We start from the raw sequence: 288358 nt of genomic DNA on the forward strand, positions 1-288358 counted from the left end.
GATGGAGGACTCGAACCGCCGGCGGGAGGGGCCGCGCAGTCCGCGACATGGCGCCTCAAACCGCGCGGCTCCACCGCGCGGCCCGTTGTGTTGAAATGTGCCGGGTCCGCTTTCTGTCGACTGTGACCAATCGTGGCACCCATCTCACTCACAGCTTCTTCATAGCCAAATTTTCTGCAAAGCGTATTACGGACGTACTCATTCAGTCTCAGTAGCTCACGATTTTATTATTCGGCGGTCCTGCGTTACTGTACGAGGTGCATTCAAGTTCTAAGGCCTCCGATTCTTTTTCTAATTAACTACTCACCTGAAGTCGATGAAACTGGCGTTACTTCTCGACGTAATCGCCCTGCAGACGTACACACTTTTCACAACGCTGACGTCATGATTCCATGGCAGCGGCGAAGGCTTTTTTCTCGATCGTGTCGTCAGACCGGCTTGTGCGAACCCGAGGTTGTTTCGGTTTGTTGTCACACGATGTTCTGCCTTCATTAAACTGTCGCACCCACGAACGCACTTTCGACACATCCATAACTCCATCACCACATGTCTCCTTCAACTGTCGATGAATTTCAATTGGTTTCACACCACGCAAATTCAGAAAACGAATGATTGCACGCTGTTCAAGTAAGGAAAACGTCGCCATTTTAAAACAGTTCTCATTGTCGCCGCTGGCGGTAAAATTCCACCTGCCGTACGGTGCTGCCATCTCTGGGACGTATTGACAACGAATGCGGCCTCATTTTAAAACAATGCGCATGTTTCTATCTCTTTCCAGTCCACAGAAAAAAATCGGAGGCCTTAGAACTTGAATGCACCTCCTATCATGGATTTTCAATGGTTTCCTTTGTGGTGGCCTCCGTTAGAAGGTCGGAGCGTGCTTCTTCTTAGCTGCTTGTCCGACCATGTTAAATTCATTAATCCAAAAGCTCTTCTGTGATGATGCAGAGTACGCGTGAGATTCATCGAATTCTGTACAGTGTGGCAGTCCAACCCTTCAAATAAAAGTGTGTAATAACAGCACGAAACTTGGTTTTCTCCATTTTCAATCGCGGTCGTCACACTGACCAGTTCAGGTGGCTGTCAACAATGAACTGTGCTCTACATCGTTGAAATTATTTATACGATCCTTGGAATAATCAAGCTTACCAACTATGAGGGCGCAACAAAAATATTCCATTCTTTGATATAAATTTACCAGAGTTATCAAACTACCTTCGTACTTCACTTATATATTCGTTGTATAAAATAAAGGCATAAGATGTCGTCGAAATTGATAAATTACGTACTGTAGTATACTGGCAATAATGAGTGGAGGCACTGACGACATGCCGAATACAGTTCTCTCGAACTGGCCTGCAGGCAGCAGTCGACCTAACGGAACCGGCAGAAGACCTTAAACCTCAGTGGTTAACTAAGCAAACCATACAGTTCGTGTAATTTGGAAAAATCAAGTGACGCAAACAATGCCGATACCTCTTGAACAAAGCTGACATAGTTTGCTCAAGCATACCTTTACTGCTGATGAAAATGCCGATTGTACTAAGCCAATGGGGCAGAGTGCTGTACCTGGTGGATAGTGTATCTAGGAACACTTGACTTCTTCTGGTCGGTGTTTCAAGCTACCGACCGATTTCACATCACATGAGGGAATGCGCACCAGAAATTGCCGTAAATAGTTTCCTACAGCTTCTATTATTGTTCTACCAGTTCCCGTCAGATCACCGAAGCTAAGCGCTGTTGGGCGTGGCCGGCACTGGGATGGGTGACCGTCCAGGCCGTCATTCCCTGTTGCCATTTGTTGGTGCTCTAAGCCTCGTGATGCCAATTGAGGAGCTCCTCGACCGAATAGTAGAGGCTCCGGTCACAGAAAACCATCATAACGACCGGGAGAGCGGTGTGCTGACCACACGCCCCTCCTATATGCATCCTCAGCTGAGGATGATACGGCGGTCGGATGATCCGGACGGGCCACTTGTGGCCTAAAGACGGAGTACTTTACTTCTCTTATTGTTCTGATACATGAGACAGTGTTTTGTATTGCGTTTATAAATATTAGGAGTTGTTCACGTTTGAGTGTTTTGTGATGCTCAAAATAAATTTGAAATATATTGTTAACTGCTCAGTTATAGAGTTTCATGGTGATTAAAATTATGTAAATTTTTAAAACTAGCGCACACCAGCGGAAAATGCGCCTACCGGACTCCTGTTCGAAAGACTCTGACTGAAAAGTGGGATAGCAGCTAACTCTTGCTATCTTCCTCGGCATCTTTGAAAACATTCCCAAAAATTTTGACTTGTGAACATTTTGGCACTCCTTTGAATCTGCGACTCACGCGTCCCTCCCACAAGCTCCATCTATTGTAGCTCACTCACGGCCACTGGTCCATCGCTGTAAGTCGCTCATATCCATCCACTTCCGCATGTCCATTCTCACTCACTCATTCAGTCCAGGTCTGTACACTGAATAAACAGTTAAGAAAACAAAAGAAAAATTTGGAGTAGGAATTAAAAACATAGGAGAAGAAAAAAAACTTTGAATTTTTCCGATAACATTGTATTTCTCTCAGAGACAAGGACTTGGAAGAGCAGTTGAACAGGATGGACAGTAGTTTGACAAAAGGATAGAAGATGAGCATCAACAGAAGCAAATGAAGAATAAGAATTTAGACGAATCAAATCGAGTGAGGCTGAAGAAGTTTGATTAGGAAACGAGCCACTTAAAATTCAGTTTTTACCGATTGAGTCACAGAACGCAGAAAATCGACAATAACTAAAAATGATACAACGCTTGTCTTCTTTTTTGTTTCCTGGTAAGCAGGAACAGTACCTCGCAGCAGTTTATTTACTGTTCTCTTGGAAACTACAGATATATACTGACAAACGTCTTTTTTTAAGAACAAAAAATTGCTAGTAAGCAGCAGAAGACCTGACATTTTGCAGAAAGATGTCGTAAATCTACTCAACAATGAAATTTTCTTTTCTACAATTCCAACAAAATCAACAAATTTGAAAGGTGGGAAACTTGCATGGAATGCATTACCTACATCATTTAATCATTCCGATTATTCTCTGAACACAAATGTGCTGCAGTGCGTCCATAATCATTGCAGCTGATGTCGTGAAATTCGCATTAAGCAAATAATTTGGAATAACACACTACGGGCCATTAAAATTGCTACACCAAGAAGAAATGCAGATGATAAACGGGTATTCATTGGACGAATACATTATACTAGAACTGACATGTGATTACATTTTCATGCAGTTTGGGTGCATAGATCCTGACAACTCAGTATCCAGAAAAACCACCTCTGGCCGTAATAACGGCCATGATACGCCTGGGCATTGGTCCAAACAGAGCTTGGATGGCGTGTATAGGTACAGCTGCCCATGCAGCTTCAACTCGATACCACAGTTCATCAAGAGTAGTGACTGGCGTATTGTGCTCGGCCACCACTGACCAGACGTTTACAGTTAGTGAGAGATCTCTGGAATGTGCTGGCCAGGGTAGCAGTTGAACATTTTCTGTACCCAGAAAGGCCCGCACAGGACCTGCAACATGCGGTCGTGTATTATCCTGCTGAAATGTAGGGTTTCGCAGGGATCGAATGAAGGGTAGAGCCACGGGTCATAACACATCTGAAATGTAACGTCCACTATTGTGCCGTCAATGCGAACAAGATGTGATCGAGACAAGTAACCAATGGCACCCCATACCATCGCGCCGGGTGATACGCAAGTATGGCGATGACGAATACACGCTTCCAATGTGCGTTCACCGCGATGTCGCCAAACACAGATGCGACCATCATGATGCTGTAAACAGAACCTGGATTCATCCGAATAAATGACGTTTTGCCATTCGTGCACCCAAGTTCGTCGTTGAGTACACCATCGCATGGGCAGCATGGGCAGCATCAAGGGTAACCGCAGCCACGGTCTCCGAGCTGATAGTGTATGCTGCTGTAAACGTCGTCGAACTGTTCGTGCAGATGGTTGTTGTCTTCCAAACGTCCCCATCTGTTGACTCAGGGATCGAGACGTGGCTGCACGATCCGTTACAACCATGCGGATAAGATGCCTGTCATCTCGACTGCTAGTGATACGAGGCTGTTGGGATTCAGCACGGCGTTCCGTATTACCCTCCTGAACCGACCGATTCCATATTCTGCGAACAGTCATTGGATCTCGACCAACGCGAGCAGCAATGTTGCGATACGATAAACCGCAATCGCGATAGGTTACATTCCGACCTTTATCAAAGTCGGAAACTTGATGGTACGTATGTCTCCTCCTTACCTGCCTTTATCTTTGAATTTTTTTATTTTCTTTGTTGGTTTAAAGATTTTATTTATTTCATTTATTTCAACAACGTTTCACCAGGCAACGCCTGTCAACTGCTGTTTGTGTATGAGAAATCGGTTGGAAACTTTCCTCGTGTCAACACGTTGTAAGTGTTGCCAACGGCGCCAACCTTGTATGAATGCCCTGAAAAGCTAATCATTTGCATACCACAGCATCTTCCTGCTGTCGGTTAAATTTTGCGTCTGTAGCACGTCACCTTCGCGTTCCTTCACTCACAGTTCCTTCACTCACTGTATTCACAGTACAGGATGACGGCATTATCATAAAAGCGAATGGAAACTTGACAAACAACAAGCTGACAGTCTAAAACATTTTGAATAATCACTTTTTAAATATTGTAGAGAAAATAGGATCTAAATGTTCATTACAAGAAGCAAGTAGTTAATGGAAGAGGCCGTACCCACACAATTTGGTACAACTGAAATTCCACCCACATCTCCTTCTGAAATTAGGGACATAATAAACACTCTCAAGAATAAAAGCTCACATGGAATTGAGGGCATTTCCAGCAGGATAATAAAAGCTTGTTCCCAAGAGATAAGTGGGATTCTTAGTCACATATGTAATAGCTCTATGAAGCAGAGGATTTTTCCAGACTACTGAAGTATGCCATTGTTAAACCACTGCATAAAAAAGGGGATACCTATGATTTCAACAACTACCTCCCAGTCTCTCGTCTGACTGCCTTATCCAGTCCACTGCATAAAAAAGGGGATACATCTGATTTCAACAACTACCGCCCAATCTCTCTTCTGATTGCCTTATCCAAAATTCTTGAAAAAGTAATGTATTGTACAGTAACTTCACACCTATGTAAAAATAAAGTTTTAACAAAATGTCAGTTTGGTTTCCAGAAAGGTTTTTCAATGGAAAATGCTATCTATACTTTTCCTAATGAAATATTAAATGCTCTGAGTAACCGGAAGTCACCCGTTGGGATTTTTTGTGATCTCTCAAAGGATATTGATTTTGTAAATCATGGAATACTTCTAGATAAGCTCAAGTACTATGACATGAATGGGACATCGCTCAAATGCTTTAAATCATACCTAACTGGAAGAGTGCAGAAAGTTGAAATAAGCAGATCACATAATATGCAAAAAACTGGTGATTTCTCAAAATAGGAAACAATCAAGAATGGGGTTCTGCAAGGTTCGGTCTTGGATCCTCTGCTGTTCTTAATATTTGTTAATGACGTGCCATTCTATATTCACGAAGGTGCAAAGCTGGTACTTTTTGCCGATGATACAAGTATAGCTATCACACCCAACAGACAGGATTAACTGATGAAATTGTAAATGATGTTTTTCAGAAAATCATTAAGTGGTTATCTGCAAATGGGCTCTCATTAAACTTTGTCAAAACACAGTATATACAGTTCGACACAGTAAATGGAATGACACCATTAATAAATATTGAATTCGATCAGAAATCGGTAGCTAAGGTAGAGTATTCAAAATTTCTAGGTGTATGTATTGATGGGTTGAACTGCAAAAAACACACTAAAGATCTGCTGAAACATTTGAGTTCAGCTACTCATGCTATTAGGGACATTGCTAATTTTGGCGATACACATCTCAGTGAATTAGCTTACCACGCCTATTTTCATTCTTTGCTTTCGTACGGCATCATATTCTGGGGTAACTCATCATTGAGTAAAAGAGTGTCCATTGCACAAAAGCATGTAATCAGAATAATTGCTGGACTCATCCAAGAACATACTGCAGCCACTTATTTAAAGAGCTAGGGATCTTCACTGCAGCCTCACAATATATATATTCACTTATGAAATTTGTTACTAACAGTCCAAACGAATTCAAACGTAATAGAAGTGTACATGGCTACAACACTAGGAGAAAAGATGATCTTCACTACTCAAGGTTAAATCTAACTTTGCCTCAGAAAGGGGTAAATTATGCTGCCACAAAAGTCTTTGGTCACTTACCTAATAGCATCAAAAGTCTGACAGATAGCCATATAGCATTTAAAAGGAAATTAAAAGAATTTCTGAATGGTATGTCCTTCTACTCATTAGATGAATTTTTGGAAATAGCAAGTGGGTAATTGCCCCACCCTCACCTAAAAAAAATTAAGTGGCATGTAATATTTTTTGTAATGTAATACCCTGTATAGATACCTTTTAGTAACCTGACACGTTCCACATCATTACGAAGTGTCTATTTCATGATCTATGGAACACGTACTAAAAAAAAAATTGCAAGTTTTCTGAAAACATCAGGGCAGTATGTGAAGAACAGGGTGAAATCTTTCACCGAGGCAATAAAGAAATTGAGAGAACATGTGGCACAAGACGTTTTTCGTAGAAACGGGAACAGTACCATTCAAGTAAGTGGACCAAAGTATTAAATTTTGTGTTTTTTATTTGAATTTTATATGTTACAATAAATCTCAAGTTAGTGTGATTTTCATTTTTCTACACTAGATTCTACCTCTTACAGGAAAACAGTGCAACAGAATCTATGTTTCATTCATTTTTAGTACTTTATAATGATCTTATAGCTCATATGAAACGCAGTATTGCAACTTTAAAGCATTTTGTAAAGTTTTAAGCACAATTTTTAAGACGTCTGATGTGATACATAAAGAAGGAATTGTGTTAATCGTACATCTTCAACATATTGGATTTCAAACATGTCTCTGAGCTTTTTTGCTGGTCTGTAATGCTCACGTTGACCTACGGGTAATAATTTTAGGATCTTTTCCATTCTTTATAACTCTGATCGTACAGGTTTGGGACATACGGTATTTTCTTTCACTTTTCGTGTCCACTACCAGTTAGTACAAATTTTTTGAATTTTGTGTTGTCCTGTATTTTTTTGTATCAGGTAATATAGTGCTCAATTCTACCTTCCGTTGCTAATGATTTCAGTTCTGTATGGACTGATCAGGGCAAACGATTTCTTGTTGAAACTTTCTGGCAGATTAAAACTGTGCGCCGCACCGAGACTCGAACTCGGGACCTATGTCTTTCGCGGGCAAGTGCTCTACCGACTGAGCTACCCAAGCACGACTCATGCCCTGTCTTCACAGCTTTAATTCCGCCAGTACCTCGTCTCCTACCTTCCAAACTTCACAGAAGCTCTCCTGCGAAATCTGCAGAACTAGCACTCCTGGAAGAAAGGATTTTGCGGAGACATGGCTTAGCCACAGCCTGGGGGATGTTTCCAGAATGAAATTTTCACTCTACAGCGGAGTGTGCGCTGATATGAAACTTCCTGGCAGATTAAAACTATGTGCCGGACCGAGACACGAACACGGGACCTTTGCCTTTCGCGGGCAAGTGCTCAATTTCTTGTTCTCGGAATTTAATTTCTACGCCTACCATTTTATCTGTTTCCCTTTTAGTCAAGCAGAATCAATCATGATTTTTAATTAGTACAGGTGACGAACGAAAACCCAGCCCCGTGTATTAGACTATTTATTGTCGTCCGCTACTTGTCATCTATTGTTTCGAAGCTGTTGCTTCCATTTGCATATATGTCATTTCTTTATTATCTAATTACTACATGTTTATGTATTTATTGTTGTATCTGTTTGTGATGGGCAACAATTCATGCGCAATTTGTACCCAAAACCGGTTTTTTGTGCTCCAACCAGTATTTCATTATATGTGCTGTCGCTCTCTGGGATAAAAGGGTTACAATAAATAAAATGGTATGTTATAGCCACCCACTCCACAAATATGCAAACCCTCTAGCACCGAATATGTTATAAATCAATGTGTTTTGGAAAAAAATACTGATTATTTTAAGCTGTGCTGTCCAGCTATACGGAATAATGATCGTAGGGAAATTGAGACGAAGTAGTACATAATATACTGAAATCCTCATAAATTATGTACTTATTATGATACGATATATTGATTTGTGTACTGTCAATATAAATAGGAAACAGAAGCTTAAGTATGTCATATGTTTACCTGAAGATACTGTCAGTCAATAACATACATTAAATGTTTCAGATATTGGTGTCATGACTGCAGAAATCTATATCTAACTCATGTACATTTGAAGATAGCTTCAGGTTCCAGCTACAGCTGTAGAAAAGGTTTCAGAACAAAGACAATAAACGTATACTTAAACTTTATTGTGTATTTTACTTCATACATGTAATTGATACTGAATAATTCTTCTCTTATAGCTTTCATGCAGAATTGGTCACATTGAGTAATTTACAGCAGATATCACAGTAACATATATACTTTGACATATATCCACAAGATAATAAATTCGGTAGTTCTTCATAACTCAACAATGTTTATCATGATCAAGAAGCGTTCCAGCGTTTCTATAGCATGCAGATTGAGCGAGGTGATGATGCAGGGATTTTACAGTGTAGTATCAACGAACGTAGATTGATTTGGCATCCAACTGATATACATAAAAATAACTGCCCATCAATAGAGTAGCACCGATTCATGATGAACGTGGAAATCGTGAATTTTGATAGTGTTATTTGTGATAGTTAAATTAGGCCCTGGCTCTAGTAGACTGCTGCCACAAGTCTGTGAAGCGTTTGTGGAGCTACCTACGCAGTGACATTGAAATTGGAGTGAGCAAAATTGCAGGATTATTGGCGTCAGTTTAATGAGTTCAGTACTACGTATTTACTGAGCTACTGGCATTTGCGAAATATTGACATATGAATTCATCGCCACCGAGTGACTGGAACCAGAATTATATATGTGGTTGCTGAATACTGTGGTAGCAATTTCTAACCGACCCAAAAAGTTTCACTCACTTGGTTACCGCCAACAAACTGTTGTTTCAAGCACAGTCTGATTGGAGCTAGTAAACATGGTCCATGAAATAACAATCGTTAATGAAAAAGCGATCATTGTCGAAAGAAATATACAGATAAGCAGGTGACAGACGCTGGTACTACAATTAGACGTGTGTGGCAGCTGAATATTGTGATGCATTCTTATTGGTCCAGAAAAAAGTAGTGACAATAGCTCAGTCAGCACTAGTACCTTGGCAATATTATATTGGTTCAGAAATTTGTAGGCCAAAATAGAAAGCGTCGAACATGTAAATTTAATGTCACTTTAACACTGTCACAATGGCGCCAGATTCATGCATAACTGAATGTCAGTGTTTTGTCCATTTTCTGCATCGGTAGTTGTATTAATTGAAATATTCAGCAATAAGTTGCACAAAAGAAATTTTATTCCCTTGACCGGCTTCGGGCACTTGGCGCCCTTCTGCAAAAGGTTGTAACTATAGCATCAGTTGCAAATAATGCGATAGTTACAACGTTCTGAAGAAGGACACTAAGTGCCTGAAACCAGTTAAGGAATAAAGTTTATTTTCTGCAACTGCTTGCTGATTATTTCAGTTAAAAAGTTGAACCTACTGTCTAGCAGGTGCAGAAAAGATGCTAATAACTGACCCACTGCTAATAAATGGTGACACTAGGCCATAAATAAGTGGCACCATTGGGAACTCTGTTATCAGCGCTTCTTTGCGATAAGTGATTAAGATATAAAGATTATTTGGTCCCAAGATGATTGGCTCCAGAAGAACACATATGAATACAGTGACAGAGCAGAGAAATGTGTCACAGATTAGAGCAAGAACACTGGTAGCAGTAGGAATGCCCGTGTTGGGCTGACGCCAGAGATGGACTGGTGCCAGTGGAGGGTTGCCACCAAAGTAGGAATAGCGCCTGCGGGCAGCTGGCGCCAGTGAAGAACTAGTGCCAGTGAATATCGCCCATGACGGACGAGCCAGTGGAGGACTCGTGTAGAGATGGGCTAGCGTTAGTGGACGACTGGCGCCAATGACATACTGTTGCCAATCATGTACTGGCGCCAACGTACTGGCGCCAATGATGGACTGGCGCCAGTGATGGACTGGCGCCAGTGAAACCCATAACTGTTCCTTAATGAATATTCAACTGCAAAATAGTCTGCCAGCGCTATTTGGCTGTTCCAGGAAAGTATTACATCAATAATTGGTTCGAGCATAATCGATTATTTTAATCGAACTGTAGCCTTGACAACAAAGGATTAGCGCCAGCGACCGTAAATGAAGAAGCGTCCGTTGGGTCAGCGCTGCGGGCTGGCAGTGCCCAGCCAGCTCACTGCCGAGGCGCCTGCGGCAGCTCGGCCGGCAGCACGTGGGGCGGCGCGGGCTGGAGACGCGCGGCGACCACGGTCAGCTCCGGGTTGGCCTCGCCGGTCGCGTGAAAGACGACGCGGCCGGCGGGCGCGTAGCTGGCGTACGGCAGCCGGAAGACGACGCTCATGCCGGCGCGGACGGCGGCGCGCGCCGAAGCCACGCCGGTGCAGTCGCCCTTGGCCGCCCGCAGTCCGCGCTGCGCCGCCAGCTCCAGGCTGCAGCGCATCATCCGCGACGCGATGCCTGCCACAGGCACACAGAACACACTGCCAGCGCAGGCTAAACTTTGACTTCCCGGTATTGGTGATTTCTGTGAATGCAACTTTTCGTCAACTGCGATTTTCAGTTGCAATTCAAAATCGCAGTTTAATATTTCATAAATCGACTCAACAGAAAACCAGGAATACGGGAGGCAATTCTTATCAAAAAGCAGCTAAAAATAAATCAACAGTGAACACCTAACTTCCTGAAGAGGATCTCAGCAGAGGGATCGAAACGTCGATGGTCATGACGTGGCGTAACAGTTCAGACCATTTTAACTTCAAAAATAAACCACCTTAATTTGATAATGCTTTGGCCTTCTCCACCAGACATCACAGTGCCTAGAGTATCAGCAACCAAAGTGACAGCCTGCAGCCGCGGGTTGCCCGCTTCGCAGGCACACCGAAGCACTACACAACCGATGGGCAATATTGATGAACGGCCACAACAACAACAAGAACACACCAAAGACACCAGCGGCCACAAGGGGCCACTACCAGCCCACATAAACATAAGGAAGAGGTCGCTGGAGATCCCGGAACTATTTCCACATGTCAAACCATGTGATGGAAAATAGTTCCGAGGTACTCACCGCTGAAGCGCTATAAAGGCCGGCGCTCGGCCGCACATCGGAATCCCTCCAAAACCCAGGCGATCATTGTAGGCAAAACCACCCCTTCCTTCCGCCTCCTTGATTTCTATCTCACCATCTATGGCCGTCCTATCGCCCTCACTCCCACCCTTAAGTACCTTGGCGTCACCCTCGACCGCCGCCTCTCCTGGACTCCCCACCTCCGGACAATCCAAGCCAAGGCACGCTCCCGACTCAGTCTCCTCAAGCTCCTCTCCGGCCGTACGTGGGGTCTGGACCCCTCCACCATCCTCCACACCTATAAATCCCTCATCCGCCCTATCCTTTGTTATGCCCATCCGGCTTGGATCTCCGCCCCCCCTACCTTTTATAAATCCCTCCAAATCCTTGAACGCCATGCTCTCCGCCTCGCCTATCGCATCCGTCTCCCCTCCCCTACGCGGATCCTGGACGATCTCCTCCCCTTCCCCCACCTCCTCCTTTTCCTTGAAAGGATGCAGATCCTGTACACCTCCCGTAAACTCGATCCTCCTCACCCGCTCGTCTCCCCGGTCCTCTCCCACCCCCGCCTGCTGCCGCGCCTGTATTCCCATGTCCCACCCAGTCTCCATCTCTCCACCCTCCTTACCCTCTCCCAAGGTGGCTTCCGCCAGCCCCCCCTCCCTGATGATGTCCTCCTCCCCTCCATCTACCCCTCCTACCAACTTTGATCCTCCCTCCCTCTTCCTGTATCTGTTCCTTTGGGCGCCCTCCATCCCTCCCCCCCCCTTCTCCCCACTTCCCCTCGGGCCTCCCCTCCCCTGTCCTTCTACTTCTCCTTCCCTCTCCTCAGCCATTGGCGCCTCTGTTCTCCCCTCTCCACCCTCTCCACCCGCCCTCACCCTTCTTCCCCTCTTGGCAGGACCCCAGACTCGCACACGCTACGTGGACTTTCGCGCGCTGGAGATCATCGCCGTCTGTGTCTCGTGTGTGTGACGTCGTTTAGTGTTTTTTAGTGTCCGCCGTCACACTTCTCCGTTCACTTGTGCCATCGGATTCATCAGTTTTATGTGCGCCGTGTCTACGTGTTTTCAGCGTCTTTCTCGTCGAGTGTGAACGGCTCCATGTTTTTTGTGTGACTGTGACCACTATTTTTTGCCCGTCTCTATGTTCATTTTCATTCTCCATTCTTGTACTGTGATTGTCAACTCTATGGCTGAAGAGCGGCGTAGCATGCCGCTGACAGCCTACCTGATTGTTCAGGTGTTAAAATAGCAATAAAGTAAAAAAAAAAAAACGCACATTGGCAGTTCATCGACCGCCATCAGACGTGGACAGCTGCCGCCCCGGCAGCCCGGCTTTGATATTCTCGCTGATCTCTGGATTAGGCTCGGTATATCGGACAAGTCTCTGGCGGAGACTAGTAGGAAATTATTTCCGTTGTTTTCTATATTATTCTTGTAAGTAGTTGTGATTCGAAGACGGATCACTGTTTTGTGTTGGTGTTATACTTGGAGAATTTGTTTTGGTTAATAGAACAGTCCAATAAATTGTTTTCGGACTTGGATCGTTAGTTTCTTCAGCTTACGCAGACGTATCAGTGGCGACGAGTATGGGATCTGCAGCGACCTCTTCCTTATGTTTATGTGGGCCGGTGGTGGCACCTGGTGGCCGCTGGTGTCTTTGCTGTATTGTTGTTGTTGTTGTAGCCGTTCATCAATACCGCCTGTTGGTTGTGTAGTGCTTTGGTGTGCCTGCGAAGTGGGCAACACACGGCTGCAGGCTGCCAGTTTGGTTGCTGATACTCTTGGCGCCGTGATGTCTGGTGGAGAAGGCCACAGCAGATAAAATATTATATACAGGCTGATTTTTTCCAACACGTAGAAACTCTAGGGATTGATCGATGAGAGGATATTGGACGAAAAAGGCCACATGAACTTATGTCCGGAAATGCATGGTTTCCATGATGGAAGCCATTTATTCAATTGTTCATTGTTACAGAGACTGCGGTCTAATACGCTTTATACCATGCACCCACAGTTACAGTATGTGTTGAAAATACATTCCATGTGCCCAAACGCATGCGTGTAAGCACTGTAGCATGTTCTGTCTCACACGTTCACATCGGCCATGCCACATCCAAACAGGTCAAAGACTGCACGAATACGCTGCTCCATGGTCTCCAAATCTGGAATGGGCTTTGCATGCACGATACTTTTGAGATGGCCCCATAGCCGGCCACTGTGGCCAAGCGGTTCTAGACTGATGCTACGGTCGCAGGTTCGAATCTTGCCTCGGGCATGGATTTGTGTGATGTCCTTAAGTTAGTTAGATTTAAGTAGTTCTAAGTCTAGGGGACTGATGACCTCAGATCTTAAGTCCCATAGTGATTAGAGCTATTTGAACCATTTTTGATGGTCCCATAACCAGAAATAGCACGGGTTGACATCTGGTGAACGAGTACGCTATGCAACTGAGTATCCTCGTCTGATCCACCAACCCGGGAAGACACGATTCAGACGTCTGCGGACGTTAACGGCGAAGTGGACTGGAGCACCGTCACGTAACGGCTACATAACCATTCGAATCATCAACACTTCTTCCAAGAGGGGAGGCAGTAGTTTCGGCCTGTTAGGTGACGAGGAAGGAAGACTGGTTCCAAAATATGGTCACCAATTATCCTGGCCCACAGTTTCCGGTTGCGCCGATGCTAATGATTCCCTGTCACCACACCATGAGGGTTCTGCACACCATCCAACAGATGACTGTTGTGAAAGCTGAAGATACCACTCTACGTAAAGATGACCTCATCTGTGAGTAGGATGGATATATATCCCTGAATCGTGGTTGTCTGGTGAAGAAACGAGTGAAAAAACGGCTCCCGATGTGGAAAGTCTGTCCCTTTTAAGTCCTGTACACACTGTAAGAATATGAAAGGAATGATCATTCGAAACAAAAAGGCAAGTAAACATGGGCTCTAAAACGTAAACCTTTAGAGCTGTGGGCAGTCCTAGATCTTCGATATTGTGAAACAAATAACTCTACATCAGATCTTTGGTTTTCATATTTTGGGAATTCGTGGTATGGACCAAAATAAGGAAAAAATATCCAGTAACGTGTGCTCTAAAATGCATACCTTAAAAGTTATGAGCACTTGTTCATTAGAAGAGTTGTGTTTCAAAGTAGCGAAGATGAATAAGTGCTCACGGCTCTTAAGGTATGTATTTTAGGGCACATGTTTATTGGACATTTTTTATTGTTTTCGTTCATACCACCACTTCCCAAAATATGGAAAGCAAAGAGGTTGCATTAGAAGAGACTTGTTTCACAATATCGAAAATCAAGAATTGCTCATAGCTCCTAAGATATGCGTTTTAGAGACCGTGTTTACTTCACGTTTTTGTTTAGAATGATTCTTCCTGTCATATCCCTGGATACTGACCACCACATCTGAAGCAACCTGTATAACTAGGAGAACTGTAAGCGGAGATGAGATGCTATGTTCTAGCCTAGAAAAATGTGCGTGCTGAGTATTTCAGCAACTTGTCACTGAAGTCACTATGTGATATGAAAGAAATGATAAATAAATGTGAAATACGCTGTGAGAGAATAACGAAAATTTCATTCTCCCCTCGACAAAGCCATCCCACAGCCCTAAATATTCAGCTAAGTAGTTGTTAATAAAGACTTGGTTATGTGCTTTAATGTTGGCAGTTTGTAAGTAAAATGAGTGAGGATGTAAGTCGACTTCCGGGAGGTTTTATGTGCAATACTTGAAGATTCAAACAAAATATAATTGCGCAGGCTTCCGCGACCACAGTCAGTTCATCTTCTGATCAAAATCAACTACTTGAAGAGAGTACGTCTTTTTGTTTGTATGTAAATAAGCAACATATCACGACCCGAGTGTGTCTATGACGTCACCGAACGGGGTACTGCCGTGGTTAGCACACTAAACTCGCATTCGAGAGGACGATGGTACAAACCCACGACTGGCCATCCTGATTTACGTACGTTTCCCTTGGTTTGCGTCAATCGCTTAAGGCAAATGCCGGAATGGTTCCTTCCAGAGGGCACGGCTGCTTTCGTTCTCCGTCCTCCCCTAATTCGAGCTTGTTCTCCGTCTCTAATGATCTCATTGTCGACGGTCGACCGTACATTAAACACTAATCTCCTTCTCCCTCCCCTCCCCCCCCCCCCCCCCAGGCCTGCTCCTCCTCCACCTATCCCGTATGGCGTCAATGATCTATAGATTGCGCTGCGTGTGGCGTTCTAAAAATGGTACAAATGTCTCTGAGCACTATGGGACTTAACATCTGTGGTCATCAGTCCCCTAGAACTTAGAACTACTTAAACCTAACTAACCTAAGGACATCACACAACACCCAGTCATCACGAGGCAGAGAAAGACGTTCTAAATTTTTGAGTATGCTGCAGCTGTGCATGCGCAGAAACAAGGGTCTACGGCGGCGCCTGCTAACATCGCAAGTTAATACAGCAAATGGGTCATTAAAATTGCTGCACCACCAAGATAACGTGCTACAGACACGAAATTTAACCGACAGGAAGAAGATGCTGTGATATGTTGTCTTGTGACAGCCAGAGCGAGAGCACCAGCAGCAGCGAGTACTGTTTGTATAAAGCGTTTATTTTGCATTTTGTTTACGACCTTCCACTAAGGAAGGGATTCTATTTGTGTTTATCTGCTCTGCATAGTAACTAACAGTTCTTGATAAAACTTTACGTAGTTTTCGTGTTAGATTTCTTAGTGTTTTCTTGATCGTTTAGAACAGAAAGCGCCCTAAAACCGTCTTTTGTTTGTTTCGCGGCCGTTAGCCACTAGTCACTTGAATCAGCAGTTGTCTTGTGACAGCCAGAGCGAGAGCACCAGCAGCAGCGAGTACTGTTTGTATAAAGCGTTTTTGTACTTATTTGCTGCGCTTAGCTTTTAAATAGTTTTTCTGGGAAAACCTAACGTAGTTTTCGCGTCTCGTATTTCAGTGAGTGTTTCTTGATTATCAGAGTAGCTCATCAGAAGATTATCTTGGGAATTTGTCACCGTATAGAGTAGGGTAAACATAGTCATGTGTAGGGACTGTGGTTGTTGTGAGCGGACGCAAGGAGAATTGGCCACTCTTCGGGGGCAGGTGGAGGCTTTGTCTGTTAGGCTCATCGAGCTCGAGGCGCAGGCGTCGGCTCGTAGTGGCGTTGGGGCAACTGTGGTGAGACCTATGCCTACTTCGGTGGCCTTGGAATCGCATGGAACCCCTGATGTCGCTGCGTCTTCCGGCAGTGAGCATCTTACCGGTCAGCCATCACTCCAGGGTGAATGGCGGACAGTGGTGGGCTCGCGCGTGCCTGGCCGAAAGGCGAAGGTGGGATCTGGCCGAGTGCCAGCTGCCTTACCCCTTTCCAACAGGTACGGGGTGCTTCCTAGTGGTGATGACATCGTTTCCGAGCCACCACAGGATGCCTCGCCTGTTGGGCCAGTGGCCGATTCTCCGGCAAGGTCCCGACAGTCACAGAGGGCGGGCCTATTAGTTATAGGGAGCTCCAACGTTAGGCGGGTTATGGAGCCCCTCAGGAAAATAGCGGGTAGGACGGGGAAGAATGCCAGTGTGCACTCGGTGTGCTTGCCGGGGGGTCTCGTCCGTAATGTGGAGGAGGCCCTTCCGGCAGCTATTGAACGCACTGGGTGTGACCGGCTGCAGATAGTAGCACATGTCGGAACGAATGACGCCTGCCGCTTGGGTTCTGAGGCCATCCTTGGTTCCTTCCGGCGGCTGGCTGATTTGGTGAAGACAACCAGCATCGCACGCGGAGTGCAAGCTGAGCTTAATATCTGCAGCATAGTGCCCAGAGTCGATCGCGGTCCTCTGGTCTGGAGCCGTGTGGAGGGTCTAAACCAGAGGCTCAGACGACTCTGCGACTATAATGGTTGCAAATTCATCGACCTCCGTTATTGGGTGGAGAACTGTAGGGTCCCCCTAGACAGGTCAGGCGTGCACTACACACCGGAAGCAGCTACTAGGGTAGCAGAGTACGTGTGGCGTGCACACGGGGGTTTTTTAGGTTAGAGGGACCCCCCCTTGGGCGAAACGATAAAATACCTGACGGCTTACCAGAGAGGACATTATCATCGTTGATAAAGAACGTCCGTCCTCAGAGACCAAAAACAGGAAAAGTTAACGTAATATTGGTAAACTGCAGGAGTATCCAGGGCAAGGTTCCTGAATTAGTATCTCTTATTGAAGGAAATAGTGCGCATATAGTATTAGGAACGGAAAGTTGGTTAAAACCGGAAGTGAACAGTAACGAAATCCTAGACACAGAATGGAATATATACCGCAAGGATAGGATAAACGCCAATGGTGGAGGAGTATTTATAGCAGTAAAGAATTCAATAATATCCAGTGAAGTTATTAGCGAATGCGAATGTGAAATAATCTGGGTTAAGTTAAGTATCAAAGGTGGGTCAGATATGATAGTCGGATGCTTCTATAGACCACCTGCATCAGCAACCGTAGTAGTTGAGCGCCTCAGAGAGAACCTGCAGAACGTCGTGAAGAAGTTTCGTGATCATACTATTGTAATAGGGGGAGACTTCAATCTACCAGGTATAGAATGGGATAGTCACACAATCAGAACTGGAGCCAGGGACAGAGACTCTTGTGACATTATCCTGACTGCCTTGTCCGAGAATTACTTCGAGCAGATAGTTAGAGAACCAACTCGTGAAGCTAACGTTTTAGACCTCATAGCAACAAATAGACCGGAACTTTTCGACTCCGTGAATGTAGAAGAGGGTATCAGTGATCATAAGTCAGTGGTTGCATCAATGACTACAAGTGTAATAAGAAATGCCAAGAAAGGAAGGAAAATATATTTGCTTAACAAGAGTGATAGGGCACAAATCGCAGAATATCTGAGTGACCATCATCAAACGTTCATTTCTGAGGAAGAGGATGTGGAACAAAAATGGAAAAAATTCAGAAACATCGTCCAGTACGCCTTAGATAAGTTCGTACCGACTAAGGTCCAAAGCGATGGGAAAGATCCACCGTGGTATAACAATCATGTACGAAAGGTACTACGGAAACAAAGAAAGCTTCATCATAGGTTTAAGAGTAGTCGAATCATAGCTGATAAGGAAAAGCTGAACGAAGCGAAAAAGAGCGTAAAGAGAGCAATGAGAGAAGCATTCAACGAATTCGAACATAAAACATTGGCAAACAATCTAAACAAGAACCCTAAAAAGTTTTGGTCATATGTAAAATCGGTAAGCGGATCTAAATCCCCTATTCAGTCACTCGTTGACCACGATGGCACCGAAACAGAGGACGACCGAAGAAAGGCAGAAATACTGAATTCAGTGTTCCGAAACTGTTTCACTGCGGAAAATCGTAACACGGTCCCTGACTTCAGCCGTCGCACGGACGCCAAAATGGAAAATATTGAAATAAACGATATCGGAATTGAAAAACAACTGCTATCACTTAGTAGCGGAAAAGCATCCGGACCAGACGAGATACCCTTAAGATTCTACAGTGATTATGCTAAAGAACTTGCCCCCTTTCTATCAGCAATTTATCGTAGATCGCTGGAAGAACGTAAAGTACCTAGCGACTGGAAGAAAGCGCAGGTCGTTCCCATTTTCAAGAAGGGTCATAAATCAGACGCGAATAATTATAGGCCTATTTCGCTTACGTCAATCTGTTGTAGAATAATGGAACATGTTTTGTGTTCTCGTATTATGACGTTCTTAGATAATACAAATCTCCTTCATCATAACCAACATGGATTCCGCAAACAGAGATCATGTGAAACTCAGCTCGCCCTATTTGCCCAAGAAATTCACAGTGCCGTAGACACTGGCGAGCAGATTGATGCCGTATTCCTGGACTTCAGGAAGGCATTTGATACGGTTCCGCACTTACGTTTAGTGAAAAAAATACGAGCTTACGGAATATCGGACCAGGTTTGTGATTGGATTCAGGATTTCCTAGAAGAAAGAACACAACATGTCATTCTTAACGGTTCAAAATCTGCAGATGTAGAGGTAATTTCGGGAGTACCGCAGGGAAGCGTGATAGGACCTTTATTGTTTACAATATACATAAATGACTTAGTTGACAACATCGGTAGCTCCGTGAGGCTATTTGCAGATGACACGGTTGTCTACAAGAAAGTAGCAACATCAGAAGACTCGTACGTACTCCAGGAGGACCTGCAGAGGATTAATGCATGGTGCGACAGCTGGCAGCTTTCCCTAAACGTAGATAAATGTAATATAATGCGCATACATAGGGGCAGAAATCCATTCCAGTACGATTATGCCATAGGTGGTAAATCATTGGAAGCGGTAACGACCGTAAAATACTTAGGAGTTACTATCCGGAGCGATCTGAAGTGGAATGATCACATAAAACAAATAGTGGGAAAAGCAGGCGCCAGGTTGAGATTCATAGGAAGAATTCTAAGAAAATGTGACTCATCGACGAAAGAAGTAGCTTACAAAACGCTTGTTCGTCCGATTCTTGAGTATTGCTCATCAGTATGGGACCCTTACCAGGTTGGATTAATAGAAGAGATAGACATGATCCAGCGAAAAGCAGCGCGATTCGTCATGGGGACATTTAGTCAGCGCGAGAGCGTTACGGAGATGCTGAACAAGCTCCAGTGGCGGACACTTCAAGAAAGGCGTTACGCAATACGGAGAGGTTTATTATCGAAATTACGAGAGAGCACATTCCGGGAAGAGATGGGCAACATATTACTACCGCCCACATATATCTCGCGTAATGATCACAACGAAAAGATCCGAGAAATTAGAGCAAATACGGAGACTTACAAGCAGTCGTTCTTCCCACGCACAATTCGTGAATGGAACAGGGAAGGGGGGATCAGATAGTGGTACAATAAGTACCCTCCGCCACACACCGTAAGGTGGCTCGCGGAGTATAGATGTAGATGTAGATATGCAAATGACTAGCATTTCAGAGCATTCACACAAGGTTGGCACCGGTGGCGACACCTACAACATGCTGACATGAGGAAAGTTTCCAACCGATTTCTCATACACTAACAGCGGTTGACCGGCGTTGCCTGGTGAAACGTTGTTGTGATGCCTCGTGTAAGGAGGAGAAATGCGTACCATCACGTTTCCGACTTTGATAAAGGTCGGATTGTAGCCTATCGCAATTGCGGTTTGTCGTATCGCGACATTGCTGCTCGCGTTGGTCGAGATCCAATGACTGTTAGCAGAATATGGAGTCGGTGGGTTCAGGAGGGTATTACGGAACGCCGTGCTGGATTCCAACGGCTTCGTATCGCTAGCAGTCGAGATGACAGGCATCTCATCCTCATGGCTGTAACGGATCGTGTAGCCACGTCTCGATCCCTGAGTCAACAGATGGGGACGTTTGCAAGAAAACAACCATCTGCACGAACAGTTCGACGTCGTTTGCAGCAGCATGGACTATCAGCTCGGAGACCGTGGCTGCGGTTACCCTTGACGCTGCATCACAGACAGGAGCGATAGCGATGGTGTACTCAACGACGAACCTGGGTGCACGAATGGCAAAACGTCATTTTTTTCGGATGAGTCCAGGTTCTGTTTACAGCATCATGATAGTCGCATCCGTATTAGGCGACATCGCGGTGAATGCACGTTGGAAGCGTGTATTCGTCATCGCCATACTTGCGTATCACCCGGCGTGATGGTATCGGGTGCCATTGGTTACACGTCTCGGTCACCGCTTGTTCGCATTGACCTCACTTTGAACAGTGGACGTTACATTTCAGATGTGTTACTACCCGTGGCTCTACCCTTGATTCGATGCCTGCGAAACCCTACATTTCTGCAGGATAATGCACGACCGCATGTTGCAGGTCCTGTACTGGCCTTTCTGGATACAGAAAATGTTCGACTGCTGCCCTGGCCAGCACATTCTCCAGATCTATCACCAATTGAAAACGTCTGGTCAATGGTGGGCGTGCAACTGGCTCGCCACAATACGCCAGTCACTACTCTTGATGAACTGTGGTATCGTGTTGAAGCTGCATGGGCAGCTGTACCTGTACACGACATCCAAGCTCTGTTTGACTCAATGCCCAGGCGTATCAAGGCCGTTATTACGGCTAGAGGTAGTTGTTCTGGGTTCTGATTTCTCGGGATCTATGCATCCAAATTGCGCGAAAATGTAATCACATGTCAGTTCTATATATAATATATTTGTCAAATGAATACCTGTTTATCATGTGCATTTCTTCTTGATGTAGCAATTTTAATGGGCAGTAGTGTATATTCTGGCCGAGCTCACTTCCATTATAGAGATGGATTTTGTGCTATCGTGTCTTCTTAGTACCCCAGACAAATTCGTGAGAAAATCAGCAAATGGGGGAAAAATTTACAGAGTCTTGAAACTTCAGAAAAATACTCATATTGGGTGCAGTAATAAGAAACAGGAAAGTACCCCTTCGCAGGGAGGGCGCGTCCCCCTTTTATCAACTCCAAAAGTCAGTTTGTACCATATTTTAAATTTACACGCAAAACGGTAATTTTTCGAACAGAGCTCTTGTTAATAAATATATTCCTCGCAAAATTGTACACGGAAAAGATCTTGTGCATCTTTTCATTTATACGAATGGTATTTGATATATAAGAATTGGAACAGAATTCTTTTAACGTAATAATCTGAAGTTTTTGTTACTTAGCAAAGTATTTAAATGAAAAGCGTAATTAAGTGTATGGAAATATTTCGTAGCCTATATATTCTACTTATGATATTTCTTTTGCGGTCAGTATTGTTGACGTTTCCATTGTTGACTCGTACTCCAGTACGAGTCAACAATGGAAAGGTCAAGTTTCCCTTCCAATTCACTCAGCGCTCCCCTACCGCTATTGTCGCTACCGTTTTTTCCTACCCAGTGTGCAGTTCAGTTGAGTTAACGTCGTGCCAGAGAGTTCTGTTTTTGTGATAGTATTTATCAGTTTGTGGTGTTATGAAGCGCTTCTTCTTAGTCTCATTTGTTTCGTCTGGACTGAGAAAACAATAATGCTGGACCCTAATACCTGTTATATTTGTGGTAAATCTGTTTCGAACAGCCATCAATAATGACGAAGGGCTTAGAAACTCTGAAACGCGTCAGAAAGGAACGGAAGGATGGGGCTCATAATCTTCTACAGAACGCAGGACTCAGTGAAGTGCATAAGGTATGTCGACTTGAATATATTAAGGAATGTAATATCAGGAAACTAATTAATCAGAATGTTGCACAAGTAGATGATAAAAGTTTGAGAGATGCTCTTCCTCTTATCCATTCTACTTCAAAAAATACTGTTTCATATGTGCTGGAAAGTGTTACAGAGGCGGAAACAAAGAAACGACTCCACAAAAGCCGTGGAGTGTTAGAAGTTCACTCTTAAACTGTGAAACATACGCTGCTTGAGAAAGCAGAGAAACGCACTTATGATTTCGGTAGAAGGGTTGCCGGACACAACAACACTGTTCTGTGTTTAGTAACTGCAGAAGCCCATTATCATGAAGATTGCTACTCCAAATTAGTGTCGAGCCCTTCCTCTGTTCGAAAAAGAAGCCGCCCTCAAGATACCAACTTTGATGCCGCTTTTCAAGGAAATTCGCAGAACACTTTAGCTATAGTTGCAACAACACACTCCTTTAGTTTATAAGGAGTAATTGTGTTAATTGGGACCTGGTTTAGTAGCTTCTCAGAAATCTAAACTGTTGCAAAGCTCTGTCTGTTGGTGATGAAGCTCTTTGAACAACAATTACTGTCTCGCCAAAATTTGGTTCTCTGAAGCTTAAGCGAACAAGCAGGGTCAGGACAATGTGCATGTCAACTGTTAGGCTTGAAAAATATATAACTGAAGTTGATACAATGGAGCTATTTCTGAGAATACTGTGAGCGTTTCATTTACCTGAGAAATTAAAGGATTGCTTCACGTACGAATTATCGAGTGTACTAATATCTCTGAGAGCAGTGGATTGATGAGGAAAATAAAAAAGGTCGTCGCTGTACAGTCTTTTCAATCAAGTACCTGAAAGGAATTTTGACAGTAATGAATCGAAGTTCTTTGTTACAGATGGAGGGTTTCTTATCCACCATGTCGTGTGGTCCGAGAATGGAATTTTTGGTGACGTTTATAAAATCTTATTAGCCTATATTCAGTGACGTTATAAAGATGATGTTACTGTTGTATTTTACAGATATTCAGAATGAAACCATTGAACGCCAACGGCGAACGGTGTAGCGGACCTCACGAGAAATTTTCTTTCATGACGAGACATTATGTGTTGAATCACAGTCCGCCTTTCGTAGCAACCTCAGCAATAAGAAAGTTTTATTACACAGCTTTTGCAAAACACTAAGATTGCCGATGACGATGCAGATGTTGAAACTATTGCAAAAGCAATAGATGTCTCAAAATTTTACCAGCAAGTGATTACAGTGGGTCAAGCCGTAGATCTTCTTGTGCTACTTATCGCCCTTGCTCCAGACGACACAGACGTAATCCTGGTGAAGGGAGGTAAAGGTAGCATCAGGACAAGGTGTTACAGCTCTAAAGAAATACGCAACTCCTCACTCATTCATGAACGCAAGAATTCAGTACTGTTTCTTGATACAGTAAGTGGTTGCGACAGCACTTCAGCCTTGTTTGGGAAAGGAAAGCTGCAAGCTTTCCAACTATTCAACCGGTATCCTCAACTTCATTACAAGTCACAGATATTCAACGGTCCTCCTTCCTCTCCTGATAACATTGCAAAAGCAGGAGCGAAATTTATACTCTCTCTACACAAAAACAGTAGAGAGTCCTGATGACGACAACTTAAATGCCATTCGATTTAAATGTTTTAATGTACTTGTGAGTCAAGCAAACAATGCTGTCATACGCTCTCGCCCGTCACCCATTTCTCATTCAGGACACCTCTACTCTTAGCGAGTTTACCTACGAGTCCAGCTATGGCTGGGGAACAACTTGGATCCCAGAAACTGGGAATCAAACTCAACCCTCTGCACAATTCATATGAAACGACCACCTGCCCCAGAGAAAGCACTGCTACTGATTTCATGCGGCTGCACTCAAGGCTGTGGAAGAAAGTGAGGATGTGTGAAGGCTAACCTACACAGCACAACAATGTGCAAAAACTGTCGTGGACAAAGCTGCAATTATGTGCCTCGCAGTGATTTAACAGAAGATTTGCATGACTGTTTTATGCAAAAAAAGATATTTACTAGAATTTATTTGTTTGATAGATATCGTGGTATTTTCGTTGTCTACATGCTGTACACATTGTAAATATATCACAACGAAAGTAATTATTGATTAGTTTTACAGTAATTCTTAATTCTCATGAGAAATGATTTTCATTCCAATAATTGTAATTGCATAAATTTAAAGTAAAAGAATATAAAGCAGAATTGTTCTGTATAGATAAAAGTCTGTATTAAAGGAAATATCACTTTTTTTTACCTTCAAATTTTAGCACTTATAAACCAATTACCTTGCTTAAACATGCATCTGACCTTCTCTGAGTAGAATTTCACCTGAAATATTTTCTGTCATACAGATAACTTCATAAAATGAGCCTTTTTTCATAGTTTGAAGAAAGGGAAATAAATTATATTAAGGGGTGGGGGAGGGAGAATCTCCCACGATAAGTTTCAAAACATAATTTTTTCCCAAATTTTTCCTAATTTGCCTGCAATATAATCTTTATTGTGTAATTTACTTTGTTTTAGTGACGCATTAGAAAGTTACATAAGGTCCTGGTATTTTTTCCTGCTACTGTTCTGCTACAACAGAGGCGAAATATCTGGAAGCAAAAACGTATTTACGTTTCACAGAGAAAAAGTCTACACTTCGCATGTATAATGAAGTAAACAGATAAACATATTTTAATGAAAATTATTTCAACAGTGAGAAAAAATTATTTCAGGAGAAAAATAGTTTTCATTGTTATTTGAGATTTGTAAGATAACAAGATACAAAGCATGAAGCAGAAAGCAGAAAGAAGCTATTTACTGCGTTCTAGATATTGTTTGATGTATCTGCAAGCACAAATTTTCTCGATCAAATAAATGTAAATGTTCTGAAACGCTTGGACGGTAGTGTTCCTACTCTTTCAGTCCTCATAAGCGAATAGAATTTACCAAACAACCTTTCTCAAGAAGTTCCATTATGTATTCTGCTTTGGTCTCCAATGAACCCTATTACCATTGGTTACTGCTACATTTTGCTATTATACTTCGATCTTTTCGTAAACAAGAGGACTCGTATAACCCGCTGTAAAGTTTGGATACTAAATTATTCAGCAGACAGCTTTTACGAGACACGAACTTTTTGGCGCTGACATGTACATCAAAATGGTCACTAGATTCACTTGGCCCTAGTATTCAATCGAAACGAGAAAGTCGACAGTACAATGTAACTAATCAGCCAGACATACATCACCGTTTTCGGGGTGCTTGTTACAGTTGAGCTATCATCTTAAAAATCGCCTTCTACATCTTAAATAAAATCCGTTAGAAGCATGGAATGACATCATTGGTAATACCTATCCAAAATCACAGAACATTACACTGAATTATTAAGCTGTATAGCCATATCATCAACTTCTGAAATAATGCCCTCAAAATTCTGTCATCAACACAACTGACTGAAAGAGAAACTTCTCTCATTCGTGTTATTCTTACAGTCCGTATGCACAAAAATATGGCATATGTAATGCTAATTATTGTTGGCTTATAATTTACTGAAACAGTTCAAATAACAAAAATGTAATTGCTACAGGAAAAGAGAGACTAATAGCAATTAACAGAAGAGAACGACAAAGGTGAAGTCCCTCACCGATTTAGTGACAACATTGTTAGACAATGGAAGCAAGAAGTTAACCCAGAAATAAATTTAATTCATGCAGGGTCACAGTCATAATATAACTTTTTAAAGTCAGTACCGTTAGACTGTTGTTTATTTACAGTGTTACATTTACTGTTACAAAATCACGATTTCGGCTTCAAAGTGCCATTATCAAGTTTTTAAGTGTTATAAATTGCTTGGGATGGCATACTTATTTTAATACGACAGTACGCTATCCCAAGCAATTTATAACACTTAAAAAACTTGATAATGGCACTTGGAATCCGAAATTATGATTTTGTAACAGTAAATGTAACACTGTAAATAAACAGTCTAATGGCGGTACTGACTTTAAAGAAAGTTAGTTCCTAGAAAGGCACATTTAAATACTGTGCTCTTTGCCGATGAGCAAATAATTTTACATAAGACGGTGGATGATTCGCAATTGGCTCTGCATCGCTTAGACTTAATAGACAAATTCTTTTAGATGAAAATACCATAAACTAAATCCCCATGTCTGGAGCCTAATTTTCAAGAGATGAGGAAGGAGGAGGGGGAGGAGTAAAAACCTCGTAAAAAAACCTAGGTCCGTCTGGCTTCGGGTAGAAGCACCCAGTAAGAGACCCTGCCTAGGCTTGCTGGGTGAAACCCGGTCAAAGGTCTCCAAGGCGGAAGAGGAATCTCAGTTCCCAACGACTGAGAGAGCGGAAGAACTTAGTGGGGTAAACCACGAAAAACAGTAATTTCGAACGAACAATCCGATCTTACTTTCCTCTGCCTACACAAAACAATTTCATATGCAGAATCGAAATGTCGCTAAATGAGAGCACTACCACAGGTGGTAACTTGAAAAAGGAATCCACCATTGCAATGCGGAATTTCTCGGAACCTAGGATTCTGGGCAGTCCCACCACCTGTATACAAGATGAGGCAGAGTGTCTTCAAAGACCTTCGAAACTGAAATTCAGGAAGACGTACTTCACTGGGATCGTAAACATAAATTCACTCCTCAGAGTCGGAAAACAGAAAGAATTGGAAAAGCTCCTGAACGACCACGAAATTCAGATCTTGGCTGCACAAGAGATCAGATTCCTAGATGAGCACATCATGGACATACAATACTACTGAGTATTCAAAGGAAAACCAGCAATAAAGATAATGATTAACACCCCTGTCCTTGGGACTGCCTTTTACGTAAACAAAACCATAGTGAACAATGTCGTTAACTTCTCATCAAAATTTGAAAGATTATCCATACCGACAATCATGAGCAAAAACAAGAAAATATACTCTCATAGACGGCCATGCACCAATTAACGAAGACAACAAGAAGAACCCACACAAAGTAGACGACTTCTGGGATCTACTGGAAACAAAATTCTCTAGGATACTTGTGAATCATACAATAATCCTTCTGGAAGCCTTCAACGCACAGATCGGGAAAGAAAATTTACAGACGTAGTAGGAGACTACCCAGCATACAGGAGAAAAAATCAGAACGGAGAAAGGCTCAATGGACTCTGCCGCGGTGGTCTAGCGGTTCTAGGCGCGCAGTCCGGAACCGCGCGACTGCTACGGTCGCAGGTTCGAATCCTGCCTCGGGCATGGATGTGTGTGATGTCCTTAGGTTAGTTAGGTTTAAGTAGTTCTAAGTTCTAGGGGACTGATGACCACAGATGTTAAGTCCCATAGTGCTCAGAGCCATTTGAACCATTTGACTCTGCAAAACTTTCCAGTTGAAGCTTGTGTCAACTCATTTTCGGAAACTCCCAAGAAAATCAAAGACATGGGTATCTTCAAAACCCAACCTAGGAGAATTCCAATTAGACCATGTAGCTATAACCAGGACAAACACTAGAGAAGTGATGAATGTTAAAGTAATCAGAGATGGTAAATTAGACTTCGATCACTATCTCTCCAAAGTTGAAATCCGTTTTCTCCCACCAAAACGAAAGAGAGATCCACCAAAAGTGACCAGATATAACACCGACGGAATGAACATCAACCAAGACATTATAAATGACTTCAGAGAAGAAATCCGCTCCTCTAGAACAGAGATCTCGCAACACCTCCTTACAGGGACCAATGAAGCCGCAAACAAAACATCCAGTCTGGTAAAGACAGAACGGACAATCTGGCGGAATGAATAATGTGGGAAAGCACTCTATAAGATAGCCAACACATGGAAAAGATGGAAAAGTTCAGGAAATACGGAACACTGGGAACAATTCAGAAAACAAAAAAAAGAAACATCATGGATATTCCGCAGAGTCAAACGATTATTTGAAAACGCAAAATTACAAAATCTCCAGAACAGCTCACAAAAAATAATAGCAGAGACTTCTTTCAAACTTTCAAAGACAAACTCAAAGAATACCAGTTACCAAGTGTAAGCTTCAAAAATGAACAAGGTAAAAGTGAATTTTGAACAATCAAGGTAATTGCAACATACTAGCCACATATTTCGAGAAGCTGCTCAACTGCCCATCTCCAGACACAAAACTGGCTCCTCCTGAGAACCTAGAAGATCATATGCCACCAAGAAAAGAAAAAACAAAGGAAGCCCTAAAAAGTTTCAAAAACAACAGGCCAGCAGAGAAGACTCAACATCAGCAGAAATGCTGAATTGGGCAGAACTGGAAATCCTAGACGACCTACACCGAATCTTCCAGCAAATATGGGAGGCAGAAAAACTGCCAGATGAATGGAAAACGGCACTAATCCACCCACCACATAATAAAGGTGACAAACATAGAGTAAATTACTATAGAGGCGGGTCACTACTCCCAGTCACCTACAAAATCGTCTCAAAGATACTGGTAAATAGAACCGAATCAATCCTAGATAAATAACTTGGAGAATACCACGGTGAGTTTTGGGAAGGTCGACCCTGTGCCGAACAAATTTTTAATTTAAAATCAATAAACCGACATAGAATGCTGAATGGCATAGGTTTAGTGGTTTCTTTCATTGACTTCAAAAAAGCCTTTGACTCGGTGGGTAGAGAGACCCTAGATAGGATCATCAGAGAATTTGGGTTAAAAAATAAAATCGCAAACATTATCAGAGAAACTTCAACAGGTGCAACTTCCAGACTGAAGTTTATGGGAGAATTGTCCCAACTATATGAAACCAAGACAGGTGTGCGACAGGGTGATGGAGTGTCACCAATAGTATTTAACTGTGTGCTGGAGAAGACTGAGAATTTGGAATTCTGAACTTGAAAATCAAGGGATTAACCCAGTCTGTCTAGAAAGATAATCGGGAGGAATCAAAATCAACTGCTTGGCTTTCGCTGATGATTTCGCAGTACTTTCAGAGAAGTTAGAAGAAGCGGCCATACAGATCAACCTACTAGAAAGGATCGCTGGCAAGACACGAGTTAGGTTATCGAAAGAGAAGACAAAATTCCTGACAAGTGACAAACATGGACCACAATTCCTTCAAACAGAAAATGGAAAAATTGAGAAGGTAAAAAAATGCACGAAACCTCAGTGAATCCATACAAGGTAACGGACTGGAGAAAGCTGCTGTGGGGAACCAGATCTCAGAGCTCACGGTTTAATTAAAAACATTTACAACAAAAAGTTCATCTCTTGCAATGCCAAAATAAATCACTTCAATGCTGTGGTAAAAACAGACTGCCTGTATGACAGCGAATGCCTCTCAATGGAATACGAGTTGGGAAGCCTGGAGATATTATAAAGAAAAGTATTACGGAAAATCATGGGTACAACCCAAGTAGAAACAGGCTGGAAAGTTCGGAGCAACAATGAAATCTACAACAAGGTAGAGAAAATCTCGGAGACCGTGAAAAACAGGAGATTATCATTTCTACGACGGAATGGACAAAACCAGACAAACCAAAAGTATATTTGAATACCTGCGGAAAAAGAAGACAACAACGACATGGATTAAGGAAGCTCGTAAAGAACTGGAAAGGTTCAACATCCAGGAAATTCAAATGTTACATTTCGGACCATGGTTCAAAATTTGGAAGGATTTCAAGTCTAAAGAACTGAGAAGACTGGAAGAGCCTGGACGGATGAACAGAAGTAACAGCACAGCGACTATATAAAAGGGTACTGGAGAAAGAGAAGACTTCAGACAAAGAAGAAATGAAACTGCAGCGTGATCCTATGTGGTCAATTCGCAAATAAAAAAAAAGAACCAAAGTTACGGCTTTTAAACGAAAATACCAACCATGCTCTAAAGTAATGCTAAATGGAAGATCAGTTTAATAGATATTTCACTTTCAACTATTAGGATGGGATATAAGTTACGAATATGACAATTAAATATCCAGTAATTTCAGCAAGTTTCAAATTGTATGTGGTACTATGTATCAGGAAAGATACAAAGTAATAGGAACACCTATGCTCACATACACAAGTAAGACGTGGACAATAACCAAGAAAGACTAAAGAAGGATACAGTCAGTTGAAATGAAAGTCTTTTATAAGAAAAAGGATATGCTCTGAGAGACAATTAAAAATTCTGAAGGAAGGATGGAATCAAATATATTGTGCATGAATGGAAGAATTGAATACTGGATACAAAATGGAAGAAGCATACTGGAAGAATGGTCGGAGAAAAAATAGACATGTAATAGACTGTAGCCCTGTAGGAAAGAGGGTTACAGGAAAACTGCGGAAGAGCTGACTTCTGTGAAGTGAAGAAGAAGAATTACTGCTGTATTTATTGATTAATAATTATAGGGTTAGATATATTTGTGTGTTGTTTTTTACACCATTCTATAAATTCATTAAAAATCGATGTAAAAAATGTAGATTTTTTGGCGTCGGTTTTTACCGGCCATCGATGCTTTGACATGGACGATGAATTCTAAACTACCATCTATGATTTTTGGTTATCGTACGTCCCTAATTAGCACCCACCTCTTCCGACGTGTGTGGGCTCCACGGACGCCAGCCCCAGTTCGAAGATCTCGTCCACTCCGAAGGCGGAGAACAGGTCCAGCTGGCGGTGGACCGTGGTCAACAGGCGGACCACATTCGGCACCAGCGGGTCCTCCGGGAGGTCATCGGCCTCTGCGGAAAGCGTTTCTGTGCTACAAAGTAATTTTCTCCATTGCTAGTAGAAGACTGAATGGTGTTCACATCAGCAGAAATTTATTCAAATTATAAAATTGCAATTTTATGACTAACTAGCTATAGCCGGCGAACTTCGTTCCGCCTCTGAAAATCTTTATACGTTATAGCTGACCCGGCAAATGTTGTTTTGCCATATAAATTATCTCTAGTATATAACAATTATGTATTCGTGTAACACAATATACGTGTAACACAATAGCCGTTGTTGGCGTGAGCTCGTGACACAAACAACAGCCGGCCGGAGTGGCCGAGCGGTTCTAGGCGCTACAGTCTGGAACCGCGAGACAGCTACGGTCGTAGGTTCGAATCCTGCCTCGGGCATGGATGTGTGTGATGTCCTTAGGTTAGTTAGGTTTATGTAGTTCTAAGTTCTAGGGGACTGATGACCTCAGATGTTAAGTCCCATGGTGCTCAGAGCTATTTGAACAAACAACAATAAAGGCCGGAAACTGTGTAGAGAGTCAGAAAACGCTTAGGGGGAAGTCCGGCAGTATCGGCCCCTATTAGTTCTAGGGTTTCTACTGTAGATCGCGCGAATTTAACAATTGCAGCCGATACACGGCCCGTCCATGAGCATACAAACATAGCGGCAATTTCGTGTCGAAACGTGTTCGCCAGTATTAAGAATAAGTCCAAGCGCACACGCATCGATTTTTATCGTACGTAAAAATATTGTACGATTAATTTCTTTCAGAGGAACAAAGGAGAGCATAGGAAATTCTTTGTTCCATTAAAAGAATTTGATCGTACGCTATATTTCCGTACGATAAAAATCGATGCGTGTGCACCAGGCCTAAATGTCGGTTTGGCGACTGACGCGTTCTACCTAGTTAAACTTCTCGGTCCAGGTACGTCGATTCAAATAGGGATATTCGAGTCACTACTTTTGGTACGTTTTCTTCGATTACCTATCTATCGAATAGTGAAAGACTATCATCGGTAGACACCTGGCGGGGATAACTGATCAAGTTATAATTGATCAGTTATCGACCGGGGTTGAAAGTTAGTAAACTACTAAAATCGCTATTTAAAATAGGGGTTGGTGGTAGAAGGGTGAAAATTTAGGGTTGCGTGTATTGTGTAATTCCGCATCATAAAAAAGCAGAAATAAAAAGTTCTGCCCAAAAAATAAGAAAAAAATTTTTGGGCTGGACCACCCTTATCACTTAGAGGTATGTAAACTATTACGGCCGATTCTCAGACCTACCAAATGTAGATGTAAAATTGCATCAGAATCGATCGAGCCGTTTCGCAGGATGATGACAACTGATATTGTGACACGAGAATTTTATATTAAGGATTTGACGAGTTCGAGAACGTAGCATGCCAAAAAAACTAAAATTGGGAAAAAGTACACAAGTATTTTGCCTGAAACTATACATAAATATCCGAAGAGTGTTGTCTACCAGGTGATTGTCGGCAATGAGACATTTTGGTTTGTTTTCCTCCGACAAATAGTCAATTGTTTGCCATACTGTGTTACAAGTGGCATTGCAATGATGAAGAATAATGCGCCGTTTTCGGTTGTCCTTTGTGACTTATCACAGACTTCTTCTGAACATACTGAAGCATACCATTCAGCACTAAGTTTCTTCGATTCTCTGAATCAGAGCCAGCCACGGCGTACCGAACTACATATGGGGTGACTGCGCAGGCCTGTCCCTGCGTTGATCGGTCCCTCTCAGGAACAGCCGGTACTTCGCGACATTTCGTTTAGTATTGCGCTGTGTGCCGGCCGCTGTGACCGAGCGGTTACAGGCGCTTCAGTCCGGAACCGCTCTGCTGCTACTATCGCTGGTTCGAATCCTGCCTCGGGCATGGGTGTGTGTGGTGTCCTTAGGTTAGTTAGGTTTAAGTAGTTCCACGTCTAGGGGACTGATGACCTCAGAAGTTAAGTCCCATAGTGCTCAGAGCCATTTCAATTTGAATTACGCCGGCTCATCTCCCCTTCAGTTCGGCAGAATCGTAGTGTCAGCGCTGTCAAACTCTCGCTGTTTGTTCGTGGTGTGTACGATGCTGACAGGTCCAGTGGTGTTGTTTGTACAGAAAGAGAGAGCCTAGAGATCTACCGCTACAAACCTTTAAAAAATGAATGGGAATGACAGAAGAGAGGATTCAGAATCCTCAATATATATTATGCTCTTGCATAAGAGACACTTAACTGCAAATTTGCTTTGAAACAACACTGCAATAAAATACAGGGCTATTACAAATGATTGAAGCGATTTCATAAATTCGCTGTAGCTCCATTCATTGACATGGTCACGACACACTACAGATACGTAGAAAAACTCATAATGTTTTGTTCGGCTGAAGCCGGACTTCAGGTTTCTGCCGCCAGAGCACTCGATAGCGCAGTGAGACAAAATGGCGACAGGAGCCGAGAAAGCGTATGTCGTGCTTGAAATGCACTCACATCAGTCAGTCATAACAGTGCAACGACACTTCAGGACCAAGTTCAACAAAGATCCACCAACTGCTAACTCCATTCGGCGATGGTATGCGCAGTTTAAAGCTTCTGGGTGCCTCTGTAAGGGGTCGGCCTGCAGTGAGCGAAGAAACGGTTGAACGCGTGCGGGCAAGTTTCACGCGTAGCCCGCGGAAGTCGACGAATAAAGGAAGCAGGGAGCTAAACGTACAACAGCGGACAATTTGGAAAATCTTACGGAAAAGGCTAAAGCAGAAGCCTTACTGTTTACAATTGCTACAAGCCCTGACACCCGATGACAAAGTCAAATGCTTTGAATTTTCGGCGCGGTTGCAACAGCTCATGGAAGAGGATGCGTTCAGTGGGAAACTTGTTTTCAGTGATGAAGCAACATTTTTTCTTAATGGTGAAGTGAACAGACACAATGTGCGAATCTGGGCGGTACAGAATCCTCACGCATTCGTGCAGCAAATTCGCAATTCACCAAAAGTTAACGTGTTTTGTGCAATCTCACGGTTTAAAGTTTACGGCCCCTTTTTCTTCTGCGAAAAAAACGTTACAGGACACGTGTATCTGGACATGCTGGAAAATTGGCTCATGCCACAACTGGAGACCGACAGCGCCGACTTCATCTTTCAACAGGATGGTGCTCCACCGCACTTCCATCATGATGTTCGGCATTTCTTAAACAGGAGATTGGAAAACCGATGGATCGGTCGTTGTGGAGATTATGATCAGCAATTCATGTCATGGCCTCCACGCCCCCCCGACTTAACCCCGTGCGATTTCTTTCTGTGGGGTTATGTGAAAGATTCAGTGTTTAAACCTCCTCTACCAAGAAACGTGCCAGAACTGCGAGCTCGCATCAGTGATGCTTTCGAACTCATTGATGGGGACATGCTGCGCCGAGTGTGGGAGGAACTTGATTATCGGCTTGATGTCTGCCGAATCACTAAAGGGGCACATATCGAACATTTGTGAATGCCTAAAAAAACTTTTGAGTTTTTGTATGTGTGTGCAAAGCATTGTGAAAATATCTCAAATAATAAAGTAGTTGTAGAGCTGTGAAATCGCTTCAATCATTTGTAATAACCCTGTATTTAGACATTTTATCTACGTTCTGAGATTTCAGAACAACCACCCCGTGTTTCGTTATGTGATTTGGTTGGTGTACTGTTTTAAAGTGTTCATTTGCTGGCTCACTTATTCTAGTAGCGCAATTTTTTTTTTAAGTGCCACTCAGGGCGACGAGAATGAAGTTGTTTTGAGGCACGCCTTCGAAAGATTCTAGCTTGGCTGTAAATTCTGACTGGTTTTGGTAGAACAATTATTGCGAGCAGTGAATAAGAGCTAAAGAGTTCTAGATTCGTATAACCGTGATATTTTAAGATGCGTTTTAAAGAAAGCTTCAGTATGTTTAAAGAATTTAAATTTGTTTGAAAAGTCACTGCACTTTTTTCAGCTTACATTTCAGCAAAATAATGACCGCCCACACACTGCGAGCGTTCCTACTGCTTGTCTTGGCACTTGCCAAAGGATTACTTGGCCAGGAAGGTCTTCGGAGCTCTCCACAACAGAGAACATTTGGAGCATTATGGGCAGGCCCCTGCAACCACCAGCGGATTTTGACGAAATAATGCGCCAAATGGACAGAATGTGCCACGTCATGCCTAAGGAGGACATCCAACAACTCTGTCAAACAATGCCAAGCCGAATAACTGCTTGCATAAAGGAAAGATGTGCACCAGTGCCTTAGCGACGTGCTCAGTTTTTCTATTGAGTAAATTATTCAATTTTTCTGAAAGTATAATCATCCGTTTCTCTGTACATATACACTGAAGCCGCAAAGGAACTGGTATAGGCATGCGTACTCAAATACAGAGTTATGTAAACAGGCAGAGTATGGCACTGTGGTCGGCAACGCCTATCTAAGACAACAAGTGTGTGGCACAGTTGTTAGATCGGTTCCCGCTGCTGCAATGGCAGGTGATCGAGATTCAAGTGAGTTTGAACGTGGTGTTATAGTCGGCACACGAGCGATGGACACAGCATCGAGGTAGCAATGAAGTGGAGATTTTCCCGTACGACCATTTCACGAGTGTACCGTGAATATCAGAAATCTGGTAAAACATTAACTCTCCGACATCACTATGCCCGGAAAAAGATCTTTCAACAACGGGACCAGAAACGACTGAAGACGGGATCAGCCGAACGGTCACAGGCGCTGCAGTCACGGACTGTGCGGCGAGTCCTGGCGGAGGTTCGAGTCCTCTCTCGGGCATGGGTGTGTGTGTTTGTCCTTAGGATAATTTAGGTTAAGTAGTGTGTAAGCTTAGGGACTGATGACCTTAGCAGTGAAGTCCCATAAGATTTCACACACATTTGAACATTTCACACACACACACACACACACACAGACACACACACACACACACACACGACTGACGACAGAAGTGACAGAAGTGACAGAAGTGCAACTCTTCCACAAATTGTTGCAGATTTCAGTGCTGGGCCATCAACAAGCGTCAGCGTGCGAACCATTCAACGAAATACGAGATGCATTCAAGTTCTAAGGCCTCCGATTTTTTTTCTGCGGACTGGAAAGAGATAGAAACATGCGCATTGTTTCAAAATGAGGCCGCGTTCATTGTCAATACGTCCCACAGATGGCAGCACCGTACGGCAGATGGAATTTTACCGCCAGCGACGAGAACGAGAACTGTTTTAAATACTTAAAATGGCGACGTTTTCCTTACTTGAACAGCGTGCAATCATTCGTTTTCTGAATTTGCGTGGTGTGAAACCAATTGAAATTTATCGACAGTTTGAGGAGACATGTGGTGATGGAGTTATGGATGTGTCGAAAGTGCGTTCGTGGGTGCGACAGTTTAATGAAGGCAGAACATAGTGTGACAACAAACCGAAACAACCTCGGGCTCGCACAAGCCGGTCTGACGACATGATCGAGAAAGTGGAGAGAATTGTTTTGGGGGATCGACGAATGACTGTTGAACAGATCGCCTCCAAAGTTGGCATTTCTGTGGGTTCTGTGCACACAATCCTGCATGACGACCTGAAAATGCGAAAAGTGTCATCCAGGTGGGTGCCACGAACGCTGACGGACGACCACATGGCTGCCCGTGTGGAATGTTGCCAAGCAATGTTGACGCGCAACGACAGCACGAATGGGACTTTCTTTTCGTCTGTTGTGACAATGGATGAGACGTGGATGCCATTTTTCAATCCAGAAACAAAGCACCAGTCAGCTCAATGGAAGCACACAGATTCACCGCCACCAAAAAAATTTCGGGTAACAGCCAGTGCTGAAAAAATGATGGTGTCCATGTTCTGGGACAGGGAGGGCGTAATCCTTACCCATTGCGTTCCAAAGGGCACTACGGCAACAGGTGCATCCTACGAAAATGTTTTGAAGAACAAATTCCTTCCTGCACTGCAACAAAAACGCCCGGGAAGGGCTGCGCGTGTGCTGTTTCACTAAGTTAAACGCACCCGCACATCGAGCTAACGTTACGCAACAGTTTCTTCGTGATAACAACTTTGAAGTGATTCCTCATGCTCCCTACTCACCTGACCTGGCTCCTAGTGACTTTTGGCTTTTTCCAACAATGAAAGACACTCTCCGTGGCCACACATTCACCAGCCGTGCTGCTATTGCCTCAGCCATTTTCCAGTGGTCAAAACAGACTCCTAATGAAGCCTTCGCCGCTGCCATGGAATCATGGCGTCAGCGTTGTGAAAAATGTGTACGTCTGCAGGGCGATTACGTCGAGAAGTAATGCCAGTTTAATCGATTTCGGGTGAGTAGTTAACAAGAAAAAAAATCAGAGGCCTTAGAACTTGAATGCACCTCGTATAACTGATACGGGCTTTTGGAGGCGAAGACTCACTATTGTAAACTTGATAACTGCACGACACAATGCTTTACGCCTCACCCGGGGCCATCAACAGCAACAGTGGACTGTTCGTAACTTGAAACACGTTGCCTAGTCAGACGAGTCTCGTTTCAAATTGTAGCGAGCGGATAGACATGAACGCGTATGGAGACAACCTCATGAATCCATTGACCCTGCATGAAAACAGGGGAGTGTTCATGCTGTTGGAAGCTCTGTAATGGTGTGGGGCGTGTGCATCTGGAGTGATATGGGACCCCTGATACGTCTACATACGACTCTGACAGGTGATACGTACGTGAGCATCCTGTCTGCTCACCTGCATTCATTCATGTCCATTGTGCATTCCGACGGACATGGGCAATTCCAACAGGACGATGCGACACCCCACAAGTCCAGAATTACTACGGACTGGCTCCAGAAACACTCTTTTGAGTTCATACACTTCCGATGGCCACCATACTCCCCAGACACAAATATTATGAGCATATCTGGGATGCCTTGCAACTTTGTGTTCAGGGAAGATCTCCACCCCGTCACAGGTTTATAGATAGCCGTACAGGATTCGTTGTCTCAGTTTCCTCCAACACTGCTGCTGACGTTAGTGAAGTCCATGCCAGGTCGTGTTGCGGCACTTCTGCGTGATCGCTGGGGCCCGTTTCAAATTGTAGCGAGCGGATGGAAGTGTACGGGCGTGGAGAGAACCTTATGAATCCATGGACCCTGCATGAAAGCAGGGGACTGTTCAAGCTGTTGGAGGCGCTGTAATGGTGTCGAGTGTGTGCAGTCGGAGTGATATGGTACCCCTGATACTTCCAGGTACGACTCTGACAGGTTACACACACGTAAGCATCCTGTCTGCTCACCTGCATTCATTAATGCCCATTGTGCATTCCGACGGACTTGCGCAATTCCAACAGGATGATGCGACACCCCACACGTCCAGAATTACTACGGAGCGGCTCGAGGAACACTCTTACGCGTTTCGCTGGCCTCCAAACTCCCCAGACATGAATATTATGAGCCTATCTGGGATGCTTTGCAACGCGGTGTTCAGAAGAGATCTCCACCCCGTCACGGGTTTATGGATAGCCCTGCAGGATTCGTGGTCTCAGTTCCCTCGATCACTACTTCTGACATTAGTTAAGTCCATGTCAGGTCGTGTTGCGGCACCTCTGCGTCATAGCGGGGGCACTACACGATATCAGGCAGGTGTTCAAGGTTCAAATGGCTCTGAGCACTATGGGACTTAACTTTTGAGCTCATCAGTCCCCTAGAACTTAGAACTACTTAAACCTAACTAACCTAACGACATCACACACATCCATGCCCAAGGCAGGATTCGAATCTGCGACCGTAGCGGTCGCGCGGTTCCAGATTGTAGCGCCTAGAACCGCTCGGCCACACCGGCCGGCTGAGGCAGGTGTATCAGTTTCTTTGGCTCTTCATTGTGTATGACATCTACTGAATTGCGAGGCCAGGCCTCGGAGTATGGCGCTGTTTGGATGACTCACCGGGCTGCTGACCGCAGGCGGCCGCGAGGTACTGCTTGGATAAGGGCCGGTTGAGGCAGGAGCCCACCACGGGCCCCCCGGGTCCGTCTGTGGCCATCACGGAGAGTCCGGAGCGCAGCTGCTCCATGGCGTACTGCCGGAAGTCGCGCTCCCTCCTGCCCGTGGCGCACAGCGGGAAGCTGTGCGACAGGGGCTCGTCCCGCAGGAAGATGGGAGTCACGTGGTCCAGCACCTGCCACACACTCGTCGTGAGCTGCCTGTCTCGTTTCAAGTTCAGATTACATGTAAGTTTGTGTATGAAAGTACACTGGGCTGACAAGAGTCGTGGAAGAACAACATGGACATACACCACTGGCCATTAAAATTGCTACATCACGAAGATGACGTGCTGCAGACGCGATATTTAACCGGCAGGAAGGAGATGCTCTGATATGCAAATGATTAGCTTTTCAGAGCATTCACACAAGGTTGGCGACACCCACAACGTGCTGACATGAGAAAGGTTTCCAACCAATTTCTCATACACAAACAGCAGTTGACCGGCGTTGCCTGGTGAAACGTTGTTCTGATGTCTCGTGTAAGGAGGAGAAATGCGTACCATCACGTTTCCGACTTTGATAAAGGTCAGATTGTAACTTGTCGCGATGGCGGTTTATCGTATCGTGACATTGCTGCTCGTGTTGGTCGAGATCCAATGACTGTTAGCAGAATATGGAATCGGTGGGTTCAGGAGGGTAATACGGAACGCCGTGCTGGATCCCAACGGCCTCGTATCACTAGCAGTCGAGACGACAGGCATCTTACCAACATGGCTGTAACGGATGGTGCAGCCACGTCTCGATCCCTGAGTCAACAGATGGGGACGTTTGCAAGACAACAACCTTCTGCACGAACAGTTCGACGACGTTTGCAGCAGCATGGACTATCAGCTCGGAGACCATGGCTGCGGTTACCCTTGACGCTGCATCACAGAGCACCTGCGTTGGCGTACTCAACGACGAACCTGGGTGCACCAATGGAAAAACGTCATTTCCGGATGAATCCAAGTTCTGTTCAGAGCATCATGATGGTCGCATCCGTGGTTGGCGACATCGCGGTGAACGCACATTGGAAGCGTGAATTCGTCATCGCCATACTGGCGTATTGCTCTGCGTGGTCGTATGGGGTGCCATTGGTTACACGTCTCGGTCACCTCTTGTTCGCATTGACGACACTTTGAACAGTGGACGTTACATTTTAGATGTGTTACGACCCGTGGCCCTACCCTTCATTCGATCCCTGCGAAAGCCTACATTTCAGTAGGATAATGCACGAAAGCATGTTGCAGGTCCTGTACAGACCTTTCTCGATACAGAAAATGTTCGACTGCTGCCGTGGCCAGCACATTCCCCAGATCTATCACCAATTGCAGACGTCTGATCAATGGTGGGCTAGTAACTGGCTAGTCACAATACTCCAGTCACTACACTTGATGAATTGTGCTATCGTGTTGAAGCTGCATGAGCAGCTGTACCTGTACACGTCATCCAAGCACTGTTTGACTCAATGCCCAGGCTTATCAAGGCCGTTGTTACCGCCAGAGGCAGTTGTTCTGGGTACTGATTTCTCAGGATCGATGTCCCCAAATTGCGTGAAAATATAATCACGTATCAGTTCTAGTATAATATATTTGTCCATTGAACACCTGTTATCATCTGCATTTCTTCTTGGTGTAGAAATTTTAGTGGCCAGTAGTGTATAAAGATGGCGGCAGTATTGTGTACGTGAGATTTAAAATTGCAGTACATTGCCGGAGCTGTCATTTGTACTCCGGTGATTCATATGAAAAGTTTTCCCACGGGTATTAACGGACTTGAATGTGGAAGAGTAGTTGAAGCTAGATGCGTGGGACATTCCATTTCAAAATAGTTAGAGAATTCCTAGATCCACAGTATGAAGAGTGTGCCGAGAATAGCACAGTTCGGGCATTACCTCTCACCACTGAAAACGCAGCGGCCGACCGCCTTCACCTAAGGACCGAGAGAGAAGGTCCTTAGGTAGAGTTTGTCAGTACTAACAGACAAGCAACGCTGCGTGAAATAAGTGCGGAAATCAGTGTGGGGTGCATGACGAACGTACCCGTTATTGCAGTGCGGCGAAATCTGGCGTTAATGGGCTACGGCAGAAGACGACCGACACGAGTGGCTTTGATAACAGCACGATATCGACTGCAGCGCCTCTCCACGTCTCGTAGCCATGTCGGTTGGACCCCAGAGGACTGGAAAACGGTGGCCTAGTCAGCTGAGTCCCGATTTCAGTTGGAAAGAGCTGATGGTGGGCTTCGAGTTTGGTGCAGATCCCACGAAGCCACGAACCCAAGCTATCCAGAAGGCACTGTGCAAGCTCGTCGTGGGCTGTGTTTACATGGCACTGAAATGGGTCCTGTGGTCCAGATGAACCGATAATTGACTGTAGATAGTTATGTTAGGCCATTTGGACAGCATATGCAGCCATTCGTTATGGACGACATTGCACCATGTCACCACGCCACACTTGTTTGCGGTTGGTATGAAGAACGTTCTGGATCTGTGATTTCCTGTCAGAGAGGTCACAGTTCGTAGTAACTGTCGGAAAGTCATCGAATAAAACAGAGGTGATTTCTGGCGTTCCCCAAGGTAGTGTTATATGCCCTTTGCTGTTCCTTATCTATATAAACGATTTCGGAGACAATCTGAGCAGCCGTCTTCGGTTGTCTGCAGATGACGCTGTCGTTTATCTACTAATAAAGTCATCAGAAGATCAAAACAAACTGCAAAACGATTTAGGAGAAATATCGGAATGGTGCGAAAAGTGGCAGTTTTCCTTAAGTAATGAAAAGTGTGAGGTAATCCACATGAGTGCTAAAAGGAACGCCTTAAACTTCGGTTACACGATAAATCAGTGTAATCTGAAAGCCGTAAATTCAACTAAACACCTAGGTATTACAATTACGAACAATTTAAATTGGAAGGAACACACAGAAAATGTTGTGGGGAAGGCTAACCAAAGACTGCGTTTCATTGGCAGGACACTTAGAAAATGTAACAGACGTACTAAGGAGACTGCCTACAGTACGCTTGTCCATCCTCTTTTAGAATAATGTTGCGCGGTGTGTGATCCTTACCAGATAGCACTGACTGAGTACATCGAAAAAGGTCAAAGAAAGGCAGCACGTTTTGTATTATCGCGGAATATGGGAGAGGGCGTCACAAAAATGATACAGGATTTGGGATGGACATCATTAAAAGAAAGACGTTTTTCGTTGCGACGGAATCTTCTCAAGAAATTCCAATCACCAACTTTCTCCTACGAATGCGAAAATATTTTGTTGACACCGGGAGGAACGATCACCAAGATAAAATAAGGGAAATCAGAGCTCGCACGGAAAGATACAGGTGTTCATTCTTCCCCCGCGCTATACGAGATTGGAATAATAGAAAATTGTGAAAGTGGTTCGATGAACCCTCTGCCAGGCACTTAAGCGTGGTTTGCAGAGTATCCATGTAGATGTAGATGTATATGTAGAACTGCCAATGGACTATCGGATAATGATGCACAATTAATGAAAATAAACAGTGTGGCACTTTACAACCCAGAGGCAGGTTTGTACAAAGCAGTAAGATATTAATAACAGGATGCGTTAAGAGTAAGCTAAGACGGGGGGCGTGGAATGAGGTATATGTGGAAAGATATGTAATGTCAAATTCAGTTTATAGCATAATAAATTTGTGTCAGTATTTAAAAGCTGATTTCCTACAGTTTATCCAAAAAATCTATTAAACAATTAGTAAGCCATGGGTAACTAAGGGAATAAAAAACTCTGGTAAGAGGAAGTGGGAAATTTATGTAAAAGCCAGAGGAAGTCAAGAGCTAACATTACTTTCATACAACAAAAAACACTGTAGTAGTTTAAGAACAGTCATTAAAATATCCAGATGTGGGCATGTCCTGATGGACATAAATGTCACAGATAATAAGATTAAAATGATATGGAACATTGTCAAACAGGAGACAGGACAGCCAGTCAGTGTACAAGATTCCACAATAATTAAACTAAATTACAATGTCGTGACTGATAATTCACAAGTTGCAAGTGCTTTTAATAATCAGTTTCAAACTGTAACAACAAATATAGGATTTAACGGTTTAGCTGAAGAAACAAGAGAATGATTAAAAATGCCATTCCACAGTAGCTTAAGTAACTAGAAGTAGCACCAATATCCTTGGCTGAAATTAATACAACACTATAAAAATTTAAAAAAAAAATTTTCTTTGGGGCTGGTGGTATTTCAAACGGAGCTAAGACAAGTTGTTCCTACTTAATGAGTAATGTACATAGTGATATGTGCCTACAGCCTACGACTCACTTGATTGAGAGATAATAAAACTCTAACACTGATTAAGAAAACGTTAACCGACATTACCTCTAAAGTTAAATTCATAGGAGAAATTTCTGAACCATTTCATAAAAAGATTGGTGTTAGACAGGCAGATGGACTCTCACCATTACTGTTTAACTGTGTTTTGGAAAAGGCAATTACAGAATGACGAGAGCAAAAGCCGAGTCAAAATATAGCTCAATCAATCAAGACAGGTAGGAGTAATATTGGAGTAGATTGCCTCGCCTTTGCAGATGATGTGGCAATTTTAACTAGGGATATTACCACTGCTCAAAATCAAATAGAAATTGTTAAAGAAGTTGCGGAAAAAGTAAGACTAAAAATATCGTTCGAAAAAACAGAATATATGACATGCAACAAACAAGAACCAAAGATTTTGAACACGAAATATGGAAAAATAAAAAGGGTTTCTCAGTTTAAATACTTGGGGAAATCATGCAAGAAAACGGTCTCGACAAAACTGCAAAAGAAGTTTGCTGTCAAAAAATGGCAGCTGCATTCAGATTAACACAAAATATTTATAATAAAAAATTATTTTCTAGATTCAGTTAACTTAGACATTACAGCACTGTAATCAAATCTGAATGTCGTTAAGGAGCAGAAATTTTAATTTTAAGTAGAAAGAGGGATACTGAAGAAATTATAAAGAAAGAATGATAGATTATTAGAAAAATATTATGCCCCAAAATTACTGATGGAGAAACTTATAGGCCGAGAAGGAATAAGTAAATAGACGAATACACAGACATACGTGGTGACATGAGAAAACGAAGGCTCAGATTTTATGGGCACATTAAAAGGCATCCACTAGGCTGACCAAAAAATAGTTAAATTCTACGAAAACACAATAAAGGCCAAAACTGTATCAGTTAAATGGATCGCTGCGTCTTTGAAGTAGCTGTTATAGCTCAGGAAAACATTCATAAAAAAGATATTTGATTGGAAAGTTGATAAGAGGGAAATTATAAAACAGACTGGAACACCGTGGTCTCATGAAAGAAAGAGACTTCATTCTGAAAGGATCAAACAAATTTGGACCAACCATCAAAAGCGACATTGCCTGATTGTACCTCGTTTGGTCTTATTGGGCCCATACATGGATAATAATAATACACTCCTGGAAATTGAAATAAGAACACCGTCAATTCATTGTCCCAGGAAGGGGAAACTTTATTGACACATTCCTGGGGTCAGATACATCACATGATCACACTGACAGAACCACAGGCACATAGACACAGGCAACAGAGCATGCACAATGTCGGCACTAGTACAGTGTATATCCACCTTTCGCAGCAATGCAGGCTGCTATTCTCCCATGGAGACGATCGTAGAGATGCTGGATGTAGTCCTGTGGAACGGCTTGCCATGCCATTTCCACCTGGCGCCTCAGTTGGACCAGCGTTCGTGCTGGACGTGCAGACCGCGTGAGACGACGCTTCATCCAGTCCCAAACATGCTCAATGGGGGACAGATCCGGAGATCTTGCTGGCCAGGGTAGTTGACTTACACCTTCTAGAGCACGTTGGGTGGCACGGGATACATGCGGACGTGCATTGTCCTGTTGGAACAGCAAGTTCCCTTGCCGGTCTAGGAATGGTAGAACGATGGGTTCGATGACGGTTTGGATGTACCATGCACTATTCAGTGTCCCCTCGACGGTCACCAGTGGTGTACGGCCAGTGTAGGAGATCGCTCCCCACACCATGATGCCGGGTGTTGGCCCTGTGTGCCTCGGTCGTATGCAGTCCTGATTGTGGCGCTCACCTGCGCCAAACACGCATACGACCATCATTGGCACCAAGGCAGAAGCGACTCTCATCGCTGAAGACGACACGTCTCCATTCGTCCCTCCATTCACGCCTGTCGCGACACCACTGGAGGCGGGCTGCATGATGTTGGGGCGTGAGCGGAAGACGGCCTAACGGTGTGCGGGACCGTAGCCCAGCTTCATCGAGACGGTTGCGAATGGTCCTCGCCGATACCCCAGGAGCAACAGTGTCCCTAATTTGCTGGGAAGTGGCGGTGCGGTCCCCTACGGCACTGCGTAGGATCCTACGGTCTTGGCGTGCATCCGTGCGTCGCTGCGGTCCGGTCCCAGGTCGACGGGCACGTGCACCTTCCGCCGACCACTGGCGACAGCATCGATGTACTGTGGAGACCTCACGCCCCACGTGTTGAGCAATTCGGCGGTACGTCCACCCGGCCTCCCGCATGCCCACTATACGCCCTCGCTCAAAGTCCGTCACCTGCAGATACGGTTCACGTCCACGCTGTCGCGGCATACTACCAGTGTTAAAGACTGCGATGGAGCTCCGTATGCCACGGCAAACTGGCTGACACTGACGGTGGCGGTGCACAAATGCTGCGCCGCTAGCGCCATTCGACGGCCAACACCGCGGTTCCTGGTGTGTCCGCTGTGCCGTGCGTGTGATCATTGCTTGTACAGCCCTCTCGCAGTGTCCGGAGCAAGTATGGTGGGTCTGACACACCGGTGTCAATGTGTTCTTTTTTCCATTTCCAGGAGTGTATATGTAGTGTATCACTGGGGCAGGAAATTTTTCCAGAAAGGTTAAAATATGCAACTATCAAGCCACTTCATAAGAAGGTGTCAAGATAGACGTAAACAATTATCATGCCGTTTCCTTACTGACATCTTTTTCCAGAATATTCGAAAAAGTAAATTACTCAAGAATAGTCGCAAATTTAAGTGGAAATAATTTGCTTAGCTTATCACACTTTGGATTCTAGAAAGGTTGCTCCACTAAGAATTCTGTTTATAGATTTATTCATCAAATAGTAGACCTTGAATAATATCGCCTGTTGATATTTTTTGTGAACTCTCCAAGGACTTCGATTGTGTAGGTAGTGCAATAGATTGTGCTGAGTAATTCAGACAGTGTCAGGAAGGTACAAAATTTTAGTGACAGGGGTAAAATCACAAAGGATGTCCAACAGCGTTCAATTTTGGGCCCACTCCATTGGTTATATCTGTGAATTACCTTACACTTAACATTCAACAAGCAAAATTGGTACATTTTGGAGATGACACATTTTGCATGTCCCATTAGAGAGAAAGCAACAGAAGAGCTGTAAATAATATTTTCGAAGGAATTGTTAAGTGGTACACCGAAAATGGACTCTGCCTAAAGTTTGGAAAACACACTTCTTTCATTTGCATACAGCAAGCAGTCATACCAACAACTGATGTAGTAGATAAGCAGGAATCAGTAAGTAGGGTAGAATGCTCCAAATTTTTGGGTGTACACATTATTGAAAAGTTGAACTAGAAAACGGATATTACTGAGATTCTCAAACATTTAGGTCAGTTACTTTTGATCTTTGTATAATTGCTAATCTTGGAAACAAAAGTATTAACCTCCTGACATATTTTGAATACTTCCTCTCAGTAATGTCATACAGAATGGTTTTCTGGGGTAACTTAGAAAGAAAGTACTGACTGCACAAAAGCGAGCAGTAAGAACAACTTGTGGTGTTCACCCACTGACACCACGTAGGCATCCCTTCAAAAAGCATTTTAACTGTGTCGCCACAATACATATTTTCGCTAATGAAATTCGTTACAAATAATCAATCATAATTTGAGATGTACAGAATTGTACATACCTACAACTCTACAGAGAAAAATGACCATTATTACCCATTGATAAAGGCGTCAGTATATCAGAGAAGAGTTTAGCATACAGCAATAAAACTTTTTGATAGTTTTCCAAACAACATAAAATGTCTGACAGGTAGCGAAGCAACGTTTAAATCTAATTTAAAATCATATCGCATGGAAAACATCTTCGACTCCATTGACGAAATCTGCTTAAAAACTGGCAGTCAGTATTAAAAGTAAACTTATCTTTAAGTGTAGTTGTATGAGTAGGAATAAAATGACAATGCGTTCATTTATTTATTTATTTATTCGTATGGCTAGGGCCCCCCATCGGGCAGACCGTTCGCCGGGTGCCGGTCTTTCAATGTGACACCACTTCGGCGACCTGCAGTCGATGACGATGATAGGATGATGATGAGGACAGCACAACACTCGGTCCCTGAGCGGAGAAAATTCCCCGACCCAGCCGGGAATGGAACCCGGGCCCAGAGGATTGACAATCCGTCACGATGACCATTTTTTTACTTTGTTTTTGTTCGCTAGGGTTCGTTGTATTTCGTCGTAGCGGACGTCACATGACATCCGTTGAAGTTTGTTGTTGATCTTTTCACTTAGTTTTTTTATTACAGAGGCCAGCCACCTCTCTGACCGAACACGCCGAGCTACCGTGCCGGTTATCTTTTTTTGTTTAATTTTTTTACGGCTCCACACTGGAACGGACAGGCATTCAGGCGTGACCATTCAGCAACCGGGGGCCGACTGTGTTCATTAATATTAACACTAATCATGTATACATACCCTGTAAACTGACTTGTTCCACAGCATTTCGACGATCGAATCGTTTAAATGATTAAGGAATATGTACCTAACTACCTAACTAAATATATGTCAGAACATCGTGCACCACTTTACAAAAATACATTAACGATACTTATACAACGAAGAAAGTTATATTGACATCAGGTAAAATTTACACAGCATGGCTGTCCGTCATAAGGCAACATCGTGAACGACATAACTGGTGCAATACAATGTAAACATAAAACTGATACAACTCACAGAATAAAACATAAATTGTGAAAGAGTAAGCTTACAACGATCACAAGCTAAAATGCTACATTATTAGTATGACCAAATGTAGTCGCATTATAGCAGTCTAACATATAATAAATGACAGACAACAGAACCATTTAGGTAAAACTAGACGAATGGCTACAACTCAAAGTAAAATAGAAACTAATACAATTAAAATTACTTTTTAATTTTTTAAAGTATTTTTGTGGAATGTTGCACCATAATAACAGTCTAGCACTTATAAGTTGCTTTTAAAAGCTTTTTAATTATAATATTAACTTCTACTTTAATTATAGTTGTTGGCACTCATTTAGGATTACCTAAATTGTTCTATTTTAAGTCGGGTAATACATGTTCGATTATTGTAATACGACTGCAGTTGGTCGCAATCGTGTAATATTTGAGCTTGTTATGCCTGTAAACTTATAACTGCTAGACTGTTACCATGGTTCAGTGTTGTACCAGTACACTTTTAATTTAAGAAAATCCTTTCAATTGTAATATTATCTTCTGTTTTATTTCAAGTTAATGTCAGTCAGCTGCGCTTACCGAAACTAAAGAAATTTGCTCCTGGTATGGCATCAATGTGTGGAACAACTTACGTTTGTGAGCAAAAATAAAAAAAAAATAAAAAAATCGGATGAGTGCCAATAGAACTCCCACACCGACGGTTTGGTACTCACTAAATTGTGTGTGTAGATAGCTTATCCGTATGGGGAGTCGAGAAACTCCAAGAATTTTCCGTTTTAGCGATATCGATACAGACAAGATACACATCTGCCCATTTTGAGAAAAATGGATCTTAACAGGATAGGCAGACAGATAACAAATGACAAAAAAATATTTTTTTGTGTGATATACTTTCAGATTAACAATTTTTTTCCTTACTTGTTCTGTGAACCCTTGCTTCCTGCCAGATTTCATTATTAAAGGTCAGTAGGAAGTACCACATACTAGTAGGATTTGATGATTGTGATTGCGAGCATAAAAATGTGTGACATAAATGGCCGCATCTTTTGACTAAATTGTCTTGGAAGCATACATTTGTTACACCGCCCAGGGACTAAAGACCTTACTATGCGACATAAATTCCATCTTGGTACGTCGAACCGTTCCTGAGAAAAATGGGTCTTAACGGATGGACAGACAGAAGGACAGACTGATAAAAATGGACATATATTACAGATTTAAAAATTTTTGGATTTTTTTCTTAAGTTATTCTGTGAAAACTTGCTTCTTTGCCAAATTTCACGATTCTACTTCGTCATTTCCAATCGTGTACCAGCAATATACTCTGCAGAGCCAAATAAACTGGTACCCCTGCTTAATATCTTGTAGGGCCCTCGCGAGCACGCAGAAGTGCCGCGACACGACTTGGCATGGACTCAACTAATGTCTGAAGTAGTGCTGGATGGAAGTGAAACCAAGAATCCTGCAGGGCTGTCCATAAATCCGTAAGAGTACGAGGAGATGGAAACCTCTTCTGAACAGCACGTTGTAATGCACCCCATATATATTCAATAACGTTCATGTCTGGGGAGTATGGTGGCCAGCGGAAGTGTTTAAACTCAGAAGAGTGTTCCTGCAGCAACTCTGTAGCAATTCTGGACGTGTGGGGTGTCGCATTGTCCTGCTGAAATTGGCCAAGTCCGTCGGAATTCACAATGGACACGAATAGATGCGGGTGACCAGACAATATGCTTACGTACGTGTCACCTGTCAGAGTCATATCTAGACGTGTCAGGGGTCCCACATCACTGAAACTGCACACACCCCACACAATTACAGAGCCTCCACCAGCTTGAATAGTTCCCTGGTGACACGCGGTTTCCATGGGTTAATAAGGTTGTCTCGGTACCCGCTCGATATAGTTAGAAACGGGACTTGTCCGACCAGGCAACATGTTTCCAGGCATCAGCAGTCCAATGTCGGTGCTGACGGGCGCAGGCGAGGTGTAAAGCTTTGTGTCGTCCAGTCATTAAGGCTATACGAGGGGGCCTTCGGCTCCGAAAGTCCACAACGAAGATGTTTCGTTGAATGGTTCACACGCTGACACTTGTTGTTGGGGCAGCACTGAAATCTGGAGCAATTTAGGGAACGGTTGCATATCTGTCACGTTGAGCGAATCTCTTCAGTCGCCGCTCGGGGTAGCCGTGCGGTCCAGGGCCCCATGCACGGTTCGCGCGGCTTCCCCCGTCGGAGGTTCGAGTCCTCCCTCAGGCACAGGTGAGTGTGTCGTCTGTAGCATAAGTTAGTTTAAATTAGAATAAGTAGTGTGTAAGTCTAGGGACCGATGACCTCGGCAGTTTGGTCCTATAGGAAGTTACCACAAATTTCAAATTCTCGTCAGTCATCGTTGGTCACATTCTTGAAGGATCTTTTTCTAGCAGCAGCGATGTCGGAGATTTGATGTTTTACCAGATTCCTGATACGGTACACTCATGAAAATCCCCACTTCACCGCTGCCTCGGAGGTGCTGTGTCCCAACGCTCGTGCCCCGACTATGACGCCACGTTCAAACTCACTCACATCTTGGTAACCTGCCACTGAGCCAGACACGTGTTGTCTTATATAGGCGTTGCCGACCGCAGCGCCGTATTCTGTCTGTTTACATATCTCTTTATCTGAATACACATGTCTATACCAGTTTCTTTGGTGCTTCGGTGTATTACAATGTCAAATGAAACTGGAAGCTTAAGATACATGCTTGAAAATGACGAAATATCGAAACTGGCCAATCACTTAGATAATAAAAATGTAACACAGCCTGCCTGGAACATATTTTCATTCACAAAACCTTAGTATTTGAAGATTGAGTTTGTGGGTGTCAAGATACGTGACGTAAATGGCCAGTCTTTTCACAGTATTAACTTAGAAGCTTCAATTTTTACAACGCCAAGGGATCGTAGAACTTAACCTGTGACATAAATTTCAGCTTGAATCGTCTAACCTTACCTGAGTAAATAGGTTTTTAACAATCTGACAGATAGACAGTCGGAAAACAAGGTGATCCTATAAGGGTTAGTTTTTCTACCGACTGAGTTACGGAACCCTAAAAATGAAGTATCTGAATTCAGCACATTGAACGAGATTGGCTGTTTAACATTTGAAAGCAAATCTCTGAATTACATGCAGCAAAACCAACTCAAATTACATTAGAAAAGCCCTCGGTCACAAATATTAAGTCCAAATTGACCAGGTTTCGACGACGCTATGAGCGTCGTCTTCACAATTAAACTAACTGTTCTAAAACATTTTATGTATAGACGACATTAATAAACTAAAGTGTGTACTGACTGGAAAGAGATGCAGGGCTTACAAGTCACATTCTAAAAAGATCTAAGCCGGAAAGGCGACGTGATGAAAAGTTGTAAATCAGATAAGATTGCGAGCCGCTAAGTGCTGCTCGTACATGAGTAAACACGGATTGCAACAAAACTGAGATGCCCACTTTAGAAAGTGAGGGCAAGTAAACATGGTGTTGCTACGAGCGCCATCTAGTAGCCGCAGAAACAACTAGGCTACTGTACATTCAAAATTAGACACATGTAATGAAGCTGATTCAAGCATAATGTAAGTACTAATAATAAGATGAAGTTACATATTTATCTGCTTTAAACACAGATACATTTTGTAACGTAAAAAAAACCTCAGTTATGACATACAAGAAAACAGCAAAGACGTAACAAGAAAATAACATTTCGGCAAACTGCATGAGGAAATCTGAATCAAAGATCAAGCAACAGCTTTATACAGTCGAAAACGTTTTTATTTCGCAGCTGCAGCTGTTCGTTGAGAATGAGGCCATCATGACGAGATAGATGTTTGAAAATCTCCAATTCCTGTAAGACATCTAACATACGCCCCTTCTTTTCAGTATGCAGAATATTGTTATCGCCAATGGCCTTAGGCACGTGTCCAGTAATTAAGAGATGATCGGCAAAGGATGAATTTAGGGGACCGGTGCCGTTTTTTCTCAAAAGATGTTCTTTACATCCGATAGTGAAAGCACGTCCAGTTTGCCCTATATAATATAGGAAGAGCAGGTATCACAGATGATGTTATAAACGCCAGAACTTTTTGTAGGGGAGTGAATGGATTTCAAATTATGAATGAAGTTTCTCTTCAGATTGTTATTAGTAGAGAAGGCAACATTGCAGTTGTATTTGTTGCGAAGCATGCGCTGAGTCTGATAGTAAATGGGACCTACGAAAGGAATAGCAAAAGGTTTTTTTTTTTTTTTTTTTTTTGTTAACTTCAGCGCGTGAGGTGTTGAGCGTAGTAGTTCTTGCAGTTTTCTTTTTGAGGATTTCGTCCACTATGTTAGGCGTATATTCATTATTGACTGCTATGGTTGTAAGTAAATTAATCTCCTCATTAAACTTTTCTGTTGAAAGTGGTATGGAGGTGGCTCGGTGGATGGCAGAGTGAAAAAAGGCCATTTCTTGAGACTGTGGATGAAAAGAGGAAGCAGGCACGATTTGGTCAGTATACGTTTCTTTTCGAAAAATCTTAAAAGTAATGTTACTTTCTCCTATTGTAAGCGTCAAGTCTAAGTAATGTAATTGGCGGTTTTCGTTTTCCAGTTCAATAGTGAAAGAAAGATCTATCAGATGAACAGATTACCGATTTTATGAATCTCATTAATGTCGTTGCCAAGTACAACTACTCTGGATTCAACGGACAACTGTACCAGCAGTCTGACGGGCTCGCTATGGGCAACCCTTTAGCCGGCATCCTTGCCGACATCTTTATCAATTCCTTGGAGAAAAAGCTGTTTAACCGTGTCTCAGCCACTTCACTAGGTATCCTGTCTTAGACAAGATACGTTGATGATATTCTAGTCATCTGTAACGGACCCGCCGATAGAATTGATCATATATTTAAACTTTTTAACGACCTCCGTGAAAAAATTTCTTTTACTGTTGAACTCGAAAACGAAAACCGCCAATTACATTACTTAGACTTGACGCTTACAATAGAAGAAAGTAACATCACTTTTAAGATTTTTCGAAAAGAAACGTATACTGACCAAATCGTGCCTGCTTCCTCTTTTCATCCACAGTCTCAAGAAATGGCCTTTTTTCACTCTGCCATCCACCGAGCCACCTCCATACCACTTTCAACAGAAAAGTTTAATGAGGAGATTAATTTACTTACAACCATAGCAGTCAATAATGAATATACGCCTAACATAGTGGACGAAATCCTCAAAAAGAAAACTGCAAGAACTACTACGCTCAACACCTCACGCGCTGAAGTTAACAAAAAAAAAAAAAAAAAAAAAACCTTTTGCTATTCCTTTCGTAGGTCCCATTTACTATCAGACTCAGCGCATGCTTCGCAACAAATACAACTGCAATGTTGCCTTCTCTACTAATAACAATCTGAAGAGAAACTTCATTCATAATTTGAAATCCATTCACTCCCCTACAAAAAGTTCTGGCGTTTATAACATCATGTGTGATACCTGCTCTTCCTATATTACATAGGGCAAACTGGACGTGCTTTCACTATCGGATGTAAAGAACATCTTTTGAGAAAAAACGGCACCGGTCCCCTAAATTCATCCTTTGCCGATCATCTCTTAATTACTGGACACGTGCCTAAGGTCATTGGCGATAACAATATTCTGCATACTGAAAAGAAGGGGCGTATGTTAGATGTCTTACAGGAATTGGAGATTTTCAAACATCTATCTCGTCATGATGGCCTCATTCTCAACGAACAGCTGCAGCTGCGAAATAAAAACTTTTTCCACTGTATAAAGCTGTTGCTTGATCTTTGATTCAGATTTCCTCATGCAGTTTGCCGAAATGTTATTTTCTTGTTACGTCTTTGCTGTTTTCTTGTATGTCATAACTGAGGTTTTTTTGTTACGTTACAAAAAAAAAAAAATGGTTCAAATGGCTCTGAGCACTATGGGACTTAACATCTATGGTCATCAGTCCCCTAGAACTTAGAACTACTTAAACCTAACTAACCTAAGGACATCACACACATCCATGCCCGAGGCAGGATTCGAACCTGCGACCGTAGCAGTCGCGCGGCTCCGGACTGAGCGCCTAGAACCGCTAGACCACCGCGGCCGGCGTTACAAAATGTATCTCTGTTTAAAGCAGATAAATATGTAACTTCATCTTCTTATTAGTACTTACATTATGCCTGAATCAGCTTCATTACATGTGTCTAATTTTGAATGTACAGTAGCCTAGTTGTTTCTGCGGCTACTGGATGGCGCTCGTAGCAACACCATGTTTACTTGCCCACACTTTCTAACGCGGGCACCTCAGTTTTGTTGCAACCCATGTTCACTCGTGTACGAGCAGCGCTTAGCGGCTCGCCTTCTTATCTTATTTACAACTTTTCATGACGTCGCCTTTCCGGCTTAGATTTTTTTAGTATGTGACTTGTAAGTGCTGCATCTCTTTCTAGTCAGAACACACTTTAGTTTATTAATGTCTTATATACCTATTATGTTTTAGAACAGTTAGTTTAATTCTGAAGAAGACGCTCATAGCGCCGTCGAAGCCTGGTCAATTTTGACTTAATATTTCATAAATCTCGCTAACGTTTCTTACTGCTTAATTAGTGAGATTTGGCTCAGTGCACGCAAGATCTGACGTGACAATGGTTTCTTTAACGTCGCCTCCTTTCAGAAATTTTTTGTTAAATATGTTGCTTGTCCATGTTTTTTCTCTGCACTGCATGCCATTTTCCCTTGATGAACACTGAATGTGGAACTTGGGGTTTCGTCTTCTTCTTCCTCATTGCTTTCGTTATGCCTTGCAAGTGTTGTACAGAAGGTCTATGCGCCTTTGCGCTCTTCCTATTGCCAGTTATCCAGCCCGCTGACAAAAGAAGTTTAGTCATGCCTGCACTACCTCATTATAGCTCCACGTGCTTGTTGCGAACCAGCGAGAACAAGTCTTGGGCGATTGCAAGTTCGTTTCACAAGAGCACGTAACACTCACACTCTCCTATTAAACAAGTAATAAGCTGAGTGCTGAAGGCCTTTCACAACATGCATGAGAATAATGAAAGTTCTCGTAGCCAACTCCGCAGTTCGCAATGTGATCTAATTGACATACCTGACACAGCTCGTTACCTCGTTACGACCACCGGTAAGTGTGTCTGCCCACACATAAGCGCTTACCTGCGTTTCCACGAACGCAAGTTGACGTAATGCTCCCTGACAAACTTCACAGAAGCAAACACAATTTAGTTATGCGTGGCTCATGACCTCAGACTTCTCTACCTTAGGTATATCGATAATGAGGTCCATCTCTGTGTTCAAGCACACTTTGTTGTCTGCAGCAGTAAGGGCAAAGTAAGGAAAGCTTATTATCGTATTTACAGTCATCTTTCAACCTTCCTAGCCTTTGTAGGCCTAGAGAACGGTTTCCACAATATAAAGTGGAATAAGATACTCACAAACCATAAAAGATTTACGCTAAAGACAGGTCAACCGAAATTTCCATTTCAGCAGGAGGTGGGGTTGTAGTTGTTAAACATTAGTAACACATTAACATTTGGTTCAACCGCAAGAATTCGTGACAATATCACATTAATATCGTTATGTTACCGCACTACCCTGGCGTCCCAGAAAAGTAGCTGCCTTTCTGAAACTGTTTGACATCAGAGATGCCTTTAAAACGGAAACAAATGGCTGGGACGCAAGGTGTACCACACTGTGAAAAATAATTGCAGTAAGTACAACGTATAAAGTATGCACAAGATTAAAAGCACACCGTGTGACGCTAAATAAACATGGATGATCAGTTGCCCCTACCTATATGTTTTATCCAACCGGCATGTTTTTTGATGTCCTTACGGGTTGCATAAAACCCGTAGGAAGGGACGCTGAATCCCCTTGTAATCTACAGACCGGGGGAGGGGGGGGGGATCTTTGAAATAAGATACAGTGACCATAAGGTCGCCTTAAAATATCTCGTACAAATTTTCATGTTCCGCTAGCTACGCGCAAGCTGCTAGTCCTACGGCGAAAGTGAACAGGACATTTATGTAGCAAATTTAATGTAGTTAAATTTTGTTCCGGAGAGTACAGTATGACCGCAGTTTTTCCATAGGTGTAGAGAGTACAAGGAATCGTTCAAACCATTCAACAACATTTAGCGGTTGCGACATGACATGTGGGCGAATAAAACCGTGAATGAGCCGGCCACTGTGGCCGAGCGGTTCTAGACGCTTCAGTCCGGAACCGCGCGGCTGCTACGGTCGCAGGTTCGAATCCTGCCTCGGGCACTGATTTGTGTGATGTCCTTAGGTTAGTTAGGTTTAAGTAGCTCTAAGTCTAGGAGACTGATGACCTCAGAAGCTAAGTCCCATAGTGCTTAGAGCCATTTGAAAACCGTGAATGGTCCCTTTAAGACCGCCACTTCAGCTACACCCTCGGTACCACCCGTCTGCGTTTGTTGAGCACATAAAAAATGTATCTACACAGAGACAACCTGTGACGGTGTCCTAGGTAAAGACAGGCAACCTGTTTACACCCCTTGAATTCCACACGACTACAAGCAGGCAGAGGCGTTGCGTGTTTGTTGGTTTAATTAATTTGCCGCCTGAGAAATCTTTCTCTACTGGTTTAAACACTCCTCATATGTGGCTAGAAGCTTCATCAAGGACTGTCTCGGTACAGATACATTTTTAAAGTTTTGTAAACGATCGTCGCAAATTTGGTCAAGGCCTCGTCGCTACTGCTGTGGAGGCCTAGATATCAGTGTTGTTGCGGTAGGCCGAGTTTGTCGGTTCGCGAAACAGCTTCTGGTGCCGTACACCGCTAAGGCGATTTCTCCCTGCCAATATTACACAGCAGTGCCCCAAGGTCAGGTAACAGAATAGGAGAACGAATGTTCCACAACACTCCAACAAATTATTAACAAAGTTACTCAAATGAGTTGAAAGGTTTACTTATCTTTGTGACTAGTTGAATTATTAAGTATGCAACACTGCATGTAATATAACACAAAAAGGCCCTCAATGGCTAAGAGCAAATAATCGTAGGTAAACGTCACAGGATATAAACTCTCCTCAAACAGGCCATGAAAGTCCATAGGCACCGACTGGTCGCCGTGTCATCCTCAGACGACGCCAGTCATTACAGGGTGAAAAGTATTCAAACCGACAAACTCTGGGAGGTTGTAGGGAACACAAAACAAATATTTTTTCCTAATATCATTTTATCCTATGAGGATTATTTAAACCGGTGGAGGCCGTATTGCGCTCTTCAGTTATTAGAGGCCGTATTATGATCTTCAGTTGTTAGAGGCCGTATTACGCTCTTCAATTGTAGGCAACTGCTGTCCACCAGTATAGTAGTGCATTGTCTCTGTTTACTAATGGAGCGATACACCTGGAGTGAGTACACTGATATGGTTGGTGCGTACTACGTAGCACACCACAACGGACGTGCTGCAATTTGAGGAAGGTGTCCTGCATCATGTGGAGCAGGATTCTTCAATCAGCACTCGTACAATTGCACGTAACAAGGGGACGAATCAGACGAATGTAAGAACAGTCCTTCGAGAGCAATTGTTACGTCCATTTCACTTAACGCGTGTCCACAAGACGGAACCAGTTGATTATCGACCCAGAGCACAGCTTTCGCAGTGGTACCTGGAACAGTGTGGAATGCACCCTACATTTCCATCTTCTTAGTTGTTTACCGATGAAGCAACGTTGGTGCGTGATGGAGTCTTCAACATGCACAATTCGCATGTTTGGACTGAGGATAACCCACATGCCACAGTTACTAGGGCTCATCAAGTGCGGTTCTTCGTCGATGTGTGGGTCGGTGTTGTTGGGGACTGTTTAATTGGGCCTCATCTGCTACCCAGGCCATTAAATGGCAGGCACTATTACAATTTTCTCGCCAGGGCATTGCCAGAGTTGCTGGAAAACGTCCCGCTCCCTACAAGACAACGCATGTGGTTCCAACATGACGGGGCGCCGGCACATTTCAGTCGACGTGTGCGTCGATTCCTGGACCGACGGTTCCCAGAAACGTGGATTGGCAGAGGTGGTTCTGTACCATGGCCTGCTCGATCCCCAGATATGTCCCCTCTGGAGTTTTTTGTGTGGGGAGAGATGCGCAACCTTGTCTACGCAACTCCTGTTGCATCAGAAGAGGATCTGGTTGCCCGGATAGTAGCAGCAGCAGGAACAGTTCAGGATACTCCTGGGGTTTTTGCCCGTGTCAGGCAGAACATGATCCGACCGTGTAAACTTTGTTTACGTGTCAATGGAGGCATTTTTGAAACTTTACTGTAATTGAAATTGGATTGTGTTAATGTGTTGTCTCTTGGTCATAAAAAATGGAAAAGTGTTTGTTGGTTTAATTAATTTGCCGCCAGAGAAATCTTCCTCTACTGGTTTAAACACTCCTCATAGGAAAAAATGACATTAGGGAAAAATATTTGTTTTGATGTCCCCTACAACCTCACAGAGTATTTCGGTTTAAATATTTTTCATCCTGTAGATCCGGATATGGAGGGGCATGTGGTCAGCACACCGTCTGTACGTCAGTTTCAGATACCGCAGCCGCTACTCCTCAATCAAGCAGCTCCTCAGTTTGCCTCACAAGGGCTGAGTGCACCCTGCTTGTCAACAGCGCTCGGCAGACCGATTGGTCACCCATCCAAGTGCTAGCCCAGCCCAACAGCGCTTAACTTCCGTTATCTGACGGGAACCGGTGTTACCACTGCGGGAAGGCCGTTAGCTCACAGGATATAGGAAATGCAATTTACAGCGACTGTCTGTTCACTTCTAACAGTTCACTAAACGACATTTCATGTCTAAGTCAGCCGCGGACGATGATCTATAACCAAGGTGGAGAGAGCTGCACTTCTGTCTCCCGAGTGGGCTCGTGGCTTTTGTCGTCCGGTCATTGACAGAATGTACTCGTGTCCATTATAATTATCCGGGCTGTTATGCCGTGGTCGGTTGATGAATTCTGAGGTGATTCCCAACGTTTCGTCTCCGACTGCGGGAGACATCTTCAAGGGGGTCCGTAGGTCGATGGAAGGTCCAACGCACACACTGGCTCGCTACTGACTGCCGCTAAATTCCGTGTCCGCGCGCCCCCGCGCCGCGGCGTGACGTCACGTGTTTTGAAAACGTCAATGCAATTGGCCGCTGTCCGTCGCCGTCGATCGCCGTTGCCATCACCCAGTAGTGAACGAGTGGTACACATCTTCTTTAACACCGGCATCCATATACCGTTTAATTTGACGCCCTCCTCCTTTCGGTTGAAATTATTTGGGTGTTTAGCGATTTCGATTGCCTCCCTGTAGAGCCTTTCGTAGTATCCGCTCGTGGCCGCTAGTACTTGCGTCTCCTCGAAACGAATATTGTGGTTCCCTGGCTGGAAAGCATGCTCCGCAACAGCTGATCGTTCCGTTTCTCCTCTTCTACAATTTCCCTTGTGCTCTTCCAAACGTTTAGAAACAGTTCTTTTGGTGGTACCCACATAAACATCACCACAGCTGCATGGGAACCTATACACTCCAGATTTTTCCAATGGTTTGCGAGCGTCCTTGGCAGGCCTAAGGTATTCCTGTATCTTCCTGGTGGGCTTGTAAATTACGGTAATATTCTGCTTCGTCAAGATCCTCCCTATTCTTTCCGTTACATTTTTAAAACACGTGACGTCACGCCGAGGCGCGGGGGCGCGCGGACACGGAATTTAGCGGCAGTTAGTAGCGAGCCAGTGTGTGTGTGTTGGACCTTCCATCAAGCTACGGACCCCCTAGAAGATGTCTCCCGCAGTCGGAGACGAAACGTTGGGAATCACCTCAGAATTCATCAACCGACCACGGCATAACAGCCCGGATAATTGCAATGGACATGATATTTCCGGTCGTGAAAGTTTACATTTTAGTATCAGAATGTACTCGGCCGGGAATTGGCCGAGGCGAAGTCGATATCTTCATCCTCAGCGCTCCCATGGCGCTGGTGGAACTGGCGCAAGTGGCGAGTCACTATGGCACTGGCGCCAGCTCGCAGCTTTGCGCCTGTGGTGCTTTTGCCCTGGCTGTGCTCAGTAAATGTGGACAGGCGACGTTGAGGGTGTTGCCGAACGGATTATCTTAGAGGCACCTCTCTTCGTTTATTCACGCATGGGCCAGTATTGCCCCTCTGTTACCACACCATAGGAGGGCGCCAAACAGGAGGGTTAAGGACAATGAGCACCACTTGCTGTTTAGAGTCACAACAAATTTGCAGTAATGATATAAGCCGAAGAAATAAATTAAAATTTATGCCACAACCGTGACTACAACGCGGGTCTCCTTGTTTACTAGGCAGGAACGCTACCCATTACATCACCGCAGCACTGTAGCTAACATTGTTGCAATGGCTACCAAAGTCCAATGCCCACCCCAACACAAACTTCAGTTCATATCTTCAACTTATTTTCCCCTCGGCAATAGGAGACCCAGATTGAAGTCACAGCAGTGGAATAAATTTTGTTTAATTTCTTCAGCTTCCATCATTATAGTAGATAAAGATGAGACTCAAATGTCTGGAGAAAAATTTAACTATAAGATCTATACAACATATATCGTCGAATGGTTCTCAACTGTCCCTAGTGGTTCCACGCTGCACATCAGAGCAGAAACTGCGGCTGCAGGGGTGCGATCACGTACAACGTTGCTGCTGGCACACAATGTCCGTAGTGAAGGGCTGAATCGTCTGGGCCATGTCAGCAGTGTGGAAGGCCCTGTTGCTCATCGCACTGCGAAATGTAGTTTTCGACCGGGACATGTTGAGAATCCACAGCCAAAGGGAGGGAGTGGTTTCATTGACACACTCTGTGCCACCACCTGATGTCTATTTCTATCGATTCTGAAACGTTTTCCTTCGCCACACATAATAAAATCGCTGGGCATCACGGTTCTGACCTACATCGAAGTGGCCTCAGAATATGGGTGAGATGTAGGCAAGAGGGGATGCAGCAGTCTTCCCACATGGGTACTCGTCAGAATTGTGGTGATAATTGATGCCAATGTGACACCATTAACCCACTTTGCACCTCACCTCAACTCCTGAACTTACTTTTTTTCGCCATGTGTCGAGCCTGATAACCTCGCAGGGGGTCGAGATTTCGTACGCTTACAGAGTAAGACAGTAGGCACCTTTGAGCCAAATTTCAAACTGCTGCATCAAAAATGCGAACGATTATGCTATTTATAATTTGTACAGAAATCAGAAGGCAGTTATAAGTGTCTAGGGGCACGGAAGGGAAGCAATTGTTGAGGAGAGAGTGAGATCGGGTTGTAGCCTCTCCCCGGTGTTATTAAATCTGTATATTGAACAAGCAGTAGAAAGAAGAAAAACAAAGAAAAAATTGAAGTAGGAGTTAAAATCCAGTGAGAAGAAATGAAACATTTTAATTCTGTCAGAGACAGCAAAGGACCTGGAAGAACAGCTGAACGGAATGGACAGAGTCTTGAAAGTAGGCCATGAGATGATCAACAACAAAAGCAAAACGAGGATAATGGAATGTAGTCCTATTGAATCATGCAATGCTGAGAGAATTAGATAGGAAATGAGACATTTAACGAGTCTTGCCATGTGGGAAGCAAAATAACTGATGACAGTCGAAGTAGGGAGGATATGAAATGTAGACTGGCTATGGCAAGGAAAGCGTTTCTGAAGAAGAGAAATTTGTTCACATCAAGAAGATTCAATTGTCAAGAAGTCTTCTCTGAAAGTATTTGGATGTAGTGTAGCCAAGTATGGATGTGAAACATGGACGATAAATAGTTTGGACAAGAAAAGAATAGAACCATTTGAAATGTGGTGCTATAGAAGAATCCTGAAGATTAGATGAGTAGATCACGTAAGTAATGAGGAGGTACTGAATAGAATTGGGGAGATCAGGAATTTCTGACTTTACTTGACTAGAAGAAGAGATCGGTTGGTAGGGCATATTCTGAGACATCAAAGGATCACCAATTTAGTACTAGAGGGCAGCGTGGACGGTAAAAAACGTAGAGGGAGACCAAGAGATGAATACACTAAGCAGATTCAGAAGGATGTAGGCTGCAGTAGTTACTCAGAGATGAAGAAGCTTGCACAGGATGGAGTAGCACGAAGAGCTGCATCAAACCAGTCTCAGGACTGAAGACCACAACAACGGCATCGGGTTTCGAAAAAGCGATCATTGTGTTGGTCGGTGTAGTTACGTTTAGACTCCTAAAGAGGGCGCTTTCAACGGCGACTATTTTATGGATCCGTCTTACGTCACACATACGAGGTGCGGCTAGAAAAAAACCGGACTGATGCTGGAAAAAACATTTATTTACAATTATTTACAATTTCATGTTATCTCCTTCAATGTACTCTCCTCCTCGGTCTCTACACCGCTCCATACGAATTTTCCACTGTTCATAGCAATGCTGCAGATCATTTTCGGTAAGTCCATACATTACTTCCGTCGCTTTTTCTTTTACTGCTTCAACAGTCTCAAATCTAGTTCCTTTCAAAGCTGACTTGACTTTAGGGAAAAGAAAAAAGTCACAGGGGGCCAAATCAGGTGAGTAGGGTGGATGATCTAAGATGGGAATGTTGTGTTTTGCCAAAAACGTCTTCACTGACAACGCACTGTGAGCTGGGGCATTGTCTTGGTGAAGGATCCATGACTTTTTTCTCCACAAATCGTTCCGTTTTCTCCGTACTCGCCCACGTAGGGTAGCCAGGACGCTAATGTAGTAATGCTGATTCACTGTTTGTCCCTCTGGTACCCAATCAATGTGCACAATCCCTTTGATGTCAAAAAAAACAATCATCATTGCCTTGAATTTCGATTTTGACATTCGTGCTTTTTTTTGTCGTGGAGAACCAGGAGTTTTTGCAATGCATCGATTGACGTTTAGTTTCGGGATCGTAAGTAAAAAACCACGATTCATCGCAAGTAATAACATTTTGTAAGAAGGTGGGATCACTTTCAATGTTTTCCAGGATGTCAGAACAAATCATTCTTCGGCGTTCCTTCTGTTCAATTGTGAGACACTTTGGAACCATTTTTGAACACACTTTGTTCATGTTGAAACTTTCATGAAGAATCTGCCTAACACTTTCCTTGTAAACTCCTGTTAACTCAGACACTGCTCTGATTGTTAAACGGCGATCTTGTCGAACAAGTTTACCGATTTTTTCAATGTTTGCATCAGTTTTTGCTGACAATGGTCTGCCAGTGCGAGTGTCATCACTGGTGTCTTCGCGGCCATCTTTAAATCGTTAAAACCACTTAAACACTTGTGTTCGCGATAAACAATCATCGCCGTACACTTGTTGTAACATTACAAACGTTTCACTTGCAGATTTTCCTAGTTTGAAACAAAATTTGATGTTAACACGCTGTTCTTTCTGTACACTCAACATTTTCCGACGCACAGACAAAACGTCAACTACTTAAAGCAAACGCCACGGGCAGACTGAGTGCAGGAGGCAGATGAAACTCGAGCAGTAGGCGGAGCGAGAGTCACGTGACAGGCCACGCGACTTTCAGCCTTATTGCATTCGTTTTATTGTTTCACCAGTACTAGTCCGGTTTTTTTCTAGCCACACCTCGTATAGTTTCGAATTAGGACATCCATTCGCCAAGTGAAGCAGACACACGACGCCACTGAGCAGTCAGTGAGAACCAGATGGCACCTGGAAACAGTGTCAAGAAAGCCGCACTGGAAATTGCGTAAGATGTTGGTCATCGGATAGTGGATCTAGGATTGCACCAGTGTTTAATGACATGTCGTTGCAATTATCATACTCCAGATACGTATTATTTAACTTTTTTTAGTAAGACGTCATAAGTTTTTGATAATCGCTGTCAGTTTTTGCCATAGTTGCTGCCTACCCTATTTGTCCCTGTGACAAAACTATGGTTGTTGTGTGCAAGCAAGCAACCTCATAACAGCAAATACATTCTGTGGTAGAGGGGTCTCTTTCTGGCACAGCTATACAGGGTGAGTCAGGAGGAAAGGTACATGCTTTAAGGGTTGACAGTGAACATATCCCCTTTTCTGACCCGTACCCGACATTCAGTTGTCTGAAAATCGCAGTTTCACCAGCACTCACACGCAAAATCGTGTTAGATTACGTAGCGTTGTCTTTACTGACCATTTCAAAGAGCAATTTATTTGTGCATATTTGCCAGACGAGTCCTGCATGTGTACACGTTGTTTACCTCACGTCTCTGTACAAGAGTGGTTGCACCAGTGCACTACGGTGTTGTTACATGTACAGTCAAAACAGCACGTGTCAGCGTCGTGAAAAAACCACAGGTCTTCATACATGCGGAATATGGTGACATGATCTTCGTGTATGGGATTCGCAATGGGAATTCCAGAACCAAATAAGAGCGATGATGTCCTTATCGCAGAGCTGCTTTTGGCAGGGTGTTTAGAAACGTTTTTCGACAGATTGCGTGGGCGTAGTACGCAACCCAACATACGTGTTGCACCTGAACACTGTGTCATCTCGTGTTGCTGCTTAATGGCACTACCACTATCAGCGGAAGTGTAATGACCTTTTTCTATGCCCAGTCAGTATTCTTCATCCCGTTGAGGTACGAGAAAGCGAGGCTACATAACATTGCCTGTTATTGCAGTGAATATTCGTTGATAGTGTGCGCTCTTTGCACTAATTTGAGTGTATATTCTGTGTTATACAAATCTTTTAAAGCCTGTTTCGTTAATAGACTGAAATTATTACAGTCGGCTAGCTGCGTTGTTTAGCGGTAGCCGCCAAAGATGATCATTGACAGTTACTAGGGGGCGGATTCGCGTTTCAGAATCAATTGATATCTTCGATTAGCGCAGCACATGTACACTGAATTAATTCCTCCAAAAGACACAGGGTTCATGTTCACAGCACGATGATTTGCCAGTTGAAAACAACTTCCCCTTAATTTAACGTGAAATAAACTGCCATTTTATATATATATATATATATATATATATATATATATAGGGTGTTACAAAAAGGTACGGCCAAACTTTCAGGAAGCATTCCTCACACACAAATAAAGAAAAGATGTTATGTGGACATGTGTCCGGAAACGCTTAATTTCCGTGTTAGAGCTCATTTTAGTTTCATCCTCCTACGCTCAATGGAGCACGTTATCATGATTTCATACCGGATACTCTACCTGTGCTGCTAGAACATGTGCCTTCACAAGTACGACACAACATGCGGTTCATGCACGATGGAGCTCCTGCACATTATAGTCGAAGTGTTCGTACGCTTCTAAACAACAGATTCGGTGACCGATGGACTGGTAGAGGCGGACCAATTCCACGGCCTCCACGCTCTCCTGACCGCAACCCTCTTGACTTTCATTTATGGGGGCATTTGAAAGGTCTTGTCTACCCAACCCCGGAACCAAATGTAGAGACTCTTCGTGCTCGTATTGTGGACGGCTGTCATACAATAGGCCATTCTGCAAAGCTGCACCAGCGCATCAGGGATTCCATGCGACGGAGGGTGAACGCATGTATCCTCGCTAACGGAGGACATTTTGAACATTTCCTGTAACAAAGTGTTTGAAGTCACGCTGGTACGTTCTGTTGCTGTGTGTTTCCATTCCATGATTAATGTGATTTGAAGAGAAGTAATAAAATGAGCTCTAACATGGAAAGTAAGCGTTTCCGGACACATGTCCACATAACATATTTTCTTTCTTTGTGTGTGAGGAATGTTTCCTGAAAGTTTGGCCGTACCTTTTTGTAACACCCTATATATATATATATATATATATATATATATATATATATATATATATGTATGCGAATGAGCCCATTAGGACAACGCAAAGTACTTAGTGGCGTGCATTTGCCTTTCTTTGTGCCATACTTCTTTCATTCTTTTGTTGTGGGCTTCTTTTCTTTCTTGAGACCACGTTGTTCCAGTTTTCTTCTTTGGTTTCTCCTCTTGGTCAACGTGCCACTTGTGAATTTTGGATCTGAAGATTTCCCTATTTTGGATATCCTCTGGTGTAATTCTTGCTAGTTTCCGATCTGTTTTGATTTCGCCAATCCATTTCATTTGATCTGTTTTAGATTTAATCTTGTTTTCATATAATTCAATTATTCTTTTGATGTGTCCATAGAATCTTAATCTGCGTTTTATGTCACTGTGAATATTAGAGTATTGCTTCATTCCCGTTTGCCTGTGAGCCGATACTTTTCATCTAAAAGTTTTGGATCTAAATTTCTTCTTACGATTTTCCGTTCCTTTTTCTGAATGTTTTCTATGTCTGTTTTCCTGTTTAAAATTAGTGTTTACGATCCACATAGGCATTCTGGTTTTATGACGGTACTGTAATGTCGCAGTTTTGTGTGCTTGGAGACATATTTTTACTGTAGATATTTTGACTGAGTCGATAAGCAGTGTCCATCTTTTGGCATCTGACTTCGTTGGCTTTCGTTTCTATTCCATTTTCCTAAATCGTTTCACCCAGATGTTTAAATTGTGGGACTCGTTTAATTTTGCCATATTTTGTCTCCATGAATGTTGGTGCTTGTTTGTTGCAAGTCATATTTCCGTCTTTTCAAAAGATACATGCAGGCTGACTTTCTCCAGTTTTTTTCAGGAGTTCAATCTGTTTCTTGGCTGTTGAAACATCGCGAGTTAAGGTGGCTAGATCGTCTGCAAATGCTAAGAAATCTACAGTTAATTTTCCTCTGCCGAGAGTAACTGGTTGGTCAGTCTTGAGAACTGATTTCAGTTTGCGCCATTCTTGCATCATCTTTTCAAGTTGATCAGTAGTGGAGAGAGTCCATCTCCTTGTGTTAATCTACAGAGATTTCCCCCATAAATTTGACGTTAGATCTGTTTGGTGATTATTATTATTATTATTATTATTGTTATTGTCCAGAGATAATGCAATACCGGTTCTCGTGATTCTCTGCTTGAAACTGTAGGGCAGTATAGCTTTTCCTTAACTCGGTTTTTATTAACACAGTTTGTTTGATGTGATTCACTGCTACGAATGGTCACACTTTACCTTTATAGTAAATGTCCCAACACGGTCTATAATCGAAAGGCAAGTTGCGACGCGATGATTGAGTAGTAGCTTCGGCAACAACTGAAGTTCTTAAATTGCAATTAATGATATCGATATTTTATTGATTCAGATGTTCGCTGGATGTTAGGATTATCTTAGCTCTGTCAGTTTTCGTGCTTTTGGCAATAACGTAAACGAACAGTTTAGACAAGAAGAGGCTAGCCCGGCATCCAATGAAGCTAACTGTTTCACAGAGTATCGTATGAACTTAAGAGACGCGAATACTCGAAACGTAGACGCTGAAAGCTCGGACACTAAAATCTCGGACACAAAGACTCCCAGATTCTGAAGACTCCCAGACGCTAAAGACGTAACAATACGTGTGTTGGGTTTAAACAGTAGTTGTGAAACAAAAGATACGTCCGTTAGAAACTCTTTGAATGAAGCCCCTTGCTACTTTGAATGTAATACTTTATTCCATTGGCTCTTATTATTCTTTTATTTAATTTTCTCCACTTTAAAACGGGTATTAATGATTTTACATGAAATGTGAGAAATGTTCATGGGTAGTTTGAGTGAACTTTAGTTTCAAAAATACCAGATACGTAAAGAGGGTTACAACGTCCCGTCCAACAAGATCCTAGTGAAGCTGAGAACATTCTTGAAATGGTAGAACGTAGCCTAACAGCTCGAAAAGAATTACTTTACAGTCTGTTATTCCGCGGACACGAGAGATGGAGACAGTACATCAGCAGGGACTGCATCGTCGGTAGTGTGTAAAATTTGCATGTAGGAGATGACGCCAAACGAAAGGAACTCTGTGAATGGATCATTGCCAACGAACACTGTATTCCACGTATTCTGTTGTCTGATGAACCAACATTTACCCGCAACGGCATCAATAAAACGCGCAGCTCTTACGTATGGACAGCTGAAAAAGTCTGCATGTTACTGTGGAAAAAAAGTTTCAACAATGTTTCCCAGTGAACGTGAGATGCGGTATTGTTGATGACCAGCTCATTGCTATATATAAATTTCTTAATGGAGTAAGGTTTCTTGATTTCCTTCAAGTTGTGTTACCGCAGTACTTGGAGCATATTTCTTTGGCAATAAGACGTCGTACGTACTTTCAACACGACAGAGCTCCTACGCATTCCGGACGATCAGACACAGTGCCTCACTGAAACCTATCCTGAGCATTATATCTGTTGTGTCTAGACAAGACAGCCTAGACACAATGAGAGGAAGCCGAAAGGCACGCGCTTAAACTCACGCAGGCTGGCGTGAGGTCTGAAACAGGATACGTAATGAATGCTATAAAGAAAAGTACGTAGCTTCTGGAATACTTAACTTTAATCCACAATTGTAGAACATCTCTCGTTACGGTACATGCTTCATGATATTAATTATCAATTGAATACGGCGCCTTGCTAGGTCGTAGCAAATGTAGCTGAAGGCTATGCTAACTATCGTCTCGGCAAATGACAGCGTAGTTGCCAGTGAACCATTGCTATGAACGTCGGCTGTACAACTGGGGCGACTGCTAGTACGTCTCTCTAGACCTGTCGTGTGGTGGCGCTCGGTCTGCGATCACTGACAGTGGCGACACGCGGGTCCGACGTATACTACCGGACCGCGGCCGATTTAAAGGCTACCACCTAGCAAGTGTGGGGTCTGGCTGTGACACCACAATATCAGTCACCATGTAGTCATTTCTTGGTCACTGAAGTCACCTCATCTTAGTCCGATAATGATGGAAGCTGAAGAAATGAACTAAAATTTGTGTCACGCCTGGGACTTGAACCCGGGTCTCGTTGTTCACTAGCAAGGCATGCTAGCCATTACAAAACTACAGCATCATAGCCACGATTGCTACATGGAGTACCTTAGTCCAATGCCCGTACTTCAATACACATCTTTCGTGGCAGGGACGGTATTGGACTAAGTTACTCCATGCAGCACTATAGGCTTGCTGTGGTGTTGTAATGGCTAGCATTTGTGCCTAGTAAGCAAGGAGACTTGGGTTTAATTCCTAACCGTGGCACAAATTTTAATCAATTTCCTCAGCTTCAGCTTATATCATTACCGTAGATAAAGGCAACACTCAAATTTAATTGTATCAGACCTGTCGATCCTACTCCATTAGATTACTGTTTGTGGAGTGGGTTTCAGAGCAAATTCTGCAAGCGCAGAGTGAAAACAAAGGAGAAATTTATCGCTCGTATTTTACAAGGGTGTTTTCAAGTCAAGGACCGTACGAATGAGATCACATCAGCAACACATCAGCTGCCTACAAGAGCTGCAAAATGCATCGCAGTTGACGGTGTAATTTTTGAACATTGTTTGTGAGCAAATGTACAGAATGAACCAGAATATCAGATCGTTCATCTACTATTACCTCCATTTATTACGATCCCAACTGTTTTGATCAGTTTACTCGTGAACTGCAAAGAACAGGACATACTCAAATGACGTTTTTTGTTCAGACTCACTAATACTATCACCCCTCCGAATACACCCTGGATGTTTCATGCCAAGTGCACTTGGTGAAAACAAAAGTTTCCCGGTTTCCAAGAGACGAAAAGAGGCCAAGACGTACGTATTTACGCGAGATCACAGAACACGCAAGAATAAACATGTTTAGTTTAACTGAAGACTGTAATGAATGAATAAGCTCAGAGGAGGCCAGTGGATGTCATATGGTGAACGATGATTGTGTTTAACAGGGTGGGGATCAGTAGAAGATTTGTGTATGCACTTTAGAGGCCCTGTTTCGTAGACTTTTTTCCTTGGTTTGTTCTATATTACCACCTCTCAAAATATGGAAAGGTAGAGCTTTCAGTAGAAGAGATGTCTCACACAGAAGCGTAGATGAAAAAGTACTCACAGCGGTTTAGTTATGTACAGGGCTATTACAAATGATTGAAGCGATTTCATAAATTCACTGTAGCTCCACTCATTGACATATGGTCACGACACACTACAGATACGTAGAAAAACTCATAAAGTTTTGTTCGGCTGAAGTCGGACTTCAGGTTTCTGCCGCCAGAGCGCTCGAGAGCGCAGTGAGACAAAATGGCGACAGGAGCCTTGAAAGCGTATGTCGTGCTTGAAATGCACTCACATCAGTCAGTCATAACAGTGCAACGACACTTCAGGACGAAGTTCAACAAAGATCCACCAACTGCTAACTCCATTCGGCGATGGCGTGCGCAGTTTAAAGCTTCTGGATGCCTCTGTAAGGGGAAATCAACGGGTCGGCCTGCAGTGAGCGAAGAAACAGTTGAACGCGTGCGGGCAAGTTTCACGCGTAGCCCGCGGAAGTCGACGAATAAAGCAAGCAGGGAGCTAAACGTACCACAGCCGACGGTTTGGAAAATCTTACGGAAAAGGCTAAAGCAGAAGCCTTACCGTTTACAATTGCTACAAGCCCTGACACCCGATGACAAAGTCAAACGCTTTGAATTTTCGGCGCTGTTGCAACAGCTCATGGAAGAGGATGCGTTCAGTGCGAAACTTGTTTTCACTGATGAACCAAAATTTTTTCTTAATGGTGAAGTGAACAGACACTGTGCGAATCTGGGCGGTAGAGAATCCTCACGCATTCGTGCAGCAAATTCGCAATTCACCAAAAGTTAACGTGTTTTGTGCAATCTTACGGTTTAAAGTTTACGGCCCCTTTTTCTTCTGCGAAAAAAACGTTACAGGATACGTGTATCTGGACATGCTTGAAAATTGGCTCACGCCACAACTGGAGACCGACAGCGCCGACTTCATCTTTCAACAGGATGGTGCTCCACCGCACTTCCATCGTGATGTTCGGCATTTCTTAAACAGGAGATTGGAAAACCGATGGATCGGTCATGGTGGAGATCATGGTCAGCAATTCATATCATGGCCTCCACGCTCTCCCGACTTAACCCCTTGCGATTTCTTTCTGTGGGGTTATGTGAAAGACTCAGTGTTTAAACCTCCTCTACCAAGAAACGTGCCAGAACTGCGAGCTCGCATCAACGATGCTGTAGAACTCATTGATGGGGACATGCTGCGCCGAGTGTGGGAGGAACTTGATTATCGGCTTCATGTCTGCCGAATCACTAAAGGGGCACATATCGAACATTTGTAAATGCCTAAAAAAACTTTTTGAGTTTTTGTATGTGTGTTCAAAGCATTGTGAAAATATCTCAAATAATAAAGTTATTGTAGAGCTGTGAAATCGCTTCAATCATTTGTAATAACGCTGTATTTTAAAGCCCATGTTTACTAGAGGCTTTTCCTTGCTTAACCCACACTACCACTGCTGAAAGTATGCCGAAAGGGTTGTGGTTCACCCTGTATAAACTTTGGTTCTAGCTCTCTGAGATCCTTTTTTGTTTGTTTTTGAAGGGAGTGGCGGATTGCACAAACACGTGAATATCAGCGCATGATAAGGAGACTGCCGGCCAGAGTGGCCGAGAAGTTCTAGGTGGTACAGTCTGGAACCGCGTTACCGCTAGGGTCGCAGGTTCGAATCCTGCCTCGGGCATGGATGTGTGTGATGTCCTTAGTTTAGTTAGGTTGAAGTAGTTCTAAGTTTTACGGGACTGATACCTTAGAAGTTAAGTCCCATAGTGCTCAGAGCCATTTGAACCATTTTTGATACGGAGGCTGGTAGGTGTCACTGCGCCTCTTCATTATGGGATCCCCTGAAGATAGCGAAACAGCACCAGATAAATGAGAGAGTGCAAATTATCAAGCGAAAGACAGAGACAGAACTTCTTCTTAAAGTGTATCCGTACAAAGGGCTGATGTGTTGGCAGTATGAACCCCCTCCCCCTAACAATGTTGCAGGCATTGTGTTCTCACCTCTTGAAACCGGGATTCCGGCGGAGGTTCGATGACGATGTTGTCTGCAGCGGGTGCAGTCGACGGCTGCGTCGCCTTGGCCCTCGCGAGGAACTTATCTGCCGCAGTCCACAGGGCTGGCGCTCGAGTTCCAAACTTAGGCATCAGCCGTTGCTGCAACACAAAAAACAGCTATTGAGCCAAACGTTTTTTCTTGCAACTAGTTGCGTATCTCTCCTTTGGCAAAGTGGGAGGTGACCATGAGATAAGAACTGAATAACCAACGAAAGGGTAACGTTTTTAATATGTTATTATTGGTCAGTTACTTAATATTATTCTTAATTATCTTTTAACATAAATATAAATTCTTTCTGTGTGTTATTATATAATTATTGGTTTTAGTTGGTTGAGCTTAGTACCTTACTTCTTGATGTCATCACTCTCGGTTACCTCGCGGAACCTCATCGCCGTATTTCAAGATTCTGAAATCTATACTCACTGCTTAGATTGATGTTGAAAAACTACGATGGTAATATTGACACTCAAAGATATAATGGCTGCGAGTGGCAGTAGCGATGCTAAAAACAGACTGTTGTACATTGTATCTCTGGCGTTGTTAGCTGACTTGAATGTAATTTCTAATTTTTTTGTTTTCGTGTTGTCTTAGTAGCGGGATTAGAGAGATATATATTGTTGTATGAAAGGGGTAGTCCGCCATTGGAATCAGAATTGTGACTTTAATGTTTGGTGTCTACATAGAAATGGTGGAAAGATTAAAAACCATTGTAATTCGAAAGAGATCATCTTGATGAATAAACAGCGAATATAATCATCGTCAAAGACAAAAAACAAACAAAAAAAAAACAGGACAAGGTAATTCATTCTTTTAAAAACCCGACACTTCACATTGGACATTGTATACGTTTAGTTTTACCAGCAAGATTTACATCACGCGGTGAAAATAATTTCAAGAGCCTGCATCGAATTTATAGTAACACGTATCAAAACCAGCGGCGAGCGACATTGCCATCTTTTTTCAAAAATAACGTCTAGTATCCCGGATGTGGATTTATTCTCGCCACAACGATTAAGGGGTGGTTTACTATCTTTCGGTTAAAATCGATTTTTTAAAATTGCATTTTTCGGTCCATAAAAGTGTTTAGAATTCACCCCTGAAACGGTTTTTCCGAATACGGAACGGAAATGTTTGTTATTCGCGGTTGAAAAAAAAGTGGACCTGCCTAAAATCGGCACTAGTTTTCACGCATCAGTTATTTTCTTTCGGCGGACGAATTATTGTACCGGTGCTTGGGAGGAAACATACGAAATTCAAATGAAAGTTTGATCGCGTGTGTTTGGAAGTTATCCCCCAAGCATTCGCTTTCTGGTGCGAAGACTGTAGAGATTGCGACTTTCCTGGCAGTGAGCAGTTTCAACGAAGAGTATTCAGAAAATCTGAAGACCATGACAACGATGGACGTCACCCTGGGATTCTATTCGACGCAGTTCGCCAAGCATTCGGACTACCACCGGATTCAAGCGGCCGAAAACCGCTTGTCACCGGCCGTGCGAGCGGCTCTGGAGTAGCGCAGATCGAGCAGAACGCCTTCTATGAGAAAAACGAAGGACTAGTTTATGAACCCGGACAGCAGATTGAACGTAAGTTGCATAACATTGCATTTATATGTAGTCAAAACTTCAATCGCGTTTTTCCCGAAATGACCTTTCTTTTATCGCGCGCTATGGTAACTTTAAATCTCCTGAACCAATTGGCATGATTCTTTGCTTCCGACGAAGCTAACTAAATTGTCTGGGAGTTGTACCACTTTTATTCCGATCCATCAACTGTAAATATTTTTACTTGGCCGACGAAGTCGAAAAATCGATGAAAAAACACTATTTTTTTCAAATGGTCGCCATTTTGTTTCCTATTGTCGAAATAACTTAAGCGAGATACAACTCCTAAAGCATGTTGTATACTTCGCTTACGTCAACTCAATTTTGATTTCAGACGAGCCGTCTGACCTGTGACATACCGCGCGTGGAGGTCTACACCGAAATTTTGTTTCGTTCAGACGGCACTTCCGCCTTTGCTCTTCGACATTCCCGGTTGAAAAAATTTGAGTTCGTAGAGGAAATATCAATAACCATTTTGACCAAATTTGACATTGATATCTATAACACATACCGAGAAAACAATTCTCATTTTTTCGGGCCAAAGATAGTAAACCTCGCCTCAAGGATCTGTTGCCTTTTTCATTCCCCTCCCGTTTTTCTTTGAGTTTGTGCAGAACCATCAATACTAAATTGTCGCTCACCGCAGCTGTGGAGTCCCGGGATCGACATCGCCGAGATTCAGAAGAAGAATTCTTGCTCCAGCGAATCTCTATTGCTAGATAATTATTATAATTATTGTTATTATTTTGAGAGAATCTTCAAGACTTTTGCTAGCAAAAGTCCTGAAATTAACTTCACAAACATGAATAATGTTCTTTTTTATCGGCACAGGCGACCAGTACAGTACACATTAATTCAAGAGAGAATTAGTATATTATTGCAATTAACTTGGGGAAGGGATGTTAACGTTCTACCAGCCGGGACGTGGAATGTCAGAAGCTTCAGTGTGGTAGGAAAGCTATAAAATTTGAAAAGGGAAATGAAAAAGCTCAGTCTAGGTATAGTAGAGATCAGTGAAATGAAATGTAAAGAAGCAGCAGATAATGGTATAACGGGAGCAGGATTCGTTATGAATAGGAAGGGAGGAGAGAGATTGTGTTACTGCGAACAGTTCAGTGATAGGGTTGTTCTTATCAGAGTTGACAGCAAACGAACACCGAAAATGATGCTTCAGGTATACATGTCGACTTCGCAAGCTGAAGATGAAGACGAAGAGATAGAGGATGTGTGTGAGGATACTGAACGGGTAATACAGTACGTAAAGGGAGATGAAAATTTAAAGTCATGGGGAACTGGAATGCAGTTGTCAGGGAAGGAGTAGAAGAAAAGGTTACAGGAGAATACGGGCTTGGGACAAGGAATGAGAGAGGAGAAAGACTGAGTTCTGTAATAAATTTGCCGGCCGAAGTGGCCGAGCGGTGCTAGGCGCTACAGTCTGGAACCGCGCGACCGCTACGGTCGCACGTTCGAATCCTGCCTCGGGCATGGATGTGTGTGCTGTTCTTAGATTAGTTAGGTTTAAGTAGTTCTAAGTTCTAGGGGACTGATGACCTCAGATGTTAAGTCCCATAGTGCTCAGAGCCATTTGAACCATTTTTTTCTAATAAATTTGAGCTAGTGATAGCGAATACTCTGCTAAAGAATCACAAGGGAGGTAGGTATACTTGGAAAAGACCGTGTGATACGGGAAGATTTCAGTTAGATTACAATATGATCAGCCAGAGATTCTGAAATCGGATACTGAATTGTAAGGCATAGAATCGAAGCATTTGAGACGTGATGCTACAGACGAATGTTGAAAATTAGGTGGACTGATACGGTAAAGAATGAGGTGGTTTTGCGCGGAATCGGAGACGAAAGGAATATGTGGAAAACAGTGACAAGGAGAAGGGACTGGATGATGGGACATCTGTTAAGACATCGGGGAATAACTTCTGTGGTAGTAGAGGGAGCTGTAGAGGGCCAAAACTGTAGAGCAAGACAGACATTGGAATACATTCAGCAAATAATTGAGGAGGTAGGTTGCAAGTGCTACTCTGAGATGAAGAGGTTGTCTCAGGAGAGAAATTCGTGGCGGGCCGCATCAGACCAGACAGAAGACTGATGACTGAAAAAAATTAAAAATAAAATTAAAAATCCATTCCTATACGAGTGCAAGTTGTCTTGAATGGGTCTAATCTACGTATTAGTAGCAACAAGAAGCTTCTGGATAGTTAGTCCGTTCTAACTCTAAACAAGAAAGAGAGATTTATGACCACTTCCTGCTGCTAGGGAGAAGATTTTCCGCTTGACAGTTATGGATCTGCGATGCGCAGCCTTTGAAATAACCAGCAGGAATACTCTTCTTCATAATTTTAATGAGGATGCTAGACTGGCTGAAAAGGAGTGGACTGGTCGTTTCTAGAAAATGTTTCCGACGCAGAGTTGAGATCAAGTCACCAGAATGTGTTGTGTGGTCCCACGAACATTGCTTGGCTCTTTGGAGGGCGAAATGGTTATTTGTGCGAAAATTGTGGCAAAAGTGCTTTGATTCACTTTAATTTTTCTCTCCAGTAATTTTTTCTTGGTAAAATTTATAATTACACAACGTAATTAATATTTTACTCTCAACATCTAATTTGAACCGTGCATAAGGTCTCGGTACACTTCTTCAGAGTTTAAACGGGTTTCTCTCAATCTAATTAGTCCTTTTTAGCCGCGTAACCATTATCCTCTACACCGCAGTGGCCACTTTCGTATTATTTGAATGATCGAAGTACTTTCCTGTTGTCTAACGTGAATGAAAATAAAATCAGGGAGCTAGGACAATAGTCTGACTGTACATCCTACGATTTTGGAGTTCTATAACTATTGAAGTTTAGCTAAAGAGAATTTCCAAACATAAGGTGGCAGTTGTTTTTCCATATCGTGTCCTCAAGGTCCGTCTGCCTCAGACTTTTACTGTCTTTGATGCAGAATTGTTTGCGATCTTGCGGGCACTGGAGCACATGAGACATTCTTCCTCTCCTAGATTTCTTGTCTGTTCCGATTCACTCAGTGCGCTTCACTCATTGCAACATTTGTATCCGGCAGACAAAATTGTCCAGACCATCCAGGATGCCCTCCTCCAACTACAGCGACTGGGGAAGGTTGTAGCTTTCTGCTGGGTTCCGGGGCATGTCGGCATTGCTGGGAATTAAAGGGCAGATCTCGCAGCCAAGGAGGCGTGTCTCGCCCCACAAGTATCTCAGTGTGCTATCCCCTTGCACGCACTCACGTCGCTGTTGAGCTCACGGGTCATGCGCCGGTGGGAGGATGAGTGGCTGGAAGTGACTGACAATAAGCTCCGTATAGTCAAGCCCACAACGCGTGTGTGGTGTACTTCCTTTCAGCCCCGTCGACGGGACGAGGTTCTCCTCACTCGGCTTCGAATAGGCCACAGCCCTATGACGCATGGCTTCCTGCTCCGGCGAGAGGACCCTCCAATGTGTGGTGCTTGTGGCGTCCAGGTCACTGTGCGCCACGGGAGGACGCTCCAATGTGTGGTCCTTGTGGCGTCCAGGTCACTGTGCGCCACGTTTTATTGGATTGCGTTTTATTTTCTGACCAGCGGGTCGCGGCTGACTTGCCAGCGGACCTGTCAAATGTTTTTACAAAGATTTTAGGCAGAGGATTTTAATTTTCTCACTGTGTGACAAGCTCGCCCATATTTTATGTAAGTGGGCAGCCAATAACAATTTCCTGTGACATTCTTGTTGCTATGTTTCCCCTTTCCTTAGGTTTTACTTTCTTATGTATCATTTTCCTTCTTTTCCTGCTTTCTTTGAGTGTGTGCTTTAGTTTCCTTAGGTCTGTCCACATTCGTTCCTCTTAATGTGTGTCAGGGCGCTGATGACCTCGATGTTGAGCGCCCATAAGCCGCAACACACCACCACCACCACCATAAGGTGGCCTTCCCCTACTGATGTTACGAGCTTTTCTCTTGTAATTCATGTTATCGCATTTGGCTTCTCTTTCAGAAACTGTTCCCAGAATTACTAACATTAATTTCAAGTCCAAAAGCACATCTTATTGGCAGTGGCACAGTAAGTTCTTTCGCAAATAGCTTCCTCGAACTGGCACCACAGAGGCTGATATGTTGATGTTGTTGTGGTCTTCAGTCCTGAGACTGATTTGATGCAGCTCTCCATGCTACTCTATCCTGTGCAAGCTTTTTCATCTCCCAGTACCTACTGCAACCTACATCCTTCTGAATCTGCTTAGTGTATTCATCTCTTGGTCTCCCTCTACGATTTTTACCATCCACGCTGCCCTCCAATACTAAATTGGTGATCCCTTGATGCCTCAGAACATGCCCTACCAACCGATCCCTTCTTCTGGTCAAGTTGTGCCACAAACTTCTCTTCTCCCCAATCCTATTCAATACTTCCTCATTAGTTATGTGATCTACCCATCTAATCTTCAGCATTCTTCTGTAGCACCACATTTCGAAAGCTTCTATTCTCTTCTTGTCCAAACTATTTATCGTCCATGTTTCACTTCCATACATGGCTACACCCCATACGAATACTTTCAGAAACGACTTCCTGACACTTAAATCAATACTGGATGTTAACAAATTTCTCTTCTTCAGAAACGCTTTCCTTGCCATTGCCAGCCTACATTTTATATCCTCTCTACTTCGACCATCATCAGTTATTTTGCTCCCCAAATAGCAAAACTCCTTTACTACTTTAAGTGCCTCATTTCCTAATCTAATTCCCTCAGCATCACCCGACTTAATTAGACTGCATTCCATTATCCTTGTTTTGCTTTTGTTGATGTTCATCTTATATCCTCCTTTCAAGACACTGTCCATTCCATTCAACTGCTCTTCCAAGTCCTATGCTGTCTCTGACAAAATTACAATGTCATCGGCGAACCTCAAAGTTTTTATTTCTTCTCCATGAATTTTAATACCTACTCCGAATTTTTCTTTTGTTTCCTTTACTGCTTGCTCAATATACAGATTGAACAACATCGGGGAGAGGCTACAACCCTGTCTTACTCCCTTCCCAACCACTGCTTCCCTTTTATGTCCCTCGACTCTTATAACTGCCATCTGGTTTCTGTACAAATTGTAAATAGCCTTTCGCTCCCTGTATTTTACCCCTGCCACCTTTAGAATTTGAAAGAGAGTATTCCAGTCAACATTGTCAAAAGCTTTCTCTAAGTCTACAAATGCTAGAAACGTAGGTTTGCCTTTCCTTAATCTTTCTTCTAAGATAAGTCGTAAGGTCAGTATTGCCTCACGTGTTCCAGTGTTTCTACGGAATCCAAACTGATCTTCCCCGAGGTTGGCTTCTACTAGTTTTTCCATTCGTCTGTAAAGAATTCGTGTTAGTATTTTGCAGCTGTGACTTATTAAGCTGATAGTTGGGTAATTTTCACATCTGTCAACACCTGCTTTCTTTGGGGTTGGAATTATTATATTCTTGTTGAAGTCTGAGGGTATTTCGCCTGTTTCATACATCTTGCTCACCAGATGGTAGAGTTTTGTCAGGACTGGCTCTCCCACGGCCGTCAGTAGTTCCAATGGAATATTGTCTACTCCGGGGGCCTTGTTTCGACTCAGGTCTTTCAGTGCTCTGTCAAACTCTTCACGCAGTATCATATCTCCCATTTCATCTTCATCTACATCCTCTTCCATTTCCATAATATTGTCCTCAAGTACATCGCCCTTGTATAGACCCTCTATATACTCCTTCCACCTTTCTGCTTTCCCTTCTTTGCTAAGAACTGGGTTTCCATCTGAGCTCTTGATATTCATACAAGTCGTTCTCTTATCTCCAAAGGTCTCTTGATATATGAGAACTTATTTTTCGACATTTTATCTGAACACCATACTGCTGTAATTGTTGTATTATGGTCGACGTATGTCTTCGAGAAACACTTCGTTGCTGGTAATTTGTTTCAGCTAAAAGGCAATGTTTTGATTAATACGTAAACGTAGACTCCGCACATAAGTCCTGCCAGGCCCATGGATATCGATGGACCACAGTGCCATCTTCTGCAGATGATGTCGCTGGTTTGGTACAGAAGGGCGTGGGGTCAGCGAGACCTGTAGGTCTGCTGGAGATCCTCAGTTGGCATCACAAGACCGAGTGCACCACGAGTCCACCCATCAAGGAAAATTCCGTAGTAGTTTCGGGAGTCGAAGCCGGATACTCTGCTTGGCAGCCAGACTCGCTGACCACTCAGCTCCAGAGGTGGACTGTTTTATTTAGTATTACTTAGTTACACGGTTCAGTCACATTAACGTGACCGCGCCTATATTCTACGTCAACGTGCAATAACGACTCACAGACGGCACGTGGCGGTACAGAAGTGGATGGAGTATACACTCAGGTGAGGAAAGTCATAGGATAGCGTTATGCACAGATACAGATGGCGGTAGATTCGCGTACACGAGGCAGTGCGTTGGAGCAGTTGTCATCTGTACTCGAATGATTCACTTGAGGAGGTTTCCGGCGTGACGCAGCATGTGGCTCTGAGCACTATGGGACTTAACATCTATGGTCATCAGTCCCCTAGAACTTAGAACTACTTAAACCTAACTAACCTAAGGACATCACACAACACCCAGCCATCACGAGGCAGAGAAAATTCCTGACCCCGCCGGGAATCGAACCCGGGAACCCGGGCGTGGGAAGCGAGAACGCTACCGCACGACCACGAGATGCGGGCGACGCAGCATGTGAAATTTGCTGAATTTGGACGGGTTACTCCTGTAACTGAAATATCAGATCTCAAGATCGTTCTGAATGAACCGAAACCGGTCATATGAATAAAAAAAAAATTGCAATCAAGACGGATTATAAGTAATAATGTCAGTGTTTGTGTCGAGTTTTCACTGCTAACAGACAAGCGATTCTGCGTGAAGTAGCTGCAGAAATAAATGTGGGACGTACGACGGACGTACCCTCTAGGACAAGACGGCAGAATTTGGCGTTACAGGGCTATGGCAGCAGATGACCGACGGGAGTACCTTTGCTAACAGCACGACATCGCCCGCAGGGCCTCTTCTGGGTTCGTGACCAAAGCGGTTGGATGATAGACGACTCGAAAGACGTGACATGGCCAGATATCAGCTGACGGCAGAGTTCGAGTGTAGCACAGACCCCACGGAGCCACGGATTCAAGTTGTCATCAAGTTGGCGGTAGCTCCTTAATGGAATAGACTGGATCGTCTAGTCCAACTGAGACGATCATCGACTGGAAATAGGCATGTTTGGCTACTTGAAGATCATTTTCATCCCTTCATGGACTTCAAGTTCCCAAAAAGGGATACTCCTTGTCACTGACCACAGATGTTCGACACTGGTTTGGAGAACGTTCTGTGCAACTCGAGGGAATGATTTGGTCACCCATAACGCCCGACATGAATCCCATCGAACACTTACGGGTCATTTTTACACAAACATCAGTGTTCGTTGGCGAAATCCAAATCCAGATTGAAAACTTCTGAGTCAAATGTAATGTACCAATCACACTGTGTTTGGTTTCGCTTAGATCTTTTTGTAGTTATTTTTGTTCTGTTATGTTTTTACCCCTCGATCTCTAGGCGCTCAGTCCGGAATCGCGCGACCGCTACGGTCGCAGGTTCGAATCCTGCTTCGGGCATGGATGTGTGTGACGTCCTTAGGTTAGTTAGGTTTAAGTAGTTCTAAGTTCTAGGGGACTGATGACCACAGATGTTAAGTCCCATAGTGCTCAGAGCCATTTGAACCATTTGAACCCCTGGATCCTCATACAAACATGATTCAGGCTGTGCACCCCTTTGTACAGTCACGGTTCTGTAGGCATCCGCAAACGTTTTTCGGTGAAGGAACAGAGGGATACACTTAATTATAGTTACGGTAATTACTTTGAAATAACAGACAGTTCACTTACTTTATCCCAGGTGTCTCGTTTTCATTTGACTGGCTCTTGTACGCGGGAATTGGCTTCTTTAAAGAATCGTGCATGGTGTGGTTTACGTAGCTTACACTAAGCCAGTATTTCGCAACCTTCAGTATTGACGACGCAGTTTTTTTGTCATAATTTTCATCGCGCCCTGCTCTCTCCCACGCACCTCATACGATATGGTTATATACGAAGGCTGTTCTGAACGTAAATTCCCATCGGCCGTGAAGTGGAAACCACTGTGAAACTTAAGGAATGTTTTATTTGCAACAGTTAGCTATACCTTCCAGGTACTTCTCCACGCAGACGCCGCTCCGACTTTTACATTTGTCGTAACGTTGCAGCAACTTCTCAACACGCTCGCCACAGAAGCAGCCGGCGGTGCCTTTTACACTGCTTTGCAGCTCGTCTGTGCCAGAATCCCTCCTTCATAGCCAGCGATTCATGTGAGCAGACATGAAAATCAAAGGGAACCAAGTCCGTGCTGTATGGGGGGTGGTCAAACACTTCCCATCGCAAAGGTTACGGTGCGCGGTAGACAATTTTCATGAAGAAGGAAAAGCATGACAGTTACGTTATGGTGTTGCGCGAAATCAGTCGAAATCTCTTACCAGGCATTCATACTTGGCGGGGTACACTATTTTCTAGGCGTCTTTAGTGTGTTCGCTTCGTGCTCAGAACTGAAAAGAGCGGCGTGACTCGATCGACTGGCGTACCAGACACACTGGCCAATACATTTGTGCAAAGCTTCGTCGGGTTTTCACTGTGCTTTTCATTTCGCGCCAGATCGGACCTTACTTTCCGAATGTATGTATAGTTAATGTAGGAGGAAAGGGAGGGCAGGAGAGGTGGATGATGGGAGAAAATTATGAGACACAAAATTGCGTCGCCAATATTGCAAGGCTGAGAAGCACTGGTTTAGTATAAGATAGGTAAGTTTATTGCCATTTTGCAACATCTATCCGCTATATTGACAAATGCATAATCGATAGTCGTCTATTGCTCTCCGTCTTATAACTGGCGTTCGAAAATACTCCTAAAGGTATCTCAGCTGCCTAAGATTCCACGGAAAGCGGCAAAATCAAAAGACAATGAATAATGGACAGGGTGGATAGATGGGATTTTTACATTAAAAACATTTGCATTTCATATCCTATTACCAATTTTAACATCTTATTTTTGCGAAACCGGGTTGTCTGCTTTGGCTGAAGACAAAAATATAAATCTCAGCTGAACAGAGACAGACGAACTCAGAGTGGCTTTATCTAATTTTAAACCCCTCTTTGACAAAATTTGCTCTGCAACCCAGGCCCAAAGGAGTCATTAATAGCTGCAAGATTTCTTTTTAATTTAGATGTTGTACACCACTGTTATACTCCCTTTTATAAGAGCTTTATGTAACCGTAAATATAAATTTTAATTTTTTAATTTGTGAGATAAATATAGCCACCAGTTGCGGAAGATAGTAATCAAAGAATCTTGACCTAGGTTTCAAACCATATAAATTGGCCTTCTTCAGAACTACAATAACGTTTTACATGCTGACCATGATGTGCCACCAGTAGTCTCACAAGGGGACCCTCCACACTGTAAATCACGGATTTTGATGCGCCTCAAATATATTGTAGAGGCACTTACCCTGAGTACCTATCTATCCGGTTTTTCTTAGCGACGGGCCTTAGTTTTTGAGAAAATTGCTTTTGAAGTTCACTGCGTGCTTTGTATAACCGTAAGATTACGTATATTCCGACCAAGTCAGCGTAGCGCAGCGGTAAAAGTTTGACTACCGCGCTGGGGGTACTGTGTTCGAATCCTGCTCGTGTGCTTTTGTTTTTTTTTTTTTTTCAAACTCGACCGAATTTTTCAATTTTATTCCAAAGAATATCAACAAACGGTGTAAGGTGTGCGAAATTATTAAGATGTATTCAGTTATTAATTTTTTCTGTCATACAATGTTACGAAATCATATTTTTCATCGTCCACATTGCTTGATGTGCCAGAACAATATTGTGGGTGATACTTATCATAGAAACAACCGAAGCACAAATTTTCGCAGCAGCACACGCATTTTGTGAAAGCAACCATCTTGCAGGCGCACGGTTTCTTCATGAGCGATACCGGGCCACACGATTCTATTGCATTCAAAAAGGTTTCTCTTTCATCGATGCGAACCAGGCGTATCCAATCAGGCTTTCAAAATTAGGTGCGCTGAATTGATGTACGGTTAGCGAATGTAATTTTATCCAGTCTTCCCTAGAATCGATCTCTCTTTTGTCTTTCATCAGTTTTTGTGAAGATTTTCGCCTGTCGGTAAAAATAAACATCACAGGGCTGGTGCACTTTGGTGGGAGCATTTTTAGGCTGAGGTACTCGCTTTCCTTTCATCAGTGAATAGATGATCGTATAAAGGTTAATCGGTTTGCCATCCTCACGAATCGATAATGTACAAAAATTTTGTCTGTCCACGTACGGAAGACTTACAGAACGCAAAAATTCTTCGTACACAAGTTTCGTCAACTTCCCGGATTTCGTGCAGGACACGACTACATTTCTGTATTTCCCAGTTAATTCGTCTATTCGTTTTTGAAACGTTAGGACCAAATTTGCCGGACAGTTCTTGCATACATACAAAAAAAAAGAAACATATGGGAGCAGGATTCAAACACGGTAATTAAAGCGCGGTAGCCATGAAGATTTACCGCTGCGCTACGCTGACTTACGAGGTGCGTTTAAGTTCTAAGGCCTCCGATTTTTTTTTCTCCGGACTGGAAAGAGATAGAAACATGCGCATTCTTTTAAAACGAGGCTGCGTTCATTGTCAATACGTCCCAGACATGGCAGCACCGTAAGGCAGATGGAATTTTACCGCCAGCGGCGAGAATGAGAACTGTTTTAAATACTTAAAATGGCGACGTTTTCCTTACTTGAACAGCGTGCAATCATTCGTTTTCTGAATTTGCGTGGTGTGAAACCAATTGAAATTCATCGACAGTTGAAGGAGACATGTGGTGATGGAGTTATGGATGTGTCGAAAGTGCGTTCGTGGGTGCAACAGTTTAATGAAGGCAGAATATCGTGTGACAACAAACCGAAACAACCTCGGGCTCGCACAAGCCGGTCTGACGACATCATCGAGAAAGTGGAGAGAATTGTTTTGGGGGATCGCCGAATGACTGTTGAACAGATCGCCTCCCGAGTTGGTATTTCTGTGGGTTCTGTGCACACAATCCTTCATGACGACCTGAAAATGAGAAAAGTGTCATCCAGGTGGGTGCCACGAATGCTGACGGACGACCACATGGCTGACCGTGTGGCATGTTGCCAAGCAATGTTGACGCGCAACGACAGCATGAATGGGACTTTCTTTTTGTCGGTTGTGACAATGGATGAGACGTGGATGCCATTTTTCAATCCAGAAACAAAGCGCCAGTCAGCTCAATGGAAGCACACAGATTCACCGCCACCAAAAAAATTTCGGGTAACTGCCAGTGCTGAAAAAATGATGGTGTCCATGTTCTGGGACAGCGAGGGCGTAATCCTTACCCATTGCGTTCCAAAGGGCACTACGGTAACAGGTGCATCCTACGAAAATGTTTTGAAGAACAAATTCCTTCCTGCACTGCAACAAAAACGTCCGGGAAGGGCTGCGCGTGTGCTGTTTCACCAAGACAACGCACCCGCACATCGAGCTAACGTTACGCAACAGTTTCTTCGTGATAACAACTTTGAAGTGATTCCTCATGCTCCCTACTCACCTGACCTGGCTCCTAGTGACTTTTGGCTTTTTCCAACAATGAAAGACACTCTCCGTGGCCGCACATTCACCAGCCGTGCTGCTATTGCCTCAGCGATTTTCCAGTGGTCAAAACAGACTCCTAAAGAAGCCTTCGCCGCTGCCATGGAATCATGGCGTCAGCGTTGTGAAAAATGTGTACGTCTGCAGGACGATTACGTCGAGAAGTAACGCCAGTTTCATCGATTTCGGGTGAGTAGTTAGTTAGAAAAAAAATCGGAGGCCTTAGAACTTGAATGCACCTCGTACTTGGAATATGTGTAATGTTACGCGTATGGGAAGCACGCAATGAACTTCAAAATAGATTTTCTCAAAAACCAAGGCCCGTCGCTAAAAATCCGGATAGGCAGAGACCCAGAGAAAGTGTCTCTACAACATATTTGAAGCGCATCAAAATCCGTGATTTACAGTATTGAAGATCCCCTTGTTAGTCATAATTAAATTGACAGTCATAAAAACAGCCGTCTGGCTTTTACATAATAAAATAATACACTTATTAGACGCGGGTTGTGTGGCTAGTAACGGATAAAAATGCTAGCGTAAGCATTTCTGATGGCTATTGTTTCGGTGCCACAGCCGGAACAATCTGCTTGCGGATTACCTCGACCGTAGCGTGGTCCGTGGATTTTGTTCCACCTGAGCGTATCGCGAAATTGAGGTCTGATGCGCGCGATCTGACCTTTCGCCGCCAGCTGCCGACCGTTGGTCTGGAAGGGCCAGCCTACCCCTCCCTATAATGCGGCAGTAATTAATCAGGGCGCCGTCGTAGCGGTGGCCGCATTAATCACCCCTTGATTAACCCGACCTGGCATTTACACTGGCGAAAAATCACCCACCGCCACCTCAAATAACTTGACCGCTAAGGGTGGGCGAAAGGGGGGAGGGGCTCAGGTTGTTTTATACGGGAGCTGTGGAACGCCTCGGTGAAAAATGGACGTGTTATTGCTTGCTGGCTAGCGAGACAAGGCGAGATGATATAGTGGCGTGCTGTTCGGTAAGTAGTTGTTTTACTTATTGGTTGGAGGCAAAGGCCTTTGCACCAGATGCAGTTATGTCACATACTTACGGAAAGAAACACGACATTTGTCAGGAAATAAAATCACTTTCCACCGTGGCAGGCTGTTACAGCAAACGGTTCAAAAGCGTTTGAGGGCAGAAACACTCCCGGTTGCGAAATTATTTAATGTCAATGACGCGTGTCACACTTTTGGGGCATCATCAGATTGTCTAAAAGTAGCTGGATACGTGACCCATCAATCATAAAGCCCATCAATCATAAGACGACATATAATGTAAAGTAGACACCAAGCTAAGCGGACACACAATGAAGCGCCAAAGAAACTGATATAGCTATGCGTATTCAAATACAGAGATACGTAAAGAGTGCAGAATACGACACTGCGATTGGAAATGCCTATGTAAGACAACAGGGGTCTAGCACAGTTCTTAGGTCGGTTACTGCTGCTGCAGTGGATGGTTATCAAGATGTGAGTTGGAACGTGGTGTTATAGTTGGTGTACGAGCAATGGGACACAGCATCTCCGAGGTACCGATGAATGCGGATTTTTCCCGTACGATCATTTCACGAGTGTATCGTGCATATCAGGAATCTGGTAAAAAATCAAATCTCCGACGTCGTTGCGCCCGGAAAAAGATCGTGCAAGAACGGGACCAACGGCGACTGAAGAGAATCCAATGGTTCAAATGGCTCTGAGCACTATGAGACTTAACTTCTGAGGTGATCAGTCCCCTAGAACTTAGAACTACTTAAACCTAACTAACCTAAGGACATCACACACATCCATGCCCGAGGCAGGATTCGAACCTGCGACCGTAGCGGTCGCGCGGTTCCAGACTGTAGCGCCTAGAACCGCTCGGCCTGCAGAGAATCGTTCAACGTGTCAAAAGCGCAACACTTCCTCAAATTGCAGCGGATTTCAGTGCTTGGCCGTTAACAAGTGTCAGTCTGCGAACCATTCAACGAAACATGGGCTTTCGGTGCCGAAGGTCTATTCGCGTGCCTTTGATGACTGAACGACAAAGAGCTTTACGCCTCGCCTGGGCTCGGGAACACCGACAATGGACTGTGGATGACTGGAAACATGTTGTCTGGTCGGACGAGTCTCGTTTCAAATTGTATCGAGCGGGGGGGGGGGGGGGTTGGGGTGTTTTGGGGAAGGAGACCAGACAGCGATGTCATCGGTCTTATTGGATTAGGGAAGGAAGTCGGCCGTGCCCTTTCAAAGGAACCATCCCGGCATTTGCCTGTAGCGATTTAGGGACATCACGGAAAACCTAAATCAGGATGGCCGGACGCGGGATTGAACCGTCGTCCTCTCGAATGCGAGTCCAGTGTCTAACCACTGCGCCACCTCGCTCGGTTTGTATCGAGCGTATGGACGTGTAGGACTATGGAGACAACCTCTTGAATCCATGGACCCTGCATGTCAGGTGGTGCAGGCTCTTTAACGGTGTGGGGGGTGTGCAGTTGGGTTGATATGGGTCCCCTGTTACGTCTAGATACGACTCTGACAGGCGTGACGTACGTAACGATCCTTTATGATCACCTGCGTCCATTCATGTCCATTGTGTATTCCGACGGACTTGGGCAACTCTAGCAAGACAATGCGACACCGCACACACCCAGAACTGCTACAGAGTGGCTCCAGTAACAGTCTTCTGAGTTTAAATACTTCCACCATCAAACTTCCCAGACATGAACGTTATGGAGCATATCTGGGATGCTTTGCAACACTCTGTTCAGAAGAGATCTCCACCCCCTCGTACCCTTGCGGACTTATGGACAGTCCTGCAGGATTCATGGTGTCAGTTCCCTACAGCACTAATTCAGACATTAGTCGAATCTATGCCACGTCGTGTTGCGGCCCTTCTGTATGCTAAAGGGGGTCCTACATGATGTTAGGCACGTCTGCCAGTTTCTTTGGCTCTTCAGTGTATAATCCAGCCGTCATGAAACATGGAAACCATCAAGTCGGCCTCGAGCACAACATCCGGCTACGCCGTGGTAGTACAAGATGGACACGCTTACCAAATCCCGGTACGAGCAGCATACGGAACAATGTCTGTATTAACGCGCACAAACATTCATGACGGATGGATTATATATCCGGTTACTTTGGCGTCTGTTTTACATTATATGTGGTCTTGGGGTCTCGTATGCAGCTACTTGTACACAATATGATGATTCCCAAACATGGTGAAACACGTCATTGACATTAAATAATTTCGCAACCGAGATTGTTTTTGTTCTGCAGCATTTGTCAGACTTCATTACAAAATATGACGTTTTACGGTTTTGCGAAGTACATAATTTTTCATTTATGATCGTTTAAAACATGTTTTCAGTATTTGCTTTATTTCAAACCTTCAAAAAATCTTTCGACATACCTGTGTTTTCTACGTTGTAATTTTTACTTTCAGCATAAAATTTTGAGCCGGCCGGAGTGGCCGTGCGGTTCTAGGCGCTACAGTCTGGAACCGAGCGACCGCTACGGTCGCAGGTTCGAATCCTGCCACGGGCATGGATGTGTGTGATGTCCTTAGGTTAGTTAGGTTTAATTAGTTCTAAGTTCTCGGCGACTGATGACCTCAGGAGTTAAGTCTCATAGTGCTCAGAGTCATTTGAACCATTAAATTCTGAACTACTGTATTTTAAAAACAATACATTTCCATCTCTAAATTTGAGTGAGATACGACAGGTTGAATGTTGGTGATGGAAAGTAGGTGTTTTGAGATCATGTGTTTCACTTTATTGACATTGTTTAATTTAATATATTTCAGAAACAAATTCCACATGTATATTATCCTTAAAATGTCATAATCGGCACAGACTTTTTAAGTTAACACTATATACAGAGTGGTTAACCCGTTCATATCCATAGCACATTAGATTGAACAAAAGTTTAAATTGAAGAAAGATAAAAGTAATCAGAAGTAGCAGAAATGAGGACAGCGAGAAACTTAACATTAGAATTAATGGTCACGAAGTGGATGTAGTTAAGGACTTATGGTGCCTAGACAGCGAAACAGCCCATGATGGACGGAACAACGAGGACATCAAAAGCAGACTAGCACCGGCAGAAAGGGCATTCCTGGCCAAGAGAAGTTTACTAGTATGAAATATAGGCCTTAATAAGAGGAAGAAATTTCTGAGAATGTACGTTTGGAGCATAGCAGGTAGTGAAACATGGACTGTGAAAAAACCGGAACAGAAGAGAATCGAAGCATTTGAGATGCGGTGCTACAGACGAATGTTAAGAATTATGTGGACTGATAAGATAAGGAATGAGGAGGTTCTACACACAATGGGAGAGGAAAGGAATATGTGGGAAACACTGACTAGAAGACTGGACAAGATGGTAGGGTTTCTGTTAAGACATGAAGGGATGCATTCCATGGTACTAGAGGGAGCCGTAGAGGGCAAAAACTGTAAAGGAGGACAGAGACTCGAATATCCAGCAAATAATTGAGGACGTTGGTTGCAAGTGCTACTCGTAGATGAAGAGGTTGGGACAGGAATTCGGGGCGGCGCGCATCAAACCAGTCAGAAGACTCATGACTCAAAAAAATACATACAAGTAAGAAAAAGTTTAACTAGAACGATTGACTACACAAAAGAGAACGAAACCGGCCTAGAGAGACGAGTCGGGAACAATGGACAGGGGAATTAGAAGGGAGAACGAGACGTGAACGAGATCGGTCGAAGCGAACGTGAGCTTCTATTCCCCGGAACGAGACCGACCGTGGCCGAAGTAAACGGTGAACACCGTTCCTTAGAAATCGTCCTCGGTGTTTCTGTTCACTTTGGTGAACAGTTCTTTTGGACCCATTCGTTCGCGAACGTCTCTCCTCTACACCAGACCAACGGACATGTACAAAGACGCCTCATACAGATGAACGGCTGCTCCAAACATGCTCCGCTCCACGGACGCAGGCCGGTAGGGGCAGAACGATGCTATGGGGGACATTCACCTTGGCTTCCACGGGACATTAGGAAGTAGCCGAAGAAATCATGATAGCTATAGACTGCGTGACTGTGGACGATGTACACTCCTTGACGCATGATGTCTTCCCTGACTATGATGGCGTCTTCCAACAGGATAACTGTCCGTGTCACGAGGCCAGAATTGGGCTGCGAGCCGTAGCGCCATTTAGTTAGTACGCTGTTCTGTCTGGCAAGACTGACTCAGGTGTAGTATCGACTATCCCTCTTGCTGCCCCATTGCCAATATCTATGAGGAAGAGATGGTATCTGTGGGTTATGTCCTTAGAAGGTCTTTGCTTGCCGTATATCGGGTGATCAAAGAGTCAGTATAAATTTGAAAACTGAATAAATCACGGAATAATGTAGATAGAGAGGTACAAATTGACACACATGATTGGAATGACATAGGGTTTTATTAGAACAAAAAAAATCCGGTAGATGGCGCTTCATCTGATCAGAATAGCAATAATTGGCGTAACAAAGTAAGACAAAGCAAAGATGATGTTCTTTACAGGAAATGCTCAATATGTCCACCATCACTCCTCAACAATAGCTGTCGTCGAGGAATAATGTTGTGAACAGCACTGTAAAGCATGTTCGGAGTTATGTTGCATTGGCGTCGGATGTTGTCTTTCAGCATCCCTAGATGCATCACGATACACTTGCGACTTCAGGTAACCCCAAAGCCAATAATCGCACGGACCGAGGTCTGGGGACCTGGGAGGCCAAGCATGACGAAAGTGGCGGCTGAGCACACGATCACCACCAAACGAAGCGCACAAGAGATCTTTCACGCGTCTGGCAATATGGGGTGGAGCGCCATCCTGCATAAACATCGTACGTACCAGCAGATGTTTATCAGCCAGGCTGTGGATGATGCGATTCTGTAACATATCGGCGTACCTCTCACCCGTCAAGGTAGCAGTTTTGCTGTCCAGCGCCATCTGTCGGACATTTTGTGGACTACGTTTTTTTTTGTTCTAATAAGACCCCATGTCATTCCAAGCATGTCTGTAATTTTTTACCTCTCTATCTACATTATTCCGTGGTTTATTAAGTTTTCAAATTAATACTGACTTTTTGATAACCCGGTATATACGGGGTTCGCTGGTCCGAGAGAGAGGCACGAAGTTTGGGGACTGGCCGTAGCATCGCGACGCAAGGAGGGCAGGTTACCGGAGTACTTCATGGGGGTCAGCGTCGACTACAAACAGCAGGCCGACATCCCGTCGGTTAATTGGCACATTCGTGTCGGACGACCGCTCGTTGCCTGGCTGCCTCTCCTACCTGGCTTTCATCGGCACCACTAAGTAACCGCTGCGACGCATCGTGGATCCATGGAACTGCTTGCTGACAAAGGTGAGTGACATTCTGTAATACTCGTGGTGCTTTGTGTCATTGCCTATCTGCCCTCCTTATTATTTTCTGGTTTGTACCCGACCCTCAGAGTTTTACTCGGTCGTCCCTTGGTCGTAAATATAGGCAGTAGTACGAGGTGCATTCAAGTTCTAAGCCCTCCGATTTTTTTTCTTATTAACTACTCACCCGAAATCGATGAAACTGGCGTTACTTCTCGACGTAAGCGCCCTGCAGACGTACACATTTTTCACAACGCTGACGCCACGATTCCATGGAAGTGGCGAAGGCGTCTTTAGCAGTCTGTTTTGACCACTGGAAAATCGCTGAGGCAATAGCAGCACGGCTGGTGAATGTGCGGCCACGGAGAGTGTCTTTCATTGCTGGAAAAAGCCAAAAGTCACTAGGAGCCAGGTCAGGTGAGTAGGGAGCATGAGGAATCACTTCAAAGTTGATATCACGAAGAAACTGTTGCGTAACGTTAGCTCGATGTGCGGCTGCGTTGTCTTGGTGAAACAGCACATGCGCAGCCCTTCCCGGACGTTTTTGTTGCAGTGCAGGAAGGAATTCGTTCTTCAAAACATTTTCGTAGGATGCACCTGTTACCGTAGTGCCCTTTGGAACGCAGTGGATAAGGATTACGCCCTCCCTGTCCCAGAACATGGACACCATTATTTTTTCAGCACTGGCGGTTACCCGAAATTTTTTTGGTGCCGGTGACTCTGTGTGCCTCCGTTGAGCTGATTGGCGCTTTGTTTCTGGATTGAAAAATGGCATCCACGTCTCATCCATTGTCACAACCGACGAAAAGAAAGTCCCATTCATGCTGTCGTTGTGCGTCAACATTGCTGGGCAACATGCCACATGGGCAGCCGTGTGGTCTTCCGTCAGCATTCGTGGCACCCACCTGGATGACACTTTTCGCATTTTCAGGTCGTCATGCAGGATTGTGTGCACAGAACCCACAGAAATGCCAACTCTGGAGGCGATCTGTTCAACAGTCATTCGGCGATCCCCCAAAACAATTCTCTCCACTTTCTCGATCGTGTCGTCAGACCGGCTTGTGCGAGCCCGAGGCTGTTTCGGTTTGTTGTCACACGATGTTCTGCCTTCATTAAACTGTCGCACCCACAAATGCACTTTTGACACATCCATAACTCCATCACCACATGTTTCCTTCAACTGTCGATGAATTTCAATTGGTTTCACACCACACAAATTCAGAAAACAAATGATTGCACCCTGTTCAAGTAAGGAAAACGTCGCCATTTTACGTATTTAAAACAGTTCTCATTCTCGGCGCTGGCGGTAAAATTCCATCTGCCTTACGGTGCTGCCATCTCTGGGACGTATTGACAATGAACGCGGCCTCATTTTAAAACAATGCGCATGTTTCTATCTCTTTCCAGTCCGGAGAAAAAAAATCGAAGGCCTTAGAACTTGAATGCATCTCGTATTGCACTAAGACACTAGTTGTCGTTTGAAAATTTGTCCCGTTATTATATTGCCTTTCCTTTCTGATTTGTACCCGATCATTAATTTTCTAATTAATCAACTCGTGGTCATAAATACAGCAGGAACAACTGCACTAAGGCCTTGTCTTTAAACAAAAGAGGGATCTGGTGTTCAGATTTAGCTGTTAGCAGGTTGAAAAAAAAATGGTTCAAATGGCTCTGACAACTATGGGACTTAACATCTGTGGTCATTAGTTTCCTAGAACTTAGAACTACTTAAACCTAACTAACCTAAGGACATCGCACACATCCATGCCCGCGGCAGGATTCGAACCTGCGACCGTAGCGGTCACGCGGTTCCAGACTGAAGCGCCTACAACCGCACAGCCACACCGGCCGGCCAGGTTCAATTCTTTGACTGTAATTGCATTTTTCAGTCACTAGCTATAGTCTGAACAACCTGTGTGTACTAAGCTGTTCGTTTCTGTGTTTGACAGGCTGGGGCATTATTCGTGTGTTTTAGCTGGATGTTGTGGTTCCACCGAGTGAGTTCTCTTGTAATATGTGTTTAAAAGTAATGTTTTAAGACGTGCCCTCAGAGCGGTCTTAATAACTGACAATCAGCCAACTGTCACCAAGGCCTTACTTAAAATAAAATTGTCAGAAGGGACGGGCTGGGATCCAATATATGAAACGCCACACATCTACGGACAATCAGTACTGTGGAAGACCGGTGTATTGATCTTAAGCGTCACACAAGCTTACAACAGCCGAGCAAATCCACTACTGCAGAACATTGCCTTGACACAGGTCATCCTATGGAATACAACAACACGGAGCTTCTGGCTTGCACGTCCAGCTATTGCGATAGTGTCATTAAGGATGCTGTTGAAATCAAATTATCAAGCAACCTTATAAACACAGATGGTGGATTTTGTGTAAATGCTGCTTAGAATCCGGTTCTGTCTCTCATCAAAAAACAGAGGGACAGAATTAGGGCTACCTCACCTCTTGATTAATACTCACTATCGATATTTCTGATTATCTTTGGTTGCGTGTTGACTTTGCGGTTACTTGTTCTGTGTGTGGTATCTTCCTTGTTTCTCCTCTGTGAACCGAGGTATTAAATTCCCTTGCACATAGATTCCTCCTTGCAGTTGTGCCTTAAGAATGGCCGGGTGTGCTCCTCCCGAAATATCGGCGGTGGTCGACGACGTCACCCAGCAGCAAACCCGTCAGTTATTCGAATTATTTTGTAGTACAGTACTTCAGATTTCTTCTGCAAAGATTAAAAGTTTATTCAACTTTAGATTTAACGTCAAAAGAATTTTGCAAATTTGTTAATTTTGTTAAAGAAAATTTTATTGGTTAAATGCTTCGATTATCTGTAAAACACAGCTTACATCTCGTTAAAGAAACAGGTTGTGTGACAAGAAAGTTATATTGGTGGGTCGCCCCTTCAATGTTTTCCTTAATTCCAGTAAGCACCACGTACCAGGCATAATGTGTTCAGGCTGACGCCATGGTCAGTAAACTCACGCTGATGTGGCCACCAAATTCGCCAGATGTAAACCCTATGGAACCCATCTGGGACGGTAATTTACAGGAAATGCGTGACTTTTGCGCAACAGTCTGCTGCCACCTACGTTCGGAAAATAACTAAGGACTTGTCGAACCCATGCCACCCAGAATCGTTGCTGTAATGCGTTCCAGACGTGGAGCAACACAATGTTAAGAAATGTGGTCATAATGTGTTGACTAATCTGCGTACGTCTTGAAGTTCGTTGATTCCGCCCACTGCAGGAGGTGGGACTTCATGCGATGACGATACAGAGGAAAGTTTCAATCTGTTTAAAGCTGTGCTGCAGTACTGCTACTATTACCGTGCCACATATCAGTTTCACAGAAAACCTCGAACTGTTTGCCTCACAGTTATTGCGAGGCAGTTACTATCGTAATTGTGGAGTAAATAATGCTGCTTCCTACTCTAGTTAGTGTAAAACGGGAGACCTCGAAGTACACTCTCGCCTTGGGCCCTATCACCCATGTTATGGAACTTTTTCTCTCTGTTAACGTAGTTTGCACCATTCATTCCGTTATCTGTACCATCGTTAAAATTATGGTCGACTCAAAAACCCGGAGGTGCCATGCATCACCTTGAAGGGGACAGAGCACTGTACGTGTAGCAAAGAAATATTCTATTTCCACAAGAGGGCCAATACTTTGTTTGTTCTACTCCCTACATATGGTCTACTGAAACGGTTCAAGGAAAAATACATTCTTTCCCTAGTAAATGGAAAGCCACACGGACATGTCATTCAGTCCTCTACAGAAGACGACATTTTATCAATAACAATAGAGAACGAGGTAAGAAGTACCCACAACTGCATACCAAAATATTCTTGAATGTTAATAATGACGAGAACTTGAATTTCAAACCACATATTACAATTCCTCTCGCATGTAAATGCTGAATTTAGAGATGAAAACTTAAGAAAGTTAGATTCTATTTTTCTTCAGTGTAGTGTGGAAACATTTATTGGGTAATTTCGCGGGTACGAAGAAATTATTCACACGGTAGAGACCTTCTGTGAGGTTAGTGTCTGGAGTCCAACCCCGATTTTCAGGTAGACAAGTTTTAAAAAACAGACATTCTAGTAACAGCTCCACAGTACACTTACTTCCACATAGAGTTTGTTGACACAGTTTGAAGACTGCAGAAGTGTTGATAAATGTAACTCTGGAACCAAACATAATCTCCAATATTCGCAACCTAGCCTTAGTATTGCACCGATACGAACGATGTAAATATAACAATGTCTGAGCACCTCTCTCGCGAATCAAAAGTGCTTTTAGACACTCAAAACAATTTTAAAAACAAATTCAAATGATATATTTCGGACAACTCATTCTTCTCCAGAGACAAATTTCAGAATAGATAATAACTTTGTCAGAGATACAGAGCCATTCTTTTGTGTTTGTAAAATATCTAGTTTCCTCTGCAGAGGTTGTTGAACATGTGTCATCTTCTTCTTTCTTTGCCTTTTCCCGTTTTTCTATTGGGTCGGTATTATTGTACGGGTAATGACAATGTTTGTGGTGGAATATGATGTTTGCGTATGATGTGGTTCTGTGTGAGCAGAGCATCGACAGACTTGAGGAAATGCTGGAGGATTGGAGAAAGTCACTAGAAGAAAGAGAGATGAAAATTAGCAAGACAAAGTCAGAATATTTTGCACTGAAGGGTGTACAGATGAGGTCTTGCAAGATCCAGTATCATCATCATCATCATCATTTAAGACTGATTATGCCTTCAGCAAGATCCAGGATGATTAGCTGAAACCGATATGCAAATTTTAATACCTGGGATCGTACACGGAGAGGGACGGAAGACTGGAAAGCGAGATACAACACCGAATAAATTGCGGTTGAAACAACTGGAGGAAAATGAGTGGAGTGTTGTGTGACAAGGAGAGCATTGGGTTGAAATGGAAAGTGTACAAGTCGGTGGTAAGGCCTGCTATGATATACGGGGCAGAGACATGGCCAATTACAGTAGCCCAGGAAAGGAAGATGGAAGTGGAGGAAATGAGGATGCTGAGGTGGATGTGTGGGATAACAAGGAAGGACAGGATTAGGAAGGAATTTGTTAGAGGAGCTGCGAAAGTGGGAACCATGGGGTAAAGGATAAGGAGAGCAGACTAAGGTGGTAGGTGTTTCCGATATAGAGTTGAAGATATAAAGATTGAAGGAGCGAGAAGGAGAGGAAGACCGAAGATGGGGTGCAGGGATAAGATATCCGGGGACCTAAGGCAGAAAGGATGGAACAAGGAAGAGGCAATGGATAGAGTACTATGGAGGAGAAGGATCCAGAAGAGCAACAGATACAGAAGAATGACAATGTTTGTGGTACCTCCTAACATCATCAGGAAAGTCAAGAGGAAGTTGCTAGTATTCTAAGTATGAGGAGGGAGTAAACCGTGGGCCGACAGCAATGGAAGGTTTGCAATTGAAGTTTTGTAGAGAAAGGTTTGTTGACGACGCGCTGTAAGTTGAGTATCACTTCAGGTTCAAAAAAATGGCTCTGAGCACTATGGGACTTAACTTCTGAGGTCATCAGTCCCCTAGAACTTAGAACAATTTGAACCTAACTAACCTAAGCACATCACACACATCCATGCCCGAGGCAGGATTCGAACCTGCGACCGTGGCTGTCGCGCGGCTCCACACTGTAGCGCCTAGAACCGCTCGGCCACAGCGGCCGGCTATCACTTCAGGATGAGGAAATCAGGTCATCTGGGCCTCGCCGTGGTGCTCGGATATCCGATGAACCAACGGGAAGGAAGTTGCGGCTTTTAGGTGACAACAAGTTACTCGCACGGAAAGCACACCAGCCTCAAGTTGGCGAGCGATAAATCCTGAATAAACACTGTGTGTGTGTGTGTGTGTGTGTGTGTGTGTGTGTGTGTGTGTGTGTGTGTTAGCTGGCTAATATGTACTTCATCGAAAAGGATTTCTCGTGGCAGTTTAAATGACAGGTACAATTCGTCGTCAACAATGGTTATAACTAATTATGACTGGTTTTCGAAGACAGAGCATTACTTATTAAACTTGCAGATGTGTTTTTAACGTTCGTAACAGCAAAATGTGGTGCCTATAGAGTCAAACGAATGTACACAGAAAAGTCACGCCAAAGCAGTCGGCATAACATGAAAAATTGCTCTCGATAGAATCTTTCGAAAAACAGAACAACTTTTTTAATAGCTGATATTCATGTTTGCCACCTCAGGCGTACATCAGATAAAGAAAAGTGTCTCCAGACCATTCTTGCTGTTTCGTTGAAGTATGCAAAGTGGTCTGTCTGTAAATACTTAAGAGTACGTAATCGTTTTTTGGTTGCCGTACCTCAATTGGTAAAAACGCAACGCTTATACGATCACTTTCTTGTCCGTCCACCTGTGTGTCCGACTGTTCAAAACGCTATTTTTCAGGAACGAACAGACGAATCAAGTTAAAATTTATGTCGCGCAGTAATGTGTATGGTCCTTTGGCGGTGTAGAAAAGTTTAGCTTCTAAGTCAAAGAAATCAAACGATACGTACATTATGTCACATATTTTGAGACACTAACAAACTGACTAATCAAAAGGGTAATTCTTCTTGACCTAGAATCATGAGATTTGACAAGAATCAATGTTTCACAGTACAAGTAAAAAAAATAAAAATAGAAAATTGTTAAAACGGTAATTATATCGCACGAAAAATATTTTATTTTATCATTTGTTATCCGATTTCAAACTTGAAATTAAAACATTCTCGAAAGTCTTAGAATCCGTGGGATTGATGCCATGCCAGTATCAGTGCAGATAACAGGCAAAGGTCGTCGAGAATATCGATTGCCGAGATGGATGAGCTGTCTGTACACATAATTAAATTTCTGCAGACCCTTCAGAATGCGAACTCTACTCACACCTCGCCAGTTTTTCATATTTGGATTAACGACGTAACTAAGAATAGCATTTCACAGATTGAGGTGCTTTCTACATGTTAGTCATAGCGCTAATTTTTCATTTTTACAGTTTAAAATTCATATAAAGTCATAACATAAGAGATAACCCACGACCTGAACGAGGGGAATGGGGTTGTCAATTGATGTAAATTTCGTAGTGAATAGTGAATCAGTTTTGAGACTTGTGTAAAATAATAAATATCTGCAAAGTGTTGTGTCTTTTCCAGAACTGGTAATAAACTGATGCGTCTGGGTGAGTACATCCACGAATAGTAAAAGCCGTACAGCTAATATATATATTAATAAAGCCTACTTATTCATAAATTTACATAGTGATCTCTGAGTATATTTTACTAAAAACGCGAAAAGCATCGTGTGAAAATTTCACTAATTTGTAGTACACCAAAGATTGTAATAAGCACATGTGACAGGGAAAACCAACAAATGGAAACTGTAAGACTGCAAAATGAAAAAAAAGTGCCTTAGGGAGGAACGTATGTGGAACGGTAACAAACTAACCGGAAGTACGGGAGAGAAGCAACTGGAGAAAAGATATTTGCCGCACATTATGATGTAACTGACCTGTTCTGTTATTTAATGTCGCACACACGTTTTGTTCTCACACCTGTCATAGTCCAGGGAAAGCATACGCGTATTTATCGGTTTCTGTGTAGTCGCGACAAGTGCCTATATGAGCTTTACAACAGAGATATTGGGAAAAAAAATTATCGTAATGTTTGAAACAATAGTTAACATTATAAATAGGCGTCACTTTTGGCTAGAGGGACTTATTCTCGATAAAATTACTTTCAAAATCATCTACATCTAATGTTGGAAATTACTTCTTTCAAGCATGTAGGAATTTTACTTTCTATATCGGGAAATGGAAATATAAGGGCAACAGTACTAACATCTACTGGAAAAATAGAGTTAAATATGTTCATGAGTAGCTTATAGGTGTTGTGGGGGACATCTAGACTTTCAGGTTTTGTGAATATTTGGGAAAAGTGGGAAATAAAGGAAGAAAGATCGGATTTAACGTCCCGTCGACATCGAGGTCATTAGAGACGGAACAGAAGCTCGGACTGTGTCAAGGTTGGGGAAGGAATCGGCCGTGCCCTTTTCAAGGGGACCATCCCGTCATTTATATAGACCGATTTAGGGAAATCGCGGAAAACCTAAATCAGGATGGCCGGATGCGGGTTGTAAGCGTCGTCCTCCCGAATGCGAGACTAATGTGCCAACCAGTGCGTCACCTCGCTCGGTAAGTAGTTGGGGACAGGTTCATCATAATACAGGTTTTCATTTGAAGCTCTTGGGAAAATATAGTTTGTCTAATATTTATGAACAAATTGTAATACATTAACATAGTTTAAAATATTGAACTGTCGTTTTTCAGACGTTATTAACGCTAAGAAAAAAAATGTTGGTATAATGATGAAGAACGAAACTCCTACTCAAAATTTATTCTGCAAAATTTTGCGCTATGTTTAAATGCTTAACATTTAAAACCTATTATCAAATTGTTATGAACATAAAACAGAATGAAAATGAGTGATGTAAAGTAAAGTAGTGTAATGTATGTCTATTTAAGAGTAATGTAGGCTATGTTCAAAATTAGGCAGTGGTAACTGACTACGCATATAGCTTTCTTACTTCTTTATTTTAATGGATGAAAACCATCGTCTAGATCACTATTTTTTATATTAGTGATGATAATGTTCAACTCGAGTAGCATATAACCTTTACATCTAGTGCTGCAGGCTGCAGTTTGTCAGCAGAGTCATCACTTACAAACTGCACAATGCAGCGCTAAATCTGAATATTATGTGGTATTGATGTAGAGACCTATCATCACTAACAAAAAATAATAATCTAGACACTATTTTCGAATTAGTATACCACTGGAAATCAAGGCTTCCTCAAACATGTCGTCAGTTATGAATTTTTTTAATTGTATGTATATGAATCATACGTCTCACAAATGGTATAATTTTTACACGTCTTAAAAATGAAAATTTTTGTTAGTTTCCAATAGTTTGACGTGTAACTTGTTTTTGATAATATTTCCGCTTCGTTTGATTTAACTCACTGATTATTGCTGTGTAGTAGAGCAATAATGAACGCAGAGACTATTAAATAATACACATTGACAAGATTCTCACATTGCAACGCTTTTAAATTTCAATAGAAATTAGTACAGCTGTGGACAGTCAACAGCGTGTGCTCTTTCAAACACGGTTATACTTATTACAAGCCTATTATCCCAATTGCGGGAATCCAAGTAATGATGCAAGCATTAGGTGATGAATTCAGTGGACTACGATGTAAGGATGTAGACAGTATAACATGTGACTGTTTGGGTCGGTCCTATGAGCGTGCACGGAGATGGATGACCGAAGTGGGAAAAAAGGAAACCTCACAATAAACGAGAAATTTTTGGGTTCGAGTCGCGGTCCAGCACAAGTTTTCATGTCATTATTGGGTAGTAGGCCTAGGTACCTAATATAGCTGGTGTCAAGGAATGCGCATTCAGAGACGCATGTTAGACACGCATGTAAGAATGGAAAATTTGTTCCTCGGTACGTGACCATGTTGTACCTTGGAACACGTTTTCACATTTGGAAATACCTTAATGCTACAGAGTAATTTTTTTAATAATAATAACGATAACAACAATAATGATAACAATAGTAGTAATAATAATTCAACGTGTTAGAAGAACAAGGACTCGGCTCAGAAACACTACAACTGATCAGACATGGGATGGCACAACATCGAAAGTGAAATTCATGAGTGAAATCTCTGACCCCTTCGTGATCAAAACTAGACTAGGCGACGGATTATCTCCACTGTTGTTCGACCTAGTACTGAAGAAAGTAATGAGGGAATGGGAAAAAGAACTGAAAATCCAAGGACACTGAAAACCAACACGACTAGGAGGATCCAGAGACAAGAGAGAAATCTCGAAACTAACTTTCGCAGAAGATCGGGCTATACTGTCGGATAACGAAGCAAGAGCAACCAAACAAACATAAATACTAAAGGAATGCGCAGAAAAAGTTCCCCCGTAAGTTTCTTTCCAGAAGTGTGAATTCCTCTACTCAAAATTAAGCATAGAAAAATTAGACACAAAATGCGGCAACATAAAAAGACTTAGACTTTTCAAATGTGTAGGTGAAATCATTGAACCTAAAGGAGAAGAAAAAATCTCACAGAAGGCAAGACTTATACAGGATGTTCCAAAATTCCCGTTACAAACTTCCAGGAGTTGAAGAGGGGACTGAGTAGATAATATTCTGGATTGGAACCCTTGTTCGAAAATGTACCGTTTCCGTGCTACAAACATTTGAAAACATGTTCGTAATGCAACCACTTTTACAAGTCATTTATTGGGCGTCGCCAACTACATCACTAGTTTTACAGTTCCGCACATTAATAACCAAAGAAACGAAAAGGAAACGTGAAGCAGTGCGGCTTCTTCCAATTCGGATGTGTGACGTGTCCTTGGAGCGCCACAGTCACGCCTGTTGACGCTGAAGGTACGCCCTTATCGCAGCCTTTGGGTAATTGTGGCGAAAAAGGTATATGACGAGTCGGACGTTGTGGATAGCAATCTTGATAAAGGCGACGAGCTTCACCATACATACACAAGGGCAATGTCGGTGTATTCTGCAAACATGTGCTCGACCATGTTGTCCTAAACTCACAAACACGTGAATGAGGCCTGAACCAGGTCGGAGACGTGGGATAGACATCAATTGGTATCAGCGTAACCGACGTAAGCACCCCCGACACCATGACTAACCTGTCGCCTGCATGAATAGCAAACGTTTTCTGACGGCTGTAACAATGAAACGGTACGTTTCCCGACGCAAATTCCCATTCAAAGGGTCATGTACTCACTTTCCTCTACAAGTTCTAGAAGTTAATAATGGGAATTTCCGAACAATCTGTGTAATAAGAAATACGGGGCCAGTCAAACAAAGATCAGCCACTACAAAACAGTAATCAAGCCCGAAATATTGTATACGAGGGAGACACTAACACTCCACACAAAACCGATATGGGAAGCATACTGAAAGGAGGACCCAGAATCATGAGAAGATTTCTCGGTCGAAAGCCGATAGAAGAAGGATACACATAACATTCTAGGAAAAGCACAGAGAAGATGTCAAACATATCAACAGATGTAAGAAACAGAAAGTTAAAATTATACAGATACATCAGCATGCTACCACCAACGACACTCATCAGCAGAATTGTGACACATGCAAAGGCTCAGGTCAACAACAAAATGGATCTCACAAACAGATTTGACCTAGAAAAATCACAAATCGACCCAATAGAAGTTCGAGACAGAAACATACACAGAGACAAAACATACAAGAGGGATGTTAGGTCAGAGAATGAAGTCCCAAAGAAACCAGGGACAAAATGAGCAGAGAATCGTGACTCCATGAAAAGAAAAAAAATAAAGAATCGTTGAAGATCAGAAAGAATGCTCAAATGAGGGAGAATGCTTTGCCTGGTCCTACATGTTCTCGGCGCAAATAATAATAATAATAATAATAATAATGAAGTTTTAAACATTTTTATTGGCTGAGATCCAGCAACCGTACATTATTTAATTACAGAATGTGTATACAGTCAAACCGGTCGCACAAAATTTTTTGTCAATTGACCATGGTTACGATTGCACTAGGGCATTCTTTATCGGAATTACATGAGTTGCATGTAATCACACCATGGCTAATAACGTCTGAGCATGGTGTGATTACATGTAACACATGTAATTTTTTATTCTGATGAAGATAGCCCTAGTATAATCGAAACCACGGTCAATTGTGAAAAACTTTAGTGCGACCGATGTGGCTGTATATACATTTTGTAATAATAATAATAATTTTGTGTGGCTCAGTGGCCTGGGACAAGTCTTTCATTTGGAAGGTAATTACTAGAAATAGATTGCAGCACTTGTAAAGTGAATTGTATCGGTTAAAGGGGGTAGGACGTCAAACGGACCGACTTGGAGCGGGAGAGGCACCACGGGACATTTTAATTTGCACTGTTCATACTTTTACAAATAAATTCATAAAACTTTGACGGAATGACCAGGAAGGATTCAGGATTCACACTCATAGCAGTGGAAGTTTGAAAACATAACGAAATAATTTTCTTTACATGTGATATTTCATCATTTTTTTCCACTTACTAATGGCAGCATTTGTTGCTATACGTATACTTTTCTTCAGAAGTAAGAGAGACTCTTCGATGAATTTTGCACAGCATACAAACCATACTTAAAGGTGTATGAAACTCTAGAATTTTCCACATCTATTAAAAACTGTGGTAAAAATAGAGGTAATTAACTACAAAATTTGTGTTTTTTCTAAAGATGAAGTTTAAAATGTAACAACTCATTCGTTTTTTCGCAAATTAAATAAATTCTAGAGTTTAATACACCTGTAAGTATGGTATGTATGCTGTGCAAAATTCATCGAAGAATCTCTCTAACTTATGAAGAAAGGTGTATCCATAGCAACAAAGGCAGCCATAAGTAAGTGTAATGGCTCTGAGCACTATGCGACTTAACTTCTGAGGTCATCAGTCGCCTGGAACTTAGAACTAATTAAAGCTAACTAACCTAAGGACAGCACACACATTCATGCCCGAGGCAGGATTCGAACCTGTGACCGTAGCGGTCGCTCGGCTCCAGATTGTAGCGCCTAGAACCGCACGGCCACTCCGGCCGGCGAAGTAAGTGAAAAAAATGATGAAATTTCACATGTAAGAAAAATTATTTCGTTATGTTTTCGAACTTCCACTGAAATGAGTGTGAATCCTGAATCCTTTCTGGTGATGCTGACAAAGTCTTATGAGTTTATTTGTGAAAGTATAGACACTGGAAATTAAAACGTCCTGTGGTGCGTCTCGTGCTCCAAGTCGGCCCGTTTGACGTCCTACCCCCCTTAAAATAAGAAAATACGTTTAACTACTATTACAGATAAGGCTAGAGGCGAAAGTCTGTAAAGTGTAGCGAGGAACGACGCTCTCCTCTACAGAAATACATAATAAGGTGCTCAGAATAAGCAGGGACGAATGCGTCGCTGGCGAACGCCCCACCCTACGTGCTGGAGCAGCGGTCTACAGGTCTACGATAAAGTGCACAGTAGCTGTACTGACCACGATCACCGCAGGCGCCATAGTTGTGTTGAGCTGTCTCCTGGGGGCGCACCGCTGGACGCTGGTGTAGAGTGTGTGGAGTGTAGGCTAGTGCAGGGGCCTGCAACAGGTCGTCCTCACAGCTCGGCCACCCAGTACGCACTCGCCAAGTCGATAGTCCACGCGACGACATTGCGCGGGCCCTTTTTATGCGCAGTCGCGACCGGCTCGCCTCTATCTGCTTTCCCCCCCACCCTCCCCTCTCTCCAACATTTTCCTCCTCCGACGTCTTCTCCCGCTGCCGCATTTCTTTTTATCTGCGGCATTACGCAATAGAGGCGCCGGTAGTCATAGTTGGGGAAGCCTACGGATGCGTTTCCTCCGGACTGTGTACGGCCCTGCGAGTGTCTGCGTCACCGCCGGGATTCTGTAACAGGCCTTAACGCTGCGTCACACGATACGGTTTCGGGCGTACTGCGCATAGCCGGCTATTCGATAGCCTACGGCTTTGAGCGAGGGTCTTAACGAGTTGCGGCAAGTAGCCGGAAAGCGCGTGCTTCAGTCTAGGGAGCGTAAAGCGTGACACGTGTCTTCGTCCGACACAAGTATGACAGCACTGCAGTGTAGCGTAGCAGAGCTACAAGAGTGGAGGATGGACAAAAGTATGATCCGACAAAAACACAACACTTTACCATGTCTAACACGGTGAAGCATACAGTTGGCATTAATAACAGCTCTCGGTTGTACCGGGTGATCAAAAAAGTATAAATTTGAAAACTTAATAAACCACGGAATAATGTAGATACAGAGGTAAAAATTGACACACATGCTTGGAATGACATGGGGTTTTATTAGAACAAAAAAAAAACAAATTTCACAAAACGTCCGACCGACGGCGCTGGACAGCAAAATGTCAGTGACTGCGCATGACAATCTTGTACAAAAGGAGCTGTAATGAGAGAGAGAATCAGATGCGCCAGCAGTCGCAGCATGTTGACGTTACCTGAAAAGGCGCTTTTAGTGAAGCTGTATTATCAGAATGGGGAATGTGCTAGTTCAGCGCTACGAACGGGTAAAGGTCCGTTGACAAATGCAGCTGTGGCGAGAATGATTTCGAAGTTGGAATCCACGGGTTGTTTGGACGATAGACCCCGTAGTGGCCGACCGAGCACGAGGCGTATTGCTGCTGAGACAGTTCAGGAAGAAATGGAGACTGTAGCGGGTTCGTCTATGCACGGGGAAGGCAGCGCTCGTGCAGTCGCACGTCGCACCGGCATTCCATACACTACTGTTTGGTTGGCACTGAGGCGTACCCTCCGATGCTATCCGTACAAAATCCATCGGCATCATGAACTGTTACCTGGGGAATTAGTGAAGCGGAGGGCATTTGCGGTGTGGGCGTTTCAAAAGATGGCAGAAGATGACGACTGGTTGAGTAACGTGTTGTGGACTGACGAAGCTCATTTCACGCTCCGAGGGTCTGTCAACGCCCACAACTGCTGAATTTGTGCTACCGAAAATCCTAGAACTGTCGTGGAAACTCCATTGCATGACGAGAAAGTCACGGTATGGATTGGATGTAACACATCTACCGTTATCGGGCCTTTTTGTTTGAGGAAATGCGTGATTCTGGTTTTGTAACTGCTACCGTGACGGGTGAGAGGTATGCCGATATGTTACAGAATCGCATCATCCCCAGCCTGGCTGATAACCACCTGATGGAACGTACGATGGTCATGCAGGATAGCGCTCCACCCCATATTGCTAGATGCGTGAAAGATCTCTTGCGCGCGTCGTTTGGTGATGATCGTGTGCTCAGCCGCCACTTTCGTCATGCTTGGTCTCCCAGGTCTCCAGACCTCCGTCCGTGCGATTATTGGATTTGGGGTTACCTGAAGTCACAAGTGTTTTGTGATCGACCGACATCTCTAGGGATGCTGAAAGACAACATCCGAGGCCAATGCCTCACCATAACTCCGGACATGCTTTACAGTGCTGTTCACAACGTTATTCCTCGACTACAGCTATTGACGAGGAATGATGGTGGACATATTGAGCATTTCCTGTAAAGTACATCATCTTTGCTATTTTCTTTGTTACGCTAGTTATTGCTATTCTGATCAGATGAAGCGCCATCTGTCGGACATTTTTTGAACTTTTGTATTTTTTTGGTTCTAATAAAACGCCATGTCATTCCAAGCATGTGTGTCAATTTGTACCTCTCCATCTACATAATTCCGTGATTTATTTAGTTTTCAAATTTATACTGACTTTTTGATCACCCGGTATTTTAGCGGGCAATGAAAGTACGTATGTAACTGGAGCGTAACATAGGATAATCGTACGAAAATCTAGGCCATCTATTACAAATAAAAGTTTTAGCGTCTCCCTCGAGTTCGTAACACGACAAATTCCGAGACTCTAAGTGGGTGACTCGGGGCCGTTAAAGTTGGTGCCGCACGGCTATGGCTTCCTGCACGGCTTTAATATCGTTTTTACAGCGGTAGCGGCAGTTCCGCGAGATGCAGGCAGTTTTAACGACAGCGCCTGCAGCTGGCTGGAACTGTTGCTGCGACGCTCCAGCCAGTCTGCTCCAGTTCTGTGGCCGCTCCCTGTCCCGCTGTGGCGTCGCACCCACTGCAGTATTCCAGTTGCAGTCTGACCCGCCAGCGCTCTGATCACACTCATTCCAGGTTGTCTTGCGGTCACTGTTCAGATGACAAACAGGCACTTCGCAACACCTAAGTAAACTGATGACCATTCTATATAGCAACACGTTGAAGGGGTCATACATCAGTCGTGAAACCGGTGTGAAGTGTACTGCACGACTGGATACACACCATCATCATCATCATCATCATCATCATTTAAGACTGATTATGCCTTTCAGCAGTAAATGAAGCAGGCAAAAAGTAATACAAACGTCTCAAAAATGAGATCGACAGGAAGTGCAAAATGGCTAAGCAGGGATGCCTAGAGGACAAATGTAGAGGCATATCTCACTAGGGGTAAGATATATACTGCCTACAGGAAAATTAAAGAGACCTTTGGAGAAAAAGAGAACAACTTGTCTGAATATCAAGAGCTCAGATGGAAACCCAGTTATAAGCAAAGAAGGGAAAGCAGAAAGGTGGAAGGAGTATATAGAGGATCTATACAAGGGCGAAGCACTTGAGGACAATATTATGGAAATGGAAGAGAATGTAGATGAAGATGAAATGGGAGATAAGATACTGCGTGAAGAGTTTGACAGAGTACTGAAAGACCTAAGTCGAAACAAGGCCCCGGGAGTAAACAACATTCCATTAGAACTACTGACGGCCTTGGGAGAGCCAGTCCTGACAAAACTATACCATCTGGTGAGCACGATGTATGAGACAGGCGAAATACCCTCAGACTTAAAGAAGGATATAATAATTCCAATCCCAAAGAAAGCAGGTGTTGACAGACGTGAAAATTACCAAACTATCAGTTTAATAAGCCACGGCTGCAAAATACTAACACGAATTCTTTACAGACGAATGGAAAAACTGGTAGAAGCCGACCTCGGGGAAGATCAGTTTGGATTCCGTAGAAATGTTGGAACACGTGAGGCAATACTGACGTTACGACTTATCTTAGAAGAAAGATTAAAAAAAGGCAATCTTACGTTTCTAGCATTTGTAAACTTAGAGAAAGCTTTTGACAATGTTGACTGGAATATTCTCTTTCAAATTCTAAAGGTGGCAAGGGTAAAATACAGGAAGCGAAAGGCTATTTGCAATTTGTACAGAAACCAGATGGCAGTTACAAGAGTCGTTGGTCACGAAAGGGAAGCAGTGGTTGGGAAGGGAGTGAGACAGGGTTGTAGCGTTTCCCCAATGTTATTCAATCTGTATACTGAGCAAGCAGTAAAGGAAACAAAAGATAAGTTCGGAGTAGGTATTAAAATCCATGGAGAAGAAATAAAAACTTTGAGGTTCGCCGATGACATTGTAATTCTATCAGAGACAGCAAAGGACTTGGAAGAGTAGTTGAACGGAATGGACAGTGTCTTGAAAGGAGAATATAATATGAACATCAACAAAAGCAAAACGAGGATAATGGAATGTAGTCGAATTAAGTCGGGTGATGCTGAGGGAATTAGATTAGGAAATGAGACACTTTAAGTAGAAAGGAGTTTTGCTATTTGGGTAGCAAAATAACTGATGATGGCCGAAGTAGAGAAGATATAAAATGTAGACTGGCAATCGCAAGGAAAGCGTTTCTGAAGAAGAGAAATTTGTTAACATCGAGTATAGATTTAAGTGTCAGGAAGTCATTTCTAAAAGTATTTGTATGGAGTGTAGCCATGTATGGAAGTGAAACATGGACGATAAATAATTTGGACAAGAAGAGAATAGAAGCTTTCGAAATGTGGTGCTACAGAAGAATACTGAAGATTTGATGGGTAGATCATATAACTAATGAGGAGGTATTGAATAGAATTGGGGAGAAGAGGAGTTTGTGGCACAACTTGACTAGAAGAAGGGATAGGTTGGTAGGGCATGTTCTGAGGCATCAAGGGATCACAAATTTAGCAGTGGAGGGCAGCGTGGATGGTAGAAATCGTATAGGGAGTCAAAGAGATGAATACACTAAGCAGATTCAGAAGGATGTAGGTTGCAATAGGTACTGGGAGATGAAGAAGCTTGCACAGGATAGGGTAGCATGGAGAGCTGCACCAAACCAGTCTCAGGACTGAAGACCAGAACAACATGCTTTTCAGCGTTCAGTCTGGAGCATAGTCCCCATTATAAAATTCCTCCATGATCCCCTATTCAGTGCTAACATTTCTGCCTCTTCTGATGTTAAGCCTATTACTTCAAAATCATTCTTAACCGAATGCATGTACCTTCTCCTTGGTCTACCCCGACTCCTCCTACCCTCTACTGCAGAACCCATGAGTCTCTTGGGTAACCGTGCTTCTCCCATGCGTGTAACATGACCCCACCACTTAAGCCTGTTCGCCCTGACTGCTACATCTATAGAGTTCATTCCCAGTTTTTCTTTGATTTCCTCATTGTGGACACCCTCCTGCCATTGTTCCCATCTACTAGTATCTGCAATCATCCTAGCTACTTTCATATCCGTAACCTCGACCGCACTGATAAGGTAACCTGAATCCACCCAGCTTTCACTTCCATACAACAAAGTTGGTCGAAAGATTGAACGGTGCCCAGATAACTTAGTATTGGTACTGACTTCCTTCCTGCAGAAGAGAGTAGATCGTAGCTGAGCGCTCACTGCATTAAATTGCAACACCTCGCTTCTAGTTCTTTCACTATGTTGTCATCCTGTGAGAAAATGCATCCTAAGTACTGGGTGATCAAAAAGTCAATATAAATTTGAAAACTGAATAAATCACGTAATAATGTAGATAGAGAGGTACAAATTGACACACATGCTTGGAATGACATGACGGTTTATTAGAACCAAAAAAATACAAAAGTTCAAAAAATGTCCGGTAGATCGCGCTTCATCTGATCAGAATAGTAATAATTAGCATAACAAAGCAAGACAAAGCAAAGATGATGTTCTTTACAGGAAATGCTCAATATGCCCACCATCATTCCTCAACAATAGCTGTAGTCGAGGAATTATGTTGTGAATAGCACTGTAAAGCATGTCCGGAGTTACGGTGAGGCATTGGCGTCGGATGTTGTCTTTCAGCATCCCTACAGATGTTGGTCGATCACGATACATTTGCGACTTCAAGTAACCCCAAAGCCAATAATCGCACGGACTGAGATCTAGGGACCTGGTAGGCCAAGCATGACGATAGTGGCGGCTGAGCACACGACCATCACCAAACGACGCGCGCAAGACATCTTTCACGCGTCTAGCAATACTTTTTTTTTGTTCTAATAAAACCCCATGTCATTCCAAGCATGTGTGTCAATTTTCACCTTTCCATCTACATTATTCCGTGGTTTATCAAGTTTTCAAACTTATACTGACTTTTTGATCATCTGGTACTTGAAATCGTCCACCTGTTCTAACTTTGTTGCTCCTATTTGGCACTCAATCCGTTTACATCTCTTTCCCACTGATATTACTTTCGTTTTGGAGATGCTAATCTTCATACCATAGTCCTTACATTTCTGATCTAGCTCTGAAATATTAATTTGCAAACTTTCAATCGAATCTGCCATCACAACTAAGTCATCTGCAAATGCGAGACGACATCGATTTCGACGGTGGACAGTAGATGTACTAATAACGATTTCAACATCGTCCAACAACAGATGGCGTAGTGGCGACTGAGTCGTGCATGGCTCGCCGTCCCACCATTTGGTATTTTACACACTGTTTTAACGTATTTCCTTCTCGCCACGTTGTTTTAAATTACAGGACTTACTGAGTCGCTGTTTCGCCTGACCGTCATCGGCGCTAGTAGCGCGTATCGATGTATCCCCTGTGATAGGATCTTTGGTCTGCTGCTATTACTTCCCGGTTGGCATCTGTCGTGGACCATCCATAACACTGACTTCTACACCTTTTTGCCCTCCGCCGGTGTGCCCCAAGGCTCCGTCCTCTCCCCCCTTCTGTACCTTTTGTGTACGGCGGACATGCCGCCGCCGTCACCCCCCGTCCACCCTCTCCAGTTTGCCGATGACATCGCCTTCCTTGCCCTTGCCCCCACCCTGCAGCGCTCCCAACACCTTCTCCAATCCCATCTTGACCGGTTCACCGCTTGGTGCAACCATGGTTGCTCAAGGTCAATCCCTCCAAAACCCAGGCGATCATTGTAGGCAAAACCACCACTTCCTTCCGCCTCCTTGATTTCTATCTCGCCATCTATGGCCATCCTATCGCCCCCACTCCCACCCTTAAGTAGCTTGGCGTCACCCTCGACCGTCGCCTCTCCTGGACTCCCCATCTCCGGACAATCCAAGCCAAGGCACACTCCCGACTCCGTCTCCTCCAGCTCCTTTCCGGCCGTACGTGGGGTCTGGACCCCTCCACCATCCTCCACACCTGTAAATCCCTCATCTGCCCTATCCTTTGTTATGCCCATCTGGCCTGGATCTCCGCCCCCCTACCTTTTGTAAATCCCTCCAAATCCTTGAACGCCATGCTCTCCGCCTCGCCTATCGCATCCGTCTCCCCTCCCCCATGCGGATCCTGTACGATCTCATCGTTTTTCCCCACCTCCTCCTTTTCCTTGAAAGGATATGGATCCTGTACACCTGTCGCAAACTCGATCCTCCTCACCTGCTTGTCTCACCCATCCTCTCCCACCCCTGCCCGCTGCCGCGCCTGTATTCCCACGACCCACCCGGTCTCCATCTCTCCACCCTCCTTACCCTCTCCCAAGGTGGCTTCCGCCAGCTCCCCCTCCCTGATGATGTCCTCCTCCCTTCCATCTACCCCTCCTATCAACTTTGATCCTCCCCCCCCCCACTTCCTGTGTCCTTTCCTTTAGGCACCCTCCCTCCCTTCTCTTCCCTTCCCTTCTCTTTCCTTTTCCCCCATCCCCTCCCCCCACCCCTCTTCCCACGCCTTCCCCTCCCCCTTCCTCCCTCCCCCTATCTCCCCTGCCCATGGCATCTCTGCTCTCCCCTCTCCCTCTCCCACTCCCCTTCCTCCTCCTCCTCTCTTGGCAGGCCCCCGGACTCGGACACGCTCAGTGAACATTCGCGCGCCGGAAATCATCGCCGTCAGTGTCTCGTGTGTGTGCCTTCGTTTGTCTTTAGTGTTTGTTCGCCGTCACGCCACCACTGTTCACGTGTTCCGTCGCCATCATCGATGTTATGTGCGCTGTGTCAACTAGTGTTAGTGATGTTTCTCGTCCAGCGTGAACGGCTCCATGTTTTTTTTGTTTTTTAGTGTCTACTTTTTTTGCCCGCCGTTTTGATTGTATTCTCTGCGCCACCTATATGTAATACTTATTGTCAAACTCAAGGCCAAAGAGCGGCGTAGTATGCTGCTGACAGCCCGCCTTTGTATAAGGTGTTTAAAATCACAATACAGAAAAAAAAACTGTCGTGGACTGGGTCGGAACGTGCGAGGAGGAGAGTTCGCGGCGGCAGTTCGGGTCGTGAGTTGGGCCCTGCCAGGGAGTTGCGACGCGTCTGGAGCGCAGCCCGGGCCAGCCAGTCGCCGGCTTGCAGCAGTAGTGACAACTGCGTAGACATCACCCGCCCCACCGTTGTCGCCACGCATCACGTAGGCCGGGCCTGACTTGGTGGATTGTTGGCCGGTTGGTTGGCACGAGGACTTCTCCGTGCGGCGTAGTCGACTGGGCCGGTGGCGGTCTCTGCGCAGTGGCGGAGTCTGTCTGGAGCTGTCCGATCGGTACGAGTATTGTCGCTCGCCGACCCAGGACGTGAAGGTTCAGTGGTTTTGAGCATTACGCTGTCGTTTCCGGCGTTGCCGTTGTGGAGGTTTTCCTGTGAGCAACAACGAGTGAAGTTTTCGAGATAGACGCCGTCAGGTGGAACTGATCAAATTAATTTACCCTTAGTCAAGTGCACCAGCGGAATTTCTGCCTTGTGGCCGTTAGTGTTCTGGGGTCAACGGAAGCGTTCGATCCAACTAGTCGGCTTTGACCCGTGATGTAAGGCTGTTGTGGTGTGTGACGTCACGACGGCGCGGAATTTAGTTTGTGAGAGTGGCGTGTTTGTACGTGTAGTTTTGATGCGAACGGTGGCGCTCTCTGGTGGTGTGTTAGGTGATGTTTTTGGTTTAGTTTGCGAGTGTGGCGTCGTGTGTGAATTTTGGTAAATTGCTTTTTTTATGTCTTTGGTAGGTATGGATATGACTGACAGGGTCAACAGTTTTCTGTTGTTGGCTATGATGGGGCACAGTGCGTTGTCTCTAATAAAATTTCTTCAACTATTCGGATTTTTGGATGAAGTTGTGAAATGTTCAATATGTCGTGAATAAATGAGGCTTGCTTAAAGTTCCGGCGTCTCGGACCACGCACGGCTGTATGTGCAGATGTCGTAAGGATAAAAGGTCAAGGGAAGTGTCCGATTCCAGATGGAGTTTTGTGATGTCGGTTCTTTTCGTCGTTTTGCGTGGTTTTGTATGGGGGTGGGTGTCTAAATTTGTTTATATTTAATCAAAATATCCACGGGTGTGCTGCCGGTCTATAGTGTCCAACGGGCACAATATTTCGGCGATCATACATGTCGCCATCATCAGGTGAACTGACGGACTGAGCTCCTGTGAACGTGCCGGCACGGAGATCCGTACGCTATGGCTGCTCAGACGGAACTGGGTTCGGTCGCGGCGGCGGCCGATTTAAATACCCTCCGCCCGCGGCGCGCTCCCTCCACCGTCTGCGTCCCGCGCCACGGTCGCGCGGTGGAACAGATTGCGACGGCGTCTGAGATGACGTCGGTGTGATGGCTCTGTCCGCCATGGTCGTCACAACTATACGTTTGCTCGATTTACTCTTGATTAACCCAATCGCTGGTTCCCAAGCCTTGCTAAGATCATAGCCACAGTCACGGTTTATGAGGTCGTCATTGGTGCGAATTTCGATGGGCTCTCTAACAACGCTGTCCCAGTATCTCGACGTCTGTACCAGAATCCTCGTGCGGTCATACTCCATGGCGTGATTTTCCGACAAACAATGTTCAGCGACCGCCGACTTGCTCGGATACATCAGTCGAGTGTGCCTCTGGTGTTCACGGCATCGATCCTCGACGGTACGCATCGTCTGACCAATATACGACTTGCCACATTGACACGGAATCTGGTACACGCCGGCCTTCCTCAAACCGAGATCATCTTTGGCGCTCCCCACCAGTGCACGAGTTTTATTTGGAGGACAAAACACAGTTCCGACCCGGTGTTTCTTCAGAATGCGGGCGATTTTCCCCGAGAGTGTGCCTGTGTATGGAATAAATGCAGTGCCTACCTCCTCCCTCGTGACTTCATCCATCTCAACAGGTTGTGCTGCAGTGGTTGGGCGGAGAGCACGTTGAATCTGCCACTCTGAGTACCCATTTTTTCGAAATACAGTTCTCAGATGTTCCAATTCCTGGGGTAGACTCTCTGCGTCAGAGATAGTGCGCGCCCTATGTACTAGAGTTTTAAGTACCCCATTCCTCTGTGAAGGATGGTGGCAGCTGTCTGCGTGCAAATACAGATCAGTGTGCGTTGTCTTCCGATACACCCCATGACCTAGGGTGCCGTCAGCCCTTCTCTTGACCAAGACGTCAAGGAAAGGTAATTTACCCTCCGTTTCAGTCTCCATAGTGAATTTGATGTTGGGGTGTATGGAGTTTAGATGTGTCAGGAAGTCAAGGAGTTTATCCATACCATGTGGCCAGATGACGAACGTGTCGTCCACGTAACGGAAAAAGCAAGTAGGTTTCCATTCGGATGACGACAGGGCTTCCTCCTCGAAGTTCTCCATGTACAAATTCGCTACCACCGGTGAGAGTGGGCTACCCATGGCGACTCCCTCCATTTGTTCGTAGTATTCTCCATTAAAAAGAAAAGAAAATACGTGGAAGTCGAGACATGCATTTATATTTAGTTTGTCCTCACCCAAAAACCCCCTATTTCCCGCGCTTGTCCCGTTAGTGTCATTAGGCTTTTTGTGGAACGTGTGTGTGTTTGTTTTTCGATGTATTTTCGTCCTCATAATGTGTACGTAACGACTTTATATGCACCATATTGGAATCGTGGTTTATGGTCGTTTCCGCCATATTTGTGACGTCATGGGTCAAAGCAGATGGGCGGGATCGGACGTTTCCTTATTTTCGTGTTCTGGTTACCTGCCATGGCTGCTAACGTAAATTCAGGCAGTGTTCATTTTGGGTCAAGTTAACCGTATTATCTTGTTTCGTAGTTAAGTGAACCAGTGGAATTTTCTGCCTTGCGGCCGTTAGTGTTCTGGTTACATGCCCTGGCCGCTAACGTAGTTTTTAGGCAGTGTCTTTTCCTCACCTGTTGTTGCTGCCAAACATGGTGTGTAGTTGTGGCAGCTCAGCTCACATACGCGTTTGTTTGGGGATAGGGGGGCCTTGAATTCTCGTGTACTCCGTCGTGGCAAGCAAGCGGTTGGTCGGTAAGTCCGTGACTGTTGGGTTCGCACGCATTAAGTGTAGCTGGACTCACCACCTGTCTCGCCTAACGACGGCAGACAGATCCACTGGAGACTCCTGAGGGCTGTTCTTTTAATTATCCTTTTCGCAGTCTTAATGTTGTAATTTAACTGTATTTTATATTTTTAATTTGTCAAGGTTAGTTGTGGGCCTTCAGCCCTGGAAACATATTGTCAGAGTTTCCTTCAAGCCCAAACATTATCACCTTCTGCTCTTGAAAGGTTATTGTAATTTCCTCTGAAAGATTTTACAAGTTATTGTGGGCCTTCCACCATTGGTCTTGCAAAAGGGAAATTTTTAAACTTAATGTATTGTTTTACCGATTGTTGCAATACATATTTCCTTAATTTGCGCCGGCCGCTGTGGCCGAGCGGTTCTAGACGCTTCAGTCTGGAACTCCGCGACCGCTACGATCGCAGGTTCGAATCCTGCCTCGGGCATGGATGTGTGTGATGTCCTTAGGTTAGTTAGTTTTAAGTAGTTCTACGTTCTAGGGGACTAATGACCTCAGATGTTAAGTCCCATAGTGCTCAGAGCCATTTTGACCTTAATTTGCAGAATTTAACTTTGCATCTTTCAGTCACCTTATTGCGTTTCCTTCTCTTTCTGTGCACCTTGAGGGCCATCAGCCCTGGTAGCATTTTGAAACATTGTGGCCTTCTGCCATCAGTAGTCATGATAGTACACTACTGGCCATTAAAATTGCTACACCAAGAAGAAATGCAGGTGATAAACGGGTATTCATTGGACAAATATATTATACTAGAACTGACATGTGATTACATTTTCACGCAATTTGGGTGCATGGATCCTGAGACATCAGTACCCAGAACAACCATCATGATGCTGTAAACACAACATGGATTCATCCGAAAAAAATGACGTTTTGCCATTGCTGCACACAGGTTCAGCTTGAGTACACCATCGCAGCCGCTCCTGTCTGTGATGCAGCGTCAAGGGTGACCGCAGCCATGGTCTCCGAGCTAATAGTCCATGCTGCTACAAACGTCGTCGAACTGTTCGTGCAAATGGTTGTTGTCTTGCAAACGTCCCCATCTGTTGACTCAGGGATCGAGACGTGGCTGCACGATCCGTTACAGCCATGCGGATGAGATGCCTGTCATCTCGACTGCTAGTGATACGAGGCCGTTGGGATCCAGCACGGCGTTCCGTATTACCCTCCTGAACCCACCGATTCCATATTCTGCTAACAGTGATTGGATCTCGACCAATGCGAGCATCAATGTCGCGATACGATAAACCGCAGTCGCGATAGGCTACAATCCGACCTTTATCAAAGTCGGAAACGTGATGGTACGCATTTCTCCTCCTTACACGAGGCATCACAACAACGTTTTACCAGGCAACGCCGGATATCTGCTGTTTTGTGTATGAGAAATCGGTTGGAAACTTTCCTCATGTCAGCACGTTGTAAGTGTCGCCACCGGCGCCAACCTTGTGTGAATGCTCTGAAATGCTAGTCATTTGCATATCACAGCATCTTCTTCCTGTCGGTTAAATTTCGCGTCTGTAGCACGTCATCTTCGTGGTGTGGCAATTTTAATGGCCAGTATTGTAGTATCCACGTATACCACTGAAAATACATGTAAACTAATGTATTGCAGAACGCGAGGTTCAGGAGACGTGACGTCATAAACAGTGAGATACGTGAAAAAGTAGCGCTTCTTAAATTGTAACTGAAATTATCCAGACTATACACATCCAGTGTTTGTTTGATAATCAGAGCGGTTAGCGACTTGGAATACACTTTAGATATAAATTCAAACTTTTTCTAGACTTCTTCTCTCCTTTCTATACAGGGGTTGAACAAAACTATGCAAACATCCCCAGGAATTCATGCTTGAACGTAAATGCAGATGCTAGCAAAACCTGCTGTTTTCGCTGTTGTGTGTGACACGAATTGCACCTCTGCGGTGTCCCCAAAGCGTCGCAGTCGTCCGGCTGTTGTGAGAGTAATGCGTCGGAGACGAGTGAACTCGAATATTCACAGATTGTTGGGTCTCGTGTGGTGGGTGCTTCGGCGATGTGTTTGCCGTTTCAAGCGGGCACCATATCAGAGATTTATATCGGCTTTAGCGGAAGCGAAATAACATTAGCTGTTAAGTGACAACACTGACGTGTGTTGAGTGATCGTGACAGGTGATCGTTGAAGAGTAGTGTGACGAAAAATAAGACGACAATATCTGCAAAAGGGTCTGCGGAAGTGAAAATCGCACTCGCGAATCGTGTCAGCACCAAAACAACAGAAAGGGAACTCCAAAAGCTGGAAAATGAAGGGCCAGCTGGAATTCCAAAACCACTCATAAGTGATGCGGAAAGTTGTCTTAATAATACTTTCATCGTAGGATTTCGTAAACTTTGTACATATGAATTAAACCGTGAGAATGTGTTGCGAAATAGGACTGCGAGAAAGTAAGTTGAAAGTGGTTCCTTGTCTGTTTAAACATTCGTAACGACAACAATATTGACTGAATTCAACACTGTGAATCATTAAACTTTTAAACATAAATTGCCCCTGGAAAAACTTATTGTTCGCATTTTTCATTATTTAAGTTTGCCTTACCAGTTGCACAATGAAAACATCGTGAAACTGATCTTGCCTTGCAAGCACATCGCATTTGCTGAGCTACAACTAACGCTGAAATGCACCAGGTGCAAGCCGCTCTTTCTCTTATTTTTTCTTTTTTTTTTTTTTTAAGGAAAAAAGAAGACGGTGCATACTTCGTTCATAACAAATCTGATAAAGCAGAAATGATGACATGTTTTGGCATGGACTTTGAATGCGGACAATGACGGATAAATTACTACACCGAATATAATTAATTTTCTGATAAAAAAAGTTGTAAATTGAGAAACTCTTTCTTTGCTCCACAAACATTAATACATAAAAAACTTCGGTTATTTAATGGAGAAATTTAAGTAGGCTTTAATATCAAATGAGATCCTTTCGAAAAGTCAGCTCATAAAATGACATTATTCAACAGTTATTCCTACAGACAAATTCAAATTGAAAAGTATGGATGGCTGTTTTTCTTTCCCTGTACCCATGTCTCTGGATACCTGAATTAACAATGCATAACTACAATCTGCTTCAATAAAATACAAAATCTGCGATCAATTACCTTAAATTAAATCTTGTTCTATTGCTCATCAGAATAATGATAATAAAATATTCTTCTCAAAATGCTTCAATCTCTTTCCTCATCTCAAATAATTAATCAGTAAGTCAACATGTTCCACTTCCTCAGAATATAACTGCAATCGTACGTCTACGTCTGCATCTACATGGATACTCTGAAAATCCCATTTAAGTGCCTGGCAGAGGGTTCATCGAACTACCTTCACAATTATCTATTATTCCAATCTCGTATAGCGCGCGGGAAGAATGAACACCTATATCTTTCCGTACGCGTTCTGCTTTCCCTTATTTTATCTTGGTGATCGTTCCTCCCTATGTAAGTCGGTGCTAACAAAATATTTTCGCATCCGGAGGAGAAAGTTGGTGATTTGAATTTCGTCAGAAGATTCCGTCGCAACGAAAAACTCCTTTCTTTTACAGATGTCCATCCCAGATCCTGTATCATTTCTGTGACACTCTCTCCCATACTTCGCGATAATAAAAAACATGCTACCTTTCTTTGAACTTTTTCGATGTACTCAGTGAGTCCTATCTGGTAAGGATCCTACACCGCGCAACAGTATTCTAAAAGAGGACGGACAAACGTAGTGTAGGCAATCTCCTTTGTAGGTCTGTTACATTTTCTAAGTGTCCTGCCAATGAAACGCAGTCTTTGGTTAGCCTTCCCCACAAAATTTTCTATGTGTTCCTTCCAATTTAAATCGTTCGTAATTGTAATACCTAGGTATTACCCCTCGGCCTGTGCCGTACTACCACCACTGCCGACTACTGTGTCTCCTCATCACACCGCTAACAGTGCCCATTACCTCCTGTGCATCTTGCAGAGCAGGGATGGCCCAAACAAGCCTCCAGGCGAGACGGCATCTCTGGTGACACTGCGCTCTTATAATTTCAAACAGTAAAAAGGCGCTTCCATTTTTATGACATCCAAATACTAACGAAATACCCATGAAATTACCTTAAGCCCCCTATCAATGCAAAAGGCCTTCAGTGGAAAACGTGGTGCCGAAGACATAAAATCGTGACTACGCGGCAATCGAAGAATGTCATTTGCTCGGATGAGTCTTCTTTCACGCTGTTTCAGAATCTTGTCGAGCTAATGTCCCAAGAGTGAAACATTGTGAACTGTTCGACTATGATTTGGACAGCCACATCGTAGTATTCCACGGTCCCCAGGATTATTCGAGAGGGTCACATTACTGCCAAAGCTTAAGTGACCATTTTGGCTTATCATTTTTTTTTTTCGTCATCAGTCTACTGACTGGTTTGATGCGGCCCGCCACGAATTCCTTTCCTGTGCTAACCTCTTCATCTCAGAGTAGCACTTGCAACCTACGTCTTCAATTATTTGCTTGACGTATTCCAATCTCTGTCTTCCTCTACAGTTTTTGCCCTCTACAGCTCCCTCTAGTACCATGGAATTCATTCACTCATGTCTTAGCAGATGTCCTATCATCCTGTCCCTTCTCCTTATCAGTGTTTTCCACATATTCCTTTCCTCTCCGATTCTGCGTAGAACCTCCTCATTCCTTACCTTATCAGTCCAACTAATTTTCAACATTCGTCTATAGCACCACATCTCAAATGCTTCGATTCTCTTCTGTTCCGGTTTTCCCACAGTCCATGTTTCACTACCATACATTGCTGTACTCCAGAGGTTCTCTCTTGGCCAGAAATGCCTTTTATGCCATAGCGAGTCTGCTTTTGATGTCCTCCTTGCTCCGACCGTCATTAGTTATTTTACTGCCTAGGTAGCAGAATTCCTTAACCTCATTGACTTCGTGACCATCAATCCTGATGTTAAGTTTCTCGCTGTTCTCATTTCTACTACTTCTCATTACCTTCGTCATTCTTCGATTTACTCTCAAACCATGCTGTGTACTCATTAGACTGTTCATTCCTTTCAGCAGATCATTTAATTCTTCTTCACTTTCACTCAGGATAACAATGTCATCAGCGAATCGTATCATTGATATCCTTTCACCTTGTATTTTAATTCCACTCCTGAACCTTTCTTTTATTTCCATCATGGCTTCCTCGATGTACAGATTGAAGAGTAGGGGCGAAAGGCTACAGCCTTGTCTTACACCCTTCTTACTACGAGCACTTCGTTCTTGATCGTCCACTCTTATTATTCCCTCTTGGTTGTTGTACATATTGTATATGACCCGTCTCTCCCTATAGCTTACCCCTACTTTTTTCAAAATCTCGAACAGCTTGCACCATTTTGTATTGTCGAACGCTTTTTCCAGGTCGACAAATCCTATGAAAGTGTCTTGATTTTTCTTTAGCCTTGCTTCCATTATTAGCCGTAACGTCAGAATTGCCTCTCTCGTCCATTTACTTTTCCTAAAGCCAAACTGGTCGTCACCTAGCGCATTCTCAATTTTCTTTTCCATTCTTCTGTATATTATTCTTGTAAGCAGCTTCGATGCATGAGCTGTTAAGCTGATTGTGCGATAATTCTCGCACTTGTCGGCTCTTGACGTCTTCGGAATTGTGTGGATGATGTTTTTCCGAAAGTCAGATAGTATGTCGCCAGACTCATATATTCTACACACCAACGTGAGTAGTCGTTTTGTTGCCACTTCCCCCAACGATTTTAGAAATTCTGATGGAATGTTATCTATCCCTTCTGCCTTATTTGACCGTAAGACCTCCAAAGCTCTTTTAAATTCCGATTCTAATACTTGATCCCCTCTCTCTTCTAAATCGACTTCTGTTTATTCTTCTATCACATCACACAAATCTTCACCCTCATAGAGGCTTTCAATGTATTCTTTCCACCTATCTGCTCTCTCCTCTGCATTTAACAGTGGAATTCCCGTTGCACTCTTAATGTTACCACCGTTGCTTTTAATGTCACCAAAGGTTGTTTTGACTTTCCTGTATGCTGAGTCTGTCCTTCCGACAATCATACCTTTTTCGATGTCTTCACATTTTTCCTGCAGCCATTTCGTCTTAGCTTCCCTGCGCTTCCTATTTATTTCATTCCTCAGCGACTTGTATCTCTGTATTCCTGATTTTCCCGGAACATGTTTGTACTTCCTCCTTTCATCAATCAACTGAAGTATTTCTTCTGTTACCCATGGTTTCTTCGCAGCTACCTTCTTTGTACCTATGCTTTCCTTCCCAACTTCTGTGATGGCCCTTTTTAGAGATGTCCATTCCTCTTCAACTGTACTGCCTACTGCGCTGTTCCTTATTGCTGTACCTACAGCGTTAGAAAAGTTCAAACGTATCTCGTCAGTCCTTAGTACTTCCGTATCCCACTTCTTTGCGTATTGATTCTTCCTGACTAATGTCTTGAACTTCAGCCTACTCTTCATCACTACTACATTGTGATCTGAGTCTATATCTGCTCCTGGGTACGCCTCACAATCCAGTATCTGATTTCGGAATCTCTGTCTGACCATGATGTAATCTAATTGAAATCTTCCCGTATCTCCCGACCTTTTCCAAGTATACCTCCTCCTCTTGTGGTTCTTGAACAGGGTATTCGCTATTACTAGCTGAAACTTGTTAAAGAACTCAATTAGTCTTTCTCCTCTTTCATTCCTTGTCCCAAGCCCATATTCTCCTGTAACCTTTTCTTCTACTCCTTCCCCTACAACTGCATTCCAGTCGCCCATGACTATTAGGTTTTCGTCCCCCTTTACATACTGCATTACCCTTTCAATATCCTCATACACTTTCTCTATCTGTTCATTTTCAGCTTGCGACGTCGGCATGCATACCTGAACTATCGTTGTCGGTGTTGGTCTGCTGTCGATTCTGATTAGAACAACCCGGTCACTGTTCACAGTAACACACCCTCTGCCCTACCTTCCTATTCATAACGAATCCTACACCTGTTATACCATTTTCTGCTGCTGTTGATATTACCCGATACTCATCTGACCAGAAATCCTTGTCTTCCTTCCACTTCACTGACCCCTACTATATTAAGATTGAGCCTTTGCATTTCCCTTTTCAGATTTTCTAGTTTCCCTACCACGTTCAAGCTTCTGACATTACACGCCCCGACACGTAGAACGTTATCCTTTCGTTGATTATTCTTTTTCTCATGGTAACCTCCCCCTTGGCAGCCCCCTCCCGGAGATCCGAATGGGGGACTATTCTGGAATCTTTTGCCAATGGAGAGATCATTATGACACTTCTTCAATTACAGGCCACATGTCCTGTGGATACACGTTACGTGTCTTTAATGCAGTGGTTTCCATTGCCTTCTGCATCGTCATGTCGTTGATCATTGCTGATTCTTCCGCCTTTAGGGGCAATTTCCCACCCTAGGACAAGAGTGCCCTGAACCTCAATCCGCTCCTCCGCCCTCTTTGACAAGGCCGTTGGCAGAATGAGGCTGCCTTCTTATGCCGGAAGTCTTCGGCCGCCAATGCTGACTATTTATCAAAATTTAGGCAGTGGCGGGGATCGAACCCGGGACCGAAGATGACTTGATTATGAATCAAAGACGCTACCCCTTTTTTTTTTTTTAATCTCGTTTTGTTTCCTTTTGTTCGTTGCATCTGCTCGGGGCGGACGTCGTAAGACAGCCGTTTAGTTCGTTGTTGATCGATTAGCTCAGTTTTTTTATTACAGAGGGCTGCTAACCCTCTGACCGAACACGCTGAGCTACCGTGCCGGCTTACCCCTAGACCACGGGTAGTAAGATACATGGCTTATCATTTCCATCCCATAATATTTTTTTCCGATGGTGATGTTGTGTTCCAAGACGACCGGGCTTCTGTTCTCGAAGCCTCGCATCGTCCAAGACTGGTTTTGTAAGCGCGACGATGAAATCTAGCCATTAGGTTCAAATGGCTCTGAGCACTATGGGACTAAACTTCTGAGGTCATCAGTCTCCTAGAACTTAGAATTACTTAAACCTAACTAATCTAAGGACATCACACACATCCATGCCCGAGGCAGGATTCGAACCTGCAACCGTAACGGTCGCGCGTTTCCAGACTGTAGCGCCTAGAACCGCCTGGCCACTCCGGCCGGCCCTTAAATACAGCTGGAGGAATTTCTTCATTTTCACCAGCTGACGTTACATTGTCCTCCACTTCAACTATGGATGTACGAAGTGAACAAGTAGGGACAGTGTGGTAGGACACCTGTTAAGATATGACGGAATAACTTCCATGGTACTAGAGGAAGCTGTAGAGGGTAAAACCCCTTAGTGGAAGACAGAGATAGGAATACACCCAGCAAATAATTGAGGGCGGAGATTCGAAGTATTACTCTGAGATTAAGAGGTTGGCACATGAGAAGAATTCGTGGCGGACCGCATCAAAACCAAACAGAAGACTGACGACTCAAAATAAAATAAAAAATACTCTTCTGTACGAGTGCAAGTTGTCTTGAATAGGTTTGAAGATGCTGAATAAATCAGCCCACAAGTTGCAAAACCAAAGGTTTATATAGCTTTGACCAAGGTTTCGATGTTTATAAAATGGCTCTGAGCACTATGGGACTTAACTTCTGAGGTCATCAGTACCCTAGAACTCAGAACTACTTAAACCTAACCAACCTAAGGACAGCACACACATCCATGCCCGAGGCAGGATACGTACCTGCGACCGTAGCGGTCGCGCGGTTCCAGACTGTAGCGCCTAGATCGATGTTTATAAATATATCTTCTGCAGAACGAGTGGGTTTGGTTACATCACAAGGTGGTAAATTACAGTAGCTCTTCATGCATATATTTGCTGAATCGCAACCATATTTATGATTTTGTTTTGAATACCATTGGGTTTAGTTCACCGTGCCTAGAGGTTCTAGGCGCTTCAATCTGGAATCGCGCGACCGCTACGGTCGCAAGTTCGAATCCTGCCTCAGGCTTGGATGTGTGTGATGTCCTTAAGTTAGTTAGGTTTAAGTAGTTCTACTTTCTAGGGGACTGATGAACTCAGATGTTAAGTCGCATAGTGCTCAGAGCCATTTGAACTACACCATATGAGGAATGGTTATACATTGTGGCTTTAGTATCCCCAAATTATTGTCTGACCCTTGTTCATGGGAATTCGATTCTCTGAAGAGCAGGACTGGTAATTCTAAAATCAAGGATGTTACATTAAAATTAAACTGACCCAAGATTGGTCTTTTGCAGAGGTTACGAAACTTCTGTATCGCTCGAGAAAGCATAGGAAGTCGAGAGGCAATGTACACGTACTTTCATTTTTAAGTTAATTCCCTAAAGAATCAAATGTACTGTCACTGTCTGTGGGACAGTCTGTGAGGATATACGTCATCGGCAGCGAAGAATTTCGTGTTCGCAGTACTGCGGTCGACACTCAACAACGAAACGTAGCGCGCGGCAGTGTTGGCAAGTACAAGTAAGCGCCAGGAGCACATTCACTCGCCCATCGCCAGTAAAAGCGGCGACGAGGTCAGGCAAAGTGAGGCACTAATATAGTAGTCGCGGGGTTACGACGGGGAAGAACCGACCAAACAGGTTTCGGGGGGGACTAACCGCACGCCAGACCACCACGTGACCGAGGTACTCGCTAGAGAGGCGCCGGTTACAGCGCGTTCTTGCATTTAATTACCTCCGCGTCAGCGAATATCGCTGCTGGAGACGGACGCAGGTGGGCGGTAAGGCACTCAGAATCAGCTAACTCGCACTAGAAGGTTCACTAGAGAAGATTATTGTAGGGTAAGTTAAGGAGGCGAATACTAGAAACATGGAACATACACTGTTTTCGAACATTATGAAGTTCCTCGAAGAAAACGATTTTTTGACACATAGCACCTTTTCAGAAAATATCGTACTTGCGAAAGACGACTAGCTCTTTATACCCGTGAAGTAATAAGGGCTGTCGACAGGGGATGTCAAATTGATTCCACATTTTTAGATTTCCAGAAGGCTTTCGACACCGTTCCTCACAAGCGTCTTCCAACCAAACTGAGTGCCTACGGAGTATCGCCTCAGTTGTGCGACTGGATTCGTGATTTCCTGTAAGAAAGGTCGCAGTTCGTAGTAATAGAGGGTAAGTCATCGAGTAAAACAGAAGTAATAACCGGCGTTCCCCAAGGAAGTGTTATAGGCCCCCTGTTGTTCCCGATCTATATTAACGACATAGGAGACAATATGAATAGCAGTCTTACATTGTTGGCAGATGATGCTGTCATTTACCGTCTTGTAAAGTCATCAGATGGTCAAAACGACTTGCAAAATGATTTAGATAAGATATCTGTATTATGCGAAAAGTGACTCTGAATAAGGAAAAGTGTGAAGTTATTCACATGAGTACTAAAAGAAATCAGCTAAATTCCGATTACGCGATAAGTCACACAAATCTGAAAGCTGTAAATTCAACTAAATACTTACGGATTACAATAACAAATAACCTAAATTAGAACGATCACACAGATAATATTGTGGGCAGACCAAACCAAAGACTGCGATTCTTTGGCAGAACACTTAGAAGGTGCAACAGGTCTACTAAAGAGACGGCTTACACCACGCTTGTCCGCCCTATTCTGGAGTATTGCCGTGCGGTGTGGGATCCGCATCAGGTGGGACTGACGGACGACATCGAAAAAGTACAAAGAAGGGCAGCTCGTTTTGTATTATTGCGAAATAGGGGAGATAGTGTCGCAGACATTATACGTGAATTGAAGTGGCAATCATTAAAAGAAAGGTGTTTTTCGTTGCGACGGGATCTTCTCATGAAATTTCCATCACTAGTTTTCTCCTCCGATTGTGGAAACATTCTGTTGGCACCCACCTACATAGTGAGAAATGATCATCACGATAAAATAAGAGCTCGCACAGAAAAATTTAACTTCTCGTTTTTCTCTCGTGCCGTTCGAGAGTGGAACGGTAGAGAGACAGCTTGAAGGTGGTTCATTGAACCCTCTGGCAGGCACTATATTGTGAATAGCAGAGTAATCACGTAGATGTAGATGTCTACTATGAACACGCTAACCACGAGACCACGGCGCTCCTGAGCTCAGATTCTCCTTGATGTTGCCTATCTTGCGCATGGACTACCCAGTTTGTATATTTTGCTTATTTTTGTCATCCACAAAACTTCTTCCTGTTTTCTCGATTGATCTGTGCTCAGTTTTTCAAGGCCGATCCACTGTGCCAACTTATAACTAAATCTGAGGGGGGGTGCGATGGGGAGGTTCCCTTGTGAGAAGTCAGTTCCGGCGAGACCGTGTACCAGCACTCTAACCTGAAGATGGGGGCCAGTTGGACCGCGGAAATATTGTGTCAAGATGAGTTATGATCCGGCTGCACACCCGAGAAGAATATTATCAGTTATTACGCCGGGAAAGCCTTCGTAATCACAGAATTGTGGTAATTTACTATACCATCTCTTGTGAATGCTGCATCATGACTAAATAAAGTGAGGCTGCGAACTACGGATCTTCCACTTGTATTTCAACAGCCATTGGTTTCCGGACATGTGACTACGGGTGTATTGGCATACGCTGCAATTTATGCATCGCTGTAGTTTTCGCTACTACAACTTTTGCTGCTATTCTCCTACTAGAACAACCTGACTCACGCAGAGCTACTGTTACAGCACGTTTTCCAGTTCCAGTTCCAGTCTCCTGCTTGCGTCCCGTTTAGAAGGTAACCTGATCAGGCACACAAACACTTTGCGAGATGCACACAGTGTGCTGTAAACTTACGCGAACTGAGTGCTAGCAGACGATAAGATTTTTGAAAACATAGTCAGCGATCTTAAAAGCAGTTAAAATTAACATTTAAAACAGTTTTGATCGAAATCTTGTTAAAATATTTTTTTGCTGGAGTGAGTGATCAGTTTCGACTCTATGAAAGAGTCATCTTCAGACTCCAGAGCGGTGGATGGACACTGCTAGATGTGTTACACGAGCGTCGAGGGTCGATGGAACTCATCTAGCAGTGTCCATCCACCGCTCTGGAGTCTGGAGATGACTCTTTCATAGTCGAAACCGGTCACTCACTCCAATAAAAATATATTTTAACTATATTTCGATCAAGACTGTTTTAAATTTTAATTCTGCTACGCAGACAGCTGAAGAATGAGGCCTATTCGCCTGGATTCGTCTTTGGCAAAGGGTCCTCAGTACTGTGGATACTCGTCAGCGTTCCACTATATAAAAAATCAGTCAGCTGTAGATACATGAAAAAAGTTTAGTATCACCTCGGTTCCGAGAGTTCCTGAACCTGCACAGAAAATTGGAATAGAGATAAACATCATTTCTGCTCTTTTTATTGCTCATGAAAGCCACACATTGCATGTTATACCACCATACAGCATGACCTCCAGAGTTGGTGGTCCAGATTTCTGTACACACCGGCTCGTCTAATACCCAGCAACACGTCCTCTTGCATTGATGCTTGTCTGTATTCGTCGTGATATACTATCCACAAGTTCATCGAGGCACTGCTGGTCCAGATTGTCCCACTGCTCAACGGCAATTCGGCGTAGATCCCTCAGAGTGGTTGGCGGGTCACGTCGTCCGTAAACAGCCCTTTTCAATCTAGCCCACGCATGCCGATAGGATTCATGTCTGGAGAACATGCTGGCCACTCTAGTCGAGCGATGTCGTTATCCCGAAGGAAGTCATTCAGAAGATGTGCACGATGGGGACGCGAATTATCATCCATGAAGACGAATGCCTCACCAATGTGCTGCCGATACGGTTGCACTATCGGTCGGAGAATGGTGTTCACGTTCTGGACAGCCGTTACGGCGCCTTCCATGACCACCAGCGGCGTACATCGGCCTCACATAATGCCACCCCAAAACATCAGATAACATCCATCTTGCTGCACTCGCTGGACAGTGTGTCGAAGGCGTTCAGCCTGACCGGGTTGGCTCCAAACACGTCTGCGACGACTGTCTGGTTGAGGGCATATGCAACTCTCATCGTTGAAGATAACGTGATGCCAATCCCGAGGGGTCCATTCGGCATGTCGTTGAGCCCATCTGTACCGCGCTGCACGGTGTCGTGGTTGCAAAGATGGACCTCGCCAGCGACGTCGGGAGTTCGCGTCGTGCAGCCTATTGCGGACAGTGTGAGTCGTAACACGACGTCCTGTGGCTGCACGAAAAGCGTTATTCAACATGGTGGCATTGCTCTCAGGGCGCCTCCGAGCCATGATCCGTAGGTAGCGGTGATCCACTGCAGTAGCAGCCCTTGGGCGGCCTGAGCGAGGCATGTCATCGACAGTTCCTGTCTCTCTGCATCTCCTCCATGTCCGAACAACATTGCTTTGGCTCACTGCGAGATGCCTGGACTCTTCTCTTGTTGAGAGCCCTTCCTGGCACAAAGTAACAATGCGGACGCGATCGAACCACTGTATTGACCGTCTAGGCATGATTGAATTGTAGACAACACGAGCCGTGTACCTCCTTCCTGGCGGAATGACTGGAACTGATCACCTGTCGGATCCCCTACGTCTAATAGGCGCTGCTCGTGTATGGTTGTTTACATCTTTGGGCGGGTTTAGTGACATCTTTGTACAGTCAAAGGGATTGTGTCTATGATACAGTCGACGTCTGTCTTCAGAAGTTCTGCGAACCGGGGTAATGCAAAGCTTTTTTTGATGTGTGTACAGCACAGGCGCTCGGTATTTATATGTTTATGCTCGTTTTATTATACGACAGAATATTCGGAACGAAATCCCTGTTTTAATCACAAATCCATAGTTGTGTTAGGTGATAGAAAAGTTTTGACCTGTAGTACTTCATTGTTGAGATTGAGATGGACCAGCATAAAAGCGTTTAAACATAAAACTGTACAATTTCGGATTAAGAATGAAATACTGTCAATGAAACATCTGAATGAGTTATCCAACAAAATTATATTAATTTCTGACAGTTTTCAGTAGCGTCCACTCGTCTTTCGTCTGAAGGGGCAATCATCTCGTTTTTCCAAATACAGCTTCGGCGAAAAAAGTTTTGTGTAGCGCTCTACAACTGTAGTTCGCCACGGTAGTCTCCCACGGACGAGTAAATAAACCACAGGACTGCCTTCAAGCTGTACCTGTCGGTGTTAAGCTGATTGCGCATGCGCGGCACGGCAAGTGGACACGCCCCTTGGGGCACCTCTCGCGCGCCGTCATCTGCAGCTTCGGAGGTGCCAAGTATCAGCTTGGCGAGCCGCCTGCAGAAACCTGTTGGTTGGCAGTCAACTGGTCTTCAGCGAGCGTGGGGTCACGGCCGCTGCCGTGTATCATCTCCTCCCCCTCCCCCCTCCACGCCCTCCCTCTCTCTCTCTCTCTCTCCTCACGCGTGTGCTATGACGTCATTACGCGTCATCAAGCTGATACCCGCGGCTGCCCTACCACTCCACTGCGCACGCGCGTCTGGGAAGCCGCTGGGTGCTGACCCAGCAGGAATTTTTCTGATAGTTTCTTCCGTTGTCGTCCAGAAGTCATCAATTTCGTCCGGGTTTTTCCTGTTGTAGTCATTAGTCGGTGTATGTGCGTTGATTATTGCGTAGGATTTATTGGCTGATTTCACTGTGATGGTGCTGATTCTTTCGTTTGGTGACGAAAAGTCGATTATGCTGTCCGTAATGGACCTGTGTACTGCAAATCCTGTGCCAATAAGCCTTAGGTTTTTCAGTTGTCTCGATGGTTTTCCTTTGTACACTCCTGGAAATGGAAAAAAGAACACATTGACACCGGTGTGTCAGACCCACCATACTTGCTCCGGACACTGCGAGAGGGCTGTACAAGCAATGATCACACGCACGGCACAGCGGATACACCAGGAACCGCGGTGTTGGCCGTCGAATGGCGCTAGCTGCGCAGCATTTGTGCACCACCGCCGTCAGTGTCAGCCAGTTTGCCGTGGCATACGGAGCTCCATCGCAGTCTTTAACATTGGTAGCATGCCGCGACAGCGTGGACGTGAACCGTATGTGCAGTTGACGGACTTTGAGCGAGGGCGTATAGTGGGCATGCGGGAGGCCGGGTGGACGTACCGCCGAATTGCTCAACACGTGGGGCGTGAGGTCTCCACAGTACATCGATGTTGTCGCCAGTGGTCGGCGGAAGGTGCACGTGCCCGTCGACCTGGGACCGGACCGCAGCGACGCACGGATGCACGCCAAGACCGTAGGATCCTACGCAGTGCCGTAGGGGACCGCACCGCCACTTCCCAGCAAATTAGGGACACTGTTGCTCCTGGGGTATCGGCGAGGACCATTTGCAACCGTCTCCATGAAGCTGGGCTACGGTTCCGCACGCCGTTAGGCCGTCTTCCTCTCACGCCCCAACATCGTGCAGCCCGCCTCCAGTGGTGTCGCGACAGGCGTGAATGGAGGGACGAATGGAGACGTGTCGTCTTCAGCGATGAGAGTCGCTTCTGCCTTGGTGCCAATGATGGTCGTATGCGTGTTTGGCGCCGTGCAGGTGAGCGCCACAATCAGGACTGCATACGACCGAGGCACACAGGGCCAACACCCGGCATCATGGTGTGGGGAGCGATCTCCTACACTGGCCGTACACCACTGGTGATCGTCGAGGGGACACTGAATAGTGCACGGTACATCCAAACCGTCATCGAACCCATCGTTCTACCATTCCTAGACCGGCAAGGGAACTTGCTGTTCCAACAGGACGATGCACGTCCGCATTTATCCCGTGCCACCCAACGTGCTCTAGAAGGTGTAAGTCAACTACCCTGGCCAGCAAGATCTCCGGATCTGTCCCCCATTGAGCATGTTTGGGACTGGATGAAGCGTCCTCTCACGCGGTCTGCACGTCCAGCACGAACGCTGGTCCAACTGAGGCGCCAGGTGGAAATGGCATGGCAAGCCGTTCCACAGGACTACATCCAGCATCTCTACGATCGTCTCCATGGGAGAATAGCAGCCTGCATTCCTGCGAAAGGTGGATATACACTGTACTAGTGCCGACATTGTGCATGCTCTGTTGCCTGTGTCTATGTGCCTGTGGTTCTGTCAGTGTGATCATGTGATGCATCTGACCCCAGGAATGTGTCAATAAAGTTTCCCCTTCCTGGGACAATGAATTCACGGTGTTCTTATTTCAATTTCCAGGAGTGTATATTCTGAAATTCTCCATGTTGAAATGGTCTTCGTCTGTGATTCGTGTTTCTTGCAGTGCACATATTTTAATTTGAAATATATATAATTATATATATATGTACACACACACAAATTGTATTTATATTAAATGTGTTCAGTACTTTGCAACTTCCAAGGCGTTTGGAGTAGCTTACAGGAGATCAATCTTCGTGCAGGATGTAGGGCACAAAAGGCACTGGAGCATGTGGCTTGCGGTTTGTTCTTGTCCACAATCACAGGACGTATCTTCTGTTATTAAGCCCCATCTCTTCAGGTTGTCTCTGGATCGTCCAACTCCTGATCGTAATCTGTTTAAAGATTTCCGCACCAGCCAGCTCTCGTTGTGTCCAGGTGGTAGTTCTGCAGCTTCTGACGTCTGCAGGTGAGGCGTTGACTTCTTCCATAACTCCAGCCTTGCCTTCTCTGGTAAAATGGTGAGTTTCTCGGATGTTCTCAGGAAGCTCTTTCGCGATCTCAGCCGTTGCTGTGGAGGATTATGTCCGTGCAGTGGATGGGCACTGTCCTGTTCCACTTCCAGTCTCTCCTTGTTGGCAGCCACTGTTCTGCGGCCTGAGGAAGTGGGATAAGAGTTGCGTTCACTGGAAAAAACAGCTGACCTTACGGCGAGGTGACTGCGCGGGGAATTCCGATAACTCACTACGCTGTGCCGCAGTAGTATTTCTTCCCGTCTTTTGTGCATTCAGTTACAGGCAACGAGGGAGCACCCCCCGCCAATTTGTGGAAACTTCTGCGAAGTGACTAGAATCTCTCGAGAAATCTCGTCCTCCATCTCTGTCAGCACTTGGAATTCCTCGTGCAGGCAGTTAAGGCACGCCACTCTAAATGCATCCAGAAAGGATAAACACATCGAGATACGGTTTGCACTTACAAAGCCGGCCTCATGGACGGTCTCTCTGCGATTTTGTTCATACATATAGCGTTTGAAAGTGTAAGTAACCGGAGATAAAATTCCTAATGCAGAACGACTTAATTCTCAAAAGTCACCTTCGAAGATGAAAAAGGTTCTACACACTGTCAGTTAAGAGCATAAAACTTTTAGAGGATATGAGCACGGTCCCTAGTAGGCTAGCCCATAGCGTATAAGCTTTATACTCGCAAAGTTAGTAGTTCGATTCTCATCAGGACGAAATTACCATTCTCTTTTCTTAAATATCTGTATTTACTATCAAATGAAAATATTAACTAAAAGATAATAAAACATACTTTTTGAAAAATTAGAGTAACATATTTCCAGTTTTAATTAAAATTTGATACAAATGCCCGAAATCCTTCTTATTAAATACTAAAAATAACATTCATCAATAACACGTTGAAATCGATAGAGATAACAGTACTTTATTTTCTATTTAACGTTTCGCATTCTTCTAGCTAATTTTAATTTACTGTGAATACTCCCACTTCTGTGCAGTTAGGAAGAAAAATGTTATGTTTCATAAAAAATAATCATTCAGTAAATTTTGACTAGTAGTTACACGAGCTAATAAGCATGGAATTGAAATGAAACGAAAAAGAACTTACTACTAACGATATTCCGCCGGCCAGTGTGGCCGAGGGGTTCTAGGCGCTTCAGTCTGGAACCGTGCGACTGCTACGGTCGCAGGTTCGAATCCTGCCTCGGGCATGGATGTGTGTGATGTCCTTAGGTTAGTTAGGTTTAAGTAGTTCTAAGTTCTAGGGGACTGATCACCTCTGATGTTAAGCCCCATAGTGCTCAGAGCCATTTGAACTAACGATATTCCAATCAGTATTTTACGATTACGAAACTGTTGCGCTACGCACTCACCTACCTTTTTTTACGTTCTTCACCTTTACTTTTATGTAATTAAATGTGATGCAGTCCTCTTGCCCGCACGATGATATCATGTGCAACTTAAATCTGCCTGTAATTATATAACTATGAAAATAATTTTCTGTAGCAGTTAAATCTCATGTTTCTGTGATGTTCCCACATTACTGATTTCAGTGTTATTGTTGGGAAACTATTGATGGATTCTCTGTCTTTCTTAGTTGTATGTCAACTTGTAAATGAAACAACAAGTCAAGTAATTTTGACGTTAAAATCTGTAAATTATCGAAACTTAATTAAGCAAAATGATGGTCAACTGTGGTCCTGAAAAGGACCCAGATGATGTTTCTGGTGTGAAAGGATCATGCCAGAGAAGTAGACATTGCTCTCAACGAAACCTGCAGGTTGATCACAGGTTGCTTAAGACCTACCCCAACCGATAAGCTCTACTGCGTGGCTGGAATAGCGCCACCATGGATACGCAGAACAGTGGCTGCCAACAAGGAGAGACCGAAAGTGGAACAGGACAGCCATCCACTGCACTGACATAATCCACCACAGCAACGGCCGAGATAGCGAAAGAGCTTCCTGAGAAGATCCGAGAAGCTCACCGTTTCACCAGAGAAGGCAAGGCTGGAGTTATGGAAGAAGTCGACGCCTCACCTGCAGACGTCAGAAGCTGCAGAACTACCGCCTGGACACAACGAGAGCTGGCTGGTGCGGAAATCTTTAAACAGATTACGATCAGGAGTTGGACGATCCAGAGACAACCTGAAGAGATGGGGCTTCATAACAGAAGATACGTCCTGTGATTGTGGACAAGAACAAACCGCAAGCCAAATGCTCCAGTGCCTTTTGTGCCCTACATCCTGCACGAAGATTGATCTCCTGTAAGCTACTCCAAACGCCTTGGAAGTTGCAAAGTACTGAACACATTTAATATAAATACAATTTGTGTGTGTGTACATATATATATAATTATATATATTTCAAATCAAAATATGTGCACTGCAAGGAACACGATTCACAGACGAAGACCATTTCAACACGGAGAATTTCAGAATATACAAAGGAAAACCATCGAGATAACTGAAAAAGCTAAGGCTTCTTGGCACAGGATTTGCAGTACACAGGTCCATCACGGACAGCATAATCGACTTTTCGTCACCAAACGAAAGAATCAGCACCATCACAGTGAAATCAGCCAATAAATCCTACACAATAATCAACGCACATGCACCGACTAATGACTACAACAGGAAAAACCCGGACGAAATTGATGACTTCTGGACGACAATGGAAGAAACTATCAGAAAAATTCCTGCACATAGAGTCAAAATAATACTGGGAGACTTCAACGCTAAACTCGTAAAAGAAAAGATATACAGACATATCACAGGAAAACATACTCCACACAAGGACACCAACAAAAACGGAAAGCATCTGATAGACTTTTGCAAAAGCCACGACCTCGCCATTACGTCAACAAAATTCAAGAAACCAACACGAAAACTTACCACATGGAAATTCCCCAGCGGAAAGCAAGAACTACAAATCGATCACGTAATAGTCCAGAAAGACTCACAAAAAGAAATTTTGAACCGTAAAAGTTACTTCGACTCAGACCACCACCTACTACAGATCAGGATTCGTCTTTTGCCCAAGAAAAAGCTCCATAAGAACAAAATTGTTAGACCAGATCCAGAATACGTTACTTTAAACCAGACACAAATATTACACAAAATTAAAATGGAGAAAACGACTGACTGGACACAACTTTCACGAAGAATCCGAGAGGCCATGAAACTAGCACAAGCACCACGCACACGGAAACACCGTTGGTGGAACCACACATGTGACCAAGCTACTGACCAACGAATCAGTGCATGGAAAAAATTTAGTAGCCATAAATCCCAAGAGAATTGGATGAACTTCTTGAAAACACAGACGCAATCAAGCAAAATCATTCGCAGTGAAAAACGACAGTATGACAAACGGCGACTGACAGAGATCGAATCGGACTTCATGAAGAACAATACAAGAAAGTTCTACAGAACGTTCACAGAAAATATGACTGGATATCAACCACCCAACTTGTGCTTCAGAAGACCGGATGGAACCCTAGAAACCAATACCAAAAACAATTGTGACATTCTGGCAAAGTACTTTGAAAAACTGCTCAACACGGACCCCCCCCCCCCCCCCCCCATGGAAGAAATGACAGAAACGAGCACATACAATCCAGATAGTGAACCTCCAACTCTAGAAGAAGTTAAAGAAATTATCAAGTCACTCAAGAGTCGTAGAGCACGAGGAGAAGATGGCATCATTGCGGAAATCTGGAAGTTACAAGACCCAGAACTCACCAAAGACATCCACAGGATCTTGGAAGACATCTGGAAGACCATGAAAATTCCGGACGACTGGAAAACTGCCCTGATACACCCACTACACAAAAAAGGTGACGAGACTGACCCGAACAACTACAGAGGAATATCCCTACTACCGGTCACATACAAGATCCTCTCTAAAGCTTTACTGAACAGACTAGAATACCAAACCGACCACTTGATTGGGGAATACCAAGCAGGCTTCCGTAAAGGGCGGTCTTGTGCGGAACAAATTTGGAACCTGAAAATGATTTTACAACACAAACAGAACCTGATCATTACCTTTGTTAACTTCAAAAAGGTGTACGACTCTATCGACAGGAAAACTCTCTTCAAAATTCTAGCAGAATACAAAGTAGACAACAGAACACGGGCTATCATAGAGCAAACTTTAACCAACACAACCTCCAAAGTAAAGTTCTTTGGGGAACTATGAGAGCCCTTTGAAATTCGCACAGGTGTCCGACAAGGCGATGGCCTCTCACCTCTCCTTTTCAATCTGGTGTTAGATAAGGTCATAAAAGAATGGGAAACATCACAACAGGGGATAACCTTAGGAAACCTACAGATTAAATGCCTGGCTTTTGCAGACGATTTGGCGATTGTCACGAAAGGTATAAAGGAAACAAAAGACGCTATTGAAAAACTGCACGAAATCGCTTCCAAAACTGGACTACAGATCTCTTACGAAAAGACACAGTTTATGAGCACAAAGAAACTCTCATCTCGGAACACAAAGTATGGCACGATTTACAAAACGGCAAACTTCAAATACCTCGGTGAAACACTACAAATGAGTGGACATAACAGAGACTCAAACGAAGAAAGAAAGACTAAACTGGACAAGGCATACAAAGTAGTGTGGAATCATTACAACAAGAAGTCTATCTCACAAAAAGCCAAATTACACCATTACGACACGGTGGTGCTCCCAGAGGCACTATATGCAGCAGAGACCACACTAATCCTAGGGCATACACGTATCAGACAATTAGAGAAAGTAGAACGGAAAATACTTAGGAAAATATTTGGCGCAACTAACAACAATGGAATATGAATCAAGAAACCTACAGAGGAACTGTACAAACATACGGAGACAATCACAGAAAAGATTAGAAAACGCAGACTACAATTCTATGGACACCTATACAGAATGCCATCACACAGGCTGACCAAACACATCTTTGACTGGGTAACCACTAGAAACAACAAATGGGTGGCAGAGGTAGAAAACGACCTGAACCAACTCAACATAACAGCCGACACAATAAACGACAGAATAAAATTCAGAAACATCATTAAGAAAAGTAAACTACATGAGATACAATGTGACAAACGAACAGGCATAAAATGGACCGAAGAACGCAAGCAAGATCACAGCCAGAAGATGAAAGAAATATGGGCAACCAAAAAGGCAATCAAGATGAAGCCGAAGACACAAAGCCGACAAAAAGCATGGACAGAGGACCGGAAACAGAAACACAGCGAGCGAATGAGGGAAGTTTGGGCAGCAAGGAAGGCAGCAAAAGGAACTGGCCATGTAGTTTAGTCCAAATGCGCTCTTTAAGGGCAAAACACCAATAATATATATATATATATATATATATATATATATATATATATATATATATATATATATGTGTGTGTGTGTGTGTGTATGGCTACTGTAAATTTTTTATGTTTCTGATTCGAGAACATAAAGCAAAATGACACAATAAGAGTGATATAATAAAAAATAAATGATCCATTCGTGTTTGAGCGTGGTGTGTCTTTTGACATCAAATAGTCATACCATATCTAAAGCACGACGAAGAAAATTTGTTTCTTAATTTAAAACTTGAGGCCTCAGGGAAAAACTATTCTTGTCATTTTATCTCTCACCTGCGGTGACTTTATGTTCACAATGTTCCAGGGGGAATGGTCAATACTCAAGGGTATGACAGGAATGATCATTTGACGATAAAAGCTATATGGAAATATGCCCTATTCCGAACGGTTTCAGAGATAGAACGCGTTTGATGTATGTTGCAATTTATTTTCTGTATTACTGAATGCAATATCAGGTTTACAAGCGTACAGCTGCTAGTAAATATTAAAACATGCGTTTTGCGAAGTATTAACTGAAAAATACGTATTTTAATACATTCACCTATATGCATTATTGTGCAGGTCACATTACAGCTGCCGAGCGGTCTAAGGCGCTGCAGTCATGGACTGTGCGGTTGGTCCCGGCGGAGGCTGGAGTCCTCCCTCGGGCATGGGTATGTGTGTTTGTCCTTAGGATAATTTAGGTTAAGTAGTGTGTAAGGTTAGGGACTGAAGACCTTAGCAGTTCAGTCCCATAAGATTTCACACACATTTGAACATTTTGAACGCATTACAGCTGTTGAACGGTTCATAATAAATGTTGGAAAATCCCACTGTCAGCTTCAATACATTTCTGCACTCTTGAGAGAACACGTTTTGTTGCTTATCTGAATGCCTCTGAACAGTAACGACCATAGTAAGCAGTTCGTTTTTAGTTTGTACAACTCAGACTGCATCTAATGCTGTAAACAAAATCCTAGTCGCATAATGTCTGGCGATCTTGGTGGCTAGTTAACTGTGCTACCGCAACCAACCCAGCGATCAGGGTAAGTACTGTTGAAGTGTTGCCTCACACGTCTGCTGAAATATGGAGAAACTCGGTCATTCTGGGAGTACAGCGGTTGGACAATAATATGGAAACGCATAATTTTCAACGTTCTTCTGTAGCATCACATCTCAAATGCCTCGATTTTGTTGTGTTCTGTTTTTCCCAAAGTCCATATTTCACTACCATAAAATGCCGTGCTCCAAATGCACACTCTCTGAAATTTTTCCCTCTAACAAACGCCTATATTTGACAGTAGCAGACTTCTCTTGGTCAGGGACGGTGCCTTAGAAATGATACACTGTGATTGGGAATATGATGTCGATTTTATGTCTAGAGAAGTGGGATGGAACTTGCATAAGTGGAAAAAATTTTTGGGAAAATACGAATAAATTCGGAAAATACACAAAATTGTGGAAAATACAGAAAATACGTAAAACTGGGGAAAATACAGAAAAATGCGTGAAATAAGGGAAAAATACTTGAAATTAGGTGAAAATGAGATTACTTATATATCTGTCTGGGCAACGGCCTTGCCGCAGTGGATACAGCGGTTCCCGTGAGATCACCTTAGTTAAGCGCTGTCGGGCGTGGCCGGCACTTGGATGGGTGACCATCCAGCCGCCATGCGCTGTTGCCATTTTTCGGGGTGCACTCAGGCTCGTGATGCCAAATGAGGAGATACTTGACCGAATAGTAGCGGCTCCGGTCAAAGAAAACCATCACTACGACCGGGAGAGCGGTGTGCCGACCACATGCCCCTCCTATCCACATCCTCAAATGAGGATGGTCCTGATGGGCCACTTGTGGCCTGAAGACGGAATGCCATATATCTATGTGTAGACGCTGCTGGTCACGTAATATAAAATTTACTTCTTGGATACGGAACAGGCATCAAGAGACAAGACTAAATGTAATTACCGTAATTTGTCACTAACAGGCCGGCCGTAGTGGCCGAGCGGTTGAAAGCCCTTCTGTCCAGAACTGCACTGCTGCTGCGGTCGCAGATTCGAATCCTGCCTCGGGCATGGATCAGTGTGATGTCCTTACGTTACTTGGGTTTAAGTAGTTATGTCTAGGGTGCTGATGACCTCAGGTGTTAAGTCCCTTAGTGCTCAGAGCCATTTGAACCATTTGTTATTAACAAATAGATACAGCCTCATTCTCTTCCTATGCTGCTCCAGACTGGAGCGACCCACTCAAGTGCCCCAGCTATGAAAGATGGGGAAGTGGAGGTCGAATCTCATTGTTCCAGGGGGGAGGGGGACGAGGTAGGGATGTGGGAGAGGAGGAAAGCAGGGGGCTGGGGTCCCCCTGGGTGACTTTGTCAATTTCCGGGGGTGGCTGGGAGTGGGGCGGCTGACCCTGATTTAGGTCTCTCAAGCATGCGACTTGATACTGAATGTCTTTTTCAGTGATCTTGAGATTAGACCCTTACCTCGGCCAGTTCCCTCCTTCATAACCTACCGCTTATCAGTTCCAGTGTTACAATATTACTGGAAGTGATGTGTCTCCCGACGTTTATCTGTCTTCGAATCCGGCCTGTTCCACTACTATGGTCTGGCATTCTTGACTGGGTGCGCCCACAGGGTACGTTCAGACTCAGGTCTGGGCAGGTTGTTCTTCCTCCACTACTCTGGCCTATTTCCTCTCAAAATAAGAAAAGTTATAAAAGAAGTTACAGTAAACAGAGCACCATCGCAGTTGGGATCCGTGAAAATTGTAGCGGACCACCTGTCCGAGGACAAGACCAGAAATATGCTACAGTGATTTCAGCAGCCAGATAGTGAAGCGTTGACCTCCTGGCCACCAAATACGCTGGATATGAACCCGATGAAAGACACCTGGGACTCTATCAGGCGACAACGTCGGGCCCACAGACCATCAGACCGTAATTGCGGCAGTTACACGACATTTGCCTAAACATTTGATGCCACATACACATGCGATCAAAAGCATCCAGACTACTACTAATACTACTACGTGATCAGGCACAGTGGACCGCACGCATTTACAAGTTTCCTCCTCCACTGTATTCTGTCCATTGCTGCTATCCACCATTCGTCCACACCTATTGACACTTGGTTTAAATCTTCATGGAGTCCATCCCTCCAACGCTTCTTGGGTCTCCCTGGCGGTCTCTTTCCTGTAGGTGTGAAATCCACGAGCTTCCGAGGCCATATGTGATCCTCTATCCGGGCCACATGGCTGGCCCACTGCATTCGTTTGGCTTTGACAGTTCCTGCTATGTTGGGCTGCTGGTACAGTTCCTCAAGCTCTTAGTTGTATCTGATCCTCCATTCCCCTGTATCTGCATCCAGAACCGGACCGAAGATCTTCCGAAGCACTTTTTTCTCAAAAACAAGGAGCTTATGGAAGTCCTGTTTCCGGATAGCCCATGTCTCACAGCCATATAGAACAACAGGCTGGATCAGGGTTTTGTACAGTCGAATAGATATTTGGACCAAAGCAGTTGTGCTAGGCTGTGGTAAGATCGGTTTGCTGCTTGTATTCTGGCATTGATCTCTGCTTCACATGACGAGTTCTTAGTGAAAAGTGACCCTAGGTATTTGAACTCTTGCACTCTCTTGTAGGAATGGTCCCCAACCTGCAGTGATTGTAGATGATCAGCAGTCTGACAATGACCACGCGTCATAACGAGGTGCTCTGTCTTGGCTTCGTTTATCTTCAGCCCAAATTTGCTGGCAGCCTGCTTTAGTGCGAAAGTATCCGGACACCCCCAAAAATCTACGTTTTTCATATTAGGTGCATTGCGTTGCCACCTACTGTCAGGTATTCCATATCAGCGACATGAGATGTCATTAGACATCGTTAGAGAGCAGAATGGGGCGCTCCGCGGAACTCACGGTGGTCAGGTGATTCCGTGTCACTTGTGTCATACGTCTGTAAGCAAGATTTCCACACTCCTAAACAGCCGTAGATCCACTGTTTCCGATGTGAAAGTGAAGTGGAAACGTGAAGGGACACGTACAACACAAAAGCGTAGACGCCGACCTCGTCTGTTGACTGACAGACTACCGACAGTTGAAGAGGGTCGTAATGCGTAATAGGCTGACATCCATCCGGACCACCACACAGGAATTCCAAACTACACCAGGACCCACTGCAAGTACCATGACAGTTAGGCGGGAGGTGAGAAAAAGTGGATTTCATGGGCGAGCGGCTGCTCATAAGCCACCGATGCCTCACTTGGTGTAAGGAGCGTAAACATTGGACGATTGAACAGTGAAAAAACGTTGTGTGGAGTGACGAATCACGGTACACAATGTGGCGATCCGATAGCAGGGTGTAGTTATGGCGAATGCCCGTTGAACGTCATCTGCTAGCTCGTGTAGTGGTAACACCAAATTTCGAAGGCGGTGGTGTTATAGTGTAGTCGTGTTTTTTGATGTGTTGGTAAATGTGCCAACACCTTGTAGATAGAGGAGGCCGAAATGGAAGCTATCTAACGCAAACGGGCGTGAATTCTGGAACAGGATAAGTATTGAATGCTAATAAGAAAAGTATGCAGCTCCTCGAATACTTAACTTTTATTTATCCTTGTTGTGAATACAGCATTCCGGATGAGACATTTCATACTATAACTATCAAACTATCACTTGCTATGTAAGGCTAATGGCGCCTTGCTAGGTCGTAGCCATGGACTTAGCTGAAGGCTATTCTAACAGTCTCTCGGCAAATGAGAGAAAGGCTTTGTCAGTGTAGTCGCAAGCAAAGTCGTCGTACAATTGGGGCGAGTGCTATATCGTATCTCGAGACCTGCCTTGTGGTGGCGCTCGGTCTGCGATCACACAGTGGCGACACGCGGGTCCGACATGTACTAAATGGACCGCGGCCGATTTAAGCTACCACCTAGCAAGTGTGGTGTCTGGCGGTGACACCACATTTTTCATGGAGGCGGCTTGCACCCCTTGTTGTTTTCACAGAGTCCTGACCTGAATCCTACAGAACACCTTTGGGATGTTTTGGAACGCCGACTTCGTGCCAGGCCTCACCGACCGACATCGATACCCCTTCTCAGTGCAGCACTCCATGAAGAATGGGCTGCGATTCCTCAAGAAAACTTCCAGCACGTGACTGAAAGTATGACTACGAGAGTGGAAGCTGTGATCAAGGGTAAGGGTGGACCAACACCATATTGAATTCCAGCATCACCGATGGAAGGTGCCACGAACTTGTAAGTCATTTTCAGCCAGATGTCCAGATACCTTTGATCGCATAGTGTACCTCTGGGTACTTGCTATGAACAAGTCGAATGCATGACACGTACATTCACTGATGTGTTACGTTCCGAAGGTTAAGCAACACATCATGAAGCAGGTGGTCGCAATGCTTTCCCATCAGTGCATACGAATTACTTAAACAATGTATTGAGTCTGGCTTCCAACGCGGACACCAACTGTTCGTTGGAACTAGTGAGATGAACAGAGAAAGAAGCGAGTAACAAAGTAGAATCCTTCTGCACTCTAGGAACAAAGAAACAATATAAAATTAGCACTTCAGAGTGCGATGTGAATGAACTGGAGCTGGTGCGATGGCGTCAGCGAAAATTATCGGTAAGAGACCTTGGCTAGCGGAGCCATTTTAGCAAGTTGTGTGAGCGCCTGAGAAGTTACGTAACAAAAGCGCATGTGACAGGATGGAGACGGGTAGCGAGCTTCAGGAGGACCACTTACAGCTGACACAGGCCCAGATGCTACCGACTAGTTTTAATTTTTTACCTTCCTTACCTTGCGAACGGCTTGATGGAATATCCAGCTCTATCTAGTGGAAAGTCTTACTCATCTAATGGAATCGCAAGGCATAAGAAAACTGTTGTTGTATGAGCCTCGTCTGCACAAAGTAGAAGCTAGTCAATGGTTCAAATGGCTCTGAGCACTATGGGACTCAACATCTGTGGTCATCAGTCCCCTAGAACTTAGAACTACTTAAACCTAACTAACCTAAGGACATCACACACATCCATGCCCGAGGCAGGATTCGAACCTGCGACCGTAGCAGTCGCGCGGCTCCGGACTGAGCGCCTAGAACCGCTAGACCACCGCGGCCGGCGGAAGCTAGTCAATAAAATTATTAGAAACCATGAATATATTTTTGCAGAGTTGACTACAGTCTTAGAATGTCTGAATGTACCAGAGATAAAATACAGGGAGCTAAAGAGCTATTTACATTCAGTAGAGAAACCGCACTGCAGTTATCAAACTCGCAGGATATGAAAGGTAGTTAATAAGTGAGCGAGACAGGGTCTAGGTCAACCCGATGTTGTTTAAACTGTGCGTTAAGCTGGCGATAAAGGAAACCAAGGAGAATATTAAAAATTAAATTATAATTTAAGGGAAGTAAATAAAAACAAGCAAGCGGTAAAGGAAACCAACAAGAATATTAAAAAACCTTGAAAAAAAATGAAATGATCGTATGGCATTGTTGACCGGGAGGCCCCATTCGCGGGAGTTCGGCCGCCGGATTGCAAGTGCCTTTTTAGGTGACGCCACATCGGCGAGTCAATGATGGTAAAAATGATGATGGACACGCAACACACGGTTCTCTTCCGGGAATCGAACCCGGGCCCCCTTCGTGGTAGGCGGTAACGCTACCGCTCCCCCGAATTCATTTTACATATACATCTTGTATTCAATATGTTCATCCCTCCCAATATTGTTAAAAACATAACTGGCATATTTGCCCGTTAACCAAATCACTGCCTTATTTTTTGCCTGAGGGTGGTAACTTTCCTCTGGTCTGAAGAAAATGTTAGTCGGTACATTGTTTGCTGAAGTTCTTGTTATTTGAGCAATATTCTCCCTGGTGCTACCTCCAGTTGGTAATCCGATTTCCACATGTGTAACGATGAGGCACACTATAAACGAGGTTGCATTTGCTGCAGAGGTTAGTGTCACTTAAGCCGATGGCAAAAGAGACGCTCATTGGTGCTGATGATGTTATTGACTACCTTTTACCACGCTGTTCTCTCGTCAGACGAAAGAACATTACTACTGATGTTTTTCCCGACCACATTCCATGCTATTCCAGCATATTTAGTTTCTATGTTATTTTTCCTTTCGTGTTTCCGTCTTTCAGCCAAAATCGCCTTTGCTGTAACGTTTTTGAGTTTAAAAGCTTTTTACTGAGATTAGTTCAAGAAAATACTCCCTAATGTGTTTTAGCTTAAAACTTATTTGTTGTATATTTATCGGCGGCTCTACACTTTCTGGCCTGACAATATCGTATAGTTTTGCTGTAATGCACCCTGGATCATTATACATTATGCTCCATGTTCGTTTGACATACAGTGCCATCGCTTTAGACTTGATGTCGGTTAGACCCATTCCTCCATTGCTTGGATCCAAAACTGCTGTCTTCACCGGCACTCGAAACAATTCCCCTTTCCACAAGAACTTTGCTAAGGTGGACATGATCGCCACCATTGATGGAATGGGGAGAACCGGTGCTATGTCGTAGGCCTAATACGTGTTGATAAACAGTATTCTCTGGAACTGTCCATGCTACGTTGACAGTTGTCAATCAAAGCTCCCTTGATTTTTCTTGCCACCTCCCGCCAATTTATTGCTATTATTTTTAAAAGGGGAGTTGTCAATGCCATTCCAAGAGCTTTGTGTTCATTAACATGGTTCGCCCACTCAATGCGTAAGTTAGCAAGCTGCTTTATATTCAGAAATTTACTTTTTTTTGATTTACCCTCGCATCTGATGCGGAACAGTATTTTGCAAGTATCATCTCTAGTTGTGTCACATCTGTTTGGTCTCTGATGATTACGCCTACATCGTCCGCGTAAGCACCTACCACGGTCTTTGTTCCTTGAATGGTAATGCCTGTCAGCTGTCTCAGGAAAGGTTCCAGCGATATCTACATCTACATGACTACTCTGCAATTCACATTTAAGTGCTTGGCAGAGGGTTCGTCGAACCACAATCATACTATCTCTCTACCATTCCACTCCCGAACAGCACGCGGGGGGAAACGAACAACTAAACCTCTCTGTTCGAGCTCTGATTTCTCTTATTTTATTTTGATGATCATTCCTACCTATGTAGGTTGGGCTCAACAAAATATTTTCGCATTCGGAAGAGAAAGTTGGTGACTGAAATTTCGTAAACAGATCTCGCCGAGACGAAAAACGTCTTTGCTGTAATGACTTCCATCCCAATTCACGTATCATATCTGCCACACTCTCTCCCCTACTACGTGATAATACAAAACGAGCTGCCCTTTTTTGCGCCCTTTCGATGTCCTCCGTCAATCCCACCTGGTAAGGATCCCACACCGCGCAGCAATATTCTAACAGAGGACGAACGAGTGTAGTGTAAGCTGTCTCTTTAGTGGACTTGTTGCATCTTCTAAGTGTCCTGCCAATGAAACGCAACCTTTGACTCGCCTTCCCCACAATATTATCTATGTGGTCTTTCCAACTGAAGTTGTTCGTAATTTTAACACCCAGGCACTTAGTTGAATTGACAGCCTTGAGAATTGTACTATTTATCGAGTAATCGAATTCCAACGGATTTCTGTTGGAACTCATGTGGATCACCTCACACTTTCCGTTATTTAGCGTCAACTGCCACCTGCCACACCATACAGCAATCTTTTCTAAATCGCTTTGCAGCTGATACTGGTCTTCGGGTGACCTTACTAGACGATAAATTACAGCATCATCTGCGAACAACCTAAGAGAACTGCTCAGATTGTCACCCAGGTCATTTATATAGATCAGGAACAGCAGAGGTCCCAGGACGCTTCCCTGGGGAACACCTGATATCACTTCAGTTTTACTCGATGATTAGCCGTCTAAAAGGACTTGGAAGAGCAGTGGAACTGAATGGATTGGGTTTGGAAAAGAGGTTGTAAGATGAACATCAACAAAAGTAAAACAATGGTAATTGAACGTATTAGAATTTAATACAGCGATGCTGCGGGAATTGAGTTAGTAAATGAGATACAAAAAGTAGTAGGCAACTTTTGCTGCTGGACCATGAACATATCTGATGACTGGCGAAATAGAAAGGATACAGAATGCAGACTGACAACAGTGCTAAAAGAATTTCTGAAAAGGGGAAATTTAGTCGTGTCAAAAATAAATTTAAGTGTTTGGAATTATTTTGTGAAGGAATTTATCTGAGGTATAGAGTTGTACAGAAATGAAATGTCGACGACAAACAGTTCAGATTACAAACACTTGAAATGTGGTAATGCACGAGAACGCTTAAGATAACGTGTGCAGATCCGGGTAACAAATAAGGCAGTACTCACTCAGATTGAAGAAAAATGAAATTTGTGGCACAACTTGACCAAAAGAAAGGATGGATTGACAGAATACATTCTCCGACATCAATGAATCTTCAATTTAGTACTGGTAGGAAGTGAGGAGGGGCGGGGGGGGGTTAATAATTTTAGAGGAATACCAATAGATGCACATAGTTAGCAAGCTCAAATGGATGTAGGTCGCAGTAATTATTCAGAGATGAAGGGGCTTGCACAGAATGGATTAACATGGAGAGTTGCCCAAACCAGTTTTCGGACCGAATGAATACCACAAACGCTAGAACAACAGCGACATGAAAAATCGATTTTAATAAGCAAAAGAACAGACTTGATTTCGAAGAGAATGTTGGAAAGTGGACCATTTGCCAATTGGAAACTAAGTTATAGAATAGTGTAGCGAGTATAAATTAGCACTCAGTCTGAGATTTATACAAATCACAAACGGCCCTTCAATTCTTGTTAGTTTACCGAAGAGCGTACACTTCGTCAGGATTATGGGAGATTAAAATTGAGTAAGCCAAGGAGTTTCATTACCAACGAAACTATTCGCAGCAGTCGTACAGGAAGCATTCAGTTCATATCCTCAATCACAGCAGTTCCTCCGTGACTTGGTAGTTCTATGGGACCTTTCCAGCAGTGGGTGGCTTCATCGCGATACGAGACAGCTGGAGAAACTTCTTACCTGAGGCCATTATCAAGCCTGCAGGCGACGCGCGGTGTTAGCGTAGTGTCTACTGGGGTAGCAAATCTCTTCATCAGTATCTTTTTTTATGAAATAAATGTAAGTAAAGGCCTGAGGGGGGAATAGTGACACACTCATTGGATAGTTTTAATCATCTTTCTACGTTCCAGTCCGGATGACGTTTGGTTGCTTGTCCAGCTTCATGGGCACTAGAAACAGATTTTCCTAATACAGCGAGGTTAGAAACGCCGTTGGATACCTCCTAACATCGTATCGGACCTTCTTTCTCCAGGCCCAGTGTAGCAACTCGACTTGACCCCTGCAAAAATAGTGAGCCAAACTGCCTCTACAGCTGTGTGAAATTCGATAGTCAGATTCTGAATATTATTATTATTATTATTATTTTACGTCCGCAGCTCGTGGTCTTGCGGTAGCGTTGTCGCTTCCTGCGCACGGGGGTCCGGGTTCGATTCCCGGCGAGGTCAGGGATTTTTCCTGCCTCGACATGACTAGGTGTTGTGTCGTCTACATCATCATCATCATTCCTCCCCATTACGGTCGGAGGAAGGCAATGGCAAACCACCTCCGCTAGGACCCTGCCTAGTACAGCGGTGCAGGTCTCCTGCATCGTCCCCTACGCTCCTCGGAGGATGGGACCTGATCATCATTATTAAATAAAGTCTTATTATTAGAGATACTTATTTTTAATAAACCTGTTTTAATACTGGAGATAAGAGAACGACTTGTATGAATATCAAGAGCTCAGATGGAAACCCAGTTCTAAGCAAAGAAGGGAAAGCAGAAAGGTGGAAGGAGTATATAGATGGTCTATACAAGGGCGATGTACTTGAGGACAATATTATAGAAATGGAAGAGGATGTAGATGAAGATGAAATGGGAGATGTGATACTGCGTGAAGAGTTTGACAGAGCATTGAAAGACCTGAGTCGAAACAAGGCCCCGGGAGTAGACAACATTCCATTAGAACTACTGAGGGCCTCGGGAGAGCCAGTCCTGACAAAACTCTACCATCTGGTGAGCAAGATGTATGAAACAGGCGAAATTCCCTCAGACTTGAAGAAGAATATAATAATTCCAATCCCAAAGAAAGCAGGTGTTGACAGATGTGAAAATTACCGAACTATCAGTTTAATAAGTCACAGCTGCAAAATACTAACACGAATTCTTTACAGACGAATGGAAAAACTAGTAGAAGCCAACCTCGGGGAAGATCAGTTTGGGTTCCGTAGAAGCACCGGAACACGTGAGGCAATACTGACCTTACGACTTATCTTAGAAGAAAGATTAAGGAAAGGCAAACCTACGTTTCTAGCATTTGTAGACTTAGAGAAAGCTTTTGACAATGTTGACTGGAATACTCTCTTTCAAATTCTAAAGGTGGCAGGGGTAAAATACAGGGAGCGAAAGGCTATTTACAATTTGTACAGAAACCAGATGGCAGTTATAAGAGTCGAGGGACATGAGAGGGAAGCAGTGGTTCAATCTATATATTGAGCAAGCAGTAAAGGAAACAAAAGAAAAATTCGGAGTAGGTATTAAATTCCATGGAGAAGAAATAAAAACTTTGAGGTTCGCCGATGACATTGTAATTCTGTCAGAGATAGCAAAGGACTTGGAAGAGCAGTTGAATGGATTGGACAGTGTCTTGAAAGGAGGATATAAGATGAACATCAACAAAAGCAAAACAAGGATAATGGAATGTAGTCTAATTAAGTCGCGTGATGCTGAGGGAATTAGATTAGGAAATGAGGCACTTAAAGTAGTAAAGGAGTTTTGCTATTTGGGGAGCAAAATAACTGATGATGGTCGAAGTAGAGAGGATATAAAATGTAGGCTGGCAATGGCAAGGAAAGCGTTTCTGAAGAAGAGAAATTTGTTAACATCCAGTATTGATTTAAGTGTCAGGAAGTCTTTTCTGAAAGTATTCGTATGGAGTGTAGCCATGTATGGAAGTGAAACATGGACGATAAATAGTTTGGACAAGAAGAGAATAGAAGCTTTCGAAATGTGGTGCTACAGAAGAATGCTGAAGATTAGATGAGTAGATCACATAACTAATGAGGAAGTATTGAATAGGATTGGGGAGAAGTTTGTGGCACAACTTGACCAGAAGAAGGGATCGGTTGGTAGGACATGTTCTGAGGCATCAAGGGATCACCAATTTAGTATTGGAGGGCAGCGTGGAGGATAAAAATCGTAGAGGGAGACCAAGAGATGAATACACTAAGCAGATTCAGAAGGATGTAGGTTGCAGTAGGTACTGGGAGATGAAAAAGCTTGCACAGGATAGAGTAGCATGGAGAGCTGCATCAAACCAGTCTCAGGACTGAAGACCACAACAACAACAACAACAATACTGTAATCTAATATTGTAACATATTATAAATGTATACACGTGGTCTAGATTTAACGTCTTTGATTACTAAGCTCAATCGGTTCCGGGTTCGAACATCACCACCGTTTAAATTTGGAATAAACATCGTCAGCATATGTGCCAAGTGTTCCGGCATAAGCTGTCACCATCATTCTACCAACGGCCTTGTCAGAAAAGACGGTCGGCCGAAGTGGCCGTGCGGTTCTAGGTGCTGCAGTCTGGAACCGCGCGACCGCTACGGTCGCAGGTTCGAATCCTGCCTCGGGCATGGATGTGTGTGATAGGTTAGTTAGGTTTAAGTAGTTCTAAGTTCTAGGGGACTAATGACCTCAGAAGTTAAGTCCCATAGCGCTCAGAGCCATTTGAACCATTTGAACCAGAAAAGACGGAGAAAAGACAGAGAAAGGCACCCTCTTGTTCTTGGGATGGAAACTGCCTCTCAAGGCGAATGAATGAGCATAAGGATGCAGAAGGAAACGGAAATCACTGCATCACACAATGTATACCCGCGGGACACGTGGCCAGTATCTGAAAATGTTTCATGATGGTCTCTCCACTGGCAAAAAAATTCCGGAAAGCCCCCATTCGGATCTCCGAGAGGGGACTGCCAAGGGGGAGGTGACCAAGAGAAAAACATAGAATATTCAACTAAAAGATAGCGTTATACGAATCGGGGCGTGGAATTCGATACTGTGTGTTAGGGAAGCTAGAAAATCTGAAAAGGGTAATGCAAAGGCTCAATCTACATCTAGTGGGGATCAGTGAAGTTAAGTGCAAAGAACACAAGGATTTCCGATAAGGTGAGTACACGATAATATCTACAGATACAGAAAATGGTATAACGGCAGTAGGATTATTTATGAAGGTGATAGAGTTGTTCTTATCAGAATCGACAGCAAACCAACATCCGCAACGATAGTTCAGATACACATGCCGACGTCGGAGGCTGAAGATAAAGATACAGAGAAAGTATATGACGCTACTGAACGAATGTTTCAGTGTGTAAAGGGAGATGAAAACCTAATAGTCATGGGGGACCGGAAAGCGGTTGTAGCGTAAGAAGAAGAAGAAAGGGTTACGGGAGAATATGGGCTTGATACTAGGAATGAGAGAAGAGAAACACTAATTGAGTTCTGTAACAAATTTCAGCTAGTAATACCGAATACTCTGTTCAATAATCACAACATGAGGAGGTATAGTATAAAAGACCAGATGATACCGGAAGATTTCAGTTAAATTACGTCATGGTTAGGCAGAGATTCTGAAATCAGATTCTGGATTGTAAGGCGTACTCAGGAGCAGATATAGACTCAGATCACAATGTAGTAGTGATGAAGAATAGGCTCACATTTAAGAGACTAGTCGGGAAGTATCAATAAGCAAAGAAGAGGGATACGAAAGTACTAAGGAATCAAGAGTTCCGTTTCAAGTTCTCGAAGGCTATAGATATTGCCATAAGGAATAGCTCAAGAGCCAGTTGAGTTAAAGGGGAATGGACGTCTCTATAAAGGACATTCACAAAAATTGGAAAGTAAAATATAATTACAAGGAAGGTGACTGCGAAACAAACCGTAGGTGACAAGAGATATAGTCTACCAGAAAGGTTGAAATGAGGAAGTACAAAAATATTTCGAGAAACTCTGGAATACAGAAATACAGATCGCATAGGGATGAAATTAATAGGAAGTTCAAGGAAAGCATAGGCGAAATATCAGCATGAGAAATATGAAGAAATCGATGAAGAAATTACAGTAGGAAGATATTACAACATATAGAAAAGTCAAAACAACGTTTGGCGAAATTAAAAGCAAGTGTTGCATCATTAAGAGTGCAATGGGAATTGCATTGTTAATACAGAGGTGAGAAAGAATAGATGGAAAGAATATATTGAAGACCTCTGTGAGGATAGCATTAGATCACAAATTATATAATCATTGGAAGACGTGGCAACAAACCGACTGTTCATGTTGGTGCGTAGAACACATGAGTCTGGCGATATATCATCTGATTTTCGGAAAAACACCATCCACACAATTCCCAAGACAGCAACAGCTGACAAGTACTAGAAGCACCGCCCAATCAGCCTAACAGCTCATGCACCCAAGTTGCTGACAAGAACAATATACAGAAGAGTGGAATAGAAATTCGAGGATGTGCTACATGACCATCAGTTTGGCTTTAGGGAAGGTAAAGGTATCAGGCAGGCAATTCTTACGTTGCGGTTGATAATGGATGCAAAATTAAAGAAAAATTAAGACATGTTCATTTGGTTTATCGACCTAGAAAAAGCGTTCGACAATGTCTGATGGCACAAAATGTTGGAAATTCTGAGGAAAATATAGGCAAATTATAGGGAAAGACGGATAACAGACAGCATGTACAAGAAGAGGGAATAATAAGAGTGGAAGACCAAGAACGAAGTGCTCGGATTAAAAAGGGAGTAAGACAGGGATGTCGTCCTTCGCACCTACTGTTTCACCTACACATCGAATAAGAAGTGATGGAAACAAAAGGGAAGGTTCAAGAGTGGAATTAAAGAACAACGTGAAACTATATCAATGATAATATTCGCTGATAACATTGCTATCCTCAGTGAAAGTGAAGAAGAATTACAGGATCTGATAAAGGGAATGAATAGTCTTAGTGGGTACAGAATATGAAGTGAGAGTAAATCGAAGAAAGACGAAAGTACTGAGAAGTATCATAAATAAGAACAGCGAGAAACCTTACATCAGGATCGATTACCACGAAGTAGACGAAGTAAAGAATTCTGCTAGATAAGCAGCAAAATAACCCATGATGGAGGGAGAAAGGAGGACATCAAAAGTAGAGTAGCATTGGCAAAAGGCCATTCCTGGCCGAGAGAAGCCTACTGGTGTCAAACATGGGTGTTAATTTGAGAAAGAAATGTCTGAGAGTGTGCGTTTGGAGCATAGTATTGTATGGTAGTGAAACTTTGACTGTGGAGAAACCGGAACACAAGAGAATCGAAGTATTTCATATGTGGTGCTACAGAGAAATGTTCAAAATTAGGTGGATTGATAAGGTAAGGAATGAGAGGCAAAGAATATATGGAAAACACCGACAAGAAGGAGGGACAGTACAATAGGACAGTTGTTAAGACATGAGGGAATAACATCCACGGTACCAGAGGAAGCTGTAGGGAGTAAAAACTGTGGAGGAAGTCAGAGATTGGAATACATCCAGCAAATCATTGAGGACGTAGGTTGCAAGTGCTACTCTGAGATGAAGAGTTTGGCACAGAAGAGGATGGCGGGCCGCATCAAACCAGTCAAAAGACTGATGATTTACATAAATAAAGAGGTAAATGTCACATCTTTGTAATAGTAAGATTTTAATAGTGTAGGTGTAGATGGTTACAGTATGCAGTCGGGGGTAAAGGTGGCTTCTTTCTTTCATTGAATTGGGGGGTGCTGCAACCTAGCGACGAATACTCTAAACCAAACAAAGAGAATTACGTGACGATAGTTGCGTGCGATCGTGTTTCCTATGTGTGTGATGTAAGATAAATGAGAAATAAATAGTGTTAAAGTAAATATTGTATAGATAATTGCTATAGTATTAGAACATAGTTACATTCCAGCCTTCGCACTATGTTTTTGTGATTTTCTAGTCAGACAACATTTGACGTACTGGCTTCCAGTCAGCGATTGTGGTCAGTTTCTTTTCATGGAAAAGCGGCATATTTTTGCAATGTTTTATCTTGTTTCGCAAAATCCTGTTGAGGAATACTGTGAAGATGACATGCATCTCGATTTTTAGATTATTGTTTCAGAACCGCTAACAGTACTGGTAAAAACTGAGAGTTCTGTCGCGTTCTCCCCAGACATATAGCTTCAACTTCTTCACGTTCCTGATAACGGATGTTAAGAAAAGACTTCAATGCCTCTTTTGTAGTTCTGGTTTCCATGAAATTGTTGGAGTCAAGTTATTTTCTCTGAAGCAAGTCTTGTTTTCGTCCACAAAGTAATAGTTGCAGTCCTATAATGAGGCAGATTGGCGCACTAGCGATTCAGAAACTTTCCATTTCTTGGTTTAGATCACGAAGCCTTACTAGCAGTGAAATTTTACTTAGACAGTACGATAAATTAGAAGGTCTACAAAGAATCTGACTTGAACTTCAGGTAAAGGGAAAGAAAAAAATATCTTTGTGAAAAACATGGTTGAGCTCTTTGACATAGCTTATTCTGATGCTTTGAAACAGGCAAGAAATAAGGTACGAAATACATAATTTATAATATAACTTGAAAATTGAGCTCTTCGGTTGCACAGGTTTTACCTGTGCAACCGAAGAGCTGTATTTTCAAGTAATATTACAAATTCCGTCTACGGTTGCTGCATTATCGGCCATGTTCAAAATTGTGAAATTTATAATGTTTCAGTGACATAAAGGGTGACCTGACTTCGTAGCCGGCGTTGATCATCAAGTAAAACGAAAGGACGAAAAGGCACAGAAACTGACTTCCGTGCGAATTACCAGAAAAAATGGACGCACGAAGAAAAAAAAAATTTTTTTGCTAGTTACGAGATTGCTGCGTCACAAAGACAACATTTAACATCGAGGAGGAATGGAAGCGATAGCACAAACAAGATCGAAAATTCCTCCGTCATCATTCAGCAAATATCACCCAGAATAAAAACAGCAGCAGTAACAAAAGCTAGAAGTACACTGCAGCTTTTTACTCACCGTCTTCGTGAAGCATTTTGTAGGTCAGTGACAGAAATGGGGTTTGCATACTAATAACTGCTGCAGAAGCTGTAGGGTATGAAACTGAAAACCAGGTTATAAATCGAACTTCTTTTCAACGTCTGAGGAAAAATGTTTACAGAAGCGAGACGTGCTGAAATTCAGCACAAATCTAACCAAAACGATTGCCAAGAATAAGTGTAGCACTGGAATGGAAAGTTGGTCTCAGCAGTCACAGTTGTAGACAAGGTAGATAGACGGGCAGTATTAGAAATCTTTGAAGGGAAGAGGAAAGAAACAATTGTAAGGAGTCCCTGAAATCCCAACATCTTCTGGAGACGATCAAACCACGGTTGTTGACCAGACAGCGGAGAAGTGTTTTTTTTTTCCTTTTTTGTGCCATGGAAGTTGTTCCCTGATATCTTAACAGATGTCCTATAATCTTTCCACTTCTTATCAGTGCTTGCGATACATTCTTTTCCTTTCTGATACTACGGAGAACCTCCCAATTCCTTGCCTTATCAGTCCACACTTTTTGCCACTGCTAGTCGCTGCTGTTTTGTCGAAGGATGGCATTCTGAGCCCGTGGCTGTGTAAAAAATACAGGTTGATTTTTACAGAGAAGACAACAGTAAGCAGCCACTTTTAGCAATGCTATTTATTTTTTTGAAATAGCGCCGTTATCATTTTCGAACCGAAAGGTTCATCTTCAAACGGTTAGTTTACGTTAAGACACATTTTAAATTAGCTTTCACTTTTTGTTTCTCCAAATGACGAAATTTCCTTGGGGTGGTGGTGTCGTTGAAAAAACCGCGTCATTGCGTTCCAGTGCTGACTGCTTGCGATTATGCAGCAGCGAAGAATGTATGATGCACTTTTTTTTAAGCATATTTGTACACATAATCTGCAATACCACTCACACACCAAGAAATTTCACCAGATGCAATTATGTACACAAAGATGGCGGTATCGCAACCATAATAATTGTTACGGTTGTTACAGTTTATGACATACTCAGTACAATCTGAAAAATATGTAAAAGTCAGCTAACCGGTTGCATAGATTTTCTATATACCTTGACCATGTTTCGTCACCTCTAAGGGTGACTTCATCAGAAGGTAATGTAATTACATCAAGAACATATTGTCAAAGATGTACAGTGATTTAAGAGCTGAGTTGCTCAAGTCTTACATTAAAATGTAAGACATAATGTTCTTCAAGAAGTCAAACGTTAAAACAGAAGTACCACCGGTGTGGTCACCTCAGACATTATGTCTTATATTTTAATGTATGACTTGAGCAACTCGGCTCTTAAATCACTGTACATCTTTGCGATATGTTCTTCATGTAATTACCTTACCTTCTGATGAAGTCACCCTTAGAGGTGACGAAACCTGGTCAAGGTATATAGAAAACCTATTCAACCGGTTGGCTGACTTTTACATATTTTTCAAATTTGTCTATACGGTTGCTGCAAACGTCAGCCATGTTCAAAGTTGTACTCAGTACAATCGCTATTTCTCGTCAGTTAGACTAGGTGTAAACAGCCTCAGTCTAATATTTCTACCTATCCTTCACTGTACAAAGAGCCGCTACGTCCACTTTAGCTGACAATTTTTAAAAATAGGACGAAACATGAGGGCCCAAGCACGTTTGGGAATCGGTTGTGTATAGATTGGAGCGAAAATCGATTGCGTAGTTGGAAAACAGGCAACCAGAAGCGGATTTCCAGAATTGATTTTGGAGTATTTACATGACCACCCAGAAACGGTATTGGGAAATCGGTTTGCGAAATTCGGTTTTGTGAGGCCTATGTAAACTAAGTGACTATCTGTTCGAGTAATCAGGTGCGTGCGTCCGTGCATGTGTGCGTGCGTGCGCGTGTGTATAAATTTGTTAAATATTTCAATATGTGGTCATACAACATTTTTTGGAATTATTTAAGTACTATCAATACCCTTCCATATCAAATTCATTGCCGCGCGTAGTGGCCGCACGGTTAGATGCCCCATGTCACGGATCGTGCGGCCCAACCTGTGGTGTCACCGCCAGACACCACACTTGCTAGGTGGTAGTTTTAAATCGGCCGCGGTCGATTAGTACATGTCGGACCCGCGTGTCGCCACTGTTAGTGATGGCAGACCGAGCGCCACCACACGGCAGGTCTCGAGAGACGGACTAGCACTCGCCCCAGTTGTACGGACGACTTAGCTAGCGATGCACACTGTCGAAGCCTCGCTCATTTGCAGAGCAGATAGTTAGAATAGCCTTCAGCTAAGTCAATGGCTACGACGTAGCAAAGCGCCATTAGTAGTTTATTGCCTGAATCTACAGAGTCTCACTTGTATCGTCAATAGCGATGTACAACAAGGATGGATTAAAGTTAAGTATTCCAGCAGCTACGTACTTTTCTTTATAGCATTCATTACGTATCCTGTTTCAGACCTATCTCTAGCCTACGTGAGTTAACGCGTGCCTTTCGGCTACTTCCGAGTGGCGTGGCTGTTAACCTACGCCACAACACAACCCGCCATAAGTTCGAGTCCTCTCTCGGGCATGGATGTGTGTTAGTTAGTTTAAGTAGTGTGTAAGGACCGATGACCTCATCAGTTTGGTGCTTTAGGAACTGACACACACACACACACACACACACACACACACACACACACACACACATCAAACTGATTAAGATTTTTCAGCGCTTAGCATTTTCAGCTGTTCGACCATCATCGCTGAAGAGTTGCAGCCGCCGCGATTGCGCGGCAAATATGAATTTAAACTAAACTTGCAAAAGGCGCACGACCTGCAACAATTTAAATTTGGTTGCTTCATTTTCAGGCCAGCAGAGAAGCGGAGCAGTGCAATTGCCAAATATTGTCGTACTGAATTTTGACTTAAATCCCAACATGAGACTTGGCCTGGACTAACGTAGATACTTATAACACTATTTTTGTGAACAGTAAAGAGTTTTGGCTACGAAGTCTTTAGCGACGTATTTCTTGAATAAAAATCTCTCGGTGTACATGCCGCGTCAATTCAGGATAAAATTCCAAGCTTTCGACCACTACCTCCATGGTCGTCGTCAGGGCTAAAACTGACTGTAGTAAACTAGCGAGGCTGCATTTGATGAAACCAGAGTAATAGCCCAAGCATCAAATTACTGGGACTCTGTGATCCGGGAAGCAGTCGAAATTAGACTCAGCGATAGTAACTTTAACAGAGACAACGGCTATGGACTTAGCAACACCTGGAAGGGTGCACTGGATAAAGAAAAATCGCAGAGGAAAACTTCCAGCACTTTACATGCAGATTCAAGGGATTGCGCTGCAAGCAACGCGGGATAGAAACTACATCTATGGAAGTAGAGGGCACCACTTCACTACGCGCCACATCGCTATTGCTATGACGTATTCCAGCCAATCAGAAGCCGTCCTTTGCATGTAAAAGTGGGAACATCGCTAGTTCACGGCAGTTAGTTTTAGCCCTGACGACGACCACGAAGGTAGTGGTCGAAAGCTTGGAGTTTTATCCTGAATTGACGCGATATGTGTGTGTGTGTGTGTGTGTGTGTGTGTGTGTGTGTGTGTGTGTGTGTGTGTACGTGTATGTGAGCTTGGGTCCTTAGTTACGTTAAGTAGAGTGTAAGTCTAGGAGTTTGGTTCTTTAGGAATTGACACACATCTACATACGAAATTCAGTAACATTTATCAGCACTTAGCAGTTGGATTATTAACTGGCGAGCGGTTGGGGGTGTGTGCATGCACCCTTTTTACCGTCGTCTGTGTCTGCACTCTGGTATGTTTTAGTCAGTGGCAAATTCCCGACTAATAGTCGACTTTATCGCATAGGACTGGCCACCTCCCCACTCTGCCCCGACTGTCAGCTCGAAGACACCGACGAACACCGTCTTACGTGCCCCCTGAAACGAAACGTATGGCTCCTCATCCAACGAATCGTGGGCTTTTACCTCCGTGCCCCGAATTTCCTGTTGTTGCCCAGACATTTCACTACCCTCTTGCTAAGCACCATACACTGATCTCGTTTCGAGGACAGGCTTTAGAATACCTCTTTCAGAGTGGTCCGCATACAGTCCTTGACTTCTAGTACAAGGTTGTGACCGCGCATAGCACCCTCACCCGAAAACCATCTTACCGACAAACTTTTGCCGGTTACCTCCGCAGCGTCTTCCTTGACCCTCCTCAAAGTTGGGGTGTGCCATGCCTACCTGTCACATGATGCAACACCCTTATCCACGTTCTCATGCATCGACCAAAAAAACAAATAAAAAAACAGAAACAGGAAGAAGATAGAATATGTAATATTTTGTTGTATTTAATGTTTTTCTAATATTTTTTAACTAACAGTCATTTGTATATGTTTAAATGGTACCTTGAAGAACTCTTGCATAGTGTATATAAATGTACTTTTAGTTTGTTCAATAAAGATCATAAAAAAAAGTGGTCAGCGAGATAGCACGTCAATTTTAAGAACCCGGGTTCGATTCCTGGCTGGGTCAGAGATTTTCTCCGCTCAGGGACTGTGTGTTGTGTTGTCCTAATCATCATCATTTCATCCCCATCAACGCGCAAGTCGCCGAACTTGCGTTAAATCGAAAGACTTGCACCAGGCAAACGGTCTACCCGACGGGAGGCCCTGGTCACACGACGTTATTATTTGGTTGTTCATTTTAAGGCTAGAAGAGAAGGGTAGCAGTACAATTTCCAAACACTTTTTTACTGAAACTTCCTGGCAGATTAAAACTGTGTGCCCGACCGAGACTCGAACTCGGGACCTTTGCCTTTCGCCGGCAAGTGCTCTACCAACTGAGAGCTTCTGTAACGTTTGGAAGGTAGGAGACGAGATACTGGCAGAAGTAAAGCTGTGAGGACCGGCCGTGGGTCGTGCTTCGGTAGCTCAGTTGGTAGAGCACTTGCCCGCGAAAGGCAAAGGTCCCGAGTTCGAATCTCGGTCGGGCACACAGTTTTAATCTTCCAGGAAGTTCCATATCAGCGCACACTGCGCTGCAGAGTGAAAATCTCATTCTGGACTTTCTTACTGAATTTTGTCGTAAAGCCCAACATGAGACTTGGCCTGGACTAACGTAGACACTTAACAATGCTATGTTTGTGAGCGGTAAAGAGTTTTGCTATATAAAGTCAATGAAAGCATAAACTAATACAACAGTAAATTATTTTTCTGGCAGACAGTATTACTACAGATGCTAAATGAGTACCACGCAGGCGTCTTTAGGTTTCAAATGTTATAGTACTATTCTAGTACTAAAATAATCAACCCTAGGCGGAATGAAACACTATTCGATAATTGCGATTAAACGCATATAAGCAGGAATCGTAATATTAAGATTTTTAAAGGCAGTCTACAACAACTCTTAACAGTAAAAATGTATTTAACCGGAAAGACAGCATAACAACCCATCATGTGGCACCTGCACGGTAACATTTGGCAGATTGGGGTGAAATTTGGTGGCAGTGAGATGCCATTAGGTGTCGTTACAACCCACATGACCGGCCGGATAGGGGACTTTCTCTGCCTGGGGACTGGGTGTGTTGTCCTCTTCATCGTCATCATCATCATCATTCGTGACAGTGGCTAGACCGGATTGCGTAAAAAATTAGACTGCGTAAAAATTGAAACTTTGTACTGGCGTTGATGGCGGCGCAGTTGGGCGTCCCACAAACCAAGCATCCCCCACAAACTTTCGAGCATTGACCTTGTTTTCCCACATGCGACTACACATTGCTGTTTGAAGCGTCTGCCAGCCAGAGCGTGGTTTGCAGCTTTGAGGAAGACTGTAGGCATCCCTGAACCGAATTTCAAAATTCTGCGTCGAAATGGGAGACATTTACGGGGCTTCAAAACAGTGGTCTTTTAACTACAGCGCTATTACAAATGATTGAAGAGATTTCATAAATTCACTGTAGCTCCATTCATAGACATATGGTCACTACACACTACAGATCCGTAGAAAAACTCATAAAATTTTGTTCGGCCGAAGCCGCACTTCAGGTTTCTGCCGCCAGAGCGCTCGAGAGCGCAGTGAGACAAAATGGCGACAGGAGCCGAGAAAGCGTATGTCGCGCTTGAAATGCACTCACATCAGTCAGTCATAACAGTGCAACGACACTTCAAGACGAAGTTCAACAAAGATCCACCAACTGCTAATTCCATTCGGCGATGGCGTGCGCAGTTTAAAGCTTCTGGATGCCTCTGTAAGGGGAAATCAACGGGTCGGCCTGCAGTTAGCGAAGAAACGGTTGAACGCGTGCAGGCAAGTTTCTCGCGTAGCCCGCGGAAGTCGACGAATAAAGCAAGCAGGGAGCTAAACGTACCACAGCCGACGGTTTGGAAAATCTTACGGAAAAGGCTAAAGCAGAAGCCTTGCCGTTTACAATTGCTACAAGCCCTGAAACCCGATGACAAAGTCAAACGCTTTGAATTTTCGGCGCGGTAGCAACAGCTCATGGAAGAGGATGCGTTCAGTGCGAAACTTGTTTTCAGTGATGAAGCAACATTTTTTCTTAATGGTGAAGTGAACAGACACAATGTGCGAATCTGGGCGGTAGAGAATCCTCACGCATTCGTGCAGCAAATTCGCAATTCACCAAAAGTTAACGTGTTCTGTGCAATCTCACGGTTTAAAGTTTACGGCCCCTTTTTCTTCTGCGAAAAAAACGTTACAGGACACGTGTCTCTGCACATGCTGGAAAATTGGCTCGTGCCACAACTGGAGACCGACAGCGCCGACTTCATCTTTCAACAGGATGGTGCTCCGCCGCACTTCCATCATGATGTTCGGCATTTCTTAATCAAGAGATTGGAAAACCGATGGATCGTTCGTGGTGGATATCGCGATCAGCAATTCATGTCACGGCCTCCACGCTCTCCCTACTTAACCCCATGCGATTTCTTTCTGTGGGGTTATGTGAAATATTCAGTGTTTAAACCTCCTCTACCAAGAAACGTGCCAGAACTGCGAGCTCGCATCAACGATGCTTTCGAACTCATTGATGGGGACATGCTGCGCCGAGTGTGGGAGGAACTTGGTTATCGGCTTGATGTCTGCCGAATCACTAAAAGGGCTCAAATAATAAAGTGATTGTAGAGCTGTGAAATCGCTTCAATCATTTGTAATAACCCTGTATATAGCGCAGTGTACAGATGTCATAAAAGTAGGGTTGACTTTCTTCGGTCTATCTTTGGCCATATTCGAGTTGAGGAGCCAGCTGTGCTTCGACAACTGGACGTGTTTCTGCGCTGAGCTCGTCATCAGGAAACGGCGAGGCAGATAGCTGGACGCAGGAGCTGTCAGCTTCCGGCCTCGAGGCTGTGGCTGCCCGGAGATTGCAAATCACCGAGGCCGCCACGTGCGAGACGTCAACGACCACTGTTTCTCGCCGCAGCCGTCAACCACCGGAAATCCGTACCGCTTGCCTGTGTACGCCGGTGACGCATCTGTCACAACAATATTCCGGTTCCATCTGGGATGCCGGCAGTGTCGCAATTAGACAACGTGGTTAGGACGTCTGACGAGACATTAGCCACCCCTCAGAAGGTACCGCGCTAATACCGTCTAGCACCGGGTCTGGACTTGGTAGGGGGCTCAACTCTGCGAGTAAGAGGGTCAGGAAATACCTTTAGGCAGGCGGTATCCAGCTGGAGGCATTCATTCGTGGTGAGGTACCGCAGAGCTAGGAAACAAAATAGTCCAAGACATTCACTATGTGGCTAAAATCGCCTGATTCAGAGGGACAGTCGAGGTTCAGTTTTGAACCTGAGTGTTCATCGAACCAGGTACGAGGGCTGGTGCTGCTTGAAAGACGGGAGTGTGCACAGTATGTGTGGCCAATCCGCATTCGTGCGGTACTGATTTTCTGCCTGCGGAGCTCTTTCATGTGAATGGAAAAAATCTTTTATTTCACATATAACCCCACTAAATACCATTCTATCAAGCGTTGCTCGTGTCGTATCCCATTACTATAGTAATATCTTAGTTCATTGACTCAACTATTGTTACATTTTCTTCTGTATTCGTGTCTGAAAAAAGTGACCATCTTGTAGATATACAGCCCACCCCCGCGATCAGCAACCGACAAACAGCAAGCATGTGGTTCCACAAAATTTCGGGCGAACTTCCGGATGTTTGCAACTTCCTGCCGCAATATTTCGACGCAGAATCTTCTGGTCATCTTCAGGGGCTACACAGAAAGCGTGATAATTTCGAAACAGGATGTGTCCGTCGGGCTGCGCATGTAAGAGGAACGTCAGACACAGCCATTACATTCCACAGTTCACTTTACTGCAATTTCGCAAGCTGTCAGCCGTAAACATAACATCACTTTTCGTTTATACGAACTCCACAACTGATCGAGGGAGACCTGCTGTCAGTTCAACAAAGAAGAGCTAGTCTTTATTCGTTTATTTTTCAGTTAATGTGTGATGCTTGTCTTTACTGTTAGTAGATATGCTCTTATTTTATGTACGAGTATACAATTACGGTACGAAGGTGTGCGAAGTGATACTAGCACTGGTGTTTGTCTGAGCACCTACTTTTGAACTAATTTGTACAAAATAAGAAACTGCTTGATTACAATAATATGTTATACTGATGGTATTTAAGGGTTGCACATTCAAAGGTAGAAAAGAAATTAATTCACTCCCGGGACATTTACAAACGCTATACTGCGAAATGCAGTGTAATGCACAGTTAAAGTATAGATTTAATCAAGTTGGTTTGGAAGAGATCTACAAAACGTAATTGGACGAGAAGAAACATCTCACGTTTTACAGATGTGTTTTACTGATGATTTCATCATTCGGAAACCCTTATGTATTGTAACATATTTTCAGTCGGTGAACTGTATCAAAACACAAATGAGAACACGAATTACTGAAAAACTGGAAAACTCTTTGCGTGTCCCAACAACTTCGGTCGGCATCAACACTGACTCACGTAGTTCAGTCTTGCCAAGCCATAAGTCCCACTAAGACTGTTTCATTAAATTATCTATTTATAGTCATAAACAATGAGCTTCGTGAAAACTAAATTGCGGGACGAAATTCGTTAGTGATGCACGTGAAATATATGTGAAAATATAGTAAACATATGCGACATGTGTGAATGTGGGCAAAGTCACTGGGAAAAAACTCGACTGCTGAATGGAAATGAACCACAATTGGTTCGCAGTTTGCTTACTGTCTGGAAAGAAACACTGCTGTCGGACCGGACGGGGGGCGGGGGGGGAGCCTTGAGTTTGGGTGGGGGTGAATATGGTAACTGAGAAAGGGCATGAGCAGAAGGACACAGTGGGGGAAGGGGTGGAGAGAGCGGGAAAGAACAGCTGGACTAATAGTTCAGTTCTATTAGTCCATTTGATGAACTATGTACGAGGGCAGCACTGGGCAGTCAGCTGGTCAATTGTAAATTTAATCAATGCCGGATCAGGTTCCAACGTCAGACTACAGTTTTCCTTTTTTTTTTTTTCTTTCTAGATATATAACTGTTAGCATGACCTTGCCGATGCCGGGTGGGCTGCGAGTTTCAGCGATACAGATAGCCGTACCGTAGGTGCAACCACAACGGAGGGGTGTCTGTTGAGAGACCAGACAAACGTGTAGTTTCTGAAGAGGGGCAGCAGCCTTTTCAGTAGTTGCAGGGGCAACAGTCCGGATGACTGGCTGATCTGGCCTTGTAACACTAACCAAAACGGCCTTGCTGTGCTGGTGCTGCGAACGGCTGAAAGCAAGGGGAGGCTACAACCGTAATTTTTCGCGAGGGCATGCAGCTCCACTGTATGTTTCACTCATGATAGCGTCCTCTTGCGTAGCATATTCCAGAAGTAAAATAATCCGGATCTCCGGGCGGGTACAAGTCAGGAGGATGCTGTCATCACGAGAAATAAAACTGGCATTCTACAGATTGGAGTGTGGAATGTTAGGTTAGAAAATTTAAAAAGGGATATGGATCGGGTAAAATGAGATATAGTGGGAATTAGTGAAGTTCGGTAGCAGAAGGAACTGGTCAGGTGAGTACAGGATTATAAATACAAAATCAAATAGGGTTAATGCAGGAGTAGATTTAATAATGAATAAGAAAATTGGAATGCGGGCAAGCTACTGTGAACAGCACAGTGAACGCATTATTGTAGCCAAGATAAGACAGGAAGCCCACGTCCACCTCAGTAATACAAGTTTATATGCTAACTAGCTTTGCAGATGATGAAGAGATTGGAGGAATGTACGATGGGATAAACTGAATTACTCAGACAGTGAAGGGAGATGAAAATTCAAGAGCGTTGTGGAACTGGAATTCGATAGTACGAAAAGGAAAAGGGATAATAGCAGATGAATATAGACTGGGAGCAGAAAATAAATGAGGAAGCCGTCACTTAGAGTTTTGTACAAAGCATAATTCAGTCATCGCTAACACTTGGTTTACGAATCGTCAAAGGAGGTTTTATACGTGGAAGAGATCTGAAGACATCGGAGGGTTTCGAATTGATTATATAATGGTAAGACAGACATTTAGAAACCAGGTTTTAAATTGTAAGACATCACCACGGGCAGATGTGGAAAAAGGTAGGAAATTAAGAAGATGTGACCTGTATATGTTGAAAGAACTAGAGGTTGCTGAGAGTTTCTGAGGGAGAATAAGCCAACGTTTGACTAGAACAGGGGAAAGTAGGGGAGAGTAGCTTTAAGAGATGAAATAGTGAAGGCATCAGAGGATCAAATATAAAAAGGTAGTAGAAATCCTTGGGCAACACAAGAAATATTGAATTTAACTGATGAAATGAAATTTGAAAATGGGATAAACGAAGCAGGCGAAAGGGAATACAAACGTTTAAGAAATAGGAGTGACAGGAAGTGCAAAACTGCTAAGCAGGAGTGTCTAGAGGACACACGTAAGGATTTAGAAGCATATTTCACTAGCAGGAAGATAAATAGCGCCTACGGGAAAATTAAAGCGCCTTTGTGGAAAAGAGAAGCACCTGTATTAATATCAATAACTCAGACGGGAAACCAGTGCTATACAAAGATGGGAAAGTTGAAAGTTGGAAGGGTCTATACAAGGGAGATGAGCTTGAAGGCAATGTTATAGAAAGGAAATTGGACGTGAGGTGGGAGATATGATACTGTGAACAGAATTTGACAATCTCTGAAAAATATAAGTGGGAAAAAGGCTCCGGAGGTAGACGATATTCCGTCAGATCCTCTGATGACCTTGGGAGACTACAAGAAGAATGTGGTAATGCCAATTCCAAAGAAAGCTGTTGCTGCAGGTGTGAAAATTATCGAAATATTAGTTTAATAATTCATGATCGCAAAATACTAACACAAATTCGTTACAGAAGAATGGAAAAACTGGTAGAAAACGACCTCGGGGAAGATCAGTTTGGATTCCGGAGAATTTCAGGAACACGCGAGGCAATACAGACCCTACGACTTATATTAGAAGATAGATTAAAGACAGACAAACCTACATTTATAGCATTTGTAGACTTAGAGAAAGCTTTTGACAATGTTAAGTTTAATGCTCTCTTTGAAATTCTTAAGGTAGCAGAGGTAAAATACAGGTAGCGAAAGGCTGTTTACAACTTGTACAGAAGCCAGGCGGCAGTTGTAAGAGTCGAGGGGCATGAAAGGGAAGCAGTGATTGAAAAGGGAATGACACAGTGTTCTAGCATATCCCAAATATTATTCAATATGTACATTGATCAAGCAGTAAGGAAACAAAAAAAAATTGGGAGTTGGAATGAAAGTTCTGGGAGAAGACATAATAAATTTGAGGTTTGCTGAGGAGATTCTAATTTTGTCAGATACAGCAAAGGACTTGGAAGACCAGTTGAACGTCCCACGCCCGGGTTCCCGGGTTCGATTCCCGGCGGGGTCAGGGATTTTCTCTGCCTCGTGATGGCTGGGTGTTGTGTGATGTCCTTAGGTTAGTTAGGTTTAAGTAGTTCTAAGTTCTAGGGGACTGATGACCATAGATGTTAAGTCCCATAGTGTTCAGAGCCATTTGAACCAGTTGAACGGAATGGATAGGGTCTTGAAAGAAGGATATAGGATGAACATCAACAAAATCAAAACAAGGGTAATGGAATGTAGTGAATTAAATAGTGTGATGCTAAGGGATTCAGATTAAGAAACGAAACACTTAAAGTAGTAGATGAGTTTTGCTATTTTGGCAGCAAAATAATTGTTGTTTGCCGAAGCAGAGAGGATATGGAATGAGGACTGGAAATGACAAGAAAAGCATTTCTGAAGAAGAGAAATTTGTTTTCATCGAATGTAAAGCCTTTTCTTAAAGTATTTGTCTGGAGTGTAGCCATGAATGGAAGTGAAAGAGGGACGACAAACAGTGAAGATAAAATGAGAATAGAAGCTTTCGAAATGTGGTGCTGCAGAAGAATGCTGAAGATTGGGTTGTAGATCACATAACTAATTAGTAAGTACTGAACATAATTGGGGAATTGGGGAAACTATAAATTTGTCGCACAACATGTCCAAAGAACGGATCGGATGGTAGGACACATTCTGACACATGAAGGAATCACTAATTTAGTATTGGAGGAAAGTGTGAGAGGTAAAAATAGTAGAGGAGGAAGAGATGAAAGATGTAGTATGCATTAGTTATTCAGCGATGAAGAGACTTGCACAGGACAGAGCAGCATGGAGAAGAGATGCGTCGAATCAGTCTTTGGAATGGAGACTACGAAAATAGAATTTACTATTTATTTCAGTATTTGATCAGTAAAATGGTTGATGGTGGCTGAAGTAGAAGAAAGGAAGGTTATAGTTTAATGACGGAAAAGCTGAATCTGGGTGGCTGGACCGTCTTCCTCCGGGATTTGAGTCCAGTGTATTGACCGCTACGCTACATCGTTCGGTGGAGAGGATACTTGAAACAACTCCGACGGAACAGGGTTGGAGAATGTAGCATCGTAAACAGTTTACCACGCAACTAGCATCACGACGCTGATCGCTGAGGACATTGTTCTCTATAGAATAGCATAGTCGCTGTACGATCGCAATGAAATGCAGAAAATCGTGAGCAACATTTTCTGTGGTGTCACCGCCAGACACCACACTTGCTAGGTGGTAGCCTTTAAATCGGCCGCGGTCCGTTAGTATACGTCGGACCCGCGTGTCGCCACTGTCAGTGATTGCAGACCGAGCGCCGCCACACGGCAGGCCTAGAGAGACCCCCTAGCACTCGCCCCAGTTGTACGGACGACGTTGCTAGGAATGGTTCACTGACAACTACGCTCTCATTTGCCGAGACGATAGTTAGCAGAGCCTTCAGCTACGTCATTTGCTACGACCTAGCAAGGCGCCATTACCAGTTTATATTGAGATTGTAATTATGTATCATCAAGAGCGATGTTCTCCAATTATGGATTAAAGTTAAGTATTCCAGCCGCTACGTTCTTTTCTTCATAGTATAACTCCTTTAACTGTTCCAGACCTCACGCCAGTCTGCGTGAGATTAAACGCGTACATTTCGGCCTCCTCTAGCAACACGGTGTTGGCTCTTCTGCCAACACATCATTTTCCACTTGGTGTAATCAGTGATAGTTGTATTTAAAGGCGGATAAATGTAAGAGAGTGCCTTTGAGAAACAAAGCCTGTAGTATCTGATTACGAGATTAACGGTGAATATCTTGAGCACGTGAAATCGTCAGTGGCAGGAACGGATAAGCAGACTTGATGGATAACTGCTCAGGCCTTGGTGGGGAGAAAAAGTTAATAGTTATCTCCCTTTGTTCCAGTGCTGCCTGCTTAACATTTTTATCATGAAAGATAGCGTGTTATCAAGCGATGCAACACGAAAAACGTCAGTTTACGAGTAGCACGTAGCGTACTTTTTAGCATTTTTTCCTCGTGAGCCAACGATTATGCGTTTCTTGTTGAGGAAGCAAAACTGTGTTATCAGGAAGGTTTTAGTTTCTACTATGCCGCCGCACTGTTCTACCGAGATTCAACCTGCCATCTAGTGTCATCTGAGCTTATTGAACACATTATTACAGATGACATTGTTTGATACTGTGTTGTCACCGCCAGACACCACACTTGCTAGGTGGTAGCCTTTAAATCGGCCGCGGTCCGGTAGTATACGTCGGACCCGCGTGTCGCCACTATCAGTGATTGCAGACCGAGCGCCGCCACACGGCAGGTCTAGAGAGACTTCCTAGCACTCGCCCCAGTTGTACAGCCGACTTTGCTAGCGATGGTTCACTGACAAATTACGCTCTCATTTGCCGAGACGATAGTTAGCATAGCCTTCAGCTACGTCATTTGCTACGACCTAGCAAGGCGCCATTATCAATTGCTATTTATTTTGTGATGCATGTACCGATGTTCACCAATTATGGATTAAAGTTAAGTATTCCAGAAGCTACGTACTATTTTTGCTACTATAAAGACCTTGTCCTGTTCCACACCTCACGCCATCCTGCGTGAGCTTAAACGCGTGTCTTTCGGCTACCTGTCATAGTGGATTGGCTGTCTTGCCAGTCCACAACAGATACCATCAGAGGGGAGCGCAGAATCTTAAAGAGAATCCGACAAAACATGATTCGTCGTGGCGCATTAAGTAAGGAAGTTGATGATCGTCACAGTAATTATTTACTCTCCAATAGTGTAGACGTAGATTAGATTTCCATTATGTTCTTCTATTGAAGTGTCAATAAACTTTTCCGAACTATTGTATTTTGGTGTTTCATTTAGTCTACCGAATGTGTAGAAAGTGCATAATACTGTGGGAACTTCATTTCACATTTCCGGCTATAAGTTCCTTATACGAAAATGTTTAAGTTTTCATTCTGTTCATTCTGCCAAATTTTAAACGGAATTCTGTTACACCCTGTATACAAACCCAGAGCGGAGATGATTTTTTGATGTTGTTGTCAGCAACCACGTGGTGAGTTATGGTGATGTGGGATTAGCGTCGTAATATTATTCTGACGATGACTACGTTATACAGCCGGCGAGCATTATTGTTCAGCGTGGCAGAATGGGAAGTTCAACGAAGTTCAAATGGTGACTTCAAACTGTCGAAAATGACTGCACAAAAGCATACTGTAAATACTGTAAGTGCAATATTGTGCTAAAATCTATCGTTTAAAACATCTTTCATCCTCAGAGCAAAGCATCTGTAGTAAATGTTAAGTGATGTTTGATGTGGTGTAAGGAATAACATACTCGACAGTTGATTAATGGAAACGAATGATTTGGACTGACGAATCACTCTAAGACTTGTGGAAAGCCGGTGGAAGAGTTTCGCTTTGGCCAATGCCCGGAGAACGATGATGCCAGCCGTGATGTGTAGTATTAACAGTGAAATACGGAGAAGGTAGTATAACAGCAGACGGGTGTTGTTCGTCGTCAGAGCGTGTTATCCTTACTCCAACTAAGGGGAGTACGGCGTCAAACTCGCGGACTTGGAGCAGGAGAGGCACCACAGGATATTTTAGTTCCCACTGCCTACAGTTTTACAAATAAAATCACAAGACTTTGTCAGCATGACCAGGAACACTCATAGCAGTGGAAGTTCAAAAACATAACAAAATTTTTTTTTGCATGTGAAATTTCATCATTTTTTCACTTACGCACCTATAGCATCTCTTACTATAGGTACACTTTTCTTCATATGTAAGACAGATTCTTCGATGAATTTCGTACAGCATACAAACCATACTCACAGGTGTATGAAACTCTAGAATTTATTTAATTTATGAAAAAATGAATGAGGTTTTACGCTTTAATCTTCATTTTTAGAAAAAACTCAAATATTATAGTTAATTATCTCAAGTTTTAGCACAGTTTTAATAGAATTGGAAAATTATAGAGTTTTGCTCTAAGGAGTTTATGTTTAATAAGCATACAAAGTTTGAAAGTAATAGAATGTTTAATTTGGATTTTACATGTATTTAAGGGGGAAATTTGTGTTTTGCGAAAAATGCCCGTTAAAGTTAGTTTCTGCTTATATTTGGCATTCTTTTAGAACTGTGCAGCACCGTAAGCAGGTTGTTTTTCATTTTCTAAATCAGTTTTCCTCCTTTTCACATTCCTATGATGCACTCTTCTTGATTTTATCACCTCCAAAAATGATTTATCTGCTTTCACAATTCATTCCGGGCTTGGTTCCCATTTTCTCTAAAACATATTTCCTGCTTTGCACACCATCATTAAAACATGAAACTACATCATAAACACGAATAGCAAGTGCACAAAAATGGTTTTTCCCAATCTTTCCCATACTCATTGGTTAATACTTTTATTTGCGTTTTTGGTACCACCATGAATAAATTTCTTCAGTAAGTGTTTTCATTTGCAAGGCCCCTGCATATACGTTTGATGGCGTCCATTATAGTAGTTGGTAGAGAATTCCTGTGACATATTCTTCACCAGCAACAATTGACCTTTGGTAGCTACATAATGATTCACTTCCTTTTGGGCATAAATTGTGAATGAGGTTATTGTCTGTGGACATTCTGTGGAAGTATAAGGCCAAAACTGCTTGCTTCATATTCTTGAATTCCCCTGTGGTCCTTCTTATTGCCAAGACATAATATGTCTGTAGCTTGTTAATTTCTGCATCCGTCGGTCGCCCTCTCTCTTTCATTCCCATCCCATTTGATCTTTTTCCTGACAAGTCTTGTCTCAGCCTTCTAAGTCCAGTGCCAAATCTTTTCTGTACATGTCCCACACATTCTAATTTCTGCACAGTAATCTCAGTTCCATATGGAGCACATTTTTGAAGAAAAAAAAAAGGTTCAAATGGCTCTGAGCACTATGGGACTTAACTTCTGACGTCATCATTCCCCTAGAACTTAGAACTACTTAAACCTAACTAACCTAAGGACATCACACACATCCATGCCCGAGGCAGGATTCGAACCTGCGACCGTAGCGGTCGCGCGGTTCCAGACTAAGGCGCCTAGAACCGCTCGGCCACTTCGGCCGCCCACATTTTTTAACCTCAAGGAAAAACTTTACTATCACCAGCATCTTGGTACACCTATAATCTCTCAATCTTATAATCTCTCAAATATATATATTTTATACATTAAACTATTCAGAAGGATGTGCGCCAATAAAAGCATATTTTTGAAAAATCGAATATCTTTAGACTTTTGACGTTCTACCCCCCTTAAGCAAATGCTAGATGGGGAAGAAAATGGACACATTTTGCAGTATTGTGCACTGCGTACAGTAAAGGAACGGTTCAGTGACGAGGATTGTTTGTATGAGCATGAGAATGCACCCTGTCATTATCATCTGTGGGGCAATGGTTAATGGACAGTAACATTCTTGCAATGCACTAGCTTTCCCTGATTACCGAACTGATCCCAAGGTAACACCTATGGGATGAGTTAGAACATACACTTCGCCCCAGACTGCAGCGTGAAACGTCACAGCCTTCTCTCATTTCGGTTCTTGAGAAAGAATGCGCTGGTAATGAGTTCAAAGACTTTCACACACCTCGCTGAAAGTGTCCACAGCAGGGTCCAAGCAGTCAGAGGCGAATGGTGGACACACCCCATATTGACGTCCATTACTTGGACAAGTGCGAAAATATCGCACTATCTGTTTATCACCTCAGGCATCCAAATTTCTCACAACAATAATACACAGAAGAATGGAAAATAAAATTCATGGTGTGTTAAATGACGATTAATTTGGCTTTAGGAAAGGTAAAGGCTCCAGAGAGGCAGTTCTGACATTGAGGTTGACAAGGGAACCAAGACTGAACAAAAATCAAGAAACAACGATTTGCCAACCTTAAAAAAGCGTTCGAAATGTAAATGGTTCAAGATGTTCGAATTCCCGAGGAAAATTGGGGTAAGATATACGGAAAGACGGATAATATGCAATACATACAGGCGACAAGAAGGAACAATAAGAGTGCAAGACCGGGAAGGAAGTACACGGATTAAAAGGGATGTAAGACAGGGGATTTAGTCTTTCTTCTGTTCAACCTGTACATCGAAGAAGCAGTCAAGGGAATAAAAGGAAGGTTAAAGACTGAAAATACGATTCAGGGTGGAAGGACATCAATGATAAGAGTCGCTGATGACATTGCTGTCCTCAGTGAAAGTGAAGGAGAATTACAGTATCAGCTGAAAGGAATGGTCTAATGTGTATAGATCATCGATTGAGAGTAAGTGGAAATAAAGGCAAAGTAATGAGAAGTTCCTGTATGTGAACAGCGAGGAACATAAGGCCTAGTGATAACGATGTAGATGAAGATACAGAATCGTTATACCTTGGCAACAAAGTAACGCATTACTGACGGAGCTAGGAGGACATCAAACGCAAGAAGGGCATTCCTGGCCAAGAGAAATCCACTAGTGAAAACATAGCCCTTAATTTGAGGAAGACATTTCTAAGAATGTACGTTCGGAGCACAACATTGTATAGTAGTGAAACATGAACGGCGGAGAAACCGGAATAGAAGGGAATCGAAGCATTTGAGATGTGGTGCTGCAGAAGAATGATGAAATTTAGGTGAACTGATACGGTATGGAATGAGGAGGTTCTCAGCAGAATCAGCGAGTATAGGAATATATGGAAAACGTTGACAAAAAAAGGGACAATATGATAGCACACGTACTAAAACATCAGGGAATATCTGCCATGACAGCAAAGTGAGAGAGGATAAAAATTGTAGAGAAAGACAGAGATTGGAATATATCAAGCAAATAATTGAGGATGTAGGTCCCAAGTGCTACTCTGAGATGAAAAGGTTGGCATAGGAGACGAATTCGTAGCGGATCACATTATACCAGTCAGAAGACTAATGATTAAAAAACGGTCTATACCAATCATTTCACCACTGCGTTATGCCAGGTCGTACAGTAACATACAACACTCAAAACAGTGCAACAAATCTAAGGTTTCTGTGAATGAAGATATGGTGTTGTTGCCACGGACACCTCTTCTGCCCAATTCTATTCAAAACCTCATCACTAGTTATGTGATCTGCCTATCTAATCTTAAGCATTCTTCTGTAGCATCACATTTCGAAAGCTTCTATTCTCTTCTTGTCCAAACTATTTATCGTCCATGTTTCACTTCCATACATGGCTACACTCCATACAAATATTTTCAGAAACGACTTCCTGACACTTAAACTATACTCGATGTTAACAAATTTCTCTTCTTCAGAAACGCTTTCCTTGCCATTGCCAGTCTACATTTTATATCTTCTCTACTTCGACCATCATCAGTTATTTTGCTCCCCAAATAGCAAAACTCCTTTACTACTTAGTGTCTCATTTCCTAATCTAATTCCCTCAGCATCGCTCGACTTAATTCGACCACGTTCCATTATCCTCGTTTTGATTTTGTTGATGTTCATCTTATACCCTCCTTTCAAGACACTGTCCATTCAGTTCAACTTCTCTTCCAAGTTCTTTGCTGTCTCTGACAGAATTACAATGTCATCGGCGAACCTTAAAGTTTTTATTTCTTCTCCATGGATTTTAATACCTACTCCGAACTTATCTTTTGTTTCCTTTACTGCTTGCTCAATATACAGATTGAGTAGCATCGGAGAGAGGCTACAACTCTGTCTCACTCCCTTCCCAACCACTGCTTCCCTTCCATGTCCCTCGACTCTTATAACTGCCATCTGATTTCCGTACAAATTGTAAATAGCCTTTCGCTCCCTGTATTTTAACCCTGTCACCTTCAGAATTTGAAAGAGAGTATTCCAGTCAACATTGTCAAAACCTTTCTCCAAGTCTACAAATGCTAGAAACATAAGTTTGCCTTTCCTTACTTTTTTTCTAAGATAAGTCGTAGGGTCAGTGTTGCCTCACGTGTTCCAACATTTCTACGGAATACAAACTGATCTTCCCCGAGGTCGGCTTCTACCAGTTTTTCCATTCGTCTATAAAGAATTCACGTTAGTGTTTTGCAGCTGTGACTTATTAAACTGATATTTCAGTAATTTGCACATCTGTCAACACCTGCTTTCTTTCGGATTGGAATTATTATATTCTTCTTGAAGTCTGAGGGAATTTCGCCTGTCTCATACATCTTTCTCACCAGATGGTAGAGTTTTGTCAGGACTAGCTCTCCCAAGGCTGTCAGTAGTTCTAATGGAATGTTATCTACTCCCAGGGCCTTGTTTCGACTCAGGTCTTTCATTGCTCTGTCAAACTCCTGTCAAACTCTTTGCGCAGTATCATATCTCCCATTTCATCTTCATCTACTTCCTCTTCCATTTCCATAATATTGTCCTCAAGAACATCGCCCCTTGTATAGACAATCTATATACTCCTTCCACCTTTCTGCTTTCCCTTCTTTGCTTAAAACTGGGTTTCCATCTGAGCTCGTGATATTCATGCAAGTGGTTCTCTTTTCTCCATAGGTCTCTTTAATTTTCCTGTAGGCAGTATCTACCTTACCCCTCGTGAGATAAGCCTCTACATCCTTACATTTGTCCTCTAGCCATCCCTGCTTAGCCATTTTGCACTTCCTGTCGATCTCATTTTTGAGACGTTTCTATTCCTTTTTGCCTGCTTCACTTACTGTATTTGTGTATTTTCTCCTTTCATCAATTAAATTCAGTATCTCTTCCGTTACCCAAGGATTTCTACTAGCCCTCGTCTTTTTACCTACTTGATCCTCTGCTGCCTTCACTATTCCATTCCTCAAAGCTACCCATTGTTCTTCTACTGTATTTCTTTCCCCCATTCCTGTCAATTGTTCCCTTATGCTCTCCCTGAAACTCTGTACAACCTCTGGTTCTTTCAGTCTATCCAGGTCCTATCTCCTTAAAATCCCATCTTTTTGCAGTTTCTTCAGTTTTAATCTACGAAGATATGGTATAAAAGGCGAATCAGAAAGACAATAATGAGGATGCTGACTCTGCCTGACGAGATATGAGGAAGCGAGTGGTTATCGCAAAATAGTAGTGATTAACAGGAAACTTCCCAGTTTACAGGCCTTCAGCAATCAGGTGATACATAATAGACACATAGCCTCCACGCTTCAGTGCTACTTCTCACGTGAAGTTAGAGCCTTCTTTTCGTTAGTGGGCTAGCGCTGTATCGCCACCAAACATCATTAATCGCAGTGGCTACTGCAGATGTAAGGATTCTTGATGATTCACAAGCCGCACTGCAAGGAAACTTCATGAAAAAACACTGTCCTTATTGACATGCATAGACATATAAATCTCGCGAAGCACTGTACAGTGTATTGTGAAGAGATAGCTTTGATTGTGGCAGTGGAGAATAGGTGTGAGCAACATCAGCGACACACCTGACTAAAAGACCAACCATATAAGCAGTCGCCGAGCACTGAATCGAATGTAATCATGAAATGAAACATGACCACATTGCTATTATTGTGCAAACACCAAGTTTCTCTGACAACATAATTAAGGAATCGATCGAAAAGCAGATTCAGAAACCCTAAAAACTATAGTGGAGGTTTCAATTTAAACAAGGCTTGCTGTGTGGCACTCAGTTTGTTATAATTTAACTACATTAAATATTCTACAAAACAGTCCTTTTCATTTTTCCGTAGGATTAATAGTTGGCACATGCCGAGCGAGAGAACATGAAAATCTTACACTCAATTTTTGAAGGTACTGAAGATTGCATAACATCCATCGATAGGGGCATCTGAATCTCTCTGTGTATTAGACAGCACGTGACATTAAATTATAATGCTACGCACACTCCAATAGAGTTCAAACAAATAATAACAATTACATTATGTTCTGCCAATAGCTACTTGTCTCTCAGTATGTCGTTGAGGTACTATTTCGATAAGTACTTCAGTACTGATTTGTTAAAAAAAAAATGTTAACTTCATCATTAAGAACTGCTCGATCTACATCATGTTAATATTATTTCATTACATGTTTCCCTAATACTGCAAAGTCTTGCGTGTCTTATTTGAAAAATGAACGGCTACGTTCTAGACCACCAGTATAAAATACACGCAGCAGCGACACAAATGTTATATGAAGAACTTCTGCTTTTCGATTACCGGAAAAGATAGAGCAGTAACAATGGCACTGGTGTCGTATTCAGGTAGGACTTTGTTCAGACCCGTGTCCGGTCACCCAAATCAGCCTCTGCTCGGTGAACTGCAAAGGTTAGTCCCCCTTCCTATTCTTGACCATTCCGCCACGATTTCGGTGAGGCATTATACTCTGACCTCCTGTCCTCTTTTCCTCTTCTCTGCTGTTCGAAACTGACCTCGTTCTTTACTGCCTACGAAACAACGCTATTGAATTCCATGTACTATTTGAGGATCTCGCTTTCACTGTCCATGAGAAGCAGTTAGATGACTTCGTCGATTTTCGCTGCGGAATAAAGCAGCCCCAGTGTTGGAAAACTGCCAAAGACGAGACGGAGGCCCTCGATTCTTGCATATTAATGGGAGCGATCATTCCTTCGGTACAAATGTAGAGAGGCGTGCTCGCACAAAGACGCTGCAGCAGTTGTGTGCGGTCAGTTTTCCGATATGCTGTAAACGCCCCAATAAAAAGGGGCCCACAGAGGTCGGGCCCCGAGCTCTCATAACTCTTTCATGAGGACTTTTTTACGTTCGCGCAATAAAGATTTTTGTGTGAGAGATGTACTACGGTCTTGTGCAGAGGCCTATGGCACTTTTCTAGTCGCTCTGTATAAAATGGGTCCATTCTGTTGAAACGCGTATGTATTCAGTACCAGCGATGGCGAGGCATGACAGAATCTCTGACCAGAGAGTTATTTATCGTTGCTAGTCTGCGCTTGACCGCGCGAGAGTTCAGTTGCGAGTTGTAAGTTGCGAGTGGCACTCTGTAGGCAGTAGTAGTCTGGTACATCGGTTTGTACGTAGCGAGTTGTACTCAGTCGTTGTTGTGTGCGAGGAGTCGGCGGGCGTCGACATGGGTCTCTGGTCAAGATTCAGGACGAGGTGTATTGTTAAATAAGGTAATGAAGCTGCATTGCGCGCATTAGATAATGTAATGTATGTTTATTGTAATTAATTTGTTCAAGAAATACCCCAATAATAATTTTGTTTTCAAACCAATCATTTTTAAGAAAACAATCATTCAATTGAAAGAATATTTCCCATGCATTTCCTTAAAGAAAAGATTCACTTAAATTCAAAGAATATTTGCGATGCATTTCCTCCAAGCTATGGAGAAAATAAGAGCAGAATTTAGAGATGCAGTTTTACTGAGGTAAGAATTTGGGTTTAATTATTGCACAGGGCCTAAGATCGACATTTCGATCTATTTCCGTTTTCATTGTCACTGACATTTTATTATCATTGAATTGCCTTTCATTTTTTGTGGGGAGGTTACACATGTTGTAGATGACTTTCAATTTTTTTGGGGACGTGACACTTTGCTCAATTTTCATTATTTTTTATATTAAAATTATTTGCTGCGAGGTCACACTTGGCGACATCCGGCCAGGATCGTATTTCTTTGGGAATCTTCTAAGAAACAGTCAGATATCTGCTCTTATTTACTAAAATATAATTAGCATTTGGCGCAACGCTTTTACTAATTTTGTGACTTTCTTTCCTCAGATCTTCGGCAATTCGTTGCTCTTTGTTGTACTTGTATTTGTTGAATTTTGCATTGTTTTTGTCTCATTTGTGAATAATTGTGATTTGTGTTAAAATGCCGCGAAAAACTATTAATAGTACATCGCGAGGTGTAATGAATGAAATTACCGACTTAAACAACTTCACCGATAGTGCTTGTGACTGCGTGTCACAAGCACTGCGTGTAATGATGATAATCCTGCGTTCACTGACAATCAGTGCGTTCCAACCACTAATGATGATTTTTGTCTTAATGATGAACAAACGAACTCAATTGTGTCCTCTGTTAATTTGACGACAATTGATGACGCGGAGCGCTCTATTGTAATGAGCGCTGTCCAGCTTAACACAACTGGTTTGGAAAATTAAAGTGACGTACAGACAAATTTTTTTAATGAAAATAATCAGGATACTCAAAGTAAGACGGATTTATTTAATTCAGAAATAATGACTGACAGTGTACATTCGACTGACAAACCTTTTTGTAAATTACTGAATGACCAAATGGTCACACATAACGTGACAATTGTAGGTACGCAATCAAACAGCACAGATAATAGAGTAGGTAATGTTACATTGGATCAAATTATGGCAATATTGCTACAAAATAGTGAAGATAACAAACAATTTAAAGAAAATTTCAGACAACAGAATGAAAAACAAGACAACCTTAATGAAAGATTAGACAACAGTTCCAGACAGTTAAATGAAAAATTAGACAACAATTCCAGACAGCTTAGTGAACAAATTAGAGACGTTGGCGCACAGTGTCAAGATACTAAGGAACAGTTACGCGTGGAAATTGAGGCTTGTTCAAGAAAAAGTAGCGAAGAAATTAGATCTGTTCCTCAAGAATTAAGGGATATGCAAACAGCTACAATAGAAACACTTAGAGAGGAAATTAGCGCAGTCGGTAAACAATGCTTTGAAAAGGCAACACAATTACGCGACGAGTTTAAATTAATGACAGCAGAACTTTCGCGCACAATGGACGCAAAGATATACGCGAAATTCGAACAACAGAACACTCAAATTGACGAGAGCTTTAATCATCACCTACAAAACAGTGATACGCGTTTCCGTAAATTTATACAGGAACAGAATAAAGTAAAACGACAAGTCATGGAAACAATCACTGCACAGAGACAGGAAGACAAACGTAAATTGTTTGCGAAGGCAAAAACGTATGTAGACAACAATATTGTTTCAGTGTCCGATGAAATTAGTACCATCAAACAGTCGAACACAGAATTACGTAATGAAATTTCTGATCTTAAATCGAAAACAGACACACACACAGCAGAGTTTCAGACAGTGACAGACAGACTCGAACAATTAGAACTAACACATGATTCTGATGTCATTAAAGCAGATGTTAAAAAATTGAACGAAACCACACGTAAAATTCAAAAACAAATTAATGCTTGTGACACTAAAACCGATGATCAGGTAAAAATACTGACTGAAAAATATGATGAATTGGCCAGTCGTATTGACGTTATTGAAAGGAGTAATGACAGTAAATCAGACGATACTTCAGCGGTTTCATTTAATCAAACACCTGAATTTCAAAATCTACAACAGACAATCAATGAGATCGATTCATCTAATAACACCTTACGTAGAAAATTGTCATGTTTACAGCAAGAGGTAACAGAGATAAAAAACGGTTCAGGGTTTAACACATCACAGCAGACGCCACTTTGTGAACATTTGACAGACTCACGCAGCGCGTATAATTTGAGCAATTTACAGAGACTACGCGACTTAAAATCCGAAAAGCCACGCGACTTAAAATCTGAAAAGTTACGCAACTTGAAATCCGAAATGACACAGACAAACAGATTCTCACACAAACCTGAACGTGTTCTCAAATTCAGTGACGAGAACGTAAATTATGAGCAATTTTTATCCGTAAGAAAATCTGAGGAATTTAATAATGACAGAGCACAGATACACGATTTGAACTGTATACGACAATTTATTTTTGTGCTTTCGCCGCTATTGCCTGTAATGCGGGAGCTGGCTTTGAACTGGATACGACAATTCATTTTTGTATTTTCATCAGCATTGCCTATAATGCAGAAATTGGAATTAACATGGATACAACAATTTGCTTTTGGATTTTTACCGCCATTGCCTGCAACGCAAAAGCTAAAATTTATTTGCAGCGCGTAATTGACCTCAGGGGATTCATTACGCTTTAATGAATATGTGCCGTAGCGTGCATAGGGCCCCGAGCTGTAGTAGTGCTGTTTCATCTTTAGTTTTCTGCACTGCTGCCTTCTCTTCTACTATCCTTTATATCTATCAAAACAGCTCTTTAACTAGTGCTCTATCTAGGATTAAGAATATGTAATGAAAACCCGATAAGACAAATTTTTACCGAAAGTGACAATTTTCATTAGGCACTCCAGAAATGACAACCACGAGAATTTTGATAACAGATAAAATCGTAATCATCAGTATGTGTAAAATTATTGGTAACAGGAACCACATTTTGGTAATAATAGATGTTTTTCACCGCAACAGCATGAAAGTCAGCCGCTTAGCATACATAACCAACAATGTAATACACAAGGTCAGCCAAGCTTTAATGTTTCGCCGCGTGCACGTATAGTCCCAGATGCAACAAATAGTAACGCACGGCAGCAAGGAAATAACTACGTACAGAAAACACAGTATTTCCATTCCTATCGCAATGCGCCGTACAGAAATGATTATCATGATAGACGTAAAAACAATGAGCACAGTTTTCAGCATACATTTAATAACAGACGATCTTACCAGCAGCAAAATGATCAGCAACAACATATTCTGATGAATGAACCAGACAGTAGGTATTATCCAGAGCATAATACGTCTGGAAGAAATAATAGAACAGTTCAAATAGTCGAAATGCCACAGCACCCTCCTGATAAAGATAACACGTCAGATAGAATTGGACTAGATACTGTACAGGTCGTATCTTCCAGTAACACAAGCACTACTTTAGACACGCAGAATGTTGTTCACGAAAATGTAATTACTTTTGACGACATCAGAGATACTCTTTTGCAGGAAAAACCAGTTGTTCAAAAATCAATTTCACATCCTGTCATAGAAATTAAAATTGGTTCATCGAAATTTTCAGCAGTAATCGATTCCGGATCACCTATGTCAGTAATAAATGAAGAAACTTTTAACGAGTGTAACAAAGAGAATACCTATCCTACATTACCATTAGGCAAAACAAAAGTGAAAGGAGCAGTATCGAGTAAAGGAGTAGACGTTAAATTACAGAGTCATTTATCATTTTGTATTGCAGGTCACACATTTCACTCAAATTTTTGGATTGTTCCTTTATTGACAACAGACGTTATTTTAGGTACGAATTTTCTGGTACAACACGACGCAGTTATCGATTTTCAGAATTCTTATTTAATGTTGAAGGATGAAAATATACAATTTGCTATAGAATTTCAGCACTCACTATCTGCGGAAGAACAAACAATTAATCGCACAGAGGTCATTTCCGTATCACGTAACATAGACTGTAATTCCACATTGTTCACAGATACGTACGTACATAACTACACTCCTGGAAATGGAAAAAAGAACACATTGACACCGGTGTGTCAGACCCACCATACTTGCTCCGGACACTGCGAGAGGGCTGTGCAAGCAATGATCACACGCACGGCACAGCGGACACACCAGGAACCGCGGTGTTGGCCGTCGAATGGCGCTAGCTGCGCAGCATTTGTGCACCGCCGCCGTCAGTGTCAGCCAGTTTGCCGTGGCATACGGAGCTCCATCGCAGTCTTTAACACTGGTAGCATGCCGCGACAGCGTGGACGTGAACCGTATGTGCAGTTGACGGACTTTGAGCGAGGGCGTATAGTGGGCATGCGGGAGGCCGGGTGGACGTACCGCCGAATTGCTCAACACGTGGGGCGTGAGGTCTCCACAGTACATCGATGTTGTCGCCAGTGGTCGGCGGAAGGTGCACGTGCCCGTCGACCTGGGACCGGACCGCAGCGACGCACGGATGTACGCCAAGACCGTAGGATCCTACGCAGTGCCGTAGGGGACCGCACCGCCACTTCCCTGCAAATTAGGGACACTGTTGCTCCTGGGGTATCGGCGAGGACCATTAGCAACCGTCTCCATGAAGCTGGGCTACGGTCCCGCACACCGTTAGGCCGTCTTCCGCTCACGCCCCAACATCGTGCAGCCCGCCTCCAGTGGTGTCGCGACAGGCGTGAATGGAGGGACGAATGGACACGTGTCGACTTCAGCGATGAGAGTCGCTTCTGCTTTGGTGCCAATGATGGTCGTATGCGTGTTTGGCGCCGTGCAGGTGAGCGCCACAATCAGGACTGCATACGACCGAGGCACACAGGGCCAACACCCAGCATCATGGTGTGGGGAGCGCTCTCCTACACTGGCCGTACACCACTGGTGATCGTCGAGGAGACATTGAATAGTGCACGGTACATCCAAACCGTCATCGAACCCATCGTTCTACCATTCCTAGACCGGCAAGGGAACTTGCTGTTCCAACAGGACAATGCACGTCCGCATGTATCCCGTGCCACCCAACGTGCTCTAGAAGGTGTAAGTCAACTACCCTGGCCAGCAAGATCTCCAGATCTGTCCCCCATTGAGCATGTTTGGGACTGGATGAAGCGTCGTCTCACGCGGTCTGCACGTCCAGCACGAACGCTGGTCCAACTGAGGCGCCAGGTGGAAATGGCATGGCAAGCCGTTCCACAGGACTACATCCAGCATCTCTACGATCGTCTCCATGGGAGAATAGCAGCCTGCATTGCTGCGAAAGGTGGATATACACTGTACTAGTGCCGACATTGTGCATGCTCTGTTGCCTGTGTCTATGTGCCTGTGGTTCTGTCAGTGTGATCATGTGATGTATCTGACCCCAGGAATGTGTCAATAAAGTTTCCCCTTCCTGGGACAATGAATTCACGGTGTTCTTATTTCAATTTCCAGGAGTGTATAATACTCCAGACGAAGCTGACTATGATGTAATGCAGATGATTTCTGATAATGTTAAGGAGAGCTGTGCAAATACAGACGACGAACGCATGCAACTACACAAAATTCTTTTACAGCAAGCTCCAGTTTTTGACAACATTCCTGGTACTATTTCCGGTTTTATGTATGAATTTCAAGTTAAACAGCACGACACATTTAAAGCCAAGCATTATCCCATTCCGTATATTCACAGAGAACAAGTTAAGAAAGAATTGCAAGCTATGCTTGACCAAGGAATTATTGAACCGGCAGTTAGTCCGTACATAAACCCGCTACATATTGTCAAGAAAAAGGATGGCTCACTTCGCCTTGTACTTGATTCGCGTCACATTAATCACAGTATTATTAATGAAACAGATCGACCACAGACACTAGAAGAACTACTACAGAAATTTCACGGTACTGCTGTTTGTTCCACATTAGATTTGAAATCGGGATTTTGGCACATTCAGCTTCATCCGAATCGCAGAAAGTACACAGCTTTTCTCTGTTTTGGTGACTGTTATCAATTTTGTAAATTACCGTTCGGCTTAACTATTTCTTCAGCAGCTTTTATTCGCGGTTTGAACACAGTACTTCCGACAGAACTTAAAGACAGAATCACGACGTACGTAGACGACATTCTTATTGCAGAAGCTAACTGGTCTGAACACAATATGATTCTTGAACGACTGTTACAAACTTTTCGTGCACAAGGACTCACAGTTAATCTCAGTAAATCGCGCTTTGGTAAAACTTCTATAAAATTTCTTGGACATGTGATTTCAGCAGAAGGCATTACGCCTGACCCGGAAAAACTTCAAGCTTTACGTGACATTACTGTTCCTACGACGAAAAAACAACTACGCAGCTTTTTGGGTTTAATTAACTTTTTTCGTAAATTTATTCATCACTCTGCTTTAGACACACCTAGATTATGCCAATTGACAGGTAAAAACACTATTTGGTCCTGGGATAGGCAAGCACATTCTGAATTTATGAACCTGAAACATGCTCTGTTGAATGCACCACTTTTATCGCACCCAGACCTTACCAGAAATTTTTCCGTTGCCACCGATAGTTCTAACACCGCTTTAGGCGTACATATTTTTCAGGAAATTGAAGAAGATGGCTCTACAGTAATCAAAAACATCGCATTTGCAAGCCGCATTTTGTCGCCTGCTGAACGAAATTATTCCGTTACAGAACTGGAAACATTATGTGTTGTATGGGCTTTTACAAGATTTCGGCACTTTCTTTATGGCAGACATACCACCGTATACACAGATCACAGAGCGATACAATTTTTACTTTCCACTAAATTTACTCATGACAGATTAAGCAGATGGAAGCTTTATTTACAGGAATTTAATTTTACAATTGTTCACGTTCCCGGCACACAAAATGTTATAGCAGACGCACTATCTCGTTCTCTCAGCAACAATCAGCATGACATCGCAACCAACATCTGTAAAGCAAATTTCAGCGTTATGTACATTCAACAAGTTGCATTTGAAAATTTTATTTCGTCGTCATTACAGGACATAGCAAAAGAGCAAAATAAAGACAACGTGTGGAAAGAAATTAAACACCTTTGGCAAGATAGGAATAATGTTACGATTAGAAACCATTACACTGTACGCAATGACATTCTGTTTCGCCGCTCTCATCCTGACAGCAACAATTGGTTATTATGCATTCCTGATGAACTGGTTAACAAATTAATATGGTATACTCATTTAAGTTATGCACATTACGGAGCCAGAAAATGTTTTCTTATACTGAGACAGAACTGTTATTTTACCAACATGGAAAAACGTATACGACGAGTTTTAGCGTCATGTAAAATCTGCCAGAAAGCTAAGTCAGACACAACTTCACATATTCCTCCATTACATCCAATTGTACCTGTTAAATTGAGACATATGGCCGCTGTAGACATTTTTGGTCCAATTCCGAGAACTAATAGATGTTTCTGCTACATCTTTGTCGCTGTTGAACTCACTTCAAAATTTGTTACTTTCACTCCATTACGCAAAGCTACTGCTAAAACCGTTTCGAAAGCATTTGTAAAGCATTTTCTATTTCATGTAGGGCACGTGTTGAAAGTAATTTCTGATAATGGATCACAATTTCGTTCTGCTACATGGACACGTACGTTACGAGCTAGAAACATTTCTCCGATCTATATATCCAAGTACCATGCTTCTTCGAACCCTTGTGAACGATTAATGAAAGAAATTGGTAAACTGTGCAGAATATACTGCCACAAAAGACATATTGATTGGGACACACACATATTCTCATTCCAAGATGTAATTAATTCCATACCAAATGAATCCACTATGCTCTCTCCGTCTGTTATACTGAAAAATGTTGAACCACCTAACAAAATTACAGAATTAATAAACTTTCCTACATCTCGTCGACTACGACACCATGAAATAATTAACATTGCGCTGAACAACATCAAACGTGCCGCAGAGCGCCAGAGAAGACAGCAAAAACAGGTTTGTACACGCCGTGACTTTCACGTTGGACAGACGATATTAGTACGTACACACTATTTATCCAGCAGAATAAAAGGCAAGTGCAGTAAATTTGAACTTCTATACGCAGATCCATATCGGATTCGCAGCATTTCTCACCCCAATGTTGTACACGTCGAAACTTTGGGAACCAGAAAAAGTAAGGGCAACCATCATGTGTCCAATATTAAACCCTTTATTGAATGAAACCACTTTATGATTTAACATGCTATGATGCCATTTACTAATTTTTATGACCACTTATGCAATTATATTCACATGACTAATTACTGATGACTATCGCATTTTTTCTAGGCAAGTGCCCGGCAAGGTAAGGTTAGCAGGTCGCTCTTCTTGTCGTTTCACATCAGACCGTGCATATTTTTCCAGATGAATTTACACATTTTATGACCACTTATGCAATTATAATTATGTGACTAATTACTGATGATTATCATATTTTTTCTTGGCAAGCGCCCGGCAAGGTAAGGTTAGCAGGTCGCTCTTCTTGTCGTTACATATCAGACTGTGCACATTTTTTCCAGAGACACTTACGTATCTTATGAATAATTATGCAATGTTATCTAGTGACATGTTAATTTTGTTACATTTTCTCTCCATTAAAGTCTTTAGTTCTTGCCTCTATTAACTACACTACATACAAGCTGAACACAACGAACGTAACATTTTTTTGTCTTTCTTATGTATATACGATTGTTTCATGTTTTGTTTGTATGCACTATGAAATGGTTAAGGCATAGCAGACACCAGTTGACTTTGACATTTTTTGCCTTATGATATCTCAACATCGTGACTACTTTACTGTTACATTGTGATACACTGAGTACATTTTTTGCCTCTGAACACTACGTTTTTCACATATTACGTTTTGTGTCATGTTATGCTGTATACTTAATTATGTTACCATAAACCAGTCATTATTTAATGAGTATATGATTTAAATGCAAGACATTAATCTCTGTTCATCAATTTCAGAAAGAAATGATGCGTGAAAGAAATAAATTAAACAGAAATGGGAATTTCACCTTCGGAATGATCGAAAGAAGATGCAAACCTCGTGAGGAAGAGTAAATGGATCAGGATTACAAGCATTAACAAGAATATACTATACACATCGTAGAATAGCAGTCTTAACTAATTTTTTCTTTCAGAATACGAGGCGATTGATGCAGGCTGTCAGACAGAACTACACATCTTAGTTTTAGTGATGAAATGTGCTAGAGATAAGGAATAGTTGTGTAATGAGTAATGAAGTGATTTTTTGCAGATGATAATGAATGCTGATGAATAATGATGAAGAATATGCTACCATGGATAATTAAGTTTTCTTTACAGGTGATGATAATAATGGAGTTATGATAGTTATGATAATGAAGTGATGGATAATGAAGTTTTTTTTTCTTTACAGACGAGGATATTGTTGAAGTTATGTATTTATGCTATGTAGTTATTTAAGTATTTGTTGCAGTTCGCTTTGACAGCAGGTGTTATATTGCATAGTATAATGACTGAAGGTTTTGGAAAGGACAGCTTTGGAACACATTTTTATACACATTTCACTACCTGTTAATTCGAAGTTCACTACTTTTCAGCATAAAATGCATTTCTTCTTTCAGCTTAATAATCCATTTTTTTATATATTTTTGCAGGAGAAATTATTTATGAAATTAATGTGCTATAAGCAGTTGTTCATTAAATCTATGTCATTTATGATGTCATTACATATACTCTACTTGTTTCATAACCTTGCTACAGCTGACTGATGACGAATGACGTTACACATTTTCACTTACAGGAACAACCCAGAAGCAAATTTTTTTCTTTTTCTCTTCTTGCTTTCCCCTATAATTACCCAAAGCAATGCATTGCTAACAAAACAATGTATTACCAGTCCCAAATAATGATACCACTTTAAGAGAATTCTGAATAATACTGATCAGCTCTGAATAGTATGTCACTTCAGTAATGACTTCTTAATAATACTACAAACAAAAAAATGATGCTTTGTAACTGGCCAATGAATGCCACTGTTTATTGTAATACGATTACCCATGATGGCAATAATTGCTATATTCAGTTAATTTTATGAACATTATTCTGTAATACTAAATACATGGTACAGAAATGTTCAATAACTGGGCTATGAATGCCGCAAACTACTAATGTAATTCTCAATGAAGACTAGTATGTGACTTAATGTCCTTCACCTTCTGACCTAACTACCCTGAATTACTGCAATATCCATTTGTCCTGTCTATCCTCATGATCATGGAGCACTATATTTGGTTTTTGCACTAATTCTACGTTGGTGTTCCTTGTAAGAGCGTGGTGTTGACACGACATGCTGCCCACCACCGTGAGCGATGGAGACGTTATTATGGTCCCACTGTTTGGTGTACCTGATGTACTGCCAAAATGATAACATGGAATATTACTACGACATTTCAGTGTCTTGGCTACGCTGATAAACACTTCTGGGAAAAGAACTTCAGATTGTCTCACTTGGTGTTGTACTTCTGTGGAAAGATATGGACTTTCAGAGCAGCTACGTGCAACCTAAAGTGTTACAACCATGATGCAATCCTTCCCTTTCCTATCCTAATTCTTGTAACATAGTGAAAATCATTTTTTGCTAACATCATTTATATTCATGGCCTATACATTTTTTTTCGATATATTCTGAACTACAGTGCGTGTCCACTTTTATCATTTTTCTAACATGATTTCTACTTATTGATTTGCTGATATGTTTTGAACTACAGTGCATGTGCACTTATGTCACTTGTCAACATGATTTTTTTTTTGGCATTATGTTTACTTGATGTGAAAATGCTAAAGAGTTTTTCGGTGCGTGTGCACTTATGTCATTTGTTAATATGTTTTGTACTCACATTTTGTTATTGTCTAATATGTTTTGTATTCGGTGCATGTGCACCACATTTACTTCATGTTCTACATCTGTATATTCTGTGATTGTAAAGTTAATTAGTAAAGAAAAAAATTGTTGCTCATGGCAAGTCCAAATGACTCACCATTGCTGCCAAATTTTTGCCCCCCCAGTGGAGGGTTATGAAACGCGTATGTATTCAGTACCAGCGATGGCGAGGCATGACAGAATCTCTGACCAGAGAGTTATTTATCGTTGCTAGTCTGCGCTTGACCGCGCGAGAGCTCAGTTGCGAGTTGTAAGTTGCGAGTGGCACTCTGTCGGCAGTAGTAGTCTGGTACAGCAGTTTGTACGTAGCGAGTTGTACTCAGTCGTTGTTGTGTGCGAGGAGTCGGCGGACGTCGACTTGGGTCTCTGGTCAAGATTCAGGACGAGGTATATTGTTAAATAAGGTAATGAAGCTGCATTGCGCGCATTAGATAATGTAATGTATGTTTATTGTAATTAATTTGTTCAAGAAATGCCCCAATAATAATTTTGTTTTCAAACCAATCATTTTTAAGAAAACAATCATTCAATTGAAAGAATATGTCCCATGCATTTCCTTAAAGAAAAGATTCACTTAAATTCAAAGAATATTTGCGATGCATTTCCTCCAAGCTATGGCGAAAATAAGAGCAGAATTTAGAGATGCAGTTTTACTGAGGTAAGAATTTGGGTTTAATTATTGCACAGGGCCTAAGATCGACATTTCGGTCTATTTCCGTTTTCATTGTCACTGAAATTTTATCATTGAATTGTCTTTCATTTTTTGTGGGAGGTTACACATGTTGTAGATGACTTTCAATTTTTTTGGGGACGTTACACTTGGCACAATTTTCATTATTTTTTTTTATATATTAAATTGTATTGCTGGGGGGTTACACTGTTTTAAGATGAATTTACAGTTGTATAGTATAATATTTCTGCAAAACTACACTAAAGAGCCAAAGAAACTGGTACACATGCCTAATATTGTGTACAGCCCCCGCGAGCAAGCGGAAGTGGCGCAACACGACGTGGCGTGGATCCGATTAATGTCTGAAGTGGTGCTGGGGGAAATTGACACTATGAATCCTGAAGGGCTGTCCACAAATCCATAAGAGTACGAGGGGGTGGAAATCTCTTCTGAACAGCACATTGCGAGGCGTCCCAGATATGCTAGATAATGTTCATGTCTGGGGAGTTTCGTGGCCATCGGAAGTGTTTAAACTCAAAAGACTGTTCCTGGAGCCGCTCTGTAGCAATTCTCGACGTGTTGGATGTCGCATTGTCCTGCTGGAATTTCCCACGTCTGTCGGAATACACAGTGGACATGAATGGATGCAGGTGATTAGGTAAGATGCTTACATACGTGTCCCCTGTCAGAGTCGTACCTAGACGTATAAAGGGTGCCATATCACTCCAACTGTACAAGCCCCACACCATTACAGAGCATTGAATAGATGCCTGCTGACATGTAAGGTTCATGAATTCATGAGATTGTCTCCATATCCGCTGGATACAATTAGAAACGAGACTCGTCCGATCAGGCAATATGTTTCCAGTCATCCACAGTCGAATGTCTGTGTTGTCGGGCCCAGGCGAGGCGTAAAGCAATGCACCAATGCAAGAGGACGTGTTACTGGGTATTAGAAGTGCCGTACTCTGCACCCCCACCCCTGAACGTCTCGCTGTATTGGTGGTGCAACATGCAATATTTGGTTTTCATGGGCAATCAAAAGGGCGTAAATGCTCTATTCCAATTTTCCGTACATCTTCCGGAACTCTCGAAACCGAGGTGATGAAAATTTTTTTCATCTGTTTACGTTTCAATTTTACTGTCACGTGTAAGGGGCATTCTAAATATCTCTACACACATTAATCACTGTGCAGTACACTTCATGTCGTACACTGAAGAGCCAAAGAAACTGGTACACTTGCCTAATATCGTGTAGGGTCGCCAAGAGCACTCAGAAATGCCGCAACACAACTTGGCATAGACTCGATTAATGTCTGAAGTAGTGCTGGAGGGAACTGACACCATGAATCCTGCAGGGCTGTCTATAGGTTCGTGAGAGTACGAATGGGTGGAGCTCTCCTCTGAACAGTATGTTGCAACGTATCACAGACATGCTGAATAACGCTCATGCCTGTGGAGTTCGGGGTCCAGCGGAAGTGTTTAAACTCAGAAGTGTTTCTGGAGCCAGTCTGTAGCAATTCTGGACGTGTGGGGTGTCGCAGTGTCCCGCGGGAACCGTCCAGGTCCGTCGGACGCACAAAGGACGTGAATTGATGCAACTATCAATGTCATAAAATGTACCAACAGCCGTGTATTTTAAGATATTATTTTATTTTACTCTGAAGGCAACCAGTTTCGGTATTTCATTACGCTATCTTCAGGCCCCATACGCTTCTATCCAAATAAACGAACTTGTATATCGCCATAAATCACAGCATATCATAAATTCAGTCGTTATACAGTCCCCTCATTAGAAGAAGTGTCAGTGTTGATGGTCCCAGGCGAGGCGTAAAACTTTGTGTCATGCAATTAACAAAGGTTCACTAGTTGGACTTCGGCTCCGAAAGCCCATATCGATGATGTTTTGTTGAATGGTTCGCACGCTGATATTTTTTGATGGCCCAGCACTGCAGGAAATTTCGAAATGGTTGCACTTCTATCCCGCTGGACGATTCTCTTCAGTCGTCGTTGGACCCTTTCTTGCAGGATATTTTTCCGGCCGCAGCAAGGATGGAGATTTGATGTTTTACCGGATTCTTGATATTCACGGTAAACTCGTGAAATGGTCGCACGGGAAACTCCCCACTTTGTCGCTATCTCGTGCGCCGACTACAATACTTAAATGTTAAATGTTGAACTTAAATGTTGAACGAGCGTCTTCAGTCATCGTTGTTCCCGTTCTCTTCCCGGCCGCAGCGATGTCGGAGATTTGATGTTTTACCGGATTCCAAATATTCACGGTAGTCTCGTGAAATAGTCATATGGGAAAATCTCCACTTCATCGCTGCCTCGGAGATGCTGTGTCCGATCGCAAGTGCGCCGACTATAATACCACGTCAAACGCACTTAAATCTTGACAACGTGCCGTTGTAGCAGCAGTAACCGATCTAACAACTGCGCCACACACTTGTTGTCTTACGTATGTGTTGCTGGCCACAGCTCTGTATTGTGCCTGTTTACATATCTTTGTATTTGAATACGCATGCCTATACCAGTTTCTTTGGGGCTACAGTGTAGGAAGTAGTTGTGAAGGAATGCGAGGGTGTGCTGAAATGTAACGTCACCGCATTATTTACGTGAAAACTCTCACAAAACCAACGTTATTAACATTCTACGTCTATATTCTTCGTTCTCAATAAAGTCACCCTGACGTCGAACACGTTTCTCCCAATGAGAGATGAGATGGTTGATGCTGTCATTGTAGAACATTTGAGTTTGTAGGCTGAGTCACAACGTCATCTCTGCATGTACTGCTTCGTCACTATCAGAGTTGTGTCCTCGAATGCGTTCTTTAAGTTCTGGAAACAGATGAAGGTCACACGAGGGCAAGTCAGGACCGTGTGGACGATGATCGGTGTCAGTGAAGTAAAGGCGTATGATTGTTGGAGATGTCACAACACTTTTGTGTGGTCTGAAATTGCCTTGTGTGGAAGAACTCTTAGCATTCTAAACTCGATAACAGCATATTGTTTCTCACACACCGACATAGCTACGTTACATACTGGCAAGTTCTCCGTTACAGTTCAGAGCCCTCTAGCGGCAGAGGACTGCCTTCACTTAACGACCGACAGCAGAGGCGTTTGTGTAGTCAGTGCTGACAGACAAGCAACACTGCATGAAATAACCGCAGAAATCATTTTCGGCGTACAACGAACTTATCCGTTAGGACAGTGCGGCGAAATTTAGCGTTAAGGGCTACGGCAGAAGACGACCGATGCGACTGCCTATTCTAACAGCACGACATCGCCTGCAGCGCCCCTCCTGGCCTCGTGACCGTGGTTTGAACCTAGACGAGTGGGAAAAATCGTGTCCTGGTCAGATGAGTCACAATTTCAGATGGTAAGAACTGATGGTAGCGTTCGAGCGTGGTGCAGAGCTCACAAAACCGTGGGCCCAAGTTGTCGACACGGCACTGTGCAAGCTCGTGGTGGTTCCATAACGGTGTGGGCTTGTCTACATGGAATGGGCTGGCTCCTCTGAACCGATCATTGACTGGAAATCGTTATGTTCTTCTACTTGGGGACCATGTGTTCCCAAACATCGATGGAATTTTTGTGAATGACAATGCGCCACGTAGCCAGGCTACAGTTCGCGACTGGTTTGAAGAACATTCTGGACATTTCGAGGGAGGATTTGGCCACTCAGAACGTCTGACAGGAATCCCGTCGAACATTTATGGGACGTAATCGACGGGTCAGTTTGTGCACAAAATCCTCTGCAGCAGCACTTTCGGAATTGTGGACGGATGTGGAGGCAGCGTGGCTCAGTACTCCTGCAGGGCACTTCCAACGACTTGTTCAGTCCACGCCACACGGAGTTGCCGCACTGTGTCTGGGGTAAGGAGAGCCGACACGATATTAGGAGGTTGTAAAGGTACTTGAATTACGTAACCATTAAGCCACCTCACCTCAACCTCTCGATACCAGCAATATTCTACTGTGTTTCTGTAAAATAGTTATCATATTTCTGTGACAACATTAATGCAGACGTACTTCGGTACATCGATATGTATATATTGCAATTATATTATTCTTGTGTGTATTCTTTCTTTTGTCACTATGATCTTTGACGTACTTGTAACTCTGATTTTTGGGCGCGTAAGCGATTATTAGAGAGTCAAGCTTTGGTCGTCATGTTAAAAAGACGCAAATCGTAGTCAGTTTATGAAATGTGAACTTTAACAGTGAGGAAGATATTTTCAAGTATTTTTTATATTGTGAAATGATGTTTTGGAACGAGTTACGTGATATTACAACAAAAGCAATAAAAAAGAAGTGTAACTTAAATTCCGAGTGCTGATTACTTTTATACATCACCATTGTCCTAACTTACAAAAGTTTAATCTTCAAGAATGGTTTATGAAACACATCTATAAAACTTTTGAATATCGCAGAATAACACCTAGGCCTCTTTGCATCCGAGCTTGGATTCATCACTACCTAGATTTTCGACGATTGAGCCATGAGTTCACAACGAGACCAGCGTGGGAAACACGAAAAAATGAGTGCCTAGTTTATGCATTATTTCAAGAAATGACTTTATTAACTGTGCTCTATGACACCTGCCACATAACATAACTTTGTTGTTGCCCGAAAATGCAATATTTAGCAGCGTGTGCAACACTACAATCATAAATTAATTTTTGACCTCTGTTGTGGTAGGGTTGTTAGAAGGTATCCCACGACTTTTGTCACTTCAATGTAGAATGTGAGTGTAGAGCGTCAGATGTTGAGTGGTCACTGTGAGAGAAAGGGAGATGGCTTGTACTTGTGTGAGACAGCCTTGTCAGCACCTTCCAGAGATTGAAAGAGACCAGATTGTAGGTATCCGTTTGGCAGCAGGTCGAATCGTGCTGTATCCAGATTTGTGGGACATTCGGGTGTGACATTCTTCAATGTTTTTTCCCATGTATCTCTGTGGTGAACAGTGGAATTCCATTCTTAATGTTGAGGTGAGAGTGATGATCCTGTTGTTGATAATTCTTCCGGGTTATATGGCCGTGGTCCATGGAATTCTTCTATTCCTAACGTTTCGTCCAATACTACGTTGGACATCTTCAGAGGTATGGCTGGTCCTGCTGAGTCGACAGGAGTCGGCGCCTTCCCGCTCGGGAAGATAGGCGTTAGACTGTGAGGCTTGCCGGACGGTCTTCAATGACAGCACTTCGCACAGTTTTAATCTGTGAACCAGTAAGATCACAAAGTTTCGAACGATTTGGATTTCCTCGTAATATTCTAATGATAAGCAGATAAGCCATTCGGGAAAACTGACAGCGAGGAGAAAAAGAGAGCATTGTTGTTCATACAATTATATGTGAATAGAAAGACTATGTATGTGAGAAACAATTTGCTCAATCGTTTCCACGCCTCCCTATCGTAGTTGAAATTGACTGCAAGAAAGGAAACAAAACCGCACAATTTCATAGTACAGCACAACATTTTCTTTATTACAGTCAATTTCAACATAAAACCTGTACATTAACGTTTGAAAAAATATGGAGCCTGTGTCCATATCATTATTTATTAGTGTATCATATCAAAACTTGAAGCATATAAGTCAAGAACTTTTCGAGATTTTTCTAACAACATTTCCCCTGAACTGATGTATTACGACTCAAGTTCTCTGAGAGCCTTGCGAGTAGTGGTGTGAAAGAATTAAAGTATTTACATAGTAAGATGTGTGAAAAAGGTGACTTTCCCTCGGCAGTAACGATGCCGATTAATAAGAAAGCCAATGCCAAAAAATTTTGGGATTTTTTTGAACCATAAATTTGACATTAAATGAAACAAACAATAGTTTACTGTTACCAGTCACTTTTTGTTTATCTCCACAGCGCGTTTGAAAGGTTTAAAACCTCCATCATCAGGTGGATTTACATTTGTTAGTATGACGTGTGTGTGTGTGTGTCTGTGTGTGTGTGTGTGTGTGTGTTGTGTTACGATTTTTTTGGAGGCACTTGTGGCACTGTTGCCAGTGGTCATAGGTTCCTTTCACTGTCGTAACACATCACATGTGTACTGTCACACGAAAGGAACCTGTGACCACTGGAGGCAGTGCCACAAGTTCCTCCAAAAAAATCGTAACACAACACACACACACACACACACACACACACATGTCATACTCATCATCATCATCTTGGACAGTTTCCAGCCACTGGCTGGGTCTGTCGGGAACACAAGCCTCTCCATCGTGTTCTGTCTTTCCACCATTCCCCCTCTTCCACCTTCGTCCAGTTCTCTCCTCTTCTCATCACACATTCCTTTACTCCCTTCACCCATCTATCTCTTGGTCTTCCTCTGGGCCTCTTCCCCTCCAGTTGCAGATCAAACATCCTCTTTGGAATTCTTCCCTCATCCATTCTCTTCATGTGTCCATACCACTGCAGTCTTGATTTTTCTATCCTGTCCTGTACTGGTTCCTCCTTTAGTCTTTCCCTCACATACAAATTTCGCAATCTGTCTCGTCTTGTTACACCCAACCTGCTCCTCTGGAACTTCATTTCACTAGCCTGTATTCTACTTTTGTCGCTTTTGTGCATTACCCATGTCTCACTTCCGTATGTCAATATGGGGACAAAGTAGGTTCGGTATATAATTCCCTTGGATTTCTGTGGCACCTCCTTGCTCCAAATAAGCCCCCTAATGCATTTGTAGAACTGCCCTGCTTTTCTGCACCTTTCATTTATTTCCATTGCGTTTCACCCCTTACTTCTCCCATAAGTCCAACCCCTCGTCCAAGTCGTGGGAGATGGGCAACGGCACAAAGTAGGGGATTGCCTTTAGGGGCGATGTACAGCGGGGACTTCGTGTGCCCCAGGACCGCTACGGTAGCTGAGAAGGCCCTATGGGAACCATGAAACGTGACGGCTAGCGGGGCTCTGGTGAAGCTGCGATAGGCCTAGCAAGCCAGTAGTGGATAAATCAACTGCTTTTAAAAAGGGAACATGCCTCGGATCACGGAACGGATTTAAAGGAAACCGACCAAGCAATGGAAAAGGATTACGAGATGGTTTACGGCTGGGCACCTTAAACGTAAGGACTCTAACTGGGATGTTGGAAGAAATTGTAGAAATGATGGAAAGGAGGAAATTGGACATCTTGGGACTTGCTGAGACTAGGTGGAGAGGAGTTGGTGAAAAACCACTAAGTAAAGGATGTAAACTGTACTGGATAGGGAATGAGAGGGGAAGAAATGGAGTGGCAATAGTGGTCAGAGAGGGTCTGCAGGAGGAGGTGGAAGGTATCAATGATCGAATGATAAAAGCCAGAGTACGGGTGAAAGGAAAAAGCATTGAAATCATCCAAGCATATGCCCCACAGGTGGGGTGTACAAAAAAGGAGAAGGAGGAATTTGAAGATGACACATGTCATACTAACAAATGTAAATCAACCTGATGGTGGAGGTTTAAACCTTTACAACGAGTCTTGGAGATAAATAAACAGTGACTGGTAACAGAAAACTTTAGTTTCATTTAATGTCAATAACAGTCTCGGTATAGCCTATCCTAATATGTTCACCACAAATTTGATTTCTCACGCACCAAAAGTCCTACTAAGAGTGATGAATAGAAGACTTCACGGAAGAGTGGAAAAGAGGTATTGCAGATAAACAGTATGGATTTCGAAGAGAAAAACATATGGGAGATGCAGTTGGATTGTTGAGAATTAGAGGTGAGAAATCCATTGAAACAAGGAGTTTATAGTTTTTCATCGACTTGGAGAAAGCATTTGGCAGAGTACAGTAGAATAAATTAATGGACAATGTAAGCAAGGATGGAATCGACTGGAGAGGTAGAAAGCTGATTAAGAACATGAGTAGAGATTGCGAATGAGATCACAGAGGAAAACAGAGTTGGAGCTGTTAGAAGGGGAGTGAGACAAGGTTGCTAAAATGCACCTGAAGACTCCAGCAATAAGCAATGGAAAAGCAACTAGAACCACTCAACAGAGGAAAGTCCACTGGACGTGACGGGATACCAATTCGTTTCTGCACAGAGTACGCGAAAGAACTGACAGCCGTGCACCGCAAGTCTCTAGAGGAACGGAAGGTTCCAAATGATTGGAAAAGAGCACAGGTAGTCCCAGTCTTCAAGAAGGGTCGTCGAGCAGATTCGCAAAACTATAGACCTATATCTCTGACGTTGATCTGTTGTAGAATCTTAGAACATGTTTTTTGCTCGAGTATCATGTCGTTTTTGGAAACCCAGAATCTACTCTGTAGGAATCAACATGGATTCCGGAAACAGCGATCGTGTGAGACCCAACTCGCTTTATTTGTTCATGAGACCCAGAAAATATTAGATACAGGCTCCCAGGTAGATGCTATTTTCCTTGACTTCCGGAAGGCGTGCCGGCCGAAGTGGCCGTGCGGTTAAAGGCGCTGCAGTCTGGAACCGCAAGACCGCTACGGTCGCAGGTTCGAATCCTGCCTCGGGCATGGATGTTTGTGATGTCCTTAGGTTAGTTAGGTTTAACTAGTTTTAAGTTCTTGGGGACTAATGACCTCGGCAGTTGAGTCCCATAGTGCTCAGAGCCAGAGCCGGAAGGCGTTCGATACAGTTCCGCACTGTCGCCTGATAAACAAAGTAAGAGCCTACGGAATATCAGACCAGCTGTTTGGCTGGATTGAAGAGTGTTTAGCAAACAGAACACAGCATGTTGTTATCAATGGAGAGACGTCTACAGACGTTAAAGTAACCTCTGGCGTGCCACAGGGGAGTGTTATGGGACCATTGCTTTTCACAATATATATAAATGACCTAGTAGATAGTGTCGGAAGTTCCATGCGGCTTTCCCCGGGTGATGCTGTAGTGTACAGAGAAGTAGCAGCATTAGAAAATTGTAGCGAAATGCAGGAAGATCTGCAACGGATAGGCACTTGGTGCAGGGAGTGGCAACTGGCCCTTAACATAGACAAATGTAATGTATTGCGAATACATAGAAAGAAGGATCCTTTATTGTATGATTATATGATAGCGGAACAAACACTGGTAGCAGTTACTTCTGTAAAATATCTGGGAGTATGCGTGCGGAACGACTTGAAGTGGAATGATCATATAAAATTAATTGTTGGTAAGGCGGGTACAAGGTTGAGATTTATTGGGAGAGTCCTTAGAAAATGTAGTCCATCAACAAAGGAGGTAGCTTACAAAACACTCGTTCGACCTATACTTGAGTATTGCTCAACAGTGTGGGATCCGTAGCAGATCGGGTTGACGGAGGAGATAGAGAAGATCCAAAGAAGAGCGGCGCGTTTCGTCACAGGGTTATTTGGTAACCGTGATAGCGTTACGGAGATGTTTAGCGAACTCAAGTGGCAGACTCTGCAAGAGAGGCGCTCTGCATCGCGGTGTAGCTTGCTCGCCAGGTTTCGAGAGGGTGCGTTTCTGGACGAGGTATCGAACATATTGCTTCCCCCTACTTATACCTCCCGAGGAGATCACGAATGTAAAATTAGAGAGATTCGAGCGCGCACGGAGGCTTTCAGACAGTCGTTCTTCCCGCGAACCATACGCGACTGGAACAGGAAAGGGAGGTAATGACAATGGCCCGTAAAGTGCCCTCCGCCACATACCGTTGGGTGGATTGCGGAGTATAAATGTAGTAGATTTTCTCCTCCGAATGGGAAAATATTTTGTTGACGCCGACCTATGTAGGGAGAAACGCTCATCATAATAAAATAAGGGAAATAAGAGCTCGCACGGAAAGATATAGGTGTTCGTTTTTTCCGCGCGCTGTATGCGATTGGGAATAATAGAAAATTATTGAGAGGGCTGTTCGATGAACCCTCTGCCAGGCAATTTAATGTGATTTGCAGAATATTCATGTAGACCTAAATGTACAGGTGAGGCATTTCACTTGAAAGTCGCTTGTCCGGTGTCGGTGGATAAATACGATGTTGCTGTGCCTGTGTTATTCTGAATTAACGAAGTTCCTTAGCACATTTACGCTTGTTCAAAGGAACTTACATAATACGCTTCATTCACACCTACTCACTTTCAACAATAAAAGATTTGTTTATTTTGTCGGATGGCTGCACTGGTCACAATAAGAAACACACCGTTGTTCGTTGTTTGTTGTCACTGGTGTCCAGAGTATGTTCCCAAAACGTCATTTACTACTTTCCTCTACATGGTAATTCTTTTAATGATTGTGACAAAGACATTGGTACAATAAAGCGAAAATTACGCAGAGAAGATCGAATATATACTCGAGATGACTGCATGAATTTGACAGAGTGCTCTTCCAAAACTGCATAATTCACAGCTCACAAAGTTGATGGCAACGCAATCATCGACTTAAAAACAATGGCGGTCACTGGACTACAAGAAGCAAGTCTTGTCAGGCAGGTGTTACGGGAAAATGGTACCAAAGTTAAAACAGTAATATTCCATGTCACAGAACGGGTGTGGGACATCGAGAATTGTACATCAGCTGATACAGCACGTTCTTCAGGTATGGCGAGAAAGTCCTCGAGGTGATGCTCAGGGGCTATTTGACACAACGAATAACAAACACTTTTGTAGTTAGAACTTCGGGGTTTACTCATCATATTGATGTTCGTGGTTGAGGTCAGCTCCGAATGGAATGCAAATTTGATTATTTAATGCTCCTTCTGTGATAAATATCGCAAGAAACTTCGAGAAATATCGGACTGGAGATTCACAGTGCAACATTTTGCTGAAACAAACCTTGTATTTCGCTAGTCAGCGATAGAACTACGAGTATTATGTTCACAGCAAACTTTATAGCTATGTAAAGAATTAAAATATTTTCCAATTTTTCATTGTATACTGTTTGAAAAAATATGAAGAACGAGTAGAGCTCTTCTTCATTTTTCTGCCTGACGCAATTGGACGATCAGGTTACGTAATTAGTTCGCTCTTGAGAACTGTTTTGAAAAGATAACGAATTATAACTTATTTATATTGTATATAAACCCCCTCATGACCATGGACCTTGCCGTAGGTGGAGTGGCTTGTGTTCCTCAGCTATACAGACAGCCGTACTGCGCGAGCTCCATGTTCAACAATGTACGATGAATGGTGTGCTCCGAAAGGCTTGTGCGTGCACCAGCACTGTGCTCTTTCTACCATCTGTCTTACTGTAAAGAGCGAACAAGCCTCCGATCCTTCCGTTCTGTGAAGAGTACAGCATGTCCAACCATTCAGCACCTAGTAATAGTTTCACTGTCCTTCTACCTCTTTCGGTAGATACTCATTACAGTAGCACGTGAACACTCGACAAAATTCCCCGTTTTCGAGATACTTGACTGGCGGCTGTCTGAAGAGAGGCCAGGCAAACGTGTGGTTCTGGACACAGGCAGCAGTCTTTTCAGCAGTTGCAGGGGAAACAGTCTCGATGATTGACTGATCTGGCCCTGTAACATCAACCAAACCGGCCTGGCTGTGCTGGTACTGGGAACTAGTGAAAACACGGGGAAACTACAACCGTAATTTTTCCCGAGGACATGCAGGTCTACTATATCGTCAATGGATGATTGTATCCTCCTGGATAAAATATTATGGAGGTAAACATTCGGATCTACGGGCGGGGATGACTCAGGAGAAACAAAGCTGGCGATCTACGGATCGGTGCGTGAAATGTTAGGTCTCTTAATCGGGCAAGTATGTTAGACAATTTGAAAAGAGAAATGGATGGACTGAAGTTAGATTAGTGAGAATTATTGATTCTTCATCCTTTAGAGGCAGAAGAATCCATGAGGATGCAGAAGGCAATTGAAACCACTCCATTAAAGAGAAATATTTTTTATCCACAGGAAATGTGGCCTGTAACTGAACAGGTGTCATGATGATCTTCCCTTTGGAAAAATATTCCGGAATACTCCCCGTTCGGATGTCCCTGATGGGACTGGTGACCGGGAGGTAACCATGAGCAAAATACTGAATAACGAACGACTGGTAAAGTCCTACGGTGGGGGCGTGCAATGTCAGTTTTAACTTCGTAAGGAAGCTCGAATAACTCAAAAGGTAAATGCTAAGGCTCAGTGTAGATATAGTGGAGACCAGTGAAGTGAGATGGAAAGAAGACACGGTCTTCTGATCAGGTGACCACACGGTAATATCAGCACCGGCAGAAATGGTTCAAATGGCTCTGAGCACTATGGGACTTAACTTCTGAGGTCATCAGTCCCCTAGAACATAGAACTACTTAAACCTAACTAACCTAAGAACATCACACACAGCCATGCCCGAGGCAGGATTCGAACCTGCGACCGTAGCGGTCGCGCGGTTCCAGACTGTAGCGCCTAGAACCGCTCGGTCACTACGGCCGGCTCAACAGCGGCAGAAAATGGAATAATGGGAGTAGGATTCGTTATGAATAGGGAGGTAGAGAAGAGCGTGAGTTATTGTAAACAGGTCAGTGATAAGGCGGTTCCCATCAGAGTCGACAGCAAACCAACACTGACAACTATAGGTGAGGTATACAACCGAACATGAAGAGCTAGAGAGAGTATGTGAGAATAGTGAGAGGACGTTTAAGTACGTAAAGGGAGATGAAAATTTAATAGTCATGTGGGACTGCAATGCGGCTGGATGGGAAGAAATACAAGATAGTCTTACGGGAGCGGGTGATCTTGGTAATAGAAATGACACAGAAGAAAGACAAATTGACTTCTGAGATAAATTTCAGCTGGTAATAGCGAATACTTCTGTTCAAGAGTCACAAGAGGGGGAGGTGTACTTTGTTAAAGGAGTGGAGATACGGGAAGATTTCAGTTGGATTACATCATGATGAGACAGAGATTCCGAAATCAGATAGTGAATTGTAAGGCGTTCCCAGGAGCAGATACAGACTCAGATAACAATGTAGTAGTGATGAAGAGTAGGCAGAAGTTTAAGAGTTTAGTCAGGACGAATCGAGGTGAAGAAAGTAGGATAAGGAAGTACTGAGGCTACAGAAACTGCGATCTTCAGGCAGTTCAGTTGAAGAGAAATAGGTATCTCGAAAAGGGGAATCGCAGAAGCTGGACCGAAAACCGTCGGTACAACGAAGGTTTCTGCGAAGAAGCAGTAGGTAAAAGAAGAAATACTTCAGATGATTGATGAAAGAAGGTAGTACAGAAATGTTCAGGGAAATTCAGAAACACAGAAACACAAGTCACTTAGGAATAAAATAAATAGGAAACGCAGGATATCTCAGGCGAAATGGTTGCACGAAAAACGTGAAGAAATCGAAAAAGAAATGTTGATCGGGACGATTGACGCAGAATATAGAAAAGTCAAAACAGTCTTCGGTGAAATTAGAAGCAAGGATGATAACAGTAAAAGTACAGTGGGAATTTCACTGTTAAATGCAGAGGAGAGTGCGGGTAAGCTGAAAGAGTACACTGTAGGCCTCTATGAGGCGGAAAACTTATCTGATGACGTGGTAGAAGAAGAAACAGTCGTCGATATAGAAGTGATAGGGAATCCAGCATTATAATCAGAATTTAAGAGATCTCTGAAAGACTTAAATAAGGCAGAAGGGATAGATAACATTCCAGCAGAATTTCTAAAATCATTGGAAGAAGTGGTAACAAACTATTCACGTTGTGTAGAATGAATGATAGTAGCGACATACCATCTGACATTCGGAAAAAAACATCATCCAGACAATTCCAAAGATTGCAAGAGCCAACAAGTGCAAGAGTTATTGCACAATCAGCTTAACAGCCCGTGTGTCCGAGTTGCTGACAAGAATAATATAAGTTGAATGGAAAAGAAAACTGAAGGTATGTTAGATAAGGGTCAGTTTGGCCTTAGGAAAGGTAGAGGTATCAGAGAGAAAGTTCTTTTTGATTGATTGTGGAAACAAGGTTAAAGAAAAATAAAGACACGTTCATAGGATTGACGATCTGAAAAAGGAGTTCGACAATGTAAAATGATGCAAGATGTCCGAAATTCGGAGAGAAATAGCAGTAAGCTATTGGGAAAGACGCATAATATACAATATGTACAAGAACGAAGAGGGAATAATAAAAGTGGATGGCCAAGTACGAAGTGCTCGAATTAAAAAGACAGGGGTGTAGTCTCATCCCTAATGTTCAATCTACACATAGAACAAGCTATGACGGCAATAAAAGAAAGTTTCTACAATGGAATTAAAATTATCAGTGACAGTGAAGGACAATTAGAGGATCAGTTCAACGGAGTAAACAGTCTAATTGGTACAGAATATGGATTGAGAGTAAATCGAAGAAAGACGAAAGTAATGGGCAATAACAGGAATGAGAACAGCTAGAAACATATCACAACTGGTGATCACGAAGAAGATGAAGTTAAGGAATTCTGCTACCTAAACACCAAAGTAACCCATGACGGACGGAGCAAGGAGGACATAGAAAGCAGACTAGCACTGGCAAAAAGGGCATTCCTGGCCGAGAAAGGTGTACTAGTATCACACATAGATTTGAGGAAGAAGTTTGTAAGAAGGTACGTTTGGAGCACAGCATTGTATAGTGAATCATGGGTTGTGGGAAAACCTGAACAGAAGAGACTCGAATCATCTGAGATGTGGTGCAACAGAAGAATACTGAAAGTTAGGTGGAGTAAGGAATGAGGAGGTTCTCCACAGAATCGCTGAGGAAAGGAAGATACGGAAGACACTGATAAGAAGTAGGAACAGGGTGGTATGACATCAGTTAAGATATCAGTGAACAACTCACACATCTACTAGAGGAATCCGTAGAAAGATAAAAATTGTAGAGGAAGACAGAGTATGGAATACATCCAGCAGATAACTGAGTATGTAGTCTGCAACTACTACTCCGAGATGAAGAGTTTGGCACAGGATAAAAATTCGTGGCGGGCTGCATCAAACCAGTCAGAAAAAAAAGTGGGAATTGGCGGTGTTCGGTGATAGGGGAAACCAAACTCCTAAGCGGTTGAATACATGATTATAAATACAAAATCAATTGGAGATAATGCAGGAATCGGTTTAATAATGAATAAGAAAATAGGAATGGGGTAAGCTACTATGAACACCATAGAGAACGCATTCAGGGAGAAGAAATAAAAACTTTGAGGTTTGCCAACGACAATATAATTCTGTCAGAGACAGAAAAGTACTTGGAAGAGCTGCTGAACGGAATGTACAGTGTTTTGAAAGGAGGATACAAGATGAACGGCAACGAAAGCAAAACAAGGATAATAGAATGTAGTCGAATTAAATTAGGTGATAGTGACGAAAATAGATTAGGAAACGAGTCACTGAAAGTAGTCGATCAGTTTTGCTATTTGTTCAGCAAAGTAACTGATGATGGCGAAACTAGGATATAGAGTGCAGACTGGCGATGGCAAGATAAGTGTTTCTGTAGAAGAGAGATTTGTTAGCATCGAATATAGATTTGAGTGTTAGAAAGTCTTTTCTGAAACTATTTGTATGCCGTGTAGCTATGTATGGTAGCGAAATATGGACGATAAACAGATAAGAAGATACTAGAAGCTTTCGAAATGTTTTGCTGCAGAAGAATACTCAAGATCAGGTGAGTATACCACGTAGCTAATGAAGAGATACTAAGCAGAACTTAGGAGACAAGAAATTTGTGGCACAAGTTGACTGGGAGGATGGGAAGATTGATAGGAGACATTCTAAGACATCTAGGGATAATCAGTTGGTATTGGATGGAAGTGTGGGGGAAAAAAATTGCAGATGGTGGCCAAGAGCTGAATACAATAAGCAGATTCAGAAATATGTAAGGTGTAGTAGGTTTTCGGGGATGAAGAGGGCTTGGCAGGATAGAGAGGCATCACCCGTTCACGGAATGAAGATGACAACAACAAAATATCTAACACCACCATCCTCTAAACGATGAAGTGTATTATATATTTCGCAGCCTCTTAAATTAGTTGGAAGTGTTCAGTTTGGTGACGCAACCAATGCTCGCCATTCGAGTGCTATCGTTTCCAAATTACGAATTACGTCGTTGGAGCCTGCAGTTTACAGTTTTAAAGAAGTGCGACCATCATTACTACTATCACGCAATTGATTTCTTTGTATTGAAACCGAAAACACCAAACACCACCCACTTTCCAAGAAAGCTTCTGAGTCTGATGCTTTAGTTTCCCAAAGCGAACTGGTATAGAAATAATTTGAAGTGATACATGCAGCAGGTGAATTTTCGTTCCTTTTAACTCGTTAATTCTAAACTGTACATGTTTATGTATTTTCGTTATGCAGTCGTTATTAATGTGACGCGACCTTCCTCCATGAACATTTGGTTTTCCTATTTTAAAATATTTAAAAAATCCACACCGATCTGGAGGAGGTAAAATTTCAACTTCCATCGGTTGTATCGTCACAAACAAGAGGCAAAGGAGATTTTGTAAAGTAATGCAGTTTAATGATGATGAAGTACATCTAACGCCATCGTGAAGTGGCGATCTGGTGAGACCACAGGTCGTATGCGCTGGCCGTAATACGCTACGTCACTGCTTCCATTGTGTCGGTTCTGTTGAGCGCAGAGGTTCTTTCGGTGACCTCTGCTTTTGGTGGCCGCTGCTCTTTTTTTTCAGCTGGATTTCCCAGCTTATTCGTATTAACTGGCCACTTATAACTTCCATCCATCTACACCGTAGAGAATCGACGGCCATTCTTAACATTTCGCAGACCTAAGTGTTACTGCCAAGTGAAAACCCGAACACCTAAGCGTTTTTATTTTCTAAAAAGACTTCAGCAGCTAGCTAGCTGTATGCAACATTTTACTTCGTAATATTGATAAGTGGCGTAGACTCTCATCAGTGTGCTGATTCATCGTTATCACTGTACAATAACCATACTGATTAAGATGTTACATCATTTCTTTTCCTAACTCAACAAAATAGTTGAGGAACGGCGGGTGTACAGCATTTAGGAGCTGTACTTCTTGGATACGGCATATATATATATATATATATATATATATACCGGGTGGTCAAAAAGTCAGTATAAATATGAAAACTTAATAAACCACGGAATAATGTATATAGAGAGGTAAAAATTGACACACATGCTTGGAATGACCCGGGGTTTTATTAGAACCGAAAAAAACACACCATATTGCTAGAAGCGTGAAAGATCTCTTGCGCGCGTCGTTTGGTGATGATATATATATGACCTGGTCGAAATATAAGCTGAAACTTGTTCAACTTTTTATGGTTTGCATCTTCTCTTTCGCATTTGTGATTCCTGACAATATATCTGAAACACACAGGGTGTTTCCCTATTTGGTTCCAACACAGGATCAACATTGGGAAGTGTGATTTTTAAATTAAGATGAGAATTGTCGGTTATTACAAAGATGAGTTCTACAAACAATCCTGTCGGAGCAACATACGCAACTGAGCATTATTGTAAAGGTTTAGTGTACCGTCGCAGTTGTAAGGTTCTTTTATTTAGGACACGACGGTATAGGGCTCTTGTATGCCCATCTTCAGGTGTTATAACTTCTTGTTGGAACCCCGTGGGCCGCAGCGGACGAGTACAGGACGCGGTGTATAACCAGCGAGTGCAGAACACGGAGTCAACTCATTGCTCTCCGTTTGCTGACACTGCATCCTGTGCATACCCACTGCGGCGCACAAGGTCACAGCACGGAGCACACTATTGGCCATTAAAATTGCCACACCAAGAAGAAATGCAGATGATCAACGGGTTTTCATTGGACAAATATATTATACTAGAACTGACATGTGATTACATTTTCACGCAATTTGGGTGCATAGATCCAGAGAAATAGTTACCCAGAACAACCATCTCTTGCCGTAATAACGGCCTTGATATGCCTGGCCATTTAGTCAAACAGAGCTTGGGTGGCGTGTACAGGTACAGTTGCCGATGCAGCTTCAACACGATACCACAGTTCATCAAGAGCAGTGACTGGCGTATTGTGACGAGCCAGTTGCTCGGCCACCATTGACCAGACGTTTTCAGTTGGTGAGAGATCTGGAGAATGTGCTGGCCAGGGCAACAGTCGCACATTTTCTGTATCCAGAAAGGCCCGTACAGGACTTGCAACATGCGGTCGTCCATTATCCTGCTGAAATGTAGGGTTTCGCAGCGATCGAATGAAGGGTAGAGCTACGGGTCGTAACACATCTGAAACGTAACGTCGACTGTTCAAAGTGCCGTCAATGCAAACCAGAGGTGACCGAAGATGTGCAACCAATGGCACCCATCACGCCGGGTGATACGCCAGTATGGCGATAACGAATACACGCTTCCAATGTGCGTTCACCGAGATGTCACCAAACATGGATGCGACCATCATGATACTGTAAACAGAACCTGTATTCATCGGAAAAATGACGTTTTGCCATTCGTGCACCCAGGTTCGTCGTTGAGTACACCATCGCAGGCGCTCCTGTCTGTGATGCAGCGTCAAGGGTACCCGCAGCCACGGTCTCCGAGCTGATAGTCCATGCTGCTGCAAACGTCTTCGAACTGTTCGTGCAGATGGTTGTTGTCTTGCAAACGTCCCCATCAGTTGACTCAGGGATCGAGACGTGGCTGCACGATCCGTTACAGCCATGCGGGTAAGATGCCTGTCATCTTGACTGCTAGTGATACGAGGCCGTTGAAATCCAGCACGGCGTTCCGTATTACCCTCCTGAACCCACGGATTCCATATTCTGCTAACAGTCATTGGATCTCGACCAACGCGAGCAGCAATGTCGCGATACGATAAACCGCAATCGCGATAGGCTACAATCCGACCTTTATCAAAGTCGGAAACGTGATGGTACGCATTTCTCCTCCTTACACGAGCCATCACAACAACGTTTCACCAGGGAACGCCGGTCAGCTGCTGCTTGTGTATGGAGAAATCGGTTGGCAACTTTCCTCATGTCAGCACGTTGTAGGTGTCGCCACCTGTGCCAACCTTGTGTGAATGCTCTGAGAAGCTAATCATTTGCATATCACAGCATATCTTCCTGTCGCTTAAATTTCGGGTCCATTTGCATATCACAGCATATCTTCCTGTCGGTTAAATTTCGCGTCTGTAGCACGTCATCTTCGTGGTGTAGCAATTATAGTGGCCAGTACTGTAATAACACCTGAAGATGGGCGGATAAGAGCCCTAAACCGTCGTTTTCTAAATAACAACCTTACAATTGTAGCGGTATATTGAATCTCTGATATTTTTCATTTTGTTGCATTTATTATGAGAGCTATCAGAGAAGTACATGGAAAAGGTTAAGAAGATGTATGCAGTTTTCATTGATTTGGAAAAAAAACTTTTGATATCAACCTAGAAAAAAAAAAAGTATGTTGACTGAAGGGAATGAAAATTCCATATGAGGTATTCGGTACTTGATAAAAGAATGATCTGGTCACCTCTGTGTAATGCAGAAATGACCACTAGATGTCATGAAAAGCAGATCCACGAGCTTTAGTCTAATACATGAATTCATATATGTATGAGACCAGTAAGGTCTCTGAAATGGTGTCATTTCATTTATATAAGTAAGAAGGAGGCGTGCCAGGGTAAACCATGCAGTTGTGTGAACCTCTGCGGAAAGGTGCTTTAGTGGCTAACACACCTGCCTAGTAAGCTGGAGGCCAGGGTTCGATTCCGCTCCATGGTACAAAATTTTCACTTGCTGCTTCAGTCTAAATACATAAAATACCTTAGCAGTACTAATCTACGCACTGTCTAATTTTCATCAAGTTATTTTACTTGGTAGTGAGACATCATCCAGATGTTACTTCTGTCTTTAAATTTTACACACCTTTATATGTTAGTATCCCCATTTGTCTAACTTAAAAAAATTATGACATGTCACTAAGAGGATGAAACAGGTCATGATACTCTCCGTTTGAAACTGGCTGTAAATTACAATGAGAGAATTTCGTCATTAGTCAGCTCCCTTGTGTTTGCGGTAGATTTTACCTGTCTAAGTGGAACTGCGTTTTGGAAAACTGGACAGTCACTATCCACGAAAAACTTACATCTGGATTTAAGCCTGGCTACAAACGTTTACTTTCCGTCTATTTTACATGCGAAAGAGGCGCATTTCAGACAAGTTTATGAATTCAGGAAACATCGACAACTGGTTTGTCCTGTGTAAGTAGAAAACTAGCGTGAATATTGAAGAGATAAAAAATAGCGAATAAAAGATCAGCTGATAAACGAATACGGTATGTTTCTTTCCCCCCCCTTTTAATTTTTTACCCGTTCTATTTGCATACTTCGTTGGCATGCAATTAATATCTCATCTATAAATTTTCTGGCTTGCGAACACGTTACCAAAAGCTGCCTGCCTGTAATGTGATGCCAACAAGTGGCTTTGAAGGAATCAAAAAAAGCGAGACTTTTTATTGCTCTGTTCTCCTGCAACCATTATAGACAGGTGCACTTCAATTACCACACGCGATAATAGTTGTGCAATAAAACAGTCTTTGGACTCATTAAAAAATGGAAATGAATCCACTTCGAGGAAATTGGAAACGCCGAAAACGTTTTTAGAGCGATTTGTACTCTGGAAGCGGATGCTAACAAAACTAGGGTCGTCTAATACCTATTAGAGAACTCGGTAAACGAACATCAATTACGCACTTCATTCCCCACTTTACAGTCTAGCTGTTACAGCTCGCCGTTACTTCTGTTAAGTTGTATGCTCTGTTGCCACATTATCTTCCTCTAGGTGAATAATTATTTCATCGAATAGATCTTCCGGAACTTTGATCAATTTTACAGACCTAGAGAAGTGACACGATAGTTAAGATGTACTCAAGCTATGGTCTCCCTATACATTATTTACACTCCATTACCAAATGTCTCAGGATGTTTCACACCAACCGGTTCCTTCTTTTAATCAAGATGTGTCATACATTTCTGTTCTCCAATGACAATCATTGCCTCTTCATTGTTCGTTCAGTCTATTGAAACTTGAACATTCTTCTGTCCTTCCGTAGCACTGATCTTTAACGTCTTTTCGTAGCACCACATTTCAAAAGCTTCTTATTGTTTAAATTATTTAACGTCTCAGGATGCTTCACACCAACCGGTTCCTTCTTTTAATCAAGATGTGTCATACATTTCTGTTCTCCAATGACAATCATTGCCTCTTCATTGTTCGTTCAGTCTATTGAAACTTGAACATTCTTCTGTCCTTCCGTAGCACTGATCTTTAACGTCTTTTCGTAGCACCACATTTCAAAAGCTTCTTATTGTTTAAATTATTTAACGTCCAAGATTTACTTCCGTAGAAAGTTACATTGGAGACATACGCCTCCAAAAAAGCTTCCTTAAACTTAAATTCGTATTCGATGTTAACAAATTTCCATTGTTCAGAAATACCTTTCACGCTATTGACAGTCTGCATTTCGTATCTCTTCTGCTTCGGCCATCATCAGTTATTTCACTGGTGAAAAAGTAAAACCTATCGATTATTTTTAATGTCTCATTTACTAATCTAATGCCCCTACCATTACCTGGTTTAATTAGATTTCATTCCGTTACCCTTGTTCCACTTTGGTTGATTTTTATCTTTTGACTACTTTTTCAATTCATTATGAAAGGCATCAATCAATGCGCTTCTCATGTACTTTTGAATTCCTTGTCTTCTCAGATTCGACATATTATCTTTCCTCTGCCTGCATTTGCTCGTGTTTAAATTCTCGGATTGAATATAAATGAAATTAGTAAAAAAAAACAGCTCAACTTCAGATATTTACTCCATTTAATTGCTCCTTCTAGTCCTTTGCCGTCTCTGACGGAATAGTAATGCCATTGGCTAGTATAACAGTTTTTAGTTTTTTCTCATAAATTTTAATTTCCTTCACAAATTTCTCTTACGTTTCCTCTACTGATTGCTCAAAAAACAGATTTAATAACATCTGGGAAAGACTACAACCTTGTCTCACTCCCTTCTCGACTACTGATTTCCTTTCACAGCCTCCGACTCTTATATGTTATTTCTAGTTTCTGTATGAGTTTTGAATAACCCTTTAGCTCCCTGTATTTTATTCCTGCTGCTGTCACAATCTCATGAAGCTTACTCAAGTCAATAGCTTTCTCTCACTCTAAAAGTGCTATGAACTTTCTTCATCCTATCTTCTAAAACAAGTAGTAGTAAATATTGCTTCGTGTGTTTCTGTATTTCTCCTTAATCCAAACTAACCATCCTCGAGATCTAGTTCTATCAGTTTTTCATTCTTCTGTTAATAATTTGTGTCTTTAGTTTGAAACAATAAATTACGATTATCCAGTAACACCCGCCTTCTCTGAAACTGGAGTTAATACATGCATCTTGAAGTCTGCGGGTATTTCGTCCATTTCATACATATCTTGGACACAACGTGGAACTGTTTCGTAATCGTAGGCTTTCCGAAGGATTTCAATTCCTCAAACAACTTCAGGTGACCGACTGGTAAATCCGTCACATTGGTCACGTTCGTTGACTCTCCCAGATATGTTTGTGAGGATGTCTGTGTGTGGGTGTGTGTGTGTGTGTGGACGCATGTCTCTTTTCACAAACACACTCAAATGCCCACACAACTCAAACTTCATCAAATAAACCCACAAGCAGTAATCAATGTTTATTAAACAAAGTGAAACAGAAACTTCCTGGCAGATTAAAACTGTGTGCGCGACTGAGACTCGAACACGGGACCTTTGCCTTTCGCGGGCAAGTGCTCTACCATCTGAGCTACCGAAGCACGACTCACGCCCCGTACTCACAGCTTCTGTAAAGTTTGGAAGGTAGGAGACGAGATACTGGCAGAAGTAAAGCTGTGAGTGCGGGGCGTGAGTCGTGCTTCGGTAGCTCAGTTGGTAGAGCACTTGCCCGCGAAAGGCAAAGGTCCCGAGTTCGAGTCTCGGTCGCGCACACAGTTTTAATCTGCCAGGAAGTTTCATATCAGCGCACACTCCGTTGCAGAGTGAATATCTCATTCTGGAAAGTGAAACAGGTCAAACGTAATTCTTACAGTAAAACTATAGACGAAATATCATCCAAGACTCTTAGTTATATAGACTTTGTAACACATGTCTTTTGCTTTTGTAGGTAATAATGAACGTAATTATATATATATATATATATATATATATATATATATATATATATATATATATATATATATATATTCTCAGTGAATGTATGTTGGTCCAGCTATATTCTTTGCTCAATACTCCATCGCACATTGGCAACAATATATACTGTTTGCTTAGTACTCTATATATATATATATATATATATATATATATATATATATATATATATATATATATATATTGTTGCCAATGTGCGATGCAGTATTGGCGAAATAGTATCTCTGGTCCAACACAAATTCTGTGAACATTTCTTTAGACACGCTCTTTGAGCTATTTACGTTCTGTACAGCACATGGGAGTTGTGTAGTACATAAATTATATTTTCAACAGTACTGTGTCCGCCAGAAATAAATTAAGGGAAGCTAATAACAGGAAGAAACGTCTTTAAGTCGATCTCATGAAGCAAATAGTTCTCGTCACCTTCGGTGCTTACTTGTTTCGTTTTTTGAATCCAGTCACAGCTAAACGACACTTACAATGTTCAAAACATCCATTAAATGTTTATTGTCTGATGATGAATCGCTAGTCGATTCGGAATCGGTCATGGTAAAATGAAACTGAACACTCGCAAAGGTAACTGGTTGCCGTTTTTTCTGGCACCCTTTATTCATCACAGTCGCAGTGTTCTACACCCATAACGGATAAAAATTTTATGATTTATCACTGTTTAATGATGTTCAGTATGCATATAACTAATGTTTATTCATCACGACGAAACTATTTTCGCACCTGAAGATGGTAGTAATTTGCTAAATCGGACAATCTGAATATTTGTAACAATTATGCGATCTTCACATAACGTATTATCAAATAATTCCGAATTTACTTCGTACCTTGCATTGGAAGTAGGCGTACACAGCGCGGCCGTAGGACGACATAGATGCCAGCAAAGCCTTCATTAAAATTCGCACGAAAAACAATGTCGGAAAAGCAATTTGCTCCCTGGCGTTTTATTGTGCCTTGTAACGACACGAGAACCTCCCACGTTCGTGCAGTTTCGTTCTGAAGGTCGCTGCCGTAACTTTATCTAGCTTCAGCTCAGCCATAAACTTTTGCATTCGAGCTGAAGTCAGCGTAGAGAGCAGCTGCGGACAACACTAGTTCCTTTGCAAAATTTGATTAAAGTATTAATTTTAATTTCAATAACCAACAGCCTCAGTTGCACCGTTTACCTAGAATTTATCTAGGTTTCAGTCGGAATAACCCAACCTTCTACAGAATAAAAGTAACTACCGTTTGTTCATAGTGGACATCGTCAAGCTAAAACTACAAATCCATAAATTATTTGCAGTTCCAGTACAGCACTCGTGGCTGCCGCATCGCTGTCGCGAAGTGGCGCCGAGGCAATTTCAGATAATTTCTTACAGACTGTCGATAATTTATGGATCTGTAGTTTTATCTTGACGATGTCCACTATGGGCAAACGGTAGTTACTGTTGTTCTGAAGAAGGTTTGGTTATCACGACTGAAAACTAGGTACATTCTAGGAAAACGGTGCAACTGAGGCTGTTGGTTATTGCCGGCCGAAGTGGCCGAGCGGTTCTAGGCGCTACAGTCCGAAACCGCGCGACCGCTACGGTCGCAGGTTCGAATCCTGCCTCGGGCATGGATGTGTGTGATGTCCTTAGGTTAGTTAGGTTTAAGTAGTTCTAAGTTCTAGGGGACTGATGACATCAGCAGTTAAGTCCCATAGTGCTCAGAGCCATTTTTGTTGGTTATTAAAATTAAAATTGATATTTGTACAGTTGCTGACAGGGCAGCGAAATGTTGAAAAAGATCAAAGTATGGTTCTTTACCGCTATGCTCCAGTACAGCGAATAAAACTAAGCGCACCTCTGGAAGAACAGGTGGCAGATCAGGCGTTGCTAACCGCACTCGTCAAACTCGACTAAAAAGAGATGACGTCCTTCGTGGGGTAAGAACACTTGTTAGACAGCATGCGCTAAGTGATCTAGTATACTAACACTCTACAAGGTCATATTTCGTCATTGGAATGTAATAATAGGGTAAAAGGAATAGCACGAATTTGAGGTAATACTACAATTATCCTCATCCGACATTACCCTGCAGACAGTCGGGTCTGTGAGTAATGAGCAACGGATGTGGTTAAACTTGATCTGTTGTTGGAACTGAAGTTATGTACGATTTTCTGACGACGTTACTGTCTAGCCATAATTGCTGGTGCATGTTTACGCATCCTACATGTTTCCTCGTATCCTTCCTATCTGCGAACTATCGTACATACACTGACGGAAAAAAAATCGCAATACCAAGGAGTTCTGCGACAAAAACGAAATTTGATAGCAGCGTTTCTGTCTATTCAAATTTCGCGTCAGTCGCGTAAATTGGCCTTAATAGTGGCACAATGAGGATCCAGATGAGGTTTGATTTAAATATACGTTGTAACAGCTTCGAGACGAAAACCCTGTAGCACACACCAACTGACACCATCCCACCGCCTTCTGTGACTTCATTAGTGTCAAGCGAGAGCTCATTGCAAGGCAGGGTGGGAGCCTGTGGTGTTTTTTGATAACAGCTGGTTGTTCCTCTATGCCAGTGATGGTCGTATGTTGGGTAGGAAGAGGCTACTTTAGTAGGACCTGCAGCTAACCTGTCTGCGTGCTAAACACACTGGAGTTATTGTCTGAGGTGCGATTTCGTATGAAAGCAGGAGAAATGTCGTGGTTCAGAATGAGATTTTCAGTCTGCAATGGAGTGTGCGCTGATATGAAACTTCCTGGCAGATTTAAAAATTGTATGCCGGACCGAGATTCGAATTCGCAAAGTGCTCTACCGTCTGAGCTACCCAAGCACGACTCACGCCCCGTACTCACAACTTTACTTCTTCCAGTACCTCGTCTCCTCCTTTCCAAACTTTACTGAAGCTCTCCTGCGAACCTTGCAGAACTAGCACTCCTGAAGTTGTGAGTACGGGGCGTGAGTCGTGCTTAGGTAGCTCAGATGGTGGAGCACTTCCCCGTGAAAGGCAAAGGTCCCGAGTTGGAGTCTCGGTCCGGCACACAGTTTTTATCTGCCAGAAAGTTTCATATCAGCGCACACTCCGCTGCAGAGTGAAAATCTCATTCTGGAAATATCCCCCAGGCTGTGGCTAAGCCATGTCTCCGCAATGTCATTTGTTGCAGGAGTGCTAGTTCTGCAAGGTTCGCAGGGGCGCTTCTGTAAAATTTGGAAGGTAGGAGACGAGGTACTGGCAGAAGTAAAGTTGTGAGTACAGGGCGTGAGTCGTACTAGGGTAGCTCTGATGGTAGAGCACTTGCCCGCGAATGGCAAAGGTCCCGAGTTCGAGTCTCGGTGCGGCACACAGTTTTAATCTGCCAGGAAGTTTCAATCTCGTGGTTACCCCACACACCCTGTTTGCTGCCACCCATGACCACGATTCCAAGGGTGCTTTCCAACAGGATAACACTTTCCCACATACCGCTGTTGTAACGCAAAAGGCTCTGCTCAGTGTTGACATGTTGCCTTGACCTACCGGATCACCAGATGTCTCCAATCGAGCGCGTATGGGGCATCATCGGACAATTCGTGTGTCATGCACTAAAGCATTCGCCATCCATGTATTGACCGACCAAATGCTACACGCATGGAACTCCGTGCTACAAACTGACACCCGGAGTCCGTACAACAATATGCGTTCACTTTTGCATGACCGCATTCAACATCCTGCGGTTACACTGCTTAATAATGTACCAGCTTTTCGCGTTTGCAGATGGCTTATCTCGCACTGGCGTTAACCTGTGGTCTTACAATTTTAATCAGTTAAATATGTTGCCTAGACAAATGTATTGCCGAAATTTCATTATTCAACGTTAAGTATTTTTTGGTGTAGCGATTCTTTTCTGTCAGTGTAGATTACATAAGGAGATGTCTGTTTTACAGGACAGCTATGCTCACCCAGTTCAGATGCTGGCGGCTTCCAGGGGTAGCAACAATTTTATTTTTAGCATTCGATATAGTCACTGATTGAATTTAAAATCTTAAAATGCTTTCATAATCTACTCATTAAGACGCATAACCTTACGTTAAAGTACTACAGTACTAACATTTGAAACCATGTACATGTTTTGAGACTGCATAACTAACGGAGCGCAATTTACCCACAATATAGTCTTCCAGTATTTAAGAATGCGAGAATGAGAGCGACTTCCAATGAGCTTTACAGTCGGCCGGAGTGGCCGAGCGGTTCTAGGCGCTACAGTCTGGAACCGCGCGACCGCTACGGCCGCAGTTTGGAATCCTGCCTCGGGCATGGATGTGTGTGATGTCCTTAGGTTAGTTAGGTTTAAGTAGTTCTAAGTTCTAGGGGACTGATGACCTCAGCAGTTAAGTCCCATAGTGCTCAGAGCCATTTGAACCATTTTTGAGCTTTACACACAACTTCAAACGTCTTCGAAACTAATAAATGATGATAGTAAAAACGTTTATCGCTTACTACTTCTAGAAAGAATCCGGGATGGAGCTACTGGTTATTACACAACGGCACATACCGTAGTTCTGTCGGAGGCAAACATCATATTATGTCTATCCGGAATAACTGTAGGGAAATGTACACTTACGAAGAACGCTATTACAACTACGTCTGCATACATTCTAGCAAATCACTGTATAGTGGATGGTATAGGCAACTTAGGATGGTACGATGTGTTAGAGTTTCATCCACTTCTAGTCGCGTATGGAAAGCCTGAAGGATGACTACTTCATTGCCACTGTAATTAATGTAATTTTGTGTTCACAACACCTGCGGGAGTGATGTGTGTAGATTCTGCACTTAATACTGTCTCTTGCATTTTTGGGTAATAAATTGCCTCTATCTTCAACAGTCTGAAAGTCGAAAAAAAGGGCAGCTCGTTTTGTATTATCGCGAAACAGCGGACAGAGTATCACGGACATGATTATTGTGTTGGGGTGGCAATCATGATAAATAAAAGCGTTTTTCGCTAAGACAACACCTTTTCAAGAAATTTCAATCACAATCTTTGTCCTCCGAATGCGGAAATATTTTGTTGAAGCGTGCGTACGTAGGAAAAATGATAATCGTAAGAAAATAAGAGAAAACAGAGCTCGCACGGAAAGATTTAAGTGTTCCTTTTTGCTGTGCCATGTTCGAGAGTGGAACTGTAGAAAAATACACTCCTGGAAATTGAAATAAGAACACCGTGAATTCATTGTCCCAGGAAGGGGAAACTTTATTGACACATTCCTGGGGTCAGATACATCACATGATCACACTGACAGAACCACAGGCACATAGACACAGGCAACAGAGCATGCACAATGTCGGCAGTAGTACAGTGTATATCCACCTTTCGCAGCAATGCAGGCTGCTATTCTCCCATGGAGACGATCGTAGAGATGCTGGATGTAGTCCTGTGGAACGGCTTGCCATGCCATTTCCACCTGGCGCCTCAGTTGGACCAGCGTTCGTGCTGGACGTGCAGACCGCGTGAGACGACGCTTCATCCAGTCCCAAACATGCTCAATGGGGGACAGATCCGGAGATCTTGCTGGCCAGGGTAGTTGACTTACACCTTCTAGAGCACGTTGGGTGGCACGGGATACATGCGGACGTGCATTGTCCTGTTGGAACAGCAAGTTCCCTTGCCGGTCTAGGAATGGTAGAACGATGGGTTCGATGACGGTTTGGATGTACCGTGCACTATTCAGTGTCTCCTCGACGATCACCAGTGGTGTACGGCCAGTGTAGGAGATCGCTCCCCACACCATGATGCTGGGTGTTGGCCCTGTGTGCCTCGGTCGTATGCAGTCCTGATTGTGGCGCTCACCTGCACGGCGCCAAACACGCATACGACCATCATTGGCACCAAGGCAGAAGCGACTCTCATCGCTGAAGACGACACGTCTCCATTCGTCCCTCCATTCACGCCTGTCGCGACACCACTGGAGGCGGGCTGCACGATGTTGAGGCGTGAGCGGAAGACGGCCTAACGGTGTGCGGGACCGTAGCCCAGCTTCATGGAGACGGTTGCGAATTGTCCTCGCCGATACCCCAGGAGCAACAGTGTCCCTAATTTGCTGGGAAGTGGCGGTGCGGTCCCCTACGGCACTGCGTAGGATCCTACGGTCTTGGTGTGCATCCGTGCGTCGCTGCGGTCCGGTCCCAGGTCGACGGGCACGTGCACCTTCCGCCGACCACTGGAGACAACATCGATGTACTGTGGAGACCTCACGCCCCACGTGTTGAGCAATTCGGCGGTACGTCCACCCGGCCTCCCGCATGCCCACTATACGCCCTCGCTCAAAGTCCGTCAACTGCACATACGGTTCACGTCCACGCTGTCGCAGCATGCTACCAGTGTTAAAGACTGCGATGGAGCTCCGTATGCCACGGCAAACTGGCTGACACTGACGGCGGCGGCGCACAAATGGTGCGCAGCTATCGCCATTCGACGGCCAACACCGCGGTTCCTGGTGTGTCCGCTGTGCCGTGCGTGTGATCATTGCTTGTACAGCCCTCTCGCAGTGTCCGGAGCAAGTATGGTGGGTCTGACACACCGGTGTCAATGTGTTCTTTTTTCCATTTCCAGGAGTGTAGTTTGAAAGTGGTTGGATGAACCCTCTACTACTCATTTAATTGTGAATTGCAGAGTATTCCGGCAGATGGGGAGCCGTAGATCATTGCATGTCATCTGTTGCTCCTAAGTACTCATCTTATAACCGCTTACGTTCAGAATTTCACAACTGATCACCAACGTTTCTTTTTAGTACTATATTCTTTCATGTACGTAGCTGGTTCACAACTGTCATATTATATAACGGAGCGAGCAGGTATAGTGGTTAGACACTGCCATCATGTTTGGGAGAAAGCCATTTCGAATCCCGGTCAAACCATATTTAATTAGGTTTTCAGTGATTTCCCTAAATAGATTAAGACGAATTCCGGGATGGTTATTCTGGAACGGACGCAGCCGACTTCTTTCCTCAGTCCATGACCAAACTCTGGCTGCCACGACAGGCAATCGATTGGCCGCACGTAAAATAGCGTAACTGCGCTACGAGGGTACTTATGATACAGTAAATATACACACTGAGTTTGTGTGATATAATCGGCAGATATTCAGATAATATTGTACTGCATAAATACAATGACGGAATAAAGTCGTAACATCAAAAAATTATCAATATTAGAAAAATATGTAAAAATCTACCAACCGGTTGCATAGGTTTTCTATATACCTTGACCAGGTTTCGTCACCTCTAAGGGTGACTTCTTCAGAAGGTAAGGTAATTACATGAAGAACATATCGTCAAAGATGTACAGCGATTTAAGAGCTGAATTGCTCAAGTCATACATTAAAATATAAGACATAATGTTCTTCAAATAGTCAAACATTAAAACATAAGAAACACCGGTGTGGTGTGAGGAGACTGACCTATGCAACCGGTTGGCAGATTTTTACATATTTCTCAAATTTGTGTATACGGTTGCTGCAAACGTCAGCCATGTTCAAAGTTGTAATTATCAATATAAAGTAATGAAATTTTGCGACTAGATTTGTGTAGGTAATATATTTAAGTTATTAACATTGTAAGATCACAGGTTAATGTAATCGTTGTTGTTGTGGTCTTCAGTCCGAAGACTGGTTTGATGCAGCTCCCCATGCTACTCTATCCTGTGTGAGCCTCTTCATCTCAGAGTAACTACTGCAACCTACATCCCTCTGAATCTGCTTAGTGTATTCATCTCTGCTATTTTTACCTCACATGCTTCCCACCAGCGCAAGTACTCATGCCTCAGAATGTGTCGTACCAACCGAGTCCTTCTTTTAGTCAGGATTTACAACACATTTCTCTTCTCCCAATTCCATTCAGTTCATTTACTACTTTAAGTGTCTCATTTCCTAATCTAATCCCCTCATAATCACCTGATTTAATTCGACTACATTCCACTGTCCACGTTTTGCTTTTGTTGATGTTCACCTTCCAGTTAAGATTCTGTCTATACCGTTAGACAGCTCTTCCAGGTCCTTTGCTCTCTCTGACAGAATTATAATGTCATCGGCAAACTTCAGTGTTTTTATTTCTTGTCCCTGGACTTTCATTCCTACTCCAATTTTTTCTTTTGTTTCCTTCACTGCTTGCTCAATAAGCATATTGAATAACATCGGGCGTAGGCTACAACCCTGTCTCATTCCCTTCCCAACCACTGCTTCCCTCTCAAGGCCCTCCACTCTTAGAGCTGCCGTCTGGTTTCTGTACACGTTATAACCAACCTTTTGCACATTTTTTTACCCCCACCACCTGCATAATTTCAGTTTTTCAGCCAAAATTGTCAAAAGCCCCTTTCTAAGTCTAGAAATGTTGTCAAGGTATGATGCCCTTTCCTTAACCTATCTTCTGAGACAAGGGTAGGGGTCAGTTTCCCTCTCCTGTCCTTACATTTCTCCAAAATCCAAACTAATCATTCCTGAGGTTGACTTCTACTAGTATTTCCATTCTTCTGTAAAGAATTCGTGTTAGTATATTGCAACCATGACGTATTAAATTGATAATTCCGTAATATTCACACCTATCAGTACATACTGTCTTTGTAGTTGGAACTATTATATTCTTCGTGAAGTCTTAGGATATTTCGCCTGTCTCATAAATCCTGCTCTCCAGACGGAAGGATTTTGTCACGGCTCGCTCTCGCAAGGCTATCAGTAGCTCTAACGGTGTGTTATCTACTCCCGGGACTTAAGTCTTTCAGTGCTTTATCAAATTCTTCATGCAGTATCATATCTCCTTCCTCATCTTCCTCTATGTCCCATTTCCACAACATTGATCACAAGTAAATCTCCCTTGTACAGTCCCTCTATATACTCCTTCCACCTTTCTGCTTTCTCTTCTTTGTTTAGGTCTGGTTTTCCATCTGAGCTTTTGACATTCATACAAGTGGTTCTCTTTTCTCCAAAGGTCTCTTTAATCTTCCTGTAGTCAGTATCTATCTTACTCCTAGTGATATATGCTTCTACATCCTTACATTTGCCCTCTAGCCATTCCTGAGTAGCCATTTTGTAATTCCCATCGATCTCTTTCTTTAGACGTTCGTATTCCCTTTCGCCTGCTTCATTTACAGCATTTTTATACTTCCTCCTTTCCTCGACTAAATTCAGTATCTCTCGTGTTACCCAAGGATTTCTACTAGTCCTCGTCTTGTTACGTATGATCCCCTCCTGCCTTCACTATTTCTTTTTCGAAGCTACCCATCCTTCTGCTATTGTATTCCTTTCTCCTGTTCTTGTCAATCGTTCCCTAATGCTCTCTGCGAAATCCTCTACAACCACTGGTTCTTTGAATTTATCCAGGCCTCATCTCCTTAAATTCCCACATTTTTTGCCTTTTCTTCAGTTTTAATCTGCAGTTCATAACCAATAAATTGTGGTCAGAGTCTACATCTGCTCCTGGAAATGCCCTCCAATTTAAAGTCTGGTTTCTAAATCTCTGTCTAACCATTATATCATCAGTCTGAAACCATTCAGTGTCTCCAGGTCTCTTCCACGTATATAGCCTTGTGTCAGTATTGTGAAACCATGATTAAATCAAGCCCTGAGCAAAATTCTACCAGTCGGCTTCCTCTATTATTCCTTCCGTCCCAGCCCATATTCCCTTACTACTTTTCCTTCTCTTCCTTTTCCGACAATCGAATTCCAGTCCCCTGTGACTATTACATTTCGGATCCCTAAACCATCTGAATAATTTCTTTCACCTCATCATACATTTCCTCAATCTCTTCTTCATCTACGGAGCTAGGTGGCAAATAAATTTGTACTGCTGTGGTGGATCTGGGCCACAATAATGCGTTCACTATGCTGTTCATAGTAGCATATGCGCATTCCTACTTTTTTACTCATTATTAAATCTACTCCTACACTACCCCTATTTGATTTTGTATTTATAACCCTGCATTCACCTGACCAGAAGCCCTCTCCTCCTGCTACCGAAGTTCACTCATTCCCACTGCATTCAAATTTAGTATTTCAATTTCCATTTTTAAATTTTCTAACCTACCTGCCCGATTCAGGGTCCTGACATTCCACACTCTGATCCGTAGAAAGCAAGTTCTGTTTCTCCTGATAGCGACAGCCCCCTGAGTAGTCCCCGCCAGAAGATCAGAATGGAGGACTATTTTACTTTCGGAATATTTTACCCAAGAGGATGTCGGCTTCATTTAAACATACAGTAGAGCTGCATGCCATCGGGGAGAATAACGCCTGTCTTCCCTTGCGTTCAGCCGTTCCCAGTACCAGCACAGCATGGCCAGATCTACATCTACATCTATATCCATACTCCGCAATCCACCATATGGTGCGTGGCGGAGGGTACCTCGTACCACAAGTAGCATCTTCTCTACCTGTTGCACTCCCAAACAGAACGAGGGAAAAATGACAGCCTATATGCCTGTGTACGAGCCCTAATCTCTCTCATCTTTGTGGTCTTTCCGCGAAATGTAAGTTGGCGGCAGTAAAACTGTACTGCAGTCAGCCTCAAATGCTGGTTCTCTAAATTTCCTCAGTAGCGATTCACGAAAAGAACGCCTCCTTTCCTCTAGAGACTCCCACCCGAGTTCCTGAAGCATTTCCGTAACACTCGCGTCATGATCAAACCTACCAGTAACAAATCGAGCGCCGGCCGAAGTGGCCGTGCGGTTAAAGGCGCTGCAGTCTGGAAAGGCAAGACCGCTACGGTCGCAGGTTCGACTCCTGCCTCGGGCATGGATGTTTGTGATGTCCTTAGGTTCGTTATGTTTAACTAGTTCTAAGTTCTAGGGGACTAATGACCTCAGCAGTTGAGTCCCATAGTGCTCAGAGCCATTTGAACCATTATTTTTTTGGAACAAATCGAGCAGCCCACCTCTGAATGTCCTCCCTCAATCCGGCCTGATAGGGATCCCAAACGCTCGAGCAGTACTCAAGAATAGGTCGTATTAGTGTTTTAAAGCGGTCTCCTTTACAGATGAACCACATCTTCCCAAAATTCTACCAATGAACCCAAGACGACTATCCGCCTGCCCCACAACCACAACTGCCATTACATGCTTGTCCCACTTCATATCGCTCTGCAATGTTACGCCCAAATATTTAATCAACGTGACTGTGTCAAGCGCTACACTACTAATGGCGTATTCAATCAGTCAATCATCCAGACTGTTGCCCCTGCAACTATTGAAAAGGCTGCTGCCCCTCTTCAGGAACCACACGCTTGTCTGGTCTTTCAACAGATACCCGTCTGCTATGGTCCCACCAACGGTACGGCTATCTGTACCGCTGAGGCAGGCAAGCCTCCCCATTAATGGTAAGGTCCATGGTTCATGGAGGGAGGGGGGGAGGAGAATATTTTTGGGGGACCGGGCGGGGGAGGGAGTAAGGCCTTGTAAATGTGGAAAGCTAGTGCGTTAATCGCCAGTGAAACAGCAATAAGTTAAATGCAAGCATGCAAAATGGCATGAATTGTCAGATAGTTCGTGGGATGGAGTTTCATGCTTGTTGCCCTTGATCGATCAAGGCAGAGGCGGTTAATACTGGTTCTACATCTACATCTACATGGTTACTCTGCAATTCACACTTAAGTGCCTGGCAGAGGGTTCATCGAACCATTTTCATACTACTTCTCTACCATTCCACTCTCGCATGACACACGGGGAAAAGAAACACCTAAATCTTTCCGTTAGAGCTCTGATTTCTGTTATTTTATTATGATGATCATTTCTCCCTATGCAGGTGGGCATCAACAAAATATTTTCGCATTCGGAACAGAAAGTTGGTGATTGAAATTTCGTAAACAGACCTCACCGCAAAGAAAACCGCCTTAGTTTCAGTGGCTGCCACCCCAACTCGCGAATCATTTCAGTTTCAGTGACACTCTCACCCCTATTGTGCGATAACACGAAACGAGCTACCCTTCTTTGCACTTTTTTGGTGTCCTCCGTCAATCCTATCTGGTAATGATCCCATATGGTGCACCAATATTCCAGCAGAGGACGGACAGGTGTAATGTAGGCTGTCTTTTTATTGGGTTTATCGCATGTTCTAAGTGTTCTGTCAACAAAGTGCAGTCTTTGTTTCGCCTTCCCCACAATATTATTTATGTGATCTTTCCAATTTAAGTTGCTCATAATTGTAATTCCTAGGTATTTAGTCGAATTGACAGCCCTTAGATTTGTGCAATTTATCGTATACCCAAAATTTATGGGATTTCTTTTAGTACCCATGTGGATGACGACGCACTTTTGTTTGTTTAGTGCCAATTGCCACTTTTCGCACCATACACAAATTCTCTCTACATAATTTTGTAATTGGAATTGATCATCTGATGATTACAGCGTTACATCGTTATCTGCAAATAATCTAAGGGGGTTGCTCCGATTATCACCTAGATCATTTACGTAAATCAGGAACAGCAGAGGGCCTATCACACTACCTGGAGGAACACCAAATATCACTTCTGTTCTACTCGATGATTTACCGTCTATCACTACGAACTGTGATCTCTCTGAGAGGAAATCACAAATCCAGACACATAAATGAGACGATACTCCATATGCACGCAATTTGATTAATAGTCGGTTGTGAGGAGCGGTATCAAAAGTCTTCTGGAAATCTAAGAATATGGAATCGATCTGAGATCGCTTGTTATCATCACTCATTACTTCATGGGAATAAAGAGCTAGCTGCGTTGCACATGAACGATATTTTCTGACTCCGTGTATTTATGCATCAATAATTCATTTTCTTCAAGGTAATTCACAATGTTCGAGTACAGTAATACTCGAAAATCGTACTGCTAATTGAGGTCAGTGATATGGGTCTGTAATTCAGTGGGTTACTCCTATTTCCCGTCTTGAATATTGGTGTGGCCTGTGCCACTTTCCAGTCTTTAGGAACAGACCTTTCGTCAAGTGAGCGGTTGTATATGATTGCCAAAAAAGGCGCTATTGTGTCTGCATACTGTGAAAGGAACCTGACTGGTATACCATCTGGACCGAAAGACTTGCCTTTCTAAAGTGATTTGAGTTTACGGTATATTGATAATTTTTACTTATGGACCGTCTGACAGCAACTGAATAAAACACAATTTTAGTGCCATACGCGTTTCGTCTTTATTTTCTGCAAGGCATCATCAGTGGCAGGTTACGTGGACAATTTCTTATATATTACGCTGCTGTTGCATTTTTCGTGTTGTTCTTCTTCTTATGAATACCAATTTGCGGTTTTTGTTCCACATTCCACAGCACTATGAACTGAACGCTTGTTCCAATGCAATGTAAGAAATTGTCCACCCAACCTGCCACAGATGATGACTTGTAGAAAATAAAGGCGAAAACGCGTATGACACTAAAATTGTGTTTTATTCAGTTGCTGTCAGACGATTCATAAGTGGTGGTGGTGGTGGTTGTTGGGATGTTTAAGGGGGACTAAACAGCTAAGGTCATCAGTCCCCCATTCCAAAAACAAGCGAGACAAAGTCGCAGAGCAGATAAAACCCCAAGGGGAAGGAGACTGCCCCCCCCCCCCCCCAGGTGCTGAAGAACACAAATTAGGCAACGAACACTACAGAAAAGAAGAGTACAGACGAACACCAGACAGAAAGAAATAGAAGAAAAGAAGATGGCCGGAGACTGGTTGACTGACCACGACAACAAAAAAGGGAAAGAGTCAACCATCCGGTGAGACACCAAAACAGCAACAAATATGGAGAGACGCGAGGACAAAAGACACAGAAACGGAAAAGTGCAGGACCCCCCTAAATGGATCCATAAAAAGGACTAGCACGGGTAAAATGTAAAACATTGTCAGCCATGGAGGCATCGTCGCATAAAATCAAAGGCAAGGTGCCCGGGATCCATAGGTAAAAATTATCAATATACCGTAATATTACACGCAGCTGAGGAAGACAGGACTACAAAAGTTGATCTGAGTTGTTTAGCAACGCCTAAGATATCTAGTTTTATGTCACTGATGCTAACAGCTGTTCTGGTTTCGAATTCTGGAAAATTTACTTCGTCTTCTTTCGCGAAGGAATTACGGAAAACTATTTAGTAACCATCATCGGTAACATTTCCATTGCTGTCGCGCAGTGACGGGGTTGACCGTCCTTTGTGGGCGACGTTGGAGTTGACATTGGATGATGGCCCCTACGTGCTGGACTGGTGACATATTTGGTGATCCAGCAGACCAGGGCAACATGTTGGCACTGCAGAGCATGTTGGGTTACAACAGCGGCATGTAGGCGAGCGTTGTCGTGTTGGAAAACACACCCTGCAATGATGTTCATGAGTGCCAGCACGCCAGGTAGAATCACAATTTGTAGTCAAGGCGCGTTGGATAACTACGAGAGGGCTCTTGCTGTTATACGAAATTCTACCTGAGGCCATACCTCCACGTGTATGTCTAGTAAGTCTAGCATGCAATCAGCTTGGTTGCAGGCAAGCCCTCAACTAACCTCCTTCTAACCAACACACTGCCATCATTGGCACCGAGGTGCAACCAGCTTTCACCAGAAAACGCAACCTACCTCCACCCTGCCCTCCAATGAGCTCTCACTTGACACCACTGAAGTCAGAAAACGGCGATAGTTTGGGTTTAGATGAATGCATACCACAGCGCGTCTGGTTTGAAGCTTTCCTTGAAGTAACAAATTTGTAACAGGTCCTTGTGTCACTGTACTTCCAATCACTGTTCAGATTGCTGCTGAGACTTTGCACGATGTTCCACTGGTCCTCTCTCTCGGTAGTGCCACATGGCCGTCCGGAGCCAGGTCTTCGTGCGACCGTAAATTCTCGTTATCACCACCCCCAGCAGTCATGTAGAGTGGCTAAATTCGTACAGAGTCTTTCTGCAATATCGCGGAAGGAACATCTAGCCTCTCGATAAAACTCAGTGGTGTGTTATCATCAGAATGAGACTTTCACTCTGCAGTGGAGTGTGCGCTGATATAAAAATTCCTGACAGGTTAAAACTGTGTGCCGGATTGAGACTCGAATTCGGGAGCTTGCCTTTGGCGGGCAAGTGCTCTACCATCTGAGCTACCCAAGCACGACTGACGCCCCGTCCTCACAGCTTTACTTCCGCCAGTACCTCGCCTCCTACTTTCCAAACTTCACAGCTCTCCTGCGAACTTTGCAGAACTAGCACTCCCGGAAGAAAGGAAGTTTAATATCAGCGCACACTCCGCTGCACAGTGAAAATCTCATTCTGGAAACATCCTCCAGGCTGTGGCTAAGCCATGTCTCCGCTATATTCTTTCTCCCGGGAATGCTAGTTCTGCAAGGTTAGCAGGAGAGCTTCTGCGAAGTTTGGAAAGTAGGAGACGAGGCACTGCAGAAGTAAAGATGTGAGGACGGGGCGTCAGTCGTGCTTGGGTAGCTCAGACGGTAGAGCACTTGCCCGCGAAAGGCAAAGATCTCGAGCCCGAGTCTCAGTCCGGCACACAGTTTTAATCTGCCAGGAAGTTTCGTTACTTATTATGTTGGAACAACTTTTCATGATTCTGTTTGACATTCCTTCAACACGACGAGAGGAGATTGTAGCCATCTGGCGTGGAGAGTCGCGCGGGATTAGCCGAGCGGTCTGCGGCGCTGCAGTCACGGACTGTGCGGCTGGTCCCGACGGAGGTTCGAGTCCTCCCTCGGGCATGGGTGTCTGTGTGTTTGTCCTTAGGATAATTTAGGTTAAGTAGTGTGTAAGCTTGGCAACGGCCTTGCCGCAGTGGATACACCGGTTCCCGTGAGATCACCGAAGTTAAGCGCTGTTGGGCGTGGCCGGCACTTGGATGGGTGACCATCGAGCGGCTATGTGCTGTTGCCATTTTTCGGTTCAAATGGTTCAAATGGCTCTGAGCACTATGCGACTTAACTTCTCAGGTCATCAGTCGCCTAGAACTTAGAACTAATTAAACCTAACTAACCTAAGGACATCACACACATCCATGCCCGAGGCAGGGTTCGAACCTGCGACCGTAGCAGTCGCGCGGTTCCGGACTGCGCGCCTAGAACCGCTAGACCACCGCGGCCGGCCCATTTTTCGGGGTGCACTCAGCCTCGTGATGCCAATCGAGGAGCTACTCGACCGAATAGTAGCGGCTTCGGTCAAGAATACCATCATAACGACCGGGAGAGCGGTGTGCTGACCCCATGCCCCTCCTATCCACATCCTCCTCTGAGGATGACGCGGCGGTCGGATGGTCCCAGTAGGCCACTCGTGGCCTGAAGACGGAGTGCTTTAAAAAAAGTGTGTAAGCTTAGGTACTGATGGCCTTAGCAGTTAAGTCCCATAAGATTTCACACACACTTTTTATTGTGGGGGGTGGGGGGGGGGGATGGAGACGCTTGGCTGATACGCTTACAATTTTTGAGAAAGAGCCCAAGGACTTGTTGTGATGGGCGAATAACGATGATCCAGTAAAACCAACATATCTGGGACGCTCATTAAGAAATGAAACACATTATTTTTGTCATCCAATTCCGGTTGAGAAAATGCGGTATTTGTCGTTGGACATAGTGAAATATTCTCGCTTCAGCGCCTATAGTTTCATGAAGTTCCCACAGGAGTTGGCGCTATAAGTAGCCTTCAAAATGGCGTCTGTAACGGAGGCGCCTTCCAAGCAGAGAACTGTGTTTGAGTTTCTTCCGGTGCAAAACTATAGCACCGCAGGTATTCATAGGCGCTCGTAGAATGTCTAGGGAGTTCTGGCAGTGAACAAAAGGACGGCGAGTTGTTGGGCGTGGCTTCTGTCACCATCACAACAAAGTCGCGCTAACCTGTTTCATTTGCTGTGCTCCGGCCAACCGTACACAGTTGTGACCCCTGGAACGTTAGGACGTGCGGACACTCTCATTCGAGGTGGTCGGTGGATCACAGTCCAACACCTCGTTTCACCACTGGGCGTCTCCGTTGGTAGCGCTGACACACTCGTCCACCAGTCGGGACGCTGGACTTCGCACCTTCCGACGTCCATGTATTTGGCCCAGTGAATGATGCACTCCGCGGGAAGTAGTACGTGAGTGGTGCGGAGGTTACTAATGCACGAAGACGTAGCCTCCGAGTGGTGGCATGCGGTCATAAAGGCCCCCCCCCCCCCCCCCCCCAGTAAGGTGGCGTAAGGCTGTCGCATTGAACGGAGATATCTACGTCTACATCTACACAGATACTCCGCAAGTAACCGTATAGTGCGTGGCGGAGGGTACCCTGCACCACTACTTGTCATTTCCCATCATGTTCCACTCGCAAACCACGCGGCTGCTACGGTCGCATGTTCGAATCCTGCCTCGGGCATGGATCTGTGTGATGTACTTAGGTTAGTTAGGTTTAAGTAGTTGTAAGTCTAGGGGACTGATGACCTCATATGTTAAGTCTCACAGTGCTATGAGACATTTGAACCATTTTGAACCACTCGCAAAGAGAGCGAGGGAAAAACGACTGTGTGTATACCTCCATATGGGCCCTAATTTATCGTACCTTATCGTCACGGTCTTCAGGCGAAATATACGTTGGCGGCAGCAGAGTCTTTGGGCAGTCAGCTTCAAATGCCGGTTCTCTCAATTTTCTCAAAAGTGTTTCTCGGAAAGAACGTCGCTATTTCCTAAAGGGATTCCTATTTGAGCTCCCGAAGCATCTCCATACACTTACGTGTAGTTCGAGACTACCGGTAACAAATCTAGCAGGCCGCCTGTGGATTGCTTCGACGTCTTCCTTCAATCCGAACTGGTACGGACCCCAAACACTCGAGCAGTACTCAACGAAAGGTCACACCAGCGTCCTATTGCCGTCTCCTTTACAGGTGAGTCACTATTTCATATGTTTTTGCATGGAAATAATGTGAGGTATTGGAATCCCCAATGAAGCTAACCTGCGTTCAGAAAAAATTGTGTTTATTTCTTACCGGTCGCCTGAGGTTGACCACGCAAAGCCCTAATTTCGAATTAGGATTTAGCATAGTCAACCTCACGGTTTTTATATACTAACATTGTATCTGTTCTTTCGGGCATGTCCGAAAGAACAGATACCATCTTAGTATACAAATATAGTTAAGGCTCACCGGCCATTTGACCATCTTCTTCTTCTGTGCGAATGCACGAACAGTGCCCGAACTCTTACGGGAATCGGCAACGCGCCGCGAGTAATGAGTATAATGGGCGGGGGCACTACGAATGTAATGCGGGACAATACGATGAGAATGTGGGTTTCGGGAAGAGGCGTGTCAGAGATAAATCCCTGCAGTCGCGCTATCCTCTGTGTCCTCGGTGGCTCAGTTGGATAGAGCGTCTGCCATGTAAGCAGGAGATCCCAGGTTCGAGCCCCGGTCGGGGCACACATTTACAAAAAAAATGTGTGTGAAATCTTATGAGACTTAACCTAAATTAACCTAAGGACAAACACACACATCCATGCCCGAGGGAGGACTCGAACCTCCGCCGGGACCAGCCGCACAGTCCATGACTGCAGCGCCTCAGACCGACACATTTTTATCTGTGCCCGTTGACGTATGTCAACGCCTGTAAGCAGCTAAGGGTGTTCATTTCATTGTAATTTCACAGGGTTTTTACCTCTCGGTCGAACCAGGCCTCGGAAGGCCCAACGGTACCGACCGGCCGCCGTGTCATCCTCACGCGACGGGCGTCACTGGATACGGAGGGGCATGTGGTCTGCACACCGCTCTCCCGGCCGTATGTCAGGCTACGAGACCGGACCCGCTACTTCTCAATGAACTAGTTCCCCAGTTTGCTTCACAAGGGCTGAGTGCAGCCCGCTTGCCAACAACGCTTGGCAGACCGGATGGTCACCTATCCAAGTGCTTGCCCAGCCCGACAGCGCTTAACTTCGGTGATCTGACGGGAAACGGTGTTACCACTGCGGCAAGGTCGTTGGCTCGGGATTTTACCAAATATACGTGAAATACTAAACACATTTTGGTCAGGTAATCAGATGCTTGGATTTGCTTTGTACTCGTTGTTGTTGTCGTCTTCAGTCCTGATGTCTTGTTGTTGTTGTGGTCTTCAGTCTTGACACTGGTTTGATGCAGCTCTCCATGCTACTCTATCCTGTGCAAGCTTCTTTATCTTCCAGTACCTACTGCAACCTAAATCCTTCTGAATCTGCTTAGTGTATTTATCTCTCGGTCTGCCTCTACGATTTTTACCCTCCACGCTGCCCTCCAATGCTAAATTTGCGTGATCCCTTGATACCTCAGAACATGTCCTACCAACTGGTCCCTTCTTCTTGTCAAGTTGAGCCACAAACTACTCCCCAATTCTATTCAGTACCTCCTCATTATTTATGTGATCTACCCATCTAATCTTCAGCATTCTTCGGTAGCACCACATTTCGAAAGCGTCTATTCTCTTCTTGTCCAAACTATTTACCGTCCATGTTTCACATCCATACATGGCTGCACTCCATACAAATACATTCAGAAACGACTTCCTGACATTTAAATCTATACTCGATGTTAACAAATTTCTCTTCTTCAGAAACGCTCACCTTGCCATTGCCAGTCTACATTTTATATCCTCTCTACTTCGACCATCATCAGTTATTTTGCCTCCCAAATAGCAAAACTCCGTTACTACTTTAAGTGTCTCATTTCCTAATCTAATTCCCTCAGCATCACCCGATTTAATTTGACTACACTCCATTATCCTCGTTTTGCTTTTGTTGATGTTCATCTTATGTCCTCCTTTCAAGACACTGTCCATTCCGTTCAATTGCTCTTCCAAGTCCTTTTCTGTCTGTGACAGAATTACAATGTCCTCGGCGAACCTCACAGTTTAAATTTCTTCTCCATGAATTTTAATACCTACTCCGAATTTTTCTTTTGTTTCCTTTACTGCTTGCTCAATATATAGATTGAATAACATCGGGGAGAGGCTACAACCCTGTCTCACTGCCTTCCCAACCGCTGCTTCCATTTCATGTCTCTCGAGTCTTATAGCTGTCATTTGGTTTCTGTGCAAATTGTAAATAGCCTTTCGCGCCCTTTAGAATTTGAAAGAGAGTATTCCAGTCAACAGTTTCAAATGATTTCTCTAAGTCTGCAAATGCTAGAAACGTAGGTTTGCCTTTCCTTAATCTTTCTTCTAAGAGAAGTCGTAAAGCCAGCATTGCCTCACGTGTACTCAAATGGTTCAAATGGCTCTGAGTACTATGGGACTTAACTTCTAAGGTCATCAGTCCCCTAGAACTTAGAACTACTTAAACCTAACTAACCTAAGGATATCACACACATCCATGCCCGAGGCAGGATTCGAACCTGCGACCGTAGCGGTTGCTCGGTTCCGGACTGTAGCGCCTAGAACCGCTCGGCCACCCCGGCCGGCCACGTGTACTCGTTAATACTACTGTTTAAAGAATCGTAGTTGGTGGGGGGAGTGGGGGTTGGGGGAAGGGGCGTTTATGGTAATTACTGAAAGTTATTACCATCGATACAGCAAGTGCCGGCTTACCTGTGGAGCCACGCCGTTCTCAGAGGAAGTAGTCTGCTGGTCGACATCCATCCTGCTGGTTTCAGTACTGCAGCAGCTGCCACTGACGCCGCGGTTCGCGAGTTTTTGGACGCTTTCGCCGATCTAGTCGGACTCCGGATACGCCGCGCGTGTTCCGAATGAGGCGCGAACCCGGCCTGCAGTGTGTGTGGGACAGAGTGGACGACGCGTCAGACTGTCCGTGGCGTCGCAGAGGGAGCGCCTCGGGCTGCGGTCCGGCAGCTGGTGGTGTGGGGTGGGGGAGAAGGGGGCCGTCCAGTCGCCTACCGTATGTCGTGGCCGCGGAGTGGGGGGCAGCGTGTGTCGGCGCGACTGCCGAGTGACCTCCAAGGCTGCAGCGGCGGAGCAGCCGGTGCGCTGTCCACCCACTCTTCGCCAACACGCGCCTCCGTGGCCGAGGTCTTGTGAACTTATCCGCATTATCAGTACGCCACCTCATACACATTGGTTGGAAAAGAAATGGCAACGCCAAACAATACCTTACGAAGAGAAGTGAAATATACATTTTCCTAGGTAACATACACTACTGGCTACTGAAATTGCTACACCAAGAAGAAATGCAGATGATAAACGGGTATTCGTTGGACAAATATTTTATACTAGAAGTGACATGTAATTACATTTTCACGCATTGGGGTGCATAGATACTGAGAAATCAGTACCCAGAACAACCACCCCTGGCCGTAATAACGGCCTTGATACGCCTGGGCATTGAGTCAACACAGCTTTGATGTCCCATACAGCTTCAACACGATACCACAGTTCATCAAGAGTAGTGACTGGCGTATTGTGACGAGACAGTTGCTCGGCCACCATTCATCAGACGTTTTCAGTTGGTGAGAGATCTCGAGAATGTGCTGGCCAGGGCAGCAGTTGAACATTTTCTGTATCCAGAAAGGCCCGTGCAATGCCTGCAACATGCGGTCGTGCATTATCCTGCTGAAATGTAGTGTTTCGCAGGGACCGAATGAAGGGTAGAGCCACGGGTCGTAACACATCTTAAATGTAACGTCCACTGTTCAAAAGCCCGTCAATGTGGACAAGAGGTGACCGAGACGTGTAACCAATGGCACCCCATGCCATCACGCCGGGTGATACGCCAGTATGGCGATGACGAATACACGCTTCCAATGTACGTTAACCGCGATGTCGCCAAACACGGATGTGACCATCTTGATGCTGTAAACAGAACCTGGATTCATCCGAAAAAATGACGTTTTGCCATTCGTGCACCCAGGTTCGTCGTTGAGTACACCATCGCAGGCGCTCGTGTCTGTGATGCAGCGTCAAGGGTAACCGCAGCCATGGTCTCCGAGCTGATAGTCCATGCTGCTGGAAACGTCGTGGAACTGTTCCTGCAGATGATTCTTGTTTTGCAAACGTCCCCACCTGTTGTCTCAGGGAACGAGACGTGGCTGCACGATCCGTTACAGCCGTGCGGATAAGATGCCTGTCATCTCGACTGCTAGTGATACGATGCCGTTGGGATCCAGCACAGCGTTCCGTATTACCGTCATGAACCCACCGATTCCATATTCTGCTAACAGTCTTTGAATCTCCACCAACGTGAGCAGCATTTTCGCGATACGATAAACCGGAAGCGCGATGGGCTACAATCCGACCTTTATCAAAGTCGGAAAAGTGATGGTACGCGTTTCCCCTCCTTACACGAGGCATCAAAACAACGTGTCACGAGGCAACGCCGGTCAACTGCTGTTTGTGTATGAGAAATCGGTTGGAAACTTTCCTCATGCCAGCACGTTGTAGGTGTCGCCACCGGCGCCAACCTTGTGTGAATGCACTGAAGCGCAAACCATTTGCATATCACAGCATCTTCTTCCTATCGGTTAAATTTCGCGTCTGTAGCACGTCATCTTCGTGGTGTAGCAATTTCAATGGCTAGTAGTGTATTTAAGTCATTGACATTGCAACACCACAGGTTAATGTAAACGGGAAAGAAACCACCGCAGATGTGGAGTTCCGGTACACAGATAACCGGCGTAACCGCCAGAATCTACAATGCAAGCATTCAAACGTCCATTCATGGTGTTGTACAAGTGCCGGATGTCAGTTTGTGTGATAGGCGCCATGACTATTGGAACTGGTCTGTCAGCACAGGGATGTTGAATGCTGCTTATAAATCAGAGTAGAGTTGTCGTACGATGACGTCACACACGCTGTTATTTGGAGGCAGATCTGGTGATCGAAAAGGCAAAGGCAGCATGTCGACACGCTGTAGAGCGTGCTGGGTTGCCAAAAGAGGATGTGGGCGAGTGTTATCGTGTTGGAAAACTGCCCCTCGAATGCTGTTCATGAATGGCAGGACGACAGGTCGAATCCCGTATTGACGCACAAATTTCCAGTGAGGGTGCATGGGAGGGCCACGAGAGTGCTCCTCTTGTCATACGGAGTCGCACCCCAGACCACAGCGCCAGGTGCAGTTCCTGAGTGTCTAGTGCGCAAGCATGTCGGTTTACTGCCGTTACCGGCAGCGAGGCGAAACCAGCTTTCACCAGCACACACAACAGACCTCTCACTGCCCTCCGCTGATATCTCGCTTGACAGCACGGAAGTCGCAGATGGCGGTGGTTTGGGGTAATTGGAATGTACACTACAGGGCGTCTGGCTTGGACTGTCCTTGCAGTAACCGATTTGTAACAGTTCGTTGTGTCACTCTGGTGCCAACTGCTGCTCAAATTGCTGCTGCAGATGCAGTACGGTGTGCCGGAGCCACGTGCCAGAGACTATGGTCTTCGCTCTAGGTACTGCCACGTGGCCGTCTGGAGACCGGTCTTCTTGCGAGCGTACATTGTCGTGACCATCGCTGCCAACAACCATGTACTGTGGCTACATTCTTGCCAAATCTTTCTGCACTATCGCAAAAGGAACATCCAGCCTCTCGTAGCCACATTACACGACTTCGCTCAAACTCAGTGAGGTGTTGCTAAAGGTATCTTTGTGGTCTTAAAATCTTTCTTCACTAACATCAGCTGACGACGTCTAATCTTAAACGTAACTACCGCTCAAAAGCGTTACTGCTTGTATTTAAAGGGAAACCTAATTTGCATCCTCATAGTTGCGATACTAGCGCCGCTCTTATACGACTGCTGCGAAATGTGAATGAACATTATCTCTGAGATGCAGAAACACGCCTACCAACCATCGTTTACGTTGCACGATTCCTCCTTGGTGCTGCGATTTCTTGCCCCGACAGTATGTGTTCCAAAACGCCTCTGTGAAAACGGGAGTCGTACCTCATACCTCGGATTACACTGGCGGTAGAAAAGTATGGTCCTGAGTTTTCAGTAGCCATTGGGCTAGGGACCATTTGCAAAACCAACAGAGGGATCGGCTTACTGTAACTATCCTACAGCACAGGGATCAAAGTATGAATATTACACACTTCCTCCTGCTTAGGCAAATGGGCCGAATGGTTTGATAATTTTTACATTTTATCTGATCTACGTTGGACCTTAAGGGGCACATCGACTCACCATTAGTTCATGGGTGGTTCCTTAGAAAACATAAACGAGGGTTTTACAATTTTTTCGTATCTAAACTGAGCTGTGGAATCCATAACGGCTAAACACAGAGAATGGCTCAAGTTTTTACAGTGTATTCCTAAAAACCTGAGTTCAAACAACCCTGAAAAATATTATTGGTTTCTTTATCCTTTTTCGAGATAGAGTGGTCCCAAGTTACTAGTTATGGGCAGTTCCTCAGAAAATCCCTCTGCCCATCCCCCCCCCCCCCCCCCCAAAAAAAAAGTCATCTTGCCATTTTTTTTCGCATCAAAACCAAGATGCGAATTCCAAAATGGATTTAGACTGCAAATTCCTAAGGTCCCGATGTGGAGCAACTTTGAAAATTTTATTACTATATTTATGCGTTTCCGAGATATAGAAGTTGAAATTTACGTAAAACACGCGCGTAAAATCCGGTGTGACGTGAAATCTAAATAATAAATGACTACAGACAACTGTTCAGATTTCAAAGTTGTGTTTTCTAGAATTTATCTGCAAGTGCCGTCTTCTCGTTTTGAAAACTCTTTATCCGATATCGAGAAACATCGGTTTAGGGTACTGAAACGGAACCGCGAATTCCAAGACGGTTAAGCACAGAAAATTGCTGTAATTTTTACTATATATTCTTAAGATCCCTATATCGAACATCCTTGAAACTTTTCGTGATATCTTTATCCGTTTCCGAGAGTTACTGACACTTAAACTACATATGAGGAATACGCTATGAGGCGAATACATTGTTTATAAAGTAACGTAGCGCGGAGAAATATGATGTAAAGTGCCTTCAATATCATCAGAGAGGTTCTGGAAACCTGATGTTGTACTATTGAAGCAAATGCAAAACTTTCGTGCCCGTAAATTCAGGTGTGAAGCGTAAAATTTCTTTTGCACTGTTTCCGTTTCACGTAAGTAAACTATTAAAACTTTTTCGGCCCCATATAGTTCCTTTTATATGAATACCATAGCGTGCAGTGGCAGGGGAAAGAAAGAAACCAGTGGAAAAGTGTTCCATCACAGCTTAAAAAAGACGACTATGCTCCTGTTTAAAAGATTGTCTGAAGAGCGGGCCACCAGCTGGTTCATTCTACGCCCCTCAGCGTCTTTAAAAATGTTCCAAAAATTCTGGGATGCAAATATTTTCGCGCTTTTTATCTGAGAGAGGACGCAGCGGCAGTGGGAAAGAGACGGAAAAGCATTAATACTGTAAGATAGTGGTTGTGGCATATATAGAACGAGGGAGACAATGGCAATGTGAAAGAAAGAGAGGGACAGAGTGGCAGTGAAATGTTGTTGCAAGTGACAGAACAGCTACAATTGAAAGAAAACAGCCCTCGGTCACTATTTTTAACGAATTAGCCGGTTTTCAACACTGCTAGGAGTGTCTTCCTCAGAATTTAAATCAAAGAATGGTCTATAACATGGTGACCATGTTATGGACATGAGGAAGACACTCCTGGCAGTGTTGAAACCCGGTTAATTCGTTAAAAATAGTGACTGAGGGCTATTTTCATTCAATTGTAACTATTCACGGTCTCTGAACGTGCAGCCATGTACAAAATTTTGTGACAGAACAGTGTTAGGAAAGACGTGAAGCAAACAGTGCGAGAGGAATAAAGAGAAGAGAAAGAGGCAGTGGGTGAGTGTCAGTGGTATTGGGAGACAGAGTGTATGGCAATGACAACGAGAAAGAGAGAGATAGTGACTGTGAGAACAAACAACAGAACGGAAAGGAAGGAAACAATGAGATATTAGCAATAAGAGAGAGCAGGAGGGAGACAGCGACAGTGAGAAGAGACTGTAGAGGTAGGGCAGAAAAAAGGGTACTGTTGCTGTGACGCAAGAAACAATAACAGAGAGACACAGAGAGGCAATGACAGTGAATGAGCGAGTGAGGGAGGGAGGGCAGCTGAAAGCGGCGACTTACAGCGGCGGACTAGTGGGTGGGACTGAGTTGCAGCTAGTGGAGATTTTGGGAGTGAGAGGTGGATTCCATGTTAGAGTGCGAATATGTTAGCATGAGTAAATTATTAATGGTGCTGAGGAAGGTAGACGGTGAAACAGAGGGAATAATGTGTTCTTTGATGTTGTTGTTGTTGTGGTCTTCAGTCCTGAGACTGGTTTGTTGCAGCTCTCCATGCTATTCTATCCTGTGCAAGCTTCTTCATCTCCCAGTACCTACTGCAACCTACATCCTTCTGAATCTGCTTAGTGTATTCATCTCTTGGTCTCCCCCTACCATTTTTACCCTCCACGCTGCCCTCCAGTACTAAATTGGTGATCCCTTGATGCCTCAGAACATGTCCTACCAACCGATCCCTTCTTCTGGTCAAGTTGTGCCACAAACTTCTCTTCTCCCCAATCCTATTCAATACTTCCTCATTAGTTATGTAATCTACCCATCTAATCTTCAGCATTCTTCTGCAGCACCACATTTCGAAAGCTTCTATTCTCTTCTTGTCCAAACTATTTACCGTCCATGTTTCACTTCCATACATGGCTACACTCCATACAAATATTTTCAGAAATGACTTCCTGACACTTAAATCTATACTCGATGTTAACAAATTTCTCTTTTCCAGAAACGCTTTCCTTGCCATTGCCAGTCTACATTTTATATCCTCTCTACTTCGACCATGACATTTATTTTGCTCCCAATATAGGAAAACTCCTTTACTACTTTAAGTGTCTCATTTCTTAATCTAATTCTCTCAGCATCACCCGACTTAATTCGACTACATTCCATTATGCTCGTTTAGCTTTAGTTGAAGGTCATCTTATATCCTCCCTTCAAGACACTATCCATTCCGTGCAACTACTCTTCCAAGTCCTTTGCTGTCTCTGACAGAATTATAATGTCATCAGCGAACCTCAAGGTTTTTATTTCTTCTCCATGGATTTTAATACCTACTCCGAATTTTTCTTTTGTTTGCTTTACTGCATGCTCAATATACAGATTGAATGACATCGGGGAGAGGCTACAACCTTGTCTTACTCCCTTCCCAACCACTGCTTCCCTTTCATGCCCCTCGACTCTTATAACTGCCATCTGGTTTCTGTACAAATTGTAAATAGCCTTTCGCTACCTGTGTTTTACCCCTGCCACCTTTAGAATTTGAAAGAGAGTATTCCAGTCAACATTGTCAAAAGCTTTCTCTAAGTCTACAAATGCTAGAAACGTAGGTTTGCCTTTCCTTAAACTTTCTTCTAAGATAAGTCGTAAGGTCAGTATTGCCTCACGTGTTCCAGTATTTCTACGGAATCCAAACTGATCTTCCCCGAGGTCGGCCTCTACTAGTTTTTCCATTCGTCTGTAAAGAATTCGTGTTAGTATTGTGCAGCTGTGGCTTATTAAACTGACTGTTCGGTAATTTTCACATCTGTCAACACATGCTTTCTTTGGGATTGGAATTATTATATTCTTCTTGAAGTCTGAGGGTATTTCGCCTGTTTCATATGTCTTGCTCACCAGATGCTAGAGTTTTGTCAGGACTGGCTCTCCCAAGGCCGTCAGTAGTTCCAATGGAATGTTGTCTACTCCGGGGGCCTTGTTTCGACTCTTTGATATGGTAGTCAATTCTTGTGTGCAGCGTCGCTTTCGGGAAATTTATCCACGACAAAGTGCGCTCGATGACAAAGCTGTTCGTCAACGGTGTCACCAGTTTAGAGATACAGGAAGTGTATGCAAAGAACATTCATCACTCCGGCGGGAAACAGGTGAAGGCAGTTTAAGAACTGCGGCAAACTTACATCAGAAACCCGACAGCATCTGCTCGACCACGGCTTTAGTTCAGCATTAGTCTTTATAGATTAAACCGATCGACCGCCCTAAGCATACAAACTTCACCGGTTTAACGCTAAAAGAACTTGACGACAGTCTTAAATTTTGTGTAGCTCCAACACTATGTTGGGAAAGAAGTATAAACTTCGATGATAATCCTTTACTTAAATTTCTCTCAAACTTAGATGTAATATATATTGGTGGCTTGTTTCGAAAGTAGTCCATTTTCAAACCAGACCTGCTCTTGCACTAAAGCGATTATAAAAGGAAAGTTCCACCAACTGTCTTATGGGGATCTTACCCGAGTATGTTGGTACAACTTTGCTTTTATAAGCACTTTAGTGCAATGTTTGGTTTTAAAACAAAAGAGTATGATCGAAACTACTTACCAATATAAATGAAATACAACTTTGACAGAAAATTAAATAAAGAATACAAACTGTTTTCAGATGAACCAAAATTACTTACAAATAGCTTCACAATTGCCAAATACGGGTTCAGAACAACCTTAAGTTGCGGCAAGAACATGTCAGTGAGTCGCCACAGGTGAACGTGTGGCGTGGGTTACTTTACCACCGAGCTGTAGGCCTTTTCTTTTACGCCAAGAGGACAATCACTGGCATAATTTATACAGATACGCTTCAGTTGTTTGTGTTTCCTCAAATCACAGAAACTGAACAACATTGTTTAACGTATCATTTTTATGCAAAAAGGGGTACTGCCTGTACACAAAGTCTAGAAGTGTGTAACACGCTAAATAACAGATTTTCAAATGGTTGTATAGGCAGGGGTGTGCCTATTCCCTGGTCTCCCAGAAGTGTTGATCTTACCCATTTTGGACTTCTTTTCTGGAGTTACGTACAGAACGTTCTCTATGCAGAAAAAATCTGTGTCGTCTGCGCGTGCGAATTTCGGCAGTCATGCTAAGGAACAAATGGCGTGAAATCGAGAATTTTTTTGATGTTAGCACAGCAACAAATGGACCTGACATAGAAGCTTATTAAGCTCTGAAGAAAACTTAGTTTGACATTTCATTACGTTGAAAAGTTTGTCTGTGTCACCTATTCAAATTCTCGGCAATTTCTTTGTAACACAAGGTTCTGTAAATCCATATACACTACGAAAATGTATGTATAAATGTATGTATTTATGTATATACCACTGGTTCGACTTCAACGAAACTTGGAACACATATTGCTTACTGTCCGGAAAGAATCACAGCGTGGCTAAGAACAACCGACCTTGGTGAAAAAGAAGAGTAAGTCATGACGCGCAGATACTCTGACAATATTTATCCAGCATTTGAGAATGAGAGCGCTTAGCGACTTGCAACAAACTTTACACATAATATCAAACTTTTATGACTTTTTTCTCTCTGATAATGCCTAAAAAATGGTGGAAAGAAGGGTGTATCGAATACTACATTTTCGTTCTTCCTGCAGTTAAACTGTCAGGTACGGCCGTTTGATTTAGTTCTTCTTTACCGCTAACTCTATTTGCAATACGCTGTGCAGACAATATTCACAGATATCACTGTACGCCGTATACCGATATCATTGTACGATAGGTGGTTCGTGGGATATGACGTCATAAACATCGGGCTGCGTTGAAATGAAATAACAGAATGAAATTTTCTGGAAATACAGGTGAAATATGCGTACAAATATGTGTGAAGTATCTTAAATATGTGTGAAATATATGTGGCATATGCGCAAGTGGATAACTGGAAGGAGATAGAAATACTGTGGGTGGTACGAACCAGCAACCTCCTCTTAGGGTGGGACCAGACAGACGATGGCAGGTGGAGATGGACTGAAAGAGAGAGGGGACGAAGGATGTGGACACAAAAACAGAAAGTGCTGGGATCCGAGTTCGAATCCTGCCACCGCTTAGATGTTGATTAATAATCAGCACTGGCGGGCGAAGTCTGCCGGGATAAGAAGTCACCCTCATACTGCCAATGGCCTTGTCAAGAACGGCAGAAGAGCGGACAGAGGTTCAGGGCAATTTCCTGTCCTTGGGGTGGGAAACTGCCCGTAAACGAAGAAGAATGAGCAATGATCAACGGCACGAGGATGCAGAAGGCAATGGAAACCACTGCATTAAAGACACCTATCGTGAATCTATCTAGAGGACATGTGGCCTGTAGTTGAAAAAGTGTCGTGATGATCTCTCCATTCGCAAAAGTTTCCGCTATAGTCGCCCCATTCTGATCTCTGGGAGGGGACTGCCAAGGGGAAAGTGACCATGAGAAAAAGATTGAATAATTGTTAGAATTGGGTCGTGGAATATCAGAATCTTGAATATGGTAGGGAACATATAAAATTTAGAAAGGGAATTGCAAAAGCTCAATCTAGGTTTATTAGAGGTCAGTGAAGCGAAATGGAAAGAAGACAAGCTTTTCTGGTCAGATGAGTATAGGCTAATATCAACAGCAGCAGAAAATGATATAACGGGTGTAGGATTCGTTATGAATAGGAAAGCAGAGCACGAAGTGTGTTGCTTTTAACAGTTCAGTGATAGCGTTGTTCTTATCAGAATCGACAGCAAATCAACACCGACAACGGTAGTTCAGGTATACATGCCTACGTGGCAAGCTGAAAATGAAGAGATAGAGAAAGTATATTGAAAGGATATCCAAAGAGTGATACAGTATGTAAAGGGAGATGAAAATCTAATAGTAATGGGTGACTGGAATGCAGTTGTAGGGGAAGGAAAAGAAGAAAAAACTAGAGAATTTGGGCTTGTGACAAGGAAAGAGAGAGGTGAAGGACTAATTGAGTTGTGTAATAAATTTCAGATAGTGACACTCTCTTCAAGAATCACAACTTATTTTTAAGTAATTTTTATATAAAGAGTGTGATCTGTCCACCTTCTAAGATTAGGACACTACTCGGTTCTGTGAAAGATGATTTTGGGCTTAAGAAACTCGTTGTATACAAAATTCCGTGTCAATGTGGAAAGGCTTCTATTGGCCGTTCGATTCGCACAGTTCATGACAGGTGTGTGGAGCATCGCCGTCATACGAGACTGCCACAGCCGGAAAAATCGGCTGTAGCAGACCACTGCTTAAATGATGGACATGGTACGGAATTTGACGAAACTGTGATAGTTGCCAAACACTTCCGGTTTTTGGAGCAGTGTCTACAAAGGGGCAATTAAAATTAGGTTGACGGATAATTTAATTAACAGAGACAATGGGTTTCCTCCCTCTTGTACTATATCCTGCATCAAGACTGAACGTTCTTCGGTGCGATACATCGTTGCCGCCAATGTTCTACTCAGGGCGGCGCCACTTCCCTGTTTTGGAGGGTAGCAACCGTGATGGGAGGCACATACGCCGTGTACTGAACGGTGGCCTATATACGACGTCGATTTGCAGCCTGGCGTCATCATCTGTACACCGCCGATATGCCCAAGCCACCCCCTCCTCCCCCAATATGATGATGACACCGCCATCCTGGCTCTCTATTCTACCCTTCAACGGTCGCCAGACACTCTCCAAACCCACCTTGACCAGTTCACCACTTGGTGTAACCAGTGGTTCCTTCGTATCAACCCCTCCAAAACCCAGGCAATCATCATAGCCTGCAGCACCCGCTCCATCGTCTCCACGATTTCTACCTCACCATTTATGGTCATCTCATCCAGCTCACCCCCACCTTGAGATACCTTGGCCTCACCCTCGATCGTTACCTCACCTGGACCCCTCACCTCCTGACCATCCAGCAGAAAGCCCATTCCCACCTCTGCCTCCTGAAACTCTTGTCTGGGCAGAAATGGGTACTGCATCCTTCCACCATCCTCCACACCTACAAATCCCTCATCCGTCCTATCCTCTGATCTGCTAGCGTTGCCTGGATCTACGCCCCTCCCCCACTTTTATAAGGGTCTTCATATCCTCGAATGCCACACACTCCGCATTGCCTTCCATATCCACCTTCCTTCCCCTACACGACTCCTGTATGTCCTCATCTCCTTACCCAACCTCCTCCTTTTCCTCCAACATCTCCTCATCCCTTACACTATCTGCAGGCTTGATACTCTCACCCTCTCGTTTCGTCCTTCCTCTCCATCCCCAGCCCATTGCTGCGCCACTATCACTGTATCTCTCTCTCCATCTCCACACCCTCCATCTTCATCAGGGCAATTTTCAGCACCTCCCCATCTCGGATGTTGAACTTCGCCATGACATCTACCCTTCCTTCCAACTGTAACCTGGCCTTGTTCCCCCCATACCCAGGGCCCCCTTTTTCTTCTCCCTTCCTTCTCCCAGAGCGGCTTTTCTTCACTTCCTGAGTCCCTGCACCCTCTCCTTGGCTGTTTTCCTCTCTCATCCCTTCCCTCTGCAGTCCTCCTTTGGCACGCCCCCCCCCACCAACTCATCCCCCTTTCTCTCCCCCCTTCTTGCCTCCTTTTCTCTTCCCCTTGTCCCCCCTTCAAAATTGCCAGCTGCGTTCTTTTAGCTGTATGTCGACTTTTAACTTTCCCCAATGCATGTCCCCATATTAGTGTGTATTTTAGGTCCCATCATCTCCATTTTTATATAAGAATCCCCCTTTCTGTATTTTATTAAGTCGTTTGGCTGAAGAGTGGTGGACTGTGCGCTGGTGGCCGAGCGGTTCTAGGCGCTTCAGTTTGGAACCGCGCGACCGATACGGTCGCAGGTTCGAATCCTGCCTCGGGCATGGATGTGTGTGATGTCCTTAGGTTAGTTAGGTTGGTTGGTTGGTTTGGGATAGGAGACCAGACAGCGTGGTCATCGGTCGCATCGGATTAGGGAAGGATTGGGAAGGAAGTCGGCCGTGCCCTTTCAGAGGAACCATCCCGGCATTTGCCTGGAGAGATTTAGGGAAATCACGGAAAACCTAAATCAGGATGGCCGGACGCGGGATTGAACCGTCGTCCTCCCGAATGCGAGTCCAGTGTCTAACCACTGCGCCACCCCGCTCGGTGGGTTAGTTAGGTTTAAGTAGTTCTAAGTTCTAGGGGACTGATGACCTGAGATGTTAAGTCCCATAGTGCTCAGAGCCATTTGAACCATTCTGGTGGACTGTGCCGCTGCTATCCTCCCCTGCCCATATGGGGCAGGGGAATTAAATTACGATAAAGAAAAAAAAAAGGCCTGGCGTCAGTTCTCAGCAGAACTCATCAGCAGAAGCAGCGTTCTCCTAAAGATGGTGACCAGTTGGATCGCCGAAATATCGAGTCCAGTTCATTTTAGGCTTCGGCAGAAAACCTGAAGAGACTTTCATGTTATTACGCCGGGGGTCTACGAAGTCACAAAAATATACATAGTTAAAATGCACCTTGTGAAACTTGTTATGTCCATATACATACCACTCCTCCCTTATGAGTTGCTAAAATGTACAATATATAGTAAACGTGCACATTTATGACAATGTTTACATTTACATAGCGAGTGAGGCACATCTAGAAACCTTCTCACGTGAAATACGCACTTCAGTACAGCAGACGGATCAAAACTGCCTATTACTCATGCAAGGCTGCTTAGCATACCAAGTACCGGTGTGTCAGAGTTGTATGTGAAATGCAAATAGTTTAGCGAATGTCATAAATTAGACAGACACGTTGCGTAAAGACCGCTGACAGTAAACAAGTGTATTGCTTTTCTTCCAGTGATGACGGTTGTAAAAACCGGAAACGATAAAGACAAATTACGACAAGATGTTTACGATATTGCAGTGCCTGGAATATGATGCAATGTTCCTTCGTACCTGTGTGAGTGTCGGAAGGAACATTGTATCGCACTTCTGAACAACACAGACACTTCAATTTCGTAGTTACCCGCTAACAGCTGGCAAGCAACTTTCAGCTAAAATATCTCTCGTGTACGGGAATATACATAATGGATCCAGAATGAAATTTTCATTCTGCAGCGGAGTGCGCGCTGATGTGAAACTTCCTGGCAGATTAAAACTGTCTGCCGGACCGAGACTCGAATTTGGGACCTTTGCCTTTCGCGGGCAAGTGCTATACCAACTCTTTTTTTTAATCTCATTTTGTTCGCTTTTGTTCACTGAATCTGCTCGGGGCGGACGTCGTAAGACATCCGTTTAAGTTCGCTGTTGATCGATTAACTCAGTTTTTTTTTTTTAAATTACAGATGGCAGCTAACCCTCTGACCGAACACGCTGAGCTACCGGCTGCTACCCAAGCACGACTCACGCCCCGTCCTCACAGTTTCAATTCCGCCAGTACCTCGTCTCCTACCTTCCAAACTTCGCAGAAGCTCTCCTGCAATCCTTTCTTCCAGGAGTGCTAGTTCTGCAAGGTTTGCAGAAGAGCCTCTGCGAAGTTTGGAAGATGGGAGACGAGGTACTGGCGGAATTGAAACAGTGAGGACGGGGCGTTAGTCGTGTTTGGGTAGCTCAGTTGGTACAGCACTTGCCCACGAAAGGCAAATGTCCCGAGTTCGAGTCTCTGCCCGGCACACAGTTTTAATCCGCCAGGAAGTTTCACATAATGTATGTACAAGTTCAGGTTGTTGAACCGTCAATTTACCTTCAAAATCTGTTCTTAAAGTATTTACTTTATTTACTAGCGATTCACCAAGAAAATTCACACATTTCATCACACTAGGTGAGCGTGGAAGTAGTTACCAGGAAGTAACTAATAGAAAATGAAATTAGTTTAACAAAGGTGAATTTTATTCCTAAAAGCTTTTTCAAAAACAGATTTAAAATTATAAGCAGAAAAGCACCCTCGAAATATCAAGTTACAATTTTATTTAGAGGCAGAAAGAAAATATTAACACTATGACCCCTCAGGCAGAGAAGCCTGCCAGCTCCCTTTTAACACGGCCGTAGTCATGACCGTGGTCTACGGGTAGCGTCTTTGATTAATAATCAAAAGGTCTTCGGTCCTGGGTTCGATCCCCGCCACGTCCTAAATTTTGATAAATAATCAGCATTGGCGGCCGAAGACTTCCGGCATCAGAAGTCAGCCTCATTCTGCTAACGGCCTTGTCAAAGAGGGCGGAGGAGCGGATAGAGGTTCAGGGCACTCCCTTGTCCTAGGGTAGGGAAATTGCCCCTAAAGGCGGAAGAATCAGCAATGATCAACGACATGACGATGCAGAAGGCAATGGAAACCACTGCATTAAAGACACGTAACGTGTATCCACAGGACATGTGGCCTGTAATTGAAGAAGTGTCATGATGATCTCTCCATTGGCAAAAGATTCCGGAATAGTCCCCCATTCGGATCTCCGGGAGGGGACTGCCAAGGGGGAGGTTACCATGAGAAAAAGATTGAATAATCAACGAAAGGATAACGTTCTACGAGTCGGGGCGTGGAATGTCAGAAGCTTGAACGTGGTAGGGAAACTAGAAAATCCGAAAAGGGAAATGCAAAGGCTCAATCTAGATATAGTAGGGGTCAGTGAAGTGAAGTGAAGTGGAAGGAAGAAAAGGATTTCTGGTCAGATGAGTATCGGGTAATATCAACAGCAGCAGAAAATGGTATAACAGGTGTAGGATTCGTTATGAACAGGAAGGTAGGGCAGAGGGTGTGTTACTGTGAACAGTTCAGTGACCGGGTTGTTCTAATCAGAATCGACAGCAGACCAACACCGACAACGATAGTTCAGGTATACATGCCGACGTCGCAAGCTGAAGATGAACAGATAGAGAAAGTGTATGAGGATATTGAAAGGGTAATGCAGTATGTAAAGAGGGACGAAAATCTAACAGTCATGGGCGACTGGAATGCAGTTGTAGGGGAAGGAGTAGAAGAAAAGGTTACAGGAGAATATGGGCTTGGGACAAGGAACGAAAGAGGAGAAAGACTAATTGAGTTCTGTAACAAGTTTCAGCTAGTAATAGCGAATACCCTGTTCAAGAATCACAAGAGGAGGAGGTATACTTGGAAAAGGCCGGGAGATACGGGAAGATTTCAATTAGATTACATCATGGTCAGAGAGAGATACCGAAATCAGATACTGGATTGTAAGGCGTACCCAGGAGCAGATATAGACTCAGATCACAATATGGTAGTGATGAAGAGTAGGCTGAAGTTCAAGACATTAGTCAGGAAGAGTCAATACGCAAAGAAGTGGGATATGGAAGTACTAAGGAATGACGAGATACGTTTGAAGTTCTCTAACGCTATAGATACAGCAATAACGAATAGCGCAGTAGGCAGTACAGTTGAAGAGGAATGGACATCTCTAAAAAGGGCCATCACAGAAGTTGGGAAGGAAAACATAGGTACAAAGAAGGTAGCTGCGAAGAAACCATGGGTAACAGAAGAAATACTTCAGTTGATTGATGAAAGGAGGAAGTACAAACATGTTCCGGAAAAATCAGGACTACTGAAATACAAGTCGCTGAGGAATGAAATAAATAGAAAGCGCAGGGAAGCTAAGACGAAATGGCTGCAGGAAAAATGTGAAGACATCGAAAAAGATACGATTGTCGGAAGGACAGACTCAGCATAAAGGAAAGTCAAAACAACCTTTGGTGACATTAAAAGCAACGGTTGTAACATTAAGAGTGCAACGGGAATTCCACTGCTAAATGCAGAGGAGAGAGCAGATAGGTGGAAAGAACACATTGAAAGCCTCTATGAGGGTGAAGATTTGTCTGATGTGACAGAAGAAGAAACAGGAGTCGATTTAGAAGACATAGGGGATTCAGTATTACAATCGGAATTTAAAAGAGCTTTGGAGGACGTACGGTCAAATAAGGCAGAAGGGATAGATAATATTCCATCAGAATTTCTAAAATCATTGGGGGAAGTGGCAACAAAACGACTATTCACGTTGGTGTGTAGAATATATGACTCTGGCGACATACCATCTGACTTTCGGAAAAGTATCATCCACACAATTCCGAAGACGGAAAGAGCTGAAAAGTGCGAGAATTATCGCACAATCAGCTTAACAGCTCATGCATCGAAGCTGCTTACAATATACAGAAGAATGGAAAAGAAAATTGAGAATGCGCTAGGTGACGATCAGTTTGGCTTTAGGAAAAGTAAAGGGACGAGAGAGGCAATTCTGACGTTACGGCTAATAATGGAAGCAAGGCTAAAGAAAAATCAAGACACTTTCATAGGATTTGTCGACCTGGATAAAGCGTTCGACAATATAAAATAGTGCAAGCTGTTCGAGATTCTGAAAAAGTAGTGGTAAGCTATAGGGAGAGACGGGTCATATACAATATGTACAACAACCAAGAGGGAATAATAAGAGTGGACGATCAAGAACGAAGTGCTCGTATTAAGAAGGGTGTAAGACAAGGCTGTAGCCTTTCGCCCCTACTCTTCAATATGTACATCGCGGAAGCAATGATGGAAATAAAAGAAAGGTTCAGGAGTGGAATTAAAATACAAGGTGAAAGTATATCAATGATACGATTCGCTGATGACATTGCTATCCTGAGTGAAAGTGAAGAAGAATTAAATGATCTGCTGAACGGAATGAACAGTCTAATGAGTACACAGTATGGTTTGAGAGTAAATCGTAGAATGACGAAGGTAATGAGAAGTAGTAGAAATGAGAACAGCGAGAAACTTAACATCAGGATTGACGGTCACGAAGTCAATGAAGTTAAGGAATTCTGCTACCTAGGCAGTAAAATAACCAATGACGGACGGAGCAAGGAGGACATCAAAAGCAGACTCGCTATGGCTAAAAAGGCATTTCTGGCCAAGAGAAGTCTACTAATATCAAATACCGGCCTTAATTTGAGGAAGAAATTTCTGAGGATGTACGTCTGGAGTACAGCATTGTATGGTAGTGAAACATGGACTGTGGGAAAACCGTAACAGAAGAGAATCGAAGCATTTGAGATGTGGTGCTATAGCCGAATGTTGAAAATTAGGTGGACTGATAAGGTAAGGAATGAGGAGGTTCTAAGCAGAATCGGAGAGGAAAGGAATATGTGGAAAATACTGATAAGGAGAAGGGACAGGATGATAGAACATCTGCTAAGACACGAGGGAATGACTTCCATGGTACTAGAGGGAGGTGTAGAGGGCAAAAACTGTAGAGGAAGACAGAGATTGGAATACGTCAAGCAAATAATTGAGGACGTAGGTTGCAAGTGCTACTCTGAGATGAAGAGGTTAGCACAGGAAAGGAACTCATGGCGGGCCGCATCAAACCAGCCAGTAGACCGATCACCAAAAAAAAAAAAAAAAAAAAAAAAAAGTCATGAACGCTCACAAGAACCTCTGAAAGAGTACACTGGTGCGAATCTGCAACATACCAGATTACTTTAAACTTAAAATTTTTTAACAATTCACATAAACACGTAAACTATGCACCCCGTAAGAGGGATGGTACTACACTCAAATTATTAGCCACCGAAAGTGCACCTTTTTTTTTAATGGACTCTTACGGTGGAAGGGTGGCAAGCTTATAACCTAAAATGACTATTTAAATAAAACCCTTAAAATGCAGACTTGCATAAAATGTACAACATGCTCTACATTGCACATATACCACCTAGCAAGATAATAGGCAAGATAAAAACATATTTAAAGAATTTGGCGTTTAAGCAATAAATTCGTTAACGCCGAATCCGACAAACATGACAGAGGCAGCTATTAACGTACGGCAGACCGACAAACCGACAGACACTAACTGCCTAACAAAGACGGACGAGAGACAGATGCGCAAGCTGGGGACGAGAGAGTGACCAAGTAGAATTTAACAGGTAACTGAAACGACATATGACTAATCACTTGACTTCTAATAACTGCGATTTCTGGCGAAGACATGGCGCAGCACCCCCAAAACGCTCTCCCGAACCGTCCGCTGTCAGCCGCTTCAACGGACGCAGGAAGGCTCGCCGATCTCCGGTCTCACGGCGTCGCAGCTCGCCCCGGCCAGACCGATGTCGTGGTTTGACTCCTGTTGCTCTCGTGTGGCTTCACTACGCCTCGCTATACGCCGCGGCCACTGGACTTACGTGGCGACCTCACATGCGCCGACGCTCCAGGCGGACAAGTCATCTCGTGTCCCAGTGTGCGACCGACCAACCGATCGATGCAACCGCCAATGCCCATTGCCTGAGCAAACTCGAGCAGACTGGCGGCCTAGCACATACTAGCACTCCGGACGACAGACAGACACTAACCGCCTCACCAATGCGGACGAGAGACAGACCCAGACCAACTTGGCTGACCAACTGACCAGACTCGCCCAGACTGACAGACTGCCCTGGCTGACCAACTGCCTCCGACTGACTGACTCAGACGCTCCCTGGCGAGCTCAAAGCGCCCCTTAAATGCACGTGGATAGGCAACATTTCCCGCCAATGGGAGACACCAAAGCTGCGAGTGCCACAGCGGCGGCATAGCCAGAAACGGAGGGCGACTGCTTTACACTAGGCGCTGCGGCGCGCTGTTCAAAACAGCAATTTTTACCATGGTTCATTTGTAGACACACGGTTGACGACATATGGAAGTTAGCGTCTGGCTGTGAAGCGTAGTCGCTCGCGATAAGAGAGAAATCCGGTTTCGACCCCCGTCATTCCATTATACTAGCTGGTGATCGTTGTTCATATACGCGACTCTGAATACATGATAAAGAATAAAGTAGAAAGTGTCAGCTGATCTTCCTCCAAAAATTAAATATCTGTGAGTGCCCCCCGGATACCCGTCGGCGCCTCCACTGGATCAGAAACGGGCTGTGGCCGCGTTCGTCTCGAGATCGCTGAGCCGGTGCGTCGATACTGCTGCCACTGGCTGGCTGGGCCCGCTCTCATTAAGAGAGTCTTCCCAGCCGCGGCGGTCATTAGCAGTCACGAGAGCATTTCGCTGTTACCCGCATCGTTAACAAGGACAGCGGGCGCACGCGCGAAGACGAACGCGAAATGGAATTTCAGAGATCGCCAGACTTCTGTCTCGCGCCGCGTCTGATCCCGCATAGAATTCAAAGGTCACACGAGTCTCTCTCTGTAGTGGTCATGGACAGGCGCAGAGCCGCTCGTACAGCATAGTCCTCACAATATCAGGGCACTTGGGGGTATTTTATGGCAACCTCTTGAAAATAATGTGATCTAGTCCACTACTTTATAGTTCAAAATTTTGAAATAAGTATTTACTGTTTTTAATGAATTCTTCTATCAGACTCCATAACTGCTTTAAATTTTTCATTTAAACTTAACCCAAAAACTTGAGTTTAGTAGATGTCGCTGTCCTCGGTGAACGTCCTATGCAATATATTCAGGTTCAAGACCTTAATTACACGTGAGTATCCCTTTAAAAAGTATGTTGTGAGTACAAATTAACAACAATTAATGAAATTTACATTTCTCAATTTTTTTATACAGCGGGAATAAACCACCATCCCCTTGGAATAGGTTCGCGCAGGATACTGTGGCAGATGCGCGGTGACCAATTTTCGTCCAAAGCGTTGAGCGAGTTCATTCGTTTGTTCGGAAGAGTAGACCGACAGGTGTTTGCCAACTTTCTACCGGTTGGCGACGGCAAAACCGACGCGCACGCCATGCAATCTTTCTCAAACGATTTTACAGAAACTGTCAGTTAAAAAAAATTCATATCTGCTTAACTCGTAGCTTTCTATGTCAGGTTCGTTATGATGTGCCCATCATTTCGTTAATGGTCATAGTTATTCTGATATTTACGTGGAAGTAAGACACTCCGCGACATTCGAAAAAGTTTGCAATGAAACATAGGGGTCGCTATGATTTTGCGTTTGGTGCATATTACACAATATGTTACTGCATATGAAATTTACCTAACATATTGAATTTTTCTTTCGTTTGAGGTGAGATCTCTATTTGTCATCAATCTCGAGAAAATTGATCGTACTTAACACACTCGCTTCGGATCGCTTCGCGCCACCGATAATGCCAGAGTGAAATATTCGCAACATTCCTCATGTTTCATAAATGGCTTAAGATATCGAAATGAGATTTTGGCAAACGACAGCACACAAAGCGAAGAGTATTTTGCTGTATGGCAATTATGCAAAACTTTTCTACCTCATTTTACAATCCATGTCGTAAATTACATTCTTTACCTACCGTGCTATTCCACTAACTAATTTTTAACAGCTGCCGATGGCTGGTGAAATGAGAAATGCTATGCGTTTTGGAACAACTTAAGTGAAGTCATTGCACGTTTATTTTGTACCGATGATGTGATTTTTCATAAGATGTTAACATTACTTTTCCTCAGTTCCTCACTGTTTCAGAACTCGCAACTCGCAACTGTGTCTACTCAGTACCGTAGTGAGGTGTGTGTGTGTGTGGTTTGGGGATTTTATGGGCACCCAATGGAGAGGTTATCAGCTCCCTATCAATGATTAAAATAAACGAATGTGGATAAGAACGAAAACTGTCGTACACATATGCACAAGAAATGGCCACACAATCACTCTATCGCACAGGCACTATCATATGCACTAAAACCGATGAGGAGGCAAGATAGCCAACCAAGAAATTAAAACAGAAGGAAAACAAAACACAGAAGAGTTAAAAGAAGAGCACAGGGAGATGTGGCTGGCTGACCACCTACAAAAAATTTGGGTGAGCCAGCCACCATGTTCACACGTGAGGTGATACTGTTGCAGCTTCGCTGAGTTTTGGCAAAAGAAGCAAATTTTGACGTGGCACCAAGAGAAATGTATCGGTTTGACTCAAAGTTTCCCACTCGTGACACTTCTCTCAAAATTACAAATGATTGAAAAACCAGGCGAAAATAAATCTTTGCATTTTCTGTGGAATTCTTTTTAGATACTAATCAAAGAGGAGTTGATGGATCTTTTTGAACGGTCATCAATGCAAATGTGGGCGTGAAGGGGCCTCGCTTAATATTCACAAAACATGTGAACGTAGGCCTCAATCTAGTACGGCACCTCTCCTTCAGCGCTCGGCGTTTCCCCTACAGCGCCTGCCCACTACCCCTCTCTCCAGGAGTGCCCTGCCGTTTGCGCACCTACATTCTTGTTAATTTCCCAAAGAGAACTGCACTGTAAGCCGGAGGAAAAATATCGCGCTTCGTATTGTGTGGTGGTGACTTATTAAGAGTCGGCCGGGGTGGCCGAGCGGTTCTAGGCGCTACAGTCTGGAACCGCGCGACCGCTACGGTCGCAGGTTCGAATCCTGCCTCGGGCATGGATGTTTGTGATGTCCTTAGGTTAGTTAGGTTTAAGTAGTTCTATGTTCTAGGGGACTGATGGCCTCAGATGTTAAGTCCCATAGTGCTCAGAGCCATTTGAACCATTGGAACCATGAACGGGTGCAGGTAAGCAAATAGGATGCTTACGTACGTGTCACTTGTCAGAATCATATCTAGATGTATCAGGGGTCTGACATCACTCCAACTGCTCACGCCCCACAACGTTACAGACACTCCATCAGCTTCAACAGTCCCCTGGTGACAAGCAGGGTCCATGTGTTCATGAAGTTTTCTCCACACCTTTACACGTCCATCCTCTCTATACAATTTGAAACGAGACTCGTACGACCAAGCAACATGTTTCCAGTCAACAACACTCGAATGTCGGTATTGACTGGCCCATGCGAGGCGTAAAACATTGTGCCATGCGGTCATTAAGGGTACACGAGTGGGTCTTCGGCACCGAAAGCCCATACCGATATGTCTCATTGAATGGTTAGCACGCTGACACTTGTTGATGGCTCAGCATTGAAATCTGCAGCAATTTGAGGAACGGTTTCACTTCTGTCACGCTGAACGATTTTCTTCAGTCGTCGTAGGTCCCGTTTTTGCAGTTTTTTTCTCCGGCCGCAGCGATGACGGGGATTTGACGTTTTACCGAATTACTAATATTCACGGTGAAATAGTCGTACAGTAAAATCCTCACTCCATCGCTACCTCGAATATGCTGTGTCCCATTGCACCACGTTCAAACTCACATAAATCTTGATAACGTGCGATTGTAGCAGCAGTAACCGATGTAACGACTGCGCCAGACACTTGTTGTCTTATATAAGCGTTGCCGACCGCAGTGCCGTCTTCTGCCTGTTTACATAGCTCTGTATTTGAATACGCATGCCTATAACAATTTCTTTGGCGCTCCAGTGTAGTTGCGGAACGTGTAATAAAGGAAAACCGAAAAATATTTCTCCCTTCTATACAACAAAAAATGTCACATTTCTTAAAGTATCTAGTTACGATTAAAAAATAAACACCACTTTTGCCTATACACGGGCAAAAATTAATAAATAGCACTCTTATTTGAATGCAGTGTGTAAAACGACTTAGTAATATGGATATTTATGTATGTGGTTGGAGAGAGAGAGAGAGAGAGAGAGAGAGAGAGATTGAGTTTTGATTCAGATTTTTACTTTAAGTCGTAACTGGTACCTGAATTTTGGTTGCTGCCTCCTCGAATGATCAGCTTCTGCACCAGTTGGTGACGTATTGCAATTTGGAGAAAGTTATTGCTCCTTAAGGTTTAAAATACGACTCTGTCAGTTACTTGGTCGTATTGCGGATAGCTTTGAGCCCAAGTTTTGGTAGCTTTACATACCTAAGGGTCCACTGTTGTAAGTAAATAAGATCAAACAGCAATCTGCTTTCCGTGAGAAAAGGAGATTGTTTGACACACAAACTTCCTTCAAACTACAAGTCCTGCCACATCAAAATTGGTCAGTGGAGTTCAGCACCATACTATTCTACAAGATCATAATCGAATTACTGTAATTAAGAAATTATGAGAGGTTGTTACTTATTGAATGAAAACTATAGAGAATGGATTTATTTTCCTGTATTTTAGTGAATTTTATACACTTACAATTCTGTCAATTGATAGACGGCGACGATAATGAAGTTCACCTCCTTTTCCAAAAACAAGATATTTCTATTCTTCACTTCCAGAAAATTTGTATACATAAATGTTTGGCAACTTTTGCGCATACTTTACTCGGTTTTATCACTAAAATATAAAATTTCATTAAATGTAACAATACGTTCTGAATGACGGCAGCTGCGCTTCACTTCACTTCAAGTACTTTTTGAATAACACGTACATTTACGGTATTTACATACATTACTGAGCTTCTAAGAATAAAATGAGGCACAAATTAGTTAAAGAAAAAAAAACCGGTGAGGCACACATAACATTACAAGGAGTAGCGAGTGTTTAACTCATTACATTTAATCTTTAATAATAACTACCACGTGAGTTCCGAGTCTTCGTTGCTACAGCCGTGTAGTATTACATTTCTATTTTTCTGTTATATGTAAATGGAGTTCTAAGTATCTCTACAGACGTTAATCACTGTGCGGTAACTTAATATATGCAAAAAGAAATATAGTAAAAATTTGCGTGCATGCATTAACCAATCACAAGGTAAACATTGCCGAATCCTCACAGATGGGAAAACATTGCGGACGATCCAGCCTATTTACAGGACCTCTGATTCGAGCGTGCAGCGACAGCGAGTTCGGAGATGACTTCATGGGACTCGCTGACAAGTGTAAGACAAGTGAAAGAGGCTCATTTCTGATCTCTGGCGTTAACTGCCCGGCGCGCGTGGTCTTGTCTCTCGTCTTTTTCTTCCCGCACTGTCGCGACGACGGTCTGACCCAGTTCGGACCCCCGGCGCCGGACAACGACTGTGGCACGACGGGGTGGGAATCCGACGCTCTCTCACCATTGCGACAGGGTCGCTACACCAGCACACGAGAACGACCTCTAGTTACTCTTCGGTCAGCGCTATACTGACTGGTTGGCTGTGGCCAGTCGCTATGGTACGCAGCACGACGTGGCAGGGACTTTAATAACTGCAGATTTGCGGATACGTTGAGGTTGGTAATGGAAGAAAGACTACAGAAAAATCAAGATACATTCATACAATTTGTCGACCTGAAAAAAGCATTCGACAATGTGAAGTGGTGCAAGATGGTCGAAGTTCTGAGAAAAATAGAGGTAAGCTATAGGGAGACACGAATATTATTCAATATGTACAAGAGCCAAGAGACAATAATAAGAGTGGAAGACCAAGAACGAAGTGGTCGGATTAAAAAGGGTGTGCGACTGGTATGTAGTCTTTCACCCCTACGGTTCAATTAGTACATCAACGGAGCAATGACGGAAATAAAAGTAAGGTTCAGGAGTGGAATTAAAATTCAAGGTGAAAGGATAGCGCCGGCCGGAGTGACTGAGCGGATCTAGGCGCTACAGTCTGGAACCGCGCGACCGCTACGGTCGCAGATTCGAATCCTGCCTTGGGCATGGGTGTGTGTGATGTCCTTAGCTTAGTTAGGTTTAAGTAGTTCTAAGTTCTAGGGGACTGATGACCTCAGAAGTTAAGTCCCATAGTGCTCAGAGCCATTTCAAAGGATAGCAATGGTACGATTCACTGTTGATATTGCTATCCTGAGTGAAAGTATGAAGAGGAATTACATGTTCTGCTGAATGGAATGTAGAGCCTAAAAAGTTCAGAATATGGACTGAGAATAAATCGAAGAAAGCCTAAAATAATGAGAAGTAGCAGAAATGAGACCGGGGAGAGACTTAATATCAGGACTGATGGTCACGAACTAGATGAAGTTAAGGAATTCTCCTACCTAGGCGGTAAAATAACCAATGACGGACGGAGCAAGGAGGACATCAAAAGCAGAATAGCACTGGCAAAAAGGGCACTTCTGGCCAAGAGAAGTCACCCAGTATCAAACATAGACCTTAATTTGAGGAACAAATTTCTGAGAATGTACGTTTTGAGCACATAATTGTATGGAAGTGAAACATGGATTCTGAGGAAACCGGAATAGAAGAGAATCAAAGCATTTGAAATGTTGTGCTACAGAAGACTGTTGAAAATTAAGTGGACTGATAGGGTAAGAAATGAGGATGTTCAGCGTAGAATCGGAGAGAAAAGTAATATGTGGAAAACACTGACAAGAAGAAGGGACGGGATAATAGGACGTGTGTTAAGACATCAGGGCCGGCCGCTGTGGTCGAGTGGTTCTAGGCGCTTCAGTCTGGAACCGCGCAGCTGCTACGATAGCAGGTTCGAATCCTGCCTCGGGCATGGATGTGTGTGATATCCTTAGGTTAGTTAGGTTTAAGTAGTTCTAAGTCTAGGGGACTGATGACCTAAGATGTTGAGTCCCATAGTGCTGAGAGCCATTTGAACCATTTTTGAAGACATCAGGAAATGAGTTCCATAGTACTAGAGGAGCACTAGCGCACAAAAACTTTAGAGGAAGACAAAGCTTGGAATACATCCAACAAATAATTCAGGACGTAGGTTGCAAGCGCTACTGTGAGATGAACAGTTTGCCACAGGAGAAGCAGGCGTGATGGGTCGCATAAAAAAATAATATTCCAATCATTTGACCAACGTGGCACAGTAACTTAAAACACTGGAAACCGTACAACAAATCGAAGACTTCCATAAATGAAGATATAGTACAAGAGCAAATCAGAAAGACGATAATGAAGATGATGACTCTTCCCGGCGACTTGAAAGAACCCATTCGAGATGTGAGGAAACAAGTGGTACGTGGAAATAGTAGTGACTGATAGAAATGACTAAAAACTTCCCAGTTTACAGCTCTTGAGTAATCAGGTGATACATAATAGACACATTGTCTCCGCGTGTCAGTAATACCTCTGACGTGAAGATAGAGTTTGCAAAAAATTAACCTTCTTTTAGTTATTGCCTAGCTCTGTATTGCCGCAAAACATCATTAACCGTTGTGGCTGCTGCTAGCGTCAGCATTCTTGGTGATTCACTAGCCGCATACAAGGGAAGTTCATGAACACACTGTTCTTATTGGCGCAATTGCATCCTCCTATAATCGTCACGAACCACAGCGAAGAAAAAGAATGCCCGCCAGTACATGGTCAGGTTTCCTGCTGCTTGTCTTCGCCCTTGCCAACTCATGTCCTGGCCAGCAAGGTTGGCGTATCTCTGCCCAATAGAGAACACTGTGAGCATTATGGGCAGAGCTGTCCAATCAGCTCTAGGGTTTTGATGCTCTAACGCGCCAATTGGACAGACTTTGCCACGATTTCGCTCAGGAGGACATCCAGCAATTCTGTCAACCAATACAAAGTCGAATAACTGCTTGCACAAATACCGAAGGTAGACTGACGCATTACTGACTTGCTCAGTTTGAGAAGCTCTGCCTCTTGAATAAATAACTTTTTTCTTTTTTTTAGTATATGTATAAAGATTTACGTTTTGATCAGGACATAAGTACGTACTGCTACAGCTGGATGCCCAGTCCTTAGCTACATATGATAATGTCGTGAGGCTAATGTGCGTTTTACATACTACCAGTTATTGCGAATAAATACAATGTGCCATTCGAAGTGCTAGCAGTTTTTCGCACCTGCACTGCTGTGTTTTAATTTGACAAGTTAAAATTGTGTTTCAGTATTTAAAATAAAGTTAAAGTCCTGGAAACCATTCGTAAACCACATTCCAAAGTGTTAAATATTGTTGTTAAACAGATTGCTGCTACCAAATAATTTTGTATTAAAAAGCTATTCAACAAACTCAGTCTTAGGAACTAGGTTTATGATTGCTTTAAATGTGTAGTATTAAGACTTGCACGTTTGCACATACTGCTGTTTCGGGCATATACTGAAGCCAAATAACACTTTTCGCTTTTTCTTCTTTTTGGATCCGACATTTTTCCTTTTCGTGTTATAAACACCACCGTGTCAGTTTTGGTAGCAATTTCGTAGAGGTAGTCAATCTCTCGATTTATCTAACGTCGTAGATAAGGAAACATTTCCAGAGAACCTGTCCTAAAGCCATACTGATCGTCGTCTAACACGTCCTCAATTTTCTTTTCATTCTTCTGAATATTATTCTTGTCAGTAACTTGGACGCATGAGCTGTTAGGCTGATTGTGCGACAATTCTCGGATTTGTCAGCTCTAGCAGTTATTGGAATTGTATGGATAATACTTTTCCGAAGATCGTATGGTAGCCTATACATCCAGACTCATACATTCTACGCTCCAACGTGAATAGCCGTTTTGTTGCCACTTACCCCAATGATTTTAGAAATTCTGATCGAATATTGTCTATCAGATGTTCAAATGTGTGTGCAATTTTATGGGAATTAACTGCTTAGGTCATCAGTCCCTAAGCTTACACACTACCTAACCTAAATAATCCTAAGGACAAACACACACACCCATGCCCGAGAGAGGACTCGAACCTCCGCCGGGACCAGCCGCACAGTCCATGACTGCAGCGCCTTAAATATTGTCTATCCCTCCTGCGTTATTTGATTCTAAGTCTTCCAAAACTCTCTTAAATTCTGATTAAAATGGTAGATCCCCATCTCTTCTAAATCAACTGCTGTTTCATCTTCTGTGACATTAGACAAGTCTTCCCCGTCACAGAGGACTTCATTGAACTGTTTCCACATATCCGCTCTGTCCTCTGCGTTTAACAATGGAATTCCCGTTGCATTCTTAATGTTTCAACCCTTGCTTTTAATTTCACCAAATGTTGTTTTGACTTTCCTATATGCTGAATCAGTCCTACCGAAAAACATTTCTTTTTCGAGTTCTTCACATTTTTATAAAGTCTTTTCGTCTTAGCTTCCCTGGACCTTCTACACTCCTGGAAATTGAAATAAGAACACCGTGAATTCATTGTCCCAGGAAGGGGAAACTTTATTGACACATTCCTGGGGTCAGATACATCACGTGATCACACTGACAGAACAACAGGCACATAGACACAGGCAACAGAGCATGCACAATGTCGGCACTAGTACAGTGTATATCCACCTTTCGCAGCAATGCAGGTTGCTATTCTCCCATGGAGACGATCGTAGAGATGCTGGATGTAGTCCTGTGGAACGGCGTGCCATGCCATTTCCACCTGGCGCCTCAGTTGGACCAGCGTACGTGCTGGACGTGCAGACCGCGTGAGACGACGCTTCATCCAGTCCCAAACATGCTCAATGGGGGACAGATCCGGAGATCTTGCTGGCCAGGGTAGTTGACTTACACCTTCTAGAGCACGTTGGGTGGCACGGGATACATGCGGACGTGCATTGTCCTGTTGGAACAGCAAGTTCCCTTGCCGGTCTAGGAATGGTAGAACGATGGGTTCGATGACGGTTTGGATGTACCGTGCACTATTCAGTGTCCCCTCGACGATCACCAGTGGTGTACGGCCAGTGTAGGAGATCGCTCCCCACACCATGATGCCGGGTGTTGGCCCTGTGTGCCTCGGTCGTATGCAGTCCTGATTGTGGCGCTCACCTGCACGGCGCGAAACACGCATACGACCATCATTGGCACCAAGGCAGAAGCGACTCTCATCGCTGAAGACGACACGTCTCCATTCGTCGCTCCATTCACGCCTGTCGCGACACCACTGGAGGCGGGCTGCACGATGTTGGGGCGTGAGCGGAAGACGGCCTAACGGTGTGCGGGACCGTAGCCCAGCTTCATGGAGACGGTTGCGAATGGTCCTCGCCGATACCCCAGGAGCAACAGTGTCCCTAATTTGCTGGGAAGTGGCGGTGCGGTCCCCTACGGCACTGCGTAGGATCCTACGGTCTTGGCGTGCATCCGTGCGTCGCTGCGGTCCGGTCCCAGGTCGACGGGCACGTGCACCTTCCGCCGACCACTGGCGACAACATCGATGTACTGTGGAGACCTCACGCCCCACGTGTTGAGCAATTCGGCGGTACGTCCACCCGGCCTCCCGCATGCCCACTATACGCCCTCGCTCAAAGTCCGTCAACTGCACATACGGTTCACGTCCACGCTGTCGCGGCATGCTACCAGTGTTAAAGACTGCGATGGAGCTCCGTATGCCACGGCAAACTGGCTGACACTGACGGCGGCGGTGCACAAATGCTGCGCAGCTAGCGCCATTCGACGGCCAACACCGCGGTTCATGGTGTGTCCGCTGTGCCGTGCGTGTGATCATTGCTTGTACAGCCCTCTCGCAGTGTCCGGAGCAAGTATGGTGGGTCTGACACACCGGTGTCAATGTGTTCTTTTTTCCATTTCCAGGAGTGTATTTATTTCAATGGGGCGCAACTCGTATTTCTTCTTTTATCACTAACTGAAGTATTTCCTCTGTTACCCATGGTTTCTCCGTAGTTACCTTCCTTGTAAGCATGTTTTTCTTTCCCACTTCTGTGATTGTCCTTTTTAGAGATGTCCATTCCTCTTCAACTGTACTTCAAGCGTATCTCGTCATTCCTTAGTACTTCCGTATCCCACTTCTCTGCGTATTGATTCTTCCTGACTAATGTCTTAAACTTCATCCTACTCTTCATCACTACTACATTGTAATCTGAGTCTATATCTGACTCCGGAATCTCTGTGTGATCTAACTTAATTCCCGTATACCCCCCCCCCCTTTTCCAAGTACACCTCCTCCTCTTGCGATTCTTGAACAGGGAATTCGCTATTACTAGCTGAAATTTATTACAGAACTCAATTAGTCTTTCCCCTCTCTCATTCCTTGTCCCAAGCCTATACTCTCCTGTGATATTTTTTTCTAGTCCTTCCCCTACATCTGCATTCCAGTTCGCCATGACTATTAGATTTTCATTATCCTTTACGTACTGTATTACCGTTTCAATACCCTCATATATTGTCTCTATTCTTCACCTGAGCTTGCAACGGCATGTATTTCTTACCTATCATTGTCGGTGTTGTTGGTTTGCAGTAGATTCTGATAAGAACAAACGGATCACTTACGTGTTCACCATAACACACTCTCTGACCTACCTTCCTTTTCATTAGGAATCCTACTCCTGTTAGTCTTCCTTCCGTTTCGCTTTACTTCACTGACCCCCTACTATATCTAGGCTGCATTTCCATATTCAGATTTTTTAGCTTCCCTACCACGTTCAAGCTTCTGACAATCCATGCCCCGACTTGTAGAACGTTATCCTTCCTATGGTTGTTGAATATTTTCCTCATAATCACCCCCCCCCCCGCCCTCCCCCGACCCCTTGGCAGTCACCTGCCGGAGATGGGGAACTAGTCCGGAACCTTTTGCGAACGGAGAGATGGTCATGACACTTCTCTAATTACAGTCGACGTGTCCTGTGGATACGCGTCACGAGTCTTCAATTCAGTGGTTTCCCTTGCCTTCTGCAACCTCACGCAGTTAATCATTGTTGATTCTTTCGCCCTCACGGGCAGTTGTTCACTCCTGGGACAAGAGAGTGCCCTGAACCTCTATCGGCTCCTCCGCCCTCTTTTACAAAGCCGTTGGCAGAATGATGGTAACTTATTACGCCGGAAGTCTTCAGCTGGCAATACCGATTATGAATCAAAAATGAAGTGGTGGCGGGTTTCGAACCCGGGACGGAGTACGTTGTTAATCAAAGACGATATCCCTAGACCACGGGTGCAACCTTACTGTAATGTAAGCTCAAGACTGCTTGTCACAGAGGGCAACAAAACGAGGCCTGTAATATCGTTGACATGCCGCTATGCTGTAAGGATGCCATAGACGACAACCAAAGGAGTCTAGATATGAGAAGAAATGGCGCCCCAGACGAACACTCCTGGTTGTCGTGCCGTATGGCGGGTGAGTGTGAGGTTGCTATCCCAGAATTTGGATAGGCGCTTCCCGTCACGTCTTTGCTGGTGATGATGATGAAGATGATGATGATGATGATGTTCGTTTGTGGGGCGTTCAACATAGTGGTCATCAGCGCCCTTACAAGTTCCAAATCTTTTCATTTCCAATCTCTGCGTTCCCCGAATGATGGTGAGATGATGAGGACAACACAAACACCCAGTCCCAAGCGAAGAAAATCCCCAGGGATCGAACTCTAGACCACTAGCTGCAGACGTCTTCGCTGGTCATCAGGGCTCAGTTCGGAGCGGCACTCATGACTGAAGGCAGTTATAATCCAGTGAATGAGACTCCAGGCTGAAGATATGTCTGGCAATGTGTGCCTGAACACAGCGAGTGTTTCTTCTTCTTGCCTTCGTACTTGCCAATCCTATCTTAACCAGCAAGGCCAATGGGTGTCTCCCTCATAGAAAACGTTTGGAGCAGTGTGGACAGGCCTCTTCAACCATCTGAAGACTCTGACTAACACACGCATTGGAGAGAATTTGGCACGTCATCCAACAACAATGTTAATCAATTACAAACTGAAGAACTGCTTGCCTAAGGACCTGACGTGGACCAGCGTGTTGAACTGATTAGTTTGTGAAGGTCTTGCTCTTGAATAAGTCATCCGACTTTTGTGAAAATGTAATCAACTGTACATGTACATCCACATGTGCTGATTTTCGTCCCATTCGAGTACCTCTTTCCTAGTGCGTCTTGTTTTTTTTTTTTTTGTAAAAAATTGTAGAAAGGGATGTAAAGAAATAAACACTCTGAGTTTTATATTTGGATGATGAAAATAAATATTTTAGTTTATAGCAGCTATTTTTATTGCTTGTCCCTGCGGCCTAACCATCTTGGGTCTTTACGCCTGTAAGACCTGGGTTCCATTCCCTGTACTACCAAGAATTTTTCCTTGCTGGGAGGAATGGAGCAGGGTGCACTCAGCTTCGTGAGGAGAACTGAGGGGGAGCCACTCGACGGAGTGACAGTGGCTCCAAGGTCGGGAACGACTAGGACGACTGGGAGAGCTGTGTGCTGACCCAACGTCCCGCACCTCTTTGAGTCTTCAGCCGTCTGAATGGTTTGAGGCGGCCTGGCACGAATTCCTTCCTGCTCCTAGCTCTTTACCTCAGGGTAGCACTTACAGCATATTTCCTCACGTATTGGATCGATTTGTTCCAAACGCTGTTTTCCTTTACAGTTTTTTACCCTCTACAGCTCCCACTAGCACGGAGAGAGTCATTCCCCAGTGTCTCGACAAATGACCGAACATCCTGACCCTTCTGCTTGTCAGTGAGCCGTGGTGCGCCTTCTGGACACCAGCTCTTTGGCGCGACACCATCGATCACCCGGCTGTACTACGTTCTTTGCCCCTGTTGTGATCTCGCTGGTTCAAAAAATGGCTCTGAGCACTATGGGACTCAACAGCTGTGGTCATAAGTCCCCTAGAACTTAGAACTACTTAAACCTAACTAACCTAAGGACAGCACACAACACCCAGCCATCACGAGGCAGAGAAAATCCCTGACCCCGCCGGGAATCGAACCCGGGAACCCGGGCGTGATCTCGCTGGTGTTTGCCGCTCGCGGCAGTTGGTGTTGGACTTGCTACGAGGCGCAAGGACGCACTTGCGTCGATGAAAGAGGGAAACACGCGTGCTCGGCCAGCAGCCGTACGGCGGGTCTACCTCCTAAGGCGGTCGCGAGTTTTCGGTGGATCTGCCTCATGTTGGGCGCTGTTCGTCGTATTGCTTTGGTGCCTGTTTTCCCGGAGAGACCCATCCCTGGAGAACAACGCTCTCCATCGAAGGTGTAAGTGATTTTCGCGCCTTCGTTTCGTTGAACGATATGTGTTGCAGCGAGTGTACTTGTTGCTTGGTTGCCCTAATGTACGTGTGTTTGGTTGGTATGCCATGTCTTCTGCGGTCTGTTTGTGTTCCAGTTTTCTGCGAGTTGAGCCGGCCGGGGTGGCCGAGTGGTTCTAGGCGCTACAGTCTGGAACCGCGCGACCGCTACGGTCGCAAGTTCGAATCCTGCCACGGGCAAGGATGTATGTGATATCCTTTGGTTAGTTAGGTTTAAGTAGTGCTAAGTTCTAGGGGACTGATGACCTCAGAAGTTAAGTCCCATAGTGCTCAGAGGTATTGGATTTTCTGCGAGTTGGGGTGTGTGGGAGCGGCACCACGTCCCGCTTCGGTGCACAGAAGCTATGACGTGCCGTCTGTTGGGAAGTCACTCCGGGGTTTAGGCGTTGTTTTGGACGGCTTGTCTGATTCTTCCGGCATTTTAAGTTAAGTCACCTTTTGCACAGGGCAGCCTGGCGTCACTGCCAGTTTGGTAAACATTTTGCGTGTTTCATGTATATTTACAATGAAACATAGGTTTTTTATTTGCTTGGGAGTGAATTGTATTAAATTGTAACCCCTGGTGCTGGTTGTGCTATTTGGGTTCTTAACGAATTGGTGTGCGTTTCAAAAATAATATTCTGATTGTAATTTTTTGTTCCTTAAGTATCGAAATCTCTGTGGCTCACCTTTTTTCGTAATTGTAATTTGTTGCCTTGCCTGAGAAGCAAGTTATCTGTGATAATTTGGTATTGTCTTAAAGATAGCCACTTGCTGATTGTCTCTTAGCTGTTTTATAAATATTGTCTTTGAATAAACTGTTAATAATTTATTGATTTGCTAGTTGTTGTGTTTAAGGAGTGACCTTATAGGGGCTTTGACCTTCCATGCTAAGTGTACCCCTCATCCCGACTTCCTCAGTCGCAGTCAGTTTTCCTGTATCTCACATCATCGATTCTGCAGAGAACTTGCTGATTGCTTGTCATCGGTCTGAGCCGCAGCGGCTTCTGTGAGGGTGCTCACGCGATCTTACTGGTGCCTCTTGAGAGCGCGTTCCATCAATTCTGGCCCCCGCCGTGTCATATTTGCCTGGTTACGTGTTCCCTCTGGGGCTGTGGAGTAGGGAGTGGTGTGTGGGACTCGGGGCTGTACGGGTGTGCCAGTGTGCTCGGCTTCCTGGCGATTGTAGTGAGTTGTAACCGTTGAGCGTAGGGCTGTAGAGGACCACGTTTTCTTGCAGCATTGACGGTTGCTACGGGCGAGTATAGTGGGCAAGGAGCGGCTCTCGTCGCGTGCAATCTGGTTACGAAATACGGGTTGTTCAAAAAGACTCCCCGCAGTGCCGTACGATTGTTAGCCGCGCGTGCCGTATGCCACGGTGAATATACCAAAATGAAACTCAGTGAAATACAAGTTATTAATTTATTGAATACTCGTTTTTACTTACAAATTTTCACATTAAATGCTGAAAGTGTCTCCCCTGTTGTTGAATACACAGTTCAATTCGTCTATCCACTCCCAAAGAAAGCAGGTGTTGACGGATGTGAAAATTACCGAACTATCAGTTTCATAAGTCACAGCTGCAACATACTAACGCTAATTCTTTACAGACGATTGGAAAAACGGGTAGAAGTCGACCTCGGGGAAGACCAGTTTGGGTTCCGTAGAAATGTTGGAACACGTGAGGCAATACTGACCTTACGACTTATCTTACAAGAAAGATTAAGGAAAGGCAAACCTACGTTTCTAGCATTTGTAGACTTAGAGAAAGCTTTTGACAATGTTGACTGGAATACTCTCTTTCAAATTCTGAAGGTGGCAGGGGTAAAATACAGGGAGCGAAAGGCTATTTACAATTTGTACAGAAACCAGATGGCAGTTATAAGAGTCGAGGGACGTGAAAGGGAAGTAGCGGTTGGGAAGGGAGTGAGACAGGGTTGTAGCCTCTCCCCGATGTTATTCAATCTGTATATTGAGCAAGCAGTAAAGGAAACAAAAGAAAAATTCGGAGTAGGTATTAAAATCGATGGAGCAGATATAAAAACTTTGAGGTTCGCCGATGACATTGTTATTCTGTCGCAAGCAAAGCACTTTGAAGAGCAGCTGAACGGAATGGACAGGGTTTTGAAAGGAGGATGTAAGATGAACAACAACAAGAGGAAACGAGGATAATGGACTGTAGTGAATTAAATCGGGTAATGCTGCGGGAATTAGATTAGGCAATGACACACTTAAAGTAGTAAAGGAGTTTTGCTATTTGAGGAGCAAAATAACTGATGATGGTCGAAGTAGAGAGGGTATAAAATGTAGACTGGCAATGGCAAGGAAAGCGTTTCTGAACAAGAGAAATTTGTTAACATCAAGTATAGATTTAAGTGACAGGAAGTCGTTTCTGAAAGTATTTGTATGGAGTGTAGCCACGTATGGAAGTGAAACATGGATGATAAATAGTTTGGACAAGAAGAGAATAGAAGCTTTCGAAATGTGGTGCTACAGAAGAATTCTGAAGATTAGATGCGTAGATCACATAACTAATGACGAGGTATCGAATAGAATTGAGGAGAAAGGAGTTTGTGGAACAACTTGACAAGAAGAAGGAACCGGTTGGTTGGACATGTTCTGAAGCAGTAAGGGATCACAAATTTAGCATTGGATGGCAGCGTGTAAGGTAAAAATCCTAGAGGGACACCAAGAGATGAATACTGCGAGATGAAGAAGCTTGTACCGGATAGAGTAGCATGAAGAGCTGAATCAAACCAGACTCAGGACTGACCACAACAACAACAACTACAATCATGTTTCCAAACACAAGCTGTAACATTTCTCCTGTAACAGAAGCAGTGAAAGTGGATATTGCAGTTTTCAATTCATCGGTGGATTTTTGGCGGTTTTTTTTTTTTAGAGAGTTGCTTTCGCTGCACGCCACAAGAAAAAGTCAGGTGATGTTAGGTCAGGCGATCGTGGAGGCCAAAGTCTCTGTGAAATTACGCGATCACCAAAAACATCAGAAAGCAGTGAGACTGAAACGCGAGCTGTACGCGCGGTTGAACCATCTTCTTGAAAATAACCGTTCAGTACTTCACTTAACACAAGTTCTCCTATGAATGGGTACAGAATATCACTGCAGTATCGTTGTGCGTTTATTGTTTCGTTGAGAAATATGGGATCCACAACCCAAACTCCTATTTTCACACAATGAAGTGGTTCCTCATGAATATACAATGGATTTGCAGTACTCCACGTACAAAAATTTTGCGAGTTCATGGAGCCGGATAAATGAAACCACACCTCATCAGCGAAAAACGTCGGAAATATCGAGTAGTTTATATGCAGACAAAACACTAGGACGACCACTTCTCGGTGCATCTGTCACTGAACCCGTACTTCAAAATTTGTTAATCAGATCTCGCACAGCAACGCGATGTGGGAGTGTTGTCTCCTGGAAAACTGAAGTGAATGTTTGACGAACTGCAACTGTGTATTTACAGCCAGCTTTGAACACTTGTTCGACTAAAAACACACTTTCTTCAATGGTTAGCATTTTAACAGTGACAAAAACGAAACAAACGAGTAAAGGAACTAAACTTAAACGCTCACGTCAACACGTAACGACACACACAAACTATACTACTGACTCGGGCTGAGATAAACGGAACAGTGGAATGTTGGGAGAGTCCACTTGAAGGGAAGTAACCCAGGCAGGCGAACAATCATACGGTACGCGCGGCTAACAATCATACGGTACTGCGGACAGACTTTATGAACACCCCGTACATCATTCAAATAACTTCCGGGAATTCAGCCAGGTAACACTTTCAGCGACCGACGATATTTCGGCGGGAGAACACCCCGCTATTTTCAAGGCAAACTGCAACGGACAGGCGGCGTACATGCAAATTTAATATCTCGGTTCTCGGACAGAAGCAGGAAAGATAACACACACACACACACACACACACACACACACACACACACACACACTGAACACTAGTGCCACCAAAGATGACCAAAGTCTGAGCTATCGATAGTGGGACTATGAATTCGCAGGTGAGGCAACATTGACTCTGTTCCTCTGTTTTTTGACAAGGGAGAGAGCCGGATTCCAAACAGAGTGTAAACAGAAACCTCCATCCCTGTTAACGAGGTTGCTCGCTAATTTAATCTCAACTGCCTCCCTAATAACACTGTCCCAATAGCTGGACGTGCATGCCAATATCTCGGTGTTATTATATAACATGGGGTGACCAGTATCCAAGCAATGTTCGGCAATAGCAGATCTATTTGGCTGCTGTAATCGTGTGTGCCGTTTATGCTCAGTACATCTGTCCTCCACGGTCCTGATAGTTTGACCAATATATGCCATGCCGCAGCTACAAGGAATACGATATACACCCGCCTTACGCAGTCCAAGATCATCCTTAACGGAACTCAAAAGTGCTCTAATTTTAGATGGAGGTCGGAAAACACATTTCACATCGTATTTCCGTAAAATACGACCGATCTTATTGGACGTGTTTCCTACGTAAGGCAAGAAGGCAGTAGACTTAGGTGTCGACTCAGAATTATCATCAATCACCCGATGTACAGTTGGTCGATAGCGCAACGCACGTTCAATCTGTCTATCACTGTAACCATTTTGACGAAATGTAACTTCAAGATGGGACAGCTCAGCTGTCAAAGTCTCAGCGTCAGAAACGACATGTGCCCTATGTACCAAGGTACGAAGTACCCCTTCACGCTGAGCCGAATGGTGACAACTATTAGCCTGAAAGTACAAGTCGGTGTGAGTACGTTTCCTGTAGACTGCATGTCCCAATGATCCATCATCCTTCCTGCTAACCAACACGTCGAGAAAGGGATGGCAACCACACTCTTCCACCTCCATCGTAAAACGAATGTTCGGGTGGATCGAGTTCAGATGTTCTAGAAAGACATTCAAATTCTCCCTACCGTGAGGCCAAACAACGAAGGTATCGTCAACGTATCTAAAGAAACAGGCGGGTTTTAAAGGCGCCGACTCCAATGCACGCTCCTCGAAGTCTTCCATAAACAAATTTGCGATCACAGGAGACAACGGACTACCCATCGCAACTCCATCTGTCTGCTCGTAATACTGGTCATTATATAAAAAGTAAGTGGATATCAACACATGCCTAAAGAGATTAGTTAAATCAGCACCAAACCTGGCTTCAATTAACCGCAACGAATCAGACAGAGGAACACGAGTGAAGAGAGAGACCACATGTTCACACCGTCCTACTTGTGGACTCAACAGAGAAGCAAGATGCTTGGATACACGATATGTCGGAGCGCCGATGTTACTCACTATAGGACGGAAAGGAACCCCTTCCTTATGAACATTTGGAAGGCCATATAACCTAGGGGGAACCGCACTATAGGTGTTAAGCCTCTTGATTGTGTCCTGCGACAAACCACTTTTCTTCAGGAGGCTGTTGGTCTTTCTCTCAACACTTTTCGTGGGGTCAGCATCGATTATGCGATACGCTGAATCAGATAGTAAACGTTGCATCTTTTGTACATAATCATGTCGCTGAAAGTGTTACCTGGCTGAATTCCCGGAAGTTATTTGAAAGTTGTATACGCCAGGAGAACCTTAGGTCTCACATGGTTTACCTCTACGGGAAGGAAATGTATCGGTGATTACGTAAGTTGGATAAACTTCGTAGCTGCCGAGATTGACTGCAATGTGCTTTGTCGTTTTTATTGAGGTGTCGTGATGAAAATCATGTCCCAACATTTGCTAAGGTTGTGCACCATATTAATTCTCCTGCCGCCAATCGTATCAAGCAACGTGCTGGCTTGGCTCTTGTTCGCGAAAGGATTCGTTTTACTCGTCGACGTTTGGATTCTGTTTCCATAGAATTGTATCGTTTTCATTTAATGGTTGCATCTCAGGTGTCTGATTTCACTTGGGAGTGGTTGGACGGTGCCTCATGGACCCAAGCTGACTGGGAGTACAACTCCGTTACTGCCCGGCATTTGGCAAAGTTTGAACGTTTTCATCGCGCGGAGTCGGATGTTATATCTCGACGTTCTGTGATAAATCTCACAGAGAAATCTTTCGACGACGCAACCTTATCCGTGCTAGGGAAGGCTTTAAATTTTGCACCCACTCCGAAGAATTTGCCGGTAGTTGATTTTATTAGTTCAATTGAACAGGCAGTTTGCAAACTACCTCCTGGCGCTGCAGAGGAAGTCAGGAGGGAGGCATGCCGTGTTTTGACCAGGGCTCGTCCACCCAAGAGTAATGTAACAGCAGCAGAGAGGGCTGCTTTACGCTCTCTCAAAGTTGGTACTGATATTGTTATTTTACCTGCGGGCAAGGGCAACGCCACCGTTGTTTTAAATAAACATGATTATGTACAAAAGATACAACGTTTACTATCTGATTCAGCGTATCGCAGAATCGATGCTGACCCCACGAAAAGTGTTGAGAGAAAGACCAACAGCCTCCTGAAGAAAAGTGGTTTGTCGCAGGACACAATCAAGAGGCTGAACACCTATAGTGCGGTTCCCCCTAGGTTATATGGCCTTCCAAATGTTCATAAGGAAGGGGTTCCTTCCGTCCTATAGTGAGTAACATCGGCGCTCCGACATATCGTGTATCCAAGCATCTTGCTTCTCTGTTGAGTCCACAAGTAGGACGGTGTGAACATCATATCAGGAACTCAGCTGATTTTTTACGTCGTTTGGAGGGACTGAGGCTGAATGACTCTGATATTTTAGTGAGTTTCGATGTGGTCTCTCTCTTCACTCGTGTTCCTCTGTCTGATTCGTTGCGGTTAATTGAAGCCAGGTTTGGTGCTGATTTAACTAATCTCTTTAGGCATGTGTTGATATCCACTTACTTTTTATATAATGACCAGTATTACGAGCAGACAGATGGAGTTGCGATGGGTAGTCCGTTGTCTCCTGTGATCGCAAATTTGTTTATGGAAGACTTCGAGGAACGCGCATTGGAGTCGGCGCCTTTAAAACCCGCCTGTTTCTTTAGATACGTTGACGATACCTTCGTTGTTTGGCCTCACGGTAGGGAGAATTTGAATGACTTTCTAGAACATCTGAACTCGATCCACCCGAACATTCGTTTTACGATAGAGGTGGAAGAGTGTGGTTGCCTTCCCTTTCTCGACGTGTTGGTTAGGAGGAAGGATGATGGATCATTGGGACACGCAGTCTACATGAAACGTACTCACACCGACTTCTACTTGAAAGCTAATAGTTGTCACCATTCGGCTCAGCGTGAAGAGGTACTTCGTACCTTGGTACACAAGGCACATGTCGTTTCTGACGCTGAGACTTTGACAGCTGAGCTGTCCCATCTTGAAGTTACATTTCGTCAAAATGGTTACAGTGATAGACAGATTGAACGTGCGTTGCGCTATCGACCAACTGTACATCGGGTGATTGATGATAATTCTGAGTCGACACCTAAGTCTACTGCCTTCTTGCCTTACGTAGGAAACACGTCCAATAAGATCGGTCGTATTTTACGGAAATACGATGTGAAATGTGTTTTCCGACCTCCATCTAAAATTAGAGCACTTTTGAGTTCCGTTAAGGATGATCTTGGACTGCGTAAGGCGGGTGTATATCGTATTCCTTGTAGCTGCGGCATGGCATATATTGGTCAAACTATCAGGACCGTGGAGGACAGATGTACTGAGCATAAACGGCACACACGATTACAGCAGCCAAATAGATCTGCTATTGCCGAACATTGCTTGGATACTGGTCACCCCATGTTATATAATAACACCGAGATATTGGCATGCACGTCCAGCTATTGGGACAGTGTGATTCGGGAGGCAGTTGAGATAAAATTAGCGAGCAACCTTGTTAACAGGGATGGAGGTTTCTGTTTAAACTCTGTTTGGAATCCGGCTCTCTCCCTTGTCAAGAAACAGAGGGACAGACTCAATGCTACCTCACCTGCGAATTCATAGTCTCACTATCGATAGCTCTGACTTTGGCCATCTTTGGTGGCACTAGTGTTCAGTGTGTGTGTGTTATCTTTCCTGCTTGGGTCTGAGAACCGAGGTATTAAATTTGCATGTACGCCGCCTGTCCGTTGCAGTTTGCCTTGAAAATGGCGGGGTGTTCTCCCGCCGAAATATCGGCGGTCGCTGAAAGTGTTACCTGGCTGAATTCCCGGAAGTTATTTGAGAGTCAATGTTGCCTCACCTGCGATAGCTCAGACTTTGGTCATCTTTGGTGGCACTAGTGTTCAGTGTGTGTGTGTGTGTGTGTGTGTGTGTGTGTGTGGGTGTGTTATCTTTCCTGCTTCTGTCCGAGAACCGAGGTATTAAATTTGCATGTACGCCGCCTGTCCGTTGCAGTTTGCCTTAAAAATGGCGGGGTGTTCTCCCGCCGAAATATCGTCGGTCGCTGAAAGTGTTACCTGGCTGAATTCCCGGAAGTTATTTGAAAGTTGTATACGCCAGGAGAAACTTAGGTCTCAGCCCGTACATCAGTCAATTTTGGTGTGCTAAAAACGCCGAAATGTATTGAGCAACTTGTCAGCAGCTACGAGCAGAGAGGGCAGTATTATGCAGTGTTTACCTGGAATCCTGAAGCAATTGGCCTCGTTGGCATTGATGATGATGAGACCCCTCGCGGGGCTGTTCGGCCGCCGCTCCACAAGTTCTTTAACGCCACTATGGCGACTTTCCAGTGAATGAGGATGAAATGATGATGAAAGACACACAACACCCAGTCATCTCGAGGCAGAGAAAATCCCCGATCCCGCCGGGAATCGAACCCGCGACCCCGTGCGCGGGAAGTGAGCCGTGGACTTCTTGGCATTTATTTGAAATTATATATGACGACTGTTAAATAAGTACGGGACGTAAGGATTGTTAATTCTGCCCAGTGTGAGCTGGCTAGGGATGTGGTTCCTTTATGCCTTTCACTGACCCCTTTTGGGGCTGTGTATATCGATCTGGAGGTTTCTGTAGGTGCCAAGGTAGGGTTTTGTAATTTTAATGTGGCACTTGGAATCGTCGTTTGTTATCACTGAGTATTTGATACTAATGATTGTAATTTCTGTTTATTGTAGACCTTATGGGCCTTCCTGGTGCGAGTTAACGGATTTGACCTGAAACTACAGTTGTGTGCGCTCAGCCTAATGGTACGTACGTGTGGGTCATGTGTGTTTATATGTTTGTACCTGCACACTCTCTTACACCATGCTGAGGAACCTTTCGGGTTATAGGTGCATATTTTAACTGGCCATGTTCCACTTGGTACGTGACCAGTAAAGGTGTAGTTTGACTTATTTGATTTTGTTTGATTATTATGTAATTATTCTTTTAAATGACTTTCTACATTGTTTTCTTGTCGTGGCAATGCGGTTCTAGGCGCTTGAGTCTGGAGCCGCGTGACCGCTCCGGTCGCAGGTTCGAATCCTGCCTCGGGCATGGATGTTTGTGATGTCCTTAGGTTAGTTAGGTTTAAGTAGTTCTAAGTTCTAGGGGACTGATGACCACAGCAGTTAAGCCCCATAGTGCTCAGAGCCATTTGGACCATTTTTTGTTTTCTTGTTATTGGCTCTGAGCACTATGGGACTTAACATCTGTGGTCATCAGTCCCCTAGAACTTAGAACTACTTAAACCTAACTAACCTAAGGACATCACACACATCCATGCCCGAGGCAGGATTCGAACCTGCGACCGTAGCAGTCGCGCGGTTCCGGACTGCGCGCCTAGAACCGCTAGACCACCGCGGCCGGCTTTCTTGTTATTGATGGAAAGATTAACTTGCAATGTTTATAAGCAGGCGGCCCTGTACTGAAGTTTTAATAGTTGGTTTCCGTGAGGATAATGTTTAATTGCCCATTTAAGTATTGCTGTGTATATTTATTTCTTCAAATGGTTCAAATGGCTCCCTGCACTATGGGGCTTAGCATCTGAGGTCATCAGTCCCCTATACTTAGAACTACTTAAACCTACCTAAACCAAGAACATGACACACATCCCTGGCCGAGGCAGGATTCGAACCTGCGACCGTTGCAGCAGTGAGGTCCCGGACTGAAGCGTCTAGAACCGCTCGGCCACAGGGGCCGGCTTATAAACTTCTATCAAACTTGTTTTGCTGTTCGTTGTTTGGTATACGTTGACAGCCTTGTATCGGCAGCGGTTGACGCTTGGCTGCTCTGCTGGTCCAGGGCAGGGACGCGTTGTCCCTCTGCTTCGGCGGCTTTTCCGTCATCGCACGAGGCCCAGGTGTTCGCGGGTCACACGCCCTCCTGCGGATCTCCCGTTCCAGCCTCAAATTGAGTAGTTATCGCTATTCTACGGGTATCGTGCCGCACTGGGGAAGTCGCTGGATTAGGACTTAGCAATAGTGATTCTGGGGAAGTAATTTACAGAATCTTGCATTTTTGTACGGCCGTTGTGGACGGGTGATGAAAGCCTTTGGACGAGTTTAGCACTGAGTTTCTTGATTTCTTTAAAAAAAGGTTTAATTGTCATTATAAATGTAGTAGTGTTTTAGGTATTTGACTTGACTTACATGTATCAGCCTTCTGCTAACCAGTGAATCATTACTGTTTGCTTCGGTTTTTATACGTGGGTAACGTTTGGCCTATCTTGTTTATGTAAAAGCAGAATAACGTTTTTTTTATCATGATGATCATTTATCCCTACGTAGGTGGGTGTCAACAAAATATTTTCCCATTCGGAAGACAAAGTTCGTGATTGAAATTTCGTAAATAGATCTCGGTGTAAAGAAAACCGCCTTTGTTTCGGTGACTGCCACCCCAACTCGCGTATCATATCAGTGACACTCTCACGCCTATTGCCCGATAACACGAAATGAACTGCCCTTCTTTGCACTTTTTCGATGTCCTCCGTCAGTCCTACCTCGTAAGGATCCCACACCGAGCAGCAATAGTCCAGCAGAGGACGGACAAGTGTAATGCAGGCTGTCCCCTTAGAGGATTTGTAGCATCTTCTAAGTATTATGTCAACAAAGCGCAGCCTTTGTTTCGCCTTCCCCACAATATTATATATGTGGTCTTTCCAATTTAAGTTGCTCGTAATTGTAATTCCTATGTATTTAGTCGAACTGACAGCCCTTAGATTTGTGCGATTTATCGTATACCCAAAATTTATCGGATTTATTTTAGTACCCATGCGGATGACCTCGCACTTTTCTTTGTTTAGTGCCTATTACCAATTTTCGCACCATATAGATAATTTTGAAACTGGAATTGTTCGTCTGATGATTTTATAACACCAATTGTCGTCATTTGCCTTACGCTCCCTAGTATTCTTAGTAAAACCAAAATTTGACGTGATTGTGTACCTTATAACTGTTGGGTGGCTAGTAGACTTTGGGTACCAACATTACATGTACCAGAGTCTAGTTTCTGGCCTTGGAGTAGGCCTGGGGCTTACTGTTACAGTGGAGATGTATGCATTTTAAAGTCTTTTATTTAACTTTTGTTCAGTTTATATCCAAGTCCTTGTGGGATTGCACAGGTTGTAACGTCCCCTTAGAAAAATTTCTGAATTACTGTGCTGATAAACCTCTTACATTATTTGCTTTTCAAACAGCTGAGCAAAACTGAACGTACTCAAACATTTACTAAAGTGACACACAATATTTTTAGTGCAACGCAATCTGACTTTCAAAAATCCCTACAAAAGAATGGCCCTGACAACATTAACCTATACCTTTCACAAATCACTTACCTCACCAAAAATCTTCGTTACTCGAACTACTGCAATACAGCGAGCGCCACTACTGCCAGCTAAATAAAAGATTCAAACTACTGAAGGCACTAACTACTGATAGGCATAGTTAGCAAATGAAAGATTTTGATAGAGAACAAACAATGTATTTACCTCAATAGTGTTGAAAAATCATAATATACACAGCAGTTCATGACATCCAGTCTTGCAAATTTCAAAACTCCGCCATCTCTCTCCCCACATCCACCACTGCTGGCGGCTCACCTCCAACTGCTCAACGCTACGCGCTGTTAACAGCCAACTGCCCAACGCTACAATGGCCGACAACAATGCAAACTAGCCACAGACTGCACACAGCACAGGCAGTGATTTTCATACAGAGCGCTACGTGGCGTTACCAACATAAAAACCTAAACAGGCTACTTACAAGGTAAACGCTCCATGACTGGTGTACCTACTGGCGACAGTGATCAGAGGAGTGACAAATCACCTCCTACCTTCAGACTTTCTTGGCGGTTCCGTAGAGAACGAGTGTCGCCATATTTTATTGCTCTTTCTCACGCAAGTACAGTCCTGCCATGATGAGATGGAGTTGGTTCAAATGGCTCTGAGCACTATGGGACTCAACTGCTGAGGTCATCAGTCCCCTAGAACTTAGAACTAGTTAAACCGAACCAACCTAAGGACATCACAAACATCCATGCCCGAGGCAGGATTCGAACCTGCGACCGTAGCGGTCTTGCGGTTCCAGACTGCAGCGCCTTTAACCGCACGGCCACTTCGGCCGGCGATGTGATGGAGTAGCCGATAACTTAGATGGCAGCCGTTCGCTGTGGCAGAGCGGTTCTAGGCGCTTCAGTCTGGAACCGCGCGACCGCTACGGTCACAGGTTCGAATCCTGCCTCGTGCATGGATGTGTGTGATGTGCTTAGGTTAGTTAGGTTTAAGTAGTTCTAAGTTCTAGGTGACTGATGACCTCAGATGTTAAGTCCCATAGTGCTCAGAGCCATGTGAACCATTTTTTAACTTGGATGGAGAGCGATACCTGTCGAACGTGTTCAGGCCGACGGGTGTGCCCTGTCCTCGACGCCTCCGCGACGTTATCTTTCAACAAGATAACGCCAGACCGTATGTTTCCCGGGCTGTCCTGTACTACATCGATGCTAGCTAGCACGCTGTCGAGGTCTCTTTCAATCTCATCTGGTCATGGGTTGATGAAAGACTGGCACGCCACCACTCGGCAGCCACTAAAACTGATGAATTGTGTTGTAGAGTTGAAGCGGCATACAGTGACGTAGAAGAACCTCATCCTAGCTCAGTCCGACAGGTAGAAGCCAGGCGGCTACCACAGGTGGCAGATCTGTCAGTGCATTTCACAGACAGCGTACCTGCAAAACATCTACAAATTTACCATACATTCTTCCTGGCGCACTGCAAACACACAATAAGTATAATTTCAGTATTAGGTATCCTTCATAGAGTTGCAATTTTTGTGGTGGACGCGGTGGAGGCGGCGGGGGTAGTGGTGCCTGTGGCACACACATGGCGCTCAGGTTTTCAGCAATCTTACTAAATTAACACGTGAGGCAATACTAACCTTGACTTATCTTAGAAGAAAGATTAAGGAAAGGCGAACCTACGTTTCTAGCATTTGTAGACTTAGAGAAAGCTTTTGACAATGTTCACTGGAATACTCTCTTTCAAATTCTGAAGGTGGCAGGGGTAAAACACAGGGATCGAAAGGCTATTTACAATTTTTACAGAAACCAGATGGCAGTTATAAGAGTCGCGGGGCATGAAAGGGAAACAGTGGTTGGGAAGGGCGTGAGACAGCGTTGTAGCCTCTCCCTGATGTTATTCAATCTGTATATTGAGCAAGCAGTAAAGGAAACAAAAGAAAAATTCGGAGTAGGTATTAAAATCCATGGAGAAGGAATAAAAACTTTGAGGTTCGCCGATGACATTCTAATTCCGTCACAGACAGCAAAGGACTTGGAAGAGCAGTTGAACGGAATGGACAATGTCTTGAAAGGAGGATATAAGATAAACATCAACAAAAGTAAAACGAGGATAATGGAATGTAGTCGAAATGAGTCGGGTGATGCTGAGGGAATTACCTTAGGAAATGAGACACTTAAAGTAGACTCCGCTACGCCGGTCCCACGCCGGGGCTTCACCATGCAAGAGGTGAGGAAGGAGGAGGGGGAGGAGTAACAACCTCGTTAAAAAACCAAGGTTCACCTGGCCCGGGTGATAGCACCTTGTAAGGGCTCCTTGCTAGGACTACAGTGAAGACCTCAACGGTAGTGAAGGCGGAGGGAATAGTTCTCGGTACGGCGGAACTAGCGGAAGAGGCAACCAAAGAAAAAAATCCACTTGGCGTCTGTCTTGAAACAAGCGGCTGAGTGGTCAGCGTCTGTCCACCAGTGGTGCGTCTGAAAACTATTCCTCGGAGCTAATAACCTCGAATAGAATCCTTAGGGGACTTTTTCCCGTAACCCAAAAAACAATCAACAATGGATACCCACCTTGTAAGAGATTTTACCCCAGGGAGCAACCAATCTCCAATTCCTAAGGAAATTAAAAGTAGGCATTCGGATTCTGGGGGCCCACAGCAATGTGCGAAGGATGAGTCGGAGCATCCTGAAACCTGCCTTAAGCAAGCAACAAATAAAATTAAACACAAAAATATAAAATACTTGGCAATGTTCAACGTAAACTCACTTCTAAAAACAGGAAAACTTAAAACGTTAATAAATTTTATAAAACAGAAAAATATAATGATAACTGCACTCCAAGAAACAAGGTATACTGATGAACAATCATTTGATTCAGAGGGATTCAGAATCTTCAAAGGGAATCCAGGAAAAAGAGTTACGAAGAATGTACCCCAATTTGCAGACCCACCATAATTGCTCCGGACACTGCGAGAGGGCTGTACAAGCAATGGTCACACGCACGGCACAGCGGACACACCAGGAACCGCGGTGTTGGCCGTCGAATGGCGCTAGCTGCGCAGCATTTGTGCACCGCCGCCGTCAGTGTCAGCCAGTTTGCCGTGGCACACGGAGCTCCATCGCAGTCTTTAACACTGGTAGCATGCCGCGACAGCGTGGACGTGAACCGTATGCGCAGTTGACGGACTTTGAGCGAGGGCGTATAGTGGGCATGCGGGAGGCCGGGTGGACGTACCGCCGAATTGCTCAACACGTGGGGCGTGAGGTCTCCACAGTACATCGATGTTGTCGCCAGTGATCGGCGGTAGGTGCACGTGCCCGTCGACCTGGGACCGAACCACAGTGACGCACGGATGCACGCCAAGACCGTAGGATCCTACGCAGTGCCGTAGGGGACCGCACCGCCACTTCCCAGCAAATTAGGGACACTGTTGCTCCTGGGGTATCGGCGAGGACCATTCGCAACCGTCTCCATGAAGCTGGGCTACGGTCCCGCACACCGTTAGGCCGTCTTCCGCTCACGCCCCAACATCGTACAGCCCGCCTCCAGTGGTTTCGCGACAGGCGTGAATGGAGGGACGAATGGAGACGTGTCGTCTTCAGCGATGAGAGTCGCTTCTGCCTTGGTGCACAGTACATCCAAACCGTCATCGAACCCATCGTTCTACCATTCCTATACCGGCAAGGGAACTTGCTGTTCCAACAGGACAATGCACGTCCGCATGTATCCCGTGCCACCCAACGTGCTCTAGAAGGTGTAAGTCAACTACCCTGGCCAGCAAGATCTCCGGATCTGTCCCCCATTGAGCATGTTTGGGACTGGATGAAGCGTCGTCTCACGCGGTCTGCACGTCCAACACGAACGCTGGTCCAACTGAGGCGCCAGGTGGAAATGGCATGGCAAGCCGTTCCACAGGACTACATCCAGCATCTCTACGATCGTCTCCATGGGAGAATAGCAGCCTGCATTGCTGCGAAAGGTGGATATACACTGTACTAGTGCCGACATTGTGCATGCTCTGTTGCCTGTGTCTATGTGCCTGTGGTTCTGTCAGTGTGATCATGTGATGTATCTGACCCCAGGAATGTGTCAATAAAGTTTCCCCTTCCTGGGACAATGAATTCACGGTGTTCTTATTTCAATTTCCAGGAGTGTATATTAAACTCGATAGTAGAATTTAAATCTGTCAATGAAAGGCTTTCAACATTAACCTTCAAATCAGTAAACAAACTGTATACCATTGTAAACTCACATGCACCAACAAATGAGAAAAACAGTACACAAAAATAACAAACAGAAATTTTTTGGCAGGAACTGTCAAACACCTTAGACCAGATTTCATCCAAAAACACAATAATATTGTTGGGAGACTTTAATGCTCAAATCGGCAAAGAATGTCATCACCAATCCATAGTAGGCAAATTCCCTGCACATTAAAGAACCAATGCAAATGGAGAAAGACTTATTAGTTTATGCAGAGAACATGACATAGTTCTAAAGTCTACATATTTCAAAAAACTCCCTAGAAAACAAACTACATGGGTATCCCCGAATCCAGTCTGTGGGGAGAAACAACTTGACCATGTTGCTATAAGCAGACTGTCTGCATCAGAGATACTCAATGTAAAAGTTGCTAAGAGTGCAATTTTAGATTCAGATCACTACCTATCTGTCGTTAAATTCAAAATTAGACCAATATATAAAAGAAAGAGCGAATATCAACCTAAAAAGTTTGACACTCAGAAATTAACCAAGGAACACAATTTCAGGACACTTTTGGAAAAGAAAACACCTAAAACATGGGAGCAACTTCAAAAAGATATAGTACAGACAGCAGAAGAAACCATTCTCCTTACCAAAAAATGGAAACATGCCTGGTGGAATGATTAGTGTGACAAACTAATCCAAACAAGACAACGAGCTTGGAACATTTGGAATGCCAACAAAAATTATAAAAATAGGAACTCCCTAAAAGAAGCCCGGAAGCAAGTTTCAAAAGGCCTTAAAAAGATCCAAGTTCAATACATAAAAGACCAACTAGCATCAATAGACTCCAACTTCAAACAGAACAACGTTAGGGACTTTTACAAAACTTTCAAAAATAACTTAAAGAAATACTCTCCTCCTAGTCCATTTTTCATGGACCCAAAAACGCAGAAAACTGCATGCAATAGCATAGAGAACTGTAGAATACTTGCTGAATATTTTGAAGAACTACATAACTGTTATCCACCGAAAGAAAAATTTAATTTCAATATTGTAAACCCAACACCACCAGACTCCAAGCCGCCAACCATAGAAGAAATAAAAGAAATCATAAAAGAGCTTAAAAATAATAAAGCCCCTGGAGAGGATAGTATAGTTGCTGAACTATGGAAGTACTCTAGTGACAACATGATACAGTGTCTATCAGAAATACTAAAAGAAATCTGGAAAACACACAGATTACCACCAGACTGGACATCTGCATTAATACATCCACTACATAAAAAAGGGAAGAAAACAGATCCTAGCAATTATAGGGGAATCTCCCTCTTACCAGTGACCTATAAGATCTTGTCTAAGGCGCTTTTAAAAAGAGCAGAAGAGATACTTGACAAACAGCTAGGAGAGTATCAGGCTGGATTTAGGAAGGGAAGGTCATATGCAGAACAAATACTAAATTTAAAGAACATAATAGAAATGAGGAAAATCAGGAACTTAAAATATGTAATTACTTTTGTGGATTTTAAAAAAGCCTATGATTCTATTGACACAAATACACTGCTTGATATCTTAAAAGAATTGGGACTCGATGCTAAAACAACTGCAATAATTAAAGGTACTTTGACAAATACAAAATCGAAAGTAAAATTTAGGGGAGAGGTCTCAAAATCGTTTGAAATAAAGTCAGGTGTTAGACAGGGAGATGGTCTGTCACCTCTGCTTTTCAGTTGTGTCTTGGAGAAGGTAGTTCGAGAATGGAGGAAGGCCATCAATACTAAAGGGATTCAACTAGGGAGAAATCCAAACAAGATCACTGTCGACTGTTTAGCCTTCGCAGATGACATGGCATTGATTACAGATTCACTAGACAATGCAGTCTGGAACCACGAGACCGCTACGGTCGCAGGTTCGAATCCTGCCTCGGGCATGGATGTGTGTGATGTCCTTAGGTTAGTTAGGTTTAACTAGTTCTAAGTTCTAGGGGACTAATGACCTCAGCAGCTGTCCCATAGTGCTCAGAGCCATTTGAACCACTAGACAATGCCCAAGAACAAATAAGAGAACTACAAAAACAAGCAGCCAAGGTAGGACTACAAATATCCTATGAAAAAACAAAGTTTATGACAAACATCTGTGATGCTCCTCAAAATATTGCAGTTGACAACAACACAATACACAAAACAGATTCCTTTAAATACCTAGGAGAGTGGATTACATACAATGCCAAAGAAAAGATAGCTATAGAAACTAGAGTGCACAAAGTGGAAACAGTGTTCATATGACCAAAAACGTTTATAATAAAAAATCCTTGTCCTGGAACACGAAATTAAGACACTACCAAACAGTGGTCAGACCTGAAGCACTCTATGCGGCAGAAACACTTAAACTAACAAGAAATGGAGATCTTGAGAAACTAGAGAAGGTCGAAAGAAGAATTTTAAGGAAAATACTGGGAGCTAAACGAAACGATAATGCTGAGTACAGGTTAAGATCAAACAGAGAGCTATATCTGAAAACGGAGAAACTAACTGATGTAATGAGGAAGAGGAGACTACAGTTTTTTGGACATATATTCAGAATGGATAACAACAGGCTAACCAAGCAGATATTCACATTACTCAATAGCTACAAATCCAAGCCAGCATGGTTCATAGAGACTGAAAAGGACATTGAAAATGCTGGAGTTACAATAGACACAATAGAAAACAGAACACATTTCAGAAAGGCAGTTCAAAAGGCAGTTTTTCAGGAGAGAAAGAAAATAACTAGACGAAAGTGGACTCAAGAAGAAAGGGAACAACACTCTAAAAGGATGAAGGAAATTTGGAAACTGAAGAAATCTAATACAATGAAGAGTAGCCAAAGTTGATTCATCGTACCCTCCAAATGGGTTATTCGGAAGAAAAAAAAAGTAGTAAAGGAGTTTTCCTATATTGGGAGCAAAATAACTGTCATGGTTGAAGTAGAGAGGATATAAAATTTAGACTGGCAATGGCAAGGAAAGCGTTTCTGAAGAAGAGAAGTTTGTTAACATCGAGCATAGATTTAAGTGACAGGAAGTCGTTTCTGAATGTATGGAGTGTAGTCATGTATGGAAGTGAAACATGGACAAGAAGAGAATAGAAGCTTTCGAAATGTGGTGCTACAGAAGAATGCTGTAGATTAGATGGGTAGATCACGTAACTAATGAGGAAGAACTGAATGGAATTGGGGAGAAGAGGAGTTTGTGGCACAACTTGACAAGAAGGAAGGTCCGGTTGGTAGGACATGTTCTGAGGCATCAGGGGATCACAAATTTAGCATTGGAGGGTAGTGTGGAGGATAATAATCGTAGAGGGAGACCAAGAGATGAATACACTAAGCAGAATCAGAAGGATGTAGGTCGCAGCAGGTACTGGGAGATGAAGAAGCTTGCACAGGATAGAGTAGCAAGGAGAGCTGCATCAAACCAGTCGCAGGATTGAAGACCACAACAACAACGACAACTAAACTAACTGAAGATTAATGTGTAATTTTTTAGGATACCGTACCTCAACCTGTAGAAACGGAACGCTGATAGACTAACTTCGATGTCCGTCTGCCAGTCTGACTTTTTGATCGACTGTTAAGAACCCTTTTACTCTGGAACAGGTAGACGTGTCAAATTCAAATTTATGTCACAAATTAAGGTCTACGGCCTCCTGGCGGCCTGAGAATTTTATGCTTCTAAGTCAATGCAATAAAAAATACGGCCATTTATGTCACGTATTTTGATACCTGGAAACTCACTCATCAAAACCTATGGGATGCTTACCGTTGACCTACGGTCAAAGAATTCGACAAGAAGTAAGGTTTTACAGTAGAAGTAAAGTAAGAAAAAACTGAAACTTGTTAAACAGTTATTTATCACATAAAATATTGTGCTCCCGTTTGAACATACATTCGTTCATCATCTGTGAAATGGATAATCGACGAACATTACGCCTTGAAGAAAAAAAAATGGCTCCAAGTACTATGGGACTTAACCTCTGAAGTCATCAGTCCCCTAGACCTAGAACTGCTTAAACCTAACTAACCTAAGGACATCACACAGATCCATGCCCGAGGCAGGATATGAACCTGCGACCGTAGTAGCAGCGCGGTTTCGGACTAAAGCGCCTGGGTCCGCTCGGCCACAGGGGCCGGCAAGCCTTGAAGACCTCACGATAATCGACCGATCGCCTTGTCATCCTTAGTCATTGATCATTTATGCGGTGTTCAGGGACATAGTCAGCACATCGCACCCCGAGTCTTTCCGTCGTTTCGACTTTGGAGCCGCTGCCTATCAATCACATGGCTCTTGAGTTGGCATCAGGAGGCAAAACCGGGACTTGGTCAGAGAAGCCCCGATTTCAGTTGGTAACAGCTGATGGTAAGGATTGAATGTGTCCCTGGGCTCAAGAGTCCATGGACCTAAATTGTCAGCAAGGCACAGTGCAGGCTAGTGGTGGCTTGAAAATGGGATGGGCTGAGTCCTCTGGTCCAGCTGAGGCGCACCGATCACTGATCGGAAATGGTTACGTTCCGCTACTAGAAGACCATTTGCAGCCATTCGTAGACTTCACGTTCCCAAACAACGATGGAAGCTTTAAGGCGGACAATGCGGCATGTCGCCAAGCGACAATTGTTCACGATTGGCTTGAAGGATATTTTGGAAAATTCGAGCGAATTTATGTGACGTAATCCAGATGAGGATGTCCAACACGATATTACGAGGTATCCCATGACTTCTGTCACCTTGAAACTTCGTTATTTAAATGTGTGAATCTGTACTTGCTGAATGCCTGAGAAGATGACACTTCTGCGTTATATGATTCTGAAACAGCTGAGTAAAACTGAACGTACTGAGCCTACTTTCTCTTTACTTTTTCTTATCGTGTCCACACCGACCCACAATATTCTAGCGCAACGCAATCTGACAGCCCAAAAAAAAATTACAATCTGAGATCAAATAATTAATACAAAAGAATGGCCCTGAATAAGAAGCAATCCTGACAATGACCTATACATTTAATTAAGCACTTACCTCACAAAAATCTTCATTACGCGAACTACTGCAATACAGCTAGCGTCAATACTGCCAGCTAAATAAAAGATTCTAACTACTAAAGCCACTAACTACTAAAAGGCTTGTGGTTAGCAAAGGGAAGATTTTGTTGCAAACAAAATAATGTATTTCTTTACCTTAATAATGTGACATCCAGTTCAAACACGAATATAAATCGTCATTGACATCCAATACAAATTAATCATGAATAATTTTCAGTCTCCAAGTCGGATACTTCCAGATCGTTAGCCTACGCTAACACTTCAGACCTCTACCCTCCATCAATGCTGACTTCTCACATCTGACATCCATCACTGCTGGCTGTTCACCTCCAACTGCCCACCAGTACTTCCATCACTGGTGGCGAATAACTTCCAACTGCCCAACACTACTGGCGATTAACTTCCGACGAATCAAACCAGCCACAGAGTCTCTTACAAAGCAAGCGCCGTCAGAGATCCAATGCAGAGCGCTACACAGCGCTGCCCACACAGAAGCAGCCCACTTACAATGTCAGTGTAAAATGAAGATATAAACCTGGAAATCTCGTACCAAAGAAATTATTTAGAACGTCGGGAATCACTGAAAGTCTTAAAACACGAAGCACATTTGATTTGTCGTCACCTGAGTTGGGTAAGGCGGAAGCAGCCCTTATATTTGCTATAAATCGCATTCCGTTAGAATGTGATATACAATACAGAGTTATTACAAATGATTGAAGCGATTTCACAGCTCTACAATAACTTTATTATTTGAGATATTTTCACAATGCTTTGCACACACATACAAAAACTCAAAAAGTTTTTTTAGGCATTCACAAATGTTCGATATGTGCCCCTTTAGTGATTCGGCAGACATCAAGCCGATAATCAAGTACCTCCCACACTCGGCGCAGCATGTCCCCATCAATGAGTTCGAAAGCATCGTTGATGCGAGCTCGCAGTTCTGGCACGTTTCTTGGTAGAGGAGGTTTAAACACTGAATCTTTCACATAAACCCACAGAAAGAAATCGCATGGGGTTAAGTCGGGAGAGCGTGGAGGCCATGACATGAATTGCTGATCATGATCTCCACCACGACCGATCCATCGGTTTTCCAATCTCCTGTTTAAGAAATGCCGAACATCATGATGGAAGTGCGGTGG

At 43.6% G+C, this 288358-nt stretch overlaps 1 protein-coding gene, 2 non-coding genes and 2 pseudogenes across 4 annotated transcripts; 3 read left to right on the top strand and 2 right to left on the bottom strand.

Annotated features, from left to right (window-relative positions):
* Positions 1 to 8454: 8454 nt before the first annotated feature.
* LOC124716987 lies at positions 8455 to 233767 on the bottom strand. 2 transcript variants are annotated; one of them, XM_047243610.1, is made up of 5 exons: positions 233542 to 233767; positions 72178 to 72330; positions 39192 to 39423; positions 31123 to 31275; positions 8455 to 10754 (listed from the first exon to the last, which is right to left on the bottom strand). In XM_047243610.1, exons 1-5 carry the CDS (start codon positions 233590 to 233592, stop codon positions 10471 to 10473), a joined length of 873 nt encoding a protein of 290 aa, XP_047099566.1. In that variant the 5' UTR covers positions 233593 to 233767; the 3' UTR covers positions 8455 to 10470. The 2 variants fall into 2 exon arrangements, with proteins under 2 accessions (XP_047099566.1, XP_047099567.1); XM_047243611.1 differs by lacking the exon at positions 233542 to 233767 and adding an exon at positions 105058 to 105213.
* Trnas-cga lies at positions 160145 to 160219 on the top strand. The gene has a single exon. It is a non-coding gene; the product is annotated as a tRNA-Ser (tRNA).
* On the top strand, positions 228791 to 228907 carry LOC124717644 (annotated as a pseudogene).
* Positions 231337 to 231410, top strand: Trnat-ugu. The gene has a single exon. It is a non-coding gene; the product is annotated as a tRNA-Thr (tRNA).
* LOC124717582 lies at positions 231851 to 231968 on the bottom strand (annotated as a pseudogene).
* Positions 233768 to 288358: the final 54591 nt, after the last annotated feature.

The sequence above is a fragment of the Schistocerca piceifrons genome, chromosome 9 (assembly GCF_021461385.2).
Source record: "Schistocerca piceifrons isolate TAMUIC-IGC-003096 chromosome 9, iqSchPice1.1, whole genome shotgun sequence".
NCBI lineage: Eukaryota > Metazoa > Arthropoda > Insecta > Orthoptera > Acrididae > Schistocerca > Schistocerca piceifrons.

Bases quoted from the DNA above. Each gene is read 5' to 3' on its own strand.
- LOC124716987 (XM_047243610.1), bottom strand. From the start codon at position 233,592: ATGGATGTCGACCAGCAGACTACTTCCTCTGAGAACGGCGTGGCTCCA. The intron at 72,331-233,541 runs GTAAGCCGGCAC...TTTGTGTTGCAG, and splicing joins AGAACGGCGTGGCTCCACAG to CAACGGCTGATGCCTAAGTT. The intron at 39,424-72,177 runs GTGAGAACACAA...AGTGTGTGGCAG, and splicing joins CGGAATCCCGGTTTCAAGAG to GTGCTGGACCACGTGACTCC.